At 45.2% G+C, this 236,533-nt stretch overlaps 2 protein-coding genes across 4 annotated transcripts; one reads left to right on the top strand and one right to left on the bottom strand.

Moving 5' to 3' along the window:
* Positions 1-21,869: 21,869 nt before the first annotated feature.
* SORL1 (sortilin related receptor 1) lies at positions 21,870-134,589 on the top strand. 3 transcript variants are annotated; one of them, XM_088657808.1, is made up of 49 exons: positions 21,871-22,258; positions 51,414-51,530; positions 52,725-52,850; positions 54,422-54,583; positions 57,648-57,715; positions 63,045-63,225; positions 66,474-66,572; positions 68,046-68,215; positions 71,170-71,362; positions 73,503-73,620; positions 74,362-74,435; positions 76,548-76,636; positions 78,110-78,288; positions 81,336-81,522; positions 85,074-85,202; positions 85,924-86,009; positions 86,131-86,303; positions 87,841-87,972; positions 89,296-89,387; positions 91,068-91,314; positions 96,040-96,178; positions 96,996-97,169; positions 98,156-98,269; positions 99,284-99,406; positions 100,844-100,963; positions 104,344-104,469; positions 105,890-105,997; positions 106,358-106,489; positions 107,750-107,881; positions 108,838-108,972; positions 109,082-109,237; positions 111,148-111,297; positions 111,865-111,993; positions 114,476-114,602; positions 115,456-115,625; positions 116,626-116,738; positions 117,102-117,206; positions 118,754-118,826; positions 120,475-120,557; positions 121,437-121,533; positions 122,207-122,391; positions 123,715-123,834; positions 125,296-125,460; positions 125,742-125,916; positions 126,603-126,709; positions 129,056-129,248; positions 130,404-130,616; positions 131,639-131,738; positions 134,457-134,589. In XM_088657808.1, exons 1-48 carry the CDS (start codon positions 21,938-21,940, stop codon positions 131,704-131,706), a joined length of 6,675 nt encoding a protein of 2,224 aa, XP_088513934.1. In that variant the 5' UTR covers positions 21,871-21,937; the 3' UTR covers positions 131,707-131,738; positions 134,457-134,589. The 3 variants fall into 3 exon arrangements, with proteins under 3 accessions (XP_088513935.1, XP_088513934.1, XP_034995003.2); XM_088657809.1 differs by lacking the exon at positions 134,457-134,589 and having other exon boundaries at positions 21,870-22,258; positions 104,347-104,469; positions 131,639-133,943; XM_035139112.3 differs by lacking the exon at positions 134,457-134,589 and having other exon boundaries at positions 131,639-133,943.
* On the bottom strand, positions 132,386-140,355 carry LOC148683531 (uncharacterized). Its single transcript, XM_088658186.1, has 3 exons — positions 140,160-140,355; positions 139,259-139,821; positions 132,386-132,541 (listed from the first exon to the last, which is right to left on the bottom strand). Exons 1-3 carry the CDS (start codon positions 140,353-140,355, stop codon positions 132,386-132,388), a joined length of 915 nt encoding a protein of 304 aa, XP_088514312.1.
* Positions 140,356-236,533: the final 96,178 nt, after the last annotated feature.

The raw sequence follows: 236,533 nt of genomic DNA on the forward strand, positions 1-236,533 counted from the left end.
TTCAAACACATTTAAAAGGCCACAGAACATTAATCAGCCCAAGGCCTGGTTATAGGGCAAGGGAGGCCACTGCATGGAGGATGAATGCAGGGTCCTGCATGCGAATAGAGCTTCCAGGAATGGGGAAGGGGATGGGGAGAAATCAGGTGGTGAGTCTTGACATGATAATACGGTCATTGCAAGTGTGTGTTTTCACTGCAAAATGTTGCAGGGCATGGTGTGAGTGCTTTGACGTGTGTGTCTGCTGTTCCAAGAGTACAATCCAGTGGCCTTTTAAGTGCATGTAATTAATTGGATAATTATTTGGGTCTATGCTTGTGTTTACCCTAGAATAAAATGGCTTGGAGGGATTTTTGGCTTTAATTGGCACTGCATAAGTTGTGATTTACCAGGGCACTTTACACATTAACGATTAAAATAATGTTCTCTCTCTCTCTCTCTCTCTCTCTCTCTCTCTCTCTCTCTCTCTCTCTCTGTGTGTGTGTGTGTGTGTGTGTGTGTGTTACTAGAAAAAGACATCAGATTCAGGTGGAAATGCCGGCCACTTGCCTGACAGGTTACTGGTACAGTATTATGGTTAAGTATGTTAAGGCTATAAGTTCAGTATACATACAATGCTATGTTGAATGCTTTGTATGTAAAATGCTATACAGAGATGTTTGCATTAGGCAAGAGAGGTTTGTCTCTAGCTACAGGTGGCAAAGAAAAGGGTGGGTGTTTCCGTTCAGGTATATTGGTGACTCATCCCAGAAACCCAAGAGGATAATCCCTGCTTGGCCATGAAGCTCACAGGCTGACCTTGGGCCAGTCGCTGCCTCTCGGCCCTACCTACCTCACAGGGTTATTGTGGGGATTAAGTGAGGAAGGGGAGAACCATGTAGGCCACCTGGAGAAAAGGTAGGAAATGAATGCAAGAAATAAAAAAAACTATAGCGCTTAACTCAGGGGTAGGCAACCTAAGGCCTGTGGGCTGGATGCGGCCCAATCACCTTCTCAATCTGGCCCGCGGACAGTCTGGGAATCAGCGTGTTTTTACAGGAGTACAATGTGTCTTTTTATTTAAATGCATCTCTGGGTTATTTGTGGGGCAGGGGAATTCATTCATTCCCCGCCCCCCGCCCCCCAATATAGTCCGGCTCACCAAATGGTCTGAGGGACGGTAGACCGGCCCACGGCTCAAAAAGGTTGCTGACCCCTGGCTTAACTGCTATTTTAAAAAAGCAGTGGCCCTTTTCTGCCACATAAGAAGCATACCTCTTTTAAGGTGGTGATGTTGCATCACATACACACAAGCGCGCGCGCACACACACACACACACACACACACACACAGTGCTTTTTTCTGGGAGTACGCAGGGGTACGCATACCCCTAAGTTTGGCCTCATTGTGGGGCAGTATTTCAATATGAGTTGGAAAATCAGAGTACCCCCAAACATTTTTTTTTTTTTAGAAAAAAGCACTGCATATACACATATACGCAAGCAGCTCTTTATTACCATTGATTTTACTCTTCATAAATCAAAATTTAAATAATTAGCCAAGTAAAGCTGTGGTCTTAAACACACTCAGTAAGGCGTAAGCTCCATAAACCCCAAAGAGGTTTTCCTCACACAATTGTGAGGAAATTGTTTTAGGATGGCACTTCACAAATTATTTTATCAGGAGACAAGCCTCGATTCATGCTCCTTGTGGCTGACAAGGGAAGTAGGAACGCATACTGTTTTTTTTGGGGGGGGGCTACTGTAGTGAATAATGCGGCAACCACTAAATTGTATGCAAAATCTTATTGCCTCCAGGCTTTCCTTTGCAAAGAACATCACTCTCTGTCCAGTCGAAGTCACGTTTTCTGCAGAAAGAGGATTTGGAAATATTAGAAAGGTTTTGTAAAAATGGAATGCAAGCTCCCTTGGTCTGAAAAGTAACATTGTTCAAGTCAGCTGCTTGTAGCTGATGACCTGCACAAAGGCCAAAATTTATCCTTTCTGAATTTCCATGCTGAAAAAAACTACAGATATTCTTTGAATGCCTCAGCCAAATGTTCACTGCAGATTTTACCACACGGACTGTACAGTACTCATTTCCAAGCGGTGAGAGGTTTCAGGGGGGTCCCACTGTATACCCTGCGTTGGCTTCCTTTGGAATGAGTTCAGATACGAAAGCTGGGCATAGGGCAGGTGTTCATGGTGGCAATTCCCATCCATTAAGCTTATCGTGGGAGCAACAGGGCCATAGGATCCTTCCAGGGAGCAACTCAGCCACGGCTTCTCCCAACAAATTCTGGGAGCTGTGGTTTGTTAAAGAAGCTGAGACCCATATCCCCTTCACAGAAAATTCCCAGAGTTTCCTGGGGAAAGGGGCTGATGGTCAAACCATTCTAGCAACTGTAACTCTGTGAGGAAATCAAGGGTCCCCTAAGAACTCTCAGCTCCCTTAAAGGACTACAGCGGGGACCCCAAACTAAGGCCCGGGGGCCGGATGCAGCCCAGTCGCCTTCTAAATCCGGCCCATGGACAGTCCGGGAATCAGCATATTTTTACATGAGTAGAATGTGTCCTTTTATTTAAAATGCATCTCTGGGTTATTTGTGGGGCATAGGAATTCGTTCATGGTTTTTTTTTTCAAAATATAGTCCGCCCCCCCTCAAGGTCTGAGGGACAGTGGACCGGCCCCCTGCTGAAAAAGTTTGCTGACCCCTGACGCAGGTCCCATAACTCTTGGAGGGAAGTCATGTCTGTTTAAATGGGCATCATAGCACTTTGAATGTATGGTGGGAACGTGGCCCATGTCTTTCCCAGTTTGAATTTTAAAAACTGTAGGCTCAACTCATTCCCTCCCTCTGGACTGGTATAGGTACTATTTTCCCCCTCATTTTTCTGTGTGATCCATTACTAACCTGCTATCCCTTTTGATGTTTTTACTTTGCACAGCCATGCGCCCCAGAAAAAGACCCTACAGATGCTGCCCCTCCCCTCCTTTAAGAGGAAAGAAGAACAATTCATCTCATACCTGCATCAGCCTCCGGTCAGGAGAAAACACTGCTCCATTGTTCTCTACTTTCCCAAGAAGGTTTAGCAGTTCCAAGGGCAGCCTGTCCAGGATTTGTTTTCCATAAGACGAGAGTGTGCTGCAGAATTATTATGTGTGTGCAGTGTCTATGTGGAATCCTATGCATGTCTACTCAAAAGAAAAGGCCTGTTCTGGTCAATAGGACTTACTCTCCCGGGAAAGTGCGCATACAGGTAGATTGCAGCTTGTGTGTATTTGTGCAATATTTGCTTGATGTGCATCTATGCAAGCAGAGCGTAAATAGAGACAGACACCAGGATTATCAAGGAATGGATCAAATGCCCTACATCAGTTCCCCAGACAGAACGGTCCACAACCCAAAGGGGGGGGCTTCCATGTGAGCTAATCCACAGCTCCTTCTCTCCACTTCTTTTTCTGTTTGCTCCACGCTGCGGGGGGGGGGAGCTACATAAAAAGAGCCTGCTGGATCAGGCCAATGGCCCACCTGGTCCAGCACCCTCACTGTGGCCACAAATATGTCTGTGGGAAACTATCAAGAAGAGCAGGGCCGTCTCAAGCCGGCCGGGCGCCCTGGCGCCGCGGCGCGGAGATCGCTCCGGCGCCCCCGCCCTGGTGGTCAAAGTGCAAGTAGATAAATACAGCGGGAAGGTAAACGGCATTTCCGTGTGCTGCTCTGGTTCGCCAAAAGCGGCCTTGTCATGCTGGCCGCATGACCCGGAAGCTGTACGCCGGGCTCCCTCGGCCAATAATGCGAGATGAGCGCCGCAACCCCAGAGTCGGTCACGATTGGACCTAATGGTCAGGGGTTCCTTTACCTTTACCTTTTTACTCAAACCGAAGCGTACTTAAACCGAGGTATGACTGTATCGATAAATCACCCAGCCCTAGTGCCCACAAGTTCTGGTGTTATGACAGAAGGAGAAAAACTTTCTTCTATCCACTTTCTCCACAGCTTTTTTTAAAACAACAACAACAACAACAACAACAACGTTCCTGTCACCTCTTACTCTCCAGAAGTGTACACAGTAGTCCAAATGCAAAATACTCATTCTTCACACTCTTCCTCTCATGCATCCACTAGCATTAGGTCCCTTCCCTTAGTCAGGGAGAGGGGAAGCCACTTTCTCCATCAGACGCCTGTTGCTTTTAAAGTCTGTGATTTCCCCAACTGTCTCCTAACAATTACTGTGACATCAGCGACATCAGCGGACCATACTGTGCGGTTTAACAAGTGTTGTCACTAGCAGTTAAATGGTCAGCCCGACCTAACAATGCAGTCTTTGTTTAGTTCTTTAAAAAGCCCCCACACACTAATTGTCAGGTCATTCCACTCGTACAGTAGCTCATTCACCTCTTGGGGGGTAGCAGTACTGTGTGTGGTGCCTTTGTGACAGTCCCCTGGGACAGGGCCGGCTCTACCGTTAGGCAGAGCGAGGTTGGCGTTTGAGGCTGCAGAAGATGGGGACTGGCAGCAAGATGTCGTGAGGAGGGGGCCGTGTGCCTCCCGGGGCCTGCTGTTCTCTTAAAATAAAAATCAATGCCTAGTCTGGTAAGTTCCTGTGTGCAAACTGAGGAGATACCATCTTGTTCTACATCTCAGGCAGGAAGATGACTCAGCCCCCCCACCCCCCACCCCACCTTGCTGTGGGCTATCAGAAATGGCTACAGTGAGAATATCACAAGACCTTGAGGACAATATCCTGATATCTATAAATAAAACAAACCTTTTAAAAGAAAAAGATTTACCACCTCCCCCTGCCAACGACAACAGTAACAAATATTTTTTCCATAAACAAACAAACAAATATTTTTATTTCCAGCGATTGTGGATTAAATGACCCACATTTGTATGTGTTTGCATGCAATCTTAATTTTAATTCAACTGCATTGTTCCCCCACCCCTTTATTTCTTTATTTGCATATGCCATTGAAGCATATGATCTTGATTAAGTAAATACAAATACATTTATTTATTTTAAAAAGGAACCACCACATGTCAGGTTCTCACACTTGGAGCACATTCTGCCTTCCCAATGAAAGGACGTGGTTTTCTAGAAGTCCCACAGGTCAGAAATGACTGTGCATAGGTCTATGCTTAGGGATGGATGGAGCCCGTGGTTTCAATGTAATCTGCATTGTTTCCATTCCGCTACAATTCGGCTTCTGCTAAAATCTGTGTCTCGTCATCTCACTATCCACCCTGGCTGAAACTAGCATGGAGCACAACACATGGTCAGCTTGCCTTGATTTCACCTGAAACAGCCACATGTCAGGCTTACATGGGATGTTATCTGCCTCTCTGGCCCAGGCTTTTCAAAATATGGCAGGTAGTTTTTAAATAGGCTTCCTCAACAGGACCTGATTCTGCCCCTGTTCTCCAATGACATTAGGAGCAAAAAGAAAGAAAAGAAAAAAGCTGGATTAGAGAGGGCTCTGGTGTTTTTAAGGGGACCTCTCGGATCTGTCATTTGCCAGGAAGAGTGTGCAGGGTGGGGGATCAATATATTGTATCCCCCTTTCCTTGGAAGAGACTGAAGCGGAACGGCTGGCAAGCAGTTGCTATGCAGAGAGAGAGAGAGAGTTCTGCCATCATCTCCAAGGGATGTGCCATCCATCTCCCAGGCAGAGAGACTGCAAATCGCCGTGTCTCCTCGAGTCTTTAAATTGCTTCCGTCAGTTCTGCATAAGCAGGCAGCGGGTGATTCCAAAGGACCTTGAGCTCCCGTAGGACGTGCCTTTTTCTGCCCCAAAGTGCATCTGCTACCCAAGAGGTTTAAATGCACCCAAAAGGTGTTTGTGTGTTTTAAAAGGCTCGGACCTTTTGAGCGCCATAGTGTAGAGTTGCCTGCCAAGGTCTCTCCCTGACATATAAACGGGTGATCTTCATGAACCATGGCCAGATTGCTCCCCCAGCAGCAGCAGCAGCAGCAGCAGCAACAACAACAACAACAGCTGTCTCCAGAGAGGAGCTGCGAGAGATGTTACTGCTAAAATATGGAGCCTTGAAATTGCACCATTACAATTTCAATAAGGAGCATGGGAGGAGAATGATGATGCAGGAAATATGCTGTCAGGGGCGCGCTCCTCTTCTGAGAAGCTGCCATTCGTACGGAAACCAGCTCTGGATTAGAAATCCAGCGCCAAGCTAAGAACGGCAACCATTTTTGTTTTCAAGGAAGTATGTTTGCTGTCAGAACCTCATTCGTTGACAAAGTTTCTTTAAGAAGAAACCCAGAGGAGGAGTATCAGGATGTAGGCATGTCTTGAAACACAAGCAAGAACATCAGGGACAGAACCAGCTGAGACGAACTTGGAGGAGGACTTCATAGCCCAGCACCTACCCGGGACACCCTGCAACACATATATTCAAAGTCAGAGGACTCGGTGCTCACCGGCTGGGCACAAATCTCAGCTCCAAACGCTCCATCTTCACCCTTAGGATCCCAGGCTAGGAGACAGTGACAATGTCAAGCTGATGTACACATGAGAAGGTACAGGCAGAGTCATTTCCAGGAACTGCAGGGAGGTCACCTTGGGCAAGGTGCACTCATTGGGCCCCCCTCTCTGACTTGCTTTTCCTGCAATCCATTTGCTTGCCAGATCTGCCAGAATGCATGGGGGAAGTGGAGCAGGTGGCTTTGTCCCCCTCTCTCTGGTCTCCGCTTGCATGGTGGGAAGACAAGGGGGGGATAGGCATGGACAACAAGGAGGAGGAGAGCAGGACAAGGGGCTTTGAGGAACTGCAGTGAGTCCTCTGCTGCGCTTAGCACCTTCCAGGGGTGAGGGGAGTTGGCATACACTGCGGCTGTCCTGGCACCGGCCCTGTCTGTGGGGCACACCTGGTGCCATGGGCCAGGAGTTGACTTCACCTGCTGAGCAGCAGCCTGAAGGAGCAGAAGGCAAAGTGACTCCACCTGCCTTCTTGCTCCTGATAAGAACCAGCTGGCTCCAGCTTTCTTAAGCAGGGTTTCCAGCTACAGTCAGTTGCTGTAAACATTTGTCATTCCTGGCCAGATCTTGCTGCTTCTTGTGACCTTGGACCCTCGGTTTTCTTGACCCCCGGATCATCTGACCACGTGAACTCAGATACTCCTGCCCTTAGGACTGGACTGAACCTTGTATACAGACTCTGCCTCCAGGCAAGTAGTCCCCCCCCCCCCCGGCTTGGCTGACTTCTCCCTCCACTGAGCTCTGCCGTGGCTGGCAGCACGATGACAATGTGACACTGAGCCGTTCTTGGAAAGAGGATGCAAGCATCAAGGCATGCTCCAGATAAGACACACCAGAACTTGAACCTGAGCCTCAGTGGGCCTTCCTCTTAAAATAAGGGGCAGCAGGATCCTTGGGTGGCCACTTGCACAAATGTGGACCTTGGGGCATCAGTCCCCACCATGAGGCACAGTGATGTGCCCAGAAGACACTCTGCCCAAAAGGGCATTCAAGGAAGGCCCACTGCTCTTGGTTGTCCCCACATCACATGGAGATCTGTACTGATCATTGCAATGAACCCCTAGAAAGCTGTGTATTTCTAGAAGTGAGCTTGGCTATGAGGGGCCATGGCTGTCACTATGTAGGCAGCATCTAAACTCTGTAACTATTGACATTAGGCAACCACCTTCACAGTACGCTTTACGAATCTCTATATATAAAAATGTAAAAAAGGTGAAACTGTGGGCTCCACTTTTCTCCGAAACCCCTTGACCGATTGTCCTGGAATTTGGACGCAACGGTCCATGCCACTACCCGAATGTTTGCACAACCTCGGATTGCTCACATCTCATACCTGCGCAGGTAAAAACCTGCTTTTCCACAAAATAAAACAGCGCCCTCAAGTGGCGTTATTCCCACAGCTCCTCCTCCCTCCCCATGGAGTCTAGCCCACACCCACAAACCCCGCCTCCGCCACGAGATCCTGTAAAACAGGGGAACTCTGAGACTCAGGGGGATCTGAAAGGGGGCTATTACCCTCCATTTGACAGACTAACGCACAGCAACGCGTGCAGGGCCAGCTAGTTCTGCTATTAAAAAAATGAATTCTTTAGTCAGCCTGCGCTGACATGCAAAAGCTGCTATGGGTTTGGTTTTGTAATTTTAGCTTAATTGTTATTGTATTTTGAATTTTTTTAAAAACTTGTTTTCAACCTTGACTGTAACAGATAATTATAACGTATGTTTTGCGTTCTTTTGTAAATCACTTAGAAGCTTCATTTACAATTAGGACATACGTACGTAACTCTTGTTCAATTAAATTAACTGTTGCACGTCTGAATCTGCCACCAGCCGATTGGGTCTCATAAATGGAGGTGCACAATATTAATCATGGCAGGATTTCCTCAGGAGCTGGTATGCGTGAATTATGCCGCATTGCCTCCCCCCTCCCCTGCCGCAGCCTTCTATAGCCGTGTCCTTGTGATTCTGATTTAAAGGTTGCTTTGCCCTGGCAGCTACTCCATCTCCCCCAGACCATAATAAACTTGCTTGTTTTTTCCCCCGGAATCCCATTTTCTCTCCCTCCAAATAACCCAGGGCGCTCATGCGCACGGAGCGTTAATTAGCCACAGCAGCCCCTGACTTGAGAATTGAACGGTGCTGAGCTACTAAGGAACTGCAGCGTGTCAGGATGATCAGAGCTGCCCAGGAGGTTAAGTGACTAAATGCCTGCAGGGAGGGATCACAGGTGGGTCTGTGCCTAAGAAGGCCTGGCTTTGATGCCACTTCTCAGGTGTCAGGTGTTGGGCAGAGCTAGCTGGTCTGCAAAGGGGAGCCCTCAAAGGCAGGACTGCGGGGGAACATTTAGTGCAAATATTTCCTAATGCAACATATTTTCGCGTTGCATGGGGTTGGGGTAGATGACCCTCAGGAGTCCCTTTCAGCTCAATGATTCTACATTTCTCACGGCACTCTGTCCATTATACCACACTCCTCCTTTGCCCTGCATTGGCCACCACTTGTGCTCTGCATTTCCTCTTATGTAGACATGTTCGCACAGCCGTTTCCCCCTATATAATGCATTTGCATGTTATTTTCACTAATACTGTACCTTTGTTTTAATGCACGCTCTACCCCGGTAGATGCCTTTCAGCATTCATTTCTCTGCTAGAGAACTGCACTGCAAAACTCACAGAAGTGCAAATTTCAGAGGATGGTTTTGTTTCCGTTCCCGTATTGTTTCGAAAAGCACAAAAGGTTTGCTATGTCACGTGAACTGAATTTAACTTTCCGCATGGGGAAAGTGCAGGGAAACCTAATCTGCACTTTGCAAAACAATAAGAGAACTGAAATAAGACAACTGCTGGAATACAGTCATCCTTCAAAATTCTCAGAATTTTTTCGTGCATTTCTTCAGCCTAGTATCATGTACAAGAATGCATATACTGGGGGGAAAGTGTCCCCCCCCAAAAAAAATTGCATCTATTTGCAAAAGCAACATACAGATATGCATTGTATTCAGGAAAACAGCTTGCAGAAGCGTGGATATGAGGCTAAACTGCATAAAATGGGTGAAGTTCATACATCACGGATTTTCATGAGAAATTTTTTAAAATATCACAAACTAATGTGGAGAAATGAATTTATGATTAGAAAATTGAGGAAGTGAAGGAAGCTGAAATTCACCATCTCCACCTGTATCTTGAACTCATGCCTTAGGTTCTACAAAACATAGAAACTTGCTTTTTAACTTTTGGAAGGGAAATCTGGGTATCTGGCATTGAAGGTTCAACCAGGGGGATGATCCCCACCCCTCACAAGCGTATACATGGACACTCATGGAGGGGAGCGCTCCAAACATCACTTACTTTGGCATACATTGCATGAAAATATGTGTGTGGGTGTGTGTTCTAGGGAATGCTAACGTTAGGGTTGCCATACGTTCAAGAAAACCTGTATATGTCCTCTTTTGGGGGACAACATACCCCTCTGGGCGGATTTTTTACATTTTAAAGGAAATGTCAGGGGTTTGGGGTTTTGTTTTATGTGCATACTTGGGAGGGCACTGTGCCCCAGAAGCAGAAGTGGAGCAAGGGCATCACAGTGAAGATCAGGGAGGAGCTGGGGTCCTGCCTCTGCTCAGGCTGGCAGCTGCTTGGGCTTGGGCTGCTCTGCATGCTGTAGCTACTGCCAGCCCGAGCTGAGGAAAGAGATGTGTGGCGGCAGGCCTCCCCCCCATGCCTCTATCCCCAGCTTGGGCTGGCAGCAGCTTGGGCTGTCCTCTTTTTTGCTCTTGAAGATATGGCAACGCTAGCCAACCTGTTGACATTCTGACCCCCAAAGTGGGTGGTAGCACCCCCTGGTGGAAAGTGGGATTTCCGGGGGGCAGTAAGAATCAAGGTGGCAGCAGGAGGGGCGGGGCTGGAGGCAGGGCTATTTTTCTGGGAAAAGAGGTGTTGGAACTCACCATGAACGCCTCCCTCGTACACCAGTGTGCTGTAGTGGTTAAGAGGGGTAGACTCGTAATCTGGGGAACCGGGTTCGCGTCTCCGCTCCTCCACATGCAGCTGCTGGGTGACCTTGGGCTAGTCACACTTCTCTGAGGTCTCTCAGCCCCACTCACCTCAGAGTGTTTGTTGTGGGGGAGGAAGGGAAAGGAGAATGTTAGCCGCTTTGAGACTCCTTCGGGTAGTGATAAAGCGGGATATCAAATCCAAACTACTTCTTCTTCTTCTTCTTCTTCTTCTTCTTCTTCTTCTTCTTCTTCTTCTTCTTCTTCTTCTTCTTCTTCTTCTTCGAATGGCAATGACACCCACCAGAGAGGTGCCAGAACTGGATTCTGGTGAGTTCCAGCTGAAAAAACGCTCTGGCTGGAAGTATAAATGACTCTCAGACATAGGAGCCAACTCCTAGGGGGCAAGGTCCCTGTCTCTCCCTCCCTCCCCCGCACCACTATAAAGTAATTGAAGGGGCTGGGCCGCCCCAAAGTTGATGGGCATTGCCATTCAAATTGTGTTCATGTGCTTATCATGTGATCAGTGATGCAAGGTGGGACTTACCTGCCCCCCTCCCAATATTTTATTCCAGTTGGCACTTCTGCTATCAAACTTTGAAAAGCTGGTGTCACTGGATATAGGTCTTCCATTTTGTGGAATTAATTAAGCTAAATAGTTTTTATTGGATGTTGAAGGAATGTGCAATTAATCATTGATTTATTGTGTTATCATTTTCCTTAGTGGGTCAGGCAAACTGTTACTATGAATGATGCTTTTTATAGGGTGGCACTGAGGATGAGTTTATGGAACCCAGTGGCCAGAAAAGGTTTGGCAACCACAGCTATGATACCTTTTGCTTTCTAGGATTCCCACTTCCCTCTGCTTTCAAAACTCTGTGATTTCCCTCTTGGAGGCCAGCAGAAACCACATATGGGCCGCAGGCGCCAGCAACCACAGGCGTGCCCACGATTGGTCCCCGTGGACCAATGAAGCAGGATCAAATTTCGGGCACAGCAACCACAAAAAGTAGCAGCTGAAGCTTTTCGTTGCCTTTATTGCAGCAGACTTGGGATGAAACCGTGGCCGTGGTGATGAAAGGGGTTGCCCTGCCAGCTAAAGCCTAGCAAGGCAGCACAGAAGGCTGCAGGGTTACGGAGCCCCCCCCCTTTGAAAAGTGCTAAGGAAGCTGTTTTTTGAGGGGGGGCTATATAACCGCTCTGCAAAGCGATGGGCCAAAAGGATGCCGGAGCCTGCCAAGAAATGTGTTCCTGTTTCCCTGACCGATAAGAGAACTCCCATAAATCACACTGTAAAGAGCAGGCTGACTTGGGGGCAAAGAGGACTTTCCTCTCACCCTCTTTCACCATTGTGCACCATCAAATTTCATTTATTCCAGTGTGTGTTTCTCTGACTTTTGTTTCTCGAGTGAAAGGCTTTAAAAAGCTGGGTTTTTAAAAATAAAGTGTCTCGATGTGCTTGTTTTATTTTGCATTTATTGTTTTAGTTTTATCTATGAGCCAGCTGGAGTGCACTGCTTTGCAGAAAGGCAAGGCAGAGAAAATCTTGTAATAAATAAAATTAACACATTTGCACACCACACACGCTAAGAGTTCAGTGCTACACAGGGCTACTGAGAAGTAAGACACATTCAGTTAATGGAGTTTATTCCTGTGGCTGCAGCTGGAACCTTAGCAGCCAGTGGTAACTTCTAAGATCTGTCTTGGCAAAAAGAAAGTTTCATGTTTAAGAGCCAAGTCCACTTCCTTCAGACCCCTGAAACCAAAGTAGGTAATCAAGAACCAGTGTTCCTCTTGTGGATGGGCCTGACTCAAAATCTTCTATAAGTCAGTGGTCTGGTTTGACAAAAACCTATGATTTGTTAAATTGTGGTCTGTGAAACCATGGCTTAGAGCAGGCATCCCCAAACTCGGCCCTCCAGATGTTTTGGGACTACAATTCCCATCACCCCTGGCCACTGGTCCTGTTAGTTAGGGATGATGGGAGTTATAGTCCCAAAACATCTGGAGGGCCAAGTTTGGGGATGCCTGGCTTAGAGCTATGTGCAAACACCACCCAGTGCCTTCAATATGGTTTGTTTACTGCCAACCAACTATGGTCTGAAGCCATGGTTTGTTGCTGGCTTGCAAACATTGGTTTGTGTTAACTATGTCTTGGAGCTATGTCCAAATTGAATGTCCCTCTTTAACTGTGCTTTGTTTAGCTGCCCCATCAGACGAGCTTCAAAGGCATGAGGCAAGAGCATCTAGCAAACAAACCAAACACCTGTGGGATAACTTGTGGATAACTCATAGCTTCTTAAACAAACCATGGCATAAACAAACTACAGCTTAGCCTGTTTGTGAACCAGGTCACCAGCTGTCAGCCTGTTTCCCATATATGCAGAGGAAATTACTACGATGTATTTAACAAAGCCATATGAGGACAGGGAGAGCACAATTGCAAAGTATAAAATGTGCTACATACATGGTAAATGATTGGGTTTTTGTCTTTGACGGGGGGGACATTGTTAGGGTGTGTGTGCCAAAGGGTGTTTACATGCTACTGAAGGCAAAGCAACAACCCAACCAGAAGTAACTGACAAAGGCCATTTAGGATTTGTCTCCCTGTCCCTGCCAAAGTCCATCTTTTAATTTTGCATCTCTTAATGCTGTGCTCTGACCTCCCCGGGAGATTACTTCCCCTTGCCTGACACCAGAAGCGGATTTACTGCAGCTCCGTGGTGTTCTTAACAATAAGATCCAAGACCTGCAGGAAACAATTCTGCCCAGTGGATTACATACAAGCTGAGAAAACTTGGCCGGACTGTGCGGAAATGGGAACCGATTAAGTGGTGACCTGCCTGGCTTGTTTTTTGTGCCCACCTCATGAGATTTGGCACTTTTCTTAAAGTGCTAATTGCTCCAATAAGAATGAGAAGGCCACTCAAAAAAAGGCTCAGACCTGCTTCCTTCCTAGGTATCATTCCCTCACCTAACTCCACATCAGGAAACTGGCCTTTTTCTGGCTGCATGTATCCACTGCAGACTTGGCTGGACAGCCATTCCCTTTTACCTGTGGATTGGGAAACATTGGCAGAGAATTCTCAACACACACACACACACACACACACACACACACACACTCCCCGGATTCTTTGTGGGAAGCAGATATAATGATATGAGGTATATAAGACTGCTGGGATAACATAATAGCAGCCTCCAAACATACGCTTTGACTCACGGTCCCTACAAGACAAGGGCTCCGATCTAGCAAAGGAGACAGGTCTTCCATATTTTTGCTGGTTTATGAACCGCAGGATTGCTTTCGAAAGGATGCACATCCCCATTCATCATTCTGGTTCAACTAGTCAAACACAAATATATTTTACAAGTTATGGCAGCCTCTGTGGAAATCTCAAGAGAATAATGTCATGGCTGGAAATAAAGGGTGGCCCTTGTGCCTGAGCTCTGGGTCTTTTGCACTGGGTCACAGATTTCCTGCTGCTTGACCATTAAAGAAAAAAACCCACACCATTTGCATACAGGGTGGCTGGGCACTCTGCAAAACATATGGCTGGCGAGACCCCAGCTAATCACCATTTTTATTTGTCCAGAGGCAAATGTGTGTCAGGGATGGGGAAGAAACTCAATTCATTTAAAGGCAAACCTAGCTAACTTGTGATTTCCAAAACAATACGCAGACTCGGGAACCAGGATGTTCTTAACAGTGAGATCCTACACGTGTCTACTCAGAAATAAGCTCCACGGAGTTGAGTGAAATTTACTTCCAGGTAAGAGCTGAACGGATTGCAGCCTATGGCCATCTTTGCCTCTTGGAAATATTCAAGGTCTTTATCAAAACTTCCTTTTCCTCTCCTCCCTCTTTTATTTTTTGTTTGTCTCAAAATTTGTCAGGTGTTTTTCGCTTCAGAAAGCTAAATTTGTACTTTGCCTATGTTTATTTTTAGTTTTCGTTCTGTTCGCTTGTTTTTCTTTCTTTCGCTTTGCTTGGTCCCTGCACATTATTGAAGTGTATGTTCTTGTTTAAGTAAGTACTGTAAGTAAGTAAGTAAGTAAGTAAGTAAGTAAGTAAGACCTGGATGGAACAAACTTCCTTGTTTTGCTTTAGGCAAAATTCAGTGTGGCAAATGTTGGGTCCTGCTGATCCCATCAGCTTATTTGGACAAAACGCTGACTCTGTTTAAGGCCTCTTCGTACACAGCGGAAAAGGTAATCAGCTCTGTCTGTTCTTTGCAAGAAAAGATTTGTTGCAATTACTTTTAAAAAATTTGTTACACTAGTGCGTCTGCGGGTCTGAAATGCAACCCACACCCCTGGAAAAGGGAATTCCATGTCAACACACACTTCTCATTTGCTGGAAGGTTTTAAACTACTCCTTGAGTCTTCAATCTCTCTCTCTCTTTTTATGAAGCAGTGTGGCAAGGGACTTCTTCTTTTTTAAGTCTCTTTACCTAAGTGTTCATACTGTTCCTTGCTGATGGGATCCAGATGCAAGATAAATTCTAATGTGTTTCCCTCTCTACCCGTAAGCTATAGGATGGAGAAGCTGGTAGCAATGTATTAAGCATTTCCTTCAAGCACAGGGGGCGGAGTGGAACTAGCATGTCTGGCTCACTTTGGGTTCATTTTGCTCCTTTGTGGGAAACCACTTCTCAGCAGAGTCAGTTGTTGCAGTGAACTAGGGCTGGTGCAACACAGCAGTTAAAAGCATCAGCTATGATCCAAAGCTTTGGGATGATGGCCGGAATATAAATTTAAAAAAATGAATGAGGGTGTTAGACTAGGTCTAGGACCTGGGAGACTAGGGTTCAAATTCCCTCTGAGCTATGAAGCTCACTTCACGGCCTTGGGCTAGTCACTGTCTCTTGGCTTAATCTACTTCACAGGGTTGTTGTGAGGATAAAACAGAGACAGGGAAAATCATATGATGTCACCTTGCGCTCCTTGGAGGAAGAGTTAACAACGATCAAACCCGAAGCAAACAAATTGCAAAAAATAGAAACAGAAAGCTCTTTGTAGAGCCAAATGAAAACCATACACTTACTGTTGGGAGCAAACAAACAAACAACTTAAAGCAGGAACCTGGTCTGTCTATCTATCTATCTATCTATCTATCTATCTATCTATCTATCTATCATCTATCTATCTATCTATCTATCTATCTATCTATCTATCTATCATCTATCTATCTATCTATCTATCTATCTATCTATCTATCTATCTATCTATCTATCATCTATCTATATCTATATCTACAATATGCCAAAAGTAATATAGCATAATACTGGCCTACCTTGCAGGTTTGTTGTAAGGATTACTGAGATTGTGGACAGGAATTGCTTTGAGCACATGTAAAAAATGTGATATAAATATTTGTTTAGAAATTTTCTGTTGAGGAAGCTGTTTATTTACCATAATTACATTGATTCTATAGTAAATCCTCTAAAAATTTATCTACGTCTTCCAACAAACTCAATTCATCATGCATGAGGCTTGTTTTATTCACATGGCAGTCCTGTGGGGTAGATTTGGGTGAGAGATTGGCGCGGTCAAGACATCCTGCAAAAATGTGGTTTGAACCAGCCATAACGTATACACTAACCATGGTTTAGAGTAGCTTCCATAGGCTCAACACACCAGTCGCTGGAGGCAAAATAGTAGTAGTACTGTAGTAGTAGTACTGTAGTAGTAGTAGTAGTAGTAGTAGTAGTCACCTAATAATAATAATAATAATAATAATAATAATAATAATAATCACCCACCCTGATCTGAAATCTGAAGTGCTACAGTTCAGGATTCCACCACACAATTCTGTGCTGTGCTAGAACAGCTTTTTAAAATCTTTGGGGATCTTCAATGAAGCTCTCCTCTCCCGCGATCTCAGAATATGATCAACCCTTCTGTAAGGGCAATTAGCAGAAATCTTGCTGCGATCAGGATTTCTTCCCCACCCTGCCCCATTCCTATCCAGCCCTGCCTTCCAGCTGAAGCTTGTGCCGTAGAAATCTCATAAGGAGAAACAATTTCATACCCTCCTTAATATCACGACCCCTAATACACTGGAGGAACATTTCTCACTAATTGAGTCAGAGCAGCTGAAAGGTACATAATTGCCGTCCACTCAATCAGTTAAAAAGAAAAAGAGAAAGAAAGAAAAAAGGATGCTAACTGGATTTGGAAGTGTAAAGCAGATCACAGGGAATGGCCTCAGCAAGATAAACACCAGCCCAATAGTAGGGATGGTCTGGTTTTAAGATCAATGTGTCGATGTACAGACCTGGTTACCTCTGCTGGTAACCAGTTTCAAACAAGTTTCAAACCAAACCCAAAATGCAGTGTATATGCTTTTCAACTCTATAAGCAGCAGAGAATTCCACTAGGACAAATCATAGCTCAGTCGGTAGAGCACAATTTCTTAATTTCACATTTGTGGGTTTGAGCCCCACATTGGGCAGATAGATTCCTGCATTGTAGGGGGTTGGACTAGATGACTCCAGGGGTACCTTCCAACTCTACCATTCTGTGATTCCTTGTGAGATTGCAAACATCGCTGTAACCTGCCCAGGTACCTTGCGCTGAAGGGCAGGTAAGAAATGAAATGAAACCAATAAATAAAATAACGTTAAAGCCCTGCTGGATCAGACCACAGCCCATCTAGTCTGTGTTCACATGGCAGCTTGTTCCGTTTTCAAGACTTTCCCCCAACTGTTAATATTTCCTGCACAATATTTAGCTTCTGCACGATATAAAAGCTACTTCAGGAGCTATAGTGGAATATGGTACTCATTTCTGTGTTATTTGCTTCCAGGATAAACCCATTGGCAAATAATATGGAAATGAGCACTAAACTTCTGTGATATCCCACAATAGTTCTAGAAGTGGTTTTTACAGCATGTGAAAGCTTAAATAGAATGTGGAAGTTAACACTTAGGTAATAAGTCCAGCATTCTGTTCTTACAGTGGCCAAGTAGATGCCCCAATCACACACACACACACACACACAAGAGCAGGACACAAGGGCAATAGCAGCACTTTCTGCACCCCCTGTGATTCTCAGCATCCTACCTCACCAGTGGAGGTAGAACACAGCTGTCAACCTTATAACTTCGTACTTTTCTGATGGGCAGATTCAGAGCTGCTTCTCCCCTTCCTCCTTCCACACACAGGTGAAATCGAACAGGTGCAACCAGCAGCTTTGCAGGTAAGTGTGATTTTAATTGTTATTAAATGAGCCCGGTCTTGGCCAGGGAGGGCAGGGTATAAATAAAATAATAATAATAATAATAATAATAATAATAATAATAATTGTTATTAGCTGAGGTTTTGAGAGTTAATTTTATTGTATACTATTATATTCTAATAGATTATTGAATATGAATAATTTTATTGTATACTATTATATTCTAATAGATTATTGAATATTACCATATTGGCCCTAATATAAGCCGCACCCGCAAATAAACTGCACCTTTGAATCAGCGCTCCCGGGCTGTTCTGTCGGGGGGGGGGGGAGGAGTGGCACCACTTTGCATAGCTGCCAAGTTTTCCCTTTTCTTGCGAGGAAGCCTATTCAGCATAAGGGAAAATCCCTTTAAAAAAGGGATAACTTGGCAGCTATGCCACTTTGTTGGTGGCGTAAGGTCATGAATATAAGCCGAACTTTAACTTTTCACAATCGGAATGTGGGGGAAAAGGTGCGGCTTAATATTCGGGCCAACGTGGTACTTTATTTGATATAGGTCGTTGCATTTTAAAGCTGTGTTTTATTATGACTTTCTAGATTATTAGTCATTTCATTTCTATACTGCCTTATATTTTAAAGGAAAAATCTTAAAGCGGTTTACAACACATCAAAACATCGAATGAAACATATTCAAGCTTCAAGGAGAATATTTCAGATCCTTCTCCAAGGGGGTCAAAGATTATAAGGTGTGTGTTCTTTGTTGGATATTCTGTTGCTGTAAACCGCCTTGTGAATGGTAATATAGAAAGGTGGTATACTAATTAAAAGTGAAATGAAATAGCATCAAGTCTCCTGCCCTTCATCGACCCTGCCAAGTACATATACGGTGGTGGGGGGGGGGGAGAAAGAGCACAGGAGAGCCCCCCCCTTTTATTTGCTAGCTCAGCAAAAGTGCTTTCCCTTTCATCATGACACCCTCGGCATCAAGATCAGCCCTCTGAGCATTTTTGAGAGTGGTAGGAAGAGAGGTTGATGGGGACTAGAATATTTAGCATAGCTTTAATATTCCATAATGGGCCTCTGCCACCTGCACACGGAGAGTCAATCACATTCCTCTTTGCCTCTAACCCTAGGAGAAGCCGAGTGCTTCATTCTAGCCATTTATCATACAAAGCCCAGAGATGGAGGAAAAGACCTCAAAGGTCAGAAAATCCATCTTCCCGTTGTCAGGGGAGAATTGGCCATATATTATCATATATCATCCTGCAGAAGGTCTGACCTGGCTCATGCAGACGTCAGGAGAAAGAGGCATGGCAGGATGTGTTTGACAAGAGTTTGGGCCACCCAAAGGATCCTGGGAATGTTTGCTGTATTTATTTACTTTTCCCATTTAAATCCCACCTTCCCTCCAAGGAGCCAACAGAGGAGGTACACACAGTTCTCCACCTCCCCATTTTATCCCCACAACAATCCTAGGTTAGGCTGAGATACTGTGATTGGCCCAAGGTCACCCTGAAAGCTTCGTATCTGACCAGGGATTCAAACTAGTCCCCCAGGTCCTAGTCCAACACTCTAACCACTACACCACACTGCCTTCTCCCACTGTGGCTCAGGTCCTGTTCTTGTAGCATCAGCCAAACCACCCCTTAGGACAGGGGTCACCTATGTGGCACTTATGGATGCAATGGTGCCCTTGAGGTCTGCCCCTGGTGTACATAGAATTGTAGAGTTGTAAGGGACCCTGAGAACCATCTAGTCCAGGAGTCCCCAAACTAAGGCCTGGGGGCCGGATGCAGCCCAATCGCCTTCTCAATCCGGCCCGCGGACGGTCCGGGAATCAGCGTGTTTTTACATGAGTAGAATGTGTCCTTTTATTTAAAATGCATCTCTGGGTTATTTGTGGGGCATAGGAATTCATTGATTTTTTTCCCTCCAAAATATAGTCCGGCCCCCCACAAGGTCTGAGGGACAGTGGACCGGACCCCTGCTGAAAAAGTTTGCTGACCCCTGATCTAGTCCAACCCCCCACAGTGCAGGAATATGCAGCTGTGTCAACATCTCCCTGCCAGCCACTGCCCCTTTGGTCATGAAGTGAGGGTGGTTACCTTCTTCCTGAAAAACAACATAAGAGAATGGAAATAGGAACTTGGAAGAATGTTGCTCATCCCCACTTGCCTCTTTCAGTTCCATGTGCTTTTCAGTGCTCTCCAGATCCCTTGGGAAAGCAATGTGTGATTTGGTGGTAGAGGAGACATCAAGAAGGGTGTGTGTGTGCCCATGGCACTGGCTCAAAAATCCAAATGTGCCCAGCAGTCTACATAAGTGGGCAACCCTTGCATTAGAACATCAGAGAAATATTTACAGAGTGTCTTGTGATGACAAATGAGACTAACAGTCCCCTGTTGCCTGCCTCTTGTATATGGGACACCCCATTGGCTGAGTAGTTGTGACATCATGGAATGTTCCCCAAAGATTCTAAGCACATGGGGGAAAGGAACCATGGAATACAGTGGAACCTCGGTTTATGAACACCTCGGTTTACGAATTTTCGGTTTACGAACGCTGGAACGGATTAATTCACTTTCCATTACTTTCAATGGGAAAGTTCACTTCAGTTTATGAATGCTTCAGTTTAAGTACTCCGCGGACCGTCTGGAACAGATTAATCCACCTTCCATTACTTTCAATGGGAAAGTTCGCTCCAGTTTATGAACGCTTCAGTTTATGAACAGACTTCTGGAACCAATTGTGTTCATAAACCAAGGTACCACTGTACTGACAATTTAGGAGCCTGGCGAATGGTCCAAGGGAACTTGACACTACAGCACCGGTGAAACTGAAAAGATGGAGCAAGTAAAATGGGAGAAGCGGTGATCAGGTATGTGTGAAGCGCCTCTAAAGGGAATGGAAACACTAAGCACACAATAGCGGTAGGTCGTTTTATACCAGGGTGGCTAACCTATGGTTACCTAGATGTGCCTGGACTCCAAATCCTATCAGCCCAGCTTGCGCGGCCAATGGTCAGGTATGATGGGAGCTGTAGTCACAGGTTAGCCACCCCTGTGATCTATGTGCAGTCAGATCACCACCTTTCCCATGAGTGCTCCTCCTCACTGCTTAAGAGGGCCAGTGTGGTGAAGCGGTTAGAGTGCCAGACTAGGACTTGGGAGAACAGGGTTCAAATCCCCACTGGGCTGTGAAGCTGATCAGGTGTCCTCAGGCCAGTTGCTGCCTCTCTGCCTAAATTATCTCAAAGGGATTAAATGAATAGGTGGATCTGTACATGCATTACTATGAGTTCCTTACTGAAAAGATGGGATAAAAATGCAGTAAGTACAGTAAGTACAGTAAGTACAGCAAGTAAGTAAATACAGATATTGAATAAATAAACATAAGGCTAGAGCAAAACGGATGCATTTTCCAGCTCCAGCATATTTAGTATGCTGAGTTTACCCGCTCTCGTTTTACAACATAAGAAAGCAAAGGAAGAAGAGCCTGTTGGATCAGGCCGCTGGCCGACCTAGTGCCTTCATTTATACCCCTTCAGAAAGGCGCTTGTCACATGAGACCATGGGCTCTTCTGTAAAGCTCTAAAGGTGCTTTGAAACACACACGTGCACGCACAAAAACACACACATCGCAGGGAACCCGGAGGAACCTTTCCAGGGTTCACGTTCTTCTTTTTGCGCTTGCAAAGAAAACATTTCTGCGCGGGGCAAAACAAATAAAGGCGATGTTATCGACTCTTTTTTTTTAATTCGCGAAAGCCCTTTCGCTTTTAAGGTCCTGCTGCTGTTACTTCTGGGAGGTCAAAGCCAGGAGCAGGCAAAGAAGATTACGGAGAAAAGCGTGCGTGCGTGTGTGCGTTTTGTGGGGGTGGGGGATGGATTGACACGTGACTTGCACCCGCACACCGTGGCCGGCTGGTGCAAGCCAGAGGCTGCGAATGCAAATACAAACAACAACAACAACAACAACACACCAGCGAATAATTTCGCTACGCACGCGCCCGCTTGCTCGCTGCTCTGCCCCGCACCGCGCAAAAGGCAAGGGAGGGTTGCAATGCCCCGGGAAGCAGCGCGTGCAGCCCCGGGCCCTTGGCGCGCGCCGGAGCCGAGCTGCCTGCAGCTGGCCTGAATCTGCTCGCTGCTGTTGCTCCCTCGCCACCCCCCTCCCCGCCGCCACCGGGTTTCCCGGCTTTGCAATCCTATTGCACATTCTGTCCTGGCGGCGGCGCCCCACTTTGCAGCTAGCCAAGCCGGCGGAGCGCGGAGGCAGCGAACATGGCGACAGGGAGAAGCCGCGCCGGGGAGCCGCGCTCTCCGCTCCGGGAAACGGCCCCCCGGCTGGCGATGCCGCCGCGTCTCGCCCTCCTCCTCCTCTTCCTGCTCTCCGCCTGCAGCCTCCGGCCGGCCGAGTCCACCGACAAGACCTTGCGGCTGCACGCCGCTTACACATCCCGAGCCCAGGACCGGGGCTTCGAGGTGCTGCGGGCGAGGAGTCCCGATGGCACAGTCAGGCAGCCGGCGCCGGGCGAGATGCTGCGGAACAAGCGGAGCGCCGCCGCTGCCCAGCAGCAGGAATCCATGAAGGTGTACGGACAGGTGAGCGGGCACCTTTGGGGCCACCTTCTGGCACCCCTCCATCGCCTTGTCTCGCAAGGCTCCCCCCGATTTGGCAAGCCAGCCAGCCAGCCAGCATCGCGCGGAATTTGGAGCGGGGAGGGGGCGCGCGCTCTGCTTCCAGGTCCTTGCGTTTTCTTTGCAACATCCTCCACTCACCCCCTTTGCAAAAGGAGCTTTTGTTATTGCCCCCCCCCTTTGCGCGGCGCTGTCTGGTTGGAATGCACGCAGTTCTCAGTCCAATGTTCCTTCGTTCACCGCCGCCTTTGAGCCACGCGCGGTTTTAAATTGGGTAGTGGGCGCCCTTCACTTCGCCCTGCCTCTTCCTCCCCCCACCATCATACTCCGCATCCCCCTCCCTAAATGGATCAGGGGCTCTGGGCTTCCTGGCTCTTAGGCGATCTCTCTCTTTCCTTTTTTGTTGTTGGGGGGGGGGGGAGGTTTGCGACTCAGGTGACTCGCAGGTCCAGTTGCAAAGGTGGTTGGTGGTTGTTGTTGTATCACACGCGTAACTGGTGGGAATCGAACTGTAAATATATCTTCTTTGGAATCGTTCAGTGTCAGATGCAAACAATGCAGTGCGGGGAACGGATAGCTGCAGCAGCTTCTCAGCCGCTGCTCGGGCAGGAGGCCAGTTTTGGGCAACCTTGGATCACACTGTCATTTTTATTTTTATTTTTTTGCTCATCTTGCAACCTCCCTCCCAAAAGTTTAAAAGCATCCGACTGGGATTCAGGTTGCCACTGTTGTTTTTCCTTTCCCCTTTTTGCTCTGGAAAAAAAATGGCAAGGAATTGGTGCAACTCAGGTTAGCTTTGCAAATTAGTTAACTAGTCCAACATTGTGACATAGCCCTTTTTGTTTGTTTATGGTCTTTGGAAGGAAGGAAAGAAATATATCCAACTTTTGCAAGACCTCCTTTCATGGTCACCTGATGGCAGTTCTTCCTCACCATAGGCGAGCAACTGTTTACCTTTCACCTTTTTGTCACAGGCTTCTCTTTCTGAGATCCATCCAAACTAGAGGTTTAATTCTCATCTTAAGTTCTGGCGCAGCTTAATTGGCACATCCCCCCTGGGAACAAGAGAAACACACCTGTGACTTAACTTAAGACAGTTGTCTCAGGTGTGGGTCTGAAACACCTTGCTGTTGCTTATGCATGTAAGCAGGGGGGAAGTTACTTCAGGAGAAAAAAGCCCTGGGGTATCAATTTCTGGATTTTGATTGTTCAAACATCTTATTGTTTTGCCTGTTTGCAAACCTGAGATGGCAGTAGGCATCTCATACTGAGTCCTTTCGGAGAAAACAAGTCTTTTTTCTCCCCCCCCCCTTTTTTTGCTTTTGAGTTTTCCTTTCTCCTCTTCCCTCCAAATCCCCTTTCCTTTTGTGTTGTGTTTTTGGTTGTAAGCCTTGAGAGTGGGGACCATTTTTATCACATTGGTAAACTGTTCTGGGAACCTCCCTCCCCCAGCTGAAGAACAGGATAAAAGACTTTAAATCAATAAATAAAAATAACAGACCCTCTTCGAATGATTTACCGCAGGGGAAGGTGTGTAAGAGGATAATACCACATTCCTCTGAACATGAAATCTCTCAAATGCATCAAGTTGCATACCTGATAATAAGCAGGTGCAGGTTGTGTGTTTGATCACTTTAGGCCGGAGAGTAATGGTAGGTTTCTGGGGTACCAAATAGTCTCCAGCAATTGTTGGACTACAACTCCCATCATCCCTAGCTAGCAGGACCAGTCATCAGGGATGATGGGAATTGTAGTCCCAAAACAGTTGGAAACCCAAATTTGGGAAACACTGATAGAGGCTTTTCATCTGGCCTCAACCTCTGATCCCAAGGTATAACCCCCTGCCCTGCTCCAAATCATGCACACAAGAATATGGGAAGCTGCCTTAGTTCATGTCTGACATCCACCTAGCTCAGCACTAACAGGCAGCAGCTGTTCAGGGTTTGCGGCTTGAGAACCTAACTGGAGATGGCGAGGATTGAACCTGGAACCTTCTGCATGCAAGGCAGATGTCCTACCACTGAGCTAGGGCCCTTTCCACATGGGAAGCTGCCTAACACCGTGTCAGACGGTTGGGTCCATCTAGCCCATTATTGTCTACACTGATTGGCAGCAGCTCTCTGGGGCTTCAGACAGGCCTTCCTCCCAGTCCTGATCCTGGGACCTTCTGCAAGCAAAGCAGATGATCTGCCTCTGACCTATGGCCCGTCCCCTAAAAACACACGGTTCTATGCCTTGAACACTTCCACCCAAGCTGAGATGCAGTCAAGGGACTCCTTAATTTCCTCTTCTGCATCGTTAACACAGCATGGGATTCCTGCCTTGCAGGGGGTTGGACTAGATGACCCTTGGGGGTACCTTCCAACTCTACAATTCTGTGATATTCTCTCTCTCTCTCTCTCTGTCTGTCTCACGAACAAGACACAGGGAAATGGTACTGAGCAGCTGAGTTCCGAAGGCCTGTCTTGCTGTTCTGGGAAATGAGGTTAAGAAGCCTATAATTTCTTTATTACACGACAACCCTGCATGGTAGGTCAGGCTGAAAGACAGTGAGCAGCGGCCTCCAACATCACCCAGTGAGTTTCACAGCTGAGTGGGATTTTGATCCCTGATCTCTCAAGTCTGTGCCTGCTTCTGCAACCGCTATACCTCAATTGGTGGAGCCATGGTTTGCTGGCCGGTGCCTCACCCTATTCTGTATGGCCTGTTAAAAACTGCCAGGGCAGAGCATGGGTGGGGAACTTCCAGCCCTGGGCCCCCAATATGGTCCTCCAAACCTCTCCATCTGGCCCTCTGGACTCTCCACATCTGTCCACAGCCACAGCCATCAGTTGCCTTGCTTTGCGCCTTCCTTGAGGCTTCTTGCCTGGCTGGACTTTGTCCTTTAACTCTGATCATGCCTCTTGCTTGCCTGCTGGAAGGGCAGAGGAGAAGGTGTGTGTGTGTGTGTGTGTGTGTGTGTGTGTGTGTGTGTGTAGAAACTACTTCACTGTAAAAGAAAAAAATCTTTTCTCCGGCCCTGTATTGGAGGAATGTGTAGTTTTCCCCCCCCCCAGTGAATTAGAGGACTCACATTTAATTTTAGTCCCGATGGGAGGGAGGGAGGGAGGGTGTTGGACTTGTACGAAGTGTTAGAAAGGAGAAGGGTTAGAATACCCTTGTGGAAAGACTGTTCTTATCCGTGCTGAAATCAAAGAGTTACTTGCATTTCTAACAGCCTGCCCGATCCGTTTTCAGAAATGGCAACCACTATTTTTAGGCGATACAGAAAAGGAGCATTCAGAGCACAGCTATGCTTCCTTAAAGGCGTTCCCAGACTTTATCCAAATTGTGCTTATTTGGCTCTTCCCCATTAAAAAAAATGGCCTTTTGTTGATGACGTGTGTCCACATGTTGGGCTAGTTTGCATTTATATTCCTTCTTTCCACCTAGTTTCACAGATCTTATATATATAAACAGAAACTGGAAGAAGAAGTGACCCCCACTGTGAACTATGGAGTATACCATAAAGAGGTTTATTTATCCAACACATTTCAACTCCTGCTGGACTTTTTCCAGAGAAATTCAGAAAACTGATTCAAAATATATAGGTGCTACCTCTTCTCTTTCTTATGCTACTTTATTTCATTTGCCTACAGCAATCGAATGGTTTCAGTTTTTGCTTTTGCTTTCACTTCCTTTTGGGGGTTCCTGTTTTCTTTGCATACAGTATTTTATTTTTAAAGTAGCCCTGTAAAAAAATAGGGAAATGTAGCCAGATCAAGAGGACAGCAACAACTCACTTCCAATAGCAGAGGGGATAGTGGTTCAGAAAGGTATTCAGGCCAAAGATGCTTTGTAACAGAGAAGTTTTCACTTGTTGTTTTAAATGCCGCTGAGTGAAATCTCCTGGGGCAGGGAGTTCCACAGGGGCACTTCAGTGGAAAAGGCCCACTCTCATATACCCACCTACTGTGACACACATAATGGTGGAATATAGAACAGACCCCAGTCTGATTTTAAATCATTACATATATGGTTTTCTGATTTTAAAACATTATATGGTTGTTGTTGTTTTTTAAAAAAATTGTTTGGTTTTATAGATGATTGTTCTAAAGCGCTCTGATTTTTCTTTTTCTGTGTAAACCAAGGTTTGCAAGCCAACAGCAACAAACTATGGATTTAAGCTGTGCTTTGTTGCCAATGAACAAACCACAGTTAAGCCTTCCCATGGGATCTTGAATTGTAAGCTAGGGTTGTCATCACAGTATACTGAACCATGGTTTATTAAACAATGGCTTAGCATTATGTGCGAACCTTTCCCAGTAGCTTAACTGTGGTTTGTTTATTGGCAAGAAAGTGTAGCTTAAATCCATAGTTTATTGCTGTTGGCTTGCAAACCTTGGCTTGCTTGAACTATGGTTTGGCATTCTGTGTGAATCTAGCACACTTCCTTAACCATGGTGTATTTGACTGCTCACTCCAGATCCTCATCAGGCTACAAAGACAAGGTCAGTTCGGGTGACAGTGAGTGGGGGAGCAGGCATGAGCCCCCTCTACTGATTGTCCAAGACTGGCACTCTTGGAGCACTATTTCCCCCTGCAAGATCAGCATCGTCCAAGAGCCTTGGTGATCCAGCTTGCTAGAGGCTTCACAACCCCACCTACCATTTTTACAGTCCCGGGTAGGCAGCAAAATCAAGAAGTAGGGTGGCTGGATAACTAGGAACATGGGAAGAAACAGTCTTCGTCCCATCAAGCACATCATGAATTTGCCTACATCTACTCTAGATGTTAGGGACGTGGGTGGCGCTGTGGGTTAAACCACAGAGCCTAGGGCTTGCCGATCAGAAGGTCGGCGGTTCAAATCCCCGCGACGGGGTGATCTCCCATTGCTTGGTCCCAGCTCCTGCCAACCTAGCAGTTCGAAAGCACATCAAAGTGCAAGTAGATAAATAGGTACCACTACAGCGGGAAGGTAAACGGCGTTTCTGTGCGCTGCTCTGGTTTGCCAGAAGCGGCTTTGTCATGCTGGCCACATGACCTGGAAGCTGTATGCCAGCTCCCTCGGCCAATAGAGTGAGATGAGTGCCGCAACCCCAGAGTCGGTCATGACTGGACCTAATGGTCAGGGGTCCCTTTACCTTTACTCTAGATGTTGCTGGACTGCAACTCCCATCAGCTCCAGCAAGCATGGCTGATGCGTAGGGATGATGGGAGTTGTAGTTCAGAAACGGGAGAGCCAAAGATTTCTTGTGCCTGGTGTACACTGCCAAGCCATGATGTTCCAAGGTTTCAGACAGGGCACATTCCCAGTCCTAGCTGGAGATGCTGGGGATTGAATCTCGGACCTTCTGCAAGCAAAGCAGGTGCTCTACCACTGAGCTGTGGCCCCTCCCAAAATAGATCCATTGGACGGATCCACCTATCATCCAGTACTAGATCCACCGAGGTGGATCCACCTACTTCAGTACTGCCTTCACTGACTGTCAGCAGCTGTTCAGGATTTTGGACAAGGTTCTCCTATAGCTCTACCTAGAGACGATGGGGATCGAACCAGGAAGCAGATGTTCCACTGCTGAGCCACAGCCCTTCCCATAGCCTCCTCTATTTAGAATGGTGGATCGCCAGCCCCTGCCTGTGCCCTCTTTTATTTCTTTGTTCTCCACTCAGACCTACACACCCCGTTCTGCTAGCAGAAATCGAAAGCTTATCTGTCCGAGGATTTACTTTCAGGCAGATAGCTTCCCACAGTTATTACGTGTCACATGGCATTTATTTACCTCCCACCCCACAAATAAAAGCAGACACAATGGCAGCCTTTTAAAACCCAAAGAGAAACAAAAGCTCATTACAATTCCCTGCATTACGATTTCTCGTTATATCGACATTGATGGGTGTTTTAAAAAAAAGAAAGAAACAAAAAAACCCAGTTATTCCCAGAAGTGTTCTGGTTATCTAAATTTCATGGCCAGCCTGAATATGTCATTGTAACCTTGTGTCAACAATGTGTTGTGTTGCATCAGCTGTCTGGATATCCAAGTGTTTTCCTCTGTGCCCCTGGGGCTGTTTGGATGAAGGGAGTTTGCACTGAAATGCTAATAGCTTTCCAAGATCAAACAGGATTCTTGCTTATCCTCACTCATCCTGGTTATGTTTTGGGGCCCACCTGCACTATTCATTTAAAGCAGCATCATAGCACTTTCAACTGTCATGGTTCTCTCAAAAGGACCTTGGGAACTGTATGTGTTATGGGTGCTGAGCGGTTGTTAGGAGGCCCTTGTAGCTCTACAGTTCCCAGAGTTCCCTGGCAAGAGGGATTGATTGTTAAACCACTCTGGAAATGTGGCAATTCAGTTTGGAATGAGAAAATAAGAGGAGCCTGCTGGGTGAGGCCAGCGGCCCATCTAGTCTAGCATCCTGTTCTCACAGTGGCTAACCAGATGCCTGTGGGAAAACCTGCAAATCAGGATCCAAGCACAAGAGCTCTCTAACCTCCTGTGGCTTCCAGCAGTTAGTATTCAGAGTCCTTCCTGCCTCCAACCATCCTGGCTAGTAGCCGTTGATAGCCTTGTCCCCCTTGAATTTATCTGAGCCAGCTTTATAGCCATCCAAGTTGGTGGCCGTCACTGCCTCCTGCGGGTGTGAGTTCCACAGTTTAACTTCCTGCCTTAGTCCTGCTCTTTTTAGTAGCAGTTTTTCATCGTCTTCCACACGCAGTGCCCAAAATATAATAAAAACAGCTAACGAATAACATAGAAAAAACAACAGATAAAACTGTAAAAGCTCTGCTCCCAAGTCACTGTGGTGTGTTGCCTCCTGAGATCTTTCGAACTTGAGACATTCTCCCGCAGACTGCAGTGATCCCACATTCGAGATGTAGGGAGCTTTTGACAGACGAATTGGATTCCACCTTTAACTTTATTTGGACTGAGCACATGGCCCAGGAATCTTCTAGGCCTGGGTTTTTAGAGGAAGATGGCGGGCAAGCTGTAGTTTATTGAGAGTGCTGGCAATTGAAGCTCTGTTAAGGGTAAACTACAGTTCCCAGAATTCTTGGGGAGTTTTTTTTTGGGGGGGGGAGGAGGTAAATGCGCATTAAATGTGGTTCAAATGTACGGCGTGGATGTGAATTTGTTTGTTTAAACCTATATTTTGTGCTTCAGTCCTTGTGAGCTGCTCTGGTCTTTGCAGAGTAAGGCTTGCATCCAGCTGAATTCTTGAAGCAGACAGGTTGAAATAAATGAACCTAACTTAGTCGTGTCCATTAATCAAGGGGTCTACTTTGAGAATGACTGGCATTGGATACAACAATCCTGTGTGATTAGATTATTTGTGGTTTTCGACTGAATGAGGGAAGAAAATAGCTTGGGCATGTTTTGCTTTTTTGAAAACAACAACAGCAACAACATTTAAAGTGGTTTGGGAAGCCAGCTTTGTTAGCATAGTGAAAATGGATTTCTGTGTTTGCCGTGAACCATAGTTAATTTTAACCCAATTTGCTGGCTTGTCAGCCATGGGCCTTTTCCAAGAACAACCAGACCTTAACCTCCTAGTATTCAATTTTCTTCATAGCAGGATCTGTTTGGCATCTCATAAAAACGGCTTGATTAAGGGGGAAAGCTCGATAAACATTAACTTTTGCTTAGTTTAGATAATGTCCCCCCTTTACAGCTGTTAAAAAATTAGTTATTACACAGAATTAGTTCCTTATAACCCTATTTCACCATCTCATTACTGCTCCAGCCTTGCAGGAGTGAATTATTATTTTAATTATGCAGATCAGGAAACTGAGGCTTGAGAGGTGAAGTCTTGGCTCATGGCCACCCAGTAAGTTGGCAGCGGTTGGGACGGGCAGCTGGATCTTACAAAAAGCAGGCAGAAGTTCAGTTCCCTTCCCATCTTTATCTCTGTGCATCTGACTCCCAAAATAGCTAAACATTTCATCTCCATCTGTTGTTCTCAAAGCAGTTTGCAAGTTGAAAGTGTTTCTGTTGTCCCACCAGGGAGGTGGTGATGGAATAGAGATACTGTATCTTTACCAAAATGGCAGAATAAGGAAGAAATCCTTTTTTCTCTGAAAGTCCCAGACTTTTATTCTCCCTACCTGCTGCATTACAGTTGTACCTTGGATCGCGAACGCCTTGCAAGTCGAATGTTTTGGCTCCCGAACACTGCAACCCCGGAAGTGAGTTTTCCGGTTTGCGAACGATCTTTGGAACCCAAATGTCCCACGCGGCTTCCGCAGCTTCCGATTGGCTGCAGGAGCTTCCTGCAGCCAGTCAGAAGGCACATTTTGGTTTCCGAACGTTTTGGAAGTCGAACGGACTTCCGGAACGGATTCCGTTCGACCTCCAAGGTACGACTGTACTTCCCTTCCAAAGGAATCAACCACACACCCATTCCTGATCCTGCATCGTAGTGTAGTGGCAAATTCAGAAGTGCAGAGTCCCTCCAGGATAGTCACAGCCACACACCCTTCTGTGATTATACAACAGGGTAGCTTAGCTTGTTAAAGCATGGTGCCGATAACGTCCAGGTTGCTGGTTCGATCCCCGTACGGGATAGCTGCATATTCCTATACTAGATGATCCTCAGGGCCCTTTCCAGCTCTTCAATTCTATGATTCTTTGATTCTAACCTTCTAAGGCAGGCACCCCCAAACTGCGGCCCTCCAGATGTTTTGGCCTACAACTCCCATGATCCCTAGCTAACAGGACCAGTGGTCGGGGAAGATGGGAATTGTAGTCCAAAACATCTGGAGGGCCGAAGTTTGGGGATGCCTGTTCTAAGGCTATACAAGAATAATAATTAGGACATTGCAACAATCAATGCAGATTTCTATGTGTCGTCTTTCGGCTAGATCTATTTTCTGTGCATGTAGACGGGCAATTGGATTTGGAGTGCTCCAGTCTCTTTTGGAGTGACTTAAGTTGTGTTTTCCTTGAACTTCTGTTGTATACAATAGGACTTGCACATTATTCTCTTGAAAATGAAGCACCTTGTTTGTAAATGCTTAGCTTTGGAGCACAGAACTCCTCATTGATCTTCCCGCATGCCTTCTCCAGAGTGACCTCAGGAGCCAATCATTGTTGGTTGACTCACCTCCTTTCATGCTGAAAGTACACTGGAGACTGGGACCCTGCAGCTGAAATAGGCATGGATTTTGGCCTCTGTGACCCCAGCCCCCTACACCTCTGTCCTGCATCCAGCATTATTGCAACGTCTGAGTGGGAAAAGGGATTGTTTTATCTTATTATGAAAACATCCAAACAGGACCGCTTTCTGGCGTGAAAAACATGGGAGAAAGATCTGGGTTATGTAATTGAGACAATTGTGGTCAAGCAACCATGTGAAGACAATTTTTGCCAAAATTAAAGAGATTGCACTGAAAATTATACACCCATTATATAGGCTATCTGTTAGGGTTGCCATATTTCAAAAAGCAAAAATTCGGACACAAAGGTTTGGGGGAGGCAAAGTTGTTGAGCTTTTTTTTAATTTACCGGTAGTATGACAACCTCAATACCTGTGCAATCGGCTCACTTGACCTCCACAATTAGCCCTAGGTAAAGGAAGTTATGCGGCAGCACTTACCGCCGCTTCTGGTGGGAATAAAGCCCAATATGAAGGCTTCTGTCCGGGTTCCCCCAGCCACTCTGGGCGGCTTCCAACAAAATATTAAAATACAGAAATCCATCAGACATTAAAAGCTTCCCTAAACAGGGCTGCCTTGGACATAAGGAACTGGTTAACATTACAAGTGATAATATTGAATTTACTCCAGAATTATTTTTGATTTCTTTGTTTACGGGACATAAGGATATCAAGTCTAAGGACTGGATTTCACATTTGTTAACTGCGGCTAGACAAACCGTCCCTCAACAGCGGAAATTTTTGGATTCCCTAAACTTACTTGCATGGTATAGAAGGATTTGGAGTTCAGCAAAGGCAGAGCAAATTACACATAAAACCACAATAATTTTATGCCACCTGGCAGAAGTTTATTACATATGCACCAGGTAAACACACAACCTCCTCAAAGATTAACAAGTTCCAGGGATCATGTCACATACACGAAAGTTGCCAAACATCCATGACTGGCATTATTGTGTGTTTGCCTGGTGCATATGTAATAAACACTTGTAACACTGGTTAACATTACAAGTGATAATCTCTTTTTCAGCTCTCATATTCCTTGCAAGTACTTCCAGAACCAGGATGGACAGCAACGGTGATAACGGACATCCTTGCCTTGTTCCTTTTTGTATTTTACATTCATTCGTTACCACCTGATTTACAATTAACTTCGCCTTCTGTTCTGAATATATTGCTTATATTCCTTTTAAGAATTTGTCTCCGCATTTAATTTCTTCAAGCAATTTTTTCATGAAATCCCAGGACACATTGTCAAAAGCTTTTTCAGCATCTATGAACATCCATTGCTGCCTCTTTTTCTTTCTTTCTTTCTTTTTACCTCCAGGTATTCTATCACGTTTAAATTATTTCTTATATTCTCCTTCATTTGTCTACCTGGTAGAAACCCTGCTTGATCTTGATGTATATATTCACCTAAGATTTTTTTCATTCTATTTGCTAAGATATTTGCAAATAATATATAATCATTATTTAGTAATGAGATGGGCCTATAATCTTTTATTTGCATTAAATCCAAATCTTGTTTTGGAATCACTGTTATATAAGCTTCTTTCCATGTTCCTGGAATTTCACCTGTCTTTTAAACCTCATTCATCACATCTTTCAGTGGATTTACTACGGTAATTGTTCACTTAGCTTTTTGTAATATTTTGCCATTAATCCATCTAGTCCTGGAGACTTACCACTTTTTGTCCTATTTATTGCCTCTGAAATTTCTTGAACTGTTATTTGGGTATTTAGCATCCCTAATTGTTCCTTTTTTATTTTTGGCAGATTACTATTTTTTATATATTCCTCTATTTTAATTTTTCCCCCCATTTCCTTTCTTATACAAATCTGAGAAATATTTCAGAAATGCATCCCTTATTTCCTTCATCTTATCTGTAATTTTCCCATTTACATTAATTTTGTTTATGGAATCCCCCCCCTTTTTTCCAATTGCCATGCTAGCAGTTTTCCTGACTTATTGGCATGCTCAAAATATTTCTGCTTCATTCTTTTTATTTTCCAACTTATTTCTTCATTCACTATCATAGAATATTGGGTTTCTAATATTCTGATCACCTGCTTTACTAACACTTTATTAGCTTTTTTTGACAGTTCCTTCTCCTTTTCCGCAATTTAATCTAAAATTTCTTTTTTCCTTTTTCCTTTCAATTTCCTTTTAATCGAATTTTGTTGTATGAACAGTCCCCTCATCACTACCTTACTTGCATCCCAGACCGTTTGTAATTTAGTCTGACCTTGGAGGTTTATTTCAAAAGAATCCCCCAAGGTCTTCTTTGCTTTTTCCATAAAATTTTGATCTTCCAATAAATCTTCATTCAAACTCCATCTAAATGTAGTTTGACTTTCTTTTTGAATTTCCATTCTGGATGACAAATAATTAAATGCTTGCTTTGTTCTGCTACCTGAAACACTGGTATTTTCAGATGAGATCTGTGCTGTTTTACATGCCAATATGCCTTCCTGATCCAATACAGTGGTGCCTCGCTAGACAAATGCCCTGTAAGACTAATTTTTCGCTTAACGAATAGGTTTTGCGATCGGAGGTTGCCTCGCAAGACGACAAGGTTTTCTATGGCCGCCGAAGCGAAGCGTGGCCATAAAATCCTCCGATCACAAAACCTAGCGAAAGGGGCATTTGTCTAGCGAAAGGGGAACCAGCTGTAGCAAGGTGAGAAGGCAAAGGAAGATCAGCGCCTCTCAGCTGATCTTCCTTTGCCTTCTTTCCGCGCTGCAGCTGGTTCCCCTTTGTGTTCTGCTGGTCTCTGCCGGTTGCCGCGGGCAGTGAGGGGCAACCGGCAGAGACCAGTGGAACACTAGCGCAGGAAGAAGGCAAAGGTCTTCCCACCGCCGCCTGGCCGATCCAGGCGGGAGGTGGCGGCGAGGAGAAGAGCTTCTCCCCGCCACCGCCTCTCGCCGCACACAGCCGGCATGGGGCGCAGCTTCGGAGACCTCCGAAGCTGTGCCCCATGCCGGGGAAGGCAGGCGGGAGCTGGTGGCGAGAAGAAGAGCTTCTCCCCCCGCCGCCTCTCGCTGCGCACAGCTGGCATGGGGCGCAGCGAGTTCCAGTTTCCCATAGGAATGCATTGATCAATGCATTCCTATGGGAAACTGAGACTCGCTAGACGAAAAATTCGTTACACGAATTGACCCGTGGAACGAATTAAATTCGTCTAGCGAGGCACCACTGTAAGTGTAAGTCCCACACAGTGTAAAAACTGAGATACGAAAGCTAGGAGCTAAATGACACCTTGAACCTAGGTTATGGGTGCAACAACGGAATGTCTAGGCATGCTTTTTTATAACAAGAAAACAAAGCCGAAAATGAATGAACTGCAGCTAAGATATTGTGTTCATTTTTCACATGGTCTAGTCCTTCCCCTGCCCACCCACCCCTAATATTCTTAAGAGGGTCTCGGTCAGGTTTATCTCCATCTGATTGTGTCCTAGGTTGTGCCCCCATCTGATTATGTCTAGCGGGGTAGCTGGGTTAGTCCATTCTAGCAAAAACAACAAAGAGTCTTATGACAACTCAAAAGACAAAGAAATCTATTCTTTATTATGTATTTAGAACTCAGTGACCCAGTGCAGAGTCGCACATAGTGTTCTTGATCTGCAGATTGGGATCGAAAGACTGGGAACAGGTTGCTCACCTGTATTTTTCATCCTTTCCGTCTCTCATGTGAATGGAATCTTTATGCATAAAGATGTTGTTTATGCATAACTGTTTAGCATTGCACTTGTGTTGGGCCGAGCAAACTGTGGTTAAGGCTAAGGCTTCGGGAACTGTGATTTGAAAGCAGATTTTGATATTTATTTGTAATCTTTTGTACCTCCCCTCTTAAGGTTTAAGATCTCCAGGGCGGCTTACCCATAACATGATGCAACTAAGAGTAATTTAAATCAATTCAAGCTATTCAAAAGAAGTTTAGTAGTGACTCAGCGGGGGCGGGCGGGGGGAGCTCATTTTAGCATGGATGAAAAGCATCGTCTTCCATGTCTGCAAAGCATGAGCAGTCATAACATATGTTTGTATGTTACTTTCTTTGCAGACTTCCCCCTAACATATGCATTTGTTTACACATTGGTTGGTAGAAGAACAAAATTCATGGGAATGCGAATTTTGAGGCTAGTGAAAGTGTTTCGGCTTGTGTATTGGATTGAGAAGTGTGAATTTGCAAAACAACCACAACATCCCCACACACTTTAATTTCTCTGCCATCCTAAGTGACCCCAACCTTGAACTAGATGCTAGGTGCACCACAGAGAAAGAGAAAGGAAATGGAGACTGGGGAAAACCTAGGCCCTGGCTATCAGCAACAACAACAACAACAACAACAACAACAACAACAACAACAACAACAACAACAACAATTTATTATTTATACCCTGCCCATCTGGCTGGGTTTCCCCAGCCACTCTGGGCGGCTTCCAACAGAAATATTAGAATATACTAATTTCTTAAAGATTAAAATCTTCCCTAAACAGGGCTGCCTTCAGATGTCCTCTAAAAGTCTGGTAGTTATTTTTCTTTTTGACATCTGGTGGGAGGGCGTTCCACAGGGTGGGTGCCACTACCGAGAAGGCCCTCTGCCTGGTTCCCTGTAACTTGGCTTCTTGCAGTGAGGGAACCGCCAGAAGGCCCTCGGCACTGGACCTCAGTGTCCGGGCAGAGCGATGGGGGTGGAGACGCTTCTTCAGGTATACTGGACCGAGGCCATTTAGGGCTTTAAAGGTCAGCACCAACACTTTGAATTGTGCTCGGAAAGGTACTGGATCTTTAGGGGAGGTCCTTCCCTCAGTCCTGCTACCCTTTCAGGCACTCTTGGTGGGGATGTGGGAGAGGGCCTTCTCGGTGGTTGCACCCTGACTTTGGAAGTCCCTCCCTAGAGAAGCCAGACTGGCTCCCTCCTTGTTGTGCTTCTGCCAGCAGGTGAAGGCTGCTGTATTCCTTTTTAAAGGAAAGGGCTTCAGTAGTGATGTTTTTTTTGTTCTTTTAGTGTTCAATTGGAATGATCTTTCATAGGTTTTTAGCTTTTTGTGTTTTATCGGTGACATTTTAATTAGTGTACGCTACCTGGAGTCCCAGTCTGGGGAAAAGAATTAATCATAATACAAATCAGGGCAAGAAAATGCTGTTATTGCAGTTGTACAGATTTAGGATTTGTTACGGTGTGCACAGATGGGGAGTTGCTGGCCCCTCAGAAGTTGTAGGGTTATAATTCCTACCGTTCCCGAGAATTGGCCATGGTGGCTGGGACTGATAGGAGTCCCCTCCCCTCCATGGGGATTAGGAAGTTGTGCCAGCATGAAAAGGCATTAAAGGGGGTTCTAGGCAACTCTGAAAGACCCTCTCCACCTGTGGGCAAAGGCTGCAATCTTAGAGCAATCTTACCGTAAAGGTAAAGGTAAAGGGGCCCCTGACCATCAGGTCCAGTCGTGCTTTATAGGCCGAGGGAGCCAGCGTTTGTCCGCAGACAGCTTCCGGGTCATGTGGCCAGCATGACAAAGCTGCTTCTGGCGAACCAGAGCAGCGCACGGAAACGCCGTTTACCTTCCCGCCGGAGCGGCCCCTATTTATCTATTTGCACTTTGATGTGCTTTCGAACTGCTAGGTGGGCAGGAGCTGGGACCGAGCAATGGGAGCTCACCCCGTTGCAGGGATTTGAACCGCCGACCTTCTGATCAGCAAGCCCTAGACTCTGTGGTTTAACCCACAGCGCCACCTGGGTCCCCCTGCCACCTGTAGTTAGCCTTAAGTGTACATTGCTACAGACATAACATGATTTGCTAATGCAAACCACTTGACGAGGGGCTGAAGGATTTGTTCTCAGTAGGAGAATGAAGAAGAGCCAGCCAATTTTAGGTCCCACAGTCCGTCCTGCAATACTTGTACCATACTGATGAGGGTGAAGCGACCGGCACATCTCCGCTCTGGGTTCTGTCTCTTGGCAGAGGTTGGCAGAACAATGAGAATTGCCCTTTTTGTGTCTGTTGACGTATGGTTATCCTCCCCGCCCCCCAATCTCCTCCTAATGCGCTCGAAGGCCTCGCTGGAGAGAGGAGAGGGGGTGTAGCGAAGCTCTTGCCTTGAAATAGTTGCTTTCACGCTGGAACCTCGCAGGTGAAGTTTCAGTAAGGTTGGTTTATGGAACGGCATTCAGGCGATGCTTCTGTTCTGCCTCCCCGCCCCCTTCTTAGAACAAAAAGAGGGAAGCTGCAGCTCAGCCGTTCAGATCCAGGGTGGATTTGTTATGCAACGGCGTATCCTCTCTCTCTCTCTCTCTCTCTCTCTCTCTCTCTCTCTCTCTCTCTCTCTCTCTCTCTCTCTCTCTCTCTCTCTCTCCCCCCCCCCCCCGCATTTAGACTTTGGGCAGCATGTGGATTAATTCTGTTCTGCTAGCCTGGTGGAACTGGCTACGGACGGTAATTCCAAAACAAGCTGCTGGCTTGTGGAGATGACAAGGGCTGGCAGTCCTGCGATGTTAGAAGCCTGGAAAACTGCCTTAAAGCAAGGCTACATTCACACAGCAGTTTATTCCATTCCGTTTCCCTAACTGCTATATTTGAGCTTTCTCACAACGTTAAAATCCACATGCAGAAAACTAACTGTACATAGCACACATTCATTGCTCATTTCTGTGTTACTTGGTTCCAGGAAGAAGAAAAACAAACATTTTGCAGCCCCCTTAACCCAGAAAATGGCAGTTATTAAAGTGATGAAATTTGGTGGGGTATTCTGCCATATAGATGTCCCCTGCTGTTTTTCATGGGGGAACAGAAGCAGGCATGTGCAGAAAGAGGGAGGGGGGGGGACCAAGTTGTCCAGTGGCTTCCATTGTTGTATCATACCATGTCCACTGATGTGAATGAAATTCATTGTGAAACGCTTGTTTATTGGACAAAAGGCCACAGTTCCATAATGCAACAGGTACCGCAGTGTGAAAGGAACGCTAGGAAATGGGACAGAAGCACTAGCGTTAAAATCAGGAAAAGTGACACAATTATCCCTATGTCTGAATGCACCCCAAGGCAGACCATTGGGTCCATCTAGGGCAGTATTCCAGGGTTTCCCAAACTTGGGCCTACACCAGTTTTTGGACTACAGTTCCCATCACCCCTGACCCCACTGGTCCTGCTAGAATGATGGGAGTTGTAGTCCAAAAGCAGCTGGAGAGCCAAGTTTGGGAAACCCTGGTCTACACTGACAGGTAGCGGCTGTCCAGGATTTCTTGCAGAAGTCTTTTTTCAGACTTACCTAGAGACGCGAGGGATTGAACCAGGGACCGTTTGCATGTGAGGAGTGTGCTTTGCTGTTGAACCGCAGTCTTTCCTTTCAGTAATGCTACCGCCTTAATCTAGATGGCATTTATTTATTTCAGATACACACACATATATACATATATATGTATATATCTATATATCTACACACACACACACACACACACACACACACACCACTTAATTATTTGCAATTCTAAGCAGTGTACATAGAAACAATACACAAAGATGGAACCATAAAACAGTGTCACAACATGGGTGAAAGGATTGCACCGCTTGCAGCTGCTTCCCCAGGTAGCAAAACTCCCTGCCAGTAAGAAATAAACCAACCCTAGGCCATTTTTTGATGTGCAAACATTCACAGATCCTTCCCCGTTGCCCTGTGAAGCAGTACAGTTCATTCTGGAGCCTCGTGCTCGCTCTGTCCACCTCATTTCGTTCTGCCAGCCTGATTCATTACAGGGAAAATAGCTATTTACAAGTCAGCCTTTCAGAGTTTTTATGACTCAAATAAACCTGGCCTCCTCAACATGATGGGGATTAAGACATAAATTTGGGCATTGTGGTCTTTGGGGGGGGGGAGAAGCCAGGAAGCCCAGATTTTATTGACTCATCACAAAAAAAGGGGAAAAAAAGAAATCCAGTGAAGGCGTTTATTGGGTTTGAGATTATGAAGGTGGTTCTCGAGTTCAAAAAGACCGGTGTCTTGTGGCTTCTGCTGTTTGTAGTTCTCTCCTGCTTCCAGTTTCCTTACTCAGTCCTACTGCATGATTCGGCGGCGCCAGATTCACATTGTGGTTTTGCGAAAGGCACACGCAACAGTTCCCTCCTCGAAACCTGAAGGAGACCTGAAACCTCCTTGTGTCCACGTCTTCAAATCTGTTCCCACCCTTTCGGCTGAAGCTGCTTCTTTGCGAAAACACGTTTGCCTCATTGCACCACATGCACTGGGGGTGGGCTAGTGGGGAACCTCAGGCCTAAGGACCAAGCATGGCTCCCAGGCCAGTGGCGTAGGAAGCCGCTTGGGCACCCGGAGCGGCAAACATGACACGCACCCGGGGGCGGGGCATCGCTACATGGTGTGCATGCGCAGCGTTGCTACATACGACGTATGCGCATGCACACTATGCATGCAAGCTATGTAGCGGGGTGCCGGCACCGCCGCTCGCGTTGCCTCCCAAAAGACGGAGCTGGGAGTGGGCCACCCCCCTCCTTGCTACGCTCCTCCCCCAGGCTTCTCTGTCCAACACCCAGGACTCTTCTCAGGCCGTACTCCTCAGTAGGCTGCAGTCTTCACTGACTCTGTCTGCACCTTCCTCGAGTGCTTTGGCTTGGCTGGAATGAGTCCCCAAACCTGGGAGACCAGGGTTCAAATCCCCACTGGGCCACGAAGCTCATGGGGTGACCTTGGGCCAGTCCCAGCCTCTCACCGTCACCTGCCTCTCAGGGTTGTTGTGAGGCTAAAAAGGGAGAGGAGGGGAACCATGGAGGACAGGCAGGATAAAAATGTAACAACAAATACAGTAAATGAAAACAAGTGTGGCCCTCCGGTGGGAAAAGGTTCTCCACCCTTGACAGAACATCATGTTCTGTCGTGTTTTGGGTTTAGATGCTGAAATTTGCATTGTAGAATCATAGGATGGTAGAGTTAGAAGGGAGCACGGGGATCATCTAGTCCAACCCCCCTGTAATGCAGGAATCTTTTGCCCAATGTGGGGCTCGAACCCACAACCTTGAGATTAAGAGTCTCGTTCTCTGCCGACTGAGCAGTCCCTCTGGTGCTTCTTGGCTCTGCTGCGAACTCGCAAAGCCACACATAACTCTCTCAACATCGACTGGAAATGCGAATAAAACGGGCCTGCCTTACACAATTGTGGTGAAGGGTTGCTGAAAGAGTTTATGTGAAATGCTCTCAATTCTGAAGCATTGCAGAAGGGCTGAGTATTATACATCGGTTTGCTGGGATCTCTGTACAAAGAGGAATCGCTGGGATGCAGGCATGGCGGCAAAGTAGCCTGTTGTCTGCTCCAAGCACTTGGGATTAGTGTCAAACCTATCTGCCTGGGTATGTCCCCTGCTCCCCAATTGGAATAAAACTGGGACGAGAAGCGCTGGGGTTCATATCTCTCGTATGAAAGAAACTGGTTTTGTATTGGGGCTTCCTACAGGTAGCAGAGATGAGAGAGGCTGAGCAGAACAAATCTTTCTGTTGCATGCTACGCTCAGTGCAGGGTTAATGTTACCAGCAGCAAAACACCTGCTTCCAGCTCCTGTTTACTTCTTAAGGGCGGCTCCATTAAGGAAAGCTGTTCCTGGGGCAACTGAGTCCAACCACATTGTCTGAGTCACGAACAGGTGATTAATTAACAGCTGAATGAATGCTTGAAAACACCTCCGGCAGGCTGAATCTTCTGGGAGCTAAGTATAAATATCAGGGTGGGCGTTGAGGCATCATTGTGTGGCAAGCTTCTGAGAGCTGTCTATCACACTGTCAGAATATACGTGACATGCACGCACGCACACGGGGCTGCCACCTCAGCCTGCGCTGCTCGCCAACCCCACTGATTGTGATGTGGCACTGCAGAACCTCCAACGGCGGACTGCGTGATGACAGCCTTACATTTATATGTATATGGGAAGATATATATGACTTGCAGCATTGATGAGAGGTGTATGGATACAAGGAGAAGGAAGCAATGGATGACCCTGGATGGACTATATGACATGGCTTGTAATAAGCTGCCTTGATCGGGGTTACAAATATTTAGGTTTTAGTCATGGTGTGTGTGTGTGGGGGGGGGGGGAGAAGCCGGTACATTTGAAAGATTGGTTTAGCATGAGTGAAAGCAAACTAAGCCTTTTGAGGAGCGCTTGAAGGAGCTGGGTGTGTTTAGCCTGGAAAAGAGGGGACAGAGAGGAGATATGATAGCCATCTTCAAATATCTTAAGGCCTGTCACATGGAACAGGGAACATGCTTGTTTTCTCCTGCTTTGGAGGGTAGGACTCGAACCAATGGCTTCAAGTTACAAGAAAGGAGATTCCGACCAAACATTTAAAAAAAACCTTTCTGACTGTAAGAGCTGTTTGACAGTGGAACAGACTGCCACGAGTGGTGGTGGAGTCTCCTTCCTTGGAGGTTTTTAAGCAGAGGTTGGATGGCCATCAGTCATGGATGCTTTATTTGAGTTTTCTGCATTGCAGGGGGTTGGACTAGATGACCCTTGGGTCCCTTCCAACTCTTAAGATTCTATGATTCTAAGATTTAGATCTCCTGCCTTTCCTTTCATAGGAGCCCAGGGTGGCAAACAAATGCTAAAACCATAAAAAACGTCTTTAAAAAAATCTAATACAGATGCAGACTGTCATGCAAGCATCTTGCAAGCATGACATCAGTGGCTAAGCATGATGGCTTAGCCACTGATTTGCATCCTTCCGGCCTGTGTTTTAAAACACCCACAAGGTAACAAGCAATAACTTAACATTTGATATGGGATATAAAACCATGACAGCAGAAAGAAAACCCACGTCATCAAAATGGCAACCAGCTATTCCCCCAAAGAGCAGTTGCTATGAATCAATTGTTGGATGTCTTGTGAAACGTGTTGGTTTTGGCCAGCTGTGTAAAAGGCAACATTGCATCCTCCCTTTAGGGCAGGCACAGAGCGTTAGGGTCAGAACTGAAAAAAGTCCTTTCTGGTCTTTCCAGTACCTGGAGCCCAGACTGGTTTTGGCAGAGATGGGGAAGCTGTGGAACTCCCTGCCTCTTGACACCAGGCAGGTGCTTTCACGCTATTCTTTTCGGCCCCTGCTAAAAAGATCATTGTTTCGGCGAGCCTATCCAGACATGTGAAATGTGTTTTAATCTGGTCTTTAACTTATTGTTGATTTAAATTATTTTTTGAATGTTTTAAGTAGCTGTGTTTTTTTAAAAAATAATTTATATTAAATTTTCTAAATTACATTTCAAAATATTCATTTAAACAACCTTAAATCAATGACTTCCCTTCTCCTTCTGTGGTTCATTTTGCACACCATACATCCCTGCATATTTTACATGAACTAAACAATTCAGTAATCCATTGTTTCATCCATCAGAACTTATTTACACCGTTGAATTTATCTTAATGCACCAGCGTTTTTTAATAAACACAAATTTCACCTATATATTCAGTAAACATTTTCCAGTCTTCTTTAAACTTGCATTCTTCTTGTTCTCTTATTCTATAAGTTAAGTCTGCAAGCTGTGCGTATTTCATCAGTTTAAGTTGCCTTAAATAACTGTTTTTAAAAGTTTTTTTTAAAACTAATATCTTTGTTCTTTTATTCTTTTTGTAAACAGCTTTGAGGTTTTATTACAATCAAACAGTATCTGCACTTTCCGGAAACAGCTGAATTATATTTTCCCCCCAGCTGGATAAATGCGTCTGTACCAAGACGGTCTACTTGCCAGAGTTTTAAGTCTTGTTTTAAATCAATTCGTTGTTTTTCAATTTTCACTGTGTTTTTAAGTACCGGTATCTTATGTGTGAATCACATTGAAACAGAAGTTTAGAAGGTGATTGATAAATTAATTGCAATTATATAATAGTGAAATAAAATTAATAATACTGAGCCAGGCCATTGGTCCAACTAAGTCAGTGTTGTCTGCACTGACTGGCAGCAGCTCTCCAGGGTTTCAGGCAGGGGTCTCTCTCAGTCTTGCCTGGAGATGCTGTGGCTTGAACCAAAGGCATTCTATGTGTGAAGCAGATGCCCCACTCCTGAGCTAGGGCCCTTCTCTTAAGACGCAGGTACCCATATGGCTGCCTTATACTGTCAGACCATTGGCCAGTCTAGATCAATATTGTCTACACGGACTGGCAGTAGCCCAATAGTCAGGGATGATTGGTGCTATCATTGAGCAACATTTGAAGGGCCAGAGGTGAGCTTTCCCCATAGCTGCCAAGTTTTCCCTTTTCTCGCGAGGAAGCCTATTCAGCATAATGGAAAATCCCTGAAAAAAATGGATAACTTGGCAGCTATGGCTTTCCCTGATCTAAGGCTTTAACTGTCAACACCAGCAGTTGCTATATTTAAGAAACGTGGAATTATATTTTGAAATAATTGCGGGCCACAGAACGGAAAAACACAGAGAACAAAGAATAAAACCACTAATTAAGGGATGAGGGCATGTCACTGATTATGGTCCTTAGTATATAATGCATAGCTGCCAAGTTTTCCCTTTTCTCGCGAGGAAGCCTATTCAGCATAATGGAATTTCCCTTAAAAAAAGGGAGAACTTGGCAGCTATGATATAATGGGAGGAGCAATTAGAATATACCGGTAGCAGCTCTAAAGAAAAGTGAATGGAGTTCTGCAAAGTTTGAATGTCCCTGAATCACAATCAGAGAAAGATATAGGCATCTGAATTCGATTGGGATGTGGTCAGAAACTTCCACTCTCCTACACGGGCGATAAATGGAACCGCGGGGCTGAAATACCTTCGATATTGCTTGCTTGTTGCACTTTGCCAATCGGCTTTGCACAGAGTGCTAGGTAGGCTCTCAAATTTGATCAATCCACTGTTGAGAAGGTGGCTTGGGAGACTTCCAGCTATGTTGTGCAGCATGCAGTTACTTAAGAAAGGTCTTGAGGCAGGAATCCAGGAGTCCTTTCGTTCCAAACCTATGGCGATGTGTGGCTGCATCATGTCTTTTGAACTGGGACCTGGTGTAGTTATTTCACATTTGGTGAAATAAGCTTTCAGCTGATGACTCCTGGTCCATCTGGTTTAATATTGTCCACACTGACTGGCAGCAGACCTTGAGGGTTCCAGGCAGGAGCTCGACATCCCTACCTAGGGATGCCAGGGATTGGATTAATTTATGTCATCAATTTGTGAATCACCTTCCACGTTGACCTCAAGGCAATTTGCATAAAAGCAACTAAGAATATCTTTTTTGAAAGTGCAGAAAATGACAACAGGCAGAGATCTATTCACCCAGTTGGGAAAAAACCTTGTAGAGTCTAAAACGGCTGTATGACACAATAAGGGGAGCTGCTCGGCAGACCCTGCTCAGATTTATGGTGGAGCAGGCTTCTGATATTTTTTAGGACCTTGAAGGAGAAACTCCATTGCAGAAAGCTGTGGCCTGCTAGGCATATATATAAGGGATGAGGCAATCTCTCAAGTGAGCTGGTCCTGAGCTGTATAGGACTTAATATAGGAAGCTGCTTTATTACTGAGTTGAGCCATTGGTCTTTTGAGCTTGGTATTGTCTACACTGACCGGCAGCTGGGTTTCTGCGGTTTGGGACAGGGGATGTTGTCTGGAGATGAATAGGATTGAAGCTGGGCCACTGAGCTGTGGCCTTTCCCTCATAAACTGGTACTAAAACCTTGAGCAGATTGGCAGCCAGCAGAGATCCCACAAATACTATATGCTGGTGGAAGTTTCCCCCCAAAAGCAGTCTAACTGCTGCATTCTACACTGGCTGCAGCCTCCAGACCCACCCCATAGATCTAAGTATACTGAATTTTCCTGTTATGCTGTTTACAATCCCCCAATGATATGGGAAGTATGGTATACAGCTGTATGATACCGCTCTAAGCAGCCATGGCTCCTCCCCCCAATGAATCATGGGAAGTACAGTGGTACCTCGACTTACGAAGGTGATCCGTTCTGCGGCGCTCTTCAGAAGTCGAAACCTTCGTATGTCGAAGCGTCCAATTTGCGCATGCGTGAAGTGCGATTTTGCGCTTTGCGCATGCACAGACGGAGTGTGCCGCTTTGCAGGCGCAGAACGCGCGCGCGGTGAAAATACTTCCGGGTTAGCGGACTTTGGAAGTCGAAACCTTCGGAAGTCGAGACATTCGTAGGTCGAGGTACCACTGTATAATTTCTTCAAAGTGCTAAGAGGGGTTAAGAGACACAGAGCTACAGTTCACAGAGTGGTTTAGCAAAATCAGTCTCTCTTCCCAGCTGTAGCCCACGTGGTACCTTCCAGATGTTGGATTCCAACTCTCTAAGAATAATAGGAAGTGCCCTGCTGGATCAGGCCAACAGCCCATCTGGTCCAGTGTTCTGTTCTCACAATGGCCAAACAGATGCCTATGGGAAGTACAGGTTCAGGACCTGAGTTGGACTCCCATCTTCTCCGACCATTGGCCAAGCTGGCTGGGGCTGCAGTCCAATGTCACGGAGTTCCCAGTCACCATGTTGCCTATCTGTGTTCTAAGATAATTACGTTCCTTGGTTGAAGTTGGTATTGAGGCTCAGCTACCGTATTGACCCGAATACAAGCCACACCTTTAAAATTAAAGGGGGGGGGGAATAAGACAATACCCGAGGAGGAGCGGAGGCCGAGGGGAGCCAAGGTGGCAGCGTCTTCATTTCAGCAGCAGCAGCAGCGGGCAGCAGCACTTCCAGAGGGCCAGCACCACCGTGGGATGGGCGGAGAGAGGCGGCGGCTGGCAGGACTCAAGCGCCCCTCGGGCTAGTGCCAGTCCCAGCACACCGGCTGGATCCCCTGTTCCTCCTCCAAGCAGACCTCTCTCTCTCTCTCTCTCTCTCTCTCTCTCTCTCTCTCTCTCTCTCTCTCTCTCCTCTTCCTTCCTCCTCGCCGCCTTCTGGCTCCCAGGGAGCCTGCCCAGCCAAAACCAGGCAACATCCAGGGACAAGCCCGCTACTCCAAGCCAATTTTTGTAAGGTCGTGAATATAAGATGTACTTATTAATTTTTCACAGTCAGAATTGGGGGGGGGGGGAGAGGGAGTGTGGCTTGTATTCAGGCCAATACGGTACTTCTTCCTTCCTTCACTGAAAGAGGTTAGGATCCACACTTTCTGGCAAACAGACCTGCAAGCATCATTGGTATAAGACCTATGGGGGAGATTTTAATCCTGTGGTAGTATTTGCACTCCAGATGGATTTATTCTATCCTATGAAATATCTATGTGCTAGAACATGGGTCGTCAAACTAAGGTCTGGGGGCTGGATCTGGCCCAATTGCCTTATGGATCCCGCCCCCAGATAGTCCGGGAATCGCCGCATGGATTGGCATGAGGATTCTGATCGTTCGGGCTGCGCCATTCCCCCCCCTTTCCCTCACACACACCGTGGCGGTGCCTCCTCCCTCCCTCCTGCTTCTCCCCGCCCTGCAGTCCGGCCCCCAACAAGGTTTGCGGGAAAAGTTTGCTGACCCCTGCGCTAGAAGAATAAGTCTTGCAGAGTTAGAATCAGCATGGCTCTGTTCGCTTTGTTTCCCTTACTGTTGACAGTGTGCCACGCTGGAAGTGGTTGAGTTGTCAAATTTGTTTCGATTTCTTTCCCCTTCTTATGGAGGGGAGGTAACTGGTTCAGGCATTAATCCATATGCACAGGTTCAAGAAGAAACAGGAAGGCAAACTTCCTACGCTTGCACATGATGTAATGAATGGTAAATAAAAAATAGCAGCTTCCGAATCTCTCCTGTGGAAAGATGTGTTTTTGTCTCACAGCTCACAGAAACCCAAAGATGAGCCCTGCTGTGTTTTTGGTTGAAGTGGGCTTCTTAGAACTTGACAGCATTTCCCAGCTGGAGGAATCCTCAAAACAAATGTATTTATATATATTTCAGAAGCCGAAGCGTCATGCTATAAGACTTGAGAATTTCTGTTTTGTTAGGCACATTGTGTGTGTGTGTGTGTGTGTATCATCTGTATATACAGGGGCGTACCCAGGATCAAAATTAGGGGGGGGCAAGGGGCGGGAGGGGAGGGGCCACAGTGGGAATTTGGGCGGGGCTACGTGGCCTGCGCCTCCCAGCTCTTTCGAGGAGGCAGCCCCAGGCTCCCGCTCCCGGTGCAAAGCTCCAGAGGCGCGTGGGGAACGCGAGCCTGTGGCTGTCTCCTCCGCGCCACCCAGGTCTTCCAAGGAGGCGGCCCCAGGCTCCCGTTCCCTGCGCAAAGCTCCAGAGGCGCGCGGGAAACGTGAGCCTGGGGCTGCCTCCTCCGCTTACGCTCCCTGCTCCCGCTTAGTGCTCCTCCGCTTACGCTCCCCGCGCGCCTCTGGAGCTTTGCGCCGGGAGCGGGAGCCTGGGGCTGCCACGCTGCTCCCCTCAGCCTTTTGCTTCTAGGAGGGGCAATTGCCCCCTCCTGCCCCCCTGCCTACGCCCATGTGTATATATCTATACAGTGGAACCTCGGTTTATGAACACCTCGGTTTATGAATTTTCGGTTTATGAACGCTGCGGACCCATCTGGAACGGATTAATTCACTTTCCATTACTTTTAATGGGAAAGTTCGCTTCAGTTTATGAACGCTTCAGTTTATGAACAGACTTCCGGAACCAATTACACCCATGTTTCAGTTTATGAACGCTTCAATTTAAGTACTTCACAGACCCATCTGGAACGGATTAATCCACTTTCCATTACTTTCAATGGAAAAGTTCGCTTCAGTTTATGAACGGTTACTCCGCGGACCGTCTGGAACGGATTAATCCACTTTCCATTACTTTCAATGGGAAAGTTCGCTTCAGTTTATGAACGCTTCAGTTTATGAACAGACTTCCGGAACCAATTGTGTTCATAAACCGAGGTACCACTGTATATAATTATTGCAAGAGTGTTCTGCAAATATTCCTTAACTAATTAACAAGGTTTTCAAATTCCTTTAATCCTTCCTTTCTGGAAATTTTGCTCCTCTGCTCATCTTTCTGGCTAATAGGCACACACGCACCATGTCTTTCTCTCTCTCTCTCTTTTCCATCTGAGTGTTAGGATTCCCTTGTGTGGCTGTGTTGACCTGGTGTAACAGCAGGGTGACCGGCTGGTTTAGGATCTGGGACAGACACAAGCAACAGACAGAACGAGTGCAACTGAGCCTATGCACACAGATCTGCCCCCCCCCCCACACAAGAGCTTGCCCATATTTTTTTCTTTCTCTTTCTTTAAATGGCAGACAGGCATCTTCATAAATAAATTAGAGGTGTAGAATCATTGAGTTGGAAGACACCTCAAGAGACATCTTGGCCAAGGCCTTGAAGCAGCAGAATAATGATTGGTCTTGACATTTGCTGTGTTTAAACAACCCTGCCATGGGTCAGATCAAGAGGCAGCAATGCACATGGGGGTTGGTTTTTTTTTTTTGGTGTGTATGTGTGTGTGTTTGGTGGACGTACTAAAATAGTGGGATACTGTATATAGGAAGCTGACGTGGGGAGCCAGGCTTTCTAGTTAAGAGAGTGAAACAGACCATTCGTAGATTCAGGACAAAATGAAGATATTATTTACACAATACAGAATGATAATGATGATAATAATAATAATAATAATAATAATAATAATAATAATAATTCTATCCCACTCCTCATCCAAAGATCACAGGGTGGTTTACAGTTTACAGTCATTAAAATTCTAGAATCTGCCCTTTTCCCCCACAGCCACTAAGTTTACTCAGGAGCCCCGGGTGAGCGACCTTGTCAAAAGGAGTTTGAAATTTCTCAGTCTACTGCATCACCCCAGTCTACATGATTACTGACACTCCCATTGCAAGACTTCCCTTTGCAGAAGGCATGCTGATTCTAACTCTGCAAGACTTATTCTTCTAGCGCAGGGGTCAGCAAACTTTTCCCGCAAACCTTGTTGGGGGCCGGACTGCAGGGCGGGGAGAAGCAGGAGGGAGGGAGGAGGCACTGCCACGGTGTGTGTGAGGGAAAGGGGGGGGGAATGGCGCAGCCCGAACGATCAGAATCCTCATGCCGATCCATGCGGCGATTCCCGGACTATCTGTGGGCGGGATCCATAAGGCAATTGGGCCAGATCCAGCCCCCAGACCTTAGTTTGATGACCCATGTTCTAGCACATAGATATTTCATAGGATAGAAATACCTCTACAAATAAAGAAATAAGATGTGCTTGGCAATTTTATCTTTAAAAACACTTCCTGTCAACTTGTGTGGGACAGTACTGGCCATAGCTGCCAAGTTCTCCCTTTTTTTAAGGGAAATTCCCTTATGCTGAATAGGCTTCCTCGCGAGAAAAGGGAAAACTTGGCAGCTATGGTACTGGCTCCTACTGTCCTGGATCTAAGAGATCCCTTTTAAACCTTTACCTTTTTTACAGTGGCCATTTCCCAAACCTTGGATACAGCAGCCCATCTTTGGAGAAGTTACGTATTTATGTGAGATTAGCAATACCTAATTTGAGGTTTTTGGTTTTTTTTAAAGAGCTCCCAGGTGGATACCATCCAGAACTGGCAATGTGTTCATTTTTTCATTTGTCACAAGGCTCGGAACTCAAAAGCTCCGCTTGAACCAGAGCCCCAGTTCTCATTACGCCTTGATTGCAAAGCTTTCTGATGAGATCAAGGCCAAGCATCAAAAGACCCTCGGCAAGGTTTGCTTGTCTTGGCGTAACCCAGAGAGGCAAGAGCATCCCCTATGGGCTTGTTCTCACAATCGTTGAGCGGCCGCCCAGCTCTTCCTTAAAAAGAGGTTTTTTGCTTTGATAACATTTATAATGTTTGGAGTGTTTAACATGCATTAAACCTTGAGCTCTGCCCCGTACCACTTCTGAAGAGCGTAGGTAGTTTCAGCTGCTGGTTTTTAATGAAAAAGGAATTAAATCGTTAAGTGGAAGCCTTCTAGCAAAAGCAGGGTTGGAAATGCACGATCCTTCAGGGGAGGTGAGATTGTTGATTGCGGCCCATCTTGAGAGTGCCTTCTCTTAGCTTCACCTTCCACATGATGTAACAAACAGGTTTGCATTTGCCTCCTGGGAGACAGTCCCTGTCTCCTGATGCCTTGATGAATAAATAGTGGGAAAGGAATGGCCAGGAGCCAGAGACCTGAGGAAGTGAAGTGATAATAGAGCAGGGAAGTGGCGCGTGATTCTGTTTTCTTTTTTTAATCCTAGGAAACGAGAAAGTTTGCGAGGAAATTGCTTGGTAATGACCCCATGCCCTCCTTTTGTGGATCAGATTATTTTTCCATGAACAGTGTAGGCTGGACGCTTTCTTGGACGAAAAAGGGTCTCATCGCTGTTGTACATGCCTTGATTTAGCCTCGACTTGGACTGGACTGCTGTAATACCCTCTGTTTGGAGCTGCCCTAGAAGAGTGTTTGGAAGCCACAACGGCTGCTTGCAAATGAGTGTCTGGTGCCATGCTGGTTTTAGTTTCCCTGACTCCCAGTTTGTTTCTGGGTTCATTTAAGAGTGCTGGTTTTAATGTTTTACAGAGAAATCATAACCCCTAAACCTGTTTGCTAGAGAGGATTATGATTTTGAATTGTGGCTTTTTGATCAATACACTGGCAGACTGTGCTGAAATTTGAAGGGTGGGAAAGAACTTATATTGCCCCAAATTTATGTCAGCCTCCAGAGATGTTCAGGGTTAACAAGGTTGCAAACAGATCCCCCACCCCACCCTTACAGAAGCAAAACAGAAATTAGGGCCAAAGTTTTGCTAGATTCCTCCGGATTTCGGGAAGTGGCTTTCATACCAGGCGAAAGATCGCGTAAAATGTGAAAATGAAGAGGTAAGGAAATGTCATGAAGATGGAATAAAATGCTGTCTGAATGCAGCTCTAGTGTGATGACACTCACATTGGACGTTCTTTTAACAAGACCCTTTCTTTCTTTCTTTCTTTCTTTCTTTCTTTCTTTCTTTCTTTCTTTCTTTCTTTCTTTCTTTCTTTCTTTCTTTCTTTCTTTCTTTCTTCTCCTTCCCCAGGTCAGCCTGAATGATTCCCATAACCAGATGGTCGTTCACTGGGCTGGAGAGAAAAGCAACGTCATCGTCGCTTTGGCCCGTGATAGCTTAGCCTTCCTAGGCCCCAAGTTAAGTGATGTAAGTAATTTTGTGTGTGTGTGTGTGTTTTTAAAAAAGGTTTAAGGTGGAAAATAACACAGATAACCAAACACCGACACAGTTAGTTGCTTAGCATGGATTAATGCTCCAGCCCTCAAATCAGTTTCCAACTAGTGCCTAATTTCTGTTTTGTGCTGTTTTTCGCACCCTGCTAAAATCTTCTTCATGTAGGCAAGCATAGCCAGTTATGTAAAGCTGACATGTATTTTTACGTGTAATTTTATTTTATAGCATATCTTTTAAACCATGGATTTACTTTATATTGTGATCCCCTCTGGGGTCACTGCTTTTAAGTTCTGACTCTTATCAGTCATTTTAATGATGAAATAATAAAATAGGCCTTGATAAGTAGGCAGCTATTGAAGCCGTTTCAGGCTTCCCCCAAAGTGTGCCCCAATCATTTTAGGGAAAATTAACTTCTCCTTGTTTTAGGCATGGCTCAGTTGTATTTAGTTTATTGTAAGCTGCCTTGTTGTACACCACTTTTTGCGTGAAGGGGTTTATAAATCTGCAAATGTCATATTTATACAGAGCCATTAATGCTGTATTTTTAGAATTTCTGTTTTGTTGGAAGCCGCCCAGAGTGGCGGGGTATAAATAATAAATTATTATTATTATTATTATTATTATTATTATTATTATTATTATTTAGCTTGGTGCTGTCTAGGGTTCCAGACAGGGAATAATTCCCAGCCGTACCTGGAAATGCTGGGGATTGAATCTGGAACCTGCATGCAAAACAGATACTCACTACCAGTGAGCTATGGCCCTCCAGGAACAAGCGATTGTTGTTGTACAGTAGCAGGTGCCTATTCCCTGACTTGCAAACTCACTTCCCTACTCCCTCCCTGACCCGCTCCTCTTCCATTTGTTGTTGCTAAGGGTGAGCAGCTGCAATAGTCTGTCCTGTCTCCTGAGCAAGCCTGAGGATGCTCAGTTGACACCGTTCTTAATACAAGGAGGCAGCCTCCATAGCTCTGCACCAGGAAGCCCCCCAGTGCAATGCTATAGCAGCTCTTTCCTCTTGTCCTGGTAAATAAAAATAATTCTCAACTTCCTTGGTTTTTTTAATTTTATTTTTTTTAAGAACCACATGATTGGATGGGGTGGAATGGCCTTTTTTTATGTGTGTGTGTGCGCGCGGTTTGTAACATTAGCATATTTCCTTGCTAGGTTTATATTTCTTACGACTACGGGAAAACGTTTAAAAAGATATCGGAGAAATTCAATTTTGGCCCGGGGAACAGCAGCCAAGCAGTGATTGCTCAATTCTACCACAGCCCAGCCGACAACAAGAGGGTAAGAAATTAGAAATGGTTTGAATGCGTAAACAAAGGATTTCAACTGCACCCCTTCCCCTAGATTTAAATAAGGGTGTTCTAGATATTTTGGGGTTGAAACTAGGGTAGGTTCCACATTTTTTCCTGAAAAAGATCTAATGCAAGTATCTGACTCTTTCTCTCCCCTGCGCCGCTTTGATCTTTGCTTCTTTCTCTTTTCTGGGCTCCATGGTTGATCCCACCTAACTGGGGGATCTCCTGAGCGGTGCTCAAAGTGGTTTAACAATCCTCCTTCCCAGGGAACTCTGGGAACTTGTAGCACTGTGAGAGGAATAGGGGTCTCCTTACAACTCTGACAACTCTGAGCACCATGAACCATCTACAGCTCCCAGGATCCTTTGGGAGAAAGCCATGCCTGTAGTGTGTTGAATGTATTGTGTGAAAGTGGTAAAGGCAAGAGAAACATCCATTGCTCCACCCACTTTTGCCTCTGGCCCCACCCACCCCAGGCACGCGGCCCCTGGAAGCCTGCCTGTGAGGCCATGTGGCCCTGCTATGATAAGTAGATGTTATGGAAGGAGAAGCTGTATTTGTAGTTTCCATTTTTGGCAGTGGCTATGAGGTTTGTTTTGTAATGTCTAGTTCCATCCTTGGATGAGCTTGTCGATTGGTGTGGAAAATGTCAATTAAACTCACCCCCCAGCTCCTTGTTTTGGCCTCTGCGAAGTCTTCACTTCACCGTTTTGGTTAGTGATGTAGTGTCTCTGCCGTGCCTTCAGAGCAGACCAAGAAGGCCTGAGTGTCTGCCATGCTCAGGCAGAACAATAGAAATCGCTGCAACCAAAAACAGCTGTTTACCTAACAGCAAATGGGTTCGTGTAGCCGAGGGAAAATATTTGTCTCCTGAGGACTATAGATCGCATTTGATCAAGAAAACTGAGTAGCTTCTTATTTTGTGGTGGGGAGATGGGAGAGGGCAGAATAGAAAACAAAAGTCTTCCGTCGTTTTTTTTAAAAAATTCTCTCACTAAAAGCAAAGGCTGTACAGTTGTCTTCTGTGGCAGATGTGAATCCTAAACTAGCTTTGCAAGCCAAGCTGATGGGTGCCTTGCAGAAATGAAGTCGCCAGGCTTGTCATCTCCACCACTGAAGGAGGAGGCCTAGTCTAGCATTTAACATCATAACCTGTCCCCCTCCCAGCCTAAGGGAAGGTCTAAGCTGCAGGTTTTGAATTTTATTGTGCTATTTTCTTCTTTAGTGGGTTGTGCAAACTGCTGTTCTGAATAATGCTTTGAATAGGGTAGGGGGCATGGGGATGAGTTTGTAGAATCAAGAGGGCAGTGGATGAATTTTTTGGGGGGGGGACCACTGTTTTAAAATATAATTTATTGCATCGGTGAGGGATTTTGGCTACAGAAACTGGTGAAAATGTAACAAAAAGTGGCAAACAGTTTTTTGTTTGGTGTGTGTGTGTGTGTGTGTGTGTGTATGCAACTTTCACATCCAAGCAATTCTGCCAAGATCTGTGTGCTGATTTTTGAAGACCCGCTGATTTTTTTGTCCTACCCCTTCCTCCTTTCCCTTTTACAGTACATCTTTGTTGATGCTTACACTCAGTACCTATGGCTTACCACGGACTTCTGCAACACCATCCAAGGCTTCCCAATTCCATTCAAAGCGGCAGATCTGCTTTTGCACAGCCGGCTCCCAAACCTCATCTTGGGATTTGACAAGACCCATCCGAACAAGCAGGCGAGTAGATCATTGGCGGATGCACATGACGAAGGCTCCCAGTTTCTGCTTTTCTTTCTGTGCGTGGGGAGTGGGTGTCCTGCGAACGAGATGCTCTGTGTGGGAAGCTACCTCGGTGATCACGCGGAGCGCAGTTAAACTGCGGAACTCCCTCCCACTGGAAGCAATGACGACCCCCGACCTGGATGGCTTTAAAAGAGAAACTGGCCAAATTCACAGAGGATACAGCTATCAGTGGCTACTAGGCATGATGGCTATGCTCTGTGTCTCCATAATCAGAGGCAGCAAGACTTCAGAATGCTAGTTACTGGGAATTGCAGGTGGGGTGAGTGCTGCTGTTGCTTGTGGGCTTCCTACAGGCACCTGCTTGGCCTGATCCAGCATTGGCCTGATCCAGCAGGGCTCGTCTTAATGTTCTTAATCATTTGTCTGTCTTGTGTTTTAGATTGTTAACCCTGTTCAGAACCTGACTCTTTTAGAGCATGAGACTCTTAATCTTAGGGTTGTTGGTTCGAGCCCCATGAGGAGCAAAAGATTCCGTGATTGCAGGGAGTTGATCTTTGAGGTCCCTTCCAGCTCTACAATTCAATGATTTTAACTTGGTGCCCTGTAGATATTTCCAGCTGCATCTCCCACCACCCCTGATCCTCGGCCATGTTGCATGGTGGCAGTTGGAGTCCAACAACATCTGGCAGGCATATTATTATTATTATTATTATTATTATTATTATTATTATTATTATTATACCCAGCCCATCTGGCTGGGTCCCCCCAGCCACTCTGGGCGGCTTCCAACAAAATATTAAAATACAGAAATCCATCAAACATTAAAAGCTTCCCTAAACAGGGCTGCCTTGAGATGCCTTCTAAAGGTCTGGTAAATTTTTGTTCTCTTTGACCTCTGGTGGGAGGGCATTCCACAGGGTGGGTGCCACTACCGAGAAGGCCCTCTGCCTGGTTCCCTGTCCGATAGAGCAGGCACGTCCAACAGGTAGATCGTGATCTACCAGTAGATCACTGGACGTCTGAGGTAGATCACTGGCTCCCCCCAAAGAAGCTCAACAACTTTGGCTCCCCTAAAAAAGCTCAATTTTTTTTGTCCTGCACCCAAAAAAAACAAAAACACCGGGCTTTCCCCCTCCCTATAAAAGCTCAACAACTTTGACCTGAACCTCAAGAAAGGGGGTAGATCACTGGTAGTTTTTAATTCTGTAAGTAGATCACAGTCTCTTGGGAGTTGGCCATCCCTGCGATAGAGCATCTGCTTTACATGTAGAAGGCCCTAGGTTCAGCTCCTGACATCTCCTGTTGTTGGAGGGCGGCGGCGGGGGGGGGGGTGTCTTCTGCCTGAAACTTTGGAGAGCTGCTGCCAGTCAGTGTAGACCAAAATGAGCTAGACAGGCCAGTGGTCTGACAGCTTCTCAGTTCTATGGAAAAGAGGCCTTCTGCAACCCTGCTCTTCCTCCTGTTCTCAACCATGCTGTGTTCAGAGCCTGGTGAAGGGAGAAAATAGGCCAACGATTCCCACTTCCCAGCAAGAAGCCTGCCTTTGTTCCTCGTCAGGCCTGCTCTGCATTGTTCTCATGCCCGGCTCTCCAAATGGGCAGGAACCCGGGAGGTGGAGGGACGCCAGACTGCCTAACTCTGCTGCCCTGGTACTTGGCAGGAACAACAACAGTGTTTGTCTTGTGTGGTCACATTTGGGTGGTTTTTCTTCCCCGCTCCCGCTTTCAATGTTTGGATGTTTCCTTCACCATAACTGAAAGGCGGTTAGTGCCCTGGGGTTGGTGGTAAAAGCTCGGAGACGATTTCTCGCTTTGACTCGGTTAGCCAGAGTGACACTTCTCGCCCTTAAAAAAAGAGAGAGAGAGGAGAAATATCTCCCGGCTGCCAGCAACAGAGAGCCAGAGGGAAGCATCACTTTAAATCTCTCCCAGGTCCTTTCCCTTGCCGGTGAGCTCTCCTCTCATTGTATTCCTCCCTTTCCACCGACATAGGCTCGCCCTGATCTCAGCCGCCCCGGCGCTTGCTACTCGCAGGGCGAGATTGCTTATAAGCTCTTTCTGCACCAGATCCGCTTGGGGTTAAAAGAGATTTTAAGCTCCCGGCCTTGCTTGGGGGCAAGGCCTGCTCAGCATGCTGGCTCTGTGAGGCTTTCGTGAGATTTCATGGGGGCCACCTGAGTTCCCACAAGCATCCCCGGCCTTCCAGAGCTGTCACGCTGAGTGGGTCTTGCCTCTCAAGCAAGGCCTCTTTTTCCTGCAAGGTTATCTGGCATGAAAAGGGCTTTTAAGCACTCCGGCATGCTACCTGGGCAAGGAGCTCTGGGAGCACAGGGGATTTTCTCTCCCTGCCCCACTAGCTACCTGCGGGGCAGCTCCAAGGGTTTGGGTATCCCTGAATTTCGTGTATATGTGGAACCCTTGGTACTGAACCCCCGCAGAAGAGGCGACTGCACTGGACTTGCTTCCTGATGCTTAGGACTTTGCAGGCTTAATTTAATTTGAACCAGAGCGGTTCATTGGATGGAGGAGGGTATAGTGCAGGGTTCCCCAAACTAAGGCCCGGGGGCCAGATGCGGCCCAATCACCTTCTAAATCCGGCCCGCGGACAGTCCAGGAATCAGCCTGTTTTTACATGAGTAGAATGTGTCCTTTTATTTAAAATGAATCTCTGGGTTATTTGTGGGGCATAGGAATTTGTTCATATTCCCCCCCCCAAAAAAATAGAGTCCAGCCCCCCACAAGGTCTGAGGGACAGTGGTCCGGCCCCCTGCTGAAAAAGTTTGCTGACCCCTGGTATAGTGTCTTCTTAACCATTGTGTGCTCATGTGGGGGGACACGGCTGTGGCCAAGTATAAGGTGCAGCATATCTCTTGCACTTTTAACTCCTTCCTGCACCCATCGTCCCATATTTCTTCCTCTCAGCACCCGCCTTTGGCAGCCTGAGACAGCTTAATGCACAGCATCCAGGATCCGCCCTGATCCATGCATTCCCCGGCCATCTGGGTTTGGCTGGTGCACCAGAATCCTAACCTATTTCCCCATGTTCTAATTTTTTGCAGCTCTGGAAGTCGGATGATTTTGGGCAGACGTGGATAATGATTCATGAGCACGTGAAATCGTTTTCCTGGTAAGTTGTGTAATTCTTTGCAGGCTTCTCGGGAGCTTCTTCTTCCTCCCCACCCATTGGAATGTAATCTACACCTCTTTCTGAGCAAGGGGCTCGAATCCCGGGCTCTGCTACTCCAGGATGAAGGTGGAGTGTGGGCATCGTATCTTTAATAGTCTCCTTCCTTAGAAAAATTAAAAAGTTCCTTGCATGGATCATCATGCAAGTTAAGATTTAAAAGGGATATGTACAAAAAAATGGAAAAAAGGGGGAAACCACCAGAGAGGAATTCAAACAAATAGCCAGCACGTGTAGAGACAAAGTCAGATAAGCTAAAGCACAGAATGAACTCAGGCTTGCTAGAGAGGTTAAAAGCAACAAAAAGGGCTTTTATGGGTATGTCCGTAGCAAAAGGAAAAACAAGGAAACAGTGAGGTCACTTAGAGGAGAAGATGGTGATATGCAAACAGGGGACAGAGAAAGGGCAGAACTCCTCAATACCTTCTTTGCCTCAGTCTTCTCCAAAAAAGAAAACAATGCCCGACCTGAAGATATGGAGCAGATGATTCAGCAGGGGAAATTTGAGAATTCCTGGAGAACAGGTGAAGTCCCAGCAGACTGGAGGAGGGCAAATGTTGTCCCTATTTTCAAAAAGGGGAAAAGAGAGGACCAAACAATTACCACCCAGTCAGCCTGACATCAATACCAGGAAAGATTCTAGAGCAGATCATTAAGCAAACTGTCTGTGAGCACCTAGAAAGGAACACTGTGATCACTAAAAGTCAGCATGGGTTTCTGAAAAATAGGTCATGTCAGACTAATCTGATCTCATTTTTTGACAGAATTACAAGCCTGGTAGATGAAGGGAATGTTGTGGATATAGCCTATCTTGATTTCAGCAAGGCTTTTGACAAGGTGCCCCAAGCTGAAAGAAGCTGGTAAAATGCGGGCTAGACAATGCTACCATTCAGTGGATTTGTAACTGGCTGACTGACCGAACCCAAAGCGTGCTCATCAATGGCTCCTCTTCATCCTGGAGAGTAGTGACTAGTGGGGTGCCACAGGGTTCTGTCTTGGGTCCAGTCTTATTCAACATCTTGAGCAAGTTTGCAGATGACACCAAATTGGGAGGGGTGGCTAATACCCCAGAGGACAGAATCACACTTCAAAATGACCTTAACAGATTAGACAACTGGGTCAAAGCAAACAAGATGAATTTTAACAGGGAGAAATTTAAAGTACTACACTTGTGCAAAAAAAAATGAAAGGCACAAATACAGGATGGGTGACACCTGGCTTGAGAGCAGTACATGTGAAAAGGATCTAGGAGTCTTGGTAGACCACAAACCTGACATGAGTCAACAGTGTGATGCAGCAGCTAAAAAAGCCAATGCAATTCTGGGCTGCATCAATAGGAGTATAGCATCTAGATCAAGGGAAGTAATAGTCCCACTGTATTCCGCTCTGGTCAGACCTCACCTGGAATATTGTGTCCAGTTCTGGGCACCACAGTTCAAGAAGGATACTGACAAGCTGGAACGTGTCCAGAGGAGGGCAACCAAAATTGTCAAAGGCCTGGAAACAATGCCTTATGAGGAACGGCTTAGGGAGCTGGGTATGTTTAGCCTGGAGAAGCCTGGGGAAGAGAAGGTTAAGGGCCAGAATAGCCATGTTCAAATATATAAAAGGATGTCATATAGAAGAGGGTGAAAGGTTGTTTTCTGCTGCTCCAGAGAAGTGGACACGGAGCAATGGATTAAAGCTACAAGAAAGAAGATTCCACCTAAACATTAGGAAGAACTTCCTGACAGTAAGAGCTGTTCGGCAGTGGAATTTGCTACCAAGGAGTGTGGTGGAGTCTCCTTCTTTGGAGGTCTTTAAGCAGAGGCTTGACAAGCATATGTCAGGAATGCTTTGATGGTGTTTCCTGCTCGGCAGGGGATTGGACTGGATGGCCCTCGTGGTCTCTTCCAACTCTATGATTTTATGATTCTATCAGGGACAGGAGTACTCTAAATGTTTCTTTCAGGTGTGCATGAGGTTGCCTTCATGCCTGGCTTATGAATTTCCTAGCTGGGGCTTCCGGTCTAGCGCCAGCGCCGTCCGGTGGGGTTTGCTTCGAGCTCCGAGGCAGCCCGACTTTGCGAGGGGGGGGGGAAGCAGCGGGAGCGGCGCTGCACCCCATAGAACCCAGTGTCGAGCGTCACTGGGGCAAATGCTCAGCGGAGCCCCAATTCCGACTCCCCAACTCGCCGGTAAGCTCTAATAAGAGAGGCCGGTGCAGGAAGGGTTGAAGTCGTGGGGGCCATTTTGAGCGCGATTGTTGCCCTCGCGGAGAGAAGCTCCGAACTGGAGGCGGAGAGCGCTAGATACTTTCAAAAAAAAGGATTGAAAAGATCGGGAACCGTGAGTAAAAGAATTTAAAATTTTAATTTACCTTAAATTCGGAACGGGGGTGAGACAGAAAAACGGAAGCCGATCTCCCCCCACTGATGATAAGAAGAAGCAGTAAAAGGAGTATTACCCGATGCCAGGGAATGGAAGTTTACAGCCTAAACAATCCCAAGGATTGGAAAAAATAGGAATCTCCCCCAGAGGCAGGGCAAAGGGGGAGAACTGTACTAAGCTGGGAAAACCCCTGCAAACAGTGGAAATTAAAGAGAGAAGTCCCTCCCCCCCTCCCGAAAGCGGCAACCCGGACAGAACAGCAAGTGGATGGGGAGGTTTTAAAAGAAATATTGGAACAGACTTTTAGAGACTTTTAAGTGAATAAAAGGCTGAACTGAGGGAAAGTAGAGATTGGACTGCTTAAATTGGATTTGCTGCAGCCAGATTGAAATAAAAATCAAGGTAACAATAGTTGGAATGGATTTAATGCATCCAGTTGGCTCAAATTGGAGTAGTTACAATTGGTGACCACTTCCTGTTTTCCAACTTCTGCTCTGTCCTTGAAGAGCTGGGAAAATGTCAACAATGGGTTATGCTCCTGTTTTCCAGAGAAAAGTTATGAAACTCTTGTGGGAAATAAAAATCAGTATGGATAAGACTCAACAGCAAATGGAAATAATAAATCAGGATGTACAGGAACAGGACATAAGTGAATCAACAGCGAAAGAAGATGAGAGGACATATGAATCGAACAATAATTTAATCAAAGAAGACGAGGATGGTTTGGATATGCAAGACAAGAAAGATCAAATTCGGATTTGGAATACCCCCCCTTCGGAGGGGGTGGAACAAGAGCTGTTTGAGGGGCAGGAAATCCACAAGAAAAACAATGTGCAAACAAGATGGGAACACTGGGGGGAGGACAGAGACATTTGGGTTGAAAAACATGTTAAGAAAGGGGAGGGATGAAGGAGGATGAATATATATTGTTTAATAGGATGGATAAAAAGGGATTGAAAACTGGATTGCTGATTTTGGAACTTGTTGGAATGGAAGGGAATAGCCGTGATCGGGGGAGGGGGAGGGAAAATTGAGAATAATTGATAAATCAAAGACTGGGAATGGAAAAAAAAGATCTAAAATACAAGGAGGTCCTTGGAAGAAAATTGTGGCAAGGGAGGGAATAAGATGTATGTTTGACAGAAGCTGGATGTAATAGTAATTGGGAGTATGATGGTTTTGGCAAGACGATTTGGGACGGTTGGGTGCTTTCCCCCCTTGTCGGTCGTCCCCAGGCTGGGGGCCCCTGGTGGCAGGGGGGGCTTCTGGGGTGGGGGGGACGGGGTGGTGGTGGAGGGATCCAATTTGGAAAAAGACTCACTTCCCTTCCTTTTTCCGCCCTCTGGGACTCTTCGTGGCAGGAGGGGTTCTGGGGGGCGGGGGAGGAAGGGGGTGAGAAAGGGGGATAAAAGAGAATTATTAAAGAATATGGATAGTAGATTAATATAAGATTTGAAAGATTAAAAATAGATCGAGGAATATGATAAGATAACTGTTAAATATGATTCAAAATGAAAATCAGATAGAGGGGAGATCGGGGAAGCCCACATAAAAATAATGTTTATGAAAAATGATTAGCTAATAATAATTTTTTTTTCTTTTTTTTGTCTTTTTTCTTTTTACTTTTTTGTTCCTCTTTTTCTTTTTTGTTTTTCTTTTTTTATGAGTGAGTATTAAGACTAGATAGATGGTTGGAAGGATACCCACTTGCATCTCTCCTGCTAACCTGGAGCCTCTTGGTGGCAGGGGGGGGTTCTGGGGGTGGGAGGGAGGAGTGGGGAGAAATTCAATCATAAAAATGAACCACTGTCGGCTGCCCGTTTTTCGGGGGATCCTCTTGTGGGAGGAGAGGGCTCTTGGAGGGTGGACAGAAGTAGGTGGAAAATTTGTCATGTTATGTTTGCTTTTGTATGTTCTTTTTATTATGCGAAAATTAATAAAATATTATTTTTTTAAAAAAAATGAATTTCCTAGCTGACCACTGTTGGAAACACAATAATGGGATAGTTGTGCCTTTTGTTCTGATGCAGCTGTGCTGTTCTTATGCACTAAGCCTTGACTACAGGAGAAAAGTCAATGAGCTGCGATGCTTGGCTTTCACCTTGGAGGTGCAGCCATTGTGGTTCTTAGCATTTTTGAAATCTGAAACCAAGGGAATGTGTGTTTTTCATTATTTTCTGCATCAGTGAGGGCTAGAAACTGTACAGTGGTAGCTCTGGTTACGAACTTAATTCGTTCCGGAGGTCCGTTCTTTAGCTGAAACCGTTCTTATCCTGAGGTGCGCTTTCGCTAATGGGGCCTCCCGCTGCGCGCGCGCCTCCGGTGCACAATTTCAGTTCGCATCCTGGGGCAAAGTTTGCAAGCAGGAGCAGCTACTTCCGGGTTAGTGGAGCTCGTAACCAGAAGCGTTCGTAACCAGAGGTACAGTACCACTGTATTTAGAAGTGTTTATTTAGGGTCTATCTCCCAAACAGATTACTTATCAGGTCTGTCGTGCTGCATGCTGTCTGGTGTTTCATGGGCCTGCAGATTAGAAACATAAACAATGAAATTTTGAGCAGCGGAGGTTTTCAAAGGCCACTGGAGGTTGCACCAAACTGTCTAGGAGAAGATGGTACCTATTGCCCATTAGGTAGAGCAGTGTTTCCCAACCAGTGTGCCTCCAGATGTTTTGGGACTACAACTCCCATCATTCCTGACCACTGGTCTTGCTAGCTAGGGATGATGGGAGTTGTAGTCCCAAAACATCTGGAGGCACACTGGTTGGGAAACACTGAGGTAGAGTAATGAAAATGACGAGCAGTAGATTTAGAACAGACAAAAAGGTGGGGATATAAAGGTAATGCAACAATAATGGTATACATAGAAAAGATGGTTTCCTTTCTTTTCTTTTTCTGACAAGGGGTGTTGAACCCTATGACAAACCCTACGCAGTTTACATCGAGCGCCATGAGCCCACCCGGGCCTCCACCGTCCTCCGCAGCACCGATTTCTTTCAAACCAGAGAAAACAAAGAGATTCTGCTCGAGGAGGTTGAAGACTTCCAACTCAGGGAAAAGTATCTGTTTGCAACAAAATCTGTGGTAAGGAGCATCAAGTTGACGATCTATAGAGCAGGAGTGGGGAACCTCAGGCCTGGAACTCTGTACACGGCCCTCAAAGCCTCTCTGTTTGGCCCCTGGTACTCTTCCCAGGCCATGCAAACCCTGCTCTCGTTTCACCCCACAAGTGCTTCTGCTTGGCCAAATCATGCCTCTTTCTTCCTTGGAGGAAGGGTAGAGAAGGGTTGTTGCTCCACCCGCTTTTTCCTTTGGGCACACCCACCGCTGGCAAGTGGCCCTCAGAGGATTGCCCAGAAAGGAATGTGGCCCTCAGGCCTGAAAATAAGTTTCCTGTCCCTGCTGTAGAGGGAGCAGCTTAAAATAAAAGCACAACCCAAATTTATAAAGGAGCACAGTGCATAGATGTCAAGGAAGCAGAGGCAGATTTTTGAGCATCCAGCACTGTCCCCAAAAATGCTCTGAAAACACTTCTGCATTAGCTACAGAAGAAGAGGAGGGGAACATGCTGTGAGCCTCAAAGGAAAGCATCAGAGTCTCAGAGTCTCCTTTGACTTGTGTTTGTGATCCAAATTTATGATCCCTTCATGGGGGTCTGGCAGGCAGCCTGCATGTACTGCAATGCTTTTCTGCTTAGGGAAGATTAAAATAACTCGGAAGCACGTTAATATAGACCACAGATAGGGAATCTTTGGCCCTCCAGATGTTGTCAGACTACGACTCCCATCATTCTGGAGGACTGGCCACGCTAGCTGGGGCTGATGGGAGTTGGAGTCCAATATCTGGAGGGCGTCAACTTCTCCATGAACGAGCATCTTGGTTCGAATGCAAAATTCAACTCAGTAAGACGTTACCATTCATGACTGTTTTAAACGGGGAACCCAGAATTTTTGGATTAAAAGCCTCTCTCCTGTGCCCGCCACATTTTATGACCAGAAAATGCACATTATGTCGTTGCAATTCTCTTGTGTGAGAGTCAATGAGGGTATACCGGTTAGCAAGCTGGACTGGGGCTTGTTTTTCAAGTCCACAGCTCAGCCCCTAATCATGCTTGGTGAGCTTCTAACCTACTTCACAGGGCCGTCGTGAGGATAAAGCGGGGAGCGTGTTCACTCCCTTGACCTCTTTGTAGGGACAGCGAGCGGAAATAGCAGAACAAGCCTGAGTTTGTGGTTCAGGAGCATGCAAGATGCAACAACAGAGCAAAAAAAAAATGCCAGCCTGCTTCTATTTGATTTTAGTACTTTAGGCAGATCTAGGTCAGTGTGAAACACGGAGGCTCTGGGAAGAAGTTTAGATGCCTGTAAGTAATAGGCCTATGTAGGTGGGAATGGAAGAGGGGAATGGATGGGGAGGGTTTCATGGGAGAAGAAGAGCTTTTGCAGTACTATCGAGGAAAAGTATGTTGGTCAAGCAGAACGAGGCCCTGATAATATCTGCTGATTGTCTGGATAGAGGGCGGAGAGGAGTGTTTGAGCGTGCGTAGAAACTAGCCTACTGCATACAGGCAACGCTTTCATATGTTGCTCCACCCACTTTTGCCCCTGGCCCTGCCCACCTTTGCACGTGGCCCCCAGAAGGCATGTTGTATGCTGACATCTGGGAGAGTAGCCGTAGCTCAGAGGTAGAGCTTGCCCCCCCCCCATTGCTGGACTCCTTATCATTAACATGTTATGGTTTTTTTTTTCTTTCAGAGCTTTTAACATGTGGGATTCTGCTTGCTGACCTAGAAATATTTTTCCGGCAGGCAGGGTAGCCCACTTTTGATCCCTGACATCTCCAGTTAAAAACAAAAAAAACCTAATAATAGCTGATGCGAGAAGATCTTCTCTGCTTCGCAGGGATTGGTAACCTTGTGGGACTACAACTCCCATCATCCCTGCCTTACTGGCCATGCTGGCATGGGCTGATGGGAGCTGGAGTCCAACATCAAAATGAGAGTCACAGGCTCCCCCCCACCCCTGCCACAAAACTGAGCTGGATGGTTTGAATTGACACAGGGCAACTTCATATATGGGTCATGGTACAAAATGATGAAAATCTCTCTCTCCCCCCCCACTTCCACCCCACTCTTAAGTCAGTTAAAAGAGCAGGGCTAGTTAAAACATTTCAACGCCACTTAATGGCTTGAACCAGCAACGATGTGAATGTTGGCATAGGTGGGAATCCCAGAACCGTCTTCACGTAATCCATCCCATTGTGGGATTGGGTCACAGCGAGTTTGGAGAGGAAAAGTGGTTCCTGGCAGACTCCCAGGGAAGAGGACAATTTAAAAAATAATAAAACCCAGAAAACTGTGGTGTGTGCATACCTGTAAAAATAACTTGGCTAGATACAACCCAGCATGGTTCCTTTTTGTTTTGTTTTTTTGCTGGTACTTCAATCCAGATGTGCCTACATTAGTTACTTGTAGCTAGGGATATTGGAGAATCCCAGTGGTGGCAGACATGGTGAATGTTTGCTCATGAGTCTCAAGTCTGCAAATGCTAATTTGCATTGCATTTCCTTTGCATTGAAATGAATGGTGTGGAGTAAGGCAACAGGATCTTAATTAATAATATGATTTAACAACGTAATTAAATAGGTTAAATTCCGCCACAGTGGAGAGCAAGGTGAATAATGTAGTTTTTGCCGGAAGCCAAACTGCAGCAGAATGGAAACATGGGTCGGGATGGAGGTCATTGCTTTCATACGTCCTTTGCTTTGTGACATTGAAATCATGAAAGAGAAAGATTCAAAAGAGCCAGCTCTCTTCCAGTTTATAATGGCTCCCCTGTCTAGTCATACGAGTCAACTTTTTTAAAGTTCGCCATAGGTGAGCATGCAAGTAGCACTTTCCAAGAAGTAAAGGGTTGGTAATGGGTAATGGCATTCAGGAAAGAAACCCTATGACTTCCCTTGCCATTTTATTCCATTGCTAAATCTAACTACATCTTGGGAACTGTCACCAAAATTTACTTTCCTTCAACTTGGGAACGGGCAGCGGGTCAATGTGGGAAGTTGTGCCTTTGTTGTGTGGCTTTGTTTATTTCTACAAGCTCTTAAATCTTAAAGCAGTGTTTCCCAAACTTGGGTCTCCAACTGTTTTTGGATTGCAACTCCCATCATCCCTAGCTAGCAAGATGGTCAGGGATGATGGGAATTGTAGTCCGAAAGCAGCTGGAGACCCAAGTTTGGGAAACACTCTCTTAAAGCCTTCTTCTGTAAACAATAACAAACAAACTCACTACTTTCACCCCCCCTCAAACCCTCAACCCCTTTCCTTCTCCCAGCATCTTTTAGGGACGCAGCAGCCATCCGTTCAGCTTTGGGTATCCTTTAACCGCAAGCCGATGCAACCAGCCCAGTTTGTGACGAGGCACCCCATTAAGGTATTGACATGTGGGAGGGAAATCCTTTTGCTGTCAAGGGCCGCATTATCGCACGACTAATCTGCTGGGGGCCGCATGTTGCTGGTAGGTGGGGTTTAAACCAGCTGTGGGCAGAGTCAAAAGGGTGGGGGCGTCACTCCTTTCCTTTCTCTTTCTCTCAATCTTCTTAACTGCCCCAGGGAAGGACAGAATGCTCTTGCAACAAGTCTGAACTTGCTGGATCCCCCTGCCCCAAATTTCTTCCATTGCTCCCTCCCTCCATTTCAGCCTCCTTCCTCCATTTCTCCTGGCCTTCTTTCCCCACGGTTTCACCCCTTTCCCCCAGCATGAAATCAGGTCATGGGCCACATTATCCCTTATCCCCACTGTAAGGGATGGCTGCAATCCAAAGAGATGGTTTGAAGAAATGTTTCAAACCCTTTGCTGCTTTTCATAACAATGGCTGCACTCCCATGCACATTTTTTTTTTAAAAAAAAAAATTTATTAACACTTTCCACAGTACGGTATCTCTGCTAAAGCAGACATACGGTAAAACGGAACGGGTGTGAGTGCCTGCGGAATTTTAAGGGAGCTGCTTATGTTTGGGTATTGTCTCCCCCCCCCCCCGAATTTTAAAGGTGCGGCTTATAATCGGATGTGACTTATATTCAGGCCAATACGGTAATAAAAAAGAAAGGAAAGGAAAAGATATAGAAGAGATAGAAGAATAAAAGGTCCTCTCTCACAAACATATTTTATCCTCCCAGCTCTCACCTGGGAACGCCCCTCTCCTCTCCCAGCCTCTTGCCCTGAGAGAGCTCCCCTTCCCCATCTTTCTCACACAGGGTCCTTCAGACACACACCTTTAATGTGGGAATGGATCCCATTGAATGGTGTGGGGCTTGCTTCCTAGTAGGCATGCATTAGGAGCACGCTGCATGCCACTTTTTAGGTCTGTTTCATTTTATAGTTGATGTTTATAGTGTGAGTTTCAACCAATTTAAAATTCACTTACCGTAAACATACGTGCCAGAGAAACAATAGGGGAAGAGAACATTTATTTGTTTTTTGTTTTTAAGATGATGCTTAATGTGTTGCCATTGTGTTGCCTTAGAAAAGGCACCTCCTACTCTGGCTCAGAACAATTAGGTAGGCATGCAGTGGGGGCCTCTTCTAAGATAGCTTTCTTTCTATCGTTGAAAGTACAGCTTACAGTCGTCCATCTTCTTTGGCTTCCTATTCGAACATACACTCATACATTTGTTTGTCTGTAATCCTCAGAAGAGCTCCGAAAGGCAGTGCTGTATAATTATTACCCCCATTTTACAGATGGGGGAAACTGAGGCTGAGAGAGAATGGTTTGCGTAAGGCATGTGATTTCGCGGCAGAAGTGTGAGTGCTGAACTGGCCGTTTCCTGACTTGCAACTCACATTCGCATGCCTTCAGGGGAACCAAACGATTTTATTTTTCCCCTCCCAACTTTCTCTCGAAGGAATACTATATTGCGGACACATCTGAAGACCAGGTGTTTGTGTGTGTCAGTCACAGTAACAACGGCACCAACCTCTACATCTCCGAAGCGGAAGGCCTAAGGTTTTCATTGACTTTGGAGAACGTCCTGTACTACAGCCCGGGAGGAATGGGGAGTGACACATTGGTCAAGTAAGTACATAGATGTGCTCCACTCAAGCAGAGAGATGTCTCTGTGCTACTTTTGTGGATTTTGCCCTTAGCTTGGAAAGGTCAGCAAAGGCCTGAAGAAATCTCCGTACCACACAAGCGAAGGTGCATTAAAATGAGATCAAATCATTCCTGTTCAAACAATGATGGCAAAGCACAAAATTATTCCAGCCAGCCAAGGAACAAATCTAATAAGAGTTTCAGCTCCTTCCTTGCAGGTAGTGGGAAGTTGGGGGGGCGGGGGCGGCAGGCTTTACATCAGGGGTGGGGATTCAGTGGCCTTCCAGATGTTGTTGAAACAACAGAGCATGTGCTTCTATAGCATGTGTATTACAGAGATATTCCACTACCTGCAAGGAAGGAGCTGATACTCTTATTAGATTTGTTCCTTGGCTGGCTGGAATAATTTTGTGCTTTGCCATCATTGTTTGAACAGGAATGATTTGATCTCATTTTAATTCTATACAGTACCTGTCACAGTGGCCGGAGCGGGCTACTTCAGAGTAACGACTCTACACAGCTCTGCATTTTATTCTTTTATTGGTGCTGCGTATTTACAGTGCTGAAGTCATTGCTATTTACACGGAGCTATGTGTTCAGTCGGGTTCAGAACCTCCGAGTGGCTTTTGGCGCGTCTTTCTCCAACACAAAAGCCTGGGTAGACCCATCCTCTTTCCTCTCCGCTTTCTGCGTAATTCCGGAGTTGGGGGGATGGGTCTCCCCCCCTTATTTGCCCCTTCCTGTTCCACTTGGGACCCTGGCTCCGCTACCTTGCCTGAGCCTCGGACACGACTTCCTGCTTCCCCACTGGAATCGGAACTCTCTCTGCTTTCCCCTGTGCTCGGGGATGGGCTTGAACTCAGGAGGGGAGGGACTTCGCGATATCCCCTGTCCCTCACAGTACCTTTTTGCTGCTTTCAGATACCAACCCTGCTACAACATACAATGTTGCCAGATTCTGCACAGCAGCGCTCAAAATTCGTCGGACGATGACCCGTGCCACAAACTACAGGTGAAACTCGGAAAATTAGAATATCGTCGAAAAGTGCATTTATTTCAGTAATGCAACTTAATTATTTTTTATTTTTCTTTTAATTTTTACAAATGCTTTCTTTTGGAAATTCCACAGTAATAAAACAAATAGTTACAATAATACAAAAATAAACATCGCTATTACATTTCATTAATTACATTCCATTTATAATTGACCTGCCTAAAGACAAATAATTACAGTTACAACAAATAAAGGCTTGACATATCTTGCTTTACATGTCATGCATCTATCTCATATATTGGTTTCACCTTTTAAGTTGCATTACTGAAATAAATGCACTTTTCGACGATATTCTAATTTTCCGAGTTTCACCTGTAGATTTAATGAGCACTCATATCAGAGTGGCCTGTAGACTGATAGCTAGTCTTAGATATACTAACCTCTTACGCTTTGCCACTCCCGCCCAATGTTCCTAACCCTTCTTTTAGACTTTCCTAGCTTTCCTTTAGATTTTTATAGACTTTTAATTCCTTTTAGGTTTTTTAATCATTTTTCAGATTTTAAATTACTGTAAATCACCCCCCCCCCAAAATGCTGGTTTATGACCATAATAAAGATTTGATTTGATTTGATTCCATTCCTGAGCATTGGGCTCAATAGCTAGATATATCTTGGGTGCAAAGTCCAGGGTAAAGAGATGTGTCAGAAGCTATGACATGAAGGTGCCAGATACATCTCTGTGGGTTGGGACTGCTCACTCCTCATAAGCCAGTCACTATCAGAGTCCAGAGTTGCAGGGGGTGATCAAAGACCCTTTAGTATTTCTGCAGCGGGGTCCCTGTCTCCAACACCCCAGAGCTGCCCAGTGAGTGTGAAACCGGGAGCTTTCAAGTCACTGTGGATAATTCTTCTCACCTTTTGTGCTGATGGGAACCAACCAGAGTGAAAGCAGGTGAGTCAGCCTCCTAGGGTCACTGTGGAAAAGGTGCATGAGAAGAACACAGAGGAGTTCTGTACGCTCAAAAGCAAAGCATTTAGGAACACAGTTAACACAAGACGCTTCCGTTTCTAGGGAACGGCGTGCGAGTTCTGTTACATACAGTGGAACGAGCGTTGCAAATTGTTTGCCCATTTATGTCTGCAGAAAACAGTCAATCTAGCTCAAAGGCAACACATGGAGATCATCGCAATGCCCCCCAATTCTTATTATTGTATAATTACACGTTTATTATTTAATCTGTTGTGTAATATTTTTTTTTAAAAAAATATTATTTATTCATTTATTTATTCATTTTATAAGAAACAACAACAAACAAATGGCATTTCTGACAAACACTAAATGAACAAAATCCAACAAACAAACTAATACAAAACAAAAAACAAAAATAAAATTATTTCTTATATAATTCTTATTTCTTTCACATCTCAAATGATTTCCCTCGTCCCCTTCTTTCTGAATTTCATTATAACACATGTTTAGCAGTTTATTCTCCATCATCTAAAAACCAAATCTTTATTTAACTATTCCATAATTTATTAACCAAATATTTAACTTCTACATTTGCTAACACTACTTCAGAATCTTATTTTAATGCTTCTAGCCTATATATCTCCACAAAGGAAATACTTTTCTAAATACTGCAATGTTTTTTCAAATATATTTTGAATTTTTTTCAATCTTCTTCCACCATCTCTTCCTTCTGGTCATGTCGTCTCCCAGTCATTTCGGCGAGTTCCATAAAGTCCAACATCTTTTTTTGCCATTCTGATCTGTTGTGTAATCTTAGAAGGGGGTACGGCTGTGACAGGCTGTTGCTGCGACTATCGTGAAGCGGCCCCGCAGTTCCGAATTTGCCACTGGTCACAATGGGGAATTGCGGCTAATGAAGATGTGTGGCTCAGTACTTTTGTTCTCTCTCCCCCCCCCCCCAAATTTCGGCAGGTACTTTGCAAACGAGCCCTTTGCGGACTTCCACCGCGTGGAGGGGGTTCCGGGGGTCTACATCGCCACCTTGATCAACAGCTCCTTCAGCGAGGAGAACATGCGGTCTGTCATCACCTTCGACAAAGGTGGGACTTGGGAATTTCTCCAGCCGCCAGAGTATACTCGCTACGGCGAAAAGATAAATTGTGAGGTAATGATGCTGCGATGCAAAAGACGTCTCGCCGCCTCTTTGAGGGCTTTTTGGATTGAGTGTTATGTTCTCGTTCCCTGTCTAGGCTCAGCTGAAGCTTGTAGATGCATACATGGGCTATTCCAGGCTCTTGGGGAAGTGCAATGCTTCCACCTTAGACTTCCCTTGCTATTCCCCACTCAGTGGTGGCCAGCAAGGCAGCGTGGGTGGGGCTGCTGAACACCCTGCTACACAGCAACTTACCATAAGGGCAAGGCAGCGGGACCTACAGCTTCCCCATCCTTGGTGTATACACACCTGGGAAGAAAGGATAAATTATCTATGGCTAATGATGTTAAATTCTCAAGAATAATCTTTTGGAGAATATTCTCGAGAATATTCTTGATTAATGAGAATATTAGAGAATTTTCATTTAAAATGGGAGAATATTCATTTTAATGCATTGAAAATGATACAATTTTAATGCATTGAAAGTGATATAATTTTAATGCATTGAAAATGATACAATTACTTAATACACGTGTTTATTCATGGGTAAACTTGTTCAGAGGCCACCTCACACACTGTTGCACATAATTGTATAGGCCTAGGTACTTTTAACTGTATAAAGCATTAAAGCTACTTTCTGTAAAAGAAAAATATCACACTGATCCAAGGGTATAGAATTGCTAAGAATAAGGTCACATCAAAATAGAAAAAAGGCTATTGCATATAGTTGAAATACATGTGAATTCAAATGTTCATCAAATTAAATGAATAGCATTTTTTTAAACTAAAATAATAAATAACTCACATTCTGTAACTCACATTTCAGAACTGCCAATGGTGAATGACACAATGCCCAGTAATGTAACTGGATTTTTAAAAAATCATTATTCATTACTTACACCGGCAATATCAAAACTTGACTTATTATTTACTAGGATTTTTAAGTGTGGGTTGTAAAACTGGTTCTTACATTCAAATTTACAGTTTGTGGAGAATATTCTCCGGAGAATTTTCTAGCAGAGAATATTCCCATTCTTGAGAATATTCTCCGGAGAAGATTCTCACCTCACCTCACTATCTATGACCCTCAGTGTGAAAAACCTTTACCATGTTTCTTTCTGTTTATGCAATCTACACAACTTCCAGGTTTGGGGTGGGTGGTGTGGAGAGGGACTCAACCAACATTTTGTTGTTTTATGACTGTTTCCTATTTTACACCAGTGTGGTGTAGTGGTTAAGAGCGGTAGACTTGTCATCTGGGGAACCGGGTTCGCTTCCCTGCTCCTCCACATGCAGCTGCTGCAAAAGAACCAACCAACTCAACATCTTGGTCATTTTTTCAGGGGACTGAGCCAGTGTGGTGTAGTGGTTAAGAGCGGAAGACTCGTAATCTGGGGAACCGGGTTTGCTTCCCCGCTCCTCCACATGCAGCTGCTGGGTGACCTTGGGCTAGTCACACTTCTCTGAAGTCTCTCAGCCCCACTCACCTCACAGAGTGTTTGTTGTGGGGGAGGAAGGGAAAGGAGAATGTTAGCCGCTTTGAGACTCCTTCAGGTAGTGATAAAGCGGGATATCAAATCCAAACTCTTCTTCTTCTTCTAAAAAAAAAAAAAAAGAAAATGGCTAGCTAGATTTTACCAGCACTGTTTTGATCCGCTTCTCTTGCACGGCTGTAGTTCTTGACTCTGTGCTTTTTTATTATTTACTGCTGTGGTTGTTTCTATCTTTTAATTTGTATGATGCATCAAACAGGGTTTTTTGGGAGAGACGAGGTATGCATAAAAGAAACTAGATGAAGTGAGAAATAAGTGGCCTTTAGCCCACACACCTGTGCCTCCAGAAGAAGAAGAAAAAGTCCTAGCCTTTAAGGGCTCTTGTTTGCTTTCTCTGGATTTCCCTCCCACATAGGCAAAAGGGTTGTGCAAAAGAAACAAACGGCATTATGTGATTTGGCTTTTTAACGTGAAACGGAAGCTGTGCACATTTAGCATGCTTGAATATGTACAGTGGTGTGTGTGTGTGTGTGTGTGTGTGTGTGTGTAAGCTTCAGACCTCCAGCGTTGCATTTGTTTGGAACAATGGCAGGCACACATGCTGCCTGTACTGCGGGGGAAGCACAACAAGTAATACTCGTATGATTCGACTCTGCTAGCTTTCCAAGGGCTGCTCTCTTCACCTGGCCCAGCGGCTGAGCCAGCTCCTCAACTTCCAACTGCGCAGAATGCCCATCCTCTCCAAAGAATCAGCTCCGGGACTGATCATCGCAACAGGTAAAGCTTTGTTGGCTTGTATTGATCTGTAGTCCATATTCCCTGACTCCAGCAGGTCCAGGAATACTCTGTTATAGGTAGAACACCTGTAAAAATGACTAAGCCAATGTGTTTCTCTATCCCTCACAGGGGTCAGCAAACTCTTTTTCAGTAGGTGGCCGGTCCACTGTCCCTCAGACCTTGTGGGGGGCCGGACTATATTTTGAAAATAATAATAATGAACGAATTCCTATGCCCCACAAATAACCCAGAGATGGATTTTAAATAAAAGCACACATTCTACTCATGTAAAAACACAAGGCAGGCCCCACAAATAACCCAGAGATGCATTTTAAATAAAAGGACACATTCTACTCATGTAAAAACATGCTGATTCCAGGACCGTCCGTGGGCTGGATTTAGAAGGCAATTGGGCTGGATCCGGGCCCCAGGCCTTAGTTTTCCTACCCATGCCTCACCCTCTAAAGCTAATTTGAATTGCCCAATTTATGGAAGGTGTACAGGTTCAGGCTTTGGTGAACCTCCAGAATCTCCAAAGATGACTAATGATGTTTCTCTGTGATTGTTCCTGAGCTGGCTTGGGACATTGATGGTGTGCTTCAAAGAGAGAGCTGTTCCCTGTAAGCCAAGCTAACCCCCCCCCCCACTGTTCGCTGTTTAGCAGCCATGGTCACACCTCAGTGGGGAATCATGAATTAAAAAGCAGCCAAACCCTGACGATTCACACACTTGCTTTTGTAGGATCCGTGGGCAAGAACATGGCAAACAAAATGAACGTGTACATTTCAAGCAGCGCAGGGGTCCGGTGGAAAGAGGTAAGGATTTTGCAAGTCTCTGCATGGGGTCGTCCCCTGGTCCTGGGGTAGCAAGGAAAAGCACTACAGGAGAAAACAGTCCATTTATCTGGGAAGCCCTGTTTATAGATGCCCTAAATCTTCCAGCTGTTTTGGACCATAGCTCCCATCAGGCCAGCTACTGTGGCCATGCAGGCTGTTGCTGATGAGAGTCGTAGTCCAAAACATTTAGAGAACGTCAAGCTGGTTTAGGTTCCATCTGCCTATGAAAGACCACAGTTGGGTGGCCACTTCTGTAAACTGTGACAAGCAGGGGATAGGAACCTTTTCTCTCTCTGTCTCTCTCTCTCTTCCCACCTTCCCAGTTTTGCTAAGCAAAAATTGCAGACAGTGGTACCCTTTATATGTAATTCCTTGACATGTTCCAGCCAGGCAAGGATACTGATGCTGCAAAGCAGGGCAAAGGAGAGGGGTGTGGTCCGGGGAGAGGAGGTGTGGCCTCGGGAGAGTCCCAAGGGGCCAGATGGAGAGGTCTGGAGGGCCACACTTGAACCCAGGCCTGAGGTACCCCACTGCTGACGAGAAGGAAAACACAATACCTTGCCCTCCTGCCCTTCCTCTCCTTGTGGAGTAACTTCAAGCAGCTCTCCCATGTCTCTCAGATTAGGAGGAAATAATCCGGTTAGAGCCCATGACTTGGATCCCTGAACCTCTCAGTTTGCAAATTAAGCACAGCTCTTTTTGAATTTAAAAGAGCTGTGCATCGGTAGCGAATTGGGGTGTGTGTGTGTGTGTGTATTTTTCTTCTCAAAATCACAGCTTTTGAAAAAAAAGAAGAAGTCTGGCCGGTTTACTGTCGTGTGTTATGTTTGGCTGTTAGCCTTTGAAAACATAGTCAATGGGATTCTCTCTCTTTTTTAGGGGTGTGTGCGTGTGGAGAGAGTATGTCTGTGTGCTCAGCCAAAGAGTGTTGGCCACCTTCCATCAGGGGAGGGCCTGGCCCAAATTTTGCAAGTGCTTTTGGCTGATTGGGTGGTCTGGTCTGCAGTGGGGTTTGTGGCAGGCCTCTCCAGGCGGATGTTAGTCTAAGGCTGCATTCTAACATCTGCAAAGTGTTTAAATGCTGTGAATGGAGTCACCTCCTTTTCCTTTCTGAGAGTGGTGTGGGTTTGGTTTGGCAGCACCAAGGCTGCGAGGACAGCAGCAGGCAGGGTTTTTTTTTTCTGCCTCTGGCCTTGTAATGTATATCATAGAGAAAACTATTTGGGAGTGACAAATGCGCTATCATCTCAGTTCAGTTGTATGTTGCTTTTTCCACGGCAAAGCGGCTCATTACTTCAGAAAAGTTTGCCTAACAATTGACTAACAAATCACGAATTACAAGGTGTAATTAAAATCTAAATACAGTGGTACCTCGGAAGTCGGACGGGATCCGCTCCAGAAGTCCGTTTGACTTTCAAAACGTTTGGAAACCAAGGCACGGCTTCCGATTGGTTGCAGGAAGCCACAGAAGCCACGTCAGCCGTTCGGGTTCCAAAGAACGTTCACAAACCGGAACACTTAATTCCAGGTTTGCGGCATTTGGGAGCCAAAACGTTCAAGTTGCAAGGCGTTCGTCAACCAAGTTACAACTGTAGTCAAATAAATAGCCCAATCAAAGCAAATGGGGATTTTACTTTCTATGCCACTGGCCTTATAGCATATACGATATATAAAAATGGCTTGAGAGCGACTAATAGACTATCATCATAGTTCAGTTTTATGCTGCTTTTCAGTGGAAAGTTACTCACCGACTCAGAAAAGTGCGTATAACAATTCACTGACAGTTGTGAGGCATGACAAAATTTAAACAGGCGTGTGCATAGGAACACGCTATATCAAAGCATTTTGTATTAATAGGTAGACAATAAAATTAAACAATCCACTAATAAGAATGGCTAGCAGAGTGCCTGGGTGAAACTGCCTCAGCTCACGGGCAGAGGCCAAAGCATCTTGTTTTTTCTACTTCGTGGTGTATCACCAAACCACAATGTTTGGCTGATGATATACTGCAATGTTGAAAAGCTGATATCGCCCCGCCCTAGCCTCCAGCCTTCTTCCACTCATGCACCTCCTGTTTGCTTCTTTCTTCAGGTCCTGTCCGGACCCCATTATTACTCATGGGGTGACCACGGAGGGATCCTCATGGCGGTAACACAGGGCACAGAGACAAACCAGCTCAAGTAAGTTCCATGGGCAAATAGGCTGCTGAATCTGAGCTAACAGAAAGCAGTGCAGTAGCCGATAATTAGCTCTCCACTTGATTTCCTTTGGGCCACATAGGGAAGGATTGTTGAGATTTGTTATAATGAAGCTTTACCAATGGAGAGCTTGGAGAATTGAGAAATGGTGTGATTCCTCTCCCCCTATTCCACCCGGCGCTGAGCTTTTAGAGGTGGCAGAGGTGAGCTAGAGAATTTAGAATTTTACTACAGTTTGTACAAAAAACATTTGCAGCAGATTGCTCTCGAGAACAAACAAGCCATCCAAATTGCCGTTCAGATTTGCATCACAATGCCTGTAGCTATTGCTGCTTTTCTTGTAGCTATGAACAACGGGCTGCTAGTCCTACTTAAGAGTTAAACCCATTGCAATCAATGGACTCAAATGACTTGTGTCCCTTGATTTCCGTGGGTCTGCTCTAAGTTGGGCTAGCACTGGAGGCAACCTAGCATCACAAAGCACCTAGTTATCTACATATGTTAAAAGATAAGTTTCTGCCTGTTGGCTGACAGTCTGGTAGGCACAATGCAAAAGGAAAGAGAAATGAGGCAGGAAGAAGAAAGCTATTGGATTGGACTAAGGTGGGAAACTGACACTTCTCATGCTGTGCTTCAGGAAGAAATTGAAGACCAAAGCAGAAGTTTTATATTTGGGCCTCTTTAACCTCTTTTTTACAGGGACGCGGGTGGCGCTGTGGTTTAAACCACAGAGCCTAGGGCTTGCAGATTAGAAGGTTGTCGCGACGGGGTGAGCTCCCGTTGCTCGGTCCCAGCTCCTGCCAACCTAGCAGTTCAAAAGCACACCAAAAGTGCAAGTAGATAAATAGGTACCGCTACAGCGGGAAGGTAAACGGTGTTTCCGTGTGCTGCTCTGGTTTGCCAGAAGCAGCTTAGTCATGCTGGCCACATGACCTGGAAGCTGTCTGCGGACAAACGCCGGCTCCCTCGGCCTATAGAGCGAGATGAGTGCGCAACCCCAGAGTTGTCCACGACTGGGCCTAATGGTCAGGGGTACCTTTACCTTTACCTTTAACCTCTTTTTAAAAAACTGAAAGCAGCTGGTCCGAGCTCTGATTTTGATTGTAACAGGGGTACTTTGACAGGGGCGCAAAAGGATATATGTGAGGCAGGGCCTTTTCAGTGGTGGGACTGAGACTGGAATGCCATCTCTGTGGAGATCTACCCCCGGGCTTCTTCTTTTAGCCTTTGGGCACGCATGTGCTCAAGAGATCAACAGTGTTTCCCAAATTTGTTTTCGGACTACAACTCCCATCACCCCTAGATAGCAAGACAGGGATTATAGGAATTGTAGTCCAGAAGCAGCTGGAAGCCCAAGTTTGGGAAACCCCAGTCTAGATTTTACTTTGTATTGATTAAGGGAGTAGAGCAGAAGTGAACATTGAACAGCCTTGACCTGCCTTTCTTTCTGTGTAGGTACAGCACAAATGAAGGCGAGACCTGGAAGGTGTTCACCTTTTCGGAGAAGCCGGTTTTTGTTTACGGCCTCCTGACAGAGCCCGGCGAGAAAAGCACCATCTTCACCATCTTTGGCTCTTACAAGGAGAATAGACACAGCTGGCTCATTCTGCAGATCAATACCACGGATGTGCTTGGTGAGTGAGGGAGTTGCTGTTTGGTGTCCCTCAAAGTTCTGCAGAGGGAGTCTGAGTATTGCACATTTTAAGTGTCGTAGAATTATCCTGTAGAAGTACAGTCGTACCTTGGATCCCAAATGCCTTGGTACTTGGACGTTTTGGCTCCCGAATGCCGCAAACCCGGAAGTGACTGTTCTGGTTTTTTAAACGTTCTTTGGAACCCAAACAACCAATGAGGCTTCTGTTGCTACTGATGGGCTTCCGATTGGCTGCAGGAGCTTCCGACAGCCAATCAGAAGCCGTGCTTTGGTTTCCGAACGTTTTGGAAGTCGAACAGACTTCCAGAACGGATTCTGTCCAACTTCCAAGGTATGACTGTATTCTGGAAATTGCATTTTGGCACTGAGACATCTCTGTTATGTATCCTCCCACATAGAATTGTAACTCCCATGGTTCCTTGGTGAGAGGAAAGGACTGTTTGAGTTGTTGTTGTTGTTGTTGTTGTTGTTGTTGTTGTTGTTGTTGTTGTTATACTGCCCTATACCTGCAGGTCTCAGGGTGGTTCACAACATAAAATCACAACATAAAATCACAAAATACATAATAAAAACAAGAACAACTGAAGGAACCCCCCCCACAATAAACACATTTTAAAAGGTGTTGGATGCTAGTCATCCAAAAGCCTGGGTAATTTAATTTAACCTTTACTGGATACTCATATATTTAGGAACTACACCTTCCTTCAGAAGTCTTTTGTTCAGACAGGACTCTACAATATTTTCTTTCAGTCAGTCAGTATTCATTGATATTTATTGATGTTTTTTCAAATCTTTCATTCATTTTTATCATTATATATTGTACTTTGCCTTGCTCTGCTTTTTATGAAAGCACATTATGAATTTGCAAGTAAATAAAATTATAAACTGCTTAATTGAGGGGTAGCCAACATGGTGCCCTCCAGAGGCTGCTGGACTACAAATCCCAGCATGCCTGACCACTGGCCATTCTCACTGAGGGTGATCCTCAGGTGGCACAATTGGTCAGTGCATCTGGCTGTTAACCAGAAAGTTAGTGCAGGGGGTTGGACTAGATGACCCTTGGGTTCCAATTCTATGATTCTACCGTATGTGACAAGTTCAATCCCCAGCATCTTCAGGTTGCTGCCAGTCAGTGTAGACAGTACTGAGCTAGATGGGCCAATGGTATAAGGCAGCTTCATATGTGGTGGCATTGATTTGTGGGGAGTGGGAGGCAGGAGAAATTTCCAGTCCCGAAATCCTGCTTTTATGGGTGTTTATGGAGAAAGCTAGAGAGTTCCAGAAAAACGTCTACTTCTGCTTCATTGACTATGCAAAAGCCTTTGACTGTGTCAACCACAGCAAACTATGGCAAGTTCTTAAAGAAATGGGAGTGCCTGATCACCTCATCTGTCTCCTGAGAAATCTCTATGTGGGACAAGAAGCTACAGTTAGAACTGGATATGGAACAACTGATTGGTTCAAAATTGAGAAAGGAGTACGACAAGGTTGTATATTGTCTCCCTGCTTATTTAACTTATATGCAGAATTCATCATGCGAAAGGCTGGACTAGATGAATCCCAAGCAGGAATTAAGATTGCCGGAAGAAATATCAACAACCTCAGATATGCAGATGATACAACCTTGATGGCAGAAAGTGAGGAGGAATTAAAGAACCTTTTAATGAGGGTGAAAGAGGAGAGCGCAAAATATGGTCTGAAGCTCAACATCAAAAAAACCAAGATCATGGCCACTGGTCCCATCCTGGCAAATAGAAGGGGAAGAAATGGAGGCAGTGAGAGATTTTACTTTCTTGGGCTCCTTGATCACTGCAGATGGTGACAGCAGTCACGAAATTAAAAGACGCCTGCTTCTTGGGAGAAAAGCAATGACAAACCTAAACAACATCTTAAAAAGCAGAGACATCACCTTGCCTACAAAGGTCCGTATAGTTAAAGCTATGGTTTTCCCAGTAGTGATGTATGGAAGTGAGAGCTGGACCATAAAGAAGGCTGATCGCCGAAGAATTGATGCTTTTGAATTATGGTGCTGGAGGAGACTCTTGAGAGTCCCATGGACTGCAAGAAGATCAAACCTATCCATTCTTAAGGAAATCAGCCCTGAGTGCTCACTGGAAGGACAGATCGTGAAGCTGAGGCTCCAATACTTTGGCCACCTCATGAGAAGAGAAGAATCCTTGGAAAAGACCTTGATGTTGGGAAAGATGGAGGGCACTAGGAGAAGGGGACGACAGAGGACGAGATGGTTGGACAGTGTTCTGGAAGCTACGAACATGAGTTTGACCAAACTGCGGGAGGCAGTGGAAGACAGGAGTGCCTGGCGTGCTCTGGTCCATGGGGTCACGAAGAGTTGGACACGGCTAAACGACTAAACAAAAACAAAATACCGGCATGCAATCATATCTGGAAACAGGAGAAGCAGTTAAACATGGCAGAAGAACGAGCCTGACTAAAATGTAGAACTGATGCCTTCTAAAACTGTAAGTGTTCTAAGTGGAGCTTCTTGGCAGCCCAAATGGGTTTGAAATATAAATCAGATACGTGACTAACTCCAAGGAGTGCTCTGTGGAATGGGTTTGTTGCTGTCTATCTTAGGTAGGTACGGAGGAGAAATTTGATCCAGCTCGCATTTAGGGATGGACCTACCTAATTCACACCTTGTGAAATATTTCATTAGCAGAAACACAACCATCCTTAGAAATCTTTTGCATTTCCTAATTTTGCAATGAAGTTCTTCAGCCAAGCGATGTATAAAAAAAATTGCATGTACTAGGGCAAAAAGTGTGCATAAAAATGCAAAGGTTGGTAAAAAAACAAAACATTAAAAATTGCATTGGGGAAAATTCAAAAAAATAGTGAAACCCACATTAAAAATGCTTGTTAAGAGAAATTTGTCCTTAAATCTTGCAGCCCCCCCCCTTTGAAAGCAGATTTGTTGAGTCCATGACATGGTGAACCCACTTTATGTTTAGACACACAAACCCTTTGCTACCCCCCCCCATCTAATGTTGCTTGTTTGTTGCATAGGGGTGCCTTGCACTGAAAACGATTACAAACTGTGGTCCCCCTCTGACGAGAGAGGCAATGAGTGTCTCCTGGGACACAAGACGGTCTTCAAAAGACGAACTCCCCATGCGACTTGCTTCAATGGGGAAGACTTTGATCGTCCGGTCATGGTCTCCAACTGTTCTTGCACCAGAGAAGACTATGAGTGGTGAGTTTGTTAAGTTCCCTATGGACTGCAGCTCAGATTACCGTATTTTTCCATGTATGACACGCCGCCATGTATAAGATGCCCCCTATTTTGGGGGACTCAAATTTAAGAACATGGGGGGGGGGGGAGATGGCACAGAAACTGCCAATCGCCCACCCAATTGTTGCAGCATCAGCCAGTCAACACCAGCCATTGATGCAGCAACCAATCACATGCCCAATAGCCGCTGACAGCAACCAATCAAACCCACCCTATACACTATCCATGTATAAGATGACCCCCACTTTTTAGAATAATGTTTAAAGAAATACACAGAAACGTATGGTAAATGTCAGCAATGAAGAGCACTGAATGGCTGCTTCTGTTTTTGAGTGGGATTCAATCACATAGGGTGTACATTTAAAGTTGATTTGAAGCTCTTCCAAAACTTCTCCCCTTGCCCCCCCCCCCAAAAAAAATCAAGACATTTTGCTGTATGGAAATTGACTGGGAAATGCACTACAGAGCAATGGATAACACTTGTTTGGCGCAGCCTCAGCAGTGGGGTAATGACCTGGGTTTGCAGAATCCTTATTATTCCTGTTGAAGGGTCCCTATCTTCAGCCTCCTAGAGCCACCCAATCAGCATGAAAGGGGGGCTTTTTAGCCGTCTTAAGCTCCAAGGCTAAACATTTAGGAACACTGAAAATACTGAACCATTTCAGAAGAATGGCATGCAAGTTCTGTTGCATACGTTGGAACTTCAAGGAAAACCCGAACTTAAATCACGCTGATGTTATATGCCCACGTTATGTGCACGGAAAATAGTAGATATAGCTGAAAGGCAACACGTGGAGACCTGTGCATTTCGTTACAGTGCACCCCAAATTATTATTATTGTATAGTTGTCAAATTATTGTATAATCTTGGAAGGGGGCTTGGTTGTGACTTGGCGAAGGGAGCATCGTATAATCTGCCCACAAACAAATCAGAATGAATGCTCACTAAACAGACCCAGTGCTTATCTGAGCGCTGGATATTTTTTTTACTTGACTGGCTAATCTAAATTCCCACCACTGCGAATGAGGTTTTAGCTGAGATGGTTGGAGCATCCAGAAATAGAGACGAGCAGTTATTATTGCCTTGTCACTTTTTCCTTCAAATGAAGGCAGCTTCCCGAGGGAATGTTGGCTGCAGTTCCTTGTGTAATTATGAGCCTATAACTCCCACTGATCAGTTGGCCTTGAGCACTCAAACTGAACAGGGGATTATTAATACCTTAGCATTTATATAGCATTTTGGCATATGTAGAGGGGCTCACATACATTGTCATGTTGTCATCCTTGGTACATACTCTGTGAGGTAAAGGTAAAGGGACCCCTGACCATTAGGTCCAGTCGTGACCGACTCTGGGGTTGCGGCGCTCATCTCGTGTTATTGGCCGAGGGAGCTGGCGTACAGCTTCCAGGTCATGTGGCCAGCATGACAAATATGCTTCTGGCGAACCAGAGCAGTGCATGGAAACACCGTTTACCTTCCCGCTGTAGCGGTACCTACCGGTATTTATCTACTTGCACTTTGAGGTGCTTTCGAACTGCTAGGTTGGCAGGAGCTGGGACTGAACAACGGGAGCTCACCCCGTTATGGGGATTTGAACTGCCGACCTTCTGATCTGCAAGCCCTAGGCTCTGTGGTTTAACCCACAGCGCCACTTGCGTCCCCTGCATCCTCTGTGAGGCAGATTAGTATTATTCCGCCCATATTACAGATGAAGAGGCCGAGAAGAAGTGGCTTGACTAATTGTCATCTGCTGTGTTAAGGGGAGAACTCACTAGGCTGTGGGTATATGAATATTCATCAGCACAGGGGAATGATAACCTCAAATATCGGGAATTTAGGTCTGGGGGCGAGGGGCCAAAAGAAAACAGAATTCTAGTGGCTGGATTTTGAGGTATTGACGCTTTGGCAGAAACTAATGGTGGATTGCTGTGAAGTGTCCCTTAATATGATATTTAAAACAACTTTAAAAAACCAACCAACACAACTTTCCTCAAAAGTACAAGGTCTAGCCAATAAAACAAAAGTCAAGATGATCTAGAGTAAATTTCAGTGTACATGTGTGGTGGTGTGTGTGTTTTTGGAGAGGAATTTATTATATCCAATGAATTATTCAGTATAATTCTAGGCAGGCTTAGCCACAAGATAAAAGTAAAAATGCTGGAATTCGTTAGCACAGCTACCGGTTACCTTGGATAAATTTTGACAGTGGTTTGGGCCTCAGTGGACCCATATTGCAGAATGCAAGTAGCTCTTGGGTAGCATACAACCACTTTGATATTTGAAGAACTTCGCTGGAAGAGGAAAAACCCTTGAGGTGAATGGAGCTTGTGGAAATAACTACTGTATTACTATAATTTGGAGGTGAACAGCTTTGGCATTCCCCAGGGCCATTTTGTTTCCCTGGCAGTGGCCTGTGGGCAGGATGTGTATTTTGCCACACAAGCCAATCCTGCCATGGCCAACCTCTATAATAAATTCGCTGTGGCTGAACTGTTAGGGATTGCCCGTTCTAGAGCACATGTACAGAGGTAAGCTGGTGTGGAACAATGGGAAGCGTGTTGGACCAAGCTTGACAAGACTTGGGTTGATGTTCTCCTTCAGCAATGAAGTTCTCTGGGTAATGTTGGGCCAGAACGTTATCTCTCCTACCCCATGGGCCAACTTAGACTGCTGGATTAGATCACCCACTGTCAATCTTCTGATGTCATATTGAAAACCAGGTGATTGGCAGGTGGGTGGTCCAGCCATCAAAATCGGCCCACCAGGAGATGAAGATGCTGCACAAAGCAGGATTGGGCTCCATGTGCACCAGCAGATGGGGTTCAGTTCTGCTTTGCGTAGGGTTTCAGTTTTGCTGGCTAGCTCTCAGTGAGAACGAATTGGTGTACCTGAACTGAGATGGTTTGAAGTCCCCATGTGTCAGCTGAACAGGCAAGAATGGGCCAGATGAGAAGAGCTGGTGAGCCAGGTGTGGATTCCCCATCCCTGGCCTAACTTACCTTACAGAGTCCTTGTGAGCACGCTCTCACTCTGTGTATGTGTACATTGAAAGACGGACTTTCTTACAGGTGTAATTGCAGGTTAATTTATTTTTTACTACACTCTGATTAAAATGCGGTGGGGCTAGCATCAGAGAGAAAGAAAGTCCATCATGGAGAAGCAAATGAAATTAATTTTTGGCAAGGACAGGTGGGAGGGGGCGTAAAGATAAATTATTTCAGCATCTGGCTCTTGGGCTGTATAGCTGCCAGCTGGCAAGCCCTCCTGGGATGCATTATCATGTTCACAGGTCCTCCAGTGAAAAAGGGCATACTGTGAGATATTTGAGTTCTGCTAATAATAACCTTCATTTAAATAGCTACATTTCCAGAACATTTGGTGCTTTTGCTTTCCCCCCCTAATTGTAAAAAAGTAGTTAAATAAATACATATGTCTATAAACCTACACTTGAAGGGCACATTTCCTTCTCTCCCCCTCTCTTTGCCCCTCGCCTCTGCTTTTTCCCGGCTCAGTGACTTTGGCTTCAAGCTGAGCGAAGACTTGTCATTAGAAGTTTGTTTACCAGACCCTGAATTTGCCGGCAAACCATCTTCTCCCCCTGTGCCATGTCCCATTGGTTCAACTTACAAGAAGACCAGAGGGTAGGTGACTGCCCTGGTGGCATGCATTTATCTATTATTATTATTATTATTATTATTATTATTATTATTATTATTTATTAACATTATACACTTCTCTCACTCAAAAGGCCACAGGAGGGCCACAGGTCGCCCTCTTCAGTGTAAGCAGAATAATTGGTTATATGTGAAAGGTTATATGTGATAGGTCATGTATTCATGATGCCATTCTGTCCACATGGATTGAGAAGAAGGAACGGGTTTAAGAGGGAATGGCTTTGTTCATCCTACAGGTCTCAGTGGAACTGGCTACCACATCAGTGTGCTTAGATAAGAACATAAGGAGAACCTGCGTAATCAGGGCAGCCAGATGCCCTAATGCAGTGGTGGCCAAACATGGTCCTCCAGCTACTTTGGGACTACAATTCCCATCATCCCTTACCACTGGCCAGGGATGGTGGGAGTTGTAGTCCAAGAACAGCTGTAGGGCTAAGTTTGGCCACCACTGCCCTAATGGAACGCCCTGTGGAACGCCGTTCCATCAGATGTCAAGGAAATAAACAACTACTGTATCTGACTTTTAGAAGACATCTGAAAGCAGCCCTGTTTAGGGAAGTTTTTAATATTTGATGTTTTATTGTGTTTTTAATAGTCTGTTGGGAGCCGCCCAGAGTGGCGCTGCCTCTGAGAGTGGACGCAGAGCAGGCGGCCTGCAGCATTAACACCCTTTGTTTTTCTGTGTTAGTTACCGCAAGATATCCGGAGACACTTGCTCAGGAGGGGACGTTGAGGCTCGGCTGGAAGGGGAATCTGTTCCATGTCCATTAGCAGGTAAGTGGAAAGGAGGCAATTCCGACCCCCACTAGAACCACCAACCAGAGCAACTGTTCTAGCCAGAGGAGGTGGAGACCAAAGGCTGCCTCCAATGTTCTGTTGTCTGCTTTATCTGCAGAGGAGAATGAATTCATTCTCTACACCACGCGGTACTCCATCCACCGATACGACCTCTCCTCTGGGGTCAGCGAAGAGCTGCCGCTGACGGGGTTGCGAGGGGCGGTGGCGCTTGACTTTGATTATGACCGCAACTGTTTGTACTGGGCCGATGTGACACTAGACATTATCCAGGTGAGTTTTGCCTTCTGAGCTTCTTTGGTGAAAGTTTTTGGAGAAAGGTGGCGTCATCTAGGAGTTCTAGGGAGAGTTGCAGCTCTATGGATGAGCAAGGGTGTAATGTTGGGGGCTGTTTTAGAGAACAGGGCATCCTAGGACAGACTATCGCTTTTGGTCAAGGATCAAAGAGGGTGGGCAAAGATATACATGCAGGGATATCGTAGAGTTGGAAGGGACCCTGATGATCATCTAGTCCAGGCACCCCCAAACTGCGGCCCTCCAGATGTTTTGGCCTACAACTCCCATGATCCCTAGCTAACAGGACCAGTGGTCAGGGAAGATGGGAGTTGTAGTCCAAAACATCTGAATTTTGGGGATGCCTGATCTAGTCCAACCCCCTGCAATGCAGGAATAGGCAGCTGTCCCTTACGGGAATCGAACCTGCAACCTTGGTATTGTCAGTACCACACTCTAACCAACAGAGCTATCCAACGCTCTTAAAAATGAGTTAGATATCATAAGGAGCCTATTTCATTCTGAGGGCCACATTCCCTTCTCGGCAGCCTTCCAGGGGCCACATGCCAGTGGTGGGCAGGGCCAGAGGCAAAAGTGGGTGAGGCAATGGATATAAATTTCACCTTTGCACACTAGGATAGTTCATAGACACTTTCACATGTCCCTCCGTCCAAGCAAGCAAGAGACAAGATCGGAGTTCAAGGACACATCCTAGCCAGGCCAAAACTTTAATGAATGACTTTAAATAGTTTTTTTACCTGACTTTCAAAATACGTGTGTTTATAGATTCCCCCCCCATTTTGTAATCCATAAAAACACTAGTACAGTGGTGCCTCGCAAGACGAAAGTAATTCATTCCGCGAGTCGCTTCGTCTTGCGATAATTTCATCTTGCGAAGCGCGGTTTGCTGCGGCAAAATTTTTTTTAAAAAAAAAATCGCCGAAAAACTTTGTCTTGCGAAGTGCGGCCATAGAAAACTTCGTCTTGTGAGTCACCAAAAACATCGCAAAACGCTTTCGTCTTGCGAGTTTTTCGTTGTGCAAGGCATTCGTCTTGCGAGTTACCACTGTAATTTTTTTTACAAACCAGCAGCAGCTGAAACCTTTACCAAGCACAGCACATTAAAACCAGCCATTGCAAGACTGGTTTTCCCTGGGGGAGAGAATTCTAAAGGTGGAGAGGGGGCAACACCAAAAAGACCCTGCCCTTGTTCCCTGTCAGTCTTAGCAATGCTCACAGCTGAGCCAGATGATGCTTCTTGCTTGCCCGAGTAGAAAAGGGTGTTTGTGGAAACTAAGCTACGATAACAAAGGAGCAATTTACACTCACTGCTGCGCTCAAATTTGGCTCGCCTGCTGCTGGCATGTGCCCCCCAGAAAGTTTTCCAGATGGAAAAAAAGTTTCCCCCATGCTTGATTCAAGGTGCCCAGGGATGTGGTTTTTACCTATATCTCCAGTCCCCCTTTGATTTGCTCTGTGGTTGTACAGGAATTGAGCTCACTGATGCTTAGGATTCCTTGTTTTTATTTATTTTCAGCGCCTGTGTCTTAATGGGAGCTCAGGACAGGAGATCATCGTCAGCAGCGGTCTGGAGACGGTCGAAGCGTTGGCCTTTGAACCCATCAGCCAGCTGCTGTACTGGGTGAATGCCGGCATACCAAAAATCGAGGTATGTGTCTCTGCGCAACCTGGATGTGTTGTTGCCCAAAGCAGCACCTGCTCTTGGAGCTCAGTGGAAGCCGGGAGGGTCAAATCCAGGAGGTCAAAATAATAAATTAAGCCAAGAGCCAGTAAAGACTATCACTGTCCAGGCAGAGTCCCACCCTGAAGCTTTTATAGCCCTTCCTGTCAAGGAGAGACCTAGCGGCCAGCCAAGAAGGCGGGGCCACTGCAGAACCTTCACTGCCTTCGCCACTTGGCGCATCTGTGCACAGAGCCACAGGGTTCTGTTTCCTATCATGCCTGGCCATTGGCCATGCTTGGCAGGGCTGATGGGAGTTGTAGTCCAAAACACCTGGAGGACACCAGGCCCGAGAAGGCAGACTAGGGAGAGCATAGGTTGACTCTTAAGTTCTCCTTTCCCTCCTGTGAGCCATGTATCTGAGTGTATCTTGTTGTTGTCCTATAAAGCTCATGAGTGGGGCCGTTTTGGCCACATAAGGAGCATTTCCTACAGCCTGGATGTTGGAAAGAGTTTGCCATTATCCCATCTGTTAGCCTTGGCACATCTGTGAGCTGATAGTCCCCACCCACCACTTCTCTCCAGCTGCTTCCTGGTAACCAACCCATTTGCGTCAATAAGGTTTGGTATACAGGTGACCAGGAGGCTGAATCAACAGACAAATTAATCCAAGTTAGTGGCAGGAAGCCGTTTGCTGTGCTTTCACAGAGTGCATTCAGGCTTTTGCTTTGCGTTTATCTATCTGTCTATCTCAGTAGAGCCAGTGGCATAGGGCAGCATCACAACCTTCTGCTTCCTGCTTTGGTCAGGTTGGGAGTACAAGGCTGGGGTGGGCAGAGACGGGATTCAGAGCTACCAGTAGATCTCTGGGTAGTTGGCAGCAAATTGGCAAGGGATCCTGGCTCCCAGTTGTTCGACAACAACAACAAAAGGCTCCATCTTCCTCCTTTATGAAGCTGGTGAAGTGAGTGGGCAACTTCTGACCTGCAGGGCCAAACCTCATTCTGTCAATGCAAGGATTCATATTTGCAGATGTGTTCCCTAAATTGGTTTTTTTTTGGGGGGGGGGGGTCCCTGCAACCTTCTGGAGCAGATTGAGGTTTTGGGGAAGAAGGATTGGAGCGAGTTCTGCCATGCAATCGTAAATCCTTTGCTAAGGAAACACGTGCATTGAATACTGCCCACTGTCGACGTCCTTTGCTATAAGCCTTTGGAATGAATATAACATTGACCAATCTGTACAGGAATACTGCTGTCCATGATGACAGTGAGATATGCTCCTTGTTTCTCCTCTTTGTGGTGTCACACTAGGTCGCCAACCCAGATGGAGACTTGCGACTTACAGTGTTGGATTCCTCTGTGCTTGAACGGCCGCGAGCCTTGACTCTGGTACCCAAAGAGGGGTAAGTGAGACGTCGGAAATGCTAGCAGCCAGATTTGTAAGACCCTGGGCGGAATAGTGGCCAGCTCCACAGGGTTGCTGGGAGGATGAATGATGCGGGGGCAGGACTGAAATTAATGCGTCCTCTTTCAGGGTGGTCAATTATTATGCTTCTGCACGTAAAATCTTGCCAGAGACTAATTTTAGCAAACTTACTGCTGCTGTTTTTTCTACACCTCCTTTTCTGTAATAGTGATGTTATTGTTATGGTTCTTTTGCTTTGTTTGGAATTACTTTATATATTTGTGCAGTTTCTTTTTGAATAATGTTCATTGTATGGAGAGTCAGGGGAGGAGGAGTACCTCTGGTGGGGGGACACATTGTGCTCCTGGGTTAGTTTGCCCACTCTGCACTTCGCTCTCACCTGTGGCTCCTAGAAGCTGTCAACATGCAACAGCGGCCACATCCCGGGAAATGGCTTCAGCTGGCCAGCTAAACCAGATGAGGGTAGCCAATGGGTCTCAAACCCTCAGGGAGTTAGGGATTTCTCCTGTATGTGAAGACAGGCTCTGGGAGATTGAGTGGACAAGACCAATAGTCTCTTGACCAACCGTCAAGAAGGCGGTTTCTGCCCAGAGGGCAGTGGGGGGCAGATGGGGCTTGTCAACCTAGGAAGGTAGCCCATCTAGAAGATGGAAAGCTCTGGTCCTAAACCCTCCACTGCCTTGCGAGATATCTTTGGGAAAAGAAAAGGCTAAGGAGTAAACCCTACACAAATTTGTAGTGGGGTCCCTAAGATGGTTGATGGTACGCCTCCTGCTGGCAACTCCTGCAGCCAGGCTGGTGCCAAACTTATTACTCTGCTTTCCTTTGGACTACATCAGAGAATGGGGGAGGGGATCTTGTCATCTGGGCAGTCCAAGACCTCCATACACACTGCCCAGGCTGGGGCGCCTTAGAGAGGTCACTTAGGTGCTGCTAATGCAGTGGTTTGACTTCACCCCCGGAGGCACACTCCATTGTCCCTTGAGACAGACGCCAACCACAACAGCCATTTATTGACCTTAATAAAGAGATTTGGATTGATTGATTGATCGTGTAACTGCGGAGTGAAATTCATTTATGCAGAGTGAAATTCATTTATGCAGAGTGTAAAGTAATGCTTTTGGAAACAGGGAGTACAGTTTTTCTCCACCATGTTCAGAGGGCAGTCTCAGCACAGAGAGAAAGCCTGGAGCTCTCAGACCCTTGAACAGATTCATTGCCCAAGAGACAGGCTTTGGGAAGGCAGGGAAAACCCCTCCCTCTAGTGAAGTCGGAAGTTAGTCCTGTCTGTTGACCAGGAGGAGAGACCTTGTCCTAAATTCAGGGGAGGGATGATGTTCAGTGATGGGGCACTTGTGTTTAATACATGTGCAGTCCCTGGACTCTCCAGGCAGGGTTAGGAAAGGCCCCTGTCTGAATGCTGCTGCCAGTCAGTGTAGGCCATTGGTGGACTCCATTTCCCATCACTCCTGGTCCACATGGCCAATGATCTTGGATGATGGGAGTTGTAGTCCAACAGCCATTGGAAGGTCACAGGATCCCTGTCCCTGTTGTGCACTGAAGGTCTGACTCGGTGTAAGGCAGCTCCTTGTGGTTGCTCTCCAGATGTTCTGAAGAGCAATAATTCTTTTGTAATGTCCATAATTTGCCTTCCCAGGCTGATGTTTTGGACAGACTGGGGGGACTCCAAGCCTGGCATTTACCGCAGTGAGATGGACGGCTCTTCCCCGACTTGCGTTGTCTCCGAGGGAGTGAGGTGGCCGAATGGCATTTCGGTGGACGATCATTGGATCTACTGGACGGAAGCCTACATGGACAGGATCGAGCGCATCGATTTCAATGGCTTGCAGAGATCGGTAATCCTGGACAGCCTCCCGCATCCTTACGCCATTGCTGTTTTTAAGGTATTCACTGGGCGCCTTCATTTAAAGCTTTCGTTTTATATCCCTCGAACATGTTTTTCTCTCTTGGACCAAAATCTTTTGGGCTGGAGAAAGGATGGGGATCCTGTAGCCCTTTGGATGTTGTTGGACTGCAGCTCCCAGCATGCTGGGCTGGGCTGGGCTGGGGTTGATGGGAGCTGGAGTTAGGGGAAGGGCCCAGCTCAGCAATCTACCTTGCGTGCAGAAAGTCCCAGGTTCAATCTTCCGCATCTCGGAGCAGAGCTGGAAATGCCCCCTTCCCTTTCTGAAACCCTGGAGAGCTGCCATGAGTCAGTGGAGACAATGCTAGATGGACCAATGGTCAGAGCAAGGCAGCTACTAGTCTGAGCCTTCTGGGTGTCAGTTCAGACTTGGCACTGTTTCTTGAATCGAAATACACATGGCACCAATGGTGAATTTCCCTCCCAATACATAAGGAGGTAAGAAGAACCTGCTGGATCAGGCCAATGGGCCATCTAGCCGAGCTTCCTGTTCTCAGCAGTGGCCAACCCGATGCCAACAGGAAGTCTGCTAGCATATTTCCAATCAACTGGCATTCAGAGGCGTTCTGTCTCTGATACTGGTGGCAATGTCGCCATCATGACTATATAATAGCTTCAGATAAGAGATTTTCTTCTGGACCCACAGCAGAGGAGGAAAGGATTAAAATCCCACCCTCCCAATGCATGCCCTGAGACCATTAATTATCTGCCCTCCCTGGCTGATAGTATTTGCATTTAAAAACAAACAAACCTGCAACTTAAATGTAGAGCCACTTGCCTCCTGCCTAGTTTGGCGCTCTGCTCCTTGGATTGATGGCAGAAGTTCCAGAGCTTTGGGTGTGTGACCAGCTTTTTTTTGGGGGGGGGGGGTTGGGTCTCCCCAGTTATGCAGATTCATCCAATGATGCAGCATTATCTATCATCTTTCTACTGTATTTTTCAATCTATCTATCCTTTGAAACGTATTGTAAGTAAACTTGATTGTAAGCAAAACATCCAAGCAGTTTTCTAAAGAAATGAAAATAAAGTGCCCTATAGAAGTGCTGGTTAAAAAAACCCAGATCCTTTTAAAAATCAAAATATAATCAAGACCAACAGTTGAGCTTAAAAGCAGGTTAAAACACATGCCGATCTTATAGAGATCTGGAGAGCTCTTGCCTGAGCAAATAATAATAATAATGTTGTTTTCAGGTGCATAGAAGAATACAGTGAAGATTCCTGGTTGATGTCAGTAGGCAGGGAGTTCCAAAGTGTGGGTGCTTTCACACGAAAATATCCATTTCTTACAAATGCAGGAAAAAAATGTGGATACGTGCCAGTTCTGCAGATTATCCAGGGTGAAGAGGTGGAATTGTTGGTTGACTCCTGCCCGCCCCATGATGGGGTCCCTCTCACCCACCTCTGAAGAGATCCACCCACTTCTGGTTCCAGGCTGGCCCTGGTAGGAAGGAAGGTTCATTGACATGACACTCACAGTGAAACCCACGTCACTCTGTTGGTATATCTAACAACGTTAAAGGTAGGCACCCCCAAACTTTGGCCCTCCAGATGTTTTGGACTATAATTCCCATCTTCCCCAACCACTGGTCCTGTTAGCTAGGGATCATGGGAGTTGTAGGCCAAAACATCTGGAGGGCCGCAGTTTGGGGATGCCTGCTTAAAGCTATTGCTAAAATAAATTAGGGTGGGCTAATTGATACCAAGACGTGGGTGGGCGCTGTGGTCTAAACCACTGAGCCTCTTGGGCTTGCTGATCAGAAGGTCGGCGGTTCGAATCCCTGCAACGGGGTGAGCTCCTGTTGTTCGGTCCCAGCTCTTGCCAACCTAGCAGTTCGAAAGCACACCAAAAAGTGCAAGTAGATAAATAGGTACCACTCCAGCGGGAAGGTAAACGGTGTTTTCGTGCACTGCTTTGGTTTCGGTGTTACGCCATAAGCAACTTTGTCATGCTGGCCACATGACCTGGAAAACTGTCTGCAGACAAACGCCGGCTCCCTTGGCCTGTAAGGTGAGATGAGTGTCGCAACCCCAGAGTCATTTGCGACTGGACTTAGTTGTCAGGGGTCCTTTACCTTTACCTTTTTAATTGATCCCAGGGTAGATGCAGAAACCGTTTAATGTTTGTGTACAAGCCCTAAAAGTTCTCTTCCAGTCAGCCAGTTTCCAAGTACCCTTGTCCAGATCTGGCAACCTGATAAGGAAAAGATGTCCTTCTGTACAGGATGTCCTTGCAAGCACAGCGAGAACTGAGTAATATATGGCAATTACAAATCTTGCTTGTGAAACAAGAATTCTTGTGGGATTATTATTATTATTATTATTATTATTATTATTATTATTATTATCATCATCATGCAGAACTTGTCTAGTTAAAGCATCACAATCCTGATTTCAAAGTAGGTACCGTTTTGCCTACGTGGGAATAGCTTCCCTTCTTCCTCCTCAGTTTTGGTCCTGCCTGCTCCATATCAACAGGAAGCTTTGGTGGCGAAATTCCTTCTCTGTTTGCATATGGAAAAACTGTCTTATACCACCTCATCTTGCCCGCTGTTTCCTGCTTGATTGTGATTGGCAACAGCTCTCCAGGGTTCCTGGAGAGTCTCTTCCACCAGCCATATCTGGATTCTTTTTAACTGGAGATGCCACGGGCAGATCCAGGGGCCCTTCCACTCACAAGGCACATGCTTGCATCGCTGACACGAGGCTTTTTTGTAGGGATGCGTATAGATTCTTGGAGATGATATATTTATTAGATTTTATCCTTCCTTCCCCACATTTGTGAGTTCAGCAGAGCGCCATCCCTTTGCAGCTTAAAAGGGAAGCATCACATGCATCGTTGGTTCGACTGCATTGTAAATATCTCGCACTTTCTTCCTTTGCGTTAATGCTGTGATGTAAGTCTGTTTTGAGCTGCTTTATGAGCTGACTTGCCCCAAGAGGTAGCGTGCAAATGTTGAAATAAAAAAACAAAAACAAAGCAGTGTGGTTGAGACACCCTTAACTCTCTTTTTTCCTGCATTGCAGGGCTTGCATTAGTGCAGCATGGCCAAACTTGGCCCTCCAGCTGTTTTGGGACTACAGTTCCCATCATCCCTGACCACTGGTCCTGTTAGCTAGGGATGATGGGAGTTGTGGTCCCAAAACAGCTGGAGAGCTAAGTTTGGCCATGCTTGCGTTAGTGTCCAGTGATAGCTTGGGTTACAGACACTTCAGGTTACAGACCCCGCTAACCCAGAAATAGTACCTCAGGTTAAGAACTTTGCTTCAGGATGAGAACAGAAATCGCGTGGCGACAGCGGGAAGCCCCATTAGCTAAAGTGGTACCTCAGGTTAAGAACAGCTTCAGGTTAAGAATGGACCTCCGGAGGTTCTTAACCCGAGGTACCACTGTATTTGTGTTTGTAGACTAGCTGACCTCCAAGCTCTGTTCCCATTGAAAGATTCTGTGATTCCTTGGATTAGTTAACATCTGGAGGGCGTCACATTTGCGAATGCCGTATTGGATGGAGTCGGGGAGGGGATAATGGAACAGTAATTGATTGCTTTGGATTGGGGGCTGCCATGGCCCTGACTGGTTCTGGAGCAGCTAGCTTGACAACTTGCTTCATTGTTATGAAAAGGGAAGAATCCCACAGGGACATAGGAAGCTGCCTTACACCGAATCTGACTATTGGTTCCTCTAGCTCAGTGGTGTCCAGGCTGACTTGCAGCAGATCTCTGCAGGGTTTGAAACAATTGCTTTGGATTGGGGGCTGCCATGGCCCTGACTGGTTCTGGAGCAGCTAACTTGACAACTTGCTTCATTGTTATGAAAAGGGAAGAATCCCACAGGGACATAGGAAGCTGCCTTACACCGAATCTGACTATTGGTTCCTCTAGCTCAGTGTTGTCCAGGCTGACTTGCAGCAGATCTCTGCAGGGTTTGAAACAGGATTCTCACTCAGGCCTACCTGGAAATGCCAGGGATTGGACCCGGGACATAGAATCATCAAGTTGGAAGGGACCCCTCATCTAGTCCAACCTCCTACAATGCAGGAATCTCAACTAAAGCATCCATGGCAGATGAGGCTATTCAGCTTCTGCCTAAAAACTTCCAAAGAAGGAGAGTCCATCACCTTCCAAGGTAGTCTGTTCCATTGTCAAACAGCTCTGACCATCATAAAGTCCTTCCTACTGCTTAGCCAGAATCTCCTTTCTTGTAGCTTGAAGCCTATGTTTTGGGTCTTGCCCTCTGGAGCAGGAGAAGACAAATTTGCTCCATCTTCCTTTTGAATTGAACCTGGGACCTTCTGCATGCAAAGCAGATCATCTTACAGTCTCAAGAGTAGTGCAATGGGATGAAATGGCACGTTGTAGTGGTTCGGTGTACAGGCAGTGGTGATCTGGGGTGACTTTGGCTCAAATCGCACCTCATCCACAAATTTGGAAGGTAGCCTCAGCCAAACCTCAGTCCCCGATCTATAATATGGCGATAATAACACTCATTTACATTGCAGAGCTGCTTTAAAGATAACTGAGATAATGTACACGACACATGAAATTAATAATATAAATGTTAAGTATTATTGTTTCGTTCATATATCTAAATGGTACTTGCTTTGCTTGGTTTTATTTGTGTGTGTGTGTGTATGTGTGTTTTAGCTTATCCGCAGTTGCGATTCTCATCAAACGTTATTGCTTAAAAGATAAGAGGTTTGCTTTTCAGAATGAAATCTATTGGAACGATTGGTCGCAGCTGAGCATTTTCAGAGCCTCTAAACACAGCGGGTCCAAAATGGAGACGTTGGTTGACCATCTCAATGGTGTGATGGATATGAAGATCTTCTACCGGGGAAAGACAGCAGGTATTTCTTGACCTCTGATGAGGATGGTTCTGTTTATTCTATTTCATGATCTCCCTTGATAAAAGAAATAAAACCTTGGCGCACACAGGTGGGGCCGGCAACAAAAAGTTGTAGGGTAAAGTCCTCCTCTTTGGGTTGTTCTCCCTTCCTCCTCCTTCTCCAGGGTTTCTTCCTCCTCCCCACAGTCAGAATTCAGTTGGTGCTGAGGATGCACAATCCCCATTGGACTGTTTTGGTTCCACACAGTTTTATGTAATTGTTTTAGAGTGTGTGTGTGTGTGTGTGTGTGTGCGCGCGCATGCACACCCATTACAGATGAGATGTTAATAATTTTTTTAAAAAATTATGCATTGCTATGGAAGCTTGAAATGGAAAGCCTGTTGTTGATTTAAATCAGGGGCGGGGAATTGCAGGCCAGGGGGGGGGACAAATGTGGCCCTCCATATTTCTCAGTCTGGCTCTTGCAACTCTCCCTCTGCCAAACCCCTGCTTAACAGCCTCCTTGAGTGTTTTTACCTTCCTGGAATGCGCCCTTGAACTACGAAAATGCATCTTGCATGCCTGTGTGGAAGATAGAGAGGGTTGTGTGTATAGAACCTAGCCTATTGCACAATGGTAAAATGTAATCATATTGTCCTGCCCACTTTTGCTGCCCGTGTGGCCCCTGGAAGATTGCCCTGAAGGGAATGTGGCCCTTGGGCTGCAAATGCTCCCCCCCTTTGATGGAAATAAAACCATGACTTAGTGGCTTATCCTGAAGGAAGATCTCTGGAAGCTACAGGTTTTTACAAGGTCTCTCTCTCCTTCCTCTGGACAGGGCAGAATGCTTGCATCTCCAAGCCTTGCAGCCTTTTGTGCCTCCCAAGATCAAACAACAGCCGAAGCTGTAAATGCCCCGAGGGAGTTGCCAGCCACGTGCTCCCATCTGGGGAAGTGAGATGTGATTGCCCGCCTGGGTATCTCTTGAAGAACAGCACCTGTGTAAAGGAAGGTAAGAAGCACACCTCTACACTCCGCTGTGATGCTTGCATCTCTTCTGTTTGTGCATGGGGACTGTCTGCACTGAAGGATTAACAGTAACTCTCTCTTATGGGAAACTGGGAAGTGTAGTTCTGTTAGCTGTTAGGAAGAGCTAGGGCAGTGTTTCCCAAACTCCAGATTTTTGTTGGGCTACAATTCCCACCATCCCTGGCCACTGGAATGATGGGAGTTGCAGTCCAGAAAAAACAGCTGGAGACCCAAGTTTAGAAAACACTGAGGTAAGGCTTTGTGGAAGCCTGTCAAACTACAATTCCTAGAGTTTGCCAGGAGAGTGCCCGTAATAGTTACAGTGGTACAGAAACTGATATAAATGTGTGCTATACATACTCATTTGTTTCATAAAATGTATATACCTCTTGATGGTGAAGAAAACAAGCAAACCTTTAACAGGTTTATGAAAAGAATAAAACGATCAATTTATCACAAGAAAAATAAATAAATAAAAAAACTTTCAGAAACAATTAAAACAAAAAACAGTTTAAAATGTGAAATGAGCAGAATGCAGCACCTATAACCATGCTAGTTCGGCAGATCAGAGCAGTCAAGTAGGCATATTTGGGCTAAGGTAAACTGGTCGCAAGCTGTTGTGCTATTTCTCTTACAGGGCTAAAACCCGCCCCTTGTCTACGGTGAGGGGCCAAAGTCTCAAACTACTATGAGAATTGTAGCTCTGTGAGGGGAATAGGGGTCTCCTAGCAGCTCTTGGCATACTTAACAAACCACAGCCCCCAAAATCCTTTGGGGGAAGCTATGTCTGTTAAAGTGGCATGACAGCACTCTTAACTGTATGGTTCAGATGTGACATGCTAATGCTGTGCTGGGAATCTGCCTTCTTAAGGCTGCCTTGTTCATTGAAGCCTGGCTGTACTTTCCTTTTAATTTTTTGTTTGTCTGCGCTGGTTTCCTCACCTGCCCCTCTCTGCCGCCGCCTACCAGAAAACACCTGTCTCTCCAACCAGTACAGATGTTCGAACGGGAATTGCATCAACAGCATTTGGCAGTGCGACAACGACAACGACTGCGGGGATATGAGCGACGAGAAGAATTGCCGTAAGTCAACGCCGCCGCTCTCGTTCCCTCAAGTTGATTTGCACGGGAGCGTGCACCAAACAGTTCCCTTTCTCGAGAAGCTTTTTCGATTTTTGGCAAGAGGAAAGGGAGGTGTGAGAGGACCAGGAAAGACCTATAATATGTACAGGTGCAGTTCTATGCACTAAGTTTCCTAATTCTTCCAGCACTGTTGTGTGGCTCGATATCCTTGATGCCTTACCAGGAGCTGTTCAGTGAGTCTCAAAGTTCAGGTTATGGCGGGAACTCACAGACAAGCAGCACAGGCAATATTAGATGTTGCTTCAGGACTGGTTAGATTTCCGCTGAGCATATTTATAGTTGGTGTTGTTGCTGCTGCATCTCTTCCTGGCCTGTCATTATAGATCTCATCCACAGCACACAAGGAGTGTCTTCAAGAGGGGGACTTGGGTGCTGTCACCTTTTAAAGTTTCCAGTCAGACATGCTGCAGCCTCCGAACACGTGGCTGACTTAGGTCACATGGGGTAGTCTCTTTTTTACTTCAGGAGCACTTTTAAAGAGAATGAGATATTTCTTTTTGAAGCAGCGGTAAGCCTGCTTCAATTTGGAATTTGTCTCAATTTGGAATTTGCAGACTGCAAAAGTTGAACCGCTGATGTAGCTTGGGGTGTTTGTGTCTTCCAGCTCTGGTAGGCAGCAGCTCTCCAGGGTTCCATTTGAGGTCTTTGTGAGCCCGGTCAAATGAAATCCTTGACCTGCAGACGATGGTAACTGAATTTCTGGTCCCAGAGCTACAACTTTGCTCCGGCTCTCTGCCAAGATAGGGGACAGGGTCATTGTAGATCATGGCATGTCCAAGGCACAGTTCAGACAGGGAAATTTTAAGGATGGTTTCATGGAATGGCTCCCCACTATCTGCCAGGCTAAGGAGAAACACGCTCCTACTGCCTGGGTTTATTTTAATAAGGCTGCTGGCCTCTCGTGGTGACTCATTTAGGCTCTCCAAATATTGCTCTTTCTTCCCCTCCCAATAGCAACAACTGTGTGTGATGTTGACACTCAGTTCCGGTGCCACGAGTCGGGGACCTGCGTCCCGCTGTCCTACAAGTGTGACCTGGAGGATGATTGCGGAGACAACAGTGACGAGAGCAACTGCAGTAAGTGTGCCAGCACCATGCATCTCAGGGGCTCTTTGCACATATGATGGATTTGCTGCTGAGGCAGTGTGTAACCCAGGGTCCGCCTGTGGGTAAATGCCAGGATCTGTCCAGGTCTTCTTAGGCCCCTATGCCTGGGCAGGACGTCTGGAACACCTTCAGCATACACCCGGGAATCATGGACTCATAACTGGGCTTTATGAGCACCAAATCAGCAGTAAACAGCAGAAGCAGTTGTAGAGGTTTCAAAACATTCCTCATTTATTTCTATTAACTACTGCATATTTACAGATCTGGCTTTGTGAGTGTTACAGCCTCTCACTTAGCCATCTTGTCTACAGAAGATATTAAACGCACACAGCACACGGCAGAGAGCAGAGTCAGGAATGAAAAACAACAAAGTAACAATTCCTAACTGTTCCCTCCCAACAGCAGATATCACCAGATTTTCAGAATGGGAGGGGTGAAAATGCTCACACCGCCAACCCTTTTGGGGCCAGCGGAAAAATTTCAAATTTTGGGAAAGCGCACTGTGGGTGCCAGTCACAAAATGGCTGCCCTGAAGGTGTGGCTGTTGCATCTTAAAGGAGCAGAAAAAGGAGGCAAAATGGCACAGGCATTACACACACACACACACACACACACAGACACAAACACACACACAAACACACCCCGCTGCCCTGCTTCTGAGTTGTTGTTCATTTATTACTTATTTTTATATTTCTATTTTGCCCATTTGACTGGGTTTCCCCAGCCACTCTGAGTGGCTTACAGCATATATAAAAACATAGCAAAACCAGGGCCGGCTCTAGGGGAAGTCTGGGTGGCGCAGGGCGCCGCGCTGCGCCCGCCCACCAGCTGCGGCAAGAAACGGGGGCGGGGGCGCCAGAGCGATCTCCGCACCACGGCGCCAGGGTGCCTGACATGCTTAAGACGGCCTTGAGCAAAACATCAAACATTAAAAAGTTCCCAATACAGGGCTGCCTTTAGGTGTCTTCTAAAAGTTGTGTAGTTCTTTATCTCCTTAACATCTGATGGTAGGGCATTCCACAGGGCGGGCGCCACTACCAAGAAGGCCCTCTGCCTGGTTCCCTGTAACTTCACTTCTCGCAGTGAGGGAACCAGCAGAGGTCATTCGGAGGAGGACTTCAGTGCCCAGGCTGAATGATGGGGGTGGAGACGCTCCTTCAGGTATACTGGGCTGAGGCCATTTAGGACTTTAAAGGCCAGCACCAACACTTTGAATTGTGCTCAGAAATGTACTGGGAGTCAGTCAGGATGCTTTGTTACCTGGTCCCTGCAAGCAGCTGCCCCATCAGTAGGGAAATGGTATAACTTGGATAAGAAATCCATTCTTTCACTGTAACTCAGTACTTTGTATTTGAATTCTCACACTCCCTTCCCTGGGTCTTTTTTTTTCTGCCCCTGTGTTTGCAGAAACCCACCAGTGCCGCGAGGATGAATTCAGCTGCAACTCGGGGATGTGTGTTCGCCTGTCATGGAAGTGTGATGGGGATAACGATTGCCGAGACTGGTCTGATGAAGCAAACTGCACTAGTGAGCTCTTTTTTTCTTCTTTCATTTTATGCAAGCAATAAATCCTTGGTAGGAATTGATAATGACCTGATTATTCTCTGGCATTTTGGTTTGACCACATTCTTTATTTTGTTTTGTTTTTTGTTTTGTTAAAGGCTACTGGAGAATTATTCTGCACTTGTGGGGTAATCTTCAGTGGCAAAACACTAATTTTTCTCCTTTGGCTTTAGGCTCTCCTTCTCCTTTGTAGGATAGAAGTTTCACAATTATATAAAATAACTCTGATTCTCTCTTCCTCTCTTTTTGAATACAAATTCCCTGCACCTCGTTCTAAAAATATTATGAGGAGGGAAGTATGTCAGTAACACAGTAGACTACAAATACTGCAACTAATTCTCACCCTGGTTTTTTTTATCCAAGTTACTATTTATTAAAAAAAAAATCAGTGGCACCACTTTTTTGTCACTTTTGATGCTGTTCAACTGCAGTTGTCCCCCCCCTTTTTTTTGTAAATTCTGTCTTTGCCTGCAGTGTTTTAAATTGGTTGGCAACCTTTGAGGAAATGTAACATTTTTATTATTAGAGATGCACCTTGCCTTAAGTCTTTGGGCGGAGAGGCAGTTCATAAATATTAAAACTAATGATACATCCCTTAGGAAGGACATGTACCTATGCATGTACAAGGAAATTATGGAGGGGAGAAAACAGAATTGTTTGTAAGAAGAAGGAATGGTAACACTTATTCAGAGCAAATTTGCCAGGGCTTAAGCACTGAATTCTAGCCCTAGGATTAAAAAATATTCTACACAAACACACACATACACACAACTTGTTCTGCACACCTCTTGATTTCTACACAAGAGGGGAGAAATTAGAATTCAGCAATAGAATTATCAGTCTCTTGCCAGTGAGGAGAGTGAATCTTCCCCCTCAACAGCAAAATAATTCCCCTTTGGCATCCCCGCCCCCCGATGAAATCGGTGCCTTGATGTTTTCCTCACTGTTTTTGCCAAGAAGGCATTAAGGGGGGAAAGGGCAGGAAAAAGATAAGCTCTGAGGGGAAAGAGGAGGCTGAGGAGATAGGCTGGCTTTTGCTTTTTGTATTTGATGCTGGTGAATTGGGGCCAAGCTGGAAGAAAGAGGGAGGGGAGAAAATAACTTTAAAGCCTGAGGAAAGGAGAGAGAGAGAGAGGCGAGGAGCTGTGTCTAAGTAGGTATGCTCTGAACCAAGGGAGGAAGTGAACTGTGGCCTCTGTGGGAAAGGAGGGACAAAGTCTTCCTTTGAAACCTCAGAGTTTCCCGCCTTTGAAGAACTTACATGCATAACAAACTTGAGTGCCCTGTCACAAAACTGTGGCTACTCCTCACAAAGTTGCTTAGCTATTACGATTTCTATTTACTAGTCACTTCCCTCACGAAAGTCACCCAAAGCGACTTACAATAGAAAATACCAAAACCAATTTCAACAAACGCAACCAATAAAGACCTAAGAAACAGGGCCTGTGCAAATGAAAGACAGGTCTTAAGAGATCCTGCCCCACTAAAAGAGGCCACAAGCTGCTTCAAATTAAGGGCCAAGTGCCCGAGGAAAGCTTTTGCCTGGCACATAAATATAGGTAAAGATGACACCAGTTGAGCCTGCCCAGGAAGAACATTTCACAAGCAGGGAGCCACCACTGAAAAGGCCCTTCTCATGTTGCAATCCCCTGACCTCCCGTGGAGGGGGCACACTGAGATGGACCACCAATGGTGATCACAGGGTCCAGGTTGTTTCATCTGGGGAGAGCTGATCCTTGAGATATCAGGGCCCAGAGCCTGATATTAGAAGGCTCTGTAGGTCGAAACCACCATTTGGAATTGAACACAGATATTTTATTGGCTCTCACTTGACTGTATTTGTCTTCACGCCCCTGAATGCTGTCAGGATGGAGCAGTTGGTATTCTCACAGCATAGGTACTTGAGGGACATACATAACATTGCAGTGGCTTATCTTTCCTGCAAGTTTCCAAGAGTAATAGGACAGCAGCCCATGCTGAAAAGTCCGTTGTTGTTGTTGTTGTTGTTGTTGTTTGTTGTTCAGTGTTATTTTCTTAAGGCCTGTCTTGAAACTATCTGAGGATAACAGTTATTTTAAAAGCAGCTCATCTGGCGGCTGTGCAGGCTGAATTCATGCCTCTTATCAAAAATAATTGCATTTCACAGTAATTCCTAATAGAATATTACTGCCGGAAGAGCATAGCAGCTTAGAATATCAGGAAGCACGTCACTTGCATGTTGGCAGTAAGTAGCGTGCAATTCAATTATGGCGAACGTTACTTCCTTTCTTGATAAATAGAGTCCTGGCAATTTATTTAAAAATAAGGTAAAGGTGCACCAAAACGAGATAGACGAGTCCTGGCTTAAGAGCCAGGGCAAGGTCCATTTGCATGAGGAGCTAATAAACTGCAGCCTGTCCCTTTCTGCCTACCCACTGACAATATGAAATCCTAAAAGCTCATCAGCTTTTGCTTCCTTAAGCCAGCCTTGTGCCTTCCTCCTGTGGCACCTGCAAAAGGTCTCAGTATGTAGACCTCAAAACCCCACAATATACAGGATACATTTTTCTTCTCCTGCTTAGTCCCTGTTTGCGCTGGCTCAGCCTCTCCATCATTGAACATGCCTCCTTTTGATACGTTGGTTTAGTGGGGGGGGGTTATATAAAAGGAGTATTCCTGGATGCCAAGATCCACATTTGGGAAAGTACTCTTTGATGAGAGAACCCCAGCAGAGATTTAAAATCATGAAGCAAGGGAAATGTGGCAATGTAGGCTGTTAGACCGTTAAAATATACCCTTGTAAGGTTCTTTGTAATCAACTGCGAGTCTGGAAACCAAATCTTACGAGAAGTGGTTTGAGGGAGTTGGATATGTTTAGCCTGGAGAAGAGAAGACCTGAGAGGTGATACGATAGCCATCTTCCAATATCAGAAGAGGCTGTCACATGGAAGATGGAGTAAGCTTGTTTTTTGCTGCTCCAGAGGGTAGGACCTGAACCAGTAGATTCAAATCACAAGAAAAGAGATTCCAACTAAACATTGGGAAGAACCTTCTGACAGTTGGAGGTCTTCGCTGGAGGTTTTCCAACAGAGGTTGGATGGCCATCTTTCAAGAGGTCCTTAACTGTTTTTCCTGCATTGCAGGGGGTTGAACTAGGTGACCCTTCCAATTGTGCAGTTCTTTGATTCTGGCATCTCCATGTAGGGCAGGTAAAGACTCCTTCCTGAAGCCCTGGAGACCTGCTGCTGATGGGCGTAGGCAATACTGAGCCAGATGGATCAATGCTCTTGAGTCGGTGCCAGACACCTTCCTATGTTCTTACCACTTCACCTCTCAACAGAGTCTCCACTGTTTTTGCTTTTCAGCAGTGTACCACACTTGTGAAGCCTCCAGTTTCCAGTGCCATAATGGGCACTGCATCCCCCAGAGGTGGGCATGTGATGGTGATGCCGACTGCCAAGATGGATCTGATGAGGACCCCACCAACTGTGGTATGGGAGGGGCTCTCGGCTGCACTGGGCGGGGGGATGGAAGATGGTTTCCCTCTGCCTAAATGGACAGTCCATAGCACACTCGAGGAGAGAAGGAAGCCTTGGGATGTTTGGCTAAGGACTAGGTCCCTTTATGCAGAGTTAGCTAGCATGGCACCCTCCAGATGTTATTGGACTAGAACACCCATGTGCTCCAGCCTTCGTGGCCAATGGTCAGAGCTGATGAGAGTTGCAGTTTGAAACATCTGGAGGGTGCCATGTTGGCCACACCAGCCCTATTAGAAGGTTTCTCTCATTCAGTCCAGCCTTAACTTTATCTAAGGGTGGAACATGCTATGGGTTGGCCTTCCCAGGTATGATTTCACTTGTCCCTTTCCAGAAGAGAGAATGTGGAGTGAAGTACTTCTCCCACTCATTCCCACCTCAGCATTTAGACCAGCTTTTGCCCTTCATGGCCCCTTGTGACCTTTGGCCCTTCAGATGTTGCTAGACTACAACTCCCACCAGCCCTGACCTTTTTCCATGCTGGCTGGGACTGCAGCATAATTTGGTCTACCTATTGGCCATGATGGTGGCATGGGTCTCCATCTTCCAAGACCTAGGCCCAAGAACTCAGTCCATCTGAATGCCACTGAACAGCTGTTGAGGCTGATTTCCCAGCAGCATCAGGCTGACTCCTGTAGAAAACCAGATGCTGGACTTGATGGGACTCGGACATGACCTGCATTGTGTCTTTGTTAACGTCCACAATCCACCGACCTCTAAGGTACACCTAAAAAGAACTCCAAATGTCTTGGAAGAAACCTTGGATTGGTTTTTTAAAAACTCCTGTTCCATTGTTTCTTATCCTTTGGTTAGGGAATGGGAAGAGAGGAGTCCTGGGTGAACCTTGTGAAAAACCCAACCCTCTTCTTTTATTCAGGGGCCATTGGTTAGAGCCAGTGTGGTGTAGTGGTTAGAGTGTTGGATAAGGACCTTGGGAGACCAGGGTTCAAATCCCTACTCAGCCGTGAAGCTCACTTGGTGACTTAGAGCCAGTCACTGCTTCTCAGCCTAACCTACCTCATAGGGTTGTTGTGGTGATAAAGATCACCTTGGTCTGGTTGGAGAAAAGGTGGGATATAAATGTGATAGATAGATAGATAGATAGATAGATAGATAGATAGATAGATAGATAGATAGAGATAGATATAGATATAAGTGATCCAATTTCTGCAATTTCATCCTTGCTGGTGAAGGAAGTCTTTTGTGTTCACTCTTGGTCTGGGCTTGATGTTTATGCCAGCCATTTAATTCTCTACCTGGCCCCGCTTTGGTGGAACATTTTGGATCTATGGTGGCACACCCTGGAAGTTGTTCATCATTGAATATTTGCTGTGTTTGTTCTGTTATTGCAATTGAACTGAACTGAACTGAGCAGAGAAGAAGTGCAACGGCTTCCAGTGCCCTAACGGGGGTTGCATCCCTTCCAGCAAGCGCTGCAATGGGTTCCGCGACTGCTCTGACGGCTCTGACGAAGAGCATTGTGGTGAGTGTGCCTGTGGGGTTGTGCGCTGGGATGATAGGGGGTATTGGTGGTGATCCAGGAATGTCAGGAGATAAATTGCCCCACCACTTTAAACCCTGGGCAGGCTTCATGCATAATGTTAAGCAGCGGTCTAATAATTAACCACGGTTTTATTAAACCATGGTTTACTGTTACATGCAAACAGGCCATTCACTGAACAAGCAAGCGATGAGCCAAAGGAAATAGCAAAAGGAGAGTCCATTCTAAAGGAGAACACTGGACATGTTGGGAAGGTTGGGGGCAGGGGAGGAAAACACAACCCTGATTCTCTTCACCTTTTAAAATTCTCTATTTTCTGTCTGATTGCTTGACTGTCTGCAGAGCCCATCTGTACACGCTACATGGATTTCGTGTGTAAGAATCGGCAGCAGTGTTTGCTGCGTTCCATGGTGTGTGATGGCACCGTGCACTGTCGAGATGGCTCAGATGAAGACTCTGCCTATGCTGGATGCTGTAAGCATAGGAACCGAGAATGGCATTGTTAAAATTGTTTTGCTTTGCTTCCCCCCCCCCCCAAAGTAGGGCAAGGCTTGGGCACCATGGTAATTAAGCACTCTGCAACAGCAGCTGGTCCACTTTTCTCATATAACCTTCCTGTCTTGGAAATAAAGAGCCTCAAGGGCTTTCTCATTAAGCAATTGTAGAGACGTTACAGAATCTCCAGTTTCTGTGCTGTTGAGTCAATGCAATGCAGAGGAAGGGAATCTTTTGCAGCCCTGGGGGGCACATTTCTTTCTGGGCAAGCTTCCAGGGGCCCACATGGCAATGTGGGTGGGGCCAAAGGCAAAAGTGGGCTAAGCCACAGGTGCAAATTTTTACATTTACACAATATGCTCAGCTCTATACTCTGTTGCCTTACAAGGTTCTGGTAAGAAGATAATATATGCGAAGCAGCCTTTGAACAACCTCTGAAGCACTATACAAACACTAGGCGTTAGATAACCCAGTTGCTGGATTTAGCCCCATTGCTTGTAACGTGTGATTGCAGAATCACATAGTATTTATTTATTTTGATGATTTATATATATTGCTTAGTATGGCAGTTTCTAAGCAGCATACAAAAGGGATACAACCTAAAAATCATTTAAAATTAACCATAAAATCAGAAGGAGAAAACTGTTGAAATGAAAAGGGGTCTTCAACATGAGTCGGAAGCTCTACAGTAACTTATTATTATTATCATTCCATATCATAAATTAAAAGTGTTCACAGTATAGTTAATATCATTTAATATACACAATGCATGTAATTAATATACACACAATCAATCCAATTGATATACAGATAGATTTGATTCGTTTAATATTAAACAAAATCAGTACACTAGCAGATGCATGTGCTTTTGTTAACAACTCATGACACACAAAAATATTTTTTTTACGGCTTTTATTACATTTTTTTCTTGGACGTTGCCGAGGGTTGCAGGGTGGTTTGGGCCACTGTGTATTTTAGCATAATACAGATGCTCAGGCTGAAAGGGGAGGACCCAACACAGCCTCAGCAAGCACTCTATAGGCTCTCTTCTGCCTTGTCCACATGTATACCAAATGGAAGAGGCAGTGATGGGGTGGAATATGAAAACATTGCCTTATAACTGCAGCTCTTACATATGCTAGGTGGGGAGGCAGCAGCAATCGCCAAGGAGGCACAGACTTGGATAAATACCATTCGTGGTTGTTTCTAAAACAACAAAATCAATTCTTTTACTTGCAGCCCAAGACCCCGAGTTCCACCACACTTGTGACCAGTTTAGCTTCCGGTGTCAAAATGGTGTGTGCATTAGTTTGGTGTGGAAATGTGATGGCATGGATGACTGTGGGGACTATTCTGATGAGGCAAACTGTGGTGAGTGGAAAAAGGAAAGAAAAAGGAATCCTCCTCCTCCTCCTCCTCCTCCTCCTCCTCCTCCTCCTCCTCCTCCTCCTCCTCCTCCTCCTCTCTCTCTCTCTCTCTCTCTCTCTCCTCTGATCATGGAAATGGATGAGGAGCAGCCCCCTATGGAGCTAGAACCCAAGGGTTGGGCCTGTTTGGGGCAGGGTCTCCTCATCAGTGGTGTAATGGCCCCTGGTTGCAGGAGGCTGAAGATCCAGACCGTTACTATTTCTGTCTCCAGCATCCAAGAGTCGCCCAATTAGCATGAAAGGGGAGCATTTTAAACCACTTGAGATGAAGCATTCTCACCCTTTGTGCCGGTTGGTGCCAATCAGAGTGACAGGAAGTCAGCCAGCCACTGAGGATTGGCTCCTAGGGTCACTCTGGAGAAGGTGTTTGGGCAGAGCACCTAGGAGGGTGCTAAGCATTTAGGGAACACTGAAAAACTCAAGATTCTTCCGTTTCAAGGGAATAGTGTGGAAGTTCTGTTATCTACCGTGGAACTTCAGGGTAAACACACTCTAAAAGAAGAAGCACGACAGATCACTTGCCTGTGTACTTGCACAGAAAATTGCAGATCTAGCTGGAAGGCAATACTTGGAGATCTGTATTGATTGCTGCAATGAAATCCTGCAATTCCCTACAGAGCTACAATTTCCAGAGTTTCAAGAGAGCTGGACTGTTAAAGCACTCTGGGAATTGTAGTTCTGTGAGGGGAATAAGGGCCTCCTGGCAACTGCCAATGCCCTTAACAAACTACAGCTCCCGGGATTCAATCACGCCTGCTTCAAGTGGTGTGATAACTGCTTTAAACGTTTAATGCTGATGAGGCCTCAGTTTAAGGTTTTAAGCCTTTGTTTCTTTTAGTCTGTGCTGACTCAATTGCACTTAGTAGGCAGGAGATGATGGGAACTCTTTGTCCTCCTCAGAAAACCCAACCGAAGCCCCAAACTGCTCTCGGTACTATCAGTTCCAGTGTGACAACGGGCACTGCATCCCTAACAGGTGGAAATGTGACAAAGAGAACGACTGCGGCGACTGGTCTGATGAGAAGGCCTGCGGAGGTAAGAAAGCGAGCAAAAGGAAGGAGTTGTTTGGAGGACTTGCTAGACCCGCAGTCAGGTTGTGCTAGGCTGTTCTTGATGAGATCCTGTCTTACTGGTTTAATTTTAGGTTCAGCCGTCGTCCCCGTCACCACCTTGGCCCCTGCCACGTGTTCGCCTAACCACTTCCGGTGCAATGGCGGTGCTTGCATCATGAACAGCTGGGTTTGCGACGGATACCGGGACTGCGCAGACGGCTCTGACGAGGATGCTTGCCCCACAACACGTAAGGCTCCCTTGCTAAGGGCTGCTCCTGCTTTAATTTTTATACAGCTTCTTCATCTGCCTCCCCCCCCCCTCCGCCCCACACTGGGCTTGTGGTCTACATTGCATTGAAAAGGGACAGAGGAGAAAGCTTAAGGGGTCACATGTGTGGGAATGTTGAGGATAGTAGGAGAGGAAATGTTGATTAAATATTATCCTTCCTCACTCACGCTAGTGAGCTAGAAGCAGAGCACATTCCCTTGCACATTGCAGGAAGCTAGTTGATGGATTCGTTAGAACCATTTGAGTTTAGCGATCCAGTCTGGCTTGTCCAGATTGGATTGTTCCTGGTAAACCCCCTTTAAATAGGTAAAGGGACCCCTGACCATTAGGTCCAGTCGTGACCGACTCTGGGGTTGCGGCGCTCATCTCATGTTATTGGCCGAGGGAGCCGGCGTGCAGCTTCCAGGTCATGTGGCCAGCATGACAAAGCTGCTTCTGGCGAACCAGAGCAGCACACAGAAACGCCGTTTACCTTCCCGCTGTAGTGGTACCTATTTATCTACTTGCACTTTGACGTGCTTTCAAACTGCTAGGTTGGCAGGAGCTGGGACCAAGCAACGGGAGCTCACCCTGTTGCGGGGATTCAAACCGTCAACCTTCTGATCGGCAAGCCCTAGGCTCAGTGGTTTAACCCACAGCACCGCCCGCGTCCCTATAAATCCCCTTTAGTTCCCTCTTAAAAACAATAATGACACAACAGTCTTCTTTTAAATGTAATGATAAGGTTTATTTACATCCAGTTCACAGTACGGTCCTGAAGGCAGGCTTTAGCTTGTAGTTACAGTTACAGTTGCAGAGAAAAGTGTGGGTTCATCCTCTGTGAGGGATGAGCCCATGTGCTCCTGGCTGAGAGTCAGCACACAGCAAAAGGCAAGATGGAATAAGGCGAAAAAGGAAGATGGCTGCATGACCAGCCCTTTTGTAGGGTCTGCCAGGGTCATGCCCATCTACCTGGTCACACGCAGGGGGAGGATGCTCCAGACCAGGTGTGACAGGAAGTCCTCCCGGCTGGAGCAACATTCCCCTGTGTGTCCACTCTGGGCAAACAGGAAATGTTGTATTTGACTGCTTTTGTGCTGTTACATCCCACAATACGGAGCACTGAAGGCAGGGGTTGGCGTACTCAGAAGCTTGTCCAGGGATTCCCTGAGCTGATCGGGAATGGCAGGCTGGCTCCACCATTAACATCTCCTTGCAGTATGCAACCCCAAAAATTCTGCCTGGGACCACGTCCACACCATACATTTAAAGTGCTATGGCGCCACTTTAAACAGTCATAGCTTTCCACCCAGTAATTTTGAGAGCTCTAGTTTGCTAAGGATGCTGAGAATTGTTAGGAGCTCCCCACCTCCTAGAGCTACAATTCTCAAGACTTCCCTGTGAAGAGGGACTGGTTGTTAAACCACTCCGTGGCCTGGATGTGTCCTGGGATTTGCTCTTCGTTCACATGGGTCTGTTCAGCAGCCCACATGGATTGAGTGAGCTCTTTAGAACGATTCCAGAAAGTTTCCTAGGGTTCTTGGGCAGAAGGTGTTTCCCCGAAGTAAGTAAGTTTGGAAACCTGACTTAGGGGAGCAGCAGGTGGCAACAGAGACAGAGGTTCCTCTGGAGTAGCACTCCACCCTTCTGAAGCCCATTAGCAGGGTGGACGAAGTCTTGGCTCAGCCTTTTTTTGAGGCTGCTGTAGATTGTCCTCATCCCTCACGGCAGGCAGAGGCTGCCATCTGGTGGTAAGGAAAGCGAACCAACTTTTTTTTTTGACCAGTGAAAGTCATAAAAGTGAAATGCACATAAAAGATGCACAATCTAGTTTTGCTTCTAATGTGGGTTTTTAAAAATATGCTGCTCTCTCCCCCCGCCCCTGCCCAGCAATTGGTGCAACTTCAACGTCGCCCAGTGTCACCGGACGCTGCAGTCGATTTGAGTTTGAGTGCCAGCAGATGAAGAAATGTGTCCCAAATTGGAAGCGCTGCGATGGCTTGAGAGACTGTCAGGATGGCACTGATGAGCTGAACTGCCGTAAGTGCTTATCGGGATTGTGTTGAGCAGAGCACCCCTACCAGCTTGCCCTCCCCCCTCCTAAAACTCTGGTTCAGATTGTGCAAAATGTGCCTCTTTATTTCTGTGGCTGTTTATGCACAAGGCACAAGGGCCACAGATACCTGTGGATATCCAAGCAATGGCTCACTCCTAGCGAGATGTTCAAATCTGCAAGTGAAGTGCTCTTGCTTGCTGTTGATAGGGAAGGGAACATTTACCCGATTTGTCTCCCTGTGCCTGCAACCCCCTGCCCCCAAACCTCAATTCATTGATGCCTCCATTTGCACCTGCGCTGTCATCTGCACATGTGCAGTGACCGTTTCAACTGTACACACCTCCTCTTAACTGCAGCTTACATTTTCAAATGGGACGTAAGCTGTTTTGAGGGAAAGTGCACCAAACAGAAGTATTTCTCAAGGAACTACAGGATACTTGCGGATTGTGGTTAACGTCATGCGTACTCGGCTTCAAACACCAGCGGTGGGAACGCACCGCAGGCAGAGTAAATGGTAATGTGTGCACGGCCTTATTCTTTCTGTGTTCCAGCTACTCACAGCACCTTGTCGTGCCCTAATGGGTTCAAGTGTGAAGATGGAGAGGCTTGCATCACGATGACGGAGAGATGTGACGGGTTCCTGGATTGCTCGGATAGCAGCGACGAAGGAAACTGTACCGGTAAGTCATGCTGCCCTGCTAGGACCATAAGACGCTTTGCAACACCTTTTGTGTTTCAGTGGAGTAGTGGGTCAGCAGATTGGTGCTGACGGCAGACCTTGCAGCTCTCAGGGAACTCTCCCAACTGCAGCTCTGGGAACTGGGAACTCCCAAGTGCAGCCAGCCACAGCTGCAACCCTCACTTTTGGCAGGGACTAGTTGTGCTTGGGAGTTCCTGGGTGGAACCAGTTCCAGCAGGGTTTGCATCTGGTGCCAAAGGCAAGTCATCAAATGCAAGTCCGGTTGGGACAAGGAGCAATTTGGGTGTGTACCCGAAGGCTCTTGGTTGCAAGATCTTCTTTAGATGACGTTGGGTGAAGGGCAGACGGGCATGGCTTGGATAAAGCAATTGGGACTGTTTAGTTTAGAGAAAAGGCGAGTAAAAGGCAACACAATAGAAGTTCATGCAATTATGAGTAGCGTGGAGAAAGTGGGTGGAAGGAAGTTTTTATCCCTCTCTCGTAACAATGCAATCTCCAGTGAAGCTGAACGTCGGAACATTCAGGATGGATAAAAAGGAAAGCACTTTTTCATGCGGCACATAGTTAAACTGTGGGACTCCCACAGAAGGCGATGGTGGCCACCAACCTGGATAGCTTTAAAATAGCATTAGATGAATCCATGGAGGGTATGACTCAATGGATGCTAGCCACGATGGCTGTGCTCTGCCTCCACAATTGGAGGCAGCGATGCTTCTGAATTCCCATTGCTGGGAACGACAGGAGGGGGGAGCACTCATGTGCTGGCGTCCTGCTTCCAGGTTTCCCATAGGCATCTGGGCAGCCACTGTGAGAACAGGATGCTAGACTAGATGGGCCATTGGCCTTTATACATCAGGCTCTGCTTATGTTCTGATGAACAATGCCTTGCAGGTCAGTTTCGGACCCCTTCTGGGCCTTAGGTGGACCATGGACCCTGGCAAAATCCTTGTGTGCTAAGGTGCTGTCTTGACAGATCCCCCCTCTCCTCCTTCTCCAATGCATCTGCTTTGCTGGCAGAACACTGTTCTGTCAGCACAATCCCTGACCCTCAATTCATTATGGCTTAGATAATAGTCACACTAATAGTTATCGATCACTTTCTCTCTCTGCCCCTACTACACCTCTCCACCTTGGGATTCAACCAATTTCCTCCTAAAGCACAGGGGGGGCTGAGCATCAATCAGTTTTTAGTTCTTTAATTAAATATTGATTTGGAGAGGCTGCCCAGACTTGGCTCACCCACCAAGACACCGAGATCGGCAGGCTGGCCAGAATTCTAAAGAGACACACACACATATAGCACTTTTGTGTTACCCTCATGAGTGCATACTGCCTTTGAGAGGCTTTGCAACCTCCCGTTGATGCTTGGAGAGACTTTGAGCTGACCTGTGAACATAAGGACATATGTACAGACCTGCTGAATCAGGCTGAAAGGCTCATCTAATCCAACATCGTTCTCACAGTGGCCAACCAGATGCCCAAAACCAGGACCGGAGAGTGCAACAGCTCTCTACCTGCTTGTGATTCCTAGCATAAGGTACTCATTGGCATTTACTGCCTTTTAAAGCCATCCAAATTAGTGGCTATCGCCAGTAGCTTTTGCAGAAGTGAATTCCATAGTTTAACTATGTTCTGTGTGAAGAAGAATTTCCTTTTGCCTGTCCTGACACTTCCATGATGACCCCAGCATCTGGAATGACAAAAAAGGGAGAAAAACTTGCCTCTTTATATTTTCTTTGAATCAGGTATAATTCTATATACACCTCTGTCGCATCCCCTTCCTCACATCTTTTCTAACCTGAAAAGCTCCAAACGACGTAGCATTTCCTCGTGGCAGAAGTGCTCCCACCTCCCGATCAGCTTGGTTGCCCTTTTATGAAGGGTCTTCATCTCTACAATATCACTTTTGAAGTGGGGCAACCGGCGCTGTTCCCAATGGCATATGTTGTCCCGCGCCCTGGCTGGGACGGATGGGCATTGTGGTACAAAACATCTGGAGAGTGCCAGGTTTGCAAACTTAAAAGCCACCCCCCCCATGCAGAACTTGACGGATGAATTCAGATGGGATGCAGATGAATGCAAAAGTTACGTACTTAAAATACTCAAGAGAGATGAATGCAGATGAATGCAAAAGCTACGTACTTAAAATACTCAAGAGAGATTGAGAATTCTTACACTCCCCATCTGCAAAGATGCACCCAATGTGGTTGTTGTAAAACAGGCTTACTCAACCTCGGCCCTCCAGATGTTTTTTGGCCTGCAACTCCCATGATCCATAGCTAGCAGGACCAGTGGTCAGGGATGATGGGAATTGTAGTCTCAAAACATCTGGAGGGCCGAGGTTGAGAAAGCCTGGTGTTAAAAGCTGACCCATCACTTGGTCACTGTGGGCTGTGATAGGCGTTGTGTAAACTCATTCCCTAGCCTCTGCCAAACTTGGAATTTTTACATTGTTTCCCTAGATGACACTCTTGTCTATAAAGTGCAGAACCTCCAATGGACAGCCGATTTCTCCGGCAACATCACTTTAACCTGGACCCGCCCTAAGAAGATGCCCCTTGCATCCTGCGTCTACAATATCCATTACAGGTAGCCTGGCTGGGCAGCTTTAGCATAACAGTCATAATTAAAATCAGGCTGTGTGTGCAAACACCTAATTAAATCCGAGCTTATTAGTGAGTTGTTATTATACCATGAACAAATTACAGAGGTCCGTTTGCAGCAAACAGAATCAAGGGCACTGCCCCCAAGGAGACTACAATGTAAACAGGGGGGGGGGGAAAGCAACAGAAGGAGAAGAGGGATAAAGATGATTATAAGAGTTGAATGTAGCCCAAACAAGTTGTCAAAAAGAATTGATTTTGGCTGTGGAATGATGTTAAGGAATGGATCTCTATTCAGGGCTTGGCCAAATGATGCTCTTGGCGAGATGTATTGCTTCTTCTCTGTTCAGACTTAAAATACATTTTTAAAAAACAACAACTTGTGTCCCATTTTAGGTTTTGCTGCCTGAATCAACATTTTGCATATAGCTGCCCCCAGCCATGGCTTTGGTTGGTGGGTCTCAGGGTTCTAGTAAAGGGCAATGGAGATCCTTTGGTTGTGCCTGATATAGGTGCTCCTTTTAGATAGACCAGGGATGGGGAATCTTCGGCCCTCTAGATGTTGTTGGACTTCAGCTCCCATCAGTCCCAGCCAAGCCTGATCAGGAATGATGGGAGTTGTCGTTCAACATAGTCTGGAGAGTCACAGACTCCCCATTCCTGTTTTAGACCATGCCTTGCCAACATCGTAACAGTACCAAAATGGCCATGCCCCCACAGTAGAATTTGGTGATGGATTATGTTTGTGTGAGCATGATGTCTAGCTGCTGAAATGGCTCCTGCCTGATTTAAATTTCTAAGCAGTGTTGCTAATGCTTCTTTGAAACTCCCAAATCTAGGATGGTTGGAGACAGCGTGTGGAAATCCTTAGAAACCCACAGCAACAAAACCAACAGCGTCTTGAAAGTCCTGAAGCCAGACAGCACGTACCAGGTCAAAGTGCAGGTTCAATGCCTGAGCAAAGCGTACAACACCAACGACTTCATCACCTTGCGTACCCCGGAAGGACGTAAGTCAGCTCGCTCGTTTGTGGCACACGTGGAATTAATTACAGAATGAAAGGTGCCTTTGTTAAGCCCAAAGCACCGATTTACAGAGGACGTGGCTTGCAGTGTTTCTGCACGATCCATTGCCCTTGCATTATTTTGCAATTTTCTGCATTGTGTGAGATGGGCTCATTCAGTTTGCCAGCGCGGTACACACAGTTGCACACCTGCTAACAGGGGCGTACCCTGTTGCTCACGGGGTGCCGGTGCCTGTCCTTCTTCCTGCTGAAATTAGGCTTGAAATTATGTGTGGTGATTCAGGGTGGCGTCGCTATTTCACACATAATTTCAGTGAACAAAACTTGATTAGAAAGATGCTTTCCCCTCATGCAGAGGGAGGTAGAATGAATTAGCTGCTTCAGGCAACAAGTTTTGAGGGGCAGGGAACAGACAAGAGCTCTGTGTGTCCCGTGGTCTGCCTTGTGCCCCCTAAGGTAGCCCTCAAGTGTACTGGGGGATGCTGCCTCTCCCCCCCCCCCCGGCGCACAACTATTAAAGTAAGATTTGGTTGCCAGTCTGGTCAGCATCTATAGATAGCATTGTTTATTATTTCAATTTGTGTGCTGCTTTTCCACATAAATGTGCCCAAGGAGACTCATAAGAGCATAAGAAGAGTGATGCTGGATGAGGCCAGTGCTGATTGAGTAAGCAAGTGCCTACAGGAAGCCTGCAAGATTCCCAGAAACTGGCATTATTAGGCTGCCAAGAGTGGAATCGAGATATTGTAAAATTGGAAATCCATTATAACATTACCTATCTTTCAGTAAAACCTATTACTTAACATTGGTTAGTTAACATTTATAGGCCAGATGCTGATATGACACATCTTTTCTGTGCAATGGGATATTCATGGAATGGAAGGGGTGCTATCTTGTGCAATCAGCAAAATGTCTTAGGCCGGCCCTGCCCTTGTCACTAATGATAACCACCCACCTTTCCTCCCCTCTCTCCCCCTCCCCCCAGTGCCAGACCCTCCCCGACATCTTCAGTTATTGCTGAAGAGAGAAGCTGAAGGCGTTGTGGTTTGCCAGTGGGCACCTCCAGCGAATGCCCACGGCCTGATCAGAGAATATGTTGTAAGTATTAACTGGACTGATGCGGAGAAATGTGTGTGCTCACAAAAAGTATTCCTGTCCTTTCTATATAATAAAATATCAGGGCAGTGTGCAGCACTGAGACATAAAAACATAATTAAAAACAATACATGTAAGAAAATGATAATCAGGTAATTTGGCTTGGGGCCTTATTCCTAGAGCTGAAAGGGCAGCCCTCTTTGGATTTGGTTGACCTGGCCAGTGGGAAGTTGGGGAGGACATCCCAGGCAGCTCAGACTGGAAGGTTCACTTCCACCCAGTGCATTGTCTTGAAGAAGTGGGTCTGCTGATGCTTTGCTATAGCTGCAACCCAGGACTGCTCCTCCCTCTTCTCTGCCATATTAGGTGGAATACAGCAGAGCTGGTTCCAAGGAATGGTCGTCTGTGAGAGCCGCCAGCAACTACTCGGAGATAGAGAGCCTGCAGGTCAACGTGTTATATACAGTCAGAGTGAGTACATATCTTCAAAGTTATTTGTTTATTACACCCCCCTCACATAGGCAGATGGGAAGTGGCCTTTATACCCAGTCAGGCTGTTGGGCTTCTTAGCTCTGTATTCTCCACACTAGGTCAGCAGTGAAAGTCACAAGTGCACAGGCAACAACAGACGCCTTTGCTGGTGCTGGTAGGGTCCCTTCTCCTTCCGCCACCTGTAAAAAGTAAAGGTAAAGGACCCCTGACAGTTAAGTTCAGTCGCAGACGACTCTGGGGTTGCGGCGCTCATCTCACTTTACTGGCCAAGGGAGCCGGCGTTTGTCCACAGACAGTTTTTCCGGGTCATGTGGCCAGCATGACTAAGCCGCTTCTGGCGAAACCAGAGCACATGGAAACGCCGTTTACCTTCCCGCCGCAGCGATATCTATTTATCTACTTGCACTGCCATGCTTTCGAACTGCTAGGCTGGCAGGAGCTGGGACAGAGCAATGGGAGCTCACCCCGCCGCGGGGATTCGAACCTCCGACCTTCTGATCTGCAAGCCCAAGAGGCTCAATGGTGTAGACCACAGGCCAGGCTTGGCCTGTGGAGCTTATATTTTCAAAACAGTGTCCACCTGTCAATCGACTGGTGTCATTTCAGTGGGCAGGTGGCATCAGCTGATGGGTGGGGCATAATTCTGTGTTGGCGCTGCACTGTTCTGACCATTGGCACATCTAGTTCTGGGGTGTAGAACTTGCAACCCTCCAGATGGTGTTGGAGCACACATTTCATCCACCTTCGTGGTGAATTGGCCAGGGACGATGCGAGTTGTAGTCCAGCAACATCTGGAGGGTCACAGGTACCCATTACCCCTTGGTCTAGATCCGTGGCTAGCGGTGGGAACCAGACAGGTATTTCTCAGCCCTGTCTGGGGATTCCACAGTGTAAACAATGGGATGTTCTGCATGTCAAGTGGGCGCTCTAGCGGTGAGCTATAGCCCCTCCTTAGACCTGCTGCCTTCCTTCAGCTTGGTCAACATGTTGCTGAAGGGGGTAGGTGGGCATCATGGTATCCCTTTGCACCACCAGCCTGCAGCTGATTGGTGCCCGCCCAAAATATGTCTTGAGTGCCTGACAGCTGCATAACAAAGATCTGCGTGCCCCACTCTTTGAAAAGCAGCCCCCGATGCAGCTCAGTAGACCCCATTTGAAATTCTCCATTTGAAGCTTCCCTGTTCCTTTTTGCTCCTCTGAGTCCTGCGTGAAACCAGGCATTGCCAGAGGGATGGAGAGCAGGTTGGAGGAGGCGATGATGCTGAGTGAGGGTTGGAGAAGTGGCCTTGCTGTAGCAGCCGTCAGGACTCCTGGCTACTGCTGGCACCTGGAGGCTTCTTGCTTCCCAGAACCTCATTTTCAGGCTCCCAAGTCTGCCCACCCAGTGCTGCCCTGCAGAGGAACAGAAGCAAGGCACTCACACACTATTTCCCTATCAGCTGTCGCCTGTAAACCTGCTTTGTTTTCATTAAAAAGTCGAACAGCATGCCTTCTTGCATATTAACTAGCCTTCTCATTTGAAAAAGGTTGCTGCGGTAACTAGCCGTGGAGTGGGAAACTGGAGTGATTCCAAATCCATACGAACCGTAAAAGGCAAAGGTAAACTATTAACTAATTAATTTATTTTACCTCTTGATTTGTTTTGCTGCACCAGGAAGCAGGCCAGAGAGAGCAAAAAAACCCAAAACCTAAATCTATACATGAGTCTGAGCCGTCTCACATTTTGTTATTTTAATATTAATATATTCACTGGCAGCCTTGGGACGTTCATTATGTTCCTCTCACTCTCTTCCCTAGGCTGTTCAGTGTGCCAATTACAAAACCATCTATAGTAGCTAATGACTTGCACGTATTGTAAATAATAATCACTTGCTACATTAAACAGCTATGCCTTTCCCCAAACTTAACCATTCCCTACTAACAACACTTTTTTTTTACCCTCCAGCTGTTAATGGACTACAATACCATCATCCTCAGCCACCGTGGTAAATGATCAGGATGATGGATATTGTAGTCCAGCGACATCTGGAGGGGTGTCAGGTTGGTGAAATCTGGGCTAAATGATCAGGAATGGGACTGAGAATGGGCCTTTTCCTCTCACCAGCTCATCCCCTCTTGCATATAAATTATGCCCCCCTACACACACACACACACACTAGCGGGTGGCGCTGTGGTCTAAACCACAGAGCCCAGGGCTTGCCGATCAGAAGGTCGGCGGTTCGAATCCCCGTGACGGGGTGAGCTCCCGTTGCTCGGTCCCAGCTCCTGCCCACCTAGCAGTTCAAAAGCACATCAAGTGCAAGTAGATAAATAGGTACCGCTCCGGCGGGAAGGTAAACTGTTTCCATGTGCTGTTCTGGTTCGCCAGAAGTGGCTTAGTCATGCTGGCCACATGACCCGGAAGCTGTCTGTGGACAAACACCGGCTCCCTCGGCCAGTAAAGCGAGATGAGTGCCGCAACCGCAGAGCTGTTCGCGACTGGACCTAATGGTCAGGGGTCCCTTTACCTTTTACACTCACACTCTCTCACACACACACACTTAAGCATACTTGGGATGCCTGTAGCAGCATCCATCCTCACCCTAGAGCAGGGATGGGGAACTTGTTGCTGGACTGCAGCATCCATAATCTCTGGTCATTGTTACAGGTAGGTAGCCGTGTTGGTCTTCCGTAGTCGAAACAAAAAATAATAAAAAATTCCTTCCAGTAGCACCTATTATTTTTTGTTTCGACTCTGGTTGTTGGCCATTCTGCCTGGGACTGATGGGATTGGGAGTCCCCATAGCATTAGGGGTGCAGGTACTTGGTTTCAACTGTTAGTTTAAGAGGATTGACTGTAATTAATTCAGCACAGTCAAATAATACTCCTAATCATGGTTGGCATTGACTTTGCATGCAAGAGGGAGTGGGAATGTGAGATTTTGCAGTCCATGTTTTGGGGACTGCAACGTATACATCAGCCCCTATTTTTTAAAAAAGGAGTGGGTTCTTCTTCTTCTTCTTCTTCTTCTTCTTCTTCTTCTTCTTCTTCTTCTTCTTCTTCTTCTTCTTCTTCTTCTTCTTCTTCTTCTTCTTCTTCTTCTTCTTCTTCTTCTTCTTTGGCTGTTAGACCTACTTGTGGGTCACATTCACTGTGATGGATTGGCAGAGTAAGCCAAAAACACAAAAAGAGAATTTTTCCATTGAAATTTTGCAAATTTCAGTTTAGTGGCTGATGCCAGTTTCTTCTGTTTCCTCTCTGCCTCAGTTATTCCACCACCTACGATCCATATTGATAGCTACACTGAAAACTCCATAAGCTTCACCCTCAAAATGGAAGCTAACATTCAGGTAATAAAAAATTTGTGGCTGAAAAGCCCAGCTCAAATGCACCACACAAAAGAACATTTTTTTAAACTGACCTATAAATGCTGTGCTTTGGAAAGGTTTTCCAAGGCGGTGCAATGATGGATTGGGAGCAGGTGTTGGGAGGGAGGTAAATAAACCATAATCATGATGCAATTAGGGGCTTGCAATTCCTAGGCAAACAGAAGTTTTAATTACGCTAACTCTGAATCTTAAACATAATAAAAATTCCTGGTATTGGTATCCATTTCGTCTGAGAGAGCCTTTTTGGGAGGTGCAAAGATAATAGAGTATATTTTTGCCTTGCACTTAATCAGACTTAATTTAGTTAACAATGATCCGTTATGTTTCTGTTGCACCAAGTTCCTTAGAGAGCTGCCTTTCAAAACCAAAGATGGGGAGGAGAATCAGAGCAGATTACAGCATAATTATCCTCATTCCTCAACGACTGGCCAAGTTGACATATGTAGGAGTGGTCAGTCATTTAGAAGGAGCTTTTGGTCCTTCAAACTCACCATTTAAAACACATGCACTTGCTTACAGTGGTGCCTCGCAAGACAAATTTAATTCGTTCCGTGAGTCAATTCGTTTTGCGAAAAATTCGTCTTGCAAATCGCGGTTTCCCATAGGAATGCATTGAATTATTTTTTTTGCCCATAGGAACACATTAATTAAATTTCAATGCATTCCTATGGGAAACTGCGATTCGCAAGACGAATTTTTCGCAAAACGAATTTGTCTTGCGAGTCACCATCAGATCGCAAGACACAGTCGTCTTGCGAAAAATTCGTCTTGCAGGGCATTCGTCTTGCGAGGTACCACTGTACTTATTTGTCCCATGCATTCTCTGCTGCCGCCTGACAGGTGAATGGTTACGTTGTGAAAATCTTCTGGACTTTCGACACCCACAGACAAGAAAAAATATCCTTGCTCATTGATGGGGGGAAGTCGGCACAAACTGGTAAGCCTCACCAGAATATTCATCTGGCAACATCTAATGGAGGATTACCACTGATCAGCAGGGCCGGTCCTATCATTGGACAGGGGTGAGGCGTCAGCCTGGGGCAGTGGGTGATGCTTGCGGGCAGGAAGGTGTTTGAGAACAATGCTTGCTCTGTGTGTCACATGGCTTGCTGCACAATACCTGAGCTAGCTGATGACCCCAGGCACATTGGATGAACGGGGGGGGGGGGGATTCATTTCCTAGTCTAGTGAACTTCTTGTGCAGGGAATGTACAAGGAGGTGGAGGCACTGCCTTGTACTTCACCCTAGGCAACAGTGTTTTGGGCTGGCCCTCTGGATTCTCCCCAGGCGTCTCACCCGGGAACAGCAGAAATGCTAAGTGTTCAGAAAGCTGGTGAGCAACACCACCCTACCTGAACCAACCACTACTGGGCCCACATGATCACTAAATCGGGTGAATTTTCACAGGGCCAAATGCAAAATCTTCAGAATGCTTCCCCTCTTTAAAACAGAGAAGCAAGCAAACAGGCAAAACCCTTTACAACCTAGAAATGGGGCTGCCCAAGTGGGAGATGCTTTTGGCCCGGCACTAGACAAGCCTCATGCTTCTTATTTGGGGAGGGTGCTCCACATCCCTGCTTAGCCCAATTATTTTCTCCACCCTCCATAGTGAGCAACTTGACCGCTCAGACACAGTACGAGATTTCTGCATGGGCCAAGACGGAGCTGGGTGACAGCCCTCTGTCTTTTGCCCACGTGGTGACCAGCGGCACAAGACCGTCCCCTCCCAGTCTGAAAGCCAAAGCTGTGAATCAGACAGCGGTGGAGTGCAACTGGACTGGCCCCAAGAATGTGGTAAGGCTTCCTTTCTTTTTCTTCTTGTGGAAAGAGCCCCCAGGCAGAGCAGAAGAGCCTGTCCTCTTTCTAAATGTCTGCCTGCCATTCACATGCAATTTTTGCGGATGGTCCCAGATAGCAGAATCCTGTGTTCAGGATGCCACATAGGCCAGCTGTTAAAGGCAACCGTTTTTCATCAAAAAAAGGGCAAGCTTGTTGTTTTCCTCTTTCCAGGGTGTATATTCCATCCAAAGCCAGTGTGGTAGGCCATTTATTTGTTGCTTATTACAAAAAAAATGTATCAAAGCAACTAACAATTATGAATGCGTACAAAGCACAAAATTTAAAATGAAGTATAAAAAAGAAATTTAACTAAAAGTGTTCATCTTGCAATAACATAAAAAGGAGAAATCCCACCTTACTAAAGTTGAACATCAATACAGGCTTGTGGATAATCATACCCTACAACCCCAATTAAGACCTAATCAGGAACATCTTTGTCTGGTGCCTGAAAGTTGGTAGAAGTGGCACCAGGTGTCTTTTTCTGGGGAGTGTTCCACAGTTTGGGAGCCACCACTGAAAAGGCCCGTTCTCATGTTGCCACCTTCCACTCCTCCTTCGGAGGAGGGCCTCAAATGATGAACAAAGGATTTCCAGGTTTGTGGTACTTAAGTTAGTGAGTTGCTCAGCGCATCCATTGAGATCCATTGAGATTTGAACCCAAGTCTCCCATACACCACTTACTCCAAGTTGTAGAGATTGGCTGTGAGAGATGAGGCTTTCAGTAAATATCTGTTTAGTGTTAAATCCACTTGCTCGGATGTGCATTTGGTCCAGAGTTAATAGCCGGCAACTAGACAGAAAAGCCTTTATACTCTTGAAGATTCAGTCGTACCTTGGTAGTCGGACGCCTTAGTTGTCGAACAAATTGGCTCCCAAACGCCGCAAACCCAGAAGTGAGTGTTCTGGTTTGCGAACATTTTTTGGAAGCCGAATATCTGATACAGCTTCCTTGGCTTCCGGTGGGCTGCAGGAAGCTCCTGCAGCCAGTTGGAAGCCGCGCCTTGGTTTCTGAACCGTTTCAGCAGTGGAACTGACTCCCAGAACAGATTAAATTCGAGAACCAAGGTACGACTGTAATTCATTCCTTTTTAAATTTCAGGCATCAGTTCAGTTTGCCACAAAGTCCACTGCAACTGTGGATGACAACATTATTTTATTTTTTAATGGGTTGGAAAATTCAGTGGATTTGTTTGCAAGACTTTCGGGCGGGGAAAGAGTTTCAATGTGTTTTTCTTGCTTGCATCTCCCCACCCCCACCCCCTTCCCCACCCTTGACAGGTATATGGCATATTTTATGCTACATCTTTCCTGGAGCTCTACAGGAATCCTACCAATGCCACCACCACACTGCACAACATTACAGTCATTGTCAACAGAGATGAGCAGTACTTATTTCTGGTAAGGAGTGCATCATTAATCTTCTCCCCCTCCCTGCTCCTGCCAACCAATGCAACGTGGGCTATTGTTGATAAATTCAATATCAAAAGAGAGCATCTGATTAGGGAAGGGCTATAGATCAGGGGCAGAGCTTCCCACTCTGATCCCTGACATCTCCAGATAGGAAGATCCCCTGCCTGAAATCCTGGCATGCTGTTTTGCCAGGCAGTGTGGACAACACTGAGCAAGACTCCGTATAAGGGCAAGTTCCTGTGCTCCTATTCTACTACTTTGAGGAAGCTGCCAGAACCGCAAGGTGGATTATAAATGCCACAAAGAACAATATGATATTCTCAGGGTTGCGCCGTATTCTGTTAAGGGCTAGCAGCCTTGTGCCCATTTAAGGTGTTCTAGTGTAAGCTCATAGGGGCAGATCACCTGTATATTTTTGCTTGGGCAACTCTTAACATGTGCCATGTACACTGCATGGGCAAGCACACCTTTGGTATTTTGGGAAGAGGCTCTTCTGAATAGGTTCCTTCTTTTTGTGAGATAATAGTCCCTAAACGAGAACAGCAGGGTCTTCTTTGTTGGGACACCGACACACATGTTGTGGAATTTCCTCCCCGTTGTCATCACTTTTTCAGTGTCGGATAAAAACCTTCCTACGCGAGAATGCTTTTCAAGCAGCTGGATTTCAAGGCTGAACTGAATTTCTTCCAGCAAACGTTTTGCTTTTTTTTGGGGGGGGGGTTGCTGTTTCACCTCTGCATGCAGACTCGATTGTCTACGGCGCCCTTTGTAGTCTGAAAGATGTTTGTTCTCCCTACTCAGTGCTGCCATCACATAGAAGCCTTAGCCAGCTTGGTGCCCTCCAGCTGCTGAACTCCTAACTCGTATCAGTCCCAGCGGCATGGCTGATGGCCAGGGATGATGAGGGTTGTAGTCCAGCAACACCAGGAGGGCGCCAGGTTGGCTACCCTTGCCAAAAAGCCATTCAGATTCGGTTCCAATCTTGTTTTCAGAGATACGTTCGTTTCTGACACATTCCTCGTGAGTGTATCTTAACAGGAAGACCTCGGATTTGGTTAAGACAGGCAGCCAGTGCAAGATGCTTAAGTGCAGGAGTTACATGCTGCTCTGTGAGCAGCTGGACTGCTGTGTTCTGCACTAGTTCCCATGCTCAACATCACCATTTTGCTGAAATGGCCTTGAAGCAAAATACAGAGATGTGCATTTAAAGCAGTTCCCATAATCCCTGACCACTGGTCCAACTAGCTAGAGATGATGGGAGTCGTGGTCCAGAAACAGCTGGAGACCCAAGTTTTGGGAAGCACTGATTTGAAATAAACTTCCCGGAGTCAGGTCGCCTTTATTAAATCAAGTGGCAGCGGTTGCTCTGTTGAGTTGTGGGTTATAAAAGGAGGCGGGGGACATGCTAGAAAGCTGTATAACCGACTAACAACTGCTGACCTCCTTAAGGTACGTGTGATATCCCCATACCAAGGGCCGCCTTCCGATTACATCGTTGTGAAGATGATTCCTGACAGTCGCCTCCCCCCTCGGCACCTTCACTCTGTGCACCTGGCAAAAACCTTTGCGGTTATCAAGTGGGAGTCTCCTTATGATTCTCCCGACCAAGATATGGTGAGATTGTTGTTGCTGCTGCTGTTATTTTATTATTATATTGGGAAAGGATCAAAATCGAACACAAGCTAAATGAATGCCACCCAGTTCCACCAAACGTTTTCTAAGAGATGGGCTTTGGAGAGTGCTGGGTGGGGAGATCGCATTCTAGGCTAGTTATACAGTTCTCCTTAAGCAAAGGCCAAATACTGTTGATGCTTCAGCTGGCCTTTAGCATTTCAGGCACGAGAGAAGTGGGGTGTTGTGGGAGAAGGAGCAACTCACCATTCTGCTCCCTTCAGTTGTATGCTGTAGCCGTGAAAGATTTAATCAAGAAAACAGACCGGATCTACAAGGTGAAAACCCGCAACAGCACTGTGGAGTATACCATCAAGAAGCTGGAACCTGGTGGCAAGTACCATATCATCGTCCAGCTGGGAAACATGAGCAAAGAGGCCAGTTTGAAACTTAGCACAGGTAAGGAATGTCCGAGAAAGAGTAGTGGAATAAGAGGACCATGCTGAGTTTGTACTTCCTTTTTTCCCTCCCCAGCCAAAACCTGCATTCCTGTTGTCACAAACCTAGGTGTGTCTTACTCCTGTGCACTTGTAATTGTGTGCTTTTTTTATCTTTCTGCATCTATAAAAATTAACATTGCTTTGGTATTCTTTTTTTACTTCCAATCTTTCTAACACATCGACAATATTTCTAATATTATCTTTCATGTGTCTTGCAGGTAAAAAACCTGCCTGATTGTGATGTATTTGGTCATTTAATAACCATTTCAATCTTGAAGCCAAAATACTTGCAAAAATTTTGTAATCCACATTTAGAAGGGAGATTGGACGATAGTTCTTCTTCTGTGTTCTATCCATGTCTGGCTTTGGGATCAGAGTTACATATGCTTCTCGCCAGGTCTCGGGTGCTTTGTCCCCTCCAAGAATCTTGTTGCAGACATCTTTATCTTTCAGTAAAGAAGAATGCAAAGCAAGACCTGGGTGCTTAAGCCCCATTGAACTCAATAGGGTTTGGTTCTAAGTAGACACGCATTGGAATCCAGTGCATATTGCATTCTCTATCTATAGGCATTTCAAAGAACTGAGCAAGACTGGTGGACAGATTGCTATGGTACTTACCTAAATGTTTCCCTTCTCCCTTTGCAGTTTCCCTGGCTGCACCGGATGCTTTAAAGATCATAGCAGAAAACGACCACATCTTGTTGTTTTGGAAGAGTTTAGCTTTAAAAGAAAGTCATTTTAGTGAAAGCCGGGTAAGTTACTGTTGGAAGTTTGGGAGCAGCTCAGCGTGCTGAGAGAGGTTTCCATGGGCTGAGACAGATAAAAGCATCTCCAGCTTTCCAGACTGTCCCAGCACCTTTTTCTCTATGGTGACTTCTCTCTATCTCTTTGATGTTTAGACTGATAAGTCTTAGGTTGCATCCTGCTTACAGCTCCCTGCTCTTCCTCCCACACTTTCTCTAGGCCTGGAGGCGAGAGGTCATCTTGGATGTGTCAGTGATATCTTCTGAGAACAAAGGGGCAAGCATGGTTTCTTTGCTTCTCCAACTTAGCACTGCAAAGCTCTTTCATATTGAGAATGTGCTTCCTTTATTAAACAGAAGCTTTCTTATTTTACGCCATGTCTCAGTTTGAATACCTTTCAACTGAGGGTGTGCTCCAAGCAAGGATTCACTCAACTAAGCTAACTTCCACTGCTGCATATTAACTCTACATGCTAGCAGTTATAACCACACTCGGAGTGCCATGCTTTTTAAAACCACTCATTTTTTCTCTATTTGATTGACACCCTGCCCTTCTGCAAGTCCCCAGGGCAGCTTAGGGAAAGCAAAAAAAAAAAAAAAACCACCACAAAATGATAAAAGTAAAGACATTCACCGTGTGAAAGCAGTATAGCGGCAAGCGGCAAAATTGAGAGGCAGCATTTTTAAAAAATGGACAGAAGATTGCAAAACCTGCGAGAAAATAAAAAAGGCATTTTCCCCACGCCAAGTCCAGAACGTTCTAAGGCTCTAGCAAGGGAGTCTATTTCTCCTCCCTGTGTCCAGGATCAGGTCAAGGGCCCATCTAGTCCAGCAATTCTGTTCTTGCAGTGGCCAACCTGTGGGAACCTGTTTGTGGGAAACCTGCAAGTAGGACCCGAGCACAAGAGCCCTCTCCCCTCCTGTGACTTCCAGCAACTGGTATTCAGAAGCATTGCTGCCTCCAGCTATGGAGCCAGATCATAGCCACCCTGACTAGTAGCCACTGATAGCTGTATCCTCCATGAGAATTTGTCCAAAGCCATTCAAGGAAACTGGAAGCTATTGGCTCCAAGGCGATGGATGAGCTTCCTTGCCCCTCTGTTCCCTTTTTGACTGCTGCAACACAGCAGCTCTGAATGTTTTTCCTGAATAAAATACACCAGCAAGCTGTAGCCTGTACAGCAAACTGTAGACAGTCCTTCAATTAGAGCAGTTAGTGTTGGAGATTCATTCCCCGTGTGTAGTCATGGGTTTGTTGTCTATCACATGACTGTATATGTGTTTACATTCCACAGAATGGGAAGTGACGTAGACAGGATGTTTGTCTTACTGTGTGTTCCTGAAGTGGGACTATTGTCCTTTGTTCTTTCTCTTTGCTGTCTGATGCTAGAGAGAGAGGGAGCCATGTTGCAGTGCTGCATGTGCTGTTAATAATAATAATAATAAATTCATTATTTATACACCGCCCATCTAGCTGGGTTTCCCCAGCCACTCTGGGTGGCTTCCAACCGAATATTAAAAACAGTACAGCATCAAACATTAAAAACTTCAGTTGTCTTCTAAAAGTAAAATAGTTGCTTATTGCCTTGACATCTGCTGCGTTCCACAGGGCGGGTGCCACTAATGAGAAGGCCCTCTGTCTGGTTCCCTGTAACCTCACTTCTCGCAATGAGGGAACCGACAGAAGGCCCTCGGTGCTGGATCTCAGTGTCCGGGCTGAATCATGGGGGTGGAGATGCTCCTTCAGGTATACAGGACCGAGGCTGTTTAGGGGTTTAAAGGTTTAAAGGTTTATATGTAAATAAAGTAGATTAGCCAAAATGCTGTGCTACTGAGTTCTGTTACGCAACTGCGCAAACCTCTGTGGCTCCTGTAAGTGTGCTGATGTCTCCAAGGCATCAGTCGCTGTGATGTTCGGGTTGGAGAAAGCTTGTGAAGCTCCCGAACAATCTACCAGGAGGGAGAGAACATGCCAGCCAGGCATGTGTCTCTGCCAAGGTTCTACTCGTGTGTAGAACATCCTGACAGTTAGCTGGCGGTAGAGTAGCCCAGGTTGTGACTGCATTGCTGGTTACCCTGTTCTGCGCATCTTCCCCAGGAGGGGAAGGCAGAAGGGAACTCAGTGTTGTGCAGGCAGAGCAGCAGAACCACCCCAGCCGCACCCATGCCAGATTCTCCGCTGCCGTGCCCCTCTCCCCTCCCAGTAACCGGCAGCAACCTTCAGCATCGGGAAGACAGAGTGGACTCATTCCTTTCAGTGGACCTGCTCTGGGTAAAACTGATTTGGACACAACCCGATATTTCAATCCAGAACCAAATTACGCTGCTTTTTGTGTGTTTTGTGCTTAATTTCAGGGGTATGAAATACACATGTTTGACAGCGTGACAAATAGCACGGCGTACCTGGGCAATACCACGGAGAACGTCTTCAAAGTCTCCAACCTGAAGATGGGGCATAATTACTCCTTCACGGTGCAAGCAAGATGTCTTTACAGCGGGCAGGTGTGTGGGGAGCCTGCAACACTACTTTACAACGAAGTGGGAAGCGGTAAGGAAAAGCTCTCCCCCTCTGATTCACTTCTGCTTCCGTGTGTTTTCTTTTCAACACTCACCGTGTTAACGTTTGGATGCTTGGAACGTTGCGGCTATCAGTGCGTTGCCCTTCAGCTAGATCTATAATTTTCTGTGCACGTTTATGGGCAAATGATCTCAAGTACTTCAGTGTCTTCTTTTGGAGCGACTTAAGTTGTGTTTTCTGTGAGCTTCCAATGTACGTAACAGGGCTTGCACCCTATTCTCTTGAAACTGAAGCACCTTGAATTCTCAGGTTCCTTAATTGCTTAGTTTTACAGCATACAGAACAATTCCTCCTTGGTGGTCTTCCCATATCCCTTCTCAAGAGGGACCCTAGGAGCCGTTCCTCAGTGACTGATTCACCTCCTTTCATGTTAATTGAGTGGTTCTAGGATGCTGGGGAGAGAGGGACCCTGCTGCCAAAATAGGAACAGGTCCGTAACCCTGAACCACCACATCACTGCTTCCAGCCAAATGATTATCAGGCTGGAAGGTCACCTGCCCTTCGACTGGCCCTGCCCAGGGTTTTAGCCTTCCAACTTTTCATAATCATAGCAGCATGTGGAACTTTATAGCAGCACAGGATGACTTTATTGCAGCTGTTCTGATGACTTTGTTGCGGTTCCTGCTGTTGTTTGCTTTATTTATATGCTATTGTGTTTGATATTATGATGTTTCCAATGTTTGGGTGTGTGTTTTTATAATGCTACTACTACAAAGTGTTGTGAGCTCAACATTTGTTGGAAAAGCGGAATACAAATATTAAATCAAGCAGCTTCTGCATCATTCTGTGAAAATACGAAGTCTCGATTCACATTTTGGTGTAAACAGATGAAATGCAGGTTGCAAACAATAGCTTTCATTCCAGCCAAGTACTTAAAACTCCATTGATGCATTTCACAAAGCCTTACAAATCAGTTCCCCAGGCTTTTCAGATCTGATATTTTCTTAATCTCACTGGAAATCTGTGTCCTAATACTGTTGTTAGAATTCTGTTAGAATTCTGTTTACTAATACTGTATTATAGCAGTTTATCTTTGTGAGATGCCCAGGGAACAGATGTGTGATGTTCGTATTTGTGTTGGGCAGCCGACACAATGAATTGTATTCTTTGTTTCTCCTTCTGCAGGCAGGGATCCTGCTGCAACCACCATGAGCAAGCCTACAGACGTGGCTGCCATTGTGGTGCCGATATTATTCCTCTTGCTAGTGACAGTGGGCATAGGGTTCGTTGCCTTGTACATGAGGCACAGAAGACTTCAGAATAGCTTCACGGCCTTCGCAAACAGCCACTACAGCTCCCGACTGGGTTCAGCAATATTCTCATCAGGCGATGATTTAGGTGGGTGAGGCCCTTTTCCTAAGCCTTGGACGGGAGGTCTTAAATGGGTGGAATCTCAAGAGGGCAACAATTGCATTAAGCTACAGAGGTTGAGGGTGCTTTGGTAATTAGCCTTTGTGTATATTTCCAGTGCAGCATTTACAGTTTGAGGGGGGCCCTCAAGGACCACCTCTCCCCATATGAACCAACCCAGACCCAGCAATCATCATCTGAGGCCCTCCTTCATGTGCTTCCTCCACAAAAAGTCTGGAGGGTGGCAGCACAAAATCGGGCCTTACCTGCAGTGGCTTCCTGCTTCTGCCATGCTCTCCCCAGTGAGGCTTGCCTGACGCCTTCATTATATATCTTTAGGTGCCATGGAAAGCAAAAACATTCCATTTCACCCCAGGCCTTAAACAGTCTAGGGTCCTTTTAAACTGTTGGGGGGTATTATTTTTGTTACTACAGTATTTTTGTGTTCTTATATTGTAAGCTGCTCTGCGATCCTCAGATGAAGGGCAGTATAGAAATTTGATAAATATTAATAATGATTAATAAACAATATTGTTTGTAAGTTGCTATGGATTGCCTTGGGCAAGATAAAGCAACTAACAAATTGCACTTGAGCTCTCATGCCGGCGGTCAGAGAACGTTGGATACAGCCCAGAGAGACCAAAACATCTGCAATGGGAAAGGTTGGTTTAAACCAGGCACCCCCCAACTTCGGCCCTCCAGATGTTTTGGACTGCAATTCCCATCATCCCTGACCACTGGTCTTGTTAGCTAGGGATCATGGGAGTTGTAGGCCAAAACATCTGGAGGGCCGCAGTTTGGGGATGCCTGAATTAAACATTAGGAGGAATTTCCCATTGGTGCAACTGTTGAACAGGCAGGTTCGGAAAGTAAAGGACCATGTTGGCCAGCTCTCCTGGGATCCTGAAGCAGAGGATTCCTCACATCGACCGAGTGTTAGACTGGGCGACCTTTGGTGTAATCTCCCAGTTCTCTGATTTCTTTCTGAAACGGATGTGTTTCATTCCCAGGAGACGAGGACGACGAAGCGCCGATGATCACAGGCTTTTCAGACGATGTCCCCATGGTGATAGCATGAAGAGCGTTTCTGACTCTGGAAACCAAAATGGTGTAAATATTTTATTTGATAAAAAAAGGAGAAAAAACACAGTCAACTGTTTATTTTAAAACAATATACAGTATATATATATATATATATCTGCACTTTTGAGTTGCAATATGTTATTTTTGTATGGCCGGAAAAAAAGAAGAAATAATTATTACACTTTGTAGTACACAGCTGTGAACTTTCAAACCAGGTTGATTTCGTAACAATTTCTGTTTCTTTGTTACCCTCCCATTTCCAACCTTTAATTTAGTCTTACAAGGCTGTGCTTGCTGGGCATGCTTTTAAGTCTGTGAGATAATTCTCTCAACCCCCCACCCTCCCCACCCCGGTCCTTGTTGACTTTGACTCTGATCCTCTGAGAAGTGGTGCTTGGTCAGAGAGAAACCGCTTGATGCTCCTTCCAGCTTTGACATGATACCATAGAGTTGGTTGTGAAGAATGGCACAAGTTTGGCTGCCACCGACATGGAAGCACACTCCCCCTCGTAATGTGTAATATTGGAAAGGCGTGTGACGTCTACCATCCCTTTCCCCATATCACTGGCCCCCACTGCGCTGGGAAAGGGGCAGGTCACAAAGTGGGGAGTCCCAGCTCTCAGGCTGTAGCATGCCACTTCCCTCTTTCCCTGCCCCTCTTTCCCATACACAACTCAGTGGTTCACTGGCGCCACCTGGGATGCAGTAGCAGCTGGAGTTAGCCTTTGGTCATCACGCACATTGCGCGGGCCGTGCGTCGGCTTCAGAGCTTGTTCCCCAGCCTGAACAACTTGGTCGCCAGAGGCAGGGATGCTTCTGAAGGCCAGTTGCTAGAAGCCACAGGAAGGGAGAGTGCTCTCGTGCTCAGGTCCTGGTTGCTGGTCTCCTGTAGTCATCTGGTTGGCCACTATGAGGACAGGGTGCTGGTTTAGATGTGTCACAGGCCTGATCCAGCAGGCTCTTGTGAGGAGACATTTCTTGGGCTAATCTCCTGCTTCTGTTCTGTTCTGATTTGCTGTCTCGGATCTTTTTTTTGGGGGGGGGACCACAGAACTGGGACCCAGGTGGTGCTGTGGGTTAAACCACAGAGTCTAGGGCTTGCTGATCGGAAGGTCGGCGGTTCGAATCCCTGCAACGGGGTGAGCTCCCGTTGCTCAGTCCCAGCTCCTGCCCACCTAGCAGTTCGAAAGCACATCAAAGTGCAAGTAGATAAATAGGGACCGCTCCAGTGGGAAGGTAAACGGTGTTTCCGTGCGCTGCTCTGGTTCGCCAGAAGCAGCTTTGTCATGCTGGCCACGTGACCCGGAAGCTGTCTGCGGACAAACACCGGCTCCCTCGGGCTATAGAGCGAGATGAGCGGCACAACCCCAGAGTCGGACACGACTGGACCTAATGGTCAGGGGCCCCTTTACAGAACTGCTACCACCCCACCGGATAGTTTCTGAAAGCCCACCAGCTCCTTGACACAGTTTCTGACCATTTCCAACACTTGGCCACCCAGAGCAAAACTGGGGAACCCTGCAATGTTATGCAATCACATCATGTGTTTCCATTACTGCACATTACCAGGGAAGGGGGACGAACAGGGCTGTTTTCAGAGCCCTGTTTCTAGTTTGGATGAAAGATATGGGGGCAAGGAAGGACTGCTGAGAGGTTCCTTTCTGACCTTCGTTATATGGTGGTTATGCAACCGAAGTGGGTAAGGTGGGGCAACAACGGTGTCTTGCCCATTCGCTATCTTAGGGCACACCCCTGCCCCCCAAATGCTGCTGCTACAAACCTCTCTTCATTTCCAGAGGTCTTGCATGAAATCCTTACCCAATTCCACAAGGCTGGCAACTAGCAGAACCACTTTACTCAGGATCAGAGTCCAAACTAGCTTCTTTCTTTTTTCCTAAGAGAAAATTTTATTTTAATAAATTCAGGAAAATATAAATATATATCTATATATATATCTATGAAGAGAGATAATCATTCCTGAAGGTTTTAACATTGGCTTAAAAATATTTGGATCTTGTTTTATATGAGATTTTTTTGTGTTCTGTTTTATTAATTTATTAGGAAATCTGCTTTTGGTCAGAGTTCCAGAATTCTCAGTCATGTTGCACACTTATTGTGTGAGGAGATGTGCCACTTTAATCTTTTGCAAAATAGTCGTTTCTTCCCTCCAACCCCTTATGTGTCTTGTAATTGAATCAGGTATTATTGCCATAGTAAAAGAAAAGAAAAACATTTTTATCTTTGAATACTTTCCCATGCTTTAGGAGAAAACGAAACGAAAAAGTGGGGAGGGGGGAGGGGGTAGAGTGTGAGACTTGTTGATTTGTAAAACTGAGGGCTAAAATAGTTTCTGCAGAGCACTTAGTACACATTCATGGAAGCAAAAAAAGATACAGTGGTGCCTCGCAAGACGAATTTAATTCGTTCCACGAGTCAGTTCGTTTTGCGAAAAATTCGTCTTGCAAATCGCGGTTTCCCATAGGAATGCATTGAAATTTCTTTTTTTGCCCATAGGAACGCATTAATTAAATTTCAATGCATTCCTATGGGAAACCGCGATTCGCAAGATGAGTTTTTCGCAAAACGAATTCGTCTTGCGAGTCACCATCAGATCGCAAGACGCATTCGTCTTGCGAAAAATTTGTCTTGCAGGGTATTCGTCTTGCGAGGTACCACTGTACCTATCCAGGCGCACAAAGGTTCATACACTGGTTAACTTTTCTGTTTGTGTGTTTTTAATGCAAGTGAAGATGATGAAGCCCTGAGAGGGAGGAGCTCTTGCATGATGAGGATGAGGAATCCCCATTCACTCTAATGAAAGGGGCAATGTCCATGATAGACCACTTTCTGCAAGAAGAACTACCTGCTCCATGTAGACACTGTGCCTCCATATGCACTTGAGAACTTCTGGATCAGGGTTGAACCCTCCCATGTTTGTTTGTTTTTTCGCATTCAATGGGTATGGGAATTTGGGGGCCACTTGCCACCTGCTTGGATCATTGCCAATAAGTGGGGGTTGCATCCAATGCAACGATAAGCGACCCATTCCATTAGTTCAAGGGTTTATGTTTGCGCAATGAAACTTCCCTATGTGCCCGCCCAATCTGGGTTTCCCCTTCCAAACCTCTGGGGCAGATTTGAGGAGGGCACATTGCACGTGTGGGGGTCGGAATCCCCATGTCCAACTGTAAATCCTTGAACTAATGGGACAAGGGCATTGGGGGCTGCCGTAGGAGTTGCAGACTTAGCATAGCTATGCAACTTGGGCTCCCAAGCCAAATATCTGGTTCTCCTTGTCTTGTATTTGTGTGAGTTACAATGTGGATTCCATCATGAAAAACAAAAGAAAACACAAAACAGTAGGAAGAAGGGATTGCTTAAAAATTAGGTGTCCCGCACAAAGGCTGCTAAAATACAGCTTCCCTGTGGCCGACAGGGTGCAAGCCCAGATGTGTGCCTGCTCAAAAGTTTCCTCTCCTTGCTGGTGTTACATGGCCCTGTTTGACCTTTGGTGCAGTTTGGACATTTCCAAAGCATCCTGTGTACTGGAGGAGCAGGCCTGTTCCTTCTACCTTACGTCTAAGCCAGGGGCCAATTGTTGCCCTCTGGACCTCTCTATCTGGCCGTCAAGATTCTCTGCAGGCCTCCTAGCCAGCCACACCCCTACGGGCCCTGCTCTACACCCTCCTTGAGTGTTTTTGCCTGGCTTGAATGTGTCCTTAGTTCTGTTCATGCCACCTCCTTGCTTGGATGGAGGATAGAGACGGGTGTGCATGGAAGGATGCAGGAAGGTAGCCTAAAATCTCGAGGTAGACTCAGCATTCATTGCTCTGCCCACTTCTTCCAGGCTGAAAACAGTTACCCACTACTGATCTACCGTAAATTTAATGTGTGGTACAAGTGCTCCATGGGGCGGGGGTGGGGGGGGTGGGTGGGGTGCCCACACATGCAACATCCTGTGTTGTACTATTCCTCCTCGTTCTTCTCTTTCCCCCCTATCATGGGGAATAAATAGTGCAATTTGGGCTGTCACATATGCAAGCATCCACATTGCATGGATTATGTGCTATGGCGGGAAGCAGAAGTACGGGCCGGCTCTACCATTAGACAGAGGCTCTCACCACCCACTAAGTATTGAACTGTGGTTCTAAAAACTAGCATCAGGAGCAATGGGGTTTTTTTAACCACCTGTTCCGCCAAATCTCCTTTCAGCAGCCTAGGATGGGGGATTGCAACAGTCCACATCTCTGTTGTGCGGACATGGGTCACACCTCCCCAAATTCTGCATATGCAAACCTAGTTGAGAAATTGCAAAACTTCACGTTTCTCAGATGCAAACATCTTTACCAAATATATCTCTTTGCTGCATATAACTTAGTCTTCCTAGGGCTGGAGTGAATATCAAACTGGCCAAGCATGACTTGGATAAGCAATCTTAAAACTCTCCCCACAATTCCCACCTTGCCTTCTCTCTAACTTATTATCATTTCGCTGACAATGGTGGGCTTTCCCCCTCTGATTTTTGCTGTTTTGACGTTTTCTCCTTCTACGAAGAAACACCTAACTAGTTACATTTCAGTAAGCGTGGAGAGTTTGCCAACGTTATACATACAGATGTCCTTCCCTTTTCAAGTAAACTCAGCAACAGCATGAAGGAAGCCAAAGGTATCCTGATCTTGTGAATCGTTTGTGTGCTATGTTTGAAATTGACCCCTCGTAGGTTATCTATAATGATTACGTTGCGGGAGGTTGGACTTGGATGAGCCTTTGGGTCCCTTCGAACAGTTCTGTGATTCTTACACTAGATGAGTGGTCTTCACGGGGTTGGAGTTTCCAGACTGACTTTACTACCGAGGAACCCTGAACCCAGTCACATATATTGGAGATGCGTTGCAGAGATGATGCATTGTAAATAGGGTCTCGTTTCAAACCGGACACGAGCAAGGGATGCCAAGAACTGTAGTGGTCTTTTGTCCTATTGTCAGGATACCACATAGGCTCAGCTGTAAAATAAGTTTGTAGTGGTACAAACCGGATGTTGACACACATGCATCTCCTTTGAAGTGCAGGAGCCTCACATAATAGCGAGGCTTCGAGACATAGCTCTGGGATAGCTTAGCTGGTAGAGAGTGAGATTCTTAATCTCAGGGCTGTTGGTTCGAGCCCCACGGAGGGCTAAAGATTCCTGTATTGCAGGGGGTTGGATTAAATGACCCTTGTGGGTCATTTATCTTATCTTAAAAAGACATGTTTTTTTTAAATGTATTTTTGCATAGCATGGAACAGCAGCTCGTTAAGTATAGCTGTGAAAGATGTGATTGTTTTTTGTTTAAAGAAATTGCGAGCACCACACATTTGGAATCTCTGTATATAATTTTGTGGCACTGTTTAATAATAATAATAATAATAATAATAATAATAATAATAATAATAATAAAGAATTGTGTTTATACCCCACCTTTTTCTCCAAGGAGCACAAGGTGGCCCTACATGGTTCTCCCCACTTCTTATTTAATCCCCTCAACAACCTTGTGAGGTAGGTTAGGCTGACAGGCAGTGACTAGCCAATGAGCTTCATGGCCAAGTGGGGATATGAAGCCTGGTCTCCCAAGTCCTTAGCCCAACACTCTAACCACTACAGCCACAATCCGCTGCTTAAATTTGACCTCCCAGCAGATTTCAAGCCTTAAAACAATTTCATGGCTTCTTGAGAACTTGAAAATGTGCCTAATAGCTAGCGTAGTATTTTCTACACTGACTGGGAAGGCCTCTTCAGGGTTTTTAGAATGGAGTCCCTCCAGAGATGCCATTGGATTGAATTCAAGTTTGGTTGGCCATTTTGGGAACAGAACTAGATCCAACAGGGCTCTCCTTATTTCCTTATGATTCTTCAGCATAAAGAGCTCTACCACTGACCCATAGCCCCTTCCTGAAGTTTAGGAGATCAATTTAGAACTCTGTCCGTGGCATTCAACTACGTTTTGCTGCAGAATAGACCCATTGGAATCCTTGGACCTGTTCGTTCATGTCACTGTGTGTCTTCACTGAGTAAAACAATACCCATTTCTAGGAAAGAGGAGTTTGGGGACAAGGGGGAAACGTTTGCACAAGCTATGGGAGGCTGGAGGAAGGAAAGTTGCAAAGGATGCAATATTTAATCCAAGAATAGGAAAGTGCAGGAAGGGAAAAGCCAGTTAAAATAATAATAATTCTTAATGTGACAGAGGAAGCAACGTCCCACACAGAAGGGACACTGAAGAGAAAAAGGGAAGTTTAATAAGTGCATTTAATGTATAGTTTCCCAATGCTGTACTATTGGAGCTATACTGGTACATCAGGCCTTTCAATTCCTCCTCCCACAAAAAGAAATCTGTCCCATAGGTTTCCCTGGCTGAGTTGGAGGCTGTCATTGCATCTTGTAGCAAATTTCACTATGCACCACGTGAAGTTCTTCCCTAAGCCTCCCTATCTTTAGCTTCATTGGATGACGACAGTTTTTTGTGTTACAAAAGAGGGAAAGGGGTGTGTGTGAGAGAATTTGGCAATTGTTAGGAGAGAGGCTAGCACAGATAGCGTCATAAACCATTTCCAGCATTTTGTCTTAAAGGGCTGATGTCCTTGTTTTCACCCAGCACCAATAATCATTTTAGGTTTCATAGGATTTCACGGAGCTCACTCGCGACTGGGTTCCTCGTGGCAATCTTCTGAGCTGTCTTGGTACTTGATTATCTGTGATTCACCCTCCGCTTTGGTGTTCCTTTTCCATTGGTAGTTTCCACAAGGAATTATTAATACTTTTTTTTTTTGCACACTTTGGAGTGAATTTCCTTTGTCTTTCAATGTCTGCCATCTTTCCCACTTGAGTAATAAAAACGTAAACTTGAGTCAAGAAATAAAGTTGTTTGCAAAATAAAGAAGTATTGCCGATCTGACCCGTGTCCTGAGTTTAGTCTTAAACCTAAGGGAGCCACTGCTTGGGTTTTGCATGGAATCGAGACCTGTTTATAGAGTCCATCTCAGGAGAGAGAAACTGGGGGACAAATTGGACGACCTGCAGGCACACAATGGAGAAGAGGAATCGAACACCTCATATGCATTCACTAATGTTTTATTTGGCTTGGATGCCTCGATAATAATAATAATAATAATAATAATAATAATAATAATAACAACAACAACAACAACAACAACAACAACAACAACAATAACAATAATAATTTATTATTTATACCTTGCCCATCTGGCTGAGTCTCCCCAGCCACTCTGGGCGGCTCCCGATTGAATATTAAAACAATACAGCATTAAATATTAAAAGCTTCCCTAAACAGGGCTGCCTTCAGGTGTCTTTTAAAATTAGGATAGCTGCTTATTTCCTTGACATCTGATGGAAGGGCATTCCACAGGGTGGGTGCTGCTACCGAGAAGGCCCTCTGTCTGGTTCCCTGTAACCTCACTTCTCGCAACGGGGGAACCGCCAGAAGACCCTCGGCGCTGGACCTCAGTGTCCGGGCAGAACGATGGGGGTGGAGACACTCCTTCAGGTATACAGGACCAAGGCCGTTGAGGGCTTTAAAGGTCAACACCAACACTTTGAATTGTGCTCGGAAACGTACTGGGAGCCAGTGTAGATCTCTCAGGACCGGTGTTATGTGGTCCCGGCAGCCACTCCCAGTCACCAGTCTAGCTGCTGCATTCTGGATTAGTTGTAGTTTCCGGGTCACCTTCAAAGGTAGCCCCACGTAGAGCGCATTACAGTAGTCCAAGTGAGAGATAACTAGAGCATGCACCACTCTGGCGAGACAGTCTGCAGGCAGGTAGGGACTCAGCCTGCGTACCAGATGGAGCTGATAGACAGCTGCCCTTGACACAGAATTGACCTGTGCCTCCATGGACAGCTGTGAGTCCAGAATGACTCCCTGGCTGCGCACCTGGTCCTTCAGGGGCACAGTTACCCCATTCATGACCAGAGAATCCTCCATACCTGCCCATCTCCTGTCCACCACAAACATTACTTCTGTCTTGTCAAGATTCAAGCTCAATCTGTTAACCGCCATCCATCCTCCAACCGCCTCCAAGCACTCACACAGGATCTTCACTGCCTTCACTGGTTCTGATTTGAAAGAGAGGTAGAGCTGGGTATCATCTGCATACTGATGAACACCCAGCCCAAACCCCCTGATGATCTCTCCCAGCGGCTGCATATAGATGTTAAAAAGCACGGGGGAGAGGACAGAACCCTGAGGCACCCCACAAGTGAGAGCTCAGGGGTCTGAGCACTCATCCCCCACCCCACCACCACTTTCTGAACAAGGCCCAGGAGAAAGGAGCGGAACCACAGTATTACAGTGCCCCCAGCTCCCAAGCCCTCTAGACGGTCCAGAAGGATGTTATGGTCGATGGTGTCAAAAGCCGCTGAGAGATCCAGCAGAACTAGGAAACAGCTCTCACCTTTGTCCCTAGCTCGCCGGAGATCATCGACCAGCGCGACCAAGGCAGTTTCAGTCCCATGGTGAGGCCTGAATTCTGACTGGAAGGGATCCAAATGGTCCACTTCTTCCAGGAGTGCCTGGAGTTGTTCAGCAACCACCCGCTCAATCACCTTACCCAGGAATGGTAGATTTGAGACTGGGCGATAGTTGGCCATATTGGCCGGGTCTAAAGATATTTTTTTAAGAAGCAGTTTAATGACTGCCTCTTTCAGCGGTCATTTATTATTATTATTATTATTATTATTATTATTATTATTATTATTATTATTATTACCTTGCCCATCTGGCTGGGTTTCCCCAGCCACTCTGGACAGCTTCCAACAAAATATTAAAATACAATAATTAATCAGATATTAAAAGCTTCCCTAAATAGTTCCCCTGGCTGGGCTTTGGGCTAAACTGCATGTTACACTACAGTTTTTGGCAGCACTTGCCCAGCAGCCCCTTGGGTCTTGCAAAGCACCTTTAGAATACTTGCAGAAGAGGAGATGGGCATGGAAGGGAGTGCTGAACCTCAGGTAATTAATGTTTAATTGTTTTTTGATAGTTGGTCCCAACCCTATGTTTTTAGCTGTTTTGTTTTAGCTGTGAGCTGCCTTGAGTCCATGTCAGAGAAAAAGGTGGGGTATAAATAAATTATTATTATTATTATTATTATTATATCAACAACAACAACAACTCTTATATTTCATTGGGATGTACTTTTTGTTTTGTTATTGTTCTTCATGAACATAAAATAAAACTACAAACAAACAAAAACAGAGTTACAAAACATAGGACTGGTACAGAGGTTGTACTTTCCAAATAAATAGCAGGCCATGTAGAAAAATAAATAAAAGAGCATCATGACAGCCAAATTTTGCAACTTGGTAGGGGAAGAGAGTTTTGTATACTGGAAATTAATGAAATCCCGCTGAATGTTGCAGAAGGGTTCCAAGCCCCTGTTGCCCTTAGAAATATGCCATTTTGAGTTGTTTGCTCTGCAAGAGTTGAGTCGACTTATTCTTGGACCAAAAGATGAGGTTTAAGTTCTGTTGTGTCCTATATTTGGGGGCCAAAGAAGTTCTTGCCGCAGCCTGCATCCACGTCGAAGCTCCTAAGATTGAAAAATGCATGACACATGATGGGATCCAAATGGATTCGGATTGTCTTGGTTTAAGCTGAGCTATATTCCGGTAGTGCATTTGGCAAATGTGGTTGGAGCACAGCGATGCGGGATAAATTCATCTCGGAAGGCACACCTACCTAATTTTCAGTTTCCGAACCATTCCTGAATTGAAATGGCTACCTTACAAATTTTCCACTTCTCCTAATTTCCCCAAGTGCTGTCCCCCCCCCCCAAAAAGTAACGTGTATAGAAAAATGCATATACTGCGGCAAAGTGAATAAAAATGCACACATGAGTGAAAACAACACCAAATTAGGGCAAAATTGCTTTGCAAAATGATACTAGGGGAAATTGCTTTGCAGAATTGTGCAATTGGGGAGAAATTGCATGTAAAGATGTGTATGTTAGGAGACATTTGCACCAAGCTGCTGGCAGATTTTCCTGACTTAAAAATAAAAAATTGCAAATTGATGTGGAAGTGTGATGAGCTTGAACTTAAGATTGGAAAAATGAGAAACTGAAATTGACATGTTCATCCATACCTCTTGGAGCATTGTGCCACAGGCCTCCTGACATGCCATCATAACAGCACTTCTATGCTACTGTGAGAGTGCATGGGCTTGTGAAGCACATGGCACAACCAGAATGTTAATCAAAGTCCTCTCGCCCCACCCCTTTCCTAATGGGGGTTTTCATTGCTTTCTCCTTCCAGCAGTCAGCTCAAGACGACATCCTTGTTGTTGAGTGTTTGTAATGCAATTTACGGTATGCAAATACTTCACAGACACCCACGCAGTTTGGAAGGGAGAACAGTGAGGTATTCCCTGTGGATCGAGATAATGAGGAAGGAGCAAACTTGGTGGATGCGTGTTCACAGCTAGCATAATTCGGAAGGCACAACAGGAGGAAACCAGACATAACTAATTCAGCCAGCCAGGCTTGCTCTAAAGTGTGTTGCTGTGCTTCGTTAATGCTTCACTTGGGGCCAGATTTTAAAAGGAGCCTTAAAAGAGCCCCCACTACTTCCAGTACGCAGACCGTCATTTCCCCCCAACAGTATTGCAGAAGTCCCACAATCTCTGTTTTTGAAAATCCTTGTAGTGCAGATATGCACAATGAAGCACCCTACATTGCACCGATCCTGTCTTTGAAGCCCTCTGGGTTAGGGTTACCAGACGTCCCCGTTTCCTGGGGACAGTCCCTGGATTTGCGAATCTGTCCCCGGAAAAAGTCCGTCCCCGGAATGTCCCTGGATTTCATTAAATGTCCCCGGGAAACGTGACACCCTGCTCTCCTGGAGTGATATGCAGCTGGATGGGTGGGAAGATAGTTTTTGTGCAGACAAAGGCAGAGGTGGGTGGGTGGATCGAAGAGTACGAAAAAAGGGTTTTGCACCTTGCCCGACAGAGAAACCACACGTTTTGTGCCCCTCCTGGGCAACGGTGCCGTCCACCCATGACTCCCGAGCCTCCCCTGATCTCCTGCCCCCTGCCCCCTTCATTTTGAGAGATTACGGGTGGATGGCCATTGCCCAGGAGGGGCTCAAGGTGCACGGTTTCTCTGCTGGGCAAGGTGCAAAGCTCCTCTTTCACACCCTATGAAACTCTCAAAACGAAGGGGGAAGGGGACAGGAGATCGGGGAAGGCTTGGGAGTCACAGGGGGGCGACACGCAGTTGCCCAGGAGAGGCGCTAGGTGTGCGATTTCTCTGCTAGGCAAGGCGCAGAGGGGTGAGATGACTTCGATCCCCTTGGCCAACTGGAGCGATGGCAGAGCTGGCGCGAAGCCGGGCAGCTGAGCGTGAGAGAGAGCGTGAATGAGAGTATGTCCCCGACAGCCGGGAACTGCAGAAGTCAAATTGGAGCAGGGAAGCCTTTAAGTTGAGGCTGCTTGAGTTGAGGTACCTCCATTGCAGGGGGTTGGCCTAGATGCCCCTCAGAGGTCTTTTCCAAATCTGTGATTCTGTGATGATCCCACAGTCGTATTCTCAAACTCTGCTTCCAACTCCACCCTCCAGGTTTCTCTCCTCCTCCGGACTTCTCAAGACAGCAAAACAGCTGATGTATAGATATAATTAGGGATTATAAAGCATGTACTTTTTTAAAAAAGTGTCCCGAGATTCATTGAAAAAAAATCTGGTAACCATACTCTGGGTGCCACAGTTGTCAAGAGAGGGCTTGTTGAGATACACCATATTATCCTTCAATAACAACCCTCTAACACTCTGAAATCTTAGATTTGTTCACACAAAGGCTGAAGCATGTGGAATGCAAGAAGAGGAGGGGTAGCAGGACACATTAAACAGGTGGGCACCATGCATCTCCTAAAAAGGTTTGATATAACCTGTTGTTAGTTTCTTTGTTGATTGTGTCTATATCCTGCCCGACCTCCCCGAGGAGCCCAGGGTGGCAAACAGATGCACAATTTAAAAACACATTAAAGCAGTTATTTATTTTTTAAAAATAAAAACTCCAAAAGCAGTTACAGTGAGGAACATCCTAAAGACAGTTACAGTTAAAAAATATTCTTCCATCCAGTGATGGGTGCCAGGAACAGTGCCAGAACCAAACGCCTGGGGAAAGAGGAATGTTTCTCTTTTAATCCTTGTGAAAGTCAGTAATCATGGAAACCAGTTTTAGAGCCATGGTGGGATAGGACGTGGTCTTTAAGGAGACCCTAATGAAGCATCTCATTAGTTGCGCTAATTAGTGGACGCAGGTGGCGCTGTGGTCTAAATCACTGAGCCTCTTGCGCTTGCTGATCAGAAGGTCGGCAGTTCGAATCCCCACGACGGGGTGAGCTCCCGTTGCTTGGTCCCAGCTCCTGCCTACCTAGCAGTTCGAAAGCACACCCAAAAGTGCAAGTAGATAAATAGGTACCGCTCTGGCGGGAAGGTAAACGGCATTTCCGTGCACTGCTCTGGTTTCGGTGTTCCATTGTGCCAGAAGCGGCTTAGTCATGCTGGCCACATGACTCGGAAAAACTGTCTATGGACAAACGCCGGCTCCCTCGGCCTGTAAAGCGAGATGAGTGCCGCAACCCCAGAGTCATCTGCGACTGGATAACTCTGAGTCTGGAGTAAACATGCAGAGGACATGCATCATTATTTGGAGTTGTTGCACAAAAGTACAATGCAGTGGGTCCTAGCTCTTAATGATAAGGGTATAATCAGTGCTTTTTCCCCTGGAAAAATAGTTGCCGGTACTCACCATGAAGTTGCTGCAGTAAGTGTCACACTTTTAAACCATTGAACACCCCCTGAAAATAAAAGTACTGGGTATAATCACACTGTTGCTATTCCCTCTTTCTGTGACTGACACACACACACACACACACATGCACACACACACACACACACACACACACACACACACACCAACTTTTAACGTAGGCAATAGCTTTGTGCCCAGGGTCAGCCCTAGTTCAAATGGTGCCCCTCTCCCCCATTGCACTTGTTGAGTCATGGCACTGATGATGCCAACTTTACTTCAAATAAAAGAAGAAGTTGAAAGTTGGTGCAATGTCAGCTATGCAAGCCACTGTTCCTGGTTTTGCAAGACAAGCTTATTGTGCTATTGGATGCAGTAGTAGTTGAACGGATAGCTGAGCAGATCGTCCCATGACAGGACCCCAAGACTGCTCCCCCTCTCCCTCGGCACAGCAGTTGTCCGAATCACCTGCCCCTAAATCTGACCCTGCTTGTTTTGGGGCACCAGATTTGTCTTCAGGCGTGCACCATGGCCTTTTTGCAGCACTGCGTAAGGAAGTGCATGGATGTGAGAGCCTTTGCATCGGTCCTGGCTTACCTTTCATTCCTCCCTGCAGATTGCAAAAGCAGGCAATAGAACAACTGCAGAAACACCCCCCTCCCCAAATATGTCTTTGTTCATGCAGAAGCTGAATCTGAGCTGGGGAAAATGAGGACTGCAAGAGGGGCAACTTGATGTGCACAAAGGAGTAATCAGAAGCTGAAATGGAGGTGACCGGGAGGGGGGGCCAGAAAATGAGAAGGAGAAAGGATGCCTGCCAGTTTGGCACAGTCTATGTGTATGTGTGTGCTGTGTTCTTTTGACAGTCGGCATGTTGGATATATAACAAACCTTAAAAGCATAGCAAAAGTTTGATCATTAGATTACCTTCCAACTTTGAGTCAAAGCAAACGGAAAGCAGCCACTTGCTGCAAGTAGGATTTAGGATTTTAAAAAGATAGAGAGATCTTGGCTAATGTTGGATGGCTCTTAACCTGTCAGGTGTGAGGCACATTGAAAATCACTCTGTGCAAAGCCTGTATGTTAAGTGGAAAAATCACACACACACACATACGAGCAAGCAGAGATCTATGAATATATGCCCTTGGCTAGCATAGGGCAATCTCGGGTCTCGAAGAAATGCAAATAGGCAAAGCAAAACCACCGCCAGTATTATATAAATTGACCTTAGAAAATAATGCTGCAGCTCACCTGCCAAATGAACCTCAGACCGAATGAACAGAGACCAGCTGAGTTCATTGTTTGGGTAACCAGCTGACGGTTTGGGAGCCAATTTCAGCAGGTGGTGCTAAAGAGCAAGGGAGAAAAAGACTTAACGTCTACTGAATGACCAAAAAAAACCCCAAACCTGATGTGATTCCCCTCAGCTCTTTGCCAGTTGCCCAGGGCTTGGCTTAACGTTTTCTAAACTAAAGTCAAAACTCTCCCGTGTGTTGGACGGATTGGGGCAGTGAATCCTTGGCACACACAAAGCCTTTGGCTCACCCACTTTACTTGTTCCCAAATGAAATGAAGCCTACCACTGGCAAACTAGGTTACATTCATCTCTTCTTACTTTTCCATTCCTCCTCTCTCCCCCCCCCCAACCTTTCTCTTCCTTTGTCAAACAGCTCCACTATCAAAAATCAGACTACAGTACAAGCTCCTTGAGGCGGGGACCAGATTTTGTATAGTCTCTCTCTCTCTCTCTCTCTCTCTCTCTCTCTCTCTCTCTCTCTCTCTCTCTCTCTCTCTCTCTCTCTCTCTCTCTCTCTAACACCATGTGTTTTAACAGTGCTATGATATGTGAATGTCTCCTTTTCATTGTCAGCTATAGGGCTGCCATACGTCCACAATTGAAGTCCGGGGTCTGAAAGGCGGTGCTTTGTCCTGTATCTTAGGCAAGTCAATCAAACAATCACTTTTGTGGGGGCATTTTTACTTTTTGAAATATGGCAACCCTAACTATGTATCTTGGAAATGCCCTTGCTTGCTCACTATGCATTTGGACACCCCTTCAGATATCACCACTAGATTTGACATGATGCTCCCTGAGTTTGAGGAGAAGGCTTTTTGTCTGATAAAACTGGGTCCCATTTTGAATCAAGGTGGCAGGCTGACCTTTTCAAAACTGGGCTGATTTTAATCGCTGATTTCAAAACTGGCTGATTTTCATCGCTGATTTCAAAACTCCACTGATTTTCTCACTCTTACAATTCCTGAGCAATGCTGCTTATGAGGCTCCTAGTGGTTCCAGCAACTTCCTTGAAATAGGAATTTAAGTTTCTAGGAACCTGCCATTTCTGTATCTTGCTCAGCATTTTCTGCACTGACTGGCAGGGGCTCTCCAGGATTTCGGGCAGGGATCCTGAACCCGAAACCTCCCGTAGGCAGAGCAGATGCTGTAGCAAACAGCATTCTTCCCTATAGAGTTTTCCTATGTATACATAGCTGCCAAGTTTTCCCTTTTCTCATGAGGAAGCCTATTCAGCATAAGGGAAAATCCCTTTAAAAAAGGGATAACTTGGCAGCTATGTATGTATATCATTCTGTAAAGAGGGTTGGTGACGGACCTTTCTTGCCAGGGTGAAGTACACATTTCATTGTTATACAGGAATACAAAGGAATTCAAGAAGCTGCCATGCTGAGTCAAGCCGCTGGTCTATCTAGCTCAGTGCTGTTGACACTGACCGGCAGCCTCTCTCTGGGGTTTCAGACAAGGGTCTTTCCCATTCCCTACCTTGAGGTGCTGGGACTTGAACTCAGGACTTTCTGCAAGCAAAGCAGATGCCCTTCCATAAGCGATGACCCTTCCAAGCAGCTTACAAATTATAAAATGCTGTTTCCCTATCGAACCAAGTCAAAGCTGCAATTTTTTTATGTAGTATTTTATTTCATTTCTTTAAACTAGTATTTTTTTTAAAAGCACCCTCCAACTAAAAGTTTTCCAGGCTGGAAATTTATGACTGGTCACAATAAAACAACAGTTGGCAAGAGCATAAGGCAGGGTTAACCCACACCCTGCCCCCCAATGCCCCCCTCCCCAATTGCAGCATACCTCAGAAAGGGGGGTGGCAATAAAATATAAGAAATCAAACTTCAGCTGAAATCGTAGCAAAAAGAAGCATTTAGGTAATGGCTCACTGAGCTACTGCAAAGGTTTTCTGTAAAAAGCACAGAAGAAAGAAATCGCAAATGGTTTAAAACATCTTCAAAGTAAGCTTTTTGGACAACAAAGGACTGGGTCATACAAGATGGAGGGATCTCAAGACAAGATTCTGCAGGGCCTGGTACATTTTTGCTAAAACACACCATGTTGCCAGGTTTCTCTGGCCCCTTTTTGAGTACAGTGCCCCCTCCGTTGCAGCAGACCGAAAAGAAATAGTACACTGTTAAATCGAAAACTTCCTGCTTGTTGCAGCGCTCTTCAAATGCGGCAGGGGGCAGCGCAGACTTTGCATCCTCCTCCACCAGACCAAAAGTCCATTTTCTTTCTTTCGCTCCTGGTGGTGGCCTCCGAAAATTATTTGTTCCAGATGAGTTCTTGCTATTGTAATATTTTTGTTTAACTCGGCCTGCTCTGAGTGAAGTCGGCACAAGGATACAGCCTCTCTCCCCACCCCCACCCTCTCTGTCCACCCCCCCCCCAAAAAAACCAGCGGACATTAGGCACACAGTTCTTAAAGGGCCAAACACCCCCTATTCACACTTCGACAGCTGGCTGGCCTTTTGAGTTTAAAGAATCCATAGCCGATGGTAACAATGGCACTTCTGTGGAAAGGATATTACCGGAGAACTGAATGTACATATTGGACTAGGATTCCCTGGCCTGGATTTCTCTTTGAAGATTAGAGTTACTAAGTCAAAGGCAGGGGTGGGGTGGGGGCCCAGGGTGTATTCATTTTATACGAGAAAGATTCCCTCGGTCAAATGGAGGCCTCCGATGAGGCACTTAGTTTCTGTCAAGTTCACCTTTCTCTCTATGTGCTGTTCTTATGGTGACTGCTCCATCTACATTATACATTTTAAAGCAGTATCATCCCACTTTAAGCAGTCACAACTTTCCCCAAAGGATTCTGTGAAGTGTGGTTTGTTAAGGGTGCTGAGAATTGGTAGAGATATATTTAAAGCAGTTTTAAATATCTGCTTTTCAATCCTTCTCCCCAAGGAACTAGGGGTCTCCTAATAACTCTCAGTACCCAGGTGGCGCTGTGGGCTAAACCACTGAGCCTAGGGCTTGCTGATCAGAAGGTCGGCGGTTCGAATCCATAGCTGCCAAGTTATCCCTTTTTTAAAGGGATTTTCCATTATGCTGAATAGACTTCCTCGCGAGAAAAGGGAAAACTTGGCAGCTATGTTCGAATCCCCGTGACAGGGTGAGCTCCTGTTGCTTGGTCCCAGCTCCTGCCAACCTAGCACTTCGAAAGCACGTCAAAATGCAAGTAGATAAATAGGAACCACTATAGCGGGAAGGTAAACGGCGTTTCCATGTGCTGCTCTGGTTTGCCAGAAGCGGCTTAGTCATGCTGGCCACATGACCTGAAAGCTATACGCTGGCTCCCTCGGCCAATAATGCGAGATGAGCACGCAACCCCAGAGTCGGTCACGATTGGACCTAATGGTCAGGGGTCCCTTTACCTTTACCTTTTTACCCTTAACAAACTACACTTCCCAGAATCCTTGTGGGGGAGCCATGACTGCTTAAAGTGGTATGATACTGCTTTAAAATGGATAGTGCGGATTGGGCCTGAGAACAGAAAATGCGAACAGTTGGTGTATGGCCTTAACCAGTGTTTTGTTTTTTTTACATCCCAAAACACATCTGCGTCAGTTTTAACAGCTTCTTCACATTTTATGTAAATCATGAGTTATTGTGTGGGTCTTTGAAACTGGTGGAATCCCTCAGTTGTAATAAATAGGCAACTGCTTGCCAAAATGTGCACATTAGTCCAAACCCCTTACAAAAAATAAAATAAAAATGTGTTTGTTTGGAGAAATTCTCACTACAATGTTGATGAATTTTCTTGAGGATTAAAAACAACAACAACCTGAAAATGAATTGCTGCAGAAATGTGAATTTAAGACTGGAAAACGGAGAGAATTTATATTGACAGATTATTTCATTCCTAACCCCAGCTGGGTATTATCTCTCTGACCTGCAGAGGTTCTCATGAGAGTCAGACAGAGTGGGACTTCTCTCCAAACCATTGAATTGTTTTTAGCTGGTGATGCCAAGAGTTGAAAATTGGTAGGTCTTCTGTATGCAAAGCATGAGCTCTGCCACTGGACCCCTCTTAGTTTGTGTGCCTCCTGTCCAGCAACAGACCTATATAGACTGTCCCCTCTGCATGCCACAGATTCACCTCTACTCTTGGGAAAGTGCATTTGTTCCTTTCTGGGATCCTAACTCTTACGTTCTGAGTGTAGGAAAGTAGTGTGGGATGGATAGATTAAGGGGTTCTGCTAGGGACCCATCAAACATTAATAGCCCTAGAATCTGACAATATCATGAAGGATAGTTGTGACTGGTCAGTTCTCACGCAGGGTAAATGGTGGGTCTGTTTCATTGTTTTCCGGGCAACCAAAGTAGCTGCAAGGTTGAAGAGCAGCTGGACTGGAGGGGATAGAAAGGCATCTTGGCATCAGACACTTTGAACTGTTCAGACCTTCCTGGAAATGTTGCAATTGAGCGGTCACAATGATAAGTCACCCCCAGTCCAGTTCTAATTCAAATGAAAGCGAGTGACTCAGGAATGGGATGTGGAGGGTGGGGGAATCTTTATCTGCAGCCAGTCGGTTAGATCCAGATGAGTACCACAGGAAAAATGCAAAGGAACCAGCGTCACCACCAGGTCTCATATTTTCTAAAGCCTGAGACTTGTTTGGTGGGGTGTAATGATGTCACGGGGCAGGGCCTTGTGGCAGCCAACCCCTGAAAGACCCCAAAAAGGGGACTTTTTTGGAGGGACTTTCCCCAGTTATTTCCCCTGGAAAATGGGGCAATTGAGGAACAAGAGAGAGAGCTTTTATTTTCCCATTCAGAATGCTAACTCATTTGTTATTGTTTTACAACAACACAGCAGCAAAACTCCTTCACTCAAAAAGCTTCAAAGCTAGTGAGCTGAGGCCAGCTGATTGCCCTGGGATTTAAGTTGGTCACGCTGCGGAACTGCCTATAGCAAGCAGAGGCGGAGCTAGCTGCTCTGGCACCTGGAGTGGCGTGCACCCGGGGGCTGCCCACGGAGGCGGGGCGGGCGTCCCAAGGGGTGGGGCAAGCATCCTGGTGGGTGCGCTGCCTGCGGCAAACGTCCCGGGGGGGGGGGCAATGTCAACCCCCCTCAGGGATGACACCCGGGGCAGGCCTCCACCCACCACACCCACCTTGCTCTGTCTCTGATAGGAAGTCAACAATGGGGTGAGCAGGTTCAGTAGATGGACTTAGGAAGGTGCCTTATACCACATCAAACCACTTGCCCATCTAGATCAGTACTGTCTATACTGTTTGGCAGCAACTCTCCAGGGCTTTAGGCAGGGAACATTACCAGCCCTATGTGGAGAGCCAGGGACCTTCTGCATGCAAAGCAGATGCAGCACCACTGAGCTACAGCTTAGGTCCTAACACTTCTTTGGTCACATAGGCGTGGCAGGATCCGATTGCAAATGCGGACTCTGTCCCCATGCCTAATCCACAGGGCCCCTTTCCTGTTGACCGATCGGGATATGCTCTCAGGCCATTTCTACCATGTTATGAATATGTGCTTTGCTTTGCCGCTTTCTGCACACTTTCCCCCAACATTGTTTTAGCCTTTGCCGCTTATCGGGTCTCCATCTCTCCTTCCTTCCCTCTTCTTCTCCTTTGCAAGCTCCTTTGTTCTCGTGTTTACAGTGGCATCGATTTGCTATCAGCGAGCAACATGGCCTTCGGACTGCCGCTGTGTATACATCCAGCCGAAAGGCAGCCAAGTGGAACTTCCTTCTCCGGGCTTTGTGCTCTGGGGAAATAGGTTGCCGGGGGGCTCCGTCAGGTGTGGCTACCATGCGGCTCCGCCGTGCGCACGGTTGCTGGCGACTGGTTGCGTATGGCTCATTGTGCAGATTTTCTAATGCCAGACGAGCACTGGCGGTGGTTTCCTCCGACTAGAAACGATTGTCACCGATGATGCTTAATTGCTCGCTTCGTATGCTAGACAAATGCTGGCAGGAGAGAAATGCCCCATTTCTCAAGTCTGAAAGAGAATTCCCGGATCACCCAGATTCTGCATTAGAATGCAAAAGCAGGCTTGCTCAGAGTTTGTCTCCCCACCCTCTGCCACTTCAAGGAGATGAAAAGAAACCTGCATTGTACTGTAGGGCTTAGCAATCACTCCGCAACATGTTTCCTATAAGGTGACATGCCCAATCTTTATTTCAGGCACAGAGGCTGTGCCTTCCATCTCTCTCTTGTCTTGCTTTAGCAATATAGTGGTACCTCATGTTACGTACTTAATCTGTTCTGGAGGTCCGTTCGTAACCGGAAACCGCTCATAACATGAGGTGCGCTTTCGCTAATGGGCGCCTCCCGCTGCTACCGCACCACCAGAGCACGACTTCCGCTTGCATCCCGGGGCAAAGTTCGCAACAAGGGGCATCTACTTCCTGGTTAGTGGAGCGCGTAACCCGAAGCATTCGTAAGGGGGACGGTACGTAACATGAGGTACCACTGTATAGGAAGCTGCCTTGTACCGAGTCAGACCAATGGTCTGTCTTGCTCTGTATTGTCCATACCACTGGCAATGGTTTTCCAGGTGTTTAGTCCCAGCCCTACCTGGAGATGCCAGGGATCGAACTTGGGACCTTCTGCATGCACAGCAGATACACTGCTACTGAGCTACATCCCTTCTCCATTTGGTCCCATTGTCCAGTTTCCTCTCCCACCTGATGTTTCTCCTGTCTATTTCTCCTTGTCCCATTGACCTCCTTTCTCCTCCCACCTGACCAGAGATGGGATGCTTGTGTTGCAATGCAGCAAAGAGCAAGAGAAGGCTGGTACCATGGGTGGCTGAAGCTGTTAATACTGGCTTCTCTCGCATTCTCTCCTTTCCAGCCTTGAGTTCAATTTGCCACATTTCCTCATCTGTTTACTATTTTTTCTGGGTTTTTTTTGGGGGGGGGGGAATGAAACTTCATAAAAACTCATCAGCATTTTACCACACATTTCTTCCAAATGCCACTGGCCATTTGCAGTACATTGTATTTTTAAAAAATAATAATCGTAATTTTAAAGGAAATCTGATGGCTGATCATTCTGTGGCACTTTATAAAAAGTATGGACGAGAAAACCTTTTTTTTATAATCAATTGAGCAATTGGGCTAGATGACCCTTGGGGTCCCTTCTAACTCTACAGTTCTATGATTCATTGCCCAAAACTTATAATCCTGTTTATAAGCCTCTCCACCTCTATTTTTTTAAAAATGAAAATCGGGAACAAGGATCCTTGCTACATCTCTGGTGGGAGCAAAGTTCGAGGGAATTTTGGCAGTCTATATGGTTTCTTTCAGCGACATTGGTTCAACAAGAAGTAAATACGGATTCAGGTCTTGCTCTGCTGTCTTTCTTCTGGGGTAAAAATAACCCCTTACTTCACAAGGATTTCATCGCTTACCTCCTCTTAGCTGCCAGCACACTGTTGGATAGGTGAGAAGGAGTTTGTCTGAAAGAGATGGTATGACAGAGGCTGGCAGCTGGCAGTGGCTGCCTAGCTAGAGGAGACAATGAGCATGACCCTTGGTGTCGGAGGAACCTAGGGTTTTAGCCAACATAGCACTAAGCCAGGCATCCCCAAACTTCGGCCCTCCAGATGTTTTGGACTACAATTCCCATCTTCCCCGACCACTGGTCCTGTTAGCTAGGGATCATGGGAGTTGTAGGCCAAAACATATGTAGGGCTGCAGTTTGGGGATGCCTACACTAAGCTGAAGTCACTTATCGGTAGGCTTCCTTCCGCAGGCTTAGTGTTTTGCAGCTTTGAATGTTGTTGTGCAGGAGAATGTTGGTGAATGTTGTCATGCAAGAGAACGCATAAGCTTCTGGTTACTGCGTCGCACAATGGATTGCACAATCTGTTCCCCAACGAGTTCGAGCTATTGCAAATGTTGCACCGTGGTGCAACCTTAAAACTCACCTGTCCACAGGAACAAGAGTCCTCGTGCTAGTGGACGGGATGCGTTGGCTACAGCCCATCGATGGTCTCTAAATCAGCAACCAGTTTGGAGGGATATGTTGGTTTTGCTATAGGTCTAGATGTGTTTTGTGGATTACTTTCCATAAGACTGTTTGCTATACGTGGACCTGCTTTCCATGTGTGCATTGCACGATTGTTAGGCAGCTAAGTGTGAAACACACACTCTGGAATGCCACTTGTTGGACCCTTGTTTAATGTGGTTGTGTTGGTTTGCTTCTTAATATAGAAAAAATATATATAATGTGAAACCTCGCCATACTTCCCAGGAGGAAACCAAAAGCAGAACGAGAGCCTGACCCCAGGTTAAGGGTAGAAATTGGATGGCTCCCAAGCACTGCTCCCTCTGTGTCCAAACCACACAAGCTTCCGTTTCCTAAGCTATAATGATAGGCCTGTAATAAAAGCTTGCTATAAATGCCCTCAGTCGTTTCCCAAACTGTGGTACCAAACACCCCCCTTTCCAAACTGGCAAGCTGATGTTTCTCTGCATCAGGCTAGCTTCTGCCTTATAAAGTCCTCAGATGCCTGAAAGGGGGGGGGGAACCACCCACTCACATCTTTTTAGCACCTTCTACAATTGTTGCTCTGAAGTGTGAAATGCACTAAAGCACCTGTAAATGCCATTTTAGGCAATGAAGTGTGAATTATGTTCCTATATAATACAGTTTGCGGGAGATGACGGTACCGTTAATTTGTTCCCTAATATAGGAGCTGTTCTGTTTAGTTTTTTTTTAAAAAAAACTTAATTAGTTACTTTTTTAAAAACAAACAAACAGCACACCCAGTTTAGTTTTCTTTATTACCATGCAGCTCCTGTTATACTCTCCAGCAAGGAAGCCACCCGGTTTGCAATGAACACCCTCAGAATAACACGATCCGAGCTGGATCAGGCCAAAGGCCCATCTAGTCCAGCATTCTGCTCCCACAGTGGGCAACCAGATGCAGTTGGGAAGTCCATAAGCAGGTCATGAGCACAATTTCCCAGCAGCTGGCATTCACCTTCCTGCCAGCATTCACACATGTGATGCTGTCAAGTTGCTGGCTGAACTGCAGGAGTGTCATGTGACTCAGTCGGGTGGTCCAGGGACCCGCAGAAGTCTCCCATGACCAGGTGACCTAAATAAGTAATGTATGGGTAGTCTTTGGGTGAGTGTGGTTTTTTGTGGGGGGTGGGTGGATTGTACATAAGGGATAGTTATCTTATCCAAGCTGTCTTGGGCATCAAGCTAGAAGGTAAGGCTTTTACGCTGGGTGGCATCCTGAGATGGCTTTCCAACAGGGTGCATTAAAAGGTACTTCAAATGTTCCAAGGACGTTACACCATCTGATGATGTCTGTCCTTTCCATGTGTGGTTTTATGGGTTTGTGGGTGACAGACTCCCCTGTGTTCTGAGTTTCTGAATGCCAGACACTGAACCCCTGGATTCAGCAAATGTTAAAATATAAGCCAGGCCTGGGGTGATGGGCTATTAGGAAAGTCAAAGAGAGGGGGCTCTGTGCCAGACAGCAAGTCCCTCAACTCAGAGTTAGTTAGAAGACCAAGTCAGAGTTTGAGGTAGAGTCTTTAGAGGTGGCTGCAATGTGGCTTGGGAGGTAAAAGGTTGCAGTCTGGTAAAGGCGGCACGCTGGAGAGACGGTCAGAGGTTGGTGTCTGTCTGAATCCTCGGTTGCTGCTATGAGAGAAGCAAGACCCTCTTGTGAATATTTCCATCATAGGTTCAGCTTGTATATATGTGTAAATACACCACATATCATAAAGATACCACCGTCTCCACTGTGCCTCATTTCCAAAAGGAAGCACAGGGTCTGGAACCCCTGGAATCTCACACTTCTTGGAGATTGGGGTGGAGTGCAATAGTAGGTGGAGTGCTGGTGGTCAACAAAAGAGGTTTAAAGACTGTCTCAAGGCAAATCTTTAAAAATGCAGTATAAACCCTGACAACTGAGAAACACTGGCCTGCGAGCGCTCCAGTGGGAGAACAGCCTTTACCAAAGGTGTCATGGGCTTTGAAGAAACTCGATCTCAGGATGCAAGGGAGAAACATGCTAAGAGGAAGCCATGCTTGGCAAATCCACACCGTGATCAACTCCTGCCTGGAAACCCACTGTGGAAGGACGTGTGGATCCAGAATTGGCCTCCACAGTCACTTACGGACCCATTGTTAAAACCGTGTTTATGGAAGACAATCTTATTCGGCTACGAGTGATCGAAGAAGAAGAAGAAGAAGAAGAAGAAGAAGAAGAAGAAGAAGAAGAAGAAGAAGAAGCAATAGTATTAATCTTCCTTTAACATTCCACCTGGATACTTTGGAGTTAGTTGCACGATACTGAAGTGCCTTGTGTGGTTGTTTCTCTAGCTGGCAGTAGCAGGTGGAAAGCTTGCATTGTAGAACTCCATCTAAAGGAGCAACAGCCTTACGTTTGGGGTCCTGGGGCAGTTGCCTAGATAGCTTTAATTATTGGTCCAGCCCCCTATAAGTCCCCGAGCAAATAAAGTGGCTGCTTTTCAGATGCTCCAGGTCCACTTGGGATCCACCTTTACATAAATGCCCAGACAGCACAATGTATCTTCTGTCAGGAGAAGGGGGGGTCGTAAAATGATTTGACTGCCTGTGGTTTGAAGATGTGCTCCAGTTACATGAAGGAATGAATTCCTTTGGCTAAAAGCCACCCAACCAAGTAATCTGAATCTTGGATTTGTATAAGAAGAGGGGCCCACACTGCCTGCTTTGCAAAACTGTACAGGCTGGTTTTTATAAGTAGGCTAAATGATGCCATTGAGTCTTTGTTGTTGTTGTTGTTGGTAAAGTACAAAAAAAAATCAAAGTTAATTTTTGTGAACTGGAAATATAACGTAGTTAGACTTAGTCCACTGCAGGCCTCCATTGAAAAGTCCTCGCACGAACTGGTTACCTGCTAGAGTGGATCCATTTAGATGACCAGTTGAGCCCTCCATCCCTCCCAGGTAGCTTTGCTATCAGGGCTCACCTACACTTGTGTTCCATATGGATAGTAAGCTTCCTGAACCTCTGCTAATTCTCTGTTGACCATATGACATCCTTCTCCAAATCTCTGCCTCCCCACACTTTCCCCTTCCCCATTCCATATTTTCCCATACTAGGGATACCTCTGAAAAGGAGAAGGGGTGAGAAAGTCTGGGCTGAGGGAGGGGAATGTGTGTGAAAGCAGTGATTTAGAGGAGAACGTCATACGGACAATGTAGAATTAACGGAAGCAGAGGAAGCTGACTACATTAAACCAGGGCCGGCCCTAAGGCAAGGCTGGGGGGGCGCAATGCACCAGGCCGCCGGGGCGCCAGGGGGGCACCGCGCTGCTGCGCCCACCAGACAGCCACCCTGGGAAATGGGGGGGGGGGCGGAGGGATCTTTGCACCACAGCGCCAGATATGCTTAAGACGGCCCTGCATTAAACAGCAGTATAGATGAGCCCCTCAGCATCACTTTTCCAAGTGGTAAGGAGAACTTTAACCTAAATGACTTAGGCCTCAAATATTTTAAAGACTGTTTCAAGCCCTATAATGCCTTTTTGGTGTTTAGATCAGCAGGGCGGTTCTCTTGGTAGCTTCCAACACCATCAGAAGGGCAGGGCAGGGCATCCCAGGAGGGGACGTTTTCTTTGGCAGCCCCTAAGGTTGGCATTCCTTCACCACAGAGGTGTGCCTACCATCTACAGCTTGTGCTTTAGCCTGGCCTCTGACCCTTAAAACATCTTGTTTTGTGGGACTTTTTTTTTTACCTTGTCTTACAGAAAGTCTAATCGTGGCCGATCATTTGAACTGACTTGCCTTGAAGACTGTGTTGTTGTTGTTGTTGTTACTTTTATTAGTTGCTCTTTTTTGCCATGGCAAGTCATAGTGACTTACAGTATTTTCAGCAAAAAACAAAGACATATACATTAAAACCTGCAATTTTTTTTTAAAAAAATCTAAAATACTGTATCTTTATATAAACAATCTAAAAGACTATTTATTTATGCGTTAAATTTACAGCCCACCACCTTCCTCCAAAAAGAACTCAGGATAGCAAACACGCAAAGGATAAGACCATTTAAACATCTAAAAACACTCCCAGTAGAGATGCTGACTGGGAAAGATCTCTACTCGAAAGGCTTTTTGGAAGAGGAACTCCTCAGAAAAGTGATCAAATGGGTACAGTGGAACCTTGGTTTATGAACACCTCGGTTTACGAATTTTCGGTTTATGAACGCCGCGGACCCATCTGTATTGGATTCATCCACTTTCCATTACTTTCAATGGGAAATTTCGCTTCAGTTTATGAACGCTTCAGTTTATGAACAGACCTCCGGAACCAATTGTGTTCATAAACCGAGGTACCACTGTATATACTGTATAGTGGGTGAAATGATCTTTCAGGGATCCTGGTCCCAAGCTGTATCAGGTATGATTTGTTGTGTTGGATTGTGGGTTTTAATAATATGGGCTCATTTTTCTCGATATGTTTTTAAGATGTTATCCATTGTATTCTATTTTGCCGGGGGCGGGGGGTTTGGAAACCATGATTGAAAGGCAGCACAGAAAACTCCTGGATCTCAAGCAGTTAAGACTGATGGGCAGATAATTCTGCTCACTTGACTATTTCTCTGCCAAGCCCACGTAGACACCAGCTTGAGCAGAAACCTTTTTATAGCTCGGCTGGGATCAGAAGTAACATAAACATGTCCCCTGTCACTTTGCAAAAATGTGACACTTTGTGCATTCAATATTTTATATTTACAAGGAAGATTCTATTCTGTTGCCCCTTCACACCCCCATCCCATTTCTCTCCTGTAGCGCTTTGCTTCCATTTGAAACCCCACTCTTTCTTCCCTAATCTTGCTGTCACAAAGGGATGGTAAACCAAACTGCATTGAACAAATGCTTGCTTTTTTAGGGTAGTTTTTAAAAATGGAAGGGGTAGATGCTTAGTTAACGTGAGAGCTTATTGGTATTTCTTTTCTTAAATGGCTTTCTCAGTGAGGATGACTCTAACAGATTTTTAAAAGAAGGAAAGAAAGAAAAAAACATTAACATCATAGGACAACCAGCATCAATGTGATTTGCATTGCCCGGGGAAAAATAAGTAATAAAAATGTTATATAATTCTCTGCGGTGTAGATGATTTTGCCACACTTGTCTGAAGCTCAGAATGTGCACTTCAACATCTGAATCTAAGTCTTTTAATTACTTTTTTTCCAGTAGAGCTTCATCATGCATTGACATTGGGTAAGTTTCTTTTTTAAAAAAGAAGAAAAAGAAAAACATTAATATACATCACTTTGCTTTACAATTTGCTTTGACGCTGAAAACGCATTAATTGTAAGAGCTGGGCTAGCTTCTCTCCTTCTCATTTCTATTCTGACTTCTGCCTGGTGATTGGCTTGCAGGAAATCCCCTGGAACCAATGAGGACTGACTTTGCCAACCATGTCCTAGCAACAAGCGTTGTTCCAATCCTTATCCAGAAAACTGACACCTGAAAAATTACATCATGAATAATAGCAAAGCAACAAGGGCCAAGACATTTAAAAAAAAATCTGTCTGCTGCAGAGTTCATTTAAGGTGTTTCAGTCTAGATTCTTAAAGCTACACAGTCCTAAAACGGTTTTCTGATCTCTGCAGTACTCTGATCTTTACCTGTGGTGCAGAATTCGGATTCAAACAGCACGTGCTTAGATTGCTCTGCAGTTATATTCCTAGACTGCGGAGCATTTGGGTGACAGATGTAAGTGTGCCAAAGAATTTGTAAGGGAGAGGTTAAGGCAGGAGATCTATCTATCTTACAGTGATATAAAGACTCCTTTTAAATATGCAGCTCTTGCTTCTATCTCGTCCCTTCTAATTTTCCCCAGAACATCTGAGTAACCCATTTAAGAATGAATTGATTCATAAAGGTTGTGCAGTGTGTACAACAGTCTTAAATCAGTCGGTGGGAGGGTTTGGGTTTTTTTTTGACACAGACTGCACACTGTTCCTCTCAATTGCAAGATCAAACTCTTCCCCTTTCTGTTCTGGGTATCATTTTTTATTAATAAAGGAAGAACTGCCAGCAGTCGAGAGGGTGGTTGAGAATTTTATCCCATTTTTTCCTCTCCATTGTATTTTCAAGTATCAGGGGGTGGGGGGTGCGGGGAGGAGAAATACTGCGATCAGCAAAGATTTTACGGTAACATTGTCCGCAAAAATGATTGCCCCCCCTTCCTTTTTCGTTTTGCTCTTTTTTTTTTTTTAGGTGGGTGAAAAGGAAGACGGTTTTAGGAGTCGGATTTGATTCACGGGGAATTAATGGCATGTTAGCGAGCTGGAAAGCCAGCAGAGAACAATCCGATTGCAGAGATATTTAAGGCGAGACAAAGGAAAGCCAGCCCAATGTACAGGGCTTAAGCACGGTTCATTATGAAGGAGTGTCATGTAAATGAGAGGAGGAAAATCTATTTGGATTTGATGTTAGGGACTGCAGCATGATTGGGAGCCTCAAATAATCCCTCAGTCATTTGAATGGCATTTGCTGTCTTCTGTTTTCTGAATCAAGTCGCGGAGAAAGGCAGAGAAGGGAGGGGGGGAGTCTCTGCAGACTATAAGGTACTACAAAGGATGCTTGGTATTGATCGGAAATGCTGCCATTACCCACTTTGGCCTCTGGGGGGTCTCTAACATCATTATGGTCTTGGAATATATATGTGGAGCAGAAAGAGATTTTGTGTGTGTGTGTGTGTGTGTGTGTGTGTGTGTGTGTGTGTGCAAACACACACACACCTTAAGCAACAAAGTTGCACTTAAGGATCTCCACCGGAGACTGTGCAATGCGGGTCCACTGGGTTGCAGCCCTGAGCTCCTACAGATCCTTATTATGCTCTGGGTGTCTACCCCGTACATCTATTTATTTATTCCTCTCAGCGTTTGCATTTGCAGCATCTCATGATGCAGCAAAATAGATGCTTCAGTGTCTGAGTTCCGACTTCATTTGCAGCTCTGGGGCTCCGTCGGCGCTGGCATGAGGTCAGAGGTTCTGGCGAGCTGCCTTGCCACTTGGAAATCATAATAACGATGCTAATCCGTTACTATATAAGGCTAGGGGAGGAAGGAGAGTAGAGACGCGAAGTTTGAGGCGAGGGAGAGAAACGAACACTTTGCAAAGAGTGAAGCCCAGCTGAATCTTCCTGGACGATTCCACCCTTAATTGTAGGCAATAGCAACAGGAAGCTGAAAAATGTTGTGTGACACTTCCACTGTTGCAACTGCGTGTGCTGCATCTTATTCTCCTGTTTGTGTGCTGTGCACAAAGCATGCATTTAAAGCACCTCCCCCCAATAATAATAATAATAATAATAATAATAATAATAATAATAATAATAATCCTGGGAATTGTAGTTTGCAGCTCACAGAACTGCAATTCCCAGCACCCTTAACAAACTACCATTCCCAGGTTCTTGGGAGGCGTGGGAATGAGCTATGAATATGCTTTATATGTAGGGCACAAAAGCAGCCCAAAAATGAGCCCCTTTTATATATTTTCTGTAGCCTGATAATCAAGATTGGATTTCCCACTTTGCTCAGGGAGAAAGAAAGAAGAAAGAGATGAACAAAAGCTGTTCATGCTAAGGACGCTGTCTTAAGCCCAGTCAGACTCTTGGTCCATCTAGCTCAGTACTGTCTACATGAACTGGCAGAATTTCACAAAGGTTTCTCTCCCAGCCCTCTCTGGAGGTGCCAGGATTGCACCTGGGACCTTTTCCCTGCAAAGTAAATGCTCTACTACTGAGCTTGTATGGCCCTTGGGCTTGCCAATCAGAAGGTCAGCAGTTCGAATCCCCTCAATGGGGTGAGCTCCTATTGCTGTCCCAGCTCCTGCCAACCGAGCAGTTCGAAAGCATGCCAGTGCAAGTAGATAAATAGGTACCGCTGCGACGGGAAGGTAAGTGGTGTTTCCGTGCGCTCTGGGTTCTGTCATGGTGTTTGGTTGCGCCAGAAGTGGTTTAGTCATGCTGCCAAATTACTCGGAAAGCTGTCTGTGGCCAAATGCAGGCTCCCTTGGCCTGAAAGCGAGATGAGTGCCGCAACCCCATAGCCGCCTTTGACTGGACTTAACTGTCCAGGGGTCCTTTCCCTTTTACCTTTTTTTAATAACAATATACATGGTACCAAACTCTTCAAAGTTGGTTAAAACAGAAAGGACAAAGAGTGCCAAATGGATGAATCCAAACTGGGTGAAGAGGCAATAAAAAGGCAGGAACAAGATCTTGGGCCTTAGTGGACAGCTGGAGGAAGGTATTCACCTGTGTATAGCAGCTGAGGGAAAGGCAAGTTTCATGCTAGGGATCATTAGGTATACAAGTTTAATAAACAACAACAACAACAACATCAGGGGCTGAAATTAAACTGATAAGATTGTCATGCCATTATACAAACCTAAGGTGCACCAACACTTGGGATATTGTATACAGTTCTGCTCGCGTCACCTTAAAAAGGATATTGTAGAAGTAGAAAAGGTTCAGGAAAGGAAAGCCAACATGATCAAGGGGTTAGGACAGGCATCCCCAAACTGCGGCCCTCCAGATGTTTTGGCCTACAACTCCCATGATCCCTAGCTAAGAGGACCAGTGGTCAGGGATGATGGGAATTGTAGTCCAAAACATCTGGAGGGCCGAAGTTTGGGGATGCCTGGGTTAGAACCACTCTCCCCAAAACTATTAATGTATGCAACCGCGTCTGCTTAAATGAAATATGCCCAAACTTGGAAAGAGGAACTGGCTCCAAAAAAAGAGACGGTTGGCAATTAAAACTGGTGGAATATGCAGAGATGGAGAAAGTCACCGGAAGATTATGAGATCAAGATGAGAGACTTTTTTTTTTAACAGAAAGGGGGAAATTTATTGAATATATGAAAACAAATTGTAAACAATTAAAAGCGTTAGCAGGATTGACATAAACACGAGCAGCAAGAATTTTAAAGGAATTATAAAAGATGCTTTTGTAAAAAGAAAAGAAAAAAAGGATGAACTTGGATATGCAGTAAGAATACGATAGAAAAATATGAAACCGCAGAAGGGGAGGGAGGGGAGTTGTGGAAAGTATTGTATGATTTGTATTGATTTATATTCATTGTTGAAAGTTGTAAAATGGAAAAATGGAGAATATATTATTATTATTATTATTATTATTATTATTATTATTATTATTATTACCAATCCGCAAGCAGGTACAAAATTGGGGTGGGGAAATTATCAAGGGAGGACACAATAGAGGTGTGTAAGATTACAAATGGTGTAGAGAAAGTGGATAGAGAGTTTTTCTCCCTCTCTCGTAACACTAGAATGTGTGGACATCCAATGTAGCTGAATGTTGGAAGCTTTGGGACTGACAAAACAAAGTCCTCCTTCACACAGCACATAGATAAACTATGGAAATCTCTCCCACAGGAGGCAGTGGGGGGCCACCAACTTGGATTGCTTTAAGGATTGGACAGATTCATGGAGGAGAAGGCTCTCAATGTCTACAAGCTATGATGGCTCTATTCTGCCTCCACTAGGGTTGCCATATTTCAAACAGTGAAAATTCAGATTTAAAAGTTGTTGAGCCTTTTTTGGCCAAATTGGCAAAAATGACACTGCCAACAACATGGGTTGCCATATGTCTGGATTGCCCTGGACATTTTTCTTCCAATTTCTGCTTGGACACTGCTGCCGACTGCAGTATTCTGGATATGTCCAGAAAATTCCAGACGTATGGTAACCCTACGATCAGAAGCAGTCATGCTTCTGAATGACAGTTGCTGGAAAGAGGTGTGGCAAATATTGTTTAGCACAGGCATCTAGCTGCCCATTGTGAGAACAGGATGCTGGATGAGATGGGCCATTGGCCTGACCCAGTGGGCTCTTCTTATGTTCTCAGGGATGAAGGGAGTTGCGGTCCAACAACATCTAGAGGGCATCACTCCCCCCCCCCAGCATACTACCTCTCAAGGGATGCACTGCTAAAATTAGATTTATGGGAGAAATATTAAAGTTCAAGAAGTGGGTAAAGACTTTCCTTAGATTCTTCAAGTAGTACAGTCGTACCTTGAAAGTCGAACGGAATCTGTTCCGGAAGTCTGTTCGACTCCCAAAACGTTTGAAAACCAAATCATGGCTTCTGATTGGCTGCAGGAAATTCCTGCAGCCAATCGGAAACCGTGGAAGCCCCATCAGACATTCGGTTTCCAAAAGAACGTTCGAAAACCAGAACAGTCGCTTCCGGGTTTGCGGCATTCGGGAGCCAAGACGTTCGAGAACTAGGCCGTTCGAAAACAAAGGCACGACTGTACTTTTAATAGACCTTAAAAGGCACTACTACCTTTTGCCCCTACAGAATCTAATTCGTCACATACATTGATTTCTTGCTGATACTTCTGCACTGATAGGCCATGTGCTAGCTATCCAATGAGTTCTGCAAGAAAACTAACAGCATAGTATCCACAAATCCCGTCCCACAATCCATACATTGTTCCAGCTGTGGATTGTGTCTTGATTCAGACTAAACACTTGGCGATGTTAAATGCTATGGTTGTGTTCTCCAAATCGAGGCTTGCTACAGAAGTGGAAAGGAAACCGCAGAGCCAAATGACCTGGAAGTTGAGATGGAGAGGAGATCTTTCGATCAAGAGGCCAGGAAAGTTACATTAACATAGACCAATTCTGTGAAAGTTTACCCAGTGATATACCGGGAGTGTTGTCCCCCTAACATCTGGTTTCAATAAAGATCCTTATTAAATAAAAAGATGTGATGCTCTGTTTATTTGTTTGACAGGAGAGCGACACTGAAAAAGGAGAGATTGCCAGCTAAATTGCAAACAGGAAATTATTGCCTATACCTTGGGTTTGCCCGACCACTCAGTAGTTGCTGTGCGGCAGGCACTATGCTTCAGGGCAAGAACGATAAGTTTTCAATCTGAAAGGAGTGCCAAAGGATTGGTCGCAAAGCCACAGAGGGTGCAAATTCCAAGGTTGCATGTGAATTGCACTTCAGAACCCTCTGCATTGTAAGCAGAGATCTGGGCAGAAGTTTGAAATTGCCTGGTTTGCAATGTGAATTGGTCCACCTTGTGATGCCCAGGGGTTTTATGAATCCCCCCCAAGTTCTTCTCTGGCTCAGGATATAAAATGAGGTCTTGTGAATGAGCCTTCAGGAGACCAGATATCCAAAGCCAGCTGCTTCTTTAGACACAGGCACACATGTATTTTTTAAAAAGTTAAACCCTTTAAAAAGTTATGTGGACAGTCCAACAAGCCAAGCAGCCTTTATTTGATGAGAATTTGTGTCAGTTCCAAAGATCTCAGAAGCCTGCTCCAAAGCAACTCAGAGCAGGGCTTTTAGTGTGGCTGCCCCTGTTCTGTGGAAAGGCATCACCTCTGAAATAGGCACCCAAAATCTGGAAACAGCTGATTTGCTTGTTTGTTCCGACTGACTTTCCCAGCTGCATAAATAGGTCTTTACCATGAGTGTCCCCTTGTTAAGGTTTCAGTCTTTCTTTAAATCTGTAGAGTTAATTTTTTGAAGTGTTTTTATTATTATTTTATGTGTAAATTGCCTTGTGACAGTTGTTTAGAATGCAATTAATAAAGTAATTGTAATAATAAATACATACTTTATGGTGTTGTTGCTCAGATCCATCCAGTGTTTTTGTTTTTGGCAGGGGGAGTGTCTGTCTCTGCATACATATATTTCTAGAATAAATGGAGACTGAGTACTTGCTTTTTCTTTGTGGCCCACAAAGTACATCTAGACTATGGTAGTTTATTGCATATAACAACACGGATTTGTGAAACACTCTCAGTGTGCATGAATTGGCATTTCAAGGCAGGATGAGAACTCCCAGGAAACAGGTAAGTTGCATCCAAATGTTTGCAGACTGAGAATTGCTGAGACTCTTCTGGATGCAGAGGAAGGGAGCTCACCCATCGCAAAAAGCAAGAGGTCCTGGGATGCTCCTCTTGTGCTGTGCAGCAGAACCAAAATGTGCAGGAGGCTGGGAAGGCCATCAGCTTGGATGGCTTTAAGAGGGACAGAGGCAGTATATACCAGTTGCTGGAAAGGACAGGCTGGGTGGTAGACTGTTGTGCTTGGGTCCTGCTTGTGTGCTTCCCACAGGCATCTGGTTGGCCACTGTAAGAACAGGATGCTGGACCAAAAGGACCATTGTCCTGATCCAGCAGGGCTCTCCTTATGTTCTTATGCATCTATTGAATGTAGGAGCGCAGAAAGAAGAAACACTACAGTGCATCTGTAACAGCAAAACCAGATGCCTTATAGAATCATAGAATTGTAGAGATGGAAGGGATCTCAAGAGTTATCTAGTCCAGCCCCCTTTGAATGCAGGGATCTTTTGCCCAAGGTGGGGCTTGAACCAATGACCCTGAGATTCTCATGCTCTACTGACTGAGCTATCCCACCTGCCCAGTGTGAGTGTCTAAAGACAAACCTTAATGGCCAACCTGCACTGCCAACATGTTGGTTTTATTAGCCTCTTCAGCCACAGCAGGCGCAGTAACTCTCCAATAGTTTGACTTTGCCCCTGGTGGCGCACTCTTCCATTGTCTCTCAGGACAGAGGGACATCAACCAAATGTTAACCGTTCAAGCAGGCACTTTAAAGGAACCTGCAGCCGTTCATAAATTGTTGTTGTTGTTTAGTCATTTAGTCGTGTCCGACTCTTCATGACCCCATGGACCAGAGCACTCCAGGCACTCCTGTCTTCCACTGCTTCCCGCAACTTGGTCAAACTCATGTTGGTAGCTTCGAGAACACTGTCCAACCATCTTGTCCTCTGTCGTCCCCTTCTCCTTGTGCCCTCAATCTTTCCCAACATCAGGGTCTTTTCCAGGGAGTCTTCTCTTCTCATGAGGTGGCTAAAGTATTGGAGCCTCAGCTTCAGGATCTGTCCTTCCAGTGAGCACTCAGGGCTGATTTCCTCCAGGATGGATCGGTTTGATCTTCTTGCAGTCCATGGGACTCTCAAGAGTCTCCTCCAGCACCATAATTCAAAAGCATCAATTCTTCGGCGATCAGCCTTCTTTATGGTCCAGCTCTCACTTCCATAAATTGTTGGACTACAACTCCCATCATCCCTGACCTCTGGCCCTGCCAGATGGGACTAATGGGAGTTGGAGACTGACAACATCTGGAGCTCACCACGTCCGCCGGACTCCCTTAAAGAAAGGCATTCCTTTTGAGCAGGAATGTTCTTCTGCTGGAGCTTATCATTCCAGCAGAGCCGGCACAAGGGCTGAGAGAGATCTCCAGGCAGCACCATATGCAGGGAAGGGAAGGGAAAAAATAAGCACAGCTTTCTTTTTCACAGAAGGATATAAAAGCTTGGCCTAGTTTGGTTTGCCAGAGCCGGCCTAGGGTTCTTGCCGCTCTCTCCTGCTATTCATCGGCCCCCTCCTGCAGACACCTGCGAGATCAACTCATAAAGCAAGCATTCATTGAGTCCTGGCAGCGCCAGCATGGGAACTTCAGGCTACAGGGCGACAGTCATTGTATCTGCAGATTAAAACACACACACATTCCTTCACCGAGGCCTCTGAAAATAGACCCTGGCTGCAGTTTCGCTCTGGCACCACAGGGTATGTTAAAAGAGAAAAGAAGGAAGGAAGGAAGAAAGGAGGTTTCCTTCACTTTGCTCCTTTTTGAAAGTCACTCAAGATGAATGCAGTTATGGAGGGTAACAGGCTGGCTGGACTTTTTAATTCTATTTTTGATCTGCGGCAGCCTAAATTGCAGTAGGTTTCTGCCTTGCGGGACTTGGCTTGAAATAAAGTATCTGCCAGCTTTACAGAATCCAGAAGAGGGAAATTCTGGGCTCTTCCTCCCTGTGACCTCGAGGACTCAACGGGATCAATGCCAATATCTTAACCTTTTTGATCATGCTCCTCGGTGGAGGTTAAAGGGGAAAAACACAACCGTAGTCTGAATCAAGACACAATCTGCAGCTGTAACAACGTATCGTGGGAGGGGATTTGCAGATTTGGTGCTGTTCTTGAAGAACTCATTGGATAGCACTTGGCCTGTCAGTGCAGAAACATCAGCAAGAAATCAATGCATATGACAAATTAGATTTTGTAGGGGTAAGAGGTAGTAGTTCCTTTGAAGGTCTACTAAAAGTTTAAATACTACTTGAAGAACCTAAGAAAAGTCCTTTCTTTGTTGCCCAGTTCTTGCACCTTATTATTTTATTCCTAAATCTAATTTTAGCCATGCATCTCTTGAGAGGCGGTATGCTGGTGGGGGGGGGGCAAAGCAGTGCCCTCTAGATGTTGTTGGACTGCAATTCTCTTTATCCCTGAGAACATAAGAAGAGCGTTCTGAATTAGACCAATGGTCCATCCCATTTAGCATCCTGTTCTCACAACTGGCAGCCAGACACCTGTGGGAAACCCAAGCACAATCTTCACCCCACGTCCACCTGCAGGGCTCCTCTAGCCCAGCATCCCAAATCCTGCAAGTGTCCTGATTTTCCAGGGACAGCCCCATAATTACAAAAACCACTGGGAAGCCACTGCAGGAAGTAGGACGTTGGACTAGGTGGGCCTTTAATATGACCCAGCAGGTCTTTTCTTATGTTCTTCTGGGTGGATGACAATACCAGACCCTCCAAGTGTCCCTATTTTCTAGGGACAGTCCTGGATTTACAGACGCCATCCTGGTTCCTGATTTGATCCCGGAATGTCCCCCTTTTCCTTAGGACACCTGTGTTTTCATTGGAGAAATGTTGGAGGGTATGGAGTTATGTGACCCTCCAAGCCAAGGAGATAAGTAACAATACAACCTTTAGAAGACATCTGAAGGCAACCCTGCATAAGGAAGTTTTTAAAATGTTTAATGTTTTATTATGTTTTTATATATTTTGGAAGCTGCCCAGAATGGCTAGAGCTACACCGTTAGATGGGTGGGGTATTGTTATTGTGGATGTCCCTATTTTCATCAGAGAAATGTTGGAGGGCATGCAATACTTGTTCAAACATTTCTCTGATCCAGGCAAAGGTTACTCCGATCATTTTAATGGGAAGAAACAGAGCCATGTGTAGGAACTCTGTGTGAGCACTGAAAAGCATATGGCATTCTGGGGTGGAAGCAAACATCTCCCAAGGATAAACAACAAACACACACAACTTCCATGTGCTACCAATTTACGTTTTTAAACATGACTAAACATGCATGGCATATATTTACATTTTTTCTTAAGCCAGGTAATCAGAGGGATTTGAAGTTTGCTTAAGACAATTAAGGTAATCACTGACGAGAAAAAGCTTTTAAGGTTGCCTGCCTCCTCCTATGTTTCTTCTCCCCTCTGATTCCCCATCACGCCCAAGCCAACATAAATAATAATCTCAGCTAAAATGCTAGAGAGTACCAAGGTAAAACAAACACAAAGAAATCTAACCTGCTGTTCAGAAATCATAGAAGGGTAGAAGTGGAAGGGAACACAAAGGTCAGCTCGTCCAACCCCCTGCAATTCAGGAATCACAGCTAAAGAACCTGACAGAAGGCCCTCAAGCCTCAGTCACATAAGAAATAATACTATCAAGGCCATTTTCAGTTGGGTGAGGGGAAAATATTTCATGTGAAGGAAGCACCAGGTTGGCTAGGAAGAGGGTGAAGGTCCTGACTAGGCCTAGTGCCATGAGTCACCTTCAGGCTGGCCAACTCCATGACTGGATGGTGAGAAGACCCTGCTGCTCCTGTGGTGTGGGAACAAAGTTAACACCATCCATCAAAAAATCACTTCATTTGGGTAAAGGTTTGTCCACATGATGTCCAGGTAGCCAACTGCAGATGTTGTTGGACTCAAGTCCCATCAACCTCAGCAACCAGCATGGCTAATGGCCAGGGATGATAATAATAATTTGATAATTATTATTTATTACTTATACCACACCCAACTTTGCCACAGCCACTATGGGTGGCTTCCAACATAACAAAAACACAGCAAAAGATCAAACATTAAAAACTTCCCGATACAGAGCTCCCTTCAGATGTCTTCTAAAAGTTGTGTAGTTGTTTATCTCCGCGATATCTGATGGGAGGGCGTTCAACAGGGCGGGAGCCACTACCGAGAAGGCCCTCCTCCTGGTTCCCTGTAACTTCGCTTCTCGCAGTGAGGGAACAGCCCGTTACACAGTGAGTAGGGACATACTTGCGCAACAGCACAACGAAAAACAGAACAAAAGAAACCCTCTAGATCTAGAAGATATGCAATCTGAAAAAAATACAGGGTTTCAGTGGGAGTACTGAACATGGGCCATGTACCACCTGGAGCAGTATGTCCGCCTTGAAACTTTTACAGGCTCAAACAGCATGAAAACAGCAGTGTGTAACAACCCCGATACCATCCTGAGCACAAATCATGATGGATGCATAATACAAAAAAGGACCACAGGAGGGGCTATAAAACTCAAATGTTTAATTTACTAATATTCAATTGGAAGCCCAAATAAAAAATACTTTTGTTACTTTTAAAATCCCACAAATATTTGAGGGGTTTTTTAAAAAAATGTGTTTAGGATGTTTAAATTTGTCTGGAATTCTTTTTCTACTGGAATTTGGCGACAACACCGATCCTTCCAGGTTGTACCAGCTTCACCCACCAACAGCACAGGGAGTTTATCCACCGTTCCAAGACTCCCAGTAGGACATCCAGGGGTTGCGAGTGGCAAATAAACCCCCACAGTGCAGCATGACTAATAACAACCTGCTTTAATGTATTCTGCAACCAATTAAAGCCTGCGGCCCTATTAAAAGCCCATTGCGAGAAAATCCCAGGCAATGTGGGACACTGAGAGAAAGGGCACCCCTCAACTGTGCTCCCGTTCTGCCCAGGGCGGCCCACCCACCCACCCTCTGCCCATCTCTGACTTGAGGGTTCTTGTGTGCTGGAATCTGTGCTCATGAAAGATCAATAGATGCACATATCCTGGGGCAGTTGCACTTCTTATACCCAGAGGACTCTCCTTCTCTCCCGCCCCCAGCCCCACAAAGTGTGAAATATTGGATTGTTTTCCATAAGAGAGTAAAATTATAAAGGAGCTAAGGAAACCGTGTGTGCTTTTGACTTAGTAATAACTGTAGCAAATTTCCCCAAGAGATACAAACAAACACATGCTGGAACAGAATATCAATGAGGTCTTTTTTAGAGCAAAGCACATTAAAATGCAAAACAGGAGATAATGAGATAAAGCAGCAAGTTGCAGGCCCTGGAATATATATTTTTTTTAAGCCTTGAAGTAGCTGGAAATGGGAAGACTAAATGGACCTCATGAGGCTCTTGGGTCTATTAAGCCAGTTTGCTATTTTTGGAAAAAGGAAGATAAGTAACAACTCACCCCCATGTCCTGGGACTCTTCTGATGTGCTGTTTCCAACTTTCCATTTGCTTACAGTTTCAGGGGTGAGGAATTCAAGGTTGAAGTGAGTTGAAAGAGCATTGACTGCCCCCGGGAAGAAGATCTGAGGTAAGGGGACCAGATGCCCCTGTAATTTTATTTTACTTTTTTGCAGGAGATGGAATTCTGGCAGGTTCAGCTTGTTACAAAGGGACAGGCATCTGCTGAAACTTGTGCCCTGAAAGAAAAACTGTTGGTGCTGACCTTTAAAGCCCTAAACAGCCTCAGCCCAGTATACCTGAAGGAGCGTCTCCACCCCCACCGTTCAGCCTGGACACTGAGGTCCAGCTCCGAGGGCCTTCTGGTGGTTCCCTCCCTGCGAGAATTGAGGTTACAGGGAACCAGGCAGAGGGCCTTCTCGGTAGTGGCACCTGCCTGTGGAATGCCCTCCCATCAGATGTCAACTACCTGACTTTTAGAAGACATCTGAAGGCAGTCCTGTTTAGGGAAGTTTTTAATGTTTAATGTTTTATTATGTTTCTGTATGATATATATGCTGGCAGCCACCCAGAGTGGCTGGGGTAACCCAGTCAGATGGGCAGGGTACAAATAATAATAATAATAATAATAATAATAATAATAATAATATGATCACCTAGAAAGGTTATTTCTCTTGGAGTGAGCTGCAGAATTCTGTAGAGTAACACAATGAACTTTGAACGACCCCAAGATTGTCTGCTAAGGGAAATGGATTCCAAGGTCATAAAATCATAGAGTTGAACATGACCCTGAGGAACCTCTAGTCCAACCCTCTGCAATGCGGAGACCGAACCTGCAACTTTGGCATTATCAGCACCGCACTCTAACCAACTGAGCTATCCGGGATGCTCCCATGAAATCCACTGTTTTCATATATGGTTTGAATGACCCTGGAGTAACACTAGGGGAAGAAATTTGGTTTGGCCTATATTTTAACATGAACCTAGATAATTACCACTTCCTGAAACAACAGGCCAACCGAAACACAACTTCCCATTGGAACTCATGCTTCTCTGAATTTTGTAACACAGCTGTCCTCCAAATAATGCGTACAAAAACATGTATATTTGGGGAAAGTATGAGTAAAAAACATATATATTTGCATGGCAAGGTCCCAAACCCTCCAGGGAAGTGAAATAAAGACACACGAAGCAGTATTTTAGGTCAATGGACGAAAAAGGCCACAACTTTATTGGTTACAGAATGTGAGTGGTATTGGCTTAGGTACTGGAAACCACATGACTTTATCTGACCATATATACATGACTTTGCACTTCTAATAGAGAACTATCTGCAGGAAAATTTGCGTGTTTGCACTGCGCTTTGATGTTATTATTATGTACATTACTGGCAGAGTTGTGCCATTAGTTGACTGTTTGTCTATAATAGGCATCCCCAAACATTGACCCTCCAGGTGTTTTGGACTACAATCCCCATCATCCCTGACCACTGGTCCTGTTAGCTAGGGATCATGGGAGTTGTAGGCCAAAACATCTGGAGGGCTGCATTTTGGGGATGCCAGGTCTATAAATATATCCAGGCTTTGACATGCACATTGCACTTTAGTGTGTTTAATCAAGTAAAATTGTTCTTTGTATTTGCAAGCCATGTTGGTGTTTTGGTCTTGGTATATCTGACTCCTGCCTGTCTGTAGGAAGTCTTGGAAGGGTTAACCACCAGTAGGGGGAGCCCTGCTGATGCACATCAACTAGGAACTCCCCCAGGATCACCGCTAGGGGGCGTGCCATGGCCCTAGCCCCCCTGTCTGGGGCTTCTGACAGAGACCACGCCCCTCAGATTCCTTTACCAGAATACCCTTGAAATAGGAGGGGTAGGTGATGGCCACTACCTCCCCTCCCCTCCCCTTCAACTGAATACTCCAATGCCTAACTGCCAAACCTTTCAAAGTTGTGACGATTGGCTACGAAGTAGGCGAAAAACCAAATGAACTGGTGCCAATTTGCCAAGTGGAAAAAATTCTTACCAGCCCCCTTCAACAGGCGACCAACCGAGGTCCATAGCAAGGTCAAGAGATAAAGAGCCTAACCTAAGGGAGGGAGGGAGGGAGGGAGAACTGACTGAGCAGGGAGAAAAAGGGTCAAGTCCTTGGCTATGGGCAGTTTAAATAGCCTGCACTATGCCCCCAGACCTCTGAATTGGACGGCCTAGGGATGATGTGACCGAAGACCCTCCAATGGCGCTGGGGCTATTCTGCCCTGTGCGCGTGGGGAGGGCTTGCTCTCAGCCTGCAAACGTCATCTCCCCAGAAACGGGAAATGGTTTTGCTAAAATAACATACAAGAAGTGCATCAAATCAGCAGGAAATCATTTGCAAACATGCTAAGTAGCATGCAAAAACATGAATATTAGGAAAAATACAGGCTAAAATACTGATGATTTTTCATTACTTAAGAAACACACACACACAAATTGCAAACTGATGAGAACAAGAAAAATAAGAAGTGCAGGTTGGATCAGAATAATAGCCCCTGTGCACAAAGAAGTACAGTGGTACCTCTACTTACAAATAACTCTACGTACGAATTTTTCTACTTACTAATGGAGCTCCGTCCACCATCTTGGATGCGGTTTAGATAGGATTTTTTCTACTTACGAATTTTTAGATAGGGTTGCTTCGACTTATGAATTTTTTCTCCCAATGCATTCCTATGGGATTCGACTTACAAATTTTTTCGACTTACAAATGTGTGTTCAGAACACATTAAATTCGTAAGTAGAGGTACCACTGTATTCTCTTTTCTCTGTCCTGATATGAAAATGTGAAGAACGGAACTTCAAAGTGGCTTAAAAGGAGAAACTGAGAGAAACTGAAATTGTCAGATTTGTCCACCCTTAGGTGGCACACAATCTCCTAGTCCTCATTATGACTTTGGTCATGTGCATGGAGAGAAGCAAGGCTTGCATCCTGGACTTTGGGGTCCTCACGCTCACACCTCTCTTCCCAGTCCCACACCCCACGGCCTGCCTGGTAGCCTAATGGCAATGAAGGATGGCAGTAGGGAATCATGTTGAGCAGGTAGTTATTACAGAATCCCATTTTAAAATGAAATTAAAGGAGGGGCGCATGGGAGGAAATGGAGAGCGGGAAGTTGGAAAGGGTATGAATGGAAGAGAGTGTCATATATTTTAAAAAGATATAAATCTTCATTTAGCCGCTCCTGGGCCTGGGGGGGGGGTAGGAGGGGGAGGGAGGGAGGGGAGAGGCAGTGCTTTAATTCTTTCCAAGTGCTGCTTATGATTGCCTATGGCAGGAGAAGGGAGAGAGGTATTTCTCTGACTAAACTAATAATTCATATCAGCGTCAGGGGCAGACTTTCGCAGTCTGTAGTTCTCCAGCTGTTCCTCGACTTTTGTCCAGACTGTCCCTGTGGGATTCGTTGTAGCAACACATCTCACTTATAGGATTCATGTGAAAGGGAAGGAATGTGGAGAGGGGGGGGAGGGTGGCCGTGGCGGAGCGGACCCACAACTGTAAATTAAAACCATGTTTCTGGTATTGGTGGGTATTGAAATTCAAAAGTCTTTGTAGCTTCTCAAAAACAGCATTCTCTCTCTCTCTCTCTCTCTCTCTCTCTCTCTCTCTCTCTCTCTCTCTCTCTCTCTCTCTCTCTCTCTCTCTCTCATTACAGTAAGGGGCTGGGGGTGGGGTAAAAATAGCCCACCCTCTAACTAATTTAAAAGAAGCAAAGCTTTTATGTTTTCCCTTCCTGTTTCATGTAGGAGGTCTTGAAATAAAGGTAAGAATGCAGAGCCCTTTAATACTTTCCCAATAAAAATTCAGAGCACTTGGTCTGGCTTGGGAAATGGGCAGGCTGTGTGTGTGTCGGGGGGGGGGTAGCTTTTCTTCCTTTATTTTTTGCTGTGCAGTTGAAGGAAAATTCAAAGCAAAGGGGTACACAATCAAATGAAATCCCAGAATCGGGTCATATGTTATCCTCGGAACTATTTCCTTAATCCAAAATGTTCTAATAAAGGTACCTTGTTGATGCAAGAACGGGGTTTGCCTCATAGTTTTGCTTTAAATGTCTCTCTTGGTTTTGTGTGTTTAATTATTTTAGGCACGAATCACATTGAGATGATTAAGAAATCAGTTGTAATCATCATCATCATCATCACTTCGGAAATGCAAGCAACCACTAAGACACTAAGAGCAGTTAATAATAATAATAATAATAATAATAATAATAATAATAAAGCTGAGAAATCAAGGTCTGTATCCCATGTTCTCTATCCACTAGTGGAAGGGCTATTGGGTTATCAGACAAGTGAGTTTTCATGTTGCACAAGAGAGGAATCAAATGCAGCCAATGTGCTATTGGAAACTCATTGCTCGATCTATTGTGCAATAAAGTTACTGTATACCTGGTTATGCATTCTCTTGTTTAACAATGTTCTAATGGTGCAAAACATTTCACCAATATAACAAGTACTGTACAGTGGTACCTTGGTTTAAGAACAGCTTAGTTTATGCACAACTTGGATTAAGAACGCTGCAAACCCGGAAGTAGGTGTTTTGGTTTGTGAACTTTGCCTTGGAATGAGAACATGTTTCACTTCCTGTTGAGTGTGTTCCATTTGTAAATTGAGTCCCCTGCTGCTGTGGGAAAGCACACCTTGGTTTAAGAATGCTTTGGTTTAAGAACGGACTTCTGGAATGGATTAAGTTCGTAAACCAAGGTACCACTGTATACCAATAGGTAAAGGTAAAGGGAAAGGACCCCTGGATGGTTAAGACCCGTCAAAGGCGACAATGGGGTGTGGCACTCATCTTGCTTTAGGTCGAGGGAGCCGGCATTTGTCCACAGACAGCTTTCCGGGTCATGTAGCCAGCATGACTAAGCCGCTTCTGGTGCAACGGGACACTGTGATGGAAACCAGAGCGCATAGAAACGCCATTGACCTTCCCGCCACAGCAGTACCTATTTATCTACTTGCACTGGCGTGCTTTCAAACTGCTAGGTTGGCAGGAGCTGGGACAATAAGTATACCAATAAGTGACTTTTAAATCAGCATTACATCAGATGTAACCCAAAGTTTGGCAGCTCAGTTTGATACAGTGAGGCATCTCCCAAGTCTAGGAGGATGCCATAGGCAACAATATCAAAAACTACAGAGAAACTAATAAGGAGGAGAATGGTCACATTTCCTGCTCTCAATAAAGGGCCACCAAGGCTGATTCATCCCATAACCTGACCTGAAAGTCTGGGAAGGATCTAGATCAGGCATCCCCAAACTTTGGCCCTCCAGATGTTTTGGACTACAATTCCCATCACCCCTGACCACTGGTTCTGTTAGCTAGGGATCATGGGAGTTGTAGGCTAAAACATCTGGAGGGCCGCAGTTTGGGGATGCCTGATCTAGATTATTGGTATTCTCCAAGAATGCCTGCAGCTTCTGTGCCCTGGCATTTTCCAGTACCTTGCCTTGAAAGACGGAATGCATGACTGACTGGTCAGCAGTTCCTCTTCATCAGAAGGTCCAGGGTGGAATTTTTGGGGGAGCAGCCACCCTACTGCCTCCTTGAGGACCGCAGAAACAACCCCACCACAGTAGTCTACAGTTTTGTGACTGCAGCTGCTGCATAAACAAGGTGGCGCTTGTGCACACATGTTTTGCTCGCAGTTGCACTGTATCAAGGCTTCTGTAGTCCTAAGTCTGTAGACGCCTTAAAACTAAAGAGCCCACAATGCAGTGTGCAGTGAGGAAAATATACACATGCACTGGTATACCACAGTTCAGAAATGCAGATTTGGGTGCTTGCACTCATGAAGCATGTTGGGTTGGATGCAGGCTAACAGCACAATCTGAACCCAAGACGTGCTGGGATGAGAGAATTTGGATTCTGTAGGTCTTGGGCTTTCTTGGCTCAGCCAGGGCTCTGCCATCATAAATCTCTCACCCTGGCTGAGCCAGAGATGTGCTGATGTAAGTTCCTCACCTCAGCTCAGCTGGGGTTCAGCCAGAGTAACTTAGGCAGGTGGAAATCATGTCAACATAATTCCCCTTAAAGGGAATTGTGGCATTATAGCAAGAGGCATTAGGGGCATCGGGGGTGGGGTGGGGTGGAGGTGGGACAGAGCAAGGAGAGAATAATACCTTTTCCAAACCCCTTTCATCTCAGTCACATGACCTTGCAACCCAAGACAAAAGAAAGGCTGGCAAAAAGGGATATGTAAATCAAATTCCTTCTGCATGGAGTTTTGAATAGGGGTAACTGACACCAGCATAACTTGCCCTGGCTTTCTGATGTTAGGATTGCTCTGTAATTTAATTGAAGTCACTGCCCACTGAACTCAGTGGGACTCGAGTTATGTAAGTCATCATGATTGACTTGTTTTGCCTATTTCAATGGGACCTAAGTTCAAACTAACACAGTCTCCATCCAATCCATTCTCCACAGGAGCAGAATCCTGAATTTCATCCTGAGCTGTGTTTTAGGTAGAAAGCATCTACCCTGCTTGATCTCTGGGGAGGGAAAATATATTGGCAGAGCTGTGCTATCTAAACACTTAAAATTGTGGGTATTTTTCTTCTTCCAAAGGCATTGCTTTCCTCCAATTGGCAAATCAGAGCAGACAGAAAACTGCTTCTTTTTGAATTTCCCTGGCTGATATGTCATGTTGCAGTGTGTGATGGATGAGCCTGACTATGACAAGTCAAGGCAATTACTAGGTCGGCTCTGGTGAATTTTGAAGGAATCCATTCTTTTGAGAGTGGAAGGAAGGAAGGAAGGAAGGAAGGAAGGAAGGAAGGAAGGAAGGAAGGAAGGAAGGAAGGAAGGAAAGAAGGAAGGAAGGGCTGCCATCGACCTGAACAATTCAATTGCTAATGACAGTCTTTAGCATGAACAGCATAGAGTCTTGTGGCACCTTAAAGACTAATAGATTTGTTATGGCAGAAGCTTTTGTGATCTACAGATGACTTCATCAGATACATGAAGTGTTACCCTGAGACACAGAGAAGCTAGATGCTGGAGTAGATGGGCCCTTCTTCCGATAGGAGGAGGACAATCTTGTGGAAAAGATGCTTCAAGAGCAGGTTGAAGATTCTAATAAAGATGGTTCACAGCTGTTGAAGAGACTGTAAACAGGACCAGTAGAAGCTGCTGGAACAAACTGCCACTCTCATCTAGCTGAGTGCAGAGTTATGTGCAAAATCAATGGTTCATACGCCCCACATTAAGGATACATGAGCACCACAAGCTCCACATATCCTGGGCTGAGCTTTACCACCATTTCCACCCAGCTCAGCTGCACAAGCCCTCATGAGCTGACTTGTCCACAGGAGTGACAATGCCAGCTTGTTGGTTGCCATTCACATCAAACCTACCTTGAACATCTGGATTGCAACCAGGGCCAGCCCTAGCATTAGGCAGAGTGAGACACTTTCCTCAGGCTGCAGAAGCTGGGCTGTGTGGAGGGCAGCAGCTGCCTCTCCAATCACTCCTCCTGATCTGTTGGGTTCCATCCAACTAAGTTCTGCTCATGGTAGACTCCCTGAAATGAACAGATGGAAGGCAGTCATGTCCCTTAACTTTGATGGGTATACTCTGGGTAGGGCTAGCATTGGATATAAACCACAAGTCCTGCTTTGCACCTTCTATGTTAGCCTGCTGCTCTCAAGTGTGGTGGGGAATGTTGTCCTGTCTCAAGCGTTGAAGCAAAATTCAATTTCCCATTTAATTGGATTTTGTAAGTGGAAGGTGGTGTCTTGCCCTTCACTTCAGGCAGCAAAATGTCTTAGACCAGCTTTGTATGAATCCTTGTAGAGGGTTTGGCTAGTGCCATTTTGGACAATGATAGGAATGTCAATGTGACAGAAGGAAGTAGGCAATCTCTTAGGTATGCATGGCCTAAACCCTTTAAATCCCTGTTTATAGTGTGAAACATTCAGCAGCCTTGGTCAATGAATTTTTCTGCCTCTATATTCTGGTGCAACCTTCATTATTATCATTTTCAGAAATCTAAAGCCATGTGCTGTTGACCTTGGGATGGAGTGCAGCTGGGAAGGGTTGGGGACTGGACACCCCCTCCCTCTTTAGGAATTTGGAGAATAAATCCCTGGTGAGGAGCTATTAAAAACAATTTCTCTTTCTTCATACAGTAGGCGATTTCCTTTACAACCCAGACTCCACACATGTTCTCGATCATGTGGATCAGAGTAGGATTTTATCAGAGGAACTCCAGCATTTTTGGCTCCTTGCGAGAATGTATAATCTCTCTCTCTCTCTCTCTCTCTCTCTCTCTCTCTCTCTCTCTCTCTCTCTCTCTCTCTCTCTCTCTCTCTCTCACACACACACACACACACACACACACACACCCCTGAGCAAATAAAGCAAATTTCACCACTAGCTGATTTGAATCCTGCCATTCTTGCTGTGACATCACAGAATGTTCATAAACATCCCATGCTCTGAAGGGGAAAATCTTAACAATGGATTATTGGAAACCAGCGTATCTTCCATGAATCAGGCCTCAGGTCCCCGAAGGAAGATCACATAGTTTTCCTGGATGTTTTGCCATCCTGCAGGATAAACATAATGTGTGTAGGGTATCTGAATGAAGTGAACGTTCTTATGGGACAGGACATGGTTCTTAAGAAGCATCTTCATCCTCTCAGGGGCTCTGCAGAGATTGCTGTTATGAAATCATTTCCCCAGTTCCACTTTTCCTCCCCCCCCAACCACTTGCCTAGCATCAGAACAACATGCTCCAGGAACAAAGTATATTAAGAGAAGAAAACAGAAAAGAATGCTTTCTGGTGGATCCCAAGCAAGGGGCATAATGGAAAGGTTTTTTGGGGAACCTTTTGCTCTTTTGTCAGTGGAGATTTGTAAGCATCTTAGGCTGGCTGGTAGAAAAAACCATGTCTCCACTTTTGGTCTATAAACTAAAACAGTAGAATAGCAGAGATAGCCAGAAAAGCTAGTGGGCCCACTAGATTTTCTTATATCCCCACCCCCCCTACCTCCCAAGGGCATGAGAATAGAGGACTTCAAGACAGTTGCCCCTCGCAACAGTGGAAGGAGGAGAGCAGATATTATCTGCAGCTGCTGACATTTGTCAGATTGGAGATCAATGAAAGAAGTCGCCTGCCTCCCACCCCCAAAGCTCAGGATGCTCCACAGAGAACACCAGGGGATTATTGCCTTAGAACAGAGCCAGGCAGTAAATGAACCAAGATTAGCTGTCTCCACTGCTCATTAGAGAAGAGGCAATATTATAAAGGTGTATCTAGTAGGTGAAGCTTACCCATGCAATTTGCTAGCTTGGGAGGTTTCCCAGGATCCAGAGGCTAGGGTGAGGGGCTCTTCGGTGCACCAACCTGTAAACCTCTGGCCTGGCTCACTCATGGAGCTGTCTGCACCTGGCTGAGGTGTACCTTCCAGTTGCTTGTGAACCTGTGAAGGAAGCTGTATTGCATTGAGGCAGACTTATTCACCCACTAGCCATAGCTGCCAAGTTATCCCTTTATTAAAGGGATTTTCCCTTATGCTGAATAGGCTTCCTCGCGAGAAAAGGGAAAACTTGGCAGCTATGCCACTAGCGCAGAGTGTCTGGAGCTGTCCGGGAATATTTTGAAACAAAAAAAGTGTGATTTTGAAATGGATAGTGAAATTTGTGAGTTTGGACCTGTCACACCAAATTTTTTTAGTGAAGTCATATCAAAGGCATGGTTTGGTCCACCATCTTGAATCAAAATGGCACCTAGCATCCAAATGTTGACAACTACCGCCATTCTAATCTTGGGAACACATTTGGGAATGATGTATTGAGAGGTGGCCAAACCTATGCCAAAAATGGGTGATGTTATGCCAAACTCACATTTTGTTCCGTCGTCTTGAAGCAAAATGGTACCTGTTGTCAAAATGTAAGTGAAGACCACTTCAGGAACCCCCTGCCAAGTTTGCAATGATATTTCAAGAGGCAAACAAGCCTATGCTACAAAAGCATGGCTGAAGTCATGCTAAGGTCATGACCCAGTCTGCTATCTTGAGTCAAAATGGCACCCAGCATCCAAACACCAAGGTAGACCCCCACTCACACCTTGGGAACCATAGTACTGAGTTTGGCAATGATATCTTAAGAGGCAGTGGGACCTATACAGAACAGACAGGCAGATAAACAGAAAAAGTATGTTCCAAAATATATAGCAGATGTACCCCAGTGTCTGTTCTGATGGCTTCTGAGATGCAGTTGCTGTCCAAAGACTCAAGGAGAGTGGTCTACCCTGACACTGCTACCCTAAAGCCTTTTCAACAGGGATGGGGGTTTGAATCTGTTTGAATGTGTGAAAGAAGAAGATAAGAGGAGGAGGAGGAGGAGGAGGAGGAGGAGGAGGAGGAGGAGGAGGAAGCAGCAGCAGCGGCGTTTGGACTTTATATCCTGCCTTTCACTCCCCTTAAGGAGTCTCAAAGCGGCTAACACTCTCCTTTCCCTTCCTCCCCCACAACAAACACTCTGTGAGGTGAACGAGGCTGAGAGACTTCAGAGAAGTGTGACTAGCCTAAGGTCACCCAGCAGCTGCATGCGGAGGAGCAGGGAAGTGAACCCGGTTCACCATATTACGAGTCCACCGCTCTTAATCACTACACTACAAATCTTATTGCCTGAGGAGAAACCCCTGGATCTGAACGTACTTTGAATCTCACTGGCAGTCTCTGATTATCTAATTTTTGTTAGACATCTTCTATGCAGTTTTACCAGGGAGTTTTGGAACAAAATGTTGCAGCATACCTGCTCGTTTGCAATGTTTCAATCAATACATTGCCTCTCCAACCCAGCTTCCTGTTCCCATCCCGCAACAGGCAGGCAGAATTCCATGGCCACTGAGCTCAACCCTCTTTGGCTTGTGTTGTGGCTTTTCACCTCCCTATTAATTATTATTATTATTATTATTATTATTATTATTATTATTATTATTATTATTATTATTATTATATCAGCTTGCTGATAACTCACTCTTGTATATAGGTGGTGCTGTTTTGGCTGCAGAAGCAATGACACTGTCCCAAATATCAGATTTGGAAGGGATAGATGACAGAAAGCCATGGCATAAATGTTAGATGCAACAATAATTTTTGCTTCTGCTTTGCTCTGAATAAAGCAATAAAAAGACAACAGCATACAAAAATGAACACTTCTGCTTAATTCACTCCAGCCACAAAGGTGTTTTTTTAAAGTCATTTCCCCCCCCCACTATACTTCACTCCCCAATGCTTCCTGAATGTGTAAGAGAGAACAGATAAAACTGTCAGGGAAATCACTGAAAAGATTCTGCATGCAGGGGTGGTGGGATAATCTAAACATACACTCTTTCTCGCTTGCTCCATGGGGGAGGGGAGAGATTGGAGCAAAGGGATGGAGTGTGACAAATTTATTTGCGAACAGCCTGATAAAAGAACGCCAGTAGGAAGAAGAGAAAGTGCTGATTGACGAAATCCCAGGAATGAAAACAATGGGCCCAGAGATAACAGAAGAAGGGTGGAAAATGTTCAGCCGGTGAGGAATGTGGCTTACCCACCGTCTGTGGCTTACTATGGGATGGTGTCAGCATGTGCAACGTAAAGCACTTCCACCTTCCTTTAAAAAACAACAACCAGTGTTCTGCAAGCTGTAAAAAGTGTTGTTGAAAATAACAGCGACAGAAAAGCAACAGGTAAATACTAAGTATACCTTGGTGGTTTTGTTGCTTTAATAATAATAATAATAATAATAATAATAATAATAATAATAAAAGTTGCTCAGAATTCATCCAATAAATTTAAATAACAAAGCATTTCACATAAGTCACAGCAAAGGGACTGACTTGCCACTGTGAATCATGCATTGGTAAGCTTGAGACTGGACTACTGTTATGTGCTAGGTGTGTGCTAAGGTTCTGATTTTTTACTTACAGAGTCCTAAGCAACTTCAGACCAGGAGATCTAAAAGGATGTCCTTTCCCCCACTGCCCTGTGCAATTATTAGGAGCTGCCAATGAGACCCTCTTGCTTGTGCTGCAACCTTTAGAAGCTTGGTTGGCGGCAACCAGAGGAAGGGCCTTTTCTGTGATGGCACCCTAATTGTGGAACCATCATCCTTGACCATTGTCCATACCGACCAGGATGCTGGGAGCTGGAACCTGACAACATCCAGAATGCAACGTGTTGGCTATTCCTGGTCCATGCTGACAGGCAGCAGCTCTCCAGGGTTTCAGGACAAAGTTTTCTCCTGAACCTGAGGCCTTTGCATCCAAAGCATAGGTTCCAGCAATGAGCTATAGTTCCACCCGGTAGTCTTTCGTGGCTGGGGGATAAAAAGATGGAGGAAAATTGCAACTACTTAATTTTTGCTGAACATGCCAGACTGCTCTTAGGTGTGAAGGAGGTCCAGCAAAAATGGTAGTGATTCCTGCTTCTCTCGCTTTCAGTTCTCTAACAAACTTCCCTGCTTTCCAACTGCAATATCTCATGAGTTTCATGCTCTGCTCTCTCCAATTAATAATAATATTCATAGGAGCCATCTCCTAGGGGCCAGGGTCCCTTTGCCCCCAATAAAATATTTGAGGGGTGCAGCCCCTCCCAAAGTTGATGAGCATTGCTATTCAAATGGTGTGCATGTGCCGGATCTTGTGACTAATGATGGAGGGCAGGGCTTACCTGCCTCCCATATTTTATTCAAGTTGGTAATAATAATAATAATAATAATAATAATAATAATAATAATAATAATCTGGAACGGGGTGTTGTTAAAACAAATAAAAATCACGGAATGAGGTGCCCCCCCCAAGTCAGCCTACTCTTTTCTTTCAAATAGCTTGTTTATTATTTCTTGCAGACCTCACATGATCTAGCCACAAAACCTCAAATCTGTGCCAGATTGTTTATTTTACAGCTTCTGTCACAAACTAGAGGAGCTGAACTGCAAATCATTCTTGTCTACCGCTTTCTGGAGCAATGTTTTTGTATTCTGTGAGATCTTATGACAGGCTCTAAGTTCTCGCCTTTTCATTGACACTACTGAAAGGCAGTCAAGTAGGGTGGCCCTGTGACCTATTTTGCAGAGGACAGTCCTCTGATGAATGGGCTGTCGGGTCCAAGTCTGGCTGAATAAAGCCCCATAAAAAGAGAGAACTGGGTCCCTGTAGTTTCTATTAAAATTATAGTAGTAATTTCTACATCTCCATACATACCGGTACATACAAATTAGCACCTGTGATCTTCATACAGATCTGCACTCTTCTTTTTCCTCTTTGTTTATGTGAAGCCCCCCCCCCCCAATGCTGTGGTCAAGTAGGTATCAGTCAGCTATGTACCCTTCCCAAAGTCGTCCAGAACCACAAAACATTTCTGTCTACATATCTGTGTGCAACTGGGGCTTTCCAGGACTCTGTGCTCTCCAGCAGAAGCATCCATTAGGAACTGGGAAAGTTGGTGTTTGATTCACATCCCTTCATTGATTATTATTTTTTAAATCATTGGCTGAAAACCTGGCGTCTAATTTTCTCCATGTAGTACTGAAAGAAGCAATCAGGGGAAATCACATGGTGGCTGGGTTATTCCATTTCAGATGGCAGAGGAGGGGTTCTCATGCTTAAAGCCATTCCCCCTTCCCAAAGGACTGGTCCAAGACATTTGCAGCAAATGGGACCCATTCCCTCACCCGCTGTGCATGGTATATACATAGTGCCAAACACTGAGCAACCATTATAAATCCCTTTCACAATTAAAGTTTTAGGATGTCTAAAGACAAGCAAAATACTATGCATTCTACTTCAACCAAACAAGTTCATTGTTAAATGTTATTTGTTCGTAAGCGTGCAAGTGTACTTGGCTGCATCCAGAATACATTGCTTAAGAAATCAACACCTTTATTTTTTCAAAAAATCTGAACCAGGACTGGTTGACATTTGTTTTGACACATAATCCTGCCATCTTGATTAAAAGATAGTAGAGCACAACCTTTGAATGAAAAAGGTCCCAGGTTCAATCCTTGGCATTTTCTTTAAAAAACATCAACATTTATATACAGCTTTGCATTGAAAAATATATATTCAAAGCAGTGTATGGAATAGCAAAGTCATGCATCAAAACAGAACAGAAAAGAGTAATATACAATCCATCATAAAATATGATACAGCAATGACACACTTTTATCAACGATCTTGACCCATCTTGAGCTTGGCTGTGCAGACAAGGCCCTCTTCTCACAAACTCCTCCAGTTGTCTTGCTTCTGCGCTGCCTTGACTTTTTCTCTCTGCTTAGCCACCCTCTCCCCTTCATGGAACACAAGACGATTAAATGGCTATGCCATTTCTATTTGTGGCATCCAATAAATCTAAATTTTCAAGCATGGGAAACCAGGCTAAACAGCTGGCATGGAGATAAATTATCCTTCTTCCAAAGACAAATGTATCATTGCTCAAGGGTTTTCTTCTTAGGTACCAACTCTTGAAAAAAAAAAAAGGAATTCGAGAACCTAAAAAGCACACCTTTTCCCCAAACAGAAAGTACATACTAGGAGTACCGGTATGTCTAGACCAGCCAATTGTTGTGAGATTTGTATCTGAAAATAATGTTAAAAGGCAGTTCACATTTTACCTCATGAGCTCTGCTAATTAGAAGAGAGAAGAAACACCATAATGAATCTGCAGAGCACAACCAGACGCCATGGTCTGCCGCAGCTGCAACAAAACATGGCTCTCTCATAACAGTCTCTACAGCCATAGCAGGTGCTGCAAACTTTCAACAGTTTGACTTCACCCGCAATGGCGCACTCCTCCATTGTCTCCTGCGGCAGATGGATGCCAACAAGGTAAAACTTACCACCTTGCTAAAACAGGCCCTGATCTAGCTGTGATGTCCCTTTCTTGCATTAAGAAAAATGTATTGCAGCTGTGAGGACAGGATGGTGGACTAGATGAGTCATTGGCCTGATCCAGCAGGCTCTCCTTAGGTTTTTATGTTACTTGGCAGGGAGTATTATAGCATCTCTTTATAGTCTTGCCTGAAATGCTTGTGGTCAGAGATGCCAGCTAGTGACCTGGGAGTATGTACTCTGCCACTGAATGACAGCCACCACCTCCCATATCCCATGACTCTCATCTCCCAGCTAAGTTTTTGTCTTCTTTCTTATGGTAAAGCACACAGCTGGAAGTGCATTGGCTTTTTTTTTTGGTCCCCTCCCTTCCTTATTTGAAGTAAGATTTAATACTCAGCACATGCTCCAGCAAACTAATGAACTGCTCACCTTATCCTCTCCAGGTGGAGATGGGGAACAAAGGTATCTTGGCCAGGGATTAGGTCGTTTGAAATGGCCACAACGTAATTGTCTCTTAACTTCTGTGGGTGGGAGTCGGTTTTGAACTTGGTGGGACAGTGTTTTGACAAAAAGTGTTTAAGCCACAGCCCTGACCTCCACCGTCCTCCCTCCCTGCTCCCAAGCTCTTTCAGAGAATTATTTCAGAAGCAAGGAGAGAGGGATTGAAATGGATTAGGGGCTCAGCATTTCTTAAAGTGGCAAGAGATATCAGGCACACATCAAACCAATGATGGCTGTCAGATCAGAACAAAAGCAAAAGGCAACACACCCCTGTGGACTGGGCTTTGAACTGGCATCTTGCAGGTCTTGGGTTCAATTTCCAGCCTAGTCTCATAGTCAACAGAGTATTGGCAGAGATGTCACCGTCGACCTCTGCTACTAATTTGTAAGTTTGGAGCCCTGTTCACTACAGATGTGTTTGAGTGTGTGTGTGTGTTGTGTGGTGTGGTGCAAGAATGTGCATGTAAACTGGAAAGCCAGGAGTGGGAAGAACAGCATACGAAAACTGGAAGATCAGGCCAATGGTTTTAAAAGAGGATTGGACAAATTCTTGGAGGATAAAGCTATCAATGGCTACTAGGGATGATGGTTCCACAGTTCGAGGCAGTAATGCTTCTGAATATCAAAGGAAGCCACAGGAAAGGAGAGTGCTCTTGAGCTCAGGTCCTGCCTGGGGATTTCCCACAAGTATCTGGTTGTCCACTTTGAGAACAAGATGCTGGGCTAAATGGGCCATTGGCCTGATCCAGCAGACTTCTCTTATGCTGTGGAAACCCTAAATGTGGCCCTCAGTCACTCCATTCAGGCTCAGGAAGCTTGCAGCTCCAGGGCCTGCCTGGTAACACCAGTGATACCAGTGTGAGGAGAGAGCAGCGTAAGGAGAAAAGAAGAGAAGAAGATAGCAGAACCACTATTTGCAGTTGGGTTATCATGTGCAATAAAGACGTTGCTGATGGAAATCTGAGTGCCTGGACTCTGTAAGGAAGGAAGGTGCGAGCATGGAGACCAATGATGCCAGCATCCCCTCCTTCTCCTGGATCACACCCTAAGATGACAGTTGGAATCTCAGCTGGAACAACTGGGAGCATGATGGTCAGCATTTTCACCAGGATTTCCTCTTGCATTCCACAGAGAACTTCCCAACAAGATCATTATCTCCTGTCTGCTAACAGACCTGCTGGCTTTTCTCGCAGCTGGGACAAAAGTGTATTCCCCGTCAAACGAAGAGATGGCCAGCTTCCCTTGAAAAACGAAATCAAAATAAATACCATAGATGTCTAAATCTTACACCTAATAAATGAGAAGAATAGCTAATGTGATTAAGCAAAGTTAGGAGAACTGAACAAAGGGAATATTTTGCATTTGGATATTAATCCAGAGATTTCATAGTTAACAGGAACCAGAGATGGCTAGATGGGTTTGCATGCCTGTGAAAGGAGCAGGTCTGCAGCTTGTAGGTGCTCCTGGATTCAATACTGTCGTTGGGTGTTCAAGTAGACTTGGAGGCTAGGAGTGCGTTTTTCCAGCCTTGGCTGCTTCACCAGCTACTACCCCTTTTGGACAGAGACAACTTGGCTATGCTCCGGTAACCCCAGATTGGATCATTGCAATGCACTCTATACGGGGCTGCCTTTGACATCAATTTGGAAATTGAATCAGGTCCAAAACACAGCAGCTACCTTTCCATTTCTGAGTCCAACTCAAGATGCTCGCATTAGTGCTTAAAGTAGTAAATATCTGAATAAAGCTGTAAATATCTGAAATATTGTCTCCATCCCAGCTTCACCTTCTCGGGCATAAAGATCTGTTGACTGTTCCACCATCCTCACAAATGTGGGCTGCAGTGGCTGGGTCCTTGGGCCCAGTGGCTCTATTCTCCATTCCAATCTCTTAGATGCCACCTGCTAATCTACAAGGCACTGCCCTTCCACTTCTAGTGCCCAATGGGACTCGTAGGGCAGGAGGCAAGGAGACAAACTCTAGGTGGCGCCAGAGTCAAGGACAGGTGGAGCCTGTCCTCCTCCTCCTCCTCCCTGCCAAGTTCTGCAATGGGTAACACTGAGACCCAGGAGAAGGAAGCTAACAGCCAGTACCACCTCCAGGGCTGGTTGTAAGAAAGAAAGCGGGCAGGTGGGGGTGTGGCTGAAGACAGGCTGAGATTGCTGAGGCAGCACCCTATTTGCCCTAATAGACCAACGCCTAGGCTTCAGCCCCTAAATTTCATGGTCTGATGCTGTGGGGAGCTGGAAAACTTTGTCCCAGCCCAGAGTGTTGCTTGAACTATTTTTAGCTTTGATCTCAGATCTGCTAAATCCCTCCTCCTTCAGCAGATGCTTTTCCCTGTGTGTTTATCCCTCACCTCGTGCCCCCATCGCATTCCGCCAGACGGGGCGTGCGTGTTAAATTTACAGTTTATTTGCACAGTGTTTCATCTTCTTTCTGCATCTCTCACACAGTGACGAAAGGGCTAGAAGGGAAGGAGATTTATATCTGCTCCTTCTAGTACCTTGTATAAATAAAAGGGGAGATATAAAATATTTTCCCTGACAGGAAGTGTGAAGGCTGTAGTGCATTGTTTAAACATGCCTTTGAGAGGATTTGATTTGTCATGTTAATATGTGCGCTCCCAGCAAGGTTTTCGGAGGATAATTCCGTAACAAAAACAAAACAAAAGTTTATAAAGAGACTGCTTTAATTATCATTGTTCTCATAAGTGGAGGGGCCTGCTGGTGTCCAGGACTGGCCCTATCATTGGACGGAGTGATGAGGTAGCAACCTCAGGAGGCAGATGGTGGCGATGGTAGCAGGACTTTGCAGCTGCAGTGGTACCTCTGGTTACAAACTTAATGCATTCTGGAGGTCCGTTCTTAACCTGAAACCATTCTTAACCTGAGGTACCATTTTAGCTAATAGGGCCTCCTGCCGCCGCATGATTTCTGTTCTCATCCTGAGGTAGCTGAGGTACTACCTCCGGGTTAGCGGAGGCCGTAACCCGAAGTGTTTGTAACCCGAGGTGTTTGTAACCCGAGGTACTACTGTACCAGGAAGCTAGTAAGCTGCCTTATATCAAGCTAGGCCATTGGTTCATTTAGCTCAAGATAGACTATGCTGACTGGCCGTGGCTCTCCAGGTTTCAGACAGGAAACTTTCCCAGTCCAACCTGGCGATGATGAGGGATTGAATCAAGCAACTTTGTGCTCTCCAAAATAAGCTACAGCCCTTTCCTTAAAGGCAAAATAAGATTCCAGTCCTCATGGTTCTTTTTAAACAAAATCCAAAAAAACCCAAAGGTTTCTTGGCATAAACACATGGATATGGAAAATACAAATAAAAATGAAAGTAGAAAAATAAAACACAGATACAGAGGAGGGGTAAAACACCAGGAAAGAACTGAAAAGACAATGCTGCTTTCAATTGTCACATATGAGAAGAAAAAGGTGGGACATTTTGGTTCTCAATAAAACCTCTCCACATAGCTGTCAGTAGAGCAGAGGGTTTAATGGGCTGTTCAACTGAGTTATCATAGGAGAGAAACTTATACCATGTCGAGTAAAAAAGATCTATTTTTGGTGAACCATTAAGGAGTCTCTGTTTATATGTCAGGTGTTCTGACACTGCAATATCCCATGCTTTTGCTACCTGTTCCTCCTGGGAAGGAGGTGATTTGTACTTCCAATGGGCAGCCACTGTCAATCTGGCTGCAGCAAGAAGCAAGAGCGCAAGAGATTCTCGTGGTTCTGAATAAAGCCATGATTTAAATACAAGCACAAAATCTGAAATATCAAGCTGGACCATTGGTCTGTTGGGCTCAGTATTGCCTGTGCTAATTGGCAGAAGCTCTTCAGGGTTCCAGGCAGTGGATATTCCCAGGCCTACCTAGTTATGCCCTACTCTGGGCTGTAGCCAACTAAGTCCAACTCAGGGTAGACCTACGGTACTGTTCATCCTGAGTCTCTCAAGCCAGTGCCTTGTTGCAGCAAAGTTTACTTGTTGCTGGGTTTGATGGCTGCTCTGCAGCTCCTATGGCAGCTCACTAGCAGAGATGGGGGGGCAGTCAATTTTGGCTCTTTCACTTTCTCGTTTTTTCCATTCTTAAATTCAATTCTCCACATTTTTCTGCATCAGTGTGCAAAACAAAACAAAACAAAATTCAGGGCTCCCCCCCCCAGCCAGAACTCACCAGAACTCAGTTCCAGCACCTCTCAGGTGGGAGCCATTACCATTATAAGAGAACAAGGGAGGCATTCATGGTGAGTTCCAGTGCCTCTTTTTCTACACAAATAGCACTGACAAAACTTATGAAAATTCAGCATCATTTTAGTGCGATTCCCCCCCCCTAATGTCAGCACCCAGTGGTGGCATTGCTTCCCCTGCCCTATTTAAATTACAGTCATAATTTCTAAATTTGTACTGCTAGTCACTGTAGACAATACTGAGCTACCGCTGGTCTAACTCATTCCTATGCATGCACAAGTTTCCAGATTCAATCCTTGGCATTTCCAGGTAGGAGGGACCACTGCCTAATAATAATAATAATTAATAGTTTATTTATACCCCACCAACCACTCTGGGTGGCTCCCAACAGAATATCAAAAACACGATAAAAGATCGAACATCAAAAACCTCCCTAAACAGGGTTGCCTTCAGGTGTCTTCTAAAAGTCAGACAACTGTTTATTTCCTTGACATCTAATGGGAGGGCGTTCTACAGGGCGGGCACCACTACCTGGTTCTCTGTAACTTCACTTCTCACAGGGAGGGAACCACCAGAAGGCCCTCGGTGCTGGACCTCAGTGTCCGGGCTGAATGATGGGGGGTGGAGACGCTCCTTCAGGTATACCGGCCATGTAGTGCTTGAAAGGTCAACACCAACACTTTGAATTGTGCTTGGAAGTGTACTGAACCCCAGGAGAGCTAATGTTGGTCAGTGTAGACAAGAATGAGCAAGATGGGCCAGTCCTTGTACTCAGTACAAGACAGCTTCCTATGTTCCTGTGTTTTGGTGGCAGAACGCATAACCAGGTCATGAAGATGGGTTATCCTGGCCTTGGTGCTGGTTTGGGGATAGCATATCTATCACACTAATAATAAAAATGGGTGTTTGGTTCTACCACTGCTGGCCCATCTGGAAATGATCTTTAATCTTCAACCTTTCTGCCCTGTAACCCTTAACAATGGCTCTCTTTTCTTATGATGCATGAAGGAATATGTGAACTGCGCCTCTTATGAGAGATCAAACAGAATATTTGATTTAATCAGTTGTTAGTAAGCGTTAAGGCATCAGGCTTTGATGGGCCTTTCATTTGCTTCACATTCATATGGATACTCTCCATGGGCAGGAAGCTTTTGAAACCATCCATTTTGGAAAGCTATGGCGAATATGTTTTCTTCCTCTTATAAATCTCACAGCAACATTCAGTGGCTCCCCTTGCATGCCATGGTAAGTCATGACCTGTAACATAACATACCTTACTCCAAATAAGCAGAGTGCTCATGCATGCTGCTCAGCGCAAGTGCTTCCATTTGTGGTTTGTCTAGAGTGAAACAAACCATAAGGGCTGGTTTGCATGTAACGCTAAGCCAATCTTCTGCTTTCATTTCCTCCTGGCATGGTATAGGGAGGAGAGGTGTGGGAACAATTAGGTGAACCTGCCAGTGTTGCTTTCTTATTTTTCCAATCTTAGTTCAGTTCTCCACATTTTCACATCAGTGTGCAGTTGGTGGTTTTTTTTAAGTCCTCATGAAAATTCACCAGTATTTTTTACATACATTTTTGCCTAATCTGCACTTTTTTTTGTTGCATAGCAATTTCCCCTAAGGTAATGCACTTTTGTATGCTACTATCACTAATATATACATTCTTGCACGCTGAGCCAAAGTATGTGCTTTTCTGGTACATGTTAGCTGAAGAAATGCACTACAAAATTCAGTGAACTGCGAATTTTGAGGGATGACTGTTTGGAAACTGCAAATTAGGGAGGTTAAATGTGAACAGAATCCATTTTTATCCCCCATCCCTAATCATGAATCGAGCAGCATCCTCAATCCCCGTAAGGGACAGCTGCATAATCCTGCATTGCAGGGGGTTGGACTAGATGATCCTCAGGGTCCCTTTCAACTCTACGATTCTATTATTCCAGCAGACCACCAGCCTTTTCCATATGTCTAAGTTTTTAGCAACACAGTGCTTTTATTTATAGGACTATACCTATGGGAGTGGAATGTGCATAAGTAGGGTGTGTGTGAGCCTGTATTTAATTCTGAATTTTGAATTGATTTTTTTGGGGGGGTTGTACATGTTTCAGTGTCCAGAAATGGAAAGAAGATAAAGTCCCTACCAGAGAAGAATGGCAGATCAAGTTGATGGATTATGCCAAAATGGCTAACATGACCGGAAAAATCAGAAACCAAAATTTTCATAAAGAATGGGGAAATTTCAAAACTTATCTTATAAACCATTGCAAACAGTTAAAATAGTTTGTAGGATTGGAGTAACAATTGTATGTAGTTTAATGGTGAGTTTTGGATACAATTGAAAGGTAAAAGATTTGGATTATTATAAAAGCTGCAGGAGGAAATGATTAATAATAGGACCCACAAAGGGGAGGAGGGAAGTCTAGGAGATTCTCTGGAATCTTGTTTCTATGTTGTATGCTGGATATGTGACTGCAAAATTTTAATCTGAAAACCAAACAAATACATTTATAAAATAATAATAATTCTGAATTTTGAACTGCATTTCGGGCTTTGGTTTGTGTGTCATTGTGTTAAGGTGAGAACTGTATTGCAAAAATTCAGAGATTAGTCCGGTGATATTTGCGAATTAGACCCATTTGCTTAAAACGGCACATCAAATGAAATTCCCCTCCATCTCTACAGTCGAGTGATAGACCTGCCCTTGGTCCCCTCATGATCACATGCATTAAAAAAATATAGGCTGTGCTTCCTCCATTCAGCCTCAAACAGCATCCAGCAAAAACATCACTTCAGGGGATAGGAAATATCTGTTAGGATGGGATACAGAGTGTCCAGTCCTTTTAGACGAACATTTTTTTGGTGCCAGTATATTTGGAATTAGTTAGAAATATTTCAGGTGGGGCGAGGGAGGGACCAATAGAATAGTTGTAGATAGTATAAAGGATTGCAAAGAAAACAGTATAAAGGATACCAGAGAAAAAAGAGGGTTACTATGGTTGAAGGGCAGGTGGCGTTGTGAGTGTGGAGGGGAAATGGTTCTTGTGGAATACTGAGGTAAAAGTCTTTTCAGACATTCAAAAGAAAGTGAAGTGAGGTTGGAGAGGGAATCCTTGGAAAAAAGATGGAGGCAATAGTCTCCTCAGACTGTTTTCTGCTTTGGAGAGGAAGGAGGGAAAAAAGCTGCCCCATGACCACAAAACAAAGTGCTACTCTTGCCCTGAAATGCCAGGTTTTACACACTGTTGGACTGGAGCAATATGATGGAGTGAATACTTTTTAACACACACACACACACACACACACACACACACACACACACACACCACTCCGTTTCTGTGTGAAAAAGCCAGTTGTGCAGAGCTGGAAGACATACAGCTGTGGACAGCTGTGGGGCTGGTAGTGAAACAGAATCTGGCAGGCAGATGGGAGGAGGCCCAAGAAGGGTTGTTCTGTCAAGAAAAAAAGTACAGTTTTGCTTCTGTATGCGCCAGAATAGAGCCACCTTCTTCAAAAACGCAATGTAACAAAAGAAAGCTTCAATCTGAATTAGGCAGAGAACCATGGTTGTTTCTTTCTCACCTTTTAACACTGATTTTTTTGGGGGACGGACGGACGGACGGACAAGGAAAGAATTTCTCTTGATGGGCTCTTAGCTCTGGCAGGTTTCCAGAATATTCCAACTATTCTCTTGATTTATTAGACACCCTGCAACTACATCTCCAGAGAGGTGTTGAGGGAAAGTGCTTACTCACTCTATCATCAAAAATTTGAATCTCCCCTCGCTCTTTTCTTTTCTTTTTAATTTAGCAACTTGCATATAAAATTGCTAAGGATCAGAGTAAAATTTATACTGTAATAGCAATGTTTTCTAAAAGTATGAATATAGACTGTTAATCAACTAATTACGATTGGTTTAATTTTTTTCATCATTTTATAAGTTGCTTTGGGTCACTTTCTCAACTTTGATGAAACAGCAGTGAATAGTAACTTAATTTTTTTTTTTAAAAAATATCTACATATCCCCCCCCCACAGAACCCTCAAGAGGCATCAATAACTGACTTTTTATATTACAGTCGTACCTCGTGTTGTGTCCGCTTCATGTTGCGTCTTTTCTGGTTGTGTCCCGCAGCAACCCGGAAGTACTGGAATGGGTTACTTCCGGGTTTCACTGCTCACGCTCACGCATGCGCTGAAGTGCTAAATTGGGCAATTTGCGTTATGAACAGGCTTCTGTTACGGATTCCGTACATAACACGAGGTACCACTGTATGTACAGTTAACAATCAGCTGATAGTCAAAAACCAAAATATTAATCAATGCTTTTTCCACAGTAAGTGTTCAGTATGGAATTGCCATGTTTTTTTTCCTTCACATTTTGTGGGAGTCTGTATGATCTCCCCCCATATTTTCCTAGAACTTCACCAGAAATTTTTTCTTTTAAGAGGGGGTGGGAGCAATCTCTACAGAGACTGAGAGACCTGCTGGTATAGGGCAGCATAATAATAATAATAATAATAATAATAATAATAATAATAATAATAGATGTCCTTCATGCCACAATGGTGGAATGCACTGTTTAAATTATATAAATTTCTATTTAAATTATATAAATGGTTTCTAAGCTTTTTTTTTAAAAAAAATCATTTTATAAGTTGCTTTGGGTCACTTCCCAACTCTGATGAAACAGCAGTGACTAGTAACTTGTGCATATATATATGTAAATTACCAATATGCAAATTTTATGCAAATTTCTGTCTCTTTTGTGTGATGCATATATATCATCTTTTGTGGCAATGTGTACCTGGCCACTTCATAACTGGCTATAGCTGTCACAGCTGGGACTCTAACGGGTATTGGGCAAGGGAGGAGCCAATCAGGAAGAAGTTGATGGAGGAAACAATCCCCAACACAAACAAACAAATGAAAAAAGATAAGGGAAGGAGCCCAGGCTAGCCTAGTCACTATTAGAGGCCGCACTGAAAGGGTTTAAGTCTGGAAATTAATTTATTTGTCCTGTGTGCTCAGACTCCCAGCGCTTTCATCTTCCTGCAGAACATGCTGGAAACCTGGCTTAGGGCATGTTTAACATTTTGTTGGCTAGTAAAACAAAGTAATTTGGGCTCTGTTAACACATTGTTTTAAGTGGAACCTCAAGGGGATTCTTTAAAGCAGTCCATAAAAGCATTGTGTCACTTTAATTCCAGCCTCTCTCTGAAAGAGGCTTGTTTAAAAATGTACTTTTTATTGGTAGCCTGGTTTTTTGAAACCAAAGATCAATAGAACAAAGTTAAATATGACTCCACCTTCCATATAAAGGCCTGGGGGTGAAATCCAGGAGCATTCCGATCGATGAACTGCGTGGAAAAAGTGGAGAAAGCAAGAGAGAACTTTCCCCTTCCCTCTCCTCCCTTTCCCTTTCTTATAAGGTTAGGACTTGGGTCTCTCACTGAAATTGATGGGCAGTAGGTTGAGAAGAGGCAGATGGAAGGACTTATTGCATGCACTTACTGCATTTATATCCCATGGTTCCCTCCAAGGAGCTCAAGGGTTCCCCACTCCTCATTTTATCCCTACAGCAACCTTGTGACGTAGGTTAGGCCAGGGACAGTGACTGACCCAGGGTGACCGAATAAGTTTTATAGCTGAGTGAGGATTCAAACCCTGGTCTCCTAGGTTCTAGTCTAACACTCCAATACGCCACACTGGCACATAGTTCACTGCCATATTTCACTGTCACAAGACTCACTTTGAAAAATGGTTCTTTACTTTTAAATGGGACCCAGCAACTTTTAAAGAGAGGGCTGCTTCAAACAGAGGACTCTCCTCTGATGGGCCTTCAAAGAAAGTAAGGCATATGGTCACCTGATAACATGTCCTCTGTTTGAAGGCCTGTGTGGTATGCTTAGAAGAAGACCCCAAGGATGGAGAGTAGGGGCCTTGTAGTTCTAAATTTTTTTTTTTAAAAAAATGATTTATTACTGGTTGGGAGAGAGGGCAGGATATAAATATAATAAATAAATATGCATATTTCATGCAAATCTGAATCCCTCTTTGTCCTTTTTTGGTTGAGTGGGTGTGCATTTCTCCCTCTTTTTGGTGATGTGTAACTGTATGTTTCCGAACACAATTCAAAGTGTTGGTGCTGACCTTTAAAGCCCTAAACGGCCTTGACCCAGTATACCTGAAGGAGCGTCTCCACCCCCATCATTCAGCCCAGACACTGAGGTCCAGCTCTGAGGGCCTTCTGGCGGTTCCCTCACTGTGAGAAGTGAGGTTACAGGGAACCAGGCAGAGGGCTTTCTTTGTAGTGTCGCCCGCCCTGTGGAACACCCTCCCATCAGATGTCAAAGAAATAAATAATTATCTGACTTTTAGAAGACACCTGAAGGCAGCCCTGTTTAGGGAAGTTTTTAATATTTGATCTTTTATTGCTTTTATTATTTTTATTATTAATATTCTGTTGGGAGCCACCCAGAGTGGCTGGGGAAACCCAGCCAGATGGGCGGGGTATAAATAATAAATTTTTCTTATTCTTATTACTGATCACCTTAAAAAGAAAGATGAGAAGGTGGATTTTAAGCAATGCATAATATAAATCTAGCAAGGCAGCACAGAACCTTTCCTACTCAAATGTCTGGCCTTACTTTACCTAGAGCCATTGCACAGGTGAGTGACTGAGCTTGGGTGTGATGTCTTAGATTTCCCCCATTAGCTGTGGCCAAGATCCAGAAAAGCACTTAAGAAAGTGTGTCCCTTGGAGCACCTGTGTTGCTGTGCATTAACTTTTATGGGACTACATGTGTGCCTGAGTGGTTTTGTGCTTAAGAGGGATTTACTATACTTGCACCTGATATATTCTCCTTCAAACTGATCTCTAAGAAATGCCACAAATGAAAACAGAGGGCCCAGGCATCAACCTGGACTGCAAATTTAAGAAAACTAGAAACAAGTTAAGAATAGTAGCCAGAGATTTGACTGGTTCTTTCAACCCAATATGCAAGAACTTCAGTCTTTCAGCTTTGAAGTTCAGGGGCTTGTATATGCCTCCACTTTCCAAGTCTTCCTACCCCTCGAATGCCTTCTCCAATCCCCTCTCACTCCTCCAGTGAATGGTTTCACCACTACTTTGAAGTTCATTGCAATTTTAAAAAATGATGCCCAGTAGCAATTGAAGGATTCACCCAGATTCATTTAGAATAGTTTTAGTTAAGACTTTTAATTTTCAGCGTAAAAATGGAACCAACCAGGTCCTTTAAAAATCAAGCTTATTTTCGAATTCAGGATTTAACCATATAATGATCCTGTTTACATAGGCTCTACTGTAAAAAACAAAAACAAACAAAAATCCTGAAAATGGACTTTAAGCCGCCACCACCGCCCCTGTCTCTAGTACTACTACCACTGCTTTGATCTGGTATTGGGATTCAAAAACACAGGCTAGATCTCTGTCTCCACCCAAATGAAATTTGTGGTATTTCTTATCATAATGAATCACTAGTAAGTTTTGTTTCCCAGTTTTGTGCCTTAATAATGACGAAGAGACAGTTGACATCATATACCAGCACAACTTTCCCAGCACCCGTAAATATCTGTCACCCAGTGTTTACAAGAAAGGGAAAACAATTTTGCATCTCTGCATCACACACTTTGCTTCCCCATCCGGTAAATGAGCCGTATAGAAGATAATAACCTATCATTGCTAATGGTGTTGTGTGGCACTGGGTCGCAGCCAACATCTATTAACATTACTTGATACTGTTTATGTCTGATTTATAGCTTCCTAGAAAACGGAAACGTTTCATACTGCAGAAAGCACACACAGACACACACACACACACACACACACAAGTTCCAATTCAATTTTGGATACCTGATTTGCAAAATTCTTTTGCAATGCATAAGAACAATGCAGACCCCAAAATGCCATTTCAGGCATGTTTCTTGGATTTGCCATATGAGCTCTTCTCTGAGTTTCTCTCTAGCCCGACAGCTAATGGTTATTTAATTATTGAAATGTTTAATGCTGTCACCCATGAGGTTCAGAGTGGCACACCTGGTGTCCCACATTTTATCATCACAATCCTGTGATATATGCCAATCTGGGGGAACTACTGGCCCAAGATCACCCCATGGGACTAGGAGGATATTGAATCCTGGTCTCCGTGTGTCTTTTGGCCACTGTACCACCCCAGCACTCCCACCAGGCTTGATACCTGGTGGCTGTTTGAGATCACTAGCATGTGAATATCATCTTGGGCTTACCGATCAGAAGGTCGGTGGTTCAAATCCCCACGATGGGGTGAGCTCCCGTTGCTCTGTCCCAGCTCCTGCCAACCTAGCAGTTCGAAAGCACACCAGTGCAAGTAGATAAATAGGTAAGTCTGCGGCAGGAAGGTAAAGAGTGTTTCCGTGTGCTCTGGCTTCCACCACAGTGTCCCATTGTGCCAGAAGTGGTTTAGTCATGCTGGCCACATGACCCAGAAAGCTGTCTGTGGACAAACGCCAGCTCCCTTGGCCTGAAGCGAGATGAGCGCTGCAACCCCAAAGTCACCTTTGACTGGACTTAACCACCCAGGGGTCCTTTACCTTTTTCCTAGTAAGGGAAACACTTATGGAGTTGGTGTTGTCCAATGACAGTTCTGTTTCAGGGGGTGGGGCTAGGTGGAAGGCAGAGTGCGGTAGCTGCCTCAGGTGGAAAATGCTGGGAAGCAGATGGGAGCAGTGCAGCCTGCCTGGAGCCTCTAAGCTGGCATGCTGCCTTCAGGTGTGGTGGGAGCAGAGGTGTATTGAGGGGAGCACCACTAGTTTGGGAACACTGGGTGCAGAGCATTGGGGGTGCTGCAGGGAGTGCCACAACTATTATGGAAGGTGAGAGGCAGAGGGTGCTGAATGTTGGTGTTGCACAGGGTCCCACTGAAATTTGAGACCCCAAAGTCCACTATTGGTGGATATACTGTTTCATCACTAGTTTTGATACCCACGATAGGAGCGAGGCACCATCTTTGCCTTAGGTAACAAAATGCCTTAGGTCTGCTCCGCTGTGTGGCGAGAAGCAGCTGGGCCGTGGAAGAAGTCATTACTTTGGGGAGGCTGGTGTTAAGTTCAGGTTTAGTGCTGCTTATATGAATTCATAGTTGCTCCCCCCCCCACTTAACATGCATTTAAAAATAAACTTACATTATCAAAAATAAAAAAGAGTAAGTGTTCAAGACTCTCTCCTTTTTAAGCAAACCGGCCCTGCACTTTTGTTTCATTGCGTTTCTTCCCACAAGGGGCTTAATCATCGAGCTGTACAATGGAGTCTAGACAACATACAAGTAGTATGGACAAATCTGTCCCTCTGTGCATTTCTCCCATAGGAAGAACAGAAAGAGGCTAAGAAATAGCTTGATGATTAAGCCCTTTGTGGCAAGAAACGCTGGTTGTACCGGAACAGCATCCGGATGCTGTTTTACGAGTTGATGTTGCTTCTACTAATACATGATTGACTGAAAGAAAAAGACTTCTTCTGTGATCCATATTTTTTGTGATTTGTTTGCTTGTCCACACTACTTACTCTGGAGTAGTTGCTTCGGTGATAAATTTTTGTATGACTTTGCAGTGTGCCAGTATATCACTACCTGTATGTTGTTTGTTGATCTATTATAGTGTGGCAGTACCTACACCTCAGAACTGTCTTCTATTGACATATGGCCTTCACTGTATCCTTTGTGGTGCCTCCTAAAACATTCTCCTTTAGACAAGCCTTACCAGATATGTAGAATGTTGATTTCCATTCTATTCTGTTTTTAGTTTATTATGGATTTTAATTTTTTGAATGTTTTAAATAGTTGCTATTGGTTTTTTTAAACTGATGATGATATTGTGTGTGTGTGTTTGTGTGTAATGAAGTAAATAACCAAACAAACAAACTAATTCAAAATCCCTCTAAGATAGGAGGCTCTCTGGGTGGTATCGGTCCAATAACTATCATAGCCCAACCGATCTCACAGTGTTGTTATGAGGATTTTTTTTTAAATAAAAAAAACACTTTATTGATTAATCAGATTATTTTACCATGAAGCAAAACAAAGAATCAGGTGGTGTCTTGTTATAGATCCATAGTACATGGTTGGTTATGACACTGGAACATGAAGAGGAGGTTCGATCCAAAGTCAGAAAATTGGAACTACTAGATGTGGGGGATGTGCTAAATATGACATGAGACCAAGCACTGTGTAATTTAACCCATTATTCCCATTACACCAACAAGCAGTAGTGGATATTGGTATGTAATCAATACCAAATACAATCAAATTTAGTGGGAACCTGCCAGCCATGAGTTTGTTTCTCAATATACGTCCAAAGCATCCACCACATGGTCATTTAGTTTGTGGGCTTGGTGGCGTCTTGTGAAACACACGTTGAATGAGTTGACCTTTCTTCAATTTTGATATGTTTTTAAAGAGAAATACTCACATAGACTGCCCTCAGCTCTTTGACGAAGGCTATGAAAGACAGATCGTGAAGCTGAGGCTCCAATACTTTGGCCACCTCATGAGAAGAGAAGACTCCCTGGAAAAGACCCTGATGTTGGGAAAGATTGAGGGCACTAGGAGAAGGGGACGACAGAGGACGAGATGGTTGGACAGTGTTCTCGAAGCTACGAACATGAGTTTGACCAAACTGCGGGAGGCAGTGCAAGACAGGAGTGCCTGGCGTGCTATGGTCCACGGGGTCACGAAGAGTCTAAACGACTAAACAACAACAACAATGAAATATGGGTAAATTTAAATAAGAAACAGCCAGTGTTCTCGCTGTTGTTGTTTTCTCCTAGCAGCTCAATTCCAGAAAGTAAATATTAACAAATGCATCTGAGGTGCTCACTTCATGTTTCTCTCTCTGAATTCTCACACTTCACCAGGAAGGTCACATGTTTATGTTTATTTCAAAGCTAGAATTTATCAAACAAATCCACAATACATTGCCTCTCTGGGATCTTCTGTCTCCATCTTAATGCCCAGTCACTCACCCCCTCTCCTTCATTACAGTCTTACTTTCATAGTGAATCACTGGGAGGAGGGAGGGGAACACAACACAATAAACCTGCTCAGAAGAACTTTCCATGAACATCTTCTCAGCCACTTTAGCCTTTGCACTAACAACAGGGAAATAAAAATCCCATTGTTTGGATGCTGTACTACACAGTTCCCCTTTACACCTGCAGGGTTACAGGGTGTTGCATTCATTTAAATCTTTGAAATGCTTTCAAGAACAACAATATCCCATCACTTCATTTCTTATTTGGCTCCTTATCTCCATTCTTTCAATGCTTGACATTTCCCCCACTGTGAACCATGTAGCATCATTTGCATGTAACTGTTTCCATGACTTTATTTCTAGAGCTGAAATGAATTTTCCTCCTCAAAAATTCTCCTGCAGATTCTCCTCTGTGAATTTTGACATTGAGCGTTCTCCAGATGCCACCTGGATACTCAGATGGAGGCTGGTATTCGGCATCCTATGATATTTGGCATATTAATTTCCTCGCATTTCTTTTACAGGTAACAGCTAAGAACAGAAACATACAGAAACAGAGCATAGAAAGGAAGGGTATAGATTCCATGCTGTAGAATAGAGTTCCAGAAGATGTAAACAACTAAACAAAAGAATGGCAGAAACTATGTATTACAGAATTTCCCATTCAGAATCGGAGTGTGAAAATGGCTGCATGTGTGTGGTCAATTGTTTCAAATATTTGCAAATATTTGTTCCAGCTCTCTATTTATTTTTAAAGTGAGAGGTGCTCATGCTCAAATGTATTTTCAGTGGTAGGTTTTGTCCCTGGAAAATGTGAAGCAATGAGAGGGACCTGCACTTGTGTGCAGAGGAGGGTGGCCAAGATGATAAAGGCATTGGAAACCAAGCCTCATGAGGAATGAGCAAGAGTGTTGGGTTTATTTAGCTTGGATAAGAGAAGACTTAGAGGAGATACAATAGCCATCTTCAAATGCCTGAAGGGCTGTCACATGGAAGATGGAGCAAGGTTGTTTTCTGCTGCTTCAGAGTATAGGACCCAAACTGATGGATTCAAATGACAAGGAAAGAGATTCCAACATCAGGAAGAACTTTATTACGGCAAGAGCTGTTTAACAGTGGACTGCGCTAACTCGGAGGGTGGTGGGCTCTCCTTCACTGAAGGTCCTTAAGCAGAGGTTGGATGGCCATCCATCAGGGATTCTTTAGCTGTGATTCCTACATTGCAGTGGGATGGACTAGATGACCCATGGGATTCCTTCCAACTCTACAATTCTATGATTCTATCTTCAGAGGGGCAAACAATAGCTGGAGACAAGATCTCAACAGCCCATCCACTCATATCTTGTGGTTACATTTCATTAAAAAAAGCAAAACACTGGGACACCCAGTTATGGATAATCTATGCAATGTGTCGTATCACAGCTGTAGAAGTTAAGAACTAAATCTCATCCTGTCTTCCAAGTCTCATTCTGAATTCTGTTTTTTGGAGGGCAACATATCAGAACTGGGGGGAGGGGCACCCATGGCCCTCAGAACCCCGCAGCAACTCTCCTTGTTATATTACCAGGAAACCCTTGGTGCCCAGTTCCTAAGAGAGTGTGGCAGATGCACACATGAGACTCATGGAGTGTGGCAGCAAGAGCATCCTTTGGAAAGGTGCTCTGCCTGCTGTGTACTGTGGTTGGGCCTCCAAGGAAGCAAATGGAAGAGTAACTCAAGTGTAACACAATGCTGGAAACTGCCTTTTCATAAATAAATTGCACACAAACTATGTGCTAGCATTGTCAGCTACTTCATAACACTTTCCCTCAAATTTACTTGGCCCTCTCCTTTGATAATTGTCACAGCTTTCAGTGACCACCCCCAGTGGCGACCCAAGAAGGCTATGCTCTTAGATGTATGTTTTACTTTCAATAGGTGGAGTAACTCTAATTAATCTTCATTATGTGTGGGTGGGGGAGACACTTGAAAAGTGACTATAGACAGTGTGTTTCCTGTATCGGTTGGGTCCAGATGGGTTCTCTTAGCTTGTTCTACAAGACCCTGGGGTCTTATCATATGGAGAGCTGTTCAGCAGTTGATGGGGAAATTATTTTAATTTTTGTTCCTTGTCTTTTACTTAACTCACTCAGCAGCTGTTACCAGTCTAAATATTTAAGATGGCTGTTGGTTGGATGTGATGAGGGTCCCTCCGTGAAATTCCAATAGTAACCATGAGCTACAATAGAGAGTTTTGTAATTTAGAGGACTGGACTTTCCAAGGTTAGAGCAGCGTATAGAAGTCTACGCCAATTCTGTGCCAAAGGAACCCCGAAGAGTATGATGAGAATAAGCACTGAGTGCAATTTTTGGTGCATTTACATTTGACATATGGAGACACTCACTGATGTATATGAATGTTATTATGGTATTAAGGGTCTCCTGTTGCTCTGTGGGAAATGATGTTGCTTTAAAGTCTGCTACCTGAATCTGGGCTTCTTGTTCCTTGCTTTTCATCTTGTAGATTTGTAGGGTTGCCATAAAATTCCTGACACCCGTAAAATTGTTAAGTTTTTTTTAAAAAAACAAACCAAAATTGCTTTTTTAGGGTGGGGTGGGCGGACCTACCTCCAAAAATAGTGATTTAAAGTTTTTTGAGCTGTTTCTGCTGCTTTTTCCATTGCGTTGTCATACATCCAGGTTTTCCCTGACATTTTGCCGATTCCCCCCTGATGCCATTCCCCCCCCCCCCGAAAACCAGGACATGTTGGGAATTTTCCTGACATATGGCAAGCCTAAGATTGGTGAATTAACAGGTTTTAGAAACCCTCATGGAAGATGAAACTATTGATTGTGACTAGCCGTGGTGGCTCTGTGCCATAGCTGTCAAGTTTTCCCTTTTCTCATGAGGAAGCCTATCCAGCATAAGGGAATTTCCCTTTAAAAAAGGGGAGAACTTGACATTTATGCTCTGTGCTACCTCCAGTATCTGTGGTGTGCCTCTGAATCCCTGGAAAAACAAGTAGGGAGAGTGTTATTGCATTCATCTCCTGCACTCCTGTCCAGAGAACAGGATGGACTAACTGAGTTTTGGGTCAGATCCAGCAGGGCTCATTTTAAGCTGGAACGTGTGCAGAGGAGGGCAACCAATACGATCAAGGGTCTGGAAACAAAGCCTTATGAGTAAAGGTTGAGCTGGGTATGTTTCTCCTGGGAAAGAGGAGACTAAGAGGAGATACAATATCCACCTTCAAATATCTTAAGGGCTGTCACATGGAGGTTGAAGCAAGCTTGCTTTTTTCCTGCTCTGGAGGGTAGGACTTGAACCAATGGCTTCAAGTTACAAGAAAGGAGATTCCGACAAAACATCAGACAGAAATTTCTGACAATAAGAGCTGTTTGACAGTGGAATGGTCTGCCTCGGGAGGTTGTGGACTCACCTTCCTTGGAAGTTCTTAAACAGAGGTTGTATGGCCATCTGTCATGGATGCTTTAGCTGAGATTTCTGCATTGCAGGGGGTTGGACTAAATGACCCTTGGGGTCCCTTCCAACTCTACAATTCTATGATTCTGTGATTCTATGATTCCATGATTCAGCAACTAGCCCTACCATTAGGAGGAGAGAGACAGCCATTTCAGGCAGCTGATTCTGGCAATTATAAAAGGACAGCAAATTATTGGTTGATTTATTGTGGAATTGTTACTGCAAGGGAACGAGAGAGGCCCTTCTGGGATCTTCAGGTGCCAAAATGAGTCATTCTGCTTTAAGTTCTCTGCACCTTGGCTAGTGAGAGGGTGTGTGTGTGTCACTTGCTGCTCTGCCTCAAGCAGCAAAGAGTATTGGCCTGACCCTAGCAGGACAGCCTCCTCATAAAGGAATAGTCTCACTAGAAGACAGCCTGTGGAACTGCTTACAGCTTAGGAAATTGGGGGCTATGAAACACTGATCCTACCTTGCTGTGTGTCTTTGCCAATGTGACCATCTCAACTGACCTTTTTTTTGGAATTTTGCCTCAAAATTCCTTCCACCGGTGCTTCCATATTTGTAGGGCAATCTACCTACCTCCAACAAGTGCATGGCTCCACTAGGTTAATACCTAGGTTGAAAACACACTTAAATGAATTTGTTTTGGATATTGATTTGATGTGGGGAAGGTGGCTGTGGGAAGGAGCTCATTAGATCATTTCCCCACAACTTACATTCCAGAAAGGGTTCCCTATATTAGCTAACACTTGTTTCGTGCTCAATACTCATTATGGAGCAAAGGAAGCCCTGTTGGATTTGTAGGGGTTTTTTGGGGGGAGGGGGGCCTGTACTTTGTGATCAGATTCCTGCTTGCTTTAATTTTATTTACCCTATTTTCTGGAACTGGGGAGGAGGAGAAGTTAACTTCTGTGGCCTCCCTGCTCAGTTAATCTTCTATCTATCAAAAGAATTATGAAATCTTTTAAGATCAAATGTTAAGACCCTTCACAAAGGTTGTCACAATGAATTCACTTGTGGGTCTTTCATCCTGCCTTCTCCCGCAGTGCCAAAATAATGTCAGCGAGTTTTCCCATTTCTCGCTCACTTGTCCTGCTTCTCAGTTGTTTCCCAGTGTGTGTCAGGATCTATGCCATTGTAGACACTTATCCAACCTCTTTTTGCCTCACCTTGGTCCAAGAAAGGGGAGAGAACCCCAAACACAGGTGTAAGAACCTTTTAATAATAATAATAATAATAATAATAATAATAATAATAATAATAATAATTTCAGTGGTACCTTGGTTTACTAACTTAATCCATTCCGGAAGTCCGTTCTTAAACCAAGGCGTGCTTTCCCATAGCAGCGGGGGACTCAATTTACAAATGGAACACACTCAACAGGAAGCTAAACATGTTCTTATTCCAAGGCAAAGGTCACAAACCAAAACACCTCCTTCCGGGTTTGCAGCATTCTTAATCCAAGTTGTTCATAAACTAAGATGCTCTTAAACCAAGGTACCACTATATTATTACCAGTATTTTATGAATCACCTTCTAAACCACCATCTCAAGGCCGTCTGCACATAAGATAATTAACAACTATTAAAAACCCAAAACAACACATACATTTAAAACAAGACTAAAACCCTAACAGATGGGCACTCATGGTAAAGATCCATTTATCCAGCTGGGAAAGCCTGTTGGAACAAAAATGCCTTGCACTGTTTCCAGAAATTGTGGACATTGGGCACCTGCCATTATCTTGGTAGGAATTGTATTCCATAGAACGGGGCAGCCACACTAAAAGCCCTGCTCTGAACTACTGCAGAGTGGGCTTCTGAGATCTTTGGAAGTTGCAAGAGAAACTCCTAAAGACCACAGTGGTCTCCTGTGTTATAAAATATTGGAATGGTGAAAGCCAAAATTAAATATCATATACTGTATATGATATGGGAGAACATGAAGCAGCAGTGGCTACATTTATGGTTGTCATTATTTGTTTATGACTTTAAAAAAAGTCTCACCTTTCTCCAAGAGCTCTGGGTAGCAGACATGGGTCTCCTCCTCCCATTTTATCCTCATAATGTGGTAGGTTTGGTTGGGAGATAGTGACCACCCCAAGGTTACTCAGTGAATGTCATGGATGAGTGGGGTTGTGAACCCCTTTCTTCTCAACCCTGGCCCAACATTACAACAACTGCCCATTCCTGCTCTCATGGATGTCATAAAAACAAGCATCTCTGAAGGTCTTGTCCAGCCATCACTGTTTTTAATGTTCTCCAGTGTCTCATTTCTCCACAGTATGTTGGGTTTCTCATTGTTTTGCTGCAGTGCAGCTGCCCTGCCCTGAAGTCATCTGCTTTCCTTTGAACTTTGCCAGTCCTCTTCAGTTGTGGACCTTTCAATTCAACAGAAAACATTGGCCTCCTCAGTCCAAATACAAAAGCGTTAGCACAACTTCTGCTTCCAGGTCTTGTGGATGTGTAAGCTAATCATGGAAAGTTCAGTTACCGGTATGCGAACTCCTGAGCCTAATTAGGTTCACTTGTTAATTTGATTTTATGTATACTTTTCAAATTAGATTGCCATTTAACAGATGATTTACTTAACCAATCAATAATTCTAAAAATTCAAGAATTGCAGTCTTCCCATTTCCAATCATTTGCAACATCTCATTGAAGTCACAGCCTCCATTCCACGTTCGAACTAGGATCTCTGTTGTCAGCAATCAAATGTATCGCACTTAACCTTTTCTAAAATTTATCTGCACTCAGAATAGCTCAGCATTACCATGCACTCAATTTTTAATGGAGTTATAACAGACGACTCTAATCTATTCATAGCATATATGGCCCCGGCGCTCTCACATCCTTCTTCCTTTATCCTCCCTGCCATACATAATGTATAATTAGATGGCGCTCCACATCCAATTTATCAGAAAATACTGAGGCACTTAGCAACTCGTGTAAGTTTCTTTTTTCACTGAATCAAATTTGGTAAGCACCCAGTGAATCATGCTGTCTAAGCCTCCAGCTAGGCAGCAAGTCAGGTTGCTAAAGAAATGTCACTTTGGCCCGTTCTGTGGGATCTGTTTAGCTCTTCTGAGAGATCTGTAATAAGTGGTTGTCTGACAACACAAGAAATCAGAAGTGAAAGAAGAGGAGTTTAGGTCTGGGTCTAATGATGGTCTGGGCTGATTTTAGTTGGGCTGTAATCAACTTTTTTTGACTTAACAAAACACCCAGGAGCAATGTGGTAGCGTCAAACGTGGAGTGGCTCTTCTGCCTCAGAAACAACCCAAAGGGCAGGTGAGGCTTCCTAGAGGTATCTGGCTGGGCAGAGTGCCAGGTAAGATGGACCTGTGATCTGATTCAGCTAGGCTGTTAAATTATTACCAGTGCTTTTGTTTTGTTTTGTTACTGCAACTACAGTAAAGTTAGCAGGATTTCCCCCTTCTCTTTATACATACTGGCTTCTTATTTCTCAAGAGCACATTGCAGGTTTTGCTCAACCAGGCTGGGAACATTTCCCACAGGTTACTACCGTGCAGCTCACCAGCCTATACAACACTATAAGCTGTTTAATGGGTTATAAAACCAATGAGCATTGACACCTGCTGTTGATTTAAAGCCTGCCTTTAAAGCCTTGTAAACTGTTTTCATTCTAGTGCAGACCACCTCCTGAGATGATCTAGGGTGAAAGCACCTTTCCACGTGAAGTGCTATTGTGTGAATGCGAAAATTGTGGGGGACTTCAAAATCAATAATTTTAAAGGTGGCACATCCAAGTAGACTCACCGCCTTCTGTTTTGTTCTGGGCATGTAATAGCCACTCGGCACATATATGCTAAGGGGGCAAAGCTGTCTCCATCATTTCATCTCCCTGCCAAGAAAAACCTTCAGTAGCTTAGTTTCTGTATGTCCCATTGTGATTAAAGGCAACGGCAATTAATTAATTAATTAATTAATTAATTAAAATTGCAACTCAAAATTAGAGTTGAATGAGCTTTACATAACTCATTTAGGACTGACTTGAAAAACACTGAGATTCTTTTGGAAACAATGAGATCCCCACCCCACCCCGAGCCAAACTGAGCTGGGCTTTAATTTCCCTGCTGCGTTCCCACCCATTCAATGCAATGGAGGCAAACAGTCTGATTGTGTATCCACAGCTGAGACCAGAAGAGGAATGACCACTGGGAGGATTGCAGAGAGAAGAAATGTCATGGTGCATTTGCAGCAGCCCAACTGGATGCCTTCATCTGCCCCAGCTGCAACAAATCATGTCTCTCCAGTATCATTCTCTACAGCCACAGCAGGTGCTGTAACTCTCCAAAGGTTTGACTTCACCCCCAAATGCGCACTCCTCCATTGTCTCCCCAGACAGATGGATGCCAACTCCATTAGATCGTTAGAGGTAGGAATGGTGCAGGTGCAAAAAAATGAGAGTGCGTATGGCCGGGGTAGTGGTGGTGGTGGAATCCTTTGTGGAGAACCCACAGAGAGTGTACATTGAATGGGGCAAGAAAAAATAGGTGCTGGGGAGAAAGCACAGAGTGGGGGAAGTGAGCCCTTCCTCTGTGGGTCTTCCATAGGGACATCTTCCCTGCTACCAGTTTTGTAAAGGAGCAATGGGGTGTCATTCAGCAGGGAGAAACTGTCTGGTTTGCTACTATCAAGTACTCATCCCACTAGGCTGTGGGGCCCTGGACCCCCAAGCTAAGCCCTTGGTGCCCCACTTCTGCTTTTCCTTTGATGTGAGCTGTGATGAGCTTGGGATAACTTTGCCAGCTTCTGCTCTCAAGATCTCCCACAATGCTGGTTGTGAATTCTGCTGAATTTTTTTGAAATGTTTTATCTGTTTATATATATATATATATATATATATATATATATATATATATATATATCTCATAGGCTTTCAGAACTTCATTCTATATCTCAGCCTTTCCTGCAAAGACACACAGATGTCTGTCTGCAGCTCAAGTTTGATTTGTGAATCCTGTGTTACGAAATCAACACAGTGCAAGGGTATTGTTTTCCCATTTGCAGGAAGCAATTAGGATTAGTTGGCAAAGAGCCCAAACCCTGGGGTTTGCTTCAGCTAAAAATGAAAAATCAGCAACAGAAGATCCCCCGTAGTCTACTCCTGCATAGGATGGATGGGGGAGAAATTTGTTGAGTTAATGTTTTAGCTTGAACCCACCTAATTCACTTTTCTCGAGCCAATGAATCAAAATGCCACTATCCTTCAAAGGTCATACTTCCCCAGTTGTTGTGATACAGTTCTCTATCCCCCAAATGTGCATGTTAGGGAAAAGTGAGTACAAAAATGCATACATTTCTGAAATAATTTGTTGAAAATGAATTATATTAGAGGAAATGGCTTGGGGGGGAAATAACTGTCTTCCAGTATGACTCTGGAACCAATGGAAAGTGCTTGGTGCAGAAAGTGTTTGATGGACTCTCAGGTCCATTTCCGATTATGTGTAAAAGAGCATTTTACCAATGTGGGAACCAGTCCTAAGCATTTCTCAGGAGCTAGCCACATGGTTTTCTCCACAAGCCTGAGGACTAGACACTTGCTAAGTTTTGCATCTGTTCATATTGTAAATTGAAGTTGAGGTTGAATAGATTCTAATACATTTACAGCATCTTCACTCATTAAGGAGATCTGGGTCATATAGATATGTAGACTTCCATGCTTCTCTCTATATAGACAGAGGATTTTATTTTAAAAAATGTGCCCCCCCCTTGCACTCTAACAGACTATTTAGTGCTTGAGATGAGTGTGCCTTTGATGCCTCCAGCTCTAATTGTGACATCCATCTCCGTCCAAATCACATAACATAGTCATGAAATATAAAAGTAACCAGAAGAAACACTCTGAATATACCACTTTTTGTGATGTTAATCTTGACTGTATCCAAGAGGAGGCCTTTTAATCTAGCATAGGACCTGTGCCTCCCTCGCCTCCCAAAATCTGAAATTATTTTCTTGCTGTGCCTTCCTTTTCCTGCCTGTGAATATTGGCCACTGGGTTCCACTTCATACCTTTCATTTTACCATCCGACACTATTTAGTAACTCTACATTGCTCCGCTGATCCAGACCAGCTGCATTTGTGCACTGAGTTGGTACTTTAATCTTGAACACAACCAGTGGGGCAGAGGTGTTCAGCTACAGCGGGGCAGATTTGAGGGGGGACCTTGGAATGAAAAGCCACATAAACCACCCAAGTTTCACCTGATTTCATGTCGAAAGAATGTAAAACTTCTCGGCGAGAAAATGGAAAACAGCCCCTGTGGGCTCGGAGAGTGCCTTGATCTTTTCAGGGAAGCTGTTCTGAATTTTGAGGTTGTAATGAACCTACCCTCGTGTGTAGGTTCACACACACACACACACACACACACACACACACACACACACTGAAAAACCAGGAAAGGAAGCCAGCTTTACCTTGCCTAGGGTTTTGTTGTGAATATATCACACAGCACTTTGGGGAAAGATGTTGAGAACAGGCTGGTTAAGATAAGCGTGTAGCTTGATTTGGAGAAACAAGAGCTTGCACACATTTGAGCACACTGCTTGAATTGGTATCAGGTGAGCCCTCTCAGGCTTACAAAAGGAAGGAAGGAAGGCCCCTGTCCCTCAGTGTTTTAAAACCTGTTTAAGCTTCAGTCTCCTCTCATCAACTACCAAGAAAAACAGAAAAGGCCTTGGCACAAAAGTGAATATTTCACACTGCCATCCTGCTGGGATGTGGCTCAAACAAGAGCTTGAAACTCGGAGACCGCAGGCAATAGCTTCCTGTTCTTAAGTACCTCGTGCCTGTAAGCTCTCAAAAATGGCCTCCCTGGTGTCACACTGGAGCAAGCATATAGCTGTTGTGACTACAGGCGCTTGATAGCCTCACCTTCCATGAATTTGTCTAACCCTCTTCTGAAGTTGGTGACCATCACTGCCGGTATGATTCCTCTCCAATGAAAATAAAAGCTGTGGAGGAACTTTTTCTCTTTTTCTCTCTGTTGGAGCTGAGAGGGAGTGTAGTTCAGTAACTATCTGGAGTACCAACTGAAATAAAGGATGCCTTCAATCAGAGGACTATCCTCTGATGGCTCTTCAAATAAAGGACCGCCCTCTATAAAGTAGGGCACATGATCAATCTAGCCATGTAGCATTATGAAAAAGAGCCATTTGATGCAGTCCGGTTGCTTTCAGCTTCCTGGGAGGAGCTGGGAACTAGCTAAGTATGACACCCACCTCCTCTGGCCTGAGAAGAAAGGGGCCACAGGCAGAGACCTCTGAGATAAAACTTGGACTTAAATAAAACTTCAGAAAGCACAAAGCACAAAAGAGCCACAATCAATTTTGCCATCTTAGAAACAGGCAAGCCTGAAGGCAAAGAGCATTAATTCGGACCCAGAGTACATACACTCCAATCCACAGCCTCTGAGGTCAGTTGCTGGAGGCAAAGGAAGGGGCTTGAGATGGATCTGAAGCATAGCACAGCATCTATTGATCAGGCAAGGGCAGAAGCCCCAACTCCTAACATTTGTACCAAGCCTGGCCAATCCAGGCAAATGATGCTGCTGGCCAGCCACAGGGTAAACCAAGAAGAGCACACAGTTGTTAAAAAAAAAACCAACCTGCCCCCCCCCAAAAAAAACAAAAGAGGGAAAAAGGCACAAAAAAGATAGCCACCAGGAGCTGGGAAGGTCTCTAATGCACTCTGAATATATAATTCTTCTTCTTTTGCAGCATCACATATGGATCTTTGGATAGGCACTGTTTAAGTTCCCCCCATTGTTTTCCGTTTGCTTCTTGCATCCAAATAAGCCCTGCTGTTAGCATTTACCCATCACATAGGTAGTTGTCCCCTTAGTCTTTTGGAACGGCAGGGTCTCCAATATTGACACTGCTTTCTGCCATCGGCCTGAATGGGGTAGTGAAGTGCAATATGTAGCCTCTCTTATTCAAATATCAGCCTCTCCTACTGTCCAGAATGGACAGTTTATAGGAACGAGGCTCTGGCGACTGAAGTACAGTGGGATAACTGTTTCGACTGAGTTATTGGAATGTAGTGCCATAGTAAAATATACCACCCGAAAGGAGGAAAGCCCTATTCCTACCCGCAACCAGGCCATTGCGGAATGGAAAGGCCCAACACCTTCAGTGAATATATCACGATCGATACAACTCTAGCATTCTGTGAAATTCACACTTCTGTGAATTTTGCAGTGCAGTTCTCCAGCCAAGTCATACGTACAACATGCATATGTTAAGGTACATAGTGAAGATAACATGCAAAATGCATGTTAAGCATGTAAGCAAAAAAAAAAGTATACCTTTGGAGAACTTTGCACAAAAATACTGATACATTTTCATGAGGATTCCTTAAAAATAAATAAATTGCACCAGGCAGGATTCCTGCCTGGTAGACATATGAAAGACAATGTGAGAATTATAATAGATATTCTTGAGAGATTGGAAGTGAAAATAAACACCAAAGCAATGTTAATTTTTGTAGATGCCGAAAAAGCTTTTGATAATATCTCTTGGAATTTTATGAAAAGAAATTTTGTAAAAATGGAGGTTGGCCAAAACTTTGTTAATGGGATTAATGGTATTTACTCTGAGCAAAGAGCTAAGATTATTGTAAATAATGTGGTCTCAGAAGAGATAAGAATTGAGAAAGGAACAAGACAAGGGTGCCCACTCTCCCCCCTGCTATTCATTTCCGTTCTGGAGGTTTTGTTGAACATGATAAGGAACGATGATGGTGTTAAAGGAATTACAGTGGGTACAAAACAATATAAGTTAAAAGCCTTTGCAGACGATTTAGTACTGACCTTGCAGAACCCTGAACAGAGTGCAGTGAGAGTACTGCAGATAATTCAAGAGTTTGGCAGTGTGGCAGGCTTTAAGTTAAATAAAGGGAAAACTAAAGTACTAGAAAAGAACTTGACATTGCAAGAGAGACAGAATATAGAGGATTGCACAGGACTGAAGTGTGTAAAAAAGGTGAAATACCTAGGAGTTAATATGACGTCAAAAAATTTGAACTTGTATAAAGACAATTATGAGAAACTTTGGAAAGAAATCCAAAGAGATTTGGAAGTATGGTCAAGGTTGAAATTGTCCTTAATGGGAAGAATTGCAACTGTTAAAATGAATGTATTGCCGAGAATGTTGTTTTTATTTCAGGCCCTACCGATAGTTGACAAAATGAAATGTTTTCAAGAGTGGCAGAAGACACTGTCTAAATTTGTCTGGCAGGGGAAGAAACCCAGGATTAAATACAAACTTTTGACTGATGTAAAAGAAAGAGGAGGATTCTCCTTGCCAGACTTAAAGATTTATTTTGAAGCCGCAGCTTTTTGTTGGTTGAAGGAATGGTTTTTGTTAGACAATGATGACTTGTTGGATTTAGAGGGCCATGATAATGCGTTTGGTTGGCATGCATATTTATGGTATGATAAAGTAAAATTACACAAAGGTTTTAAAAGCCATATAATTAGGAAATCATTGTTTAATGTTTGGATTAGATACAAAGATCTATTGGAAAGAAAAACTCCTAGGTGGATCTCACCACTTGAGGCAAAGAAACCTAAAAGGACAAATATGGATGAGAATAGGTTGAAATACAAAGATATCCTGATGGAGGTGGGAAACCACTTTAAGTTAAGGCCATATGAACAACTGAAAGATAGGTTGAGTGACTGGTTTCAGTATGTGCAGATAAATGAAGCATTCAAGCTAGATAAAAAAATAGGATTCCAGACAGAAAAGTCGAAATTAGAAACGGAGTTATTAGAGACAGACTACAAGAATTTGTCTAGAATGTATAATTTGTTGCTAGAATGGCATTTGAAAGATGAGCAAACAAAATCAGTGATGATTGAATGGGCCAAGGACTTGGGTCATAATGTGATGATGTCGGAGTGGGAAAAATTGTGGAAGAAGGGTATGAAATTTACGGCTTGTACTGTGTTGAAGGAAAATTTGATGAAAATGATGTATAGATGGTATTTGACGCCGGTCAAGCTGGCTAAAATGTATCACAAAAGCGACAATAAATGTTGGAAATGTAAGCAGGATGTTGGCTCATTCTACCATATGTGGTGGACATGCCCTAAGATAAAAGGCTTCTGGGAAATGATTTATAATGAGTTGAAAAAGATGTTTAAAAACACATTTTTGAAAAAACCGGAAGCCTTTTTGCTTGGAATAATTGGGGAAGAAATCCCCAAGGACGATGTTAATTTGTTTATGTATGCCACCACAGCCGCTAGGATCTTAATAGCACAATATTGGAAAAAAGAGGAACTGCCTTCGAGGCAGGAATGGCAAATGAAAATGATGGATTATATGGAATTGGCAGAATTGACAGGAAGACTCCGGGACCAAACAAATGACAAAGTTTTAAAAGATTGGAAGAAATTTAAAATATACATAGGGTATGAATTTGAAAACTAGATTTTGAACATCCAGGAAAATAAAGAAGTTAAGGCAATAGGGAAATAATAGAAGATTGAAAGGGAGAAAATATGATAGATGATATAAAGATGAAATTTTTGAAGTGTTAAAGAGACTATATGATGGGTAAGAAGGATGATTTAGAAACTGCTACAGAAGTTTATAAAAAAGAAAATCAGATAGTAGGGAATTGGGGAAGCCAGAGGACAATGAATATTAAAATGGATTAGAGATGATATATATTTTTGTTGTTGTTGTATTTTTGTATTTTTGTATTTCTGTATTTTGATGTTTACTTTTTGTATTTGTGTTCTGTATGTGTGTTGATAAAATGTTTAATAAAAAATATAATTAAAAAAAATAAATAAATTGCAAACTGGTGTGGAAATATGGAAAGCTGAATTTAAGATGGGGGAAAAAAGAGAAACTGGGAGAAACTGAAATGGGCATATTTACTGATTGAACCCCAGTCTCCCGTCCTTACCAGTACACTACAAGGATGATCCATTTGCCCACCCTAGTCTTTGTGCCTGCACTTTTACCAAAGCATGAACTTCCCAATTTGGGGATTCCTCCTCGTTTCCCCTTTTTTGTAACCCTGACTGTTGTGTTTCCCAGAACAGGCAAACTGAGACGGGGCTCGTTAGGCTGGCGATTGCCGTAGGAGGCAACACCCACCCGGGCGCTCGCTAGCTGTTGATTGTTACACCTGGAGTCACACACCGCCTGGTGTGCCTTTTCGCATCCGCATCTGGGGGAAGGTGTGGGAGAGAAGAGGAGGGGGTGTGTGAGGCAGATTGGACTGAGAGCAAGTGGGAAGTGTCGAGTGGCACATCAGAACAACTGCTCTCGGTCCCATCAGCATGTTGTGTTTGGAAACACTCTGGATTCCTCATTAAAAGAATGGGAGCATTAATGCTTACTGACAGCAAGAAGGGAACAGCATGAGGCAGATACCAGAAGGCAGAACTAAACATGCTGCTAGCTTAATCTATATTTTCATTCTGTCGCCTGCCTCGCTATGGGGCTCTCCTCAACCAAGCCAGCATGGATGCATGCGGCTGTCTGATGCTGAGCCTCTGCACCTTTGCGCCCACCCAGACATGTCTGCCTTCTCTGCTGGTGCCCAGCAGCACCCACCTCCCCCACTTACATTCCAAGCTGCAGAGAACAGCCTCTTCTCCCTCCCTCCCTCTTTGCATTTCTGAGTACTCCTTAGATCACACAGCCGCAGCCGCTGATATCACCCACTGTGTGTCTCAGCACATATCCTTTAAGGTCTAATAATCCTTTCAAGTAATGGCACTTTCCCCTATGATGTCGTGTTGCTGCTGGTGGAGAGGGGAAAGTGTCTGAGATAGCTTAGGAAGATGACAAAGGGTGAGCCATCTTTGTGTATGCATTGTTGTCCTTAAGCTAACATTGCTCTTCTTTTTTCTAAAGCTCTTCCATTGCTCCTCTTCCTCTATCCCCCACCCCACCCGACTCCACTCCCCACCAGTGTTGTGTATACTTCAATCCAAGTATGTTTTCACAGATCGCTGAAACACCAAAACCCACTTCCTCTTGCTCAACCCTGGGACCTTAGGGTGAAGGGTGGGCTATCTGTTGTTGTTGTTGGCCACAAAAATGAAAAAGCAGTATCATAGTACAGAATGAAACAACGAAAATGGGTACCCTATAAACCCCAGAAACCTAAAGGAGGAAGAGGAGAAGATTAGCAAAAGTTGATCTTATAGCTATTAGATCTGGGGCAGTCAATAAGGTGCCCTCTGCATGTTGTTGGACTACAACTCCCATTATCCATAACTATTGGTCATGCCGACTGGGGCTGCTGGGAGTTGTAGTCCATCCACATCAGGAGGGCACCACATTGGCTACCTCCTAGGCCATGAAGCTCACTGGATTCCCTCTCAGAATAGCCTACCTCACAGGGTTGTTTTGAGTGCAACAGACAGAAAAGTGTAGTATAAATACGGTATAGTATTATTATTATTTTTTAAAAAAAGATTTCTTTTTTATATAAGTGCACAAACTCAGGCTTCATTGGGGATCCCTGACAGCAAAGTTATCCTATAGTGTTGTGCCCACGATCAGGAAAGGCTGTATTAATGGCATTCATGACCAATGTGTAAGAAGAGTCTGTTGGATCAGGCCAATGGCCCATCTAGTCCAGCATCCTGTTCTCACAGGGTGGCCAAGCAGATGCCAGGGGAAAACCTGCAAGGGGGACTGAGTGTGTGGGCACTATCCCGTCCTGTGACTCACAGTAACTGGTATTCAGATAACATATGTAAGAGTATTTGTATAAGTATATATAAGTATATAGGGACCCAGGTGGCGCTGTGGTTAAACCACTGAGCCTAGGGCTTGCTGATCAGAAGGTCGGCGGTTCGAATCCCTGTGACGGGGTGAGCTCCCGTTGCTTGGTCCCAGCTCCTGCCAACCTAGCAGCTTGAAAGCACGTCAAAATGCAAGTAGATAAATAGGAACCGCTACAGCAGGAAGGTAAACGGCGTTTCCATGTGCTGCTGTGGTTTGCCAGAAGCGGCTTTGTCATGCTGGCCACATGACCTGGAAGCTATACGCCGGCTCCCTCAGCCAGTAATGCGAGATGAGCGCGCAACCCCAGAGTCGGTCACGACTGGACCTAATGGTCAGGGGTCCCTTTACCTTTACCTTTATATAAGTATATAAGGGCATTGCATGAGGAAATGTGAATGGAGAAATTTTTGTGTGTGTGTGTGTGAGAGAGAGAGAGAGAGAGAGAGAGAGAGAGAGAGAGAGAGGGAGAGAGGGAGGGAGAGGGAGAGAGAGAGGGAGAGAGAGAGAGAGAGAGAGAGAGAGAGAGAGAGAGAGAGAGAGAGAGAGAGAAATGAAAATGGACACAAAAATGGTATCATTGATATGTGTGCAACCACAGAATTTTGCATTTGTAACTTTATACTTATGTCATGCATTAAGCGACAGGGGTGGGTGGGTAACAAAGTTGTGAAATTTTAAGGCAAGGGGGAGAAGTATCTGTCGGAATGTGTAGCTTCAAAGCTGCCTTCATTAAGCCTGGGAATGGGGAGGAGGGGGGGGGTGCATTTCTGATGTGGTGCTGGGGAATCTGCAGTGCACATTAAAGCAATCAGATATTTAGCTGGACATGTTAATTTGCTGACTTCCTGGCTATTTGGTAATGTGATATGAAATGCACACTTTGAGACAAGAAAAGAAAATTAAAAGACACCGAGATTGACTCGAGAGAAGAAACGCCGTCGTCCGAAGCCTTGCCTTGATATATTGTTGCTTTGATAAGTTCAAACAAGTGTGACTCCCTAGACAACCATTCTATCAGTTCAGAACAAAAACCGGCATGGGATTATTACGCTTTTAATCCAAAGAGCTGGTGTGTTTGGAGTTCCTCGGCCCCTTTGTGGAGTCATATTAGCCCAGCCAGCCTCTTGTGAAAAGAATGCATTGTTGTGAGGAGTTCAGTCCGGATCTCTGCTCCATTGGACTGATAAAATGGCAGTTGATTTAAAAAGAACCAGTTTGTCTGGAGAAAGGATTAGACGATTAAGAGCCTGCATGTAATTTTTTTTTTTTTTGGTAATGTAAAGTTACATTTCATAACTAAAAGGGATTAATTAAAACGTTAATGCACGGAGAGATGTTATTTTTCTCTCTTTTTTGTCCCCCCCCACGCTCGCCCAAGGACAAATGACTCTGGATACAAATGAGGGAGGGGTACGTATTCAATGCCACAATGGCATAGCAGGAATGGATGGTTGTTGCATGACTGTCAGCTGATGCATGGGGGGGGGGGGCTTGACAGTTCATTTTCATAGAAGGGACCACCAAGGGCCATCTAGAAAGCAAGCTGGTTTCATATATTTTCGTGTGTGTGTGTGTGTGTGTGCTTACACAGCCAAACTCATTTGTGTCTGAAAAAAGAGGGGAATTGAGGATCATCTGCCTTAACCTTTGCCAACCTGGTGTCCTCCAGATACTGGGAATGACAATGTCTATCAGGCAGAGCCAGCATAGTTGTCCTACTAGGGGATAGTGGGGATTCTACTACAAAACCTCTGGAGGGCATCAGGTTGGTGAAGGCAGTGGCAGGATCAGGGCAGAACATAAGGGCACATGTCCAAGGCCCCAGGAGGTCCCCAAATACAACATATTTTTATGTAAAGTAATACAGCTTACTATTTTAAGAAGTCAGGGACATGAAGCCATTGAGTCTAAAATTACCTAACTGTGGGGAGGTTGATTTATATTATCTCTCTCACATTCTTTGAAAGCGGCACATTTTACCTTTAGAGACTCTCTGTCATCCTGACAGCACCGGGAATTCCTGGATATGATCTCAACAAGCTCAGGCTCTGCGATTTGCAAACCTCGTGCTTTTCAAAAAGAGCAAGCTTCTCCTGGAACAATGAGACTGTCCTAAAGGAGGAGTTGTGGATGGTTTTGTGCCATGCTAAGTGCAAAAGGAACTGAAGCAAACTCTGCCGACAGAACCCTCTTCCTAGTCAACTTTGCTGGGACACATGTCTTTTGACACCCAGGGGAGGGACCAGTGTGGTACCTTAGTGGCAGAGGACACACATGCAGAAGGTCCCATGTTCAGTCCCCACCATATTCAGTTAAAAGCATGAGGTAAGCAGGCGATGCTAAAGATGGTGGGGAAATAACTTGTGACCAGCAGAGAAGGATAACCACAGAAAGAAGAGGTGTGGGCATTTTGGCAGGCAGGATTCTTTTGCCCAACATGAGCCTCAAACCCACGACCCCGGGATCAAGAATCTCATGCTCTACCGACTGAGCTATCCTATGGTTGTGGGTATGTTGTTCATATTTTGGGTGTGAAAGCATTTTGGGCAAGAGAGTTTAGGTCAGGCATCCCCAAACTTCGGCCCTCCAGATGTTTTGGACTACAATTCCCATCTTCCCTGACCACTGGTGCTGTTAACTAGGGATCATGGGAGTTGTAGGCCAAAACATCTGGAGGGCCGCAGTTTGGGGATGCCTGGTTTAGGTGGTGTGGGGCTGGAGGTTGCAGTGAGGTGCTTAGGCCCAGCTGTGGGAGGGAGAGAAACAGCAACTGGAGTGCTGGTGCTTGGGTGGAACAGGTAGGTCAAGATGTGAGTGGATAGCAAAGTCCCTCCCACAAACGCCCGTAGATACTATGACTTCCCCTTATTAAAACAGTGATTTATTTTGGGGCTGACAATATTTTGAGGTACCTTACAGATATCTACTAGGTGGGAAAATGTGTGGTTACAGGAACATAAGCATTTGCCTTGTACCAAGTCATATTATTGGGTCATCTAGCTCAGGATCATTGACACTGAATCGTGGTGGCTGTCCATGGTTTCAGGTGGAGGTCTTCTCCAGCCCCTGCCTGGAAGCACCAGGGATTGAACTTGGGACCTCATGCATGCAAAAAATGTCACCCGCCACTGACTTTGCAACCTGCTTGAGTTTGATATAATGGAAGGAGAACATTCTTGTAATAAAATACTCAAACCAAACCCTCACTTAGATTTGCACCTTTGTTGTTCACATGCCAGAGATTGCTTATCCGTTTTTGATTATGGGAAAACTAGATGTGTTTTGTTGCCGTTGCAACTCTAATATACAGTGGTACCTCTACTTATGAATAACTCTACTTACGAATGTTTCTACTTATGAATGGAGCTCCGTCCACCATCTTGGATGCAGTTTAGATAGGATTTTTTATACTTACGAATTTTTAGATAGGGTTGCTTCGACTTACGAATTTTTTCTCCCAATGCATTCCTATGGGATTCGGCTTACAATTTTTTTCTACTTACAAATGTGTGTTTGGAACGCATTAAATTCGTAAGTAGAGGTACCACTGTACCATATTTATACAGGTACTTATTTATTTTCAAAATGCATATCCTGCCTTACATATAAAAGGAGTCGAAAGCAACTAACAAATCTAATTTGTTGGCTTCTTGTGAGGCAGCTAATTCAGCAAAGGATTAGGGATGGGGGAGAAATTTGATGTAAGGGCAATCTCATGTAAGGGCAAACTTAGCTAATTTGCACTTTCAGAAACAACATTAGGAGGAGTTTGCACTAAAATGCTGCAGAATTTTCATGGGGAGATCACCAACTGCAGTAGAACTGTGGATGACTGAATTTAAGATTGGGGTGGGGGATGAGAAACTGAGAGAAACCAGAATGATCAGATTTGCCCAATCCAACCTGTGTCTTCGATCCATTTCTGATGGGTCGATGATGGTCTTAATATGTAAACCACTTATAATTTTTCTATTAGCAGCTGCTCATTTGACCATATCACAGGGCTGGAAGAGTCCTCAAGCTTTACTTTACATATTTGGTTCAGTAACGTGATGTATGTTCCCATTTCTGAGGAATTTACTTATAAATTAAGGGTATCTTGGGGTGCAGCTAAACCTTTGCATTTTGCCTCTATTCAGCAGTCATTTGTTATGTTTGTGACAGGTCAATCACGGGGATGGCAAGTCCTGACAAAATATGGATTTATTTAGTATTCCTAACATTTTTTTTGTATTCTTTCCATAGCACGTAATTTAATGTGTAGTCTCTTGAAAATGTACTTTATTTTATGAGGTAATGGCTGTGAACCCTGTTTTTTTTCTCCTTGGCACAATTCCCCCTCCCTCTTTATTTTATTTCACATTTCTTATTTACCGGTATTTATTTTCCTTAAAAAAAAGACGAGAAAACTGAAACGAAAAACGGGGAACAGAAAGGATCCAAAACTGACATATTTCCCACTCCTTACCTGTGTGAGGCTGTTACGTGAGGGCTGCAGAGTGAATAACACAAATGAAATGGTACTGTGATGAAGGCCAGTCACATTGGAGATGCTCTTTTTAATGGGGGCAGGAGAGCTGATGAAATGGTAAGAATGAGCAAACTAGAAATGGATGTAATTCAACGCCTTGCCTCTGGTGATGAAGTGCTGCCTTTGACCGCTGCTGTGCTAGATCAGGTATGTAATGAAAAGGAAATGACAAGGGATCTTAAGGCAGTGGTGAGCTTTGGGTAACTGTAGTTTTATGTTGGGGATAGCATGGGAGAGAAAAGCCACATTGTGCCCAGGATTAGCCAAACGGCAGGATTTCATTAATGACTGGCTAGCTTTTTAGCAAAACAAAGATAGTTAGGCGGTAAAAGCGAACATGACTAGAATGAATGCGGCTAATTGGAAATGTATATTATCTCTACTTGGTAGGCAACTCGGAGGCTCTGGGTGTTCTGGCTTGTCAGTTGGAAAATGTCTAATTGTCCGAGGGTTTTCCCAGGCTGTGATGTTGAGCTACAAAGCTGCAACAGTTGGCAGGGCCTTTGCTTACACCCTACCTATTAAAAAAGGAAAGGAAGCCTTGTTTAAAATCCTTGCATCACAGGATTCTCAGATGGTACCACTTCAGACTTTAGATGGGGGAAATCATGCATTTGAATGGCCTCCCAAATTAGGGGGCAAGTCATGCAAAAACAAAACAAAACCCTCAAGGAGAAGGATATATGATCCAGCAAGGCAGGTGCATCAACTCTATGGGGCTGAGGCCCCTACAGCCCCCCTCCATGTCTGCTGGGATGGGTCTCAACCCCCCTCAATCTTGAGGGGGCAGAGGAGGCCTGGCAGTGCAGCATCTGGAGACATGGTACAGCCTGGTGGGATGTTGCCTGATTGGCCCCTCCCACTGTGACAGTCATCATGCATGGAAAGCACATTACACATATGATGTCAGCCCCCCCCCCCAAAAAAAAAGTTGGGTGAAACTCTGCACCTGTGCAGGAAGGACTTTACCATGGCTTGGTTGAAAAGTGCAAAGAAGCCTGAGGTTCTATGATGTTTGTCACAATGATCCAACTGTTTGTATTTGTCATTCATGTGGTGTGAACAAGCAAGAACCAGCATGCAGGATCGATTCTCGATAATTTCAAAGTTCCTGGTAGGGTTGTTGAGATCTGAAGTATCTGTGCTCTCCTGCAGGAAGGAAAGGGAAGGGGTGGCTGGTGAGAACTTTCTGCTGGGGACATAACAGGATGGGCCTTCTGTCTCTCTGGGCCTTCTGTCTGGGGAAGCCCAGCCAGATGGGCGGGGTATAAATAATAAATTATTATTATTATCTCTTATGTCTGCTTGCTGCCATAGGTGGGCAGGAAGTGGCTAAACTACCCAATTTGCTCCAGAGCAAACACGACCACACTTGGATTGCTGTATAAAGTTGTGGTTGCCTCATCTAAAAATGGTATTGCAGAGTTGGAAAAGGCTAAACTACCTCACAGGGCTGCTGTGGGGTTTAAGTGAAGTGGGAGAAGAACCATGTATGTCACCTTGAGCTCCTTGGAGAAGAAGATGGGATGTTATTGCGATCAATCAATCAAACAGAAACAAATATATAGTTTTTGTATGTTATGTTCACCAATATATGTACAGTCGTACCTCAGAAGTCGAACGGAATCTGTTCCTGAAGTCCGTTCAACTTTCAATACATTCAGGAACCAAAGCTTGGTTTCTGATTGGCTGCACAAAGCTCTTGCAGCCAATCGGAAGCCGCAGAAGCCCTGTCAGACGTTTGGCTTCCAAAAATAGTTTGCAAACTGGAACAGTCACTTCTGGGTTTGCGGCATTGGGGAGCCAAACCATACGAGAACTAAGCTGTTTGGAAACCAAGGTATGACTGTATTTTTGTACCTATTACCTGGCTGGAGACCTGCATTGCTAAATTCAGAGGACGGATATCAATGGATGGCTGTGTTTGGGTTTGTGTGTTTTGCCCCAGTCCTTTCTATTAGCGTCTTGCAGCAATGGAGCAACGGGGGCTCTGCTTGCGTGGCGTCTGAAGATTGCAGTGGCACATCCTCTGGTTGGTGGGGAGTGGGGTGATGGACACTGGACCTGCAGGCTCCTTGGGGGGCAATGCTTCTAGGGTATGCCCTCCCTTTGGGGCTTTGGAGTCCTCTGCTTCATCACCTGAAAAGGACTCAAACTCTTGGCCAGTAGCATAGTGGTCTGGGGTCATGGCGAGTCAAAGACCCCAAACTGAAAACACAAGACACTTTACTTTCAAGATCTAGCTGAAAGCATAGCTGCCAAGTTCCTCTCTGAAAAATAAGGGACCGGACCGAAAGTAGCATACCGGAAGTAGCGCGGCGGCCATTTTGGAACTGGGCGGAGCATGCTCAGAAGTGACTTTTGATGCTGCTGTGCCCAGTTCCAAAATGGCCGCCACACCAAAAGTCGTGCTGCAGCCATTTTGCAACTGGGCAGAGCAGCATCAAAAGTCGCTTCTCAGCATGCTCCGCCCAGTTCCAAAAATGGCCACCACACCAGAATAAACCGGGAAAATACAAAAAAAATCCCTTTTTTCGACTGGGGACAGCTGGAAAAATGGGGGTTTCCTAGGGAAAACAGGAGACTTGGCAGCTATGAGCTGAAAGGCACCATATGGTGACCTGCACTGATGGTTGCAATGCATCCTTAATTATTATCATTGTATAATGATAAGATTGTGGCATAAACACAGAAGGTTGAATATTGTTAGAAGGGGGTGGGGTGTGAAGGCATGGCTGTGACCATCATGACGGGACCTTGCACTCGTGAATTTTCCACTACATTACGGCTCCTGGTCTATGTATGAGGCATTTGTATAGGGATAAGAGGAGACACAGGGAGGGCATTATTATTATTATTATTATTATTATTATTATTATTATTATTATTATTGGTGTGAAGCCTGTAACATAATTTCCAGCAAGGGTGCCAACTTGAATAAAATATTGTGGGCCCCAGGTAAGCTCCACCCTGCATTATAGATCACAAAACACAGTGTACACACATTGTTTGTATAGCAACGTGCACTGACTTTGGGGGCCCTGGACCTTTCAAATATTTTATGTGGGGGGGGGCAAAGAGACCTCCCCCCAGGAGTTGTCTCCTATGATTTTGAGCTTCCTCATTTGGACATGCATCAATGACATCATAGCTTCACACTAGAGACAGATTCAGGCTTGCTTCCAAGTCGAAAGAAAACATAAGAAGTCCCATTCTCTTATTTGGACTCAGCTTCAGATGGGGCGTTTTTATGCACAATGTTCATCCTCTGCACTGTCTGAAGCTATCCATACCTTTCCTCTTTGACTGTCACCTAGAAACCGCATGACTTTTTCATGTCTTCCAATGCTGTCCTGTAGGCACAGGGGGACCCCCCCCCCCAGTTTTCAGACTTCCCAAAACAGCACGCAAAACCAAAATGCAAGCTGCCTTTCAAAATTCACAGTTTTCTGGATTTGGTGATGTAGTTCTCCAGCCAAAAACATGTGTGAAAGAATGTGTATGCAAGGAGGAAAGGGCACAAACAAAAATGTATGTAGTTGTGAAAATAACATACAGAAAATGCACTATATTAGGGAGGGATGCTTGCACAAATGGCAAAGTCGCATACGAAATATGACAATGGTTCGCAACCCAAAATTGATTGCTTGCCTATCCCTGCTGTCAGGCAGAGAGCAAAATAGCTGTAGGATTATGGACAGAAGAAATGAATCTGAGCCATAGAAGAAATTAAACTGAAGTTGAATTGGAGGGGAGCCCATGCCCCAGCCACTCCCAAATTCACCTCAGATTATCTGGATTGTAAATTTGACTCTCATAGTTTAATTAAATAGTCTATTGCATTGGAGCAATTTCCAAAAGAGACCAGGAACTTTTTGTGGAGTCATACAGCCATCCCAGATTGTGTTTTGCTGAATTGTTCTGGTTTTCACAGCCCCTGTGTTTCCAGGAAAAGGACGGATAGCACAATCCTATGCATGTTTACCCAGAATTTCGTCCCAGTGTGATCCATGGGGCTAATTCACAGGATAGTGTGCCAAGGATTGCAACTTGAATTTTATGTCAGGGGGGGGCGTGAAGAAAGGGGGCAGAGGAGAGGAGAGAGCTCCAAGGCATTTCTGACAATGCATAGCACTTGGGGCAGGAGCTAATTTTGCAACAGTGAAATATAATTGCTAACTTTCTTTGCACAGGAGGCGAGGATTTATTCCGCCAGAAATTTAGCATTGCCTGGAACAGAAGCGCTCCGTTCCCATCAAAAAAGAAATCGACTTCCATCTCCAATTGAAAAATAAAATGCTAATTTTGTTCAGCGATGCACACTGCTGCACTTCCTATAGGCCTTTGGTCGTAGAAATCCTTTTCCTCCTCCTTTCATTCAATGCAAGATGGTGTTATTTGATTGCGGGGGGCAGGCAGGAGCGAGGGAGCCCCATCCTCACAGGCCTATCAACATTTCAGTGGAATTCTGATCACGGTGGGTTTTTTTTTTTAATATTCCATGCAGCTCTGCCCCCTCTGATTTCACGCTGAAACATTAACAAGAGCTGACATTGGAGATTAGAAGCAGACAGCTGGAATGCCAGGTCTTTGTTGCAACATGGCTAGGAGCCAACACCGTTCAACCGCAGCCAAAAAAAGACCTGGGAAAGTCTTCTTAAGAAAGGGGAGGTGGGGAAAGGGAGCAGGGGGAGGTTTTGGGTGGGGGGTGGGGGGTGGGGAGAAGGTAGTTTACTGAAGGGCATATACCAGTTGGTTTCTTTTTTAAAAAATATTGTAAAGGAGTCTGCAATGATTAATATCCAAAATCCTGAATCAGCTTGCATTTATTAGGAAGGGACGGTGCTAATTGAGAAAGTTAAACCAAACTCAACCCTCCCCACCCCCACTTGCCAAATATTGCAAAAATAACTTCCTTTGCAAATTTTTCAAAGTGCGAAATGTTTGTCTAGAAGAGTAGATCGGTCTCCTTTCTTAGTTCTTAGTTTAGTCTACCTAACAAATCTAGGAATCAGTAGTGCTGGCTTACCAGTCTTTTTGTAATTTGTTTCAATTTTTGTAAAATGTTCCAGCTGTGCTGTTTTATTATTTTCTGTGATTTGTATTCTGTTGCAAGCTGCCATGTGAGCATATTGTCCTGCTTGGAAGTGGTTTTTGCTTTGCAATCTCGTGAGGGGCAATAGGAATAGGGAGAGGGAAATAAACACTACCCACTAAATAAGCGATGGTTTTATTATTTATTAAATTTGTACACCGGCCTTCATTGGTAGATCTCAGGGTGGTGTAAAAATACACTATAAAAGGACAAAATATATGATACAAATAAGAACAACAACAAAAAAGAATATCCATGTGTGTGTGTATGTGTGTGTGTGTGTGTGTGTGTGTGGTGTGTATTAAAAAAAGGAAGAAGGGAAGCATTTTCTTTCTTTCTTTCTTTCTTTCTTTCTTTCTTTCTTTCTTTCTTTCTTTCTTTCTTTCTTTCTTTCTTTGCTTCCTTTCAATTGCAAAGTGTTCAGACCTGTAAACCAGCCCCAGACTGATTCACACCTGGGTCCTTTTCTCCAGTCAGGTTAGTATAAGGGCCAAATAAGTAAAGTATGTCACCAATCTCAAATAAGTCCATGAAAGCGCCTAGTCCAAACAAAAGAGATGCCTGCCCACCCATAGCTATGGTAATCACTTGTGGTGCACAAATAGCCTGGGGTGGCTCAGTGGTATGTGGAGATGGAGGAGACGTTAGATTCTGTTTGCATTTAAAAGCGAACCTACCTAATACAAAACAATACGCACCTCTCTGAGTTTTGCAATGCGGTTCTTGTGCCAAGCAGTGTGTGCAAAAATGCATCTACTGGAGCAGTGCAGGCATAAAAGTGCACTATATTAGACAACAGGCAATATTAGGGAAACCTGCTGTGCAAAAAGTGCCAGATTAGGCAAAGTGTCATACAAAAATGGGCCGTATGAAATGTGAGTGCCATGTAATGTTTTTGTTTCGGGAGAGGACATAACTCGGAGAGTATCTGAGATTTTATATCTGTGGGCATCATTACTTCCTTGCTAATGGCTTTCAACTTCCTACTGGTGCTCTTGTGCTCAGGTCTTCCCTGTGGGCTTCCTTTGGCATCAGGCTGACCTTATGTGGGAAAGAGGTTGCCCCACTAGATACATCTTCAGCTGGGCTCTTCTTATGCTGCTTAAGAGAAGAGATGAGCAAATGAAGCAATTATGGTGTTTCTCATTCTTCCAGTCTCAGATTCTGTTCTGCACATTTCCATATCACTTTGCAATTATCATCATTATTCCTCATGAAAATTCAGCAGCTTTTTAGTGTGAATTTTTCCTAATATACACATTTTGGTGCAATTTTGCACAATGTACACATTTTTGCAAAGCATGCCTCCCTAACATAATGCATTTCTGGATGTTATTGCCACCAACATATGCATATTTATACGCACTTTATGTTAGCGTAGGGATTTTTGTCAATATTGACTGGAGAACTGCCTTGGAAAATTCGCAGAAGTGCAAATTTGAACTGTGTCTTGCTTCTCATTTTGGTTCAGAAAGTGTGAATTCGGCAGATTCACCTTTAAAAGTGAGTTGAACTGAAATCCTTCTCCAACGCTATGTAAGGGAAAATGAATATCCTGGCCTTCAGACTTAATTAAAATAAAATAAAATAAAATAAAATCTGAACATTATTGCATCCAAACTGAATGAAATCTGCTGCCACAGAGAGATAGAGTCACTAGAGGCTTATCAGAGAGGATCACAAAATGTGCTGGTGGGCTTTGGGCCCCACCTGAACTATACAGTATATCAACTGATACAGTCATGACTTTCCTGGGCAAATCGTGGAAACTGTTTGTTAAGGATGCTGAGAGTTGGTTAGATACTTCTATCCCCCTCGCAGAGCTATAATTTTCAGAGTGGTTTAACAGGCAATTCCTCTTCCCAGGAAACTCTGGGAATTGTTGCTCTGGGAGGGGAATAGGGGTCCTCCTCCTTGGAAAGAAGGACAAGATATACATTCAATAAACTTCCACCAGCCTCTATCTGCATGGCCAATGGTCAGGGGTGATGGGCAGGGCGGAGTCAAACCATTGAGGCAGGTGCTCCTGCAGGTGTCCCACAGGCCCCAGATTTCTGATGGGAGGTCACCAAAATCTCACAGGATCTCATGGAGCGCAAGAGATCTTGTGAGATTTCAGTGAGATCTCATGAGACCTCACCAAAAAAAAAAAAAAATCAATGCTGATGCTGGCGGAGAGAGGCAGCATGGCAGAGCAGGGTGGCACTTCTGTTTTGCCTCAAGTGCCAATCCAGGATGTACCACCGCTGATGATTAGTGTAGTAGGGGAGAGTCCCAGGTTCCCAAGTCCTGTTCTACAGGATGAGTTGGGGGGGCACACATCTATCTCTTTTCAGTCTCCTCCAAATGGCCTTTAACTTTACCTGAAATGGAAATGGACACACCCAGATTTCTAAAGCTTGGTCCTCATTTCCCAAAGAGAAGGAGGGAAGCAGACTTGAGTCAACTGGTAGTTTCTGATGAAAACGAGGAGCACCCAGCCCAAGAGCAAACTCAGAAGAGAATATTTTAAAATGCCAAAATGGAGGGTGGACGACAGACATGAAATGGCCATCAATAAATCTGCTAATACTTATTGACCTTTCCCACATTTGCATCATTATCCCAAGTTAACAAGAGACCTCCCATGCTCGTTATCATTATCCCCCATTAGAAGTCACTCTCAACGCATTATACAAGCATTTCAGGGGCTGGTTAATTGGTTTCACACGGTAACGTCGATATCAACCAATGGTTCCTGCGATGAGCTCTGCAGAATGGCCTTCAGGGCAAAGTTTCACAGAGCTTCATCGGAGCATAAGAGAGAAAAAAAGACCTTTAGCCTATTGATACACCCTTGAACAAATGGAATAAATGGTTCTGATCTTGCCATCATTCTGAATAGGCATACAATAACGCTTAAACAGAACTTACTGTACTGTTGTTGCATAGTGTTTGATAATACAAAGAATCACATTATTATTATTATTATTATTATTATTATTATTATTATTATTATTTGATAATACAAAGAATCACATTATTATTATTATTATTATTATTATTATTATTATTATTAAGCTGAACTTACATAGGAATGGGCAGTGGAGCCAACTTGAATAAAATATGGGGGGACGACGACAGGTAAACCCCACTCCACACAATCACATGATGGGATGCACCCACACCATTTAAATGGCAATGCCCATCAACTTTGGGGGGCCATGGCCCCCTCAAATCTTTTATTGGGGGAAGGGACCTCAGCCGCTAGGAATTGGCTCCTATGGAATTGGGAGACTAGTGGCCCTCCTGATGCTGTGGGACTCTAACTCCCATCAGCCACACCAACGAACAATTAGGCTAGGCTAAGAGATGGTGAATGGCCCAAGGTCAGCCAGCCAGCTTGATGGCAAAGGGGAGATTTGTGGTCCTAGACCACATTCACAGCAAACATTTAAAGCACTGTGATACCACTTTGAAAGTCATGGCTTTCTCCCAAGAATTCTGGGAGCTGTAGAATTAAGGGAGTTACGTAGTATGTTCTGAGAGTTGTTGTTGTTTAGTCGTTTAGTCGTGTCCGACTCTTCGTGACCCCATGGACCATAGCACGCCAAACACTCCTGTCTTCCACTGCCTCCCGCAGTTTGGTCAAGCTCATGTTGGTACCTTCGAGAACACTGTCCAACCATCTCATCCTCTGTCATCCCCTTCTCCTTGTGCCCTCCATCTTTTCCAACATCAGGGTCTTTTCCAGGGAGTCTTCTCTTCTCATGAGGTGGCCAAAGTATTGGAGCCTCAGCTTCAGGATCTGTCCTTCTAGTGAGCACTCAGGGTTGATTTCCTTCAGAATGGATAGGTTTGATCTTCTTGCAGTCCATGGAACTCTCAAGAGTCTCCTCCAGCACCATAATTCAAAAGCATCAATTCTGTGAGTTGTTAGGAAGCCTCTATTTCCTTCGTAGAGCTACAGTTCCCCAAGGGGTTTAACAGTCAATCTCTCGTTGCAGTCAATTCTGGAAATTGAAGTCAAGGATTACTGAGTTGGGCAGTACCTCAAAAGGTCATCCAGCATCCCTGGATCATATAATTGCAGGGAGGGGGAACTCAAACACCCCCTGCCCTGCTTTGAATGCCTTGCCCCAATTCCTTTGCCATCCACCAACATCAATTTTTCCATAAGCAGCCCTTCAAAGCAGCCTCTCTGCAAACCAATGCAGACATCATAGCCATCTGTTTTCTTAGGGGGTGCACATATCCAGACTTAGGGGTGCGATCAGAATTGATACAGAGAGTGGTATCTACCTCGGTTCTGTTGACAGCAATTAAGGCAGGGATGCTCACATGGTTGAGTGTGAAGGCCCCTCCACCCACTTTGAATTCACAACAAAACCACCATCACCTGTTCATTACCCAGTTGATTTAATATGAGACAGAGGGAACAGAGAAGAATCTTCTGCCATGTAGAAAATAGGGTGGGGCAGGGACCATCCTTGGTGGATATGATAGTGGGGGTTGCAAGTACAGTGGAACCTCGGTTTATGAACACCTCGGTTTATGAATTTTCAGTTTATGAACGTCGCGGACCCATCTGGAACGGATTAATTCACTTTCCATTACTTTCAATGGGAAAGTTCGCTTCAGTTTATGAACGCTTCAGTTTATGAACAGACTTCCGGAACCAATTACACCCATGCTTCAGGTTAAGTACGCTTCAGGTTGAGTACTCCGCAGACCCGTCTGGAATGGATTAATCCACTTTCCATTACTTTCAATGGGAAAGTTCGCTTCAGTTTATGAACGCTTCAGTTTAAGTACTCTGTGGACCGTCTGGAATGGATTAATTCACTTTCCATTACTTTCAATGGGAAAGTTTGCTTCAGTTTATGAATGCTTCAGTTTATGAACAGACTTCCAGAACCAATTGTGTTCATAAACCGAGGTACCACTGTACATGAGAGCATCTGTGTTTCGATTTCTAGAAGGCTGGAGGGGATGCAGAGACAATGAGCTTACTAATCGGTTACATGCAGGTGGTAGTAAGCTACCACTTGAGAGCATCGCTTCAGCCCTCTAAAGTGGTGAGGTGAATGCTTGCCCCTCGCAAAAGATGAGTTTGGCACCTGAAGGAAGGTTGTTGAGTGGGGGACCACGTAGCTGGATGGTGGGCCAATCAGGAAGGGGTAGGAGCAGGGCTTTATAAACCCAACCCTCCCCTGAGCCCTTCCTCTTTGCCTCTTCGCTGTGCTTTCCCTCTCTCTTCCTTTACACCTTAAACTCACTTTTTCACCTATTTCACACTGCTTGGCTGGGGCTAATTCAACTACCAGTCCTGTAGCTGCAGGGGCCATTTTCAGGTGTTTCATGCGTGAGATTTCTGTAGCCGTGTTTGCAACTTAACGGTTCATTGCTAAACCACTACGAGAGATTTTACAAGTGATTCAGCGCCAGCCACCCCCAAAGCAACCAATACATATTTAGTGGGGTTCAGCGGGGTTTGGTGTCTCCAATTTTACCGGTATGGATCTCAGAGGAGAATATCTGACTGCTCTCTCTCTGCAACTCCCACAATAGATGCTAATAAAGCACAAGGATGCTGGACCGAAAGCCCATCCTTCCATCTTCAAGAAAGGTGGCGTTGCCAGGGGAGATCGATAGCATCAGTGCTGGGATGTCTTTGATGATGTGAACCTACACCCTGCTCTTACTGCAGATAGAAAATGGGTATCTATCTTGGTCCCTCTGTGGTCACGCTCCTTGCTCTTTTTTCTTTTTTGTCTACAGAGAAAAAGAGGATTGATGGAATGGGATGGGGTGGACCATTTCAGTTCCTTAGGACAGCTCCTTATTGGATCTTAGCCTCACAGGTGTGATTGCACAGGTGGGCGGGGGGCACCCAGCTGTCAATTACATGGTGTCACTACGGGTGGGGTATGATTTACCAGGGAACCAGGGTCTGAGAAAAAAGGGGTCTGTCCCTGGTGAATCAGGCGCATATGGAGTCTTTGCTGCATTTAAATAGTTCTCTGGATAGCAAAGAGCTACCAAATTATATAATGTTATGCTAATTTATGACACACACATATCACATGATATTATGCTTCTTTGATAGTACCTCAGTCTGCACTTTAAAAAGAAACAAAGTGTTCCTATCTACATATGATATAATTATATATAATTATTAAATTGCAGAGTGCTTATGTACGACGCCTTAATTTGTTTAATTAAACATATTAATGTGATGACTACAGATTTTACTCTTAACAAAAAAAACACAGTTGGATATGTCTGACTTCTACATCATCATCATCATCAGGGTTGCTTGATTTATTCATTTATTGCATCGCTAGCCCACCTTTTTTTCTCCAAGGAGCTCAAGGTGGTGTACATGGTTCTCCCCTTCCTCAATGAATCCCCACAACAACCCTGTGAAGTAGGTTAGGCTGAGAGGCAGTGACTGGCCCAAGGTCACACCCAGTGAGCATCACATGGCTTGGTTAGGATTTGAACCCTGGTCTCCTAGCAGGGGCATAGCGAGGCGCCGCGACACTCGGGGCAGCAAATTGCCATGCACCTGGGTGGGCCCAGCGTTGCTACGTAACGACGCATGTGTCGCTACGTGGCGGGGTATCGGCACCCCCTGCGCCTCCAAAGCCGCACGCCTCGCTCCAGCTACAAACTGCAGGTAATAAGCTCGCTTAGCGCTGCTGAGCAGGCTTTTTACCTGGAGTTTGTAGCTGGAGTGAGGCGCGTGGCTTTGGAGGCGCTGATCAGGGGACAGGGGCGCGGCCCCGAGTGACACCCCTTCCAGGGCAGTGCCCGGGGCGTACCGCCCCCCACCCCCGCTTGCTCCACCCCTGTCTCCTAGGTCCTGGTCTGACACTCTAACCACTATACCACACAGGCAGAAAACAGAGGAAGCATTTGGATCTCAGGTTTGCTAGAAACTGGACACCTTCCTACCTGTTGTGCTCCTCCCATCTCAACAAGCCTCTGCACTGAGGCTCTGAGGAAGTGCAGGTGCAATTTATTCACCTGAGCCTTACCTTCAGAGTTGCTAAGAATCCAGAATTAAATGCTGACCTGGTGAATGTAATCCTCCGAATAAAGGGGTGTGGGAATGGCAGATTCTGTGGCCAGTGCTTTCATGATTTCCTTCCATCATATAAGATGCATTTAAAATGAAAAGGGGGAAATGTTCTGCACATGCTCAGAGACACATGAACTTACATTCTGTTTTTTCTTGCACACATGCTCAGAGGCATTTTGCCCTTAGGACCTTTGGGGAACGTTCTGCACATTTTCTGAGGTACTTACAGGAGAGCTGGATTCAATCTTGGATGCAGGCAGCAGGATAGTGGGAAGCGAGGACGCAGGGGGAAATGAACCCAGGGTGGGGGAGTCATTTGAGAAATTCCAGCTCCGTTGGAAAGCAACCTTCTTTCTGAAACTGTATTTTGTTTACCTACTGGAGTTGGAATGGGTACTCAACCCCCATGACAAGTGTGCATCCCTTTGCAGACCTAGAGTTGCTTTTCATGGAAATGAATGCAACAGCTATTGCAAGCAGAAGCGCCTTTGCACCGAAGCCTTTGCACCTGCATTGTATCTGTGCCCTGGGTTCTAAAATGACCCCAAGTGGATTTTGGTTGCCTCCTGTGCAACGAGTCCTTTGGCTTGCAGGAATCCATCCTGCTTAATTGCAACAATGAGTCATAGATTTACAAAGATGAGCCCTGAAGGAGAGAGAATGAGAAAAGAGGGGGTTCTAAGCACCAGGTTTCTATAGATATTTAAGAGAGAAACTAAGCCCTCTTGCTATTTTTAGAAATCAGAGACTACGAATAAATAGAACTGGGCCCACTTTTAAAAAGCTGTTTATATTTTTAGAGAGTAGGCTGCTCTTCAGAGCTTGTCCATTCACTTGCTGGAAGAGGGAATGCTAAGTGGTAAACAAGCAAACGACACAATTAACAGCTCACATTTGATGTGCTTCTCGCAGGCTCGTACCACTCCAAGCCTGAATGTCCCACCATCTGAAAAGAAAATGCTTTGCATATAGAAAACTGAAAGGCAGATGCACACAATCCATTTCCAGCACATTCAATGAACATTTCAAGTGCATGACTTTTCTCCCCCTCCCTCCAAAGTCCTGGGAACTGCACATATTGAGGTATTGGGAAATTGTAGCTCTGTAAGGATAAAACTGCAGTTCCCAGAATTCTTTGGGGGAGTTATGAGCTTGAAATGTGTATTCAATGTGCTTCGATGGAAGAAAGAAAAGGTCCAATGATCCCATACCAAAACCAAGAAGGAAATGTTATTTAATAATTTAATAACTGCTAGTGACATTATTCCAGGTTCCTATGCAATATTTTTCTTTACAGCACCGGACTTTCCTTTCGCTTCCAGGCTTATCCGCAACTGAGCGACCATTCGGCTTTCGCCCAGCCGCTTCATCAGCTCTGAATCTACTTGTACTTGTCCTCCACTCTTCCTCAGTAGCATGTTGGATGCCTTCCGACCTGAGGGGCTCATCTTCCAGCGTCATAACTTTTATATGCCTGTTGTCTTTGTCCATGGAGTTTTCTTGGCAGGGATACTGGAGTGGCTTGCCAGTTCCTTCTCCAGGTGGATCACATTTAGTCAAAACTCTCCACTATGACCTGTCCATCTTGGGTGGCCCTGCATGGCATAGCTCATAGCTTCTCTGAGTTATTCAAGCCCCTTCGCCACAACAAGGCATTGAGCCATAAAGGGGAGGAGGTGCTGGAGGAGACTCTTGAGAGTCCCATGGACTGTAAGAAGATCAAACCTATCCATTCTGAAGGAAATCAGCCCTGAGTGCTCACTGGAAGGACAGATCCTGAAGCTGAGGCTCCAATACTTTGGCCACCTCATGAGAAGAGAAGACTCCCTGGAAAAGACCCTGATGTTGGGAAAGATTGAGGGCAC

Source organism: Zootoca vivipara, chromosome 14 (genome assembly GCF_965207765.1).
Source record: "Zootoca vivipara chromosome 14, rZooViv2.hap1.1, whole genome shotgun sequence".
In the NCBI taxonomy this organism is placed as follows: domain Eukaryota; kingdom Metazoa; phylum Chordata; class Lepidosauria; order Squamata; family Lacertidae; genus Zootoca; species Zootoca vivipara.

Bases quoted from the DNA above. Each gene is read 5' to 3' on its own strand.
- SORL1 (XM_088657808.1), top strand. From the start codon at position 21,938: ATGGCGACAGGGAGAAGCCGCGCCGGGGAGCCGCGCTCTCCGCTCCGG. The intron at 85,203-85,923 runs GTAGGTGACTGC...TTTCTGTGTTAG, and splicing joins ACTTACAAGAAGACCAGAGG to TTACCGCAAGATATCCGGAG. The intron at 122,392-123,714 runs GTAAGGCTTCCT...CACCCTTGACAG, and splicing joins GGACTGGCCCCAAGAATGTG to GTATATGGCATATTTTATGC.
- LOC148683531 (XM_088658186.1), bottom strand. From the start codon at position 140,355: ATGGCCAACTATCGCCCAGTCTCAAATCTACCATTCCTGGGTAAGGTG. The intron at 139,822-140,159 runs GTGAGAGCTGTT...CTTTCAAATCAG, and splicing joins CCGGCGAGCTAGGGACAAAG to AACCAGTGAAGGCAGTGAAG. The intron at 132,542-139,258 runs GTATACCTGAAG...TGTGGCTTCTAG, and splicing joins CCCTCAACGGCCTTGGTCCT to CAACTGGCCTTCAGAAGCAT.